This window comes from Mesocricetus auratus, unplaced genomic scaffold, assembly GCF_017639785.1.
Source record: "Mesocricetus auratus isolate SY011 unplaced genomic scaffold, BCM_Maur_2.0 Super-Scaffold_100033, whole genome shotgun sequence".
NCBI classification, from domain to species: domain Eukaryota; kingdom Metazoa; phylum Chordata; class Mammalia; order Rodentia; family Cricetidae; genus Mesocricetus; species Mesocricetus auratus.
In genome coordinates, this window is record NW_024429213.1 from 8,326,888 (window position 1) to 8,615,245 (window position 288,358).

The 288,358-nt window shown below is 41.8% G+C and overlaps 2 protein-coding genes, 3 long non-coding RNA genes and 1 other non-coding gene across 10 annotated transcripts in view; 3 read left to right on the forward strand and 3 right to left on the reverse strand.

Moving 5' to 3' along the window:
• LOC110342836 overlaps window positions 1-2,723 on the forward strand; it is an 18,834-nt gene extending 16,111 nt beyond the window's left edge. Inside the window, exons 3-5 of the long non-coding RNA XR_002384997.2 lie at window positions 519-601; window positions 2,083-2,272; window positions 2,479-2,723. This is a non-coding gene — a long non-coding RNA (uncharacterized LOC110342836). The remainder of the gene's footprint in view (window positions 1-518; window positions 602-2,082; window positions 2,273-2,478) is intronic.
• Window positions 2,724-45,679: 42,956 nt separating this feature from the next.
• On the reverse strand, window positions 45,680-52,423 carry LOC110342837. The gene is made up of 3 exons (XR_002384999.2): window positions 51,728-52,423; window positions 51,080-51,122; window positions 45,680-45,843 (listed from the first exon to the last, which is right to left on the reverse strand). It is a non-coding gene; the product is annotated as an uncharacterized LOC110342837 (long non-coding RNA).
• Window positions 52,424-64,715: 12,292 nt separating this feature from the next.
• Usp9x (ubiquitin specific peptidase 9 X-linked) lies at window positions 64,716-194,845 on the reverse strand. 5 transcript variants are annotated; one of them, XM_040733714.1, is made up of 46 exons: window positions 194,739-194,845; window positions 188,990-189,105; window positions 145,091-145,344; window positions 141,876-142,021; window positions 139,482-139,561; window positions 136,275-136,387; window positions 134,875-135,093; window positions 132,588-132,703; window positions 131,890-132,141; window positions 131,676-131,814; window positions 129,597-129,749; window positions 128,362-128,466; window positions 125,784-125,990; window positions 124,952-125,088; window positions 122,898-123,046; window positions 118,484-118,571; window positions 117,915-118,257; window positions 116,732-116,827; window positions 115,970-116,181; window positions 113,292-113,532; window positions 112,259-112,408; window positions 111,379-111,499; window positions 107,301-107,431; window positions 106,822-107,100; window positions 103,682-103,807; window positions 102,838-102,963; window positions 101,321-101,487; window positions 98,726-98,834; window positions 98,387-98,533; window positions 97,345-97,491; window positions 96,484-96,706; window positions 93,004-93,224; window positions 90,341-90,531; window positions 87,332-87,505; window positions 84,405-84,546; window positions 82,786-83,536; window positions 81,932-82,055; window positions 80,503-80,728; window positions 79,063-79,192; window positions 76,892-77,077; window positions 76,292-76,512; window positions 76,115-76,203; window positions 73,079-73,235; window positions 72,400-72,660; window positions 70,955-71,050; window positions 64,716-68,605 (listed from the first exon to the last, which is right to left on the reverse strand). In XM_040733714.1, the coding sequence occupies exons 3-46, from the start codon at window positions 145,184-145,186 to the stop codon at window positions 68,468-68,470; spliced, it is 7,725 nt and encodes a 2,574-aa protein (XP_040589648.1). In that variant the 5' UTR covers window positions 145,187-145,344; window positions 188,990-189,105; window positions 194,739-194,845; the 3' UTR covers window positions 64,716-68,467. The 5 variants fall into 5 exon arrangements, with proteins under 5 accessions (XP_040589648.1, XP_012976320.1, XP_021088912.1 ...); XM_013120866.3 differs by lacking the exons at window positions 188,990-189,105; window positions 194,739-194,845 and adding an exon at window positions 170,188-170,319 and having other exon boundaries at window positions 72,448-72,660; window positions 122,898-123,031; XM_021233253.2 differs by lacking the exons at window positions 188,990-189,105; window positions 194,739-194,845 and adding an exon at window positions 170,188-170,319 and having other exon boundaries at window positions 122,898-123,031.
• On the forward strand, window positions 187,935-188,316 carry LOC101829910 (60S ribosomal protein L36a). The gene has a single exon (XM_005080559.4). It carries the CDS (start codon window positions 187,958-187,960, stop codon window positions 188,276-188,278), a length of 321 nt encoding a protein of 106 aa, XP_005080616.1. The 5' UTR covers window positions 187,935-187,957; the 3' UTR covers window positions 188,279-188,316.
• Window positions 194,846-198,333: 3,488 nt separating the features above from the next.
• Window positions 198,334-201,192, reverse strand: LOC110342835. The gene is made up of 3 exons (XR_002384996.2): window positions 201,011-201,192; window positions 199,547-199,724; window positions 198,334-198,606 (listed from the first exon to the last, which is right to left on the reverse strand). It is a non-coding gene; the product is annotated as an uncharacterized LOC110342835 (long non-coding RNA).
• Window positions 201,193-262,823: 61,631 nt separating this feature from the next.
• On the forward strand, window positions 262,824-262,951 carry LOC121135276. The gene has a single exon (XR_005872469.1). It is a non-coding gene; the product is annotated as a small nucleolar RNA SNORA20 (small nucleolar RNA).
• Window positions 262,952-288,358: the final 25,407 nt, after the last annotated feature.

Here is a 288,358-nt window from a genome sequence, read left to right on the forward strand (position 1 = left end):
AGACCGGGATATGGAGTAAAAATGAGATCCAGGCTTTTAAAAAAAAAAAGCAGTCACCTTTAATCCCAGCACTCCAGAGGCAGAGGCAGGCAGATCGCTGTGAGTTCAAGGGCAGCTTGAGGATGCTCCTGGCAATATGAGCCCCAGAATCCACGTGGTAGGCGGGGAGAACCAACTCCCACAAGTTATCCTCTGTACTCTGCACTCACGTCATGGAATGTACTCCCCCCCCACATAAACACTTTTTAAAACGTAAAAATTCAACCTCTTTGTAGATTTATCTACTTATTTTATTTCATGTGCATGGTCATTTTCCTGAATGTCTGTATGGGTACCTTGTGGGTTCCTGGCACCTGTGGAGATCAGAAGAGGACATTGGATCCCTGGGACTGAAGTAATAGGTGCTTATGAAGTACCCCACGTGGGTTCTAGGAACTGAATCTACATCCTCTGCAAGAACAAGTGCTTCTTAACCACGGAACCATCTCTCTGGTCCTCATTGCTATTAATATATACAGATGGATCTCCAAGGGGTCATGCAGAGTGGGGAAACCAAGGACAACCAGTCTCCAAGGGATACCCGTCACACCATCCCACTTCTGTAAGTTCATCAATCAGCATAGCTCTGGAGATGGAGGCCAGTGTCATAAGGCCTAGGATTAGGAGTGGGGAGGGAGCAGTCTCAGACAGATGGCCTGAGGGAGCCTTGTGACAGAATTGCAGCTTTTGATGTGCTGCAAGCTACACTTGACAAAATGACCAGGTGAAAATCTTATCTCCCCCTTCCGCTGTGTAAGGTTTCCTCTGAATTGATGCACTCCCCAGTTGGGGGGGGGGGTGTCCTGAGATTCAGTAGATAAACGTCACTTGTCTGAGAAGACTAAACAACTGGATTCTTGGACTTTCCATTGGTAGGCAATCAATGGACCACAACCTTTAAGCCATTCTAATAAATGACCTTTACAGGTGTAGGTAGGTAGATAGATTCATTCGGTCAGTTCTGTTCCTCTAGAGAACCCTGACTAGTACACACTTCTGACATATGTTGGGTTGATGAGTTTTCTAAGGATCCTGGAACATTAGGGTGTCCAGAGTGTAAGCTCCTCAACACTCTAGGTACCAATTTCCCTTTTGTTGTGTTCCACAAAGGGTTTTGTGTTGGGAGATGTCATTCTGTAAAAATGTGTCTGATTGGTTTGAATAAAGCACTGTTGGCCAATAGGGAAGCAAGCTAGGTGGGACTAGGAGTCGAGGAGGATTCTGGGAAAGAGAGACACAGAGAGACACGATGTAGCCTCCAGAGGAGTAAGAGGTCTGGACCCTTTGTCCGGTAAGAGAAATACTTAGATTAACAATTATGGATTAAATATTTAAGTCAGAGCTAGCCAGTAAGAAACAAGCAAACGGCCAACAGCTTCATAATTAATACAGTGTCTTGTGTGTTATTTGGGGACTGCAACTGTGGCTAGCAAGGAAGACTACACTCTACAGTTTTGGACAATTATATTCTTTGTTAACCAGCATTTGATGGCAGGAAAGGCTCCTTGCTTGATAGTAAATTGTCTATCACAACCTCCTTGTTGAGGACACGTAGAAAACATTTCTCCAAGGTCAGTTTGAGATAATGGAAACAGGATAACTGTAAGCACCTTCATCCGCTCTAAGTTCCTCCCATGTGGAACCCTTAGGCAACACTGACAATAGAGTTGATATTATACAGGATTTTACAGAAGGCCTTGGGGGGGTTGTTGTTGTTGTTGAAACAGGGTCTCAACAGGCCGTTGGTGGCGCACGCCTTTAATCCCAGCACTGGAGAGGCAGAGGCAGGCAGATCTCTGTGAGTTCGAGGCCAGCCTGATCTACAATAGCTAGTTCCAGGACAGCTTCCAAAGCCACAGAGAAACCCTACCTCAAAAAACAAAAAAAGAACGAAAGAAACAGGTTCTCTCTTAACCCAAGCTGGTCTTGAACTCCTGCTCTCCCTGATTCTACCTTCTGGGTGGTAGCATAAGACATATGTGCCAATATACTCAGCCAGGAAGTTTATTTGATTGTGCATTTAATCTATTTGTTCTGTCACAGGGTCTCACAGTGTGGTCCTGCTGACCTGAGATTCCTGATCGTCTACCCTATCCTCCAGAGTTCTGTCTGGGATCACACCTGTGCCATCACACCTGCCTAACAAAAACAATTTGCTGTATCCTCTGAGACCGGCTGAACACAGATCAGGAATACCTGATGTTAACATCAAGGACATCTGTAAAGCCTGGAGGTGCATATTCTGTAGTGTGCATGTCCATCTGTCTGTCCGTTCCCCACCCCCCCCCCCCACCCCGGCCACCAAGATGAGCCTGATGGCATTCTTTTTTTTTTTTTTTTTTTTTTTTGCCTTTTTCCAGATAGGATGGGATACCCCACCTCGTTAGCTAGGGTGGAATTCATTACAGCATGAGTTCTTTCCAATCTCACTATTTATAGGAGCCCCATAGGCTACCTGACTCCAGGCCACTCGGTTTAAGGCTTCAGAGTCCTAGCTTCACTCACTCATCAGGTAAACTGTAAAGACCTTTGCTCAAGAGTCCAGGTGAGTGAGGAAAACATTCCGTTATCAGTCTCTTAGGAAACCTTCCCCCTGGACAAATTCTGTGTATCTTGTCAGCCCTTCTAAGAAATCACCTGCTCTGCTCTTCTAAGGAAACAGGAATAAATGGAACCCTCTGGAATGCCTCTGTTGGCTTTGTGTGTGTGTGTGTGTGTGTGTGTGTGTGTGTGTGTGTGTGTGTGTGTGTGTGTGTGTGTGTGTGCGTGTGTGTGACTGAGTGACCCTGGCTCATTTAACCTGTGTGATTGCTCAACCATGAGCCTTCCAACGTTGTCATAAGAAACAACACCAGTGCACTGAAAAGTCACCAAGAACGTGATGGCTCTGTTCCAGTCACCTTTGTAGCTCAAGGAATCTCAGGCAACAAGCCCAGAAGATCTCTTTGCACAATTCCATAAGTGAGTCTCTGAAAACACGTGTGACTGCTGTAGGCCTCTAGAAGCAACTGCTTCTTGGAAAGGGATTATAGAGAAACATCTAAGAGATTTTAACTAAGAGCAGGTTAACTGTGGACACACAAAACACTGGGAAATGTCAGCTGGAACATTCACTGGCTGGGAACTCCGACTGGGGTTCCATCAGAGCTGCCTTCTAGAATGCTACAAGGTGCTAATTGCTACCTTGGTTAACTTACAGGGCCACTCTTTTTCAAGGGTCATGCTCCTTATCACCTCTTTCTTTATCAATGCTTTAATTGTATTCTCTGGACTTGGAGCCTAAGACCTTGTGGTGGTTGAATGAGAATGGCCCCATGGGCTCATGTTTCAATGCTTGGTCTCCAGTTGGTAGAACCGTTTGGGGAGGGTTAGAAAGCATGGTCTTGGAAGAGATATGTCACGGGAAAGGGACTTTGACTGGCACCATTCCCAGAATCTCTCTGCCTTCTGCTTGCAGATGCAGATGCAGATGTGAGCTCTCGGCCGGCCTTCTCTGCCATCATGCACTCTCTTTGTAGACCAGGCTGTAGATCTACCTGCTTCTGCACTTTCTTTTATAATGGCATTGGTTATAGTATTTTTTTTTGGTTTTTCGAGACAGGGTTTCTCTGTGGCTTTGGAGGCTGTCTTGGAACTCGCTTGGTAGTCCAGGCTGGTCTCGAACTCACAGAGATCCGCCTGCCTCTGCCTCCCGAGTGCTGGGATTAAAGGCGTGCGCCACCAAAGCCCGGCTTTGTTTTGTTTTTCAAGACAAGCTTTGTCTGTAGCTTTGGAGGCTGTTCTGAACCTAGCTCTGTAGGTCAAGCTGGCCTTGAACTCACAGAGATCTGCCTGCCTCTGCCTCCCGAGTGCTGGGATTAACAGTGTGCCCTACCACTGCCCAGCTAGCACATGGCTTTTAAAACCCTCAAGCCAGCTCCCAGTTAGACACTTCCTCCAGCACTCCCAACGGAAAACAAAGTGATCAAATGCCCAAGACTGTGGGGGGGTATCTCATGCAAACCACCAGAGCCTCCAAAATGTAGTGGTTTAAAACAATGTATTTACCGTGGTCACAGTTTAGGGATGCTATCAGACCCGGCTGAGGTCCGAAATTTGCCTGCAGCCAGATGAAGGATAAGGCCGGGCTGTGGGAATCTTCTGTCACCTAAGCTGGACTGGCTGGAAGCCCCCTGTAGGACGCCTTGCGCTCTAAACGTTGAGTAGTCATGTTTGTCCCTAACTCCACCTCACCTCGCTCCTCAGTCTCAGTTTTGATTTTTTTCAGGCAAGATCTCACCAGGCTGCTCCGCATGCGTAGCAATCCTGCCTCGGTTTAGAGTGATTTCAGGGGTGAAGAGCCATGCCTGGCTTGAGGAATTCTTCCTAGCCAGCGTATAGTTCCTCACAAAATGTTCCTCTTTACTTAAATCTGTGGATAAGCCAAATCCCAGCCTACTGTCTCACCTTAAAGCACAGTGATGTCAGTGCTGTAGCTGTCATTAACAAGGTCACAGATTGGGAGGGAAACAAAAAGAACCACTGATTGCCAGCACTGAGCTTTGAGCGCTCCCTATAATGCCTAGAAAAACCTTCCCAAATCAGCTGTTTGACGACCTCTGCTGAGAGCACTTGGAAGGCTGGAGCAAGACTGCAGATCCCGGGCCAGGCTGAGCTACACAAGACATTATTCCTCGTCCCCAAGGGAGGGGGTCTTTGTCCTATATTCTGTCCTAAAGTTGTTTTATTTAGATTTATTTTTTGTGTATGAGCATTTTGCCTGTATGTCCATCTATGCATCACATGTGAGCCTGGTGTCCTCAGAGTTCAGGAGAGGCCATTGGACCACCCGGAACTGGAGTTATGGAAATGGATAGCTCTGAGCCACCATGTGGATGCTGGGAATTGAGCCCAGGTCCTCTGCCACAACAGGTGCTCTTAAATGATGAGCCGTCTCTCTAGTCTCTATTTTTTTAAAAAAATCATTATTGCAAATTAATAGCTCTCTTTTATTAAGAAATTAGTTAGGAGCCGGGTGGTGGTGGTGCATGCCTTTAATCCCAGCACTCAGGAGGCAGAGGCAGGCGGATCTCTGAGTTCAAAACTAGCCTGGTCTAAAGAGCAAGTTCCAGGACAGCCTCCAAAACAATACAGAGAAACCCTGTCTTGGAAAAAAAAAAGCAAAAACAAAATAAAAAGCAAATAAATATGAATTACAAAGATTTTGTTGTTGTTTTGTTTTTTGAGACAGGGTTTCTTTGCATCATTTTGGAGCCTGTCCTGGAACTTGCTCTGTAGACAGGGCTGGCCTTGAACTCACAGAGATCCGCCTGCCTCTGCCTCTGCCTCCTGAGTGCTGGGATTAAAGGCGTGCGCCACCAACGCCTGGCTGAATTACAAAGAATTTTAAGAGCTAGCTCAGAAATACAACATTGTTCTGGTTTTCTCCAAGGGAAAAAACAAAACAGTCCAAGCTCTAAAATGACACTACAGACATGCCCAGTATGCAGTTGACCCTTGCCTGTTCACTGGCTTCTTTTTCTGATTGTTTCTAATTTGTTATGTGCACGTGTGTTTTCCCTGGGTGTGTGTCTGTGCACCACATGCATGCCTAGTGCCTGCGGAAGTCAAAGGAGGGTGTTGGGTCCTCTAGAACTGGATTACAGACAACTGTTACCTGTCACATGGGTCCTGGGACTGGAACCCAGGTCTTCTGGAAGAGCAGCCCGTGCTCTTAACCAGTGAGACATCTCTTAAACCCTTCATCGGCATCTTTTTATTGAATTATATCAAGCTTGAATTGTGTTAGGTGACACTGAAATATTGATGTTGGTGTGAGGCTTTCCATAATGTTCTGTGTGGGCGCAGGGTTCGTGAGTCTCTCTGTAGGCCTGACTACATCAGTTACAACCTGTAGCTGGAGGGTCAGCCAGACGAGGTGGGAATTCCCCTGCAAGAAATTGTCTACTTAAAAACCTAAACCAGCGGGCGTTGGTGGCAACCGCCTTTAATCCCAGCACTCGGGAGACAGAGGCAGGCGGATCTCTGTGAGTTCGAGGCCAGCCTGGTCTACAAAGTGAGTTCCAGGACAGCCTCCAAAGCCACAGAGAAACCCTGTCTCGAAAAAAAAAAAAAAAAAAAAAAAAAAAAACCTAAACCACTGCCTGATCCCAGCCAGGGGTGGTGGTATACGACTTTAATCCCAGCACTGGACACAGAGGCAGACGGATCTCTGATCTAAATTCAGGCCTAGCCTGATTTACAGAGCAAGTTCCTGGATACCCAGAATTACACAGAGAAATCCTGTCCCAAAACAAACAAACAAAAAACAATAATAAAAAAGTTGGACAGAGGTCTTACACGCCTTTAACTCCAGCACTGGGGAGGCAGAGGCAGGCAGAACTCTGTAAGTTCGAGGCCAGACTAGTCTACAGAGTGAGTGCCAGGACAGACACTAAAGGTATAAGGAAACCTGTCTCGAAATACAGAAAAAAAATCCGCACTGGTCCACATCAATGGTCGTTTAGCAGCACTGCTGACTGAGTTGGTGACTTCTGGAGACATATATCTGCTTCCATTCTGTCCTGTCCCTTCAGAAGGTGGTACCCAAAGGTGACAAAACAGTGGGATACTTGTGATAGCAGCAGTAGGAAGGAAGGCCAATAGGACAAGCCTGTGCTACCCATTGCTCCACAGCACTAGCAGCAACCAGGGCCTCTGCCACACTCCTCAGTGAAGCCCAGAGGGACTGAGACTCCTCCCTTCCCCCACCCTGATGAAAAGCAAAAATCCCTCCCTTGGCTCCTAGAACCTTACACACCCTATGTGAGGTAACAATATTAGGGAAGCAAATTAATTAGTAAGTGATTCCAGCTGGAAAATGGGATCTGGTAACACGGGTTATTAGTAACTGTCCAGAAAGAACACTCTAGTCCTCATCTTTCTCTCCCTTCCCTTTTTTCCCTGATGCTGGAACAGAAGCTAGGGTCTCACATATGCTAGGCAAGCACTGAGCCACCAGCCTCCTGTTTCTTTTCTTTATTATAATTATTATTATTGGAGAGAGTGTATGCGCGCACCACCTCATGTGTATTGAGATCAGAAGACAAGTCTAGGGAGTCAGGTTTTGTCTTCCAAAGTCACATTAGACCTGCAGACCAAATGACTTTACCTGCTGAGTCATCTCACAGGCTCTCTCTTCTTTATGTGTGTTTGTTTGGTTTAAGACAGGGTTTTTCCTCATAGTCCTGGCTGTTCTGGAACTCGCTTTGTAGACCAGGCTGACTTCAAACTGCAGCGATCTGCCTGCCTCTGCTCCCTGGGTGCTGGGTCAAAGGTGTGTACCACCGCACCTGGCTGAGGCTCTCTCTTCTTTTCCCTTCTTTTCGTGATTGAGGTTGATGTGGGACTAGTCTTTAATCCCAGCACTCCTAGGCAGAGGCAGGTGGATCTCTGTGAGTACCAGGCCAGCCTGGTCTACATGGCAAGTTCCAGGGTTATGTAGTGAGATCCTGTTTAAAAATAAGTAAATAAAACTATAGTAGCAAAAACAAAAAGGAAAATAAGCATTTAAATGATTGAATACTATGAAGTCATTAAAATTGAAGAAAGCTGTTTATTGCCTCGGGAAAATGCCTGTGGTTTCTTAAGTAAAAAGAAACAGATCACAAGGGAGCATTGCCTGCAGGTTTGGAAGGATCATGTTCGAGTATTTGCCCAGAAAACATGCTGAAGGGATAGTGTCAACATGTTGACATGTGCAGAGATACTTAGTTAAGAAGTCCTCATCCCTTGTCTGGGTGGTTTCTGCCCTGTAAACTTCATCAGTTCCCCGCATATGCTCTGTGGCACTGAGGCCCCCCCAACCTTCTCTTCTGGAACTCGGGACCACTCTGAGAACAGACAAGGATTGTTCCCAGTGGACCAATAGACCCAAGTGGGTACTTTAAATGTGTTTCGGTTTCGATTCTCAGAACATCACCAACTGAGAGGTGTGGCAGAGGAAGATCACAATGTCCTGAAATGCTCTCTTCAAAGCCAAGCTAAGAGCCGAGCCCAGAGGGCACTTCCATGCCTTCCAGATGGCTCTGATCACTTGCTGCTCTACAGGGGACTGGGCAGATATGTTCAGATGGCTGCTCTTTGAATGTGGCTAGCATGACCCTTGAGACTGAAAATTAATAGGCAGTCATCACTGAGAAACTTGACTCATTGTAGGAATGAAGCAATGTGATAAGGGCAGAGACTAATGACTGGGCATGACAAAGCCTCACTCACCAGGTCAGCGTCAGAGACCAGAGACCAGAGTGCACCATCTCGTAGTGGAAATGAAGGATGTACAGCTTCAAACCATAGTTCCACTGGTCCTGGACATCTTTCATGTTCAGAGACTGAGCCTGGGAGAGGAAGTTGGGGCCCGTCTGTGAAGATCTATGGCTCTTGGTCATGCATTGAGAGCTACTGGATCATATGATGGAAGGGAGGACCAGCATCGTTACTAAATGGAAAAGTGATAAGATCTGGGCTGGGCATGTAGTTCAGTGGTAGAGTGCTTGCTTGACGTGCAGAAGACCTAGGTTCTAGATCCAGCATGGGGAAAACAAAAGTGCTGCTGTCTGAGTTGCTATGGGAGGCAGTGGCTAGAGGGTCCAGGGCTGTGGAGCAATGGGCTGAGAAAAAAGGTAGTGAGTAGCAGGACAGGAAATCTGGAGACAGGTGGGAGAGAGTGGGAAGGGTAGAGAAGCCTGAGTCTTCCAGAAGGTGGCCAGTCGGAGACTCTTTGGGTGACTCCATTCACCAAGACCACAATGCATGAGGCAGAGCTCTGTGGGAGGATATAACAGGCTAGCATAGGCTTATTAACCTGAAGAGCATAAACGCATGCCAGTGGAAAAGTCCAGCAGCTGTTGGGAAACAGAGATGAGAAGCAACTAATAGCCACTTAGTTGACAGGTGATGTGTACCCAAGATTCATTCATAGCTGCATAATATTTCACCAGAGTTATCTATTTATAACTCATTCGCCTCGCCAGCACGGACATATTTCGAGGCTGGTGCTAATAACTAAGCTCAATGGGCCCGGAAGGATTAGTGAAGATGTCAGGGGAACAAACAAACAGAAACACTGTATGTTAGCGCTCCCCAGAGAGATAGAACTCAGGGCTGAATGAACCGTGGGCTACAAGATACAAAACTGGAAGCCAGTGGGGATGAGGAGATTTCTCAGCCAGTAAAGTGTTTGCTGCGTAAGAATGACGGCCTGAGTTCAGATCCTCAGTTCCCATGTAAAGCCTCTGAGTGATACAGAAGGAAGGTAAAGAAGCTGAGACAGGAGGATTCCTGGAATTCACTTGCTATCCAACCTAGCTGAATCGACTGAGAGACCAGCAAATGGGGACAATGCCTGACATTGATATCTGACCTCCACATGCACACACATGTAAGACACACACACAGAGTATCTATAGATACAGCAAGCCACAGTGAACATGACATTTCAAAGTCAGGTGCCAAGTAGGTTCGCTACATCAGACTTGCAGAAGCGGTGTGTAAGGTCTCTGCAGATCAAAGCCCAAGTGTGAGCAGGGGAATAGAAGGGAAGAGACTTGGGGTGAGGGGGTTGCACCCCCATGTGGGGAAATAATAATAAGGGATCTAGGGTCAAGGCTGTTTCCTCACCCCGTAGTCCCACCCTAGTCCTCAAAGCAGAACCTGAGGAAAGGGCTTCCTTGAAGAAATCTGAAGGAGGGACAGGGAAGGAGGGTGAGCGGATCCCGGTGTATCCTCTTTGTAGGTAACTGGGGCTTGGTGTCACCTAGGACATTCTGAGGCACCATAGGAATGTGTTTTGGAATTGTTTGCCTAGGTTAGGAACGAAGCTGACAGCAGAACAAATGCTGAGCACACGGAGATCCAGCGAAGAAAACATAATTACCCTCTGTAGGGGGAAGAATGGTGTTTACCCAAGACTCTGACAGCAGATCCTTCAAAGATTGCCCTCAAGGTGTTTGCACAAGTGTCCAAGTGTTCCCCCACCCCAGGCCTCCGCCCACAGAGGCCCCAGGCTGGCCAGAGAGATGTTCACGCGGCTGAGGGGGAGCACCGTAGTCCCCAGCTCCTTCAGACTCACCACATTAGAGAAAGTAAAACCAGCTGTGTACTGAGGTCAGCTCCAAGATGGAGCTGCTTCTTTTGTTTTTTCCAAGACAGGGTTTCTGTGTGTAACACCCAAGACTATACTAGAACTTGCTTTGAAGATCAGGGTGGCCTCGAACTCACAGAGATCCTCCGGCCTCTGCCTCCCGAGTGCTGAGATTAAAGGTGTGCGCCACCACCGTCCAGCCCAAGAAGGAGCTTCTAAAGGGAAAAGGCAGATGGGTAATTACCACGATGGCCAAGAGAGACTGCTGCTATACTGGGACCAGGCTAACTCAGAACCCATAAGAGAAAAGATGTCTGGATGCCTCCTCAGCCTCCACAGGAGACAGCCCCCTGAGGGCCTTCTTAGAGGCTGCCCATGAGGACTTACAGTGGTGGATGAGGAAGAGAACCAAACATAAAGGCTGACGGGCACTCACTGCTCAGTTCTCAGAGATGAGAGAGGCCACATGCCTCTGTAGCTGAGACTTTGGGGGGAACCCCAGGGATGGGAATCTCTGAAGAACCCATGGAAACTCCCAGGTTCAGCTTCAGACACCTGCTGGACTCAAAGAGAACTGCAGTAAAAGAGGCCTGGCCGGACCGACCCAACCCCCACCCACCTCTCTCTCAAGAACTTGGGGAACAGGAAGTACAAGTTGGAGAAATAGATAGGAAGCTAGCCACACCCACTTCCTGCTGGAGGATACCAAACCCAAGTGGACCTGAGCCAGGGAGGGGTAAAGTTAGGAAGAATCTCTTGGACAGGCTGTTCTAATTGTGGACGAGGTCGTGTTTGCGACTTTCAGGGCCCTGTTACAGTGTTTCATGGGGCTACCGATGTAGCTATCAGCACTCGGCTTCCATCCCCAGAACCACAAAATACAGTATATCTTACCCCTTACCTAAGACCAAACTGAAAAGACACAGTATCTGTCGGAATAGTTCTTGAGGAATGGGGATTATTTATCCAATGTGGAAACCAAGGTTCCGCGGGGAAATGGAGGCAGTAGAATGCGTGTATGAATTGGCTCACAACTGTGCAGGCTCACAAGTCCCAAGATTTGTACTGTTCGTTGTGGGACAGTGAGTGACACAGTTCTAACCCAGGTCCAAAGGGCTGAGCTACAAGAAAGTCGGTGGCCTGGTTCCAGTCCCAGGTCCAAAGGGCTGAGACCTGAAGAGCAAATAGCACAGTGCCAGTCCAGGCTAGAGACCCGGGGAGCGCCGATGCTTCAGTGTGAGTCTGAAATCAGAAGCTAATTAAAACAAATATACTTCCAGCTCAGAGACAGGCAGGAGGACTTGCCTTTTGTGATATGGGGCATGTCAGCCTTTTGGCTATAGTCAAGCTTTCAACTTTCAATGAGGCCTACCCACATTGAGGAGGCCAATTTGCTCAATTTAGCCTATTAATTTAAATGTTAATCGTATCCAAAAATGCCTTCAGAGAAACACTTAGGATAATGTTGGGCCAGATATCTGAGTACTCCACGGCTCAGTCAAAACTACTGCATCCAACTTAAATCCACTGAATGGATTTTAATTATTTTTATAACAGATTGTGTGTGTGTGTGTGTGTGTGTGTGTATGAGAGAGAGAGAGAGAGAGAGAGAGAGAGAGAGAGAGAGAGAGAGAGAGAGAGAGAGAGAGAGAGATATCTGGGAATCCAAGGGAAGTGGTCAAGCTTGGCAGCAGCTTTACTTGCTGGGCCATCTTGCCAGCCCGACTGGATGAACCTTAATGGGAACAATGAAGTCGTGTCTTCATTCTATACAAGTCAAGCATAGACAGCATCCAGTTACCTTAAAAACTAGCAATTTTACCCTTGCCCATCTTACCCCTAACTTTCACTGTGAGCATGCCTCTGTCTTCTTTAGCGGTGCGTTTTTATAGGCCTGGCTAGCATAGGTCTCACAACTCTCCAGCCTCAGCCTCCCATTGCTACGATTAGAAATGTGCACCACCACACCCAGCTTCCTTGTCTGTTTTGACACTTGGTTAGTGCCTTCCTAGCTCTCTGTCTGGGGCTCTGCCCTCTAACTGCAGGCAGCCCTAGAGCAATGCCTCCATTGTCATAACTGTAGGACTCTGGATGGCCTTGGTGTCAGCTCCAGCAACACTAACTTTCTCCCTGTGACTCAGAGTGGCGACATCCTCTCCTTAAGCAGCCGGGTGATTACTTTAACATTCAAACAGCAATCAGAGAGGTCCCAGACTGCATTCTAGTGGCTTAGCTGGCGTGTGACAACCTACGGGAACTAGGTCATGTTTTTCGTTTTTCTCCACAGCTTAAACCAAGATTCCAAAAGGCTTTCTTTGTACCCTAGCTCGCGCAGTTGCAAATCCTCTCCAGGAGTTCCTTTCAGCCAGAATCGTTTTGGCTTCATCCGTTCCAGGTTGGGGAAAGGAAAGAAATATTTATGAGATTTGGTCTCCGCCTTGGGGAGAAATAAACCCATAATAACTACTCTGTGTTCTGAGACTTGATGATCGAGAGGAACAAAGGGCATGCGTGTGCGCATGTGCGCAGCGCCACCCCTGCCCCCAACATCTCCCCCAAGGGGGACACAAACGCCTTCCCCACAGCACAGCCCTGGACTGAGTTCTGCCTGAATGACTGAGGGAGGGCTCTCAGCAGGCTGTTGGAGGCGGGAGAAGCCAAGCAGGGATGCGGTTTCTGAGTCCAGACTCCGCCTGGTCCCGCCGGGAGCTCGGGACTGAACCATGCGCTCTATTTTTTTACCCGCTCCTGCACACAACTTCCTGATGTGCTTAGGATTTTTGTCTTTGTGCTCATAAGGAAGTTCAGCCAATTTCTTTCTTTCTGATCTTGTTATTATACTTGTTGTCTCGTTTGCATATGTGGGTTCTAATAGCACTATCAAAAGGAATTGGACAGGAGAGGTGCCCAAGGACATCGTTCTGCCGCGCCACGCCGCGCCGCGTTGCAGCGGAAGCTGCGCGAGCTAAGTAGTGGGTGGCAAAGTCGAGGAGACCTTGACTGAAGACAAAGCTGGACAGGATGATGGAAAGGCTAAAAGCTATCACTATATAGCCCAGGCTAGCCTCAAATTCGTGTTCCTCCTGCCTGCCTTTGTCTCTCGAGTGCTGGAATTACAGGCATGTACCGCCCCGCCATGCCTTTGCTACTCCATTTCTTTCTTTAAAAAAAAAAAAAAGCGCATATGTGGTGTGGGGGTGGGGTGGCGGAGGGCACATGGAGATCAAAGAACACAGCTTTGTGCAATCGGCTCTCTCCTTTATATGCGTTCCAAAGATGGGACTCAGGTCGTCATGCTTGCACAATGAGCGTTTTACGCGCTGAGCTATCTGGCCGGCCCTTGATACTCCTTTTCTTACTGCTGTTATTTTATACCCAGAAGATTGTCTCTTTAGTCTAGTTTTCCAAATTCGCCAGTAGATTGTTCACAACGATCACATGTACTTTTTACAATCTCTTACAGCGCTTTCTTTTCTGTGATGCTGACTCCCATCCATCTTATGGGACTAGGTCTTCAGGGATGACTTCATAGCCATGCTTAAGAACGCCAGTCTGAATGAGCCTGTTGTTCGTTTATTGTTTATTGATAAGACTGGGAAGGGTTTACCAGATACAGGGAGGAAGCCACAGTTCTCACGGCTTGTAAAAGACATTTCATTTAGTTCTTTCTCCGACAGGAAACATAAGTCTGCAAGAAATACTGCTTGGTTTTGTCATCGCCTGGCTTGTAATGTCCCCCTAGTACTGAATCCAAATTATTTGGCCAGACTCTCAGGATCCTAAGGAATCGGCCCTCCATAAATCACTATCCGGTGTGGAATTTAGAGCTAGCAAGAATTCTGAAGGGAACGGCGCCCTTCCCGGGAACGGAGCCTCTGGTGAGCTTCAAAGAGAGCGTTAGGGAAGAGGGGTGAATGGTATGCTAATCTGCAAAGCACAGCTGCAGATACAAACAGCAGGAAAGCCCTCGTAGCAATTTTCAACCTGTGGGGCGCGACCTTCCTGGGGTCCTTCTTCCATAGGGGTCACCTAAGACAACTGGAAAATGCAGATATTTACATTACAGTTCATAACAGCAGCAAAATTGCAGATGTGAAGTAGCAACGAAAATAATTTTATGGTGGGGGTTACCACAACACGAGGAACTGTTAAAGGGTCACAGTGAGAACCACTACAGAGAAAGAGCAGTTAGAGCAATTCCAGGGGCCAGGAAAGGATGGCAGAGGACAGAGAGTTTTAGGCGACAGAAACTGCTCCGTGAAATGCAAACATGGCTGCACAGAATGGGAGGGGACCATCCTAGAAGCCATTCTCTTACAGATGAGACTTGGAAGGAGAGGGGACATGTCTGCTGGTCCCTTCTGCCAAACAGGAGGTAAACACATCAGGAGTAAACCGCAGATGTATCAAGATTAACTGATGCTCTTTCACGGAAAAATACATTCTTGGGGGCTGAGGATATAGCCCAGGGGCATATTTTCTTTTGTTTTGTGGTGCTGCCAGTCAGTTGACCAACCCCCCGGGCCTCACACACACTAATCCTGCTCTCTATCACTGAGCTGTACCCCCAGCTCCCAGAATGTATTCTTACATGAACGCATTGCTGCTATTATTTTTACATGCTGACCGCAGCTTCCGCTCCCTCCTCTCTTCCCATCTCCCCTCAGCACGCCCCCCCCCGCAGCACTCACTCCTCCTTTTCTCCCCAGAACAGGGCAGGCCTCCCATGGATATCAGCAAAGCATGGCATATCTAGTTGCAGTAAGACTAGACAGCTGCCCTCATATTAAGACTGCACAAGGTGACCTTGTATGAGGCAGTGTCAGGGGTGGGCTCCCTGCATGACATGAGTCTCAAGTTGTACCGTCATTGCTCGGTCACTCCCACAATTTCTGCACCACCTTTACCCCAGCGTATCTTGTAGGCAGGACAAATTGTAGGTCTAAGGTTTTGTGACTGAGTTGGTGTACCAATCCCACCACTGAGGTCTTGCCTGGTTACAGGAGATGGCTACTGCAAGGCTTCCTATCCCCCATTGCTAGGAGTTCTAGGTAGGGTCACCCTCATGGTTCCTGGGAGTTTCCACTACACTAGGTTTCTAGCTGGTCCTTAGATCATAGCTGTCAGAAGGCAGAGACAGGTGGAGCTCTATGAGTTTTAGGCCAGCCTCACCTACATAGTGAATTTCAGGCCAACCAGGACTACAGAGTGAGAACTTGTCTCAAATAAATAAATAAATGAAATGAAAATAAAATAATAGCTAGGCAGTGGTGACACACACCTTTAGTCTCAACACTCGGGAGGCAGAGGCAAGGGGATCTCTATAAGTTTGAGGTCAGCCTGGTCTACAGAGCGAGTTCCAGGACAGCCAAGATTACACAGAGAAACCTCGTCTCAAAAAGACTAAGTAAATAAAAATAAAATAATAAAACTATTTAAAGGACTGGAAATGTTCAGTTGGTAGAGCATGTGGTTAGCAGGCACAAAGTTTTGGGTTCTCTATGCAGCACCTCATAATTGGATATAGTGCTGACACTTGGGAACTGGAGAACAGAACAAGATCAAAATCAGCCTCCAGCTACATAATGAGTTTGTGCTACAAAAGACCTCAAAAAAAAAAAAAAGATTAAGTCAGGTACACCTTTAATCCCAGCACTATGGAGGCAGAGGCAGGTGGATCTCTATGAGTTTGAGGCCAGCCTGGTTTACAGAGCGAATTCTAGGACAGGCTCCAAAATCTACAGAGAAACCCTGTCTGGAAAAAAAAAAGATAGGGGCTGGAGAGATGGCTTAGAGGTTAAGAGCACTGACTGCTCTTCCAAAGGTCCTGAGTTCAATTCCCAGCAACCACATGGTGGCTCACAACCATCTATAATGAAATCTGGTGCCCTCTTCTGGCATGCAGGCAAAATCCTATAAACATAATAAATAAATAAATCTTAAAAAAAAAGATAGATGTCTTAGAACCACAGCAACTCTTACAAAGAAAAGCATTTAGTTGAGGTATTGGCTTATGCTTTCAGAGGTTTAATTCATTATCATAATGGTGGTACATGGTAGCATGCAGGCAGACGTGCTGGAGAGGTTGCATTGCATACAACAGGAAGTAATCTGTCTCACTGGGAGTAGCTTGAGCATAAGAGACCTCAAAGCCCACCTGTACAGTGATGATACACTTCCTCCATTAAGAAAGTATCCAACAAAGCCACCCCTCCTATTAGTGCCACTCCCGTTGGTGGCCATTTTCCTTCAAACTACCACAATAGAGGCCCAAAATACTAGCTACCTAGGAGGCTGAGAAAGAATGGGAGAATTGCAAATTCAAGGAGTGTCTGAGTTACACAGAAAATTAAAAGCCACCTTATGTAATTTAGTAAGACCAAATTGAAGGGGGACAGAGTATGTGGCTCAGTTGTACACCACTTTCCCAGCATGAATAAAGAACTAGGTTCAATCCCCAGCACCATATATACAAATACTAAAATGGAAATTTTCACATAGTTTAAACATTTGATGAAAGTCTTTTTTTAATTATGTGTATTTTACCACAATCAGAGACAAAATTTAGGGCTGTGACTATAACCCAGTGGCAGAATGCTTGCCAAGCATGTGTGACGCCCTAAGTTTAATTCTGACACACATACACACACAAACATAGGGAAAAGAAAAACATTTAAGGACTACATTTCTTATTGAGAATATTTGTATATGCCCTGATGAATATAGACCAGAGTGAGCAATGGTCATTTCCAGGTGGTGGGAGCACAGAGAATGTTTTGGATTGTACATTTCCAAGTTCTTAGGACATCAGGTAATGAACATGTAATCTTGTAATCATAAAATCATTAGAGATAGGAAAAAAACAAGCAGGGGGATGCCAGGAAATGGATTAGATGAGAAGTCCTCGGGCTGGAGCATTTTCCTTCTTTAAAGGAGGAATCTGCTCTCCCTTCTGTGCCCCCCTCCCTCAGATAACTAAGCGTGAATGTGGACCCTCAGATAACTAAGGGTTAATGTGCAGCAGAGGGGAGAGCAGGATGCTGACCTCCAGGGGTCTCTAGCAAAGGGAATTTGGGACTAGCAGGCCCCAGAGACACTCTCCCTAACCCTCACCCCCACCCCTCCAGCCTGAATCAGGACACTGAGGAGGCCCAGGGCACAGCAGCTAAGACTCACACAAGCAGGGGCCCTGAGACACGGGCACCTGACAGAGGGCAGGGACAGTCAGCCAAGCCCCCCGGGGGTGGCATGGTAGCCTCCCAACCCAGCTGGTGAGGACACATCTAGACAGTGTGCCTGTTGGGAAAAGCCAGCATGATGCAGGGGCCTAGGAGGCAACTGGCATCCGAAATGTCTGTTCCTCTGCTTTGCTTCCACGTTGCTAGGGTAAAATCCATAAACACAGTGCGTGGCTTTGGTACTTCATTACTGATTAATGAGAGCCGGCTTTATGCTTGGCAATCCTTGGACGGGATCCAGGCGGTTTCCCTGTTCCTCCTAACAGACGGTTCAGAGCCCCGAGCTCTACCCCACCCCTCCTTCCCTCCGCAAAGTGGCTAATTGGGGCCTTTTCCTCTCCTGTGGCCTGGACAACTAGCCTGGACTTGTCACTCAGCTCTCTCAGGTCACATGTGACTCCACCCAAGTATAGGTCCTTCTGGAAGTGGATTGAGTGGCAGTGTGCGTGCTGGGGTCAGGGCTTTGAGTCTGTCCCACTGGTCTCCATTTCATAGGCCTTTCTGCTTTGCTTTGGCTTTTCTGCTTTTGTTGTTGGCTCTCATGTTTGGTTTTTTGTTTTGGTTTGGTTTTTCAAGACAGGGTTTTCTGTATTTTTTGGAGCTTCTGTCCCTGGGATTCCTTTGCTCTCTCCTTCTATCTCTGCCCTAGCCCTGGTCTTCAGCTAACCCACTCTTAAAGATTAGAAAGAGGTTGGGCGTGGGGTGCTTGTGTCCTTCCTTACCTCAGCCTCTGAAGTGCTAGGATTACTGAAACCAACAACCAGCCAAACCAAAAAAAAATCAAAATTAGAACCAGATCATACCACCCCCCAAGACCCCCAAATTCGTCCAGATATATATATATATATATATATATATTTAAAAATGGGCTCATTTGAAGCAGTGTTTTTAAACTTCACAATGTTTTTGGGGTGCTCTCCCACTCATCTTGAATGAGGGTGCTTTTAGTTCTTTGCCCGTGCAGAATCAGTCAGCCTTGCCTTTCCCTCTGTGGGCAGACAGCACAGTGTGGCAGCTGACACACAAGACTGCCCTCGTGCTTGGCTGAAGACGGGGATTTTATGGCACCCTGGGCAGTTTGCATCTGCAAGGAGGAGTTGGAGTTCTGCACCAGGCGCCACTAACGTTTCCTTTTCTAGTGTGGAGAGGGATGAAGGAGATAACTTAGCAACAGGCATGTCCTCATAGGTCTGGAAGGAAGTAATGCATTCCCTAATAAAATTAGCTTTTTAAACACAATCCACGCGGGGTACTGAAGAGATAGATCAGCCATTAAGAGCACTTACAGCTCTTGCAGAAGACCCAGGTTCTATTCCCAGCACCCAAATGGCAGCTCACAGCTGCCTGTAACTGCAGTTCCAGGGGACCTGGTGCCCTTTTCTGACCTCTGCCCGATCCTGCACATGCATGGTACACATGCATACACCCAGGCACACACACATATCCATAAAAAATAAAACAATAGATTGCTTGCCTCAAATGTGCAAAGCTCTGGGTTTAATCTCAAGTACCAAAAACAAAACAAGCCAAGTTGTGCCATGTGGCACATGCCTGTAATCCAGGCACTGGAGAATCTGAGGCAGGAGGATAGCCATGATTTAGAGGCCAGCCTCAGTTACTTGGTGAGCACTCAGCCAGTGTTTCATGGATAGACAAAATGGATTGCAGTCTTTGGAGAGGAATCTTTTGAAGGAGAAAGAGAAAACATGGGAGACTAGGGAAATCTAGAAAGGCCTAAGGGGGCTAAGACTGTATTAGGGTTAGTAGAGTACTTGAGTAGCATGCCAGAGGCCCAAATAGTGCACACCTTTAATCCTAGAACTCAAGGGGTAGAGGCAGGGCTGTTTTGCTATGAGACAAGCCCTGAGCTATATGAGACTGTCTCAAAAAATAAAACAACAGAAAGCCTACAAACAAACATGAAAACTGCCGGGCGTTGGTGGTGCACGCCTTTAATCCCAGCACTTGGAGGCAGAGGCAGGTGGATCTCTGTGAGTTCGAGGCCAGCCTGGTCTACAAGAGCTAGTTCCAGAACAGCCTCCAAAGCCACAAAGAAACCCTGTCTCGGAAAACCAAAAAAACAAAACAAAGCAAAAACCAAAGTATTAGACACTTGGTAGTGACCCATACCTTTAATCCCAGAACTCCAGAGGCAGAGGTCAGTGGATCTCTGAGTTCATGGTCAGTCTGGTCTACAGAGTTCCAGGCATCCAGAGCTACACGGAAAAATTGTCTTGAAAAAACAAAACAAAAAACCAAAAACCCAAAAGCATGACTTCTGTAAGTCCAACACCCTAGGCTTTCCCCTATTTCCCACCTAGAATGAGTGAAATACTGTCTCCTCAATATGCATACCTGTAATCCTAGCACTGGCAAAGTTGAGACAAGAGGACCATCTCAAGTTCAAGGACACCCTATGCTACATAGTGAGTACCAGGCCACCCAGGGAAGTCACACACACACACACACACACACACACACACACACACACACACACACACACACACCATGCACAGAGAGAACCTAGGCCTTTGTCCACTGGTCTCTAAACTTTTCTTCTATAGAGAAATAATTGTGTGCCAGGCAGTGGTGGCACATACCTTTAATCCCAGCACAAGAGGCAGAGGGAGGCAGAGGCAGGCTGATCTCTGTGAATTTGAGGCCAGACTGGTCTACAGAGTGAGTTCTAGGACAGCTAGGGCTGTTACACAGAGAAACGCTGTCTCGAAAAAAATAAACAAACAAACAAAAAACAACAACAAACTAACAGTCTACTCTTATCACCTGTGAGTCAAGAATCTGTAAACAGTCACCGGGTAATCCTGTCTGGAGGTCTTACCCAGGTTGCAGTCAGAGGCTGAAGGAGCCACTTCCAAGATGGCTTCATCTAGACATTACCAAACAAACCCTACAGTGTCATCATGGTGCACGTGAGAGGAGGCACTGGTCTAGACACCCCCTCCCCAGGCTATTACCTCCTGTGTCCTTCCAGCTCACTCATGAAGGAATTCTTGGTGATGAACTCTCATGTCCCTGACATCATTAGCATAGTGCGGTCGACTATGACCCCGGCTTCTCAACTGAAAGCAGACCATCAGCTCTTGGGCTGGATGGAGGGCAGAGCCAACACGGAAGCTGGAGGTGGATGGTACTGAGTTTCACAATTCAAAGTGGACATAGTTCTGCTTTGAAAGCCTTCCTGCACTGCCCGTGGGAATTAGCTCCCCACGCCATCAGGTCGTCTGGCAGCCAGGGCTGACACTTGTCTCAGAAATCAGTGAACCCAGGGAGGAGAGCTTGCCTCCAGCGTCTTCTGTCCGGCACACATTCACTGTGACACACACATACAGACTTATATATCAAATACACACCACACACACATACATGCTTACATAATAAACAGTTATACTACACACACACAAACTCATGACTACACATACACGCATACACAAACGTGAATCCATATACATGACATACACAAACTGCAATTTAAAATCAAAATAAGCCTGGTGGGGGGGGAGGCAGGGGGAGGAGGGGAGGGAGCTGGGATTGACATGTGAAGCAGGCTCGTTTCTAATTTAAATTTTAAAAAACTTTAAAAATATCAAAATAAGTGACAAATCCTCAGGCCCAACCTCAGCCTACTCAATCAGAAATTCTAGGGGTCAGATGCCAAAGTTGTCTGAAGAGAGCCCTCGTCCAGGGCATTCTGAGGCATACAGTGTGAGAATTGGCACTGTTCTCTAAACCCATTTGCCCGATGGCTTACTGTGCACTGCCACTCAACAGCTCAGCCAGTGATAGCAGAGCCGGGAAACCTCTGAGGCAGCAAAGTGGGGTTGCAGGCCTTCTTCGAGCTCAACCGGAGATAAGCCCCGGAACTCTCTTTGAGCCAGAGTGCCTGAGCAAGGAGTTACAGACCCCTTTGCAAAGTGGAGCAATAGACAAACAGCACAAATAAATTAATACTGCAGTGGGTCCCTCTGAATGGTGAGATCACAAGTAGAACTTTTTTGCTTGAGTCCAGGGATGAGCTCAATTTAACTACATTCCCGTGCTTATGACTGATGCTTTGGCAGCATTGGTGTGCTCAAAGTCCCGTCCTTATTTTGAGACAGGATGGCGTGGAGCCCCCCCCCGGTTGACCTTTAACAATGTTGAAGATAACACTGAATCTATTCTTTGCGTGCACCCTCCACCTCTCAAGGGCCGGGATTTCAAGCATACCCCACCATGCCCCAACTGTGCCGTGTCTCCACCATTACCCTCCACTACGACCCTTTCTCCCACAGGCAATTATCAGGAGGGAGGGCAGGGGGTCAGCCCCAGGCCCGGTGTAAGCTAGGCAAGCACTTAACCACTCAAGCTACACTCCCACCCCGCTTTGCTGGTGATCATTTTGAGATGCTGGGTGGGATTAAACTCACCGCTTCCCCATGATAGGTAAAGCCTTTACTGCTAACCTTAGGCCTCACAGGCAATCCGTGGGATATAGAGTGGTCCCTGAGTCCCGGGCAGGGGACTCGGTTTCAGAGGTACTAAGCCCACAGGTGCTGAAGCCTCTCATAGGAAACGGCATGAGAAACTGATTGGGATTGTACACACCGGTAATCACCACACTTAGCAGGATGCAGGAAGCTCAAGTTTTCAAGGACAGCCTGATACATGCTGCCCTGTCTCTAAAAGAAAATAGCGTGATATCTGCTAATAACCTGTGACTATGCTCCCCTACACACTGGCTTGCCTCCAGAAATACGAGTGCATGGGGAGTGCAGACGCGGACAAACGTTATATGATACTGTTCAGGAAGAAAGAATGTTCAGCAGAGATGAAATCTTTTTCCCCTCCAGAGTATTTTCAATCTACAACGGGCTGAACCTGTAACCAGAGACCATGGGCTCACATCGTGGTGAGGACAAAATCCAAACAAGCTCGGCCTGAAAGAAAGGAGAAAGATTTATTACCCACTGCAGACAAAAAGAGGTGGGGGAGGGGGCTACGGCAAAGCACAGCCCTGGCGAACAAAGAAAGCACAAAAGAAGCGTGGAGACTTTATTCAGGAAGTCTATGCATATTCATATAGGGGTTGGCCTAGTTACAATTCTGAGCGTGCGCAGTTATACCCCTGAGCATGCTCAATGAAGGAGGCCACTTTCTGAGCATGCGCAGTTAAGAAGTACACGCTCAGGCGCGCTCAGTGGGCGTGCTCAGTTTAAGGTTGTGGAAACGGATGGTTAAAAGATTTAAAGAGATAGACACGAATGCCTCTGAACATGCTCAGTTTGCACCATGAAGTTTTAGCTGAAAAGAAAGGAAAGGACACAATGAAAGCACATTAATACTGGAGTCGCCCGTGGAGATAACTGCTAACAAATCTGGATGCATAGCTCAGGGCTATGGAGGGTAGATTATATATGTAGTTCTTCATATGTGTGCCTGCAAAATGGATATTGTCGCTTTGCGTGAATTTTGTTCTTTTTGTTGTGCTGTGCTTGAAAGGGGAAGCTTTTTCTGTGGTGTGCTGGGGGTGGAACCTAGAAAATGCCCTATCCCTTTCTTTTTTTAACTTTAATGAAAATGTGATAGGCATGTAATATACATATGAAAAAGACACATATCATACATGTGTGGCTGAATAAAGCTTCACAAAGTGCATATGTCTGTGAATCCAGGACCCAGCTCAAGAAAGAGAACATTTCTAAGCAGAGCAGTGCACACCTGGAATGCCAACGTCGGGGAGGCTGAGGCTGGAGGATTATTGTGAGTTTAAACCAGCTTAATATTAAGCTGCAGACCAGTTTTCATTATGTACTGAGATCCTGTCTCAGACTAACAATAGAAACCATGAGTGACAAAGAGATTCCTGTACCCTCTGGAATACTGCCTCCCTGATGGCCACTTGTACCTGGACTCCTAACAGTGTGATAGATTACTTTTCTGATTTTTTTGTTTTGTTTTGTTTTGGTTTTTGGTTTTTCGAGACAGGGTTTCTCTGTGGCTTTGGAGGCTGTCCTGGAACTAGCTCTTGTAGACCAGGCTGGTCTCGAACTCACAGAGATCCGCCTGCCTCTGCCTCCCGAGTGCTGGGATTAAAAGCGTGCACCACCAACGCCCGGCTTACTTTTCTGATTTTTGAGATGTATACAAGTGGTATGTGTGTGTGTGTACTTTAAATTTATCTTCATGGTGTTGAGGTCTATATTTCATCCCTTTTCTAACCTCTTCTTCACCAAGGACTGTTGATCAGGTGTATCCCATTAATACCTGGGCATATAATCCACTCTTTCTCCTTGTTCCAGGACATTCCAGGATAGGCACTCACTATACTGAACCCCAAGGAAACCCAGATGTGTTACACACTAATGCCACTATAAACACTACTGCAGGAAGCATCTTCTGTATGTTCCATATGAACCATAGGATGCAGGCTATACAAAAATCCATATGCACAGCAGGTCTAGCTGTCAGCCTGGGTAGGCTCTGCCTATTAGGTTGATCCATGGTATGTAATAACGTGTCTCCACACACCTGAGTTGGAACATTCCCCCAGAGGTGAAGAAGGATGCTCTTAAGACTCAAGGTTTACAAGGCTCAGAAAACTCTTGAAATTTACAGGATCCACAAGACCCCATGGGTATACAGGGAGTAACAATTGCTGGGAGAGGGCATTGTCCAGCTAGCTAAGCTGCTAGCCAGTCATGAAGGGAGTTTCAGGGTGCAGTTTTCTTGAGTTATCATCTGTGTTGGGGTGGGTGTTTCGGTGATCCTTGGAGTCACCACCCCTGCTCCTGCAAGTAACTCCTGACCCATATTGCCCTAAGAAAACCAAACCAATTCACTGGTTCACTAAGCTAGACTTGGGTGAAGTTTTTTTTCTCAGTCTTTGTGGGAACAGCTTATTCCAAAAATCCCTCTTGCCCTCAGAAACTGCTCTTTTGCCAGGCATTGCAACCAAGTTAATAATGTACCTTGAGACTGTTTAAAACTATGTAGTCAGTCTGCTACTCTACTGTAAACTCAGCATGTTTCAGTTTAACTTGGCTTTAAGAAAACTGTATGGGGGGCGGGGAGTAGAGAGATGACTCAGCAGATAAGAGCACTGGCTGCTCTTCCAGTACCTGGGGTTCAGTTCCCAGTACCCACATGGCAGCTCACAACTGTCTGTAACTCCAAGATGTAACACCCTCACACAGACATACATGCTAGCAAAATACCAATGCAAATGGAATTTAAAAAATAATTTTAAAAAAGGAAACTGTATAAGGGTTGGGGATTTAGCTCAGCAGTACAGAGCCTGTCTAGCAAGCCCAACGTCCTTAGCTTGGGGGTGAGGGAAGATAAGATAATTTACCTTTAAGAAAACAGTGTAGGCTGGGCAGTGGTGGCACACACGGATCCAGTTTCAATTCCCAGCACCCACTTGGCAGCTAATAATCTATAATCCCACTTCCAAGGGATCTGACAACCTCTTCTGTACTCTGTTGGCACCAGGCATGCACTGGTGCAATATATACATGCAAGCAAAACACTCGTGAACAGACAGCAAAAATTTAAAAATATCATTAAAAAAATAGCCAAGCAGAGGCAGGTAGAACTCTGAGTTCTAGGCTAGTGTGTTCTTCAGAGAGAGTTCCAGAACATCCAGAGCTGCATAGAGAAACCCTGTGTTGAAAAACAAAACATACAAAAAATCTTTAAAAAGAAAGAAAGTGATGTAGCCAAGCATCCCATGCTCTCCCCTTCCCACTAATCAGCTTTCACTAATCGGCCTAAGTTAAATCCATAGCTTTAGCTGGGCGTTGGTGGCGCACGCCTTTAATCCCAGCACTCGGGAGGCAGAGGTAGGCGGATCTCTGTGAGTTCGAGACCAGCCTGGACTACCAAGTGAGTTCCAGGACAGCCTCCAAAGCCACAGAGAAACCCTGTCTCGAAAAACCAAAGAAAAAAAAAATCCATAGCTTTACCTTGCACTATACGCTTCCATGGCCTGACCCAGAAAATCGTGTGTGTGTGTGTGTGTGTGTGTGTGTTGTGCTAGTGATTTGCTGAAAGCAGCTAATGCATTGAAAACAACTTTTTTGTTTGTTTTTGTTTTTCCACACAGGGTTTCTCTGTGTAGCCCTGGCTGACCTGGAACTCTCTTTTGTAGACCAAGCTGGTCTCGAACTCACAGAGATCCACCTGCCTCTGCCTCCCGAGTGCTGGGCTTAAAGGCGTGCGCCACCAACGCCGGCATTTAACAAAGTAAGTATTCACCATAAAGATTAGAAGCAACATGTACACATAGGTTGGTAACATCTGTGGGTTCTGAGTGCTAGTCGGGGACAGGAACGTGAATGCTTCCCTTGTGATCTGTTAGAGATCTCTGTAAAAATAATTCCTCATTCCTTGCTTTCCCACAGCATGTTTTCTGTGCTTCTCAGTTCATACAGACCAATGCCTGTTGTTAGTAGGGACAGACGCAACAGATGTCAGGCCACAGGTCACAAACTACAGACTAAAGGCACAGGGGGTGAAGAGAATTCAAATTTGGACTCACTCTTGGTCTAAACTACTCCAAGAGAAAGACTTTTCATCCCTTGACAGTGACAAAGGTCTTCCCTGGTGCCCTCCCTGGGCTGAACAGATGTGTGCTTGTCACAAAGGGCCTTGACTTGTGTTTGTAAATTTGCATTTGGAGAGGATTCCTGCCATTTCTAGGACCAATTTTTAAAAAAAAAAAAGGCCAAACATCAGCTTTCTGCTGGGCAGAGTGAGGACTCTGGACACTGAGTAATGAGCTCTGGTAGACAGTGTCACACATGTGTTGTCACAATTTATTACTGGGAGAATAAAAGGCACCCTACTTTGAGACATTCAAATTTTTAAAATGCCTAATTTTCCAGTGCTTCCCTCTTTAGTGAGAGGCAGGTCTTGCTGCCTCCTGCACTCAGAGGTTACAAAGGAGGAACGGAGACGTGGCTCAGTGCTAGGGTACTTGCCTCTCACGCACAAGGCCAGGGTTCAGTTCCCTGTACTACAAAGAAACAACTGCGAACAGACTTCCCTGCAGTTTCCCGGATGCACAGCTCAGCTCTGATTACTGTGTGATCTCCCTGCCATGTCAGCGAGAAGCCCTTCTGCCATCTTTCTGCCAGCCAAACACAAATGACCCCCCCCATGAGCAAATCGACCTGTCAAATGCTTTGCTGAGACTTCTGCAGAAATTCTCAGTCAAGACCTGTAGAAGAAATCCTGTGGTTATGTCAATAAAGCACTGCTGGCCAATGGGAATCTAGATAGGTGGGACTAGGAGTCCAGGAGGACTCTGGGAAGGAGAAACACTGAGAGTCCAGATGTAACGCCATGGGGTAGGAAGCCCGGAAAGTTCTCCGGTAAGAGACATACTTAGATTAACAATTATGGGGTAATTACTTAAGTCAGAGCTAGCCAGTAAGAAACAAGCAAGGCCAACAGCTTCATAATGAATATAGCCTCCTGTGTGTTTATTTGGGACTGATGCGGCTCTAGAACCAGGCTGGTGGGAAGGCTTCTCTCAAAGAAAAAGCTTCTCTTTACAAAGACCAACTGCCACACAATACCTGTCAGCCCATACCTACTGCCCTCCGGCTTCCTTGCAGACAGTCTGCAAATCTGGGAGCTCTTTTCTGTCTGTTTGGCGCTTGGTGTTCGTTGGTTTGTTTGCTTGCTTATTTCTGAGACGGGGACTCCTCGCTCTGTAGACTAGGCTGGCCTCCAGCTCGCGAGGGATCTGCCTCACAGGTGCTGAGAGTAAAGGTGTGTGCAACCATGTCTGGCTTATTTGCTTTTTTTAAAACAAAAACCTGTCTGGTTGGACTCAAATTCTCAATTCTCCTGCCCTACCTACTAAGTACTGGAATTATAGGTGTGTTATTTCCAATCTGGTCCAAGCTTCAAAGGAGGAGTGTGGATTGGGGGGGGACTAGACAAGAGACTGGGTAAGAGTCAGGAGGGTGAACATGGGTGTCAGTGAGGAGGCCTCGGCAATCTATGGGACATCGGAGAGTAGATCAGTATTTATCCCCGGCGTACAAATGGACTTTGGGAGCCCATCCCACATGGAGGGATGCTCTCTCAGCCTGGACACATGGGGGAGGACCTATGCCCTGCCCTGGAAGAAATGACAGACTTTGAAGATCCCCATGGAAGGCCTCATCCTCCCTGGGGAGTGCAGTGGGGATTGGGTCGGGGGTTGGGAGGGCTGGGGGGCAGAGGTGGAGGGGAGGGAGAGGGAGCTGGGATTGACATATGAAGCAAGCTTGTTTCTAATTTAAATTTTAAAAAAAGTCGGGAGGGAATTTCACTGAATACTGAATCTGCCCCAAGTTTATTTTCCAAAGCAAAAGACTTCTTTCCTGCCATGATACAAAGAATAATTACTTCCTTAATACTGAAAACTTCTAACAGGTATGCCCTAAGTCAAACATCCTGTTAGTAGGTCTTCAGGAGAAAAACATCTAGTTGCTACACTGTAGGCCAAATATCCTGTTGTTTGACTTTGAAGGAGCAAAAACAAATTTGGACTCTCTAAGTCAAGATGGAATCAAGTCACAAGATGGAGTCATGGGGCTGGAGAGACGGCTCAGTGGTTAAGAGTACTGACTGCTCTTCCAGAGGTCCTGGTTTGAAAGACCCTGCAGTCTTTCTCTAAGAACCCTCGCCCCAAAGACCACCAGGAGCCAAAGTTTGCTGCAAAGAGGATTTTTTTTTGCAAAGAGGATTTTTTTATTAAGCCGGCGCACCAGGGTTCAGCAGCCTTAGGAAGGAGTGAACCCCAAACCCTGAGCAGAAATTACAGCAAGTTTTTTAAGCCTAAAACCGCAAATGGGAGTTGGGCATTGGTGGCGCACGCCTTTAATCCCAGCACTCAGGAAGCAGAGGCAGGTGGATCTCTGTGAGTTCTAGGCCAGTTTGGTTAAGAGCTAGTTCCAAGACAGCCTCTAAAGCCACAGAGAAACCCTGTCTCGGAAAAAAAAAAAACACAAATGGGGTGGTGGGGCTATAAGGAGAGTTTGGAAGTTGGTGCCAGACCTTCATGAATCACGCACGCTTGTGGCTGTCTGGCTGACAGGCTCGTTATCTGTCTTAGGCAACATCTATGCCCTGGCTGAACTTTGTGACCAGCCTGGAACCTTGAGGACTGAGGTCTGGGGAACATTTTCAAGTCGTTGAGGACCACCAGAGGAAGATGTTTAAGTGTAGCTGCTCACATCCAAGGACAGGACAGCTTAGTAATTTTCCAACTATTTGGGGGCTAACTGTTGGGGCTCTTCAGGTTCAATTCCCAGCAACTACATGGCAGTTTAAAACTGTAACTCTGGTTCCAGGGCATCTGACACATTCATACCAATGCACACAAAAGAAAAATAATAAGCAATTTTTTCTTTTTTCTTCTTTTTTTTGGCATTTTCGAGACAGGGTTTCTCTGTATTGCTTTGGAGGCTGTCCTGGAACTCGCTCTGTAGACCAGGCTGGTCTCGAACTCACAGAGATCCGTCGGCCTCTGCCTCCCAAGTGCTGGGATAAAAGGCGTGCGCCACCAATGTCCAGCAAAAATAATAAGTTATTTTTAAAAAGTAGACTTTAAAAAAAGGCCAAACAAGCTGGGCAGTGGTGGCACACGCCTTTAATCCCAGCACTCAGGAGGCAGAGGCAGGCCAAAGCCACAGAGAAACCCTTCCTCGAACCCCTCCCCCAAAATGGCTAAACAAAAACAAATACACAAAGATGGAATCACTATGGGCTCCCAAGTAGGTGTCTGTTACCATGTCCAACCTGAAGTTCCATTGTCAGCACTGACGAAGGAGAGAGAGAGAGAGAGAGAGAGAGAGAGAGAGAGAGAATGATGTTTGGTGTCTGGCTACATTTTGGAGAAGCCACAGACACCTAGTCTAGTGAGCTGTCTGATCCTGCTGCTCAGGAAGCCAGGGCTCTGAGCAAATGACAGCTTTGCAACAATCACAGCTTCAGGCCAAGATGCTCTGCGCTTGGGACAAAGTCTCTGGCAAATATGGATACTGCAGGGCGCTGGCCAGCCCAGATTAGGGAGTCATGAAGACCTCCATGGTTCAGGCAAGCTGTGGCTTCTGCACCCAGCTGTTCTCCTGCTCCCACTGAGCTTGGGGACTCTTGCTCTTGGGAACCTTTCCTACATTCTGTGGCCTCAGGTTTCATACTTTTGTTTTCGAGACAAGGTTTCTCTGTGTAACAGTCCTGGCTGTCCTGGAACTCACTCTGTACTCACAGAGAGCCACCTGGTTTTGCATCTCAAGTGCTGGGATTAAAGGCGTGCGCCACCACCACCTGGTATTCAAGTTTCGTTCTTTATTTTTATTATTATTGTAATTTTTTGTGTGTATGTAAAAAAAGGTCTTACTACGTAATCCTGGCTGGCCTAAAACTCACAGAGATCCTCCTGTCTCTGTCTTCTTTGCTGGGACTGAAAGTGCATGCTACCACCTGCTGCCCTCAAGTTTGCTGCACTGACTTTGTATCTTTTCTTTTAATTTATTTTTATTTTATGTGCTTGCATTGGCATTTTGCCTGCATGAGGGTGTCAGATCTTGGAATTACAGACAGTTGTGAGCTGCCATGTAGGTGCTGGGAATTGAACCCAGGTCCTCTGGAAGAGCAGTCAATGTTCTTATCCACTGAGTCATGTCTGTAGCCCCCTGACTTTGCATTTTGTTAAATAAGACTCATAGTCATTTGCCTCCTGAGTAAACCACTTGAGCTGACTCTGTCTCCCAAATGGATCATGTGATATGAAGCACGTTAACCAGTATCTCAAGAAAAGAATAGCAGGGCCGGGCGTTGGGGGCGCATGCCTTTAATCCCAGCACTCGTGAGGCAGAGGCAGGCGGATCTCTGTGAGTTCGAGGCCAGCCTGGTCTACAAAGCAAGTTCCAGGACAGCCTCCAAAACAATACAGAGAAACCCTGTCTCGAAAAACCAAAAAAAAAAAAAAAAAAAAAAATAGCAGGGCTGTTGAGATGTATGAAGACAATTTTAGGACAGGCGTGTGTGAGAGTGTGTATATTGCTGAGATCCAATAATCCTGGGATTCATGCATGCTAGACAAGTAGTTAACCACTGTACTGCCAGACCAAACAATGCTAATTAAAATGGCACACTTAGAGCGGGACATTGGTATCACAGGCCTTTAATCCCAACAGTCAGGAGGCAGAGGCAGGTGGATCTCTGTGTTTGAGGCCAGCCTGGTCTACACAGTGAGTTCTAGGACAGCCAGGGCTACACAGAGAAACCCTGTCTCAAGAAAAAATTGATGAAGCTAGGCTGTAGAGATGGCCCAGAAGTTAAGAGCACTGGGCGCTCTGCTCTTCTAGAGGTCCTGAGTTCCATACCCAGCAACCACATGATGGCTCACAACCATCTGTAATGAGATCTGGTGCCCTCTTCTGGTGTACAGGGATACACGCAGGCAAATCAATACAAATAACCTTGTGGGTTTTTTGTTTGTTTTGTTTTTGGTTTTGTTTGGGGTTTTTTGTTTTGTTTTGTTTGTTTGTTTTGCTTTTGGTTTTCCAGGCAGGGTTTCTCTGTGAAACAGTCCTGGCTGTCCTAGAACTCACTCTGTAGACCAGGCTGGCCTCAAACACACAGAAATCCACCTGCCTCTGCCTCTGCCTCCCAAGTGACGAATAAACTTTAAAACAAAAGCATAAAAACTGGTGAAGCCAGGTGTAGTGACACGTCTAGTAATCACAGCACTTGGGAGGTAGAAACAGGAGGCTTCAAAGTTTGAAGGCATCCTCAGCTCAGCAACTATACACCATGTTGGAGGCTAGCCTGGGCTACAACATACATATCCATTAAAAATGGAGGGATGAGTGGGCGGCGGTGGTGGTGCATGCCTTTGATCCCAGCACTCGGGAGGCAGAGGCAGGCGGATCTCTGTGAGTTCAAGGGCAGCCTGGTCTGCAGAGTGAGTTCCAGGACAGCCTCCAAAACAATACAGAGAAACCCTGTCTCGAAAAGCCAAAAAAAAAAAAAAAAAAGGATGGCAAATAGATAGATAGATAGATAGATGAGAGTAGAGATGGCTCAAGCCATAAAAGCTCTTGCCAGATATGCCAGGTGACCTGAATTTGATCTGGAATCCAAGTAAATGTAAAAGGAGAGGACTAGGGCTCAAGAGATGACTCAGAGGTTAAGAGCATTGGCTGTTCTTCCAGAAGACCTAGATTCAATTCCCAGCACCACACGATGGCTCACAACCATGTATAATGCAATCTGGTGCCCTCTTCTGGTGTGCAGAATGCATGCAGGCAGAACACCGTATACATAATAAATAAATAAATAAATAAATAAATAAATAAATAAATAAATAGATAGATAAATAGCCGGGCATTGGTGGCGCATGCCTTTAGTCCCAGCACTCGGGAGACAGAGGCAGGCAGATCTCTGGGTTCAAGGCCAGCCTGGTCTACAGGATAGCCAGGACTGTTGCGCAGAGAAACCATGTCTCGAAGGGGAAAAAACAAACAAACAAAGAAACAAACAAAAAGAACACTTAGAAGATTGCCAGGATTGGTGGCCGGTGGCACATACCTCTAAGCCTAGTACTTGGGAGGTATAGAGGCAGGAAGATCAGGCATTCAAGGCCAGCCTGGGCTACATGAGATCATCTCTCCAGACCCTCCACAGTGTTTCCTTTGCATTGGGCCTTTGCAATGAAGTCTTCTAGAGATGACACACCTACAGTGTGCAGAAGCAGATCGTGGTGGTGCACACCTGTAATCCAAGCACCCCGAGTCAGAGGCAGGAAAATCCGGAGTTCAAGGCTAACCTTGACTACACAATAAATTCAAGGTCAAACCCTGTCTCACAGAGCACATGGGAAGAGATGTGTGTGTCCTCTGCAAATACTAAGGAGTAAGCATCTGAGGCTTCTGGTATCTACAGGCGTCCTTAAACTAAACCCCCATGATTCCAGAGTGACCACTCTCATTTAAAGTGCCACTCCTGTTGCTCTTGGGGCTGATGGCAGATGCTGTCGAGAGCGCCAGGCTTAAGTGCCTACCAGCGGTGCAATGTTGATGACCTCTTCAGAAACAAGAAGGCCATGAATGTTGGCAGGAGCCCTGGAAAGAGGACTCAGGGATGGTTTTGCCCCTGCCCCACAGTACCACTGGGTACCTGACTGAAGATGGACCACGCTGCCTATTGGAGGCAGGGCAGGAGTGGGAGCGCTTGGGGAAACTCACAGCCATTCCTTGGCACCCTGCATGGGACTTCAGAATCCTTGCAGGAGAAAACGCAGGTACTGAATCATTCACAGACTGGACCCCAAATGTCAGCAACACCAGGGATCTGCCCCACTGCTGTCAGTAAATACTGCTTTCTTTTTGTCCTCAAGGGTATTTGATTCTGTTTACTCACAAGACTGAAGCCAGCTTTTCCCTTAATTGAAAGCTGTTATTCATTGTGTATATTAAATGAGAGAAAGAATATAAACAGGAAATGTTTTCCATAAAAGCGAAACGAGCTGCAAAGTGAACACAGCCAAGTCAGAAAAGCTACATAACAAGCCAGAGCAGAGTCCAGGACATTCTGGAAATGGCAAGACTATAGCGACAAAAGGGATAAATGGTTGAGCAAGGCTGCATGCCTACAATCCCAGTATTGGGAAGCAGAGACTGGAAGCTTCGGAACTCAAGGTCATCACACACACAGACACACACACACACAAATACACAGCCGAGCACAGTGGTGCACATCGTTAACCCCAGCAGTCGGGGCTACACACACACACACACACACACACACACACACACACACACACACACACACACACCGTTTGAATAAAGCAGAGCACAGGGCCAACATAGAGGAGCAGGGCTCCTGCTCTGCATCATGAGGAAAACATGACACAAATTTGACTGCATACACACAAAGTACACCACCAATAGGGACCCCATTGTAAGCGCTGGATTTGAGTGACTGAAATGACAACATGGGTCAAACTGAAGTAGCAAAAATCCCTCTGGGGTGGGGGCTGCTGCCCTGCAGGGAGCTGACTGAAGTCTCTACCTCAGGCTTACTTTCCTTGCAAACACAGGAAAACGAGGAAGCCAGCTTGGCTTGGAAGACACATGGCAGGCAGGAAGTGGAAGGAAGGAAGGAGGTCCCTGTTCTGGGTTGAGGTATCTATGAATTGCTGAGGACAGTGGGAGGAGCCTACGGTGGGCCGGCCCCCTTTCTTTCCTCCCGCCCCTCCCCTGTATCAGCCCCAATCTTCCCCCTGTCACTTCACCTCTGGCTCTTCCGGAACAACACCTTTTCTTCCCCTCTCCCAGATCCAAATCCTGAGCAAGGCGACATCAGTGGCCCTAAGCGTTAAGATATTGACCTGTCTCTGCTTCCACTGAGGGGAGAGATCCGAGCTGAGGCCAGGGACCCCGGGAAGTGAACATCTCTGGCCTGTGCGGTTCTGGGGACTTGCAGGAGTGCCACGGGGTAGCTGCAGGCCGGACTCTGCCTGCGTTCTGCCCTGTCTTCTCTCCTAGGAGCTGGGAGCCGGGATGGAGCAGCGAAAGCTAGCGGCCAGCCGGCCTCCCTGCTCACTCTTACATAAGAAGCAGCAAGCTCTCCTCTCCCCTCTCCTTACCGCCTTGCGGTAGTTTATTTCATTACTGGCCTGCCTGCATTTCTGCTCGGCCTTCCTGCACGCGGACTGCAGAACCAGAACACATGTCCCTGTGGAGAGGAATCTTTTGTGACAGGGCAGACCAGGATGTTCCTTCCTAGACTACCAGGCATGCTCTGCTCTGTTCCTCCCCTTCCTCTTCCAGCGTGCCCCCGCCCCTCTCTCCTCCACTCCAGGCTTCTGGAAGGAATGGATTTCCTGATTGAGAGTGGCTCGGAGGCCTGAAAACTCGAATCCAGCCTTTGCACACACTCCAAAGAGAAGGGATCCATTCGCCATCGCCACTCAGGTTCTACATGCGGTTCTTGTGGAGGGGGTAGGGGTGCCCTAGGCTGCGGCCTCTCTGAAAAGTGTCCCTCGGTTCATAGGTGCACACGGGGCATCCCCCTTGCCACTGGGTGCCATTTCCAGTCAGTTGTGATGGAAACCCAGAGGCCACTGGGAGGGGCAGAGTTCGCCCTTCCTAGACTCCACATTGCCTGGGTCACTGCTGGAAGAATACAGAGATGTCACAGGGCGATCTGATCTGGCCTCCAGGAGTTTTTTTTCCCCACCCCTGAGGAGTGAGGTAGAGTTTATGATCCAGGTACACACTTGGTCTGTGGTCCCCATGAGAAAAGTCTAGTCATTCAAGCAGAAAACCATAGTCAACCTTCAGGCAGGCCTGGGATTTGCACAGTGAGCAACTAGAGCAGGCCCATAGTAAGACCAGACAGCGTAGACAAGGTGTCCATTAAAGATTCAGGCAACACTCTGGCTAGCCCTGTTACCTGGCAGGATGCACTCAGGCAGCACTCTGGCCAGCCCAGAGCTCTATGAGAACCACGCAGGTGCAAAGGACCCCTTTAAAGGACTGACCCCTGCCTGCTTACGCTTTCTTTTTTTTCTTTTCTTTTCTTTTTTCTTTCTTTCTTTTTTTTTTTTTTTTTTTTTTTTTTTTTGGTTTTTCGAGACAGGGTTTCTCTGTGGTTTTGGAGCCTTTCCTGGAACTCACTCTGTAGACCAGGCTGGTCTCGAACTCAGAGATCCGCCTGCCTCTGCCTCCCGAATGCTGGGATTAAAGGCATGCGCCACCACCGCCCGGCTGCTTACGCTCTCTTACACTCATTCTTTTACTCTCCCTCCCTCCCTCTCTCTCTCTCTCTCTCTCACATCTCTCTCTCCTCTCTCTCTCTCATCTCTCTCTCTGCTCTGCACGGGTTGTTACCTCTCACCCCCTTTTCCCTCCCCGTCCACCAATAAACTCCATGTGGGATCGTAGAGTCACAGTTTGTGTCTCCTTACTGGGTAAACCTAGACATTTTAACAACAGTCGCTAGCATTTAAGGTGACACTTTTTTAAAAATGATTTTTAAAATTTTATTCTTATTTTTTATGTACATTGGTGTTTTGCCACGGAAGTGGGGTTACAGACAGCTGTAAGCTGCCATGTGGGTGCTGGGAATCGAACCTGGGTCCTACGGAAGAGCAGCCAGTGTTTTGTTATAATTGCTGTTGTTGTTTCATTTGTTTTTTGTTTGTTTGTTTGGTTTGGTTTTTCGAGAGAGGACAGGGTTTGTCTGTGTGTCAGCTCTGGCTGACCTGGAACTCGCTCTGTAGACCAGACGGGCATCACTGACATCCACCTGCCTCTGCCCCCTGAGTGCTGGGATTAAAGGTGTGCACCACACCCTCTGCCCCCACCACTTCCTACCTCCCAACCCCCTCAGCTCCCCACCCCCACCCCACACTTTCTGTCAGTGTTCTTAACTGCTGAACCATTCTCCAGACCCCAAGGCAAAGTTTTTGTTTTTTGTTTTTGTTTTGCAAGACAAGACATTTTAACACATACATACCACAACCCAGTCACGGACACCTGGAACTGGAGACCGGAAGTCCCTACCATGTTGGGAAACTGCCTAACCCGGGTGTGGAACTACATTAAGTCATGTTTTCAGATATATAAGGTGGACAGAGCTCTCCAGGGTTAGCCTCAGGTCACTCTGCTGGTTAATTTTTTGACAAGCCGACACAAGCTGGAGGCATCTGAGAAGACAGACTGTCGTTGTAGAAATGTCTCCATCAGTCGGGCCTGGACGCAAGTCTGTGGGGGCCTCTTCCTGATTAATGGCTGATGTGCAAGGGCCCAGCCCACCGTGTGTGGCCACCCGTGCACAGGTGGTTCTGGGTGTTATAAACAAGCAAAATTAGCACGCCATGAGATCACAGGCAGCACCCTCCGTGTTCTCGGCTTCAGTTCCCGCCTCCAGGTGCCTGCCTGGCCTCCCTCAGTTATGAACTGTAAACCATACAATTTTGAAATAAAACTGTTCTTCCCAAAGTTGCTTTCAGTCAAGATGGCTATCACAGCAATAGAAAACATGTCAAAATAGTCACTCTGAAAACTATTTGTATGAACGCCAGGGAGACCTGAAAAGTATTGTGGACATAAAAATGTGGGCCTCATGGGGGAGAATGTATTTCATTTTTTGTGAAGACAATTGAACACTTAGGAAATGTGTTAAATATCAAACTCCTTTTTATTTTTTCTTTTGTTTCTTTGAAACAAATTTGGCCCTGTAACCCAGGCTAGCCTTCATCTTTTGAGACTTGAAATCCTTTTGCCTTAGTGTCCCTGGTGCCTAAAGTGTGTATCTAAAGTTTCCTCATAGACTCTTTCAATTACCTCCCTTTTTTAAAAAAGAGGTTTAAGGCAGGTGTTGGTGGCGCTCGCTTTTAATCCCAGCACTTGGGAGGCAGAGGCAGGTGGATCTCTGTGAGTTCAAGACCAGTCTGGTCTACAAAGTGAGTTCCAGGACAGCCTTCAAAACCACAGAGAAACCCTGTCTTGAAAAAACAAAAAACAAAACAAACAAAAAAAAGAGGTTAATGGACTAATGGACTGGAGAGATGGCTCAGTGGTTAAGAGCACTGTCTGCTCTTCCAGAAGACACAGATTCAATTCCCAGCACCCACATGGCAGGTCATAACTGTCTACAACTGTAGTTACAGAGGATTCGACACCCTCACACAGACATACATGCAAATGAACATAAAATAAAAATATTTTTTTTGTTTTTTTTTTTTTGAGACAGGGTTTCTCTGTGTAGCTTTGTGGACCAGGCTGGTCTCAAACTCACAGAGATCCGCCTGCCCCTGCCTCCTGAGTGCCTACATGCGTGTGCCAGCAGTGCCCAACTGAACCCAGATCTCTTGCAAAAGCAGCCAGTGCTCCTAACTGCTGTGCCAGCTCTCCGTCCTCTGCCTCATTTCAGACAGTGTCTCTCGATGAACCTAGAACTCAATAATTAGTTCCTATGTTCGTCTCCTAGCTTTTCCTGTGGGTGATTAAACTTAAGTTCTCATGCTATGAGACAAACAGTATACTAACTTGAGCTATGGCTCTAGCGCCTCATCTTGAATTTCTGATCCCTCTGCCTTCCCAAATTGGGATTACAAGTGTGGGCCACCACATATGGTTTATGGGGTGCTGGGGGTTAAACCCAAGGCAGGACTTTGCTCAAGCTAGGCCTGTCACTCGACCAACTGAGTTACAGCCCCGTTTTGACTGGGATCCCTGTGGAGCTATGCAGGATAGCCTCACTGGGAGGAGCCAGGGGTACTCTCCGCTGACAGCCACACCCTGGGCTTTCTTATATAGTAACCAAACTTTTCTAAGAGAATCCACACCAAAGAATCAAGCTTCCAGCTGGGCGTTGGTGGCGCACGCCTTTAATTCCAGCACTTGGGAGGCAGAGGCAGGCGGATCTCTGTGAGTTCGAGACCAGCCTGGACTACAGAGCGAGTTCCAGGACAGCCTCCAAAGCCACAGAGAAACCCTGTCTCGAAAAAACCACAAAAAAAAAAAAAATCAAGCTTCCTGTTGATGGGGCTCCCTTCTGCTGGCCACAGGAAGTCAGTCCAGCCTGGGGAGGACAGCAGAAGAGACCTCAGGTCTACACGGGAGGAACTGGGAGGGAGACACATTGTAGGAGGTGTACTGAGGCTTGTTTCCATCAACATTACTTCTTTTGGGGGAAGGGGTGGATTTCAAGACAGGGTTTCAATGTATTGCTTTGGAGGCTGTCCTGGAACTTGCTCTGTAGACCAGGCTGGCCTCGAACTCACAGATCTCTGCCTCTGCCTCCCTAGTGCTGGGATTAGAGGCATGTGCCACCACCTCCCGGCCTAGACTTTTTTTTAAGATTATTTATTATGTTCTGCCTGCATGTATGCCTGTGGGCCAGAAGAGGGCACCAGATCTCATTACTGATGGTTGTGAGCCACCATAGAGTTGCAGGGAATTGAACTCAGGACCTTTGGAAAACAGGCAGTGCTCTTAACCTCTGAGCCATCTCTCCAGCCCCATCTAGACTTTTTTTTTTCTTTTTTTGGTTTTTTTTCGAGACAGGGTTTCTCTGTAGCTTTGGAGGCTGTCCTGGAACTCACTTTGTAGACCAGGCTGGCCTCGAACTCACAGAGATCCACCTGCCTCTGTCTCCCGAGTGCTGGGATCAAAGGCGTGTGCCACCAACGCCTGGCCCCGATCTAGACTTTTTAATGAGGAACACTCTGAATGCTTGATACTCACCATCAAGAAAATGTTTTTCTTTTCCTTTGTTTGACTTTTTTGAGAGAGATCTCTCTACATAGCCCTGACTGTCATGGAACTCACTTTGTAGACCAGACTGGCCTCGAACTCGCAGAGATCCTCCTGTTTCTTGGTCCTGAGATTAAAGATAGGTATCCACCACACCAGGCTAAGAAAATCCTTTTTTGTTTTGTTTTTTGAGATGGGATTTCTCTGTGTAGTTTTGGAACCTGTCCTAGAAGTAGTTCTTTATACCATACTTGCCTAGAACTCACAGAGATCTACCTACCTCTGCCTCCCGAGTGCTGGGACAAAAGGCACGTGCCACTGCTGCCTGACCAGCTAGGAAAATCTTTTTTTTAAAAAAGATTTATTTATTTATTACATATACAGTGTTCTGCCTACATGCCAGAAGAGGGCACCAGGTTGAATTGTAGATGGTTGTGAGCCACCATGTGGTTGCTGGGAATTGAACTCAGGACCCCTGGAAGAGCAATCAGTGCTCTTAACCTCTGAGCCATCTCTCCAGCCCCCAGTCTAGGAAAATCTTAATGCCAGTAAATGTTCCATAATTTTTATCATCTACCTACAGTTGGCAATGATAGAAATTCTATTTAGGGAATTTGTCAATTCTTCCTTTTGTTTGTTTGTTTATTGTGTGTGTGCATGATAAAGGGGCCTGTGTGCCTTGGCATATGAATGGAGGTAAGAGGCCAATCTAGTAGAGTTGGTTTTCTTTCTTTCTTTCTTTCTTTCTTTCTTTCTTTCTTTCTTTCTTTCTTTCTCTCTCTCTCTCTCTCTCTCTCTCTCTCTCTCTTCCTTCCTTCCTTCCTTTCTTTCTTTTTGTTGTTGTTGTTGGTGGTGATGGTTTTGGTTTCTCTGCTGTGCCCTCTGAAGCTGGTGGACATGCCTACTCCAGGGATCTTGTGTACATTATTTTTAGCCTCCTCTTTAGAAACAAAATAAAATTTGCCAGGCACATGGGAGGCAGAGGCAGCTGGATCTCTGTGAGTTCGAGGCCAGCCTGGTCTATAGAGTGAGTTCCAGGACAGCCAGGGCTACATAGAGAAACCCTGTTTTGAAAAACAAAAACTAAACAAATATTATTTCTTTTGAATGTATGAGTGTTTTTCCTACACATATGTTTATGCCCACAGAGGCTAGAAGACGGTGTTGGACCCTCAGCAACTGGACTCACTGATGGGTGTGAGCTGCCGAGTGGTGCCGGAGATGGAACCCAGGTCCCCTGCAAGAGCAAGTGCTCTAGAACACTTAAGCCATCTCTGAGTCATGCTTTATTGAGGATGTGAGCACTGATAGTGGTCCATGCCCCAGTGGACAACCATACACCCATGCACATGTGGGCAGTGCTAACTGGTCTTAGTGTGTTAGCAAAAACCAAAAGGAACATATGAAGTTGGGAAGACAATGTGGGGGAAGAAATTTGGAGAGAGGGAATGGGGTTAGATATGATCATGTTTCATTGTACACATCTATGACATTCTCAAAAAATGGGAAAAAAGCCGGGTGTTGGTGGCACATGCCTTTAATCCCAGCTCCCGGGAGGCAGAGGCAGGCGGATCTCCGTGAGTTCAAGGCCAGCCTGGTCTCCATAGTGAGTTCCAGGACAGCCTCCAGAACCACGGGGAAACCCTGTCTTGTAAAACTAAAAAAAAAAAAAGAAGAAGAAGAAGAAGAAAAAAATGATAGAGCTGGTGAGAAGAAAATTGTCACCAAGCCTGACAACCTGAATTTGAACCCAGGACCCACAGAGTCCTTTTGTTGATTTCTTTCCTTCTGATTGTTTACCGTTTATTATTATTATTATTTGGGTGTACCTGATTTGGAGGGAGGACACATATACGAGCACCTGTGTGTGGAGGTCAGAGAACAGCTGGCAGTGTCACAGAAAAGGACATGGAAGAAGGAAGCTTTTGCTTTTTGCTGCTGCCCTCACATTTGTTGGCACGTTCATCTGTCATGATGCTAAGGCATTACTTCTCTGGCTTCAGAACCTCCTTCTTCCAGATTCTGGCATATATTAAAGACCAGCTGAGATGTTCAGTCAACTACTGGATTCTTGGTCTTTCAGTCCGGAGACAGCCACTGTTGGACCACCCAGACCACAGTCTCCACAGTCTATAAGTCCTTCTACAAACCATCTTTTTATTTATATGTATAGATTCATTCTATTGGTTCTGTTCCTCTAGTGAACTCTGACCAATACAGCAGGGGTGATTTTTTTTTTTTTGAGACAGACAGGGTCTCTTGTAGCCCAGGCTTGTCTCTAACTCACTGTATAGCCATGTCGGTCTAGAACTTTCCACCCTCCATCTGCCTCAGCCTGACACCATCCTCATTGCCAAAACAGGGTCTCTGCCACCTATATTTATAGATACAGGAGCAGGCTCCATTCTGCAAAGTGTAGTACCTGGGCCAACAGCCCCAGGCATGGTGTTGCTCACCCAGTGGCGATTGAGTTGACACCCAATATAACACAATGCCCTCCCCATAAGTGAATCTGATGGCTAGACTCTCTGGCATGGCCTGAGGCCTACGGGGATGAATTCCCCTTTACTGGGCCCCATCTCATAAGAGTTTAGAAACCACCTACTAGGAGCCAGCCACCGAAGACTCTCCTCCCTTTGAGCAAGTTTCCTTTTGTTTGTTGCTTTGGTTTATTTTTGTGACACGGGGTCTAGCTATCTCAAACTCCTGCCTCAGCGTCCCAAGTGCTGGACAGATATCCTTACTATGAATTCCCTGTGGGAACACCAGACCTTGAGCAGAGACCCACTTCCCCTTCTGCCTGGGAGTAGGCAGCTGTAAGACAATGTTTAGTAAAAACATGTTTACTAAAAACGATACAATAAGTTCCTGGAAAAGGCCTTCCCACAGAAACCGCCCTGACCTCGACCTTGTCCAAAGACTAACTGCACCTTCAAAACCCACACACATCCACCTCTGGGGTCAGAGCAGAACCAGCCAGGGGAGAGGAGAGAGCAGAAGCTTCTCTGGTGGGAGCCTTTCTTAGGAGGTTTTCTTGAACCTTTTTGGAGCCTGTTTAAAGTTTTCTTTATATCGTTGAACGAGTCTCTGTGTTGTCAATCCCCGACACCCTCCGCACGTTCTCGGACACAGGCCGCGCAGCAGACGTAACAATTCCCCACTGTCCTGCCTCTCCCTAGCCTTCTCCAAACCTCTATCATTATGGAGGCAGGGCTTCAATGTCAATAAAGGAGTGGGCGCCTTATAAATTCCTGGACAACATCTCCATAGTAAAGGCCAACCTCGCAGCTATTGGCTCATGTGGCCATCGGCCCACGAATCCCAGTAAGCAGCACAGGGGTTCGGAGGGTGCCATTAATGGAGGCCGCCAGTAGGCTCTTGAAGACCATCGTAGCCAGCCAGGGTGTGTCAAAGGAACTCATTGCTCCCAGGAGGACCAGGGAACTGAGCTGTAGGCACAGATGCTGACTAAACAGGGATGTGGAGGCAGAGGGATCACTACAGGTTTAAGGCTAGCCTGGTCTACATAGTGAGTTCTAGTTCAGCCAGGACTACATAGTAGGATCCTGTCTCAGGGTTGTAAAGGGGTGTCTTCTGAGCCAAACTGCCACCATCTTCATCAGATCATCTGGGCTTGTTGGCAACTGTTGCAGTTCCCTCACAGGAAGGGCAGGTAGGGCTAGAGGGCCCTCACCTTGCTATCCACTCTTCCTAACCAGTTGTATGCAATTCTACCCTAATTGCATGGTGTCTCAGGGAGGGGGTAGAGGATGCAGATGGGGAAGGACTAGAGAACCGACCTCCATCTACAACCCATGATGGAGTCATCATCATCTATATAGGATGCAGTCCTTCCATTGTGGTTGTCTGTAACCCCTCACCTACTGCTCAGTAAGTGTAATAAATTCATTGATTGCCAGGATGAACTTTGGTAGCATCCCACATCAGTTTGTACCTGAGAGCCTTGGAGAAGGGGTAGATGTTGTTTTTGTGTCCCTCAGAGAAGAAATGCTAACAACCATCAAGATGGAAAAAAAAAGTGCTGACAGCTTGATTGTCCTGAATTCAGTTCCTAGCATCTGCATGGTGGCTCACACCATAGGACCTGATGCCCTCTTCTGGCATGCAGGTATGCACGCAAAGCACCCATCTATAAAATATAAATAAGCAAAATTCAAAATAATAATTGTGGGGAGCCGCCCCCACATTCTCCGTTACAAGATGGCGCTGACATCTGTTGTCAGTTGGAGTAAACAACCTTGGTGCGCACGTGCCTGCTACTTTTCTATCCCTTACTCTCTGCCTCTCCCGTGGCGTCATATGGGCTGACGAGCAGGAGCCAGTCAGGAGATGACACGTCCGAGGCGGGGACTGCTGAGCTATATAAGGGTTGGGCTTTTTGCTCCCCGGGTCTGTAAGCTTATGCTCTCCCTCTCAAGACGCATTAAAGCTGTTCTGCAGAAGGATCCTAAGTGTGCCGCGTCGTTCTTGCTGGCGAGACGGTAGCGCGGGACATCTGGTGCCGAAACCCGGGAACTCAGACCTCATCATCGTCAGCACCATCGGAGACCCCTTGGATTCAAGGAGGATTCAGAACTGCAGGTAACTACGCTCGGAGAGGTATGCTATTCTGGGACTTTGGATTGGAGCCTCTGTTACAATTGTTACATCGTTACAATTGTTAGGAATAGCGGCAGTGCCTGACTGTGTGCTTTAGTCTCTTGTAGATAAAAGAGCTGCGCGCGGTCGTTACTTTTGTTTCATTTGAGCCGCAGGTGTTTATTTTTATCATGGCTCCTCTCAATCCGTCTAGCATATCGTCTAGCATATCAGAAACCAAGCGTAGTGAGAGGTTAGGTGCACGTAAAAAGAAACCGGTTGTAACTAAGAAAGATAACCCCCCCGGTAAATTTAAGGATAAGGGGGAGCCCTTACAGTCCCCAAGAGGGACATTAGAAGATAAACAAAAAAGGGGAGAAGGCTTATACCCTTTTCAGGAACTGGAAGCTTGCACAAATGCAAGTCACACATACTGTATACAGGCCTGCCCTACAATCCTCAGGGACAAGGCATCGTGGAGCGAGCACATCCCACACTTAAGTCTTACCTAATAAAACAAAAAAGGGGGAATATGAAGGAGTTGCCCCCAACACCAAGAGTGGCTATTGCCATGGCATTGTTTACTATGAATTTTTTAAAATCTGGATGATAAGGGTCAAAATGCAGCAACAAGGCATTGCTCGGATCTGCAAAGACCCAAAGAATTTGTAAAATGGAAAGATGTGCTAACTAATGAATGGAAAGGCCCGGATCCTATTCTAATAAGATCCAGGGGAGCTGTTTGTGTTTTTCCACAGAATGAAGAAAATCCCTTTTGGGTCCCAGAACGACTCACCAGAACCGTTATGGAACAAAAGGATGGCGAGACATATTTCCGTGACAAAGAGGAACAACTTGACATTGATGGCACTAATTGCAATGAATTGGACCTATGAATTTGAGTTGACCTGTCCTTCATGGAGGGATTGTCTTCGTGGATTTCTTCAGCTGTTTCATATTTCAAAGAATGGGTGAGGGTGGGATTGTTTGGAGCAGTCCTATGCTGCGGAATAGTGTTTATTCTCTGGCTGGTCTGCAAGCTCAGAACCCAAAACAAAAGAGATAAGATGGTCATAGCACAAGCACTGGCTGCGCTCGAGCAAGGGGCGTCAACCGATATCTGGTTGACTATGCTTAAGCAATAGGCTGCCGACTGAACAGCTCCTGCACACCCGGAACTTAGGTTCATTGCACAGGGTAGAGTGTTTAGTCTGGCCTCCCAAGAGGGGTGTTGAGCAAAGGCATCGCACAGAGAGATATTTTCCTCTGAGAGACATGTTGTCCTGCATAAGGGTTACCTGCTGTATTTTTTCCCTTTTCCCAGAAAAAGGCAGAGGACAGGTCGGAAGCATCCCGGATTTTGATGAATCTAGGGATAGGTTTCGTACACGTCTCACTAATTTTGTTCTTTGGGAAGTTCAATCACTGTCTCTACCCTCTAATGTCCTGGGAGAGCCTGTTTGCTATTAAAACAAAAAGGGGGAGATGTGGGGAGCCGCCCCCACATTCTCCGTTACAAGATGGCGCCGACATCTGTTGTCAGTTGGAGTAAACAACCTTGGTGCGCACGTGCCTGCTACTTTTCTATCCCTTACTCTCTGCCTCTCCCGTGGCGTCATATGGGCTGACGAGCAGGAGCCAGTCAGGAGATGACACGTCCGAGGCGGGGACTGCTGAGCTATATAAGGGTTGGGCTTTTTGCTCCCCGGGTCTGTAAGCTTATGCTCTCCCTCTCAAGACGCATTAAAGCTGTTCTGCAGAAGGATCCTAAGTGTGCCGCGTCGTTCTTGCTGGCGAGACGGTAGCGCGGGACAAATAATAATAATAGTGCTGGCACAGTGATGAAGACATGAGTTTGATTTCTAGGATTCACATGGCAGCTCATAATCATCTGGAACTCCAGTTCCCCCCCAGCTACAGGGAATCTGACTCCCTCTTCTGTCCTCCACAGGGAACCAAGAACACATGGTTCACAGGCAAAGCACATGTAAAATAAATCTTTACAGAGTTTCTCTGTGTAGCTTTGTCTGTCCTAGAACTCACTCTAAAGATTAGACTGGCCTAGAACTCAGAGATCTGTTTGCCTCTGCCTCCCGAGTGCTGGGATCATAAGTGTGTATCACCATGCCCAGCTGTAAAAATAAGCAAGTCTACCCAGGCGGTGGTGGCGCACGCCTTTAATCCCAGCACTCGTGAGGCAGAGGTAGGCAGATCTCTGAGTTCGAGACCAGCCTGGTCTACCGAGTGAGTTCCAGGACATGGTCCAAAAAACAATACAGAGAAACCCTGTCTCGAAAAACCAAAAAAAAAAAAAAAAACCAAGTCTGCCCTGGTCAGCAGGGCACTACGAGGGTTGAGCCCGGAACCTGGAATGAAAGGGACAAGAGACATGAGAGATGGACAGCAAGACAGACTTTCCAATCAAGCCGTGAGGTTTTATTTTCCTTAGGTGCGGTTAGGGAGGGAATGGGGGGGTCGTTGTCTGGTAACCGAACCAAGGAGTGTTGTTGGTCTTGTACCAAGGATTTTTCTTAGTCACAGACTGAGGGTTGTTGATAGTCACAGAGCACCACTGATGCTGAGCAGCAGGAATGGAGATGGAGATAAGCAAGGTGTCAGTAGGGTAAAGTCACAGGGTGAGGGGTTGCTAAATAACCTAATTGCAGGAAGAAGGGGTGTTAAGTAATCTAACTGCAGATTGCTCTCAGCTGTTCCTGTGAGCCCAGGTTCTTCTATTAGGAGTTCACTCAGTTACCACAGGATATTCTTTCTCTAAGCTGTCTTCCTGTGGGGGAAGGCTGAATGGGCTGTTTGCATGGGCTCTTGTCAGCTTTAAAGTTTATATAACAATTGCTCCTGGCAAGCCTTTAAAAAATAAGATAAAAAGTCAGGTGGTGGTGATGCATGCCTTTAATCCCAGCACTCAAGAGGCAGAGGCAGGCAGATCTCTGTGAGTTCGAGGCCAGCCTGGTGTGGCTTTCAGGCCAGCCAGGATTCCATATGAGACCTTGTGTAGGCAGATTTTTTTTGTCCCAACAGCCCACTCCCCAGTAACCACAAAGAGGCTTAATATTAATTACAAATGATTGGCCAATAGCTGAGGCTTGTTACTAGCTAACTCTCTTGAAATTAACCTGTACTTGGGCTTAGAGAGATGGCTCAGTGATTAAGAGCACTGCCTGCTCTCCCAAGTGGTCCTGAGTTTGATCCCCAGTAACCACATGGTGGCTCACAACCATCTGTAATGAGATCTGGTGCCCTCCTCTGGCCTGCAGACGTACACGCAGTCAGAACATAATACATCTTTTTAAAAAATTAACCCATATTTCTTATCTACATTCTGTCACATGGCTGTACCTTCTCTCAACAGGGCACATTCATCTTACTTATCTCTGGGTCTCCCAAAACTCCTGAGAATCTGTCCTTCCTCCCAACATCCTCTGTCTGGCTATCCTGCCTATACCTTCTGCTCAGCTATTGGCCAATCAGCTTTTTATTAACAATGAGAGCAACACATCTTCACAGTGTACAGGATTGTTTCATAGCAACTCTGCCGCAAAAAGAGGCTTGTTTTTAATTGTTTTTATTTATGTGCTGTATGTGTGTCCAAGGAGCATGCAGGTCCCTGGGAGAGGTCATCTGATCCTTTGGAAATGGAGCTGTAGGCAGGAGGTTGTGAGACACCTGATGTGGGTGCTGGGAACTGAACTCAGGTCCTGGAAGATCAGGAAGCCCTCTTAACCACTGGGCCACCTCTCCAGCTCTAACTCAGGGGGAAACTTTCAAACATGGATGTTGCCAGCAAAGATTCTGGAGAAGCCTAAGAAGTCTTGGAGGCGTCATTGTTGTAGTATTTTGATGTTAGAATTCAGTCCAATGGATGCACGTGAGTGAGAGGCTTATAGGCTGAGAACTTCTGATGGGTTTTGGAGAGGGGTGTGTTTAAAGAAAGGATAGATCGCCGGGTGGTGGTGGTGCATGCCTTTAATCCCAGCACTCGAGAGGCAGAGGCAGGCGGATCTCTGTGAGTTCGAGGCCAGCCTGGTCTACAGAGTCAGTGCCAGCACGGTCAGGGCTGTTACACTGAAAAACCCTGTCTGGAAACAAAACAAGCTGCCAAACCTGACAACCTCCTGAGTTTGCTCCCGGAATCCGCGTGGTGGAGGGAGAAGACTGACTCCTGCTGTGGCATGTTTGTGCATTTAAACGTTTGCATATGCACACAGAGATATGGGGGGGCAGAAGAGATACATGTCTTAAAAAATGGCTGAAAAGGCTGGTTATCTGACTCAGTTGGTGGAGTGCCTGGTTCCATCCCGCACCACATAAAACAGTGCATGGATGTGCATGCTTAGGACACCAGCACGGCGAAAGTAGAGGATCAGGACATCAGGGCCAGCTTAAACTGCAGGACATTCTGCTTCAAACAAAACAAAACAAGGTCCGAATTCAAGGACTGATCTTTTGCAGTACTGCACATGGACTCTGTCTCCTGCATAACAGTCTAGTGTTCCACCACTAAACTAGAGCCACACCCCAGGGACCAAATTATCAATATTCCTTTACCAGTTTGACTTGACCTTGCTGTAGAGGTGTCTCATGGGAGTTCCGCTATTTTGTCAATGTCAATATTTTAATCAAATCACTATGAAATGAAAATTTTTCCATTCTTCTATCGGCTAAACTATTAAACAACCCAAGAGGCCTATATATATTACCTCTATTTAAACTGGTGTTCTTTGCAGGGAGTGGTGGTGCATGCCTTTAGTTCTCAGAGGTAGGTGGATCTCTGGGAGTTCAGCGTGACTACATAGGAAGACCCCTCCCCCCCTCTCTCTCTCACACACACACACACACACACACACACACACACACACACACACACCTTGTTTTGGTGTGATCAAAAAAATCCAATTGTCACAATTCATTTTTTAAATGTAGTCTCTTTGGACAAGTTACAGAAATATTTGCAAACTCCTCAAGTGTGGGAGTGTGGAGCGGGCAGATCTCTGGCAGCAGGCTGGCCTGGGTTAAGCAGCAAGACCTTGTGTGAGGAGAAGAGAAAGTATGAGGCTGGCAAGATGGCTCAGCAGGTGGGGCAAGCTGCGCTCAGTGCCCAGGAGTCACATGGTAGAAGCCGAGAACCTACCTGCCAAGTTGCCCTCTGACCCCTACCAGCTGGCTCTATGGCATGGTGCACATTCGCCCAAAGGAAATAGATGTAAGTTTTCAAAAAGAAAGAAAAGAAAAAAGAGGAAAAACTGTCCCCAAAAATCAAAGGAAAGGAGAAAAGAACGAAAGAAAGTTAGGTATAAGCACACTAGGGAGGCAGAGCCAGTACTGCCACAAGTTCAAGTTTAGCCAGGACTACATAGCAAGACTCTGTCTCACTACCACAAAGAGAGAGAGAGACAGAGACAGAGACAGAGACACAGAGAGAGACAGAGACAGAGAGACAGACAGAGACAGAGACAGACGACAGAGAGAAAGAGAGAGAGAGACAGAGAGAGAGACAGAAACAGAGACAGACGACAGAGACAGAGAGAGAGACAGAAACACAGAGAGTGAGAATATGAGAATTTCATTGCATGGCCAGTTGCTATTATATCTATTGTATTGTTGACTTGTGTTGTGTGAGAGACTTCTCCTGGGGAAACCACACACACACACACACACACACACACACACACACACACACACACACACTCTCTAGACAGGGAACCCATGGAAGACCAAAGTAACTATTGCACCAGAGCCCAGCTTGATGAACTAAAGACTTTTACTGGGGGATAACAGGAGGGTAATGGGTTACTTACAGGAGCAGGGGTGACTCAAAAGTAGCTGTATTACAGAAAAGCACTCCCCAACACGAGTGACAACTCCTGAAAGGTGTAGCCCTGAAGGTCTCTGCACAATTGGACAATTGGATAGGTCTGAGAGATTGTCCTTTGGCAACCGGTCAGAGTTATCCAGCCCACAGCAGTTGACGGCTCCTAAAAGCTGAGGCAGGCCGGGCATTAGTGGGGCTCGCCTTTAATCCCAGCACTTGGGAGGCAGAGGCAAGGGGATCTCTGTGAGTTCGAGACCAGCCTGGTCTACAAGAGCTAGTTCCAGGACAGTCTCCAAAGCCACAGAGAAATCCTGTCTTGAAAAATCAATCAATCAATCAATCAATCAATCAATCAATCAATAAATGCTGAGGCAGGAAGGCCTTCTAGAACCTTGCAAGTTTTAGCTTTCTCAGCATGTGCAGTGTGTTCACCTTCCAAGTTTCCTACCCCTTCTGGAAGGAATGTTTCCTAACCCTTTGTGTTAGGGATTTGTTTGTTTAATTTTTGTTTTATGTGTATGTGTGTCCCTGCTACCAATGGATTCCCTGAAACTGGAGTCAAAGGTGCCATGTGGGTGCTGGGACTTAAACCTGGGTCCTTTGCAACCATTGATGAACTAGCCTGCCTCCATCTTAGGCCTGAAAACCATCTTATAACAAAAAGGAACTAGGTACATTCCTGTTTATGACTAAACCTCTGTTTCTCAAGGATTGAGCTGTGAATCATTTGGAACCTTAGCTACAAATGGTTCTGTACTGCCTGTGCCAGGAAATGGCAATTGTGCTTTTGCCCCCAAAAGTTGTTATGACCACGTTGAAACCCACCCTTTGTTTCAAAAGATTACTATGACCACCTGTTGCCATGACTACCTTGTTATGACCAGCTTGCAATCATGCCTGTTTCAGAAGGTCCTTATGACTAACTAGTTACACTTTTGTTCTGCTCCTGTACCACCACCTATTTGCCTGCTAAATCCCCCCATTTGGAAACTCCTTCCCCTGAGCCAGAAAAACCTTGTCTTCCTCAGATCCAAGGCTGACCTTATGAAACCTGCCTGAGGGGGAAGGCAGGCCTTGTACACAAATTTTTTAAAAAAAGCTTGTAGCTGGGCAGTGGTGGTGCTCACCTTTAATCCCAGCACTCGGGAGGCAGAGACAGGTGGATGGAGAAACCCTGCCTCGAAAAACAAAAACAACAAAACAAAACAAAAAAGAATATAACCAACGCAATCCCAGCCCTCAGAAGCCTCTGAGGTAAGACAATGGTGAAATCCAGGCTATCTTGGGTTACATAGTGAGACCTAAGGCTGTAGAGATAGTGTTAATCCCAAAGATTCCAGAAGAATGACCACCAATCCAAATCGTCATGGTCAAATAAGTTAAAGCAAGGTTTTTGTTTTGTTTTTTGAGACAGGGTTTTTCTGTATAGCCCTGGGTGTCCTGGAACTCTCTCTGTAGACCAGGCTGGCCTCGAACTCACAGTGATCCGCCTGCCTCTGCCTCCCGGGTGCTGGGATTAAAGGCGTGCGCCACCACCACCTGGCGAACTTTTTCTTTTTCTTATGTGGATGGGTGTTTTGCCTGTATGTGTATGTGTGCACTCTGTGCGTGCAGATCTTGAGGAGGTCAGAAGAGGCCACTGGATCCCCTGGAACTGGAGTTACAGGTAGTTGTCAGCCACCATGTGTGGCCCAGGAATTGAACCAAGTCCTGGGGAAGAGCAATTAGTACTCTAAACCCCCCAGCCATCTATCTGTCCCTGCTCACACAGTTTCATAGCTAACCGATGGGATAATTTCCCACCGACCATCTCTCGGCTTTGCACATTTGAAACCGATTTTTCTCCTCCACCACCCACTTCCCAGCTGCTAGAGTGTGCGCTACCAGGTGGGCAGGAAGACATTTCTTGGAAGTCACTCCTGTCCCAGGATGGCCAGTAATTCCTATATATGGAAACATAATGGCCCATTAAAGTCATACTCACAGTGTCTCCAACTTAACTTCTCCGGATTCAGTAGTCCCTTAGCCTGGGGGAGTGGGACAAAAGGAGAATCGTAAGAGACGGCAGGCGGTGTTTTGTTTTTAAACTAGCTATGTTGTCCAGGCTGGCCTCAAAACCAGGGTGAACCTCCTGCCCATGAAGTGTTGGGATTACAGATGTGCGCTAGCCACCATCATACCATTCCCTTTCCCCAGTTCACACGAATTATGACAATAGCGTTCATTTCTGGGTTCACTCCAAGGATTTCCAGCAAACAAGGAGCCTGCTGCTTGAGCATTCGCCCCGGATTCCTGCTCTGGGCATGCATGAGCGTGAAAGGTTTGGCTGTTTTTTTGACTTCTGACTAACAAAGAGCAGGGAAACGGGGAAGGGGGGGCAGTAGAATTTGAGAGACCAAGGTACAATGTGCTTGCATCTGCGCAGCCGCTTCAGCTCCCCTCCCCCACTCGGCGCGCCCTCGAGCCCACCCCTCCTCCATCGTGGTTCATGTTACCCTGGGGCCAGTAGAGGGTAGTAGAGCCTTTTGTCTAGCGAGGCAAGGCTCATTTTCTGGGTTGCCAAGGGGACTTCCGAACCTCGCTCACGTACGCTTCCGGTGACACCATCCATCTGTAACAACAAAAAGTGTACCTGCTTGGCCTAGCACAGAGCCGCGGAGTCCTGACGGATGCTTCTCTGTTAAAGATCAGCTTCACAGGAAAGTGTCGCGTACTTGCCACCCCAATGGGCAAAGGTCTACGTGACTGTGGGGCCAGGCTCCTGAAGCTCAGAGCTGGCGGACGTCACAGCCACTGTGTATCCATAACTAGTCGTCGCCATTGAGCACATACACAAAATACTGTGGGCTCGGAGGTCTCCGTTGGTCACCGAATTTCTAGTTGCCTATTCAGAGACTTTGCAAAGCTGGCGGCAGGGGGTGCCTCAGAAAGGCTGCCTTTTGTAAAAGAAATCTGCAAGTATCTGCATCCGCAAGGCGATGAGCCAAAGCCCTGGGGACTTCTCTGCTCTGCTCTGAAAAGGAGGTGGGGGGTCTGACATTTGGCGCCGACCCAAGGGAGCACAGGTGGCAGTTTCCTGAGAGACTGCATCTGCATCACAAGGCGGCCCGGCCGGCTCCAGGCAGCTTTCTCTTTCCTTCTTCAGGCCCCGGAAGCCCAATCCCTAAACCCTGCCTGCCCGCGCTTCACGGTATCTTTCTAAACTCTGAATAGTGTCCCCCCCAAAAAATATAGCTTCTTGTATTCCTTTTTGTTACTTCTTTTGTTGGAAACAGAGTCCCATGAGCCCAAATTGGCTTGGAACTACAGAGCCCATACCGGCCTTGGGTAATCCTTCAGGGTTAGGATTACAGGCCTGTCTATTAGGTTTCTCTCTCCCCCAACCAACCCCTCCCCTCTTCTCTCTCTGCACCCCCCTCTCTCTGTCCACTGCCTGGAGAGTGGGGGTCGAATTTAGGCCTTTGAGCATGCTGGAAAAGCTCTCTGCCAATGAGCTGTGTCTTCAGCCCAGAAAGAAATCTATTTCAATGCTGCGTTATCGCTTTAAGATTTGATTGATTTTTTAAAAAATATTTTGGTTTTGTTTTTTCAAGACAGGATTCTCTGTGGCTTTGGAGGCTGTCCTGGAACTAGCTCTTGTAGACCAGGCTGGTCTTGAACTCACAGAGATCCACCTGCCTCTGCCTCCCGAGTGCTGGGATTAAAGGCGTGTGCCACCAACGCCCGGCTGATTTTTTAAAATTTTTATCTATTTATTTGTGTGTGTGTGTTTGTTTGTGTGTGTGTGTGTGTTTGTTTGTGTGTGTGTGTGTGTGTGTGTGAGACAAGGTCTCACTCTGTAGCTAGCCCAGCCCCCAAACTCCAGGTGATCCCCTGACTTTATCTAAAAAAGTACACTTAGTCTTTTATTGATCATCGTTTTGACTGGACAAAATCCCCAAAGATTCTATTGAAGTGTAGGGAACAGACCAGTCCAGACCCGTTCCAAACCTGGAGTTCAAACACATAATCCTCATGCAAAGCCTTCCATTGTGAATACCTTTGATGGGGGAGGGGGTCTCACTTTCTCCTTTGTGAATAATTTTGGTTCAGGAGAGTCACCCCGGAATCAAAGTATTCACAGGGGTTGTCTGACTACTCAAATTTGTCAGCCCCTGTCCTGGCACAGCGACCATCTGGGAGCACCACTCCAATGAAGCCAGATCCACAAGAAAAACTTCAAGTATGAGCCGGAATGAAACAGCTAGTGAGTTTGTTTGTTAATTATTTAGGGCCCGAAAAAAGAAAAAAAAAGATGATTTGGGGGAAGACATACGGGAAAAGAACAATCGACCATCCCTGACTGCTCCCACCCAAGGATGTCATTTACAACAAAGTTTAAAGATTAAGAAAGCTTATACATAAGTAACATTGAAGTTATGGAAGGGCTGGAGAAATGACTCAGGTTAAAAATGGATGCTGCTCTTGCAAAAGACCCAAGTTCAGTCCCCAACATCCATGTCAGGTGGCTCACAACCACCTGTAGTCTTGTCTTCATGGGCACCTGAACTCATGTGTGTGCGCACGACAGTACAGTTCCACACTTAAAAATAAAAAAAATAAAGATTTCTTAAAATTATGTTAAAAATATGAGCTAGTTTACTCTTTTCTTACTGGTTTTTGGAGTCAGCGTTTCTCTGTGTATCCCTGGCTATAAACCTGGAACTCACGCTGTAGACCAGGCTGGCCTGTGCCTCCTGCCTCTGTGCTGGGATTAAAGGCGAGCGCCACCACCGCCCAGCTAGCCCTGGAAATTCTTTAACTATAAGTGGGACTAGAGAGATGACTCCACAGTTTAGAGAGCTTGCTGCTCTTTTGGAAGCCCTGGGCTGTTTGCCAGTACCCATGTCAGGCTGCTCCCAAGAGTCTGTAATTTCAGTTCCAGGGGCTCCAATGCCCCCTTCTGGCCTCTAAGGGCAACTGCACTCATGCACCTACCCCCCCACCAAGGCACACATACACATAATTAAAAATGAAATCTTTTTAAAAAAAAATAAGTAAACTCAGGAGGTAATAGCAGGAGGATTTCCATGAGGTTGAGACCAACCTGGTTTACAGAGTAAGTTCCAGGACAACCAGGGTTACATAGTGAGACCCTGTCTTGAAAAACAAAAAAAGTAATAAAGAAATATTTTAAAAAAGACTTTTCAAGGCTGGAGATGTAGCTCACGTAATGGAATGCTTGCCTACCATGTACAAAGTGCTGGATACCAGCACCCAGTAAAAGCAGATGTGGTAATGAAGGCCGAAGGTGGAGGCAGGAGGATCAGATGTTCAAGGTCATCCTCTGATACATAGCAAGTTGAAAGTGAAAAACCTCAACACACACCCCCTTTTTGAGACTCAGAAGGTCGCCTCAGTGGAAAATTCCCCAAGGTCCCTTCCCCTGGACAGGGAACCAGGTCTGATGAGAAAGAACATCTGGTCCAGAGTGCTAACGAAGGAGACCGGCAGGCTGTAGAGATAAGTGTACATCTGACCTTGTGGTTTCTCCAGGGAGGATGAGTTATGTCTGCGCTTCTGACAATCCCCTATTGCTTGCCCAGATCTGCACCTGTAGTAGCTCCACTCCTTACAATACCTCTATTACTTTGCTTGCCAAAAGTATGCATATAAAAAGAAAGCTGTCCTAGGGCTGGCGTGTTCAGTTAGCTAAGGCTGCTGAATCGCCCACAGACGCCTGTGTAAACAATAAACCTCTTGCGGTTTGCATCCAACTGTCTGGTTATTGAGCTCGGGACGTCACCAGGGTATTCAGCCTGAAGCCTGATAACTTCAGGTCTTTCAACACAATCAACTCTGACTTTATGTAAAGGGCAAAAAGCCTTGTGCACACGGAGAAGCACTGGAGGAGTCGGGAAGGTAAAACACAACTTGCCTCTAATGGAATCAGGTGCGTAGCTGCTCTTTCTGGAATGATGTAGTTCTAGCACCTGGTGATCCTTTGCTGTCTGATGAGACAGGCTCTGCTCGTATTTCCCAGAATTTGTTTCTACTTACCTAGGACCTTTCCCCTGAGTCGTGAGCACTGCTTTTACACCACGAAACCCACTCTCAGAGTGAGGCCACTTGTGCTTTACAACAGCATAAGCCACATCTATGTTACGTTAGGGCCGGGCCAACCCTGACACCACAGGCATTGTTTACCTCAGTCAAGCTCCCTAGACCCTAAATCTTGGGAACAGCAGTAGCCATTCTTGTGAAAGAAGTCTGATGTACTTAGTAAAGAATTTCAGTGTAGACCTGTCTTAAAGTGTGCACTTGGGGCTGAGTTAATTGTTATCTGAATATCTTTTTCCAAACTTGTGCTGTGCTTGCTTACATATGATTAAAGTAAAACGACCTGGGCAAGACTCTAGGAGTCTTGGTCCAGCGCCTGTTACAAGACAGGGTTTCTCTGTGTAGCCCTGGCTGTCCTGGAACTGACTTTGTAGACCAGGCTGGCCTCGAACTCAGACATCCACCTGCCTCTGAGTTCCATTTTTGTCTCTTCATCGATTATTCATCGCCCACAGACGCCTGTGTAAACAATAAACCTCTTGCGGTTTGCATCCAACTGTCTGGTTATTGAGCTCAGGACATCACCGGGGGTATTCAGCCTGAAGCCTGATAACTTCAGGTCTTTCAAAAGTCAGGCTGTAGCAGGGCGGTGGTGGCGCACGCCTTTAATCCCAGCACTTGGGAGGCAGAGGTAGGCAGATTTCTGTGAGTTCGAGGCCAGGCTGGACCGACAGCCTCCAAAACAATACAGAGAAACCCTGTCTCGTAAATACAAAAAAAAAAAAAAAAAAAAAGTCAGGCTGTATATGAGCCCCTGCTTAAGAAAAAAGTTCTCTTTGTAACGTGACTTTATTGTGGTTTGGTGCAGCTTAAGTTTAGGGATGGGAAAGGAGTACTGTTATAGTAAAACTCAAAGTTTTACCTAACTAAACACAGCTCCTTATTTTTTTCTTTTAAAATTTAACTTTATTTCATGTGCTTTGTTGTGAGGGTGTCAGATCCCCAGAACAGGAGTTTCCATGGTTCTTGTAAGGATTCAGGCATTATGCTGGCCTGCCCCTGCCACCTGGCAGAATGCACTCAGGCAGTACCCTGGTCAGCCCAGGGTTCCATGGCTGTGTAGTCTCTGTGCAGTTGCAAAGGACCCCTTTAAAAGAAAGACCGTGCCCACTTATGCTCTCTTGCTCTTTCTGCTCTTTCCGCCCCTCTTCTTCTTCTTCTTCTTCTTCTTCTTCTTCTTCTTCTTCTTCTTCTTCTTCTTCTTCTTCTTTTTTTTTTTTTTTTGAGACAGGGTTTCTCTGTATTGTTTTGGAATCTGTCCTGGAACTCACTTTGTAGACGAGGCTGGCCTCGAACTCACAGAGAGATTTGCCTGCCTCTGCCTCCTGAGTGCTGGGATTAAAGGTGTTCGCCACCAACGCCCAGCTTTTTGTTTTGTTTTGTTTTTCGAGACAGCTCTGTGGCTTTGGAGCCTGTCCTGGAGCCCGCTCTGTAGCCCAGGCTGGCCTCGAACTCACAGAGATCCACCTACCTCTGACTCCCGAGTGCTGGGATTTAAGGCGAGCACCACCAATGCCCAGTCTGCCTCTCCTCTTCTTTCTGCTTTCCTGCTCTTCTCTCTCTCTGCTCTCCTGTTTTTGCTCCTGTCTCCCTCTTCTCTTCTGTCCTCTCTGTCTCTTTACCTCTCTTTCCTTCCCCCTCCCTCCCCTTTCTAATAAAACTTCTCACTCAAGCTCTGCCATAGAATCTGCCATGGACCCCCACGCAGGACCCCCTTGTAGCTTTATCCTAGCATTGATGCAAAAGAAAAGCAGCTGTGAGCTGCATGTGGATGCTGGAATTGAACTCAGGACCCCTGGAAGAGCAGTTACTGCTCTCAACCACTGAGCCATCTCTCCAGCCCCTCATTTGTTATTTTTAGCCTCTTTGAGATGTCCTTAGGAAAACATTTCAGTGTTTCTATACTCAATTTTAGCTTCGTCAAGTGTGCTCAGGGTTTTGCTTTGTTTTATTTTTGTTTGGCTTGGTTTTTAATTTTCGCGTTTATTTTGTGTGTGTGTTCACACATATATATGTATTGGAGAGTACGTGGCATTGAATGTGTGTGGAGGTAAGAAGACATCTTGTGGGAGTCTGCATTCTGTCTTTCCATCATGTGAGTCCTGGGGCTTGAATGTGAGTCATTAAGTTTGGTGCCCAGCGCCTTTACCAGCTGAGCCAACTCACAAACCCTCGGTTGCGTTTTTTTTTGACTCAGCAGGAATGGCAAACTAGATCCCAAGGTGTCCCTTAGTTTTTCCTGTTACTATACCCTGCCTCAAGATCAGAGCCCGTTTCGCTGTCTACAGCAGGGGCAAGCTTTACTTCCCAGGTGAGAGCTAGTGCAAACTAGTTTAAGGGGGACCACTACTTAGGGGCTTCTCTTATTTTCATTCCATATGCAAATGCTGTGGAATTCCACAGGGGCAGGGAAATCAATTAGGGAATACATCCCCCGCCCCCGCCGTGCAGAAATTAGAAATGGGCTATGCGAGGGCCCTGGTTCTGCCTACAGGCCACAAGAGGGCATCAGATTGAATTGTAGATGGTTGTGAGCCACCATGTGGTTGCTGGGAACTGAATTCAGGACCCCTGGAAGAGCTATCAATGCTCTTAACCTCTAAGCCATCTCTCCAGCCCCGAGTTAATGATTTTAGGGGGGGGATGTTGAGACAGGGTTTCTCTGTGGCCTTGGAGGCTGTCCTGGAACTCACTCTGTAGACTAGGATTGCCACAGAACCACAGAGATCCACCTGCCTCTGCCTCCTGAGTGCTGGGATTAAAGGTGTGTGCCACCAACGTCCAGCCCCTAAATTAATGATTATGTAGACAGTGTTCTGCCTGCATGTATGTTTGCACACCAGAAGAGGGCACTAGATCTCATTATAGATGGTTGTGAGCCACCATGTGGTTGCTAGGAATCAAACTCCCGACCCATGGAAGAGCGAGCAGTCAGTGCTCTTAACCTCCAAGCCATCTCTCCAGCCCGAGCAGCCAGTATTCTTAACCTCTGAGCCATCTTTCCAGTTCCCCTGAGTTAAAGATTAAAGAATAACAGAGACTTACTAGCTGGCTGCATGTACAGCCACCCCCAAGTTCCTCCATAGTTGTTGAGGGTAGTGACTTTAAGGACACCTGCCTTCTGCAGATAGCATGGGAACTGTGGATTAGAAACTTTAGGAAGACTTGTCTACTGTTGGTCCAAGCAACATGGAGAAGGTCGATTCCATTGTCCTCTTGTCCATGATCTGGAGTCCTTTGCAGCTGTTGTGGTGAAAGGCAGGATTGCTCAGTGGCTAGTGTTACCACTTTTGTGGGTGGAGTTTCTTCAGTGCCCATCACTCTTGGAGGAAATGGTGTGGGGCCAGCAGCTGGCCTGTCTCTCTGTTCTAAAAAGTTTTAAATGAAACATTTTAAATGCCATATTCTCTAGATCTCTGAGCATTTGAGGGCTTGTCTGTCAGCCTCCCTCCCCATGTGGGTGCTGGGTTCTGCAAGGGTCACAAATGGCTCAACTGAGCCGTCTCTTCACCCTCTCCACCTTACTCTTTGGCAGTATCTATCTAGGACCCTGAGTTCTTCAAATGCCTAGACTGGCTGATTTAGGAACTCCTGGGATCTGTCTGTGTCTGCCTCCCTGTTGCTGGGGTTACAAGCATGTACCTCCCTCAGTAACCATTTGATGGATCTTCAGACAGAATCATCCATGCACTGGGCCGAGAAGAACGGCAGGAGGAAAGAAGCTCAAGGTCACCCTGAACTCCATGAAACAGTGTCTCAACAATACAACCACACCTCACGAGCAGGTGCCACAGTTACTCCTGAGCGAGCACTAGAGCAAGTTCCTCTGTTGCTCCTTACAGCAAAGAACTGTTCGTGTTTCATGACAGTCACTGCCAGAGGAGTTAATAATAAGCAAGCTTTGTATTTTGTCCTGGGGGACATATTCTGAGGTAAGCTGACCCAAGAACCAGGCATAATCGGCTGTCCTCTATCGAGGCACTGCTCTAGCTGTTCAGTCGGGATTGGTGGAGGACATAGGCAGCAGCATGAAAATAAAGAGACTGACATCTACAGAAACACATTGTCTTTTCGTTAGAACAATGGAGGGCAGAAGGCTGTCCAGGGGAATGGAGATTGTGCACCCTGGCTCAAGGGCCTGAAAGGGAACTCTTGGGGTAGAAGATACCATCTGTAGGTCTATTGCCCAGCAGTCTCAAAGTTGTACCTACAAATCCAGGGATTCTCTTGTTTCCCTCCAAGTGCTGGAACTCAGATACCACTTCTGTCTCTTTCTCTCTCTCCAGGCTCTCTCACTATGTAATAACCTTGACTGTCCTAAAACTCGATATGTATGTAGACCAGGCTGACCTCAAACTCAACTGCCTCTGCTTCTTGGGTGTTGAAATTAAACTTGTGTGTCACCATGCTTGGTTTAATTAGAATTTCTTTTCTTTTCTTTTCTTTTTTAAGATTATGCATAGTGTTCTGCCTGCATGTGCCCCTGAATGCCAGAAGATGGCACCAGATATCATTACAGATGGCTGTGAGCCATCATGGCTGTGATTGCTAGGAATTGAACTCAGGGCAGTCAGTGCTCTTAACCACTGAGCCATCTCTCCAGCCTCTTCTTTTCCTTTTTGTGATGGTGGGGATTGCACAAGCTAGACAGGAGCTCTGCTACTGACCTACACCTTATTTTTTTCCCCCCGAGACAGGGTTTCTCTGTATTGTTTTGGAGGTTGTCCTGGAACTCACTCTGTAGACCAGGCTGGCCTCAAACTCACAGAGATCCGCCTGCCTCTGCCTCCAGAGCACTGGGATTAAAGGTGTGTGCCACCAATGCCTGGCTTCTTTCTTTTTGAAACAAGGTCTATCTCTGTAGCCTTGGGTGTCCTGGAACTCTATGTAGACCAGGCTGTCCTCAACATCGTAGAGATTCACCTGCCTCTGACTCCTCAGTGCTGGGAGCACAGATATGGGACACTATGTCTCTCAGTCCGACTTCTGTGTACTTTTTTCTTTAAAATTTTTTTTATTGTTTATGTGCATCAGTGTTTTGTCTGCATGTATGTCTGTGTGAGGGTGTTAGATCATGAAGTTATAGACATTCGTGAGCTGCCATGTGGGTACTGGGATTTGAACCTGGGGTTCTCTGGAAGAGCAGTCAGTGCTCTTAAACAATTGGGCCATTTCTCCAGCCCCCAGTGTGCTTCTTTTCAAACGAGGCTCAAGTTCAAGAGTTGTAAAAAAGGAAGTGATTTGTTTTCAAAGTTGTCACATCAAATTTGTAGTTCAGTGAAAGTTCACAGTAAATGTAAGGAATTGTTGATATTGATTCATGTACACACACATGCACACAAAGTGGATCTTGTTATATAGCTCTAGCTACTCTGGAATTCACAACATAGAACAAACTTGCCTTGAATTTGCACATGCTGAGATTAAAGGCATGGGCTGCTGTGCCTGAACTTGAGGCAGAGTATAATTTAAGAGAATGGAGTATATTATTCTGAGAGGCCTCCACTGGGACTGCCCCTGTCAGGTAAGAGCCAGGCCAACTCTGTGTGTATGGTGAGGGGTGGGGCAAGCTCTCCCTTTGCATTGGCCTTCGAGAGGGGGGAGAGGTCAGCACTCCAGTGGGCATCAACACAGACTCCAGCTGCGGTAGGGACATGGATTCAGACATGACCCTCTGGCTAGGCTGAGTTTCCTTTTAATTTAGTCACAGAATGTCAATTTCAGACATCAGAAAACAAATTCAGAACACTGAAAACAAACCTAGCTATCTGGGTGGTGGCATCAGCACACACCTTTAATCCCAGAAAAAAAAATAACTCACATAATTTATTGTTCAAGACTAGCCTAGTCTATTGTAAAAAAATTAAATTTTTTTTGTGAGTGTGTGGAAGCATGCATGTGGAGGCCAGAGGATAACTTGTTGGGGAAAGTTGGTTTTCTCGTTTAACCCTTGTGGGTCCTGGGAACAGAACTCAGGTTTCCAGGTTTGGTAGCAAGCATTTTGACTTGTGGAGCCATCTTTCCGGCCTTTAATTTTTGGTTTTTAAAGTGTTTTTAGGTTTATTTATGTGTAAGTATGTATGTGTACAATGTATGTGCCTGGTGCTCATGGATTTATAGATGGTTGTATGAAGTGAGAAAACATTTGCTAAATCTTGACCCAGTCTTGGGCTAAAACTGAGGCCAGCCTGACCTTCGGGCATGTATGGCACTTGACAGGCTTTCTGCTTCCCTCCCTGATCAAACACAAATACCATGGTGACACAACTGTGCCCTATTCTTATTAAAAGTTCGTATCCTGTCATGCTTGCTAACAGCCATTGAAGCTATGTCAACAGGATGTACCAAACTTGTGGTTTTTACCTTTATAAACCCCTTGCTCAGCAGGGCTGTGGTAATGCAGGACTTTAATCCCAGCACTCCAGAGGTAGGCACATCTCTACGAGTTAGAGGCCAACTCTTGGTTTAGGTTCCAGTTCCAGAACAAACAGAAATGAGATCCTGCCTCAAAAAACCAACTAACCAACCACCACCAAAAAAGATGAAGTGATTCAAAGGGGAAAATAACATAACTCTTCCCCTCCAACCCCAACTTGGGGCCACCTCTAGACTTGCAGCTATAAGAGTGCATGGCCCCAGCTGGGTCTGTATGGCTCAATAAAACTTTCAGATTCATAGGGACTCATCCTGGTCTCCTTATCTTGGATGAGAATAGCCTGACTACTAGTGATTGACTATATACAAGTTGAGAACCAAACTCTGCAAGAACAGTAGGTATTCCCAACTTGAGCCAAATCTTCAGTTCCCACCTTTAGCTGTTGTTAAACCAACCTCATGTCAGACCTCAGTATTTGGTGATTTCATGAGACATTCTGTTTTTTGGATTCCAGCTTTGTGTGTACTTACAACTTTTTGTGACATTATCTTAGCACTTTGGCCCAGGCTGGCCTAGAACTCACCCTGATAATCTTCCTCCTGCCTTAGCTTCCTAAGAGGTGGAACTAGGGATGTGAGCCACCACATCCTGCTTTTTTTGTTTGTTTTTGTTTTCCAAGATAGGGTTTCTCTGTGTAACAGTTCTGGCTGTCCTGGAAGTCACCGTGTAGAACAGGCTGGCCTTGAATTCAGAGAAATTAACTTGCCCCTCTCCAGAGTGGTGGGACTCAAGGTGTCACCACTGCCTAGTCCACCCAGCTTTTAGTCCATTCTGTACTTTAAAAACACTTAGCTGGGGGCTAGAGAGATGGCTCAGAGGTTAAGAGCACTGACTGCTCTTCCAGAGGACCTGAGTTCAATTCCCAGTACCCACAAGGTGGCTCACAACCATCTGTAATGATATCTGGCGCCCTCTTCTGACATGCAAATATGAATGCAGACAAAATATTGCATACATAATAAATAAATCTTAAAAAAAAAAAAACTTAGGCCGGGCGTTGGTGGTGCACGCCTTTAATCCCAGCACTTGGGAGGCAGAGGCAGGCGGATCTCTGTGAGTTCGAGACCAGCCTGGACTACCAAGCGAGTTCCAGGACAGCCTCCAAAGCCACAGAGAAACCCGAAGAAGAAAAAAACTAACAACAACAACAAAAAAACCTTAGCTGGACTTTGGTGGTACACGCCTTTAATCCCAGCACTTGGGAGGCAGAGGCAGGCAGGCCTCTGCCAGTTCAAGACTTACAAGAGCTAGTTCCAGGACAGCCTCCAAAGCCATAGAGAAACCTGCCCCACCCAAAAAAACCCCAAAATCAAACAAAAAAAAACCCTTAAATGGTGGCTCAGGGGGTAGAGGTACTTGCGGCCAAGTTGACAAATGAGCTCAGTTCCTAGGATCCACATGGTATAAGGAGAGAACTGACTTCCCGACATCCTTGAAGTTGTTTTCTGATCTCCATGAGTTCACAGTAGCATACACATACCCCTCCCCCAAACATACAGTACACTTAAAAAAAAAAGTATCTTGAGACAGGGTCTATTACATAGCTCTGTCTTTCTAGGACCACTTTGTAGACTAGGTTGGCTTCAACATTAGAGATCCACCTACTTGAACCTCCTGATTAATGGAAGTAAAGGTGTATACCAACATGAAGGCTTCTACCATCCTTTGTTTTTTCGACACAGGGTCTCTCTGTAGTTTTGGAGACTTGTCTTAGAACTCTTTCTGAAGACCATGCTGGCCTTGAACTCAGAGATTCACCTACCTCTGACTCCTGAGTGCTGGGATCAAAGGCGTGTGCTATCACCAACCAGCGACATTCCTTTTAAATATAACTTTTGTAATGCTTCAGGACATGTCTCACCAATTCAGATACCAGTGAAGAGAGGGAAAACCACTTTCAGGGACCTTTGATGAGAAACCATCTTGTTGTTTGCCATTTTTACTGCTGTTCTCATCCATTCCTTTCCTGTCCTTTTTAGGACAGGTTCCGAAGTCACAGAGAACACTGTCTCACCCCCCCCCCAGGAATATCTTTTTAAAATGTTCAATTTTTAGAATGAAGATGGCTTAGTAGTACAGTGATAGCTGGTCTAGTGTCAGGCTCTATGCCCAGCATAGCAAACTAACACCACCCACACCAACCTACCTCAGAGTCAAATGCAAGAGGTTATTGCAAATATGGAATTATTCTCATACTGTGCATTTATGTGTTTACACTAGGATCTCATTCTCAAGATTCTATCCAATTCGAGTAACTCCCTAGCCCCTGATGTTGAGCACTTCTTGTCCCAAATACTTAGCTGAGATATTAAAATTCAAATAGAAACTGTCAGATCGGAGTTTCCAAAAGGGCAAGAATTCTATATTTGATTTGGTTTTATATAGTTCTGAGGTAGGGTCTTTTAGTCCAGGCTAGCCTCAAATTTGATAGTTAAAGATGACCTTGAACTCTAGATCCTGCCCATAAGTTGTAGATTCACAGGCACACACATACCAATATACTTTGCTCCAGTTCTTAAAACAAAAACAAAAAAATGGGATGGGAAGGATGGAACCAGAAAATCATATATACTTGGCTACCTGGCACTTACTTTGGAGGTCATAGTTTGAGGTCACCTTGGTTACAGAGGGAATTCCAGACCAGCCTGAGCTACAGACTGTGTTCTAATAAAAAAACAAATGTGAGGATTATTTGAAATTCCTTTTCTAGTAGTTATCCTTGAAGTATTCCAACTTTGGGAAAGCATCAATAGGCTCTGTAGAAGTCAAATGTACTTTTACAGACATTGTAAAGGAACAGATGAAATGCTGAAGTGAATTTTCACACTAACTTACCCCTCAAAACAGGGGACTTTCCAGATTTAAAATCAAGACCCACTGTTCAGGTCGTCAGACATGAAGACATGCTGGGTGGACCTATTATCAACATTCCTCTTAAAAACAATTCAGGGGCCAGGAATGTGGCTCAGTGATACAGCACTTGCCTATATATTTGAGGCCCTGCATTCCACCCCTAGCAATATAGGGGGCAAATGGGTTTTAGGTCTTAGAAACCCTATTTTAATAAATAAAAGAAAAACAGAAATTTTAATTTATAAAGTTTTATTTTGTATATGTGCTAGATCTTACGAACTGCGGACAATCTTTTATGTCAGTCTGTTGGCTTGTAAAAGGCTAAGAAGTATGTGAGATTTGGGTGGTGAAATTTCCTTTTGGGAACCCCAATTCCAAAAGAAAAAAAATTGCACTCATTAAGTGACTTTAAAATGTGGTTCACCTTCCCCCTTACACCTGGAAGTTTGGAGGACAAGTGCTACATACTTCTGCAAACACAAAATAAGTTAGAAATACAATCGGCAGCAAGTTCTTAATACATTCAGCACTTTTGTAGTGACTTATCACACCCGAAACCTTATTTTCAATATGCAACACTCAGGTAGGTGCAGGACCAGTTCTTGTTGGGCCCTATGATAAAACCAGTACTGAGAATGGTTTTGTTGGTAACACAAAAGCTGGGGCAAAGGGTGCTGTTTTCCTTTATCAGCAGTCTGTATGTCCTCGTACCTTCAAACTAGAAATCAAAACTGGGCACTTATCCCCCAAAAGGCAATTTTTCTAAAATTCTAAATAAGGCAGGATATAGCCACCAAATTAACCAGAAAAAATCAACAAAATAAAATAGTCCATGGGAGAACATAACCTGGAAAAAATACTAATAAAAACCCGAAGAACTATTCCAAAGTAGTCACCTGAATATTCAGACTGTTACTTTCCTTTATAAAAGTAATTCAAATAAAAAAGGCTCCTCATCATTTTAACCAATGAGGATTAAAGACTTATGTTGTTAATGTTCACTAATAAAAGATAAACATGAAAATAGAAAACATTTGAATAATTCTAGGTCTGTATAATTATAGCTGAGACAAAAAAGCTGGGAGATTATCACTGAGAAAAATCAATGAAAAGAAACAAAGCCCAAATATGATTATGTTTATATTTCTGCCTCTGTGACGCTGAACATGAGAATTTGTTTGGTGGAGGGCTTAGAAACAGCAGCAATATGGTGTTTACCAAGTTGTACATGGAAATACTTAGATCCGACTGGGCAAAGTCCCAGTTCATATAGTTTCACAACTAAAATCTCTTCAACCTTTATGTTAACAGATTCTACTGTCTTCAATAGAGTAATCATGCCATTTAGAAACGTGGGAGTTTTTCAAAGGAAGACTAGTGATTCTGCAACAAACATTTAAAGGAGGAAACATATGGCTCAAAAGAATTAGTTGAGAGAATCAAATAATTTTTAGGCACTTTAAGACTTGAAATTTAAAACGTGCCACTTGTTTTAGAGAAAGACCTCAAAATCACCACTATGTTGCTCTTACAATAACATGCATCTTAAAATTTCCTGTTATACATTAATGCTTGAAGAGTTAAATATAGAAAATAATTTGCACAAACAAACAAAAATAACTCTGTTCATTTTCCCTCACTCATGGTCACAACACAGACCTCAAATGGAGGGAAACATGACTCAGAAGCCCTCATTAGGAACTGGTGGGCTTATATACACTCAAAGCAACTAATGGGAAGGGAGGAATCCCCCCATGACAAAAAATTCACAGCCTTTGAAAAATGTCAAGTTTTCTCTTATCTAGGAAGTCACTAAGTTTTATGTATTTCATAATTTCATTGTTAAGGAGCAGAAAATATCAACTTGTCTGTCAGATGGTAAGATAATGTAACTAGTACCAGTTACTCATCCAAACAAAGCTAACCTATTTCACTACGTGAGGAACTTTGAAATCTTCCAGTTGGAAAGGCAAACACTGTACAACCTTTGCTCAAACTTCAATTCAGGCTGGAGGTGCAGTTCAGTGGTAGTGCACTTGCCTGGAGTGCTTGAGGCCCTGAATCCCCAGCAATACAAAAACCAAAACCAAAAACAAAAAAAAGCAAAATCTGATGTAAACAGAATCTGTCTAGTGTCAAAAGTTGCTAAAATTACAGGAAGCCTAGAAGCAGGACTGTGGAATACTGCAAATAATATACCCAAAGCTTTATCTTAAATACTGCCCCTTTTAAATCACAAAATAACATGAATGCTCAATTTTGCTTCTGCTTTGACCAGTGCCAACTACAGCCTGCCAACATTTTCCTATCAACTGAAATGTAAAAAATACAACCAAGCTTGTGCTCATTAAATACACACGTATATAAAAAAAATACAAAAAGTACAAGATTGATTGTTAGGGGAACTTTTACAGCATCAACAGCCTGTTCTCCAAGTCTTTAGTAAGGAGCCAATCTTTCTGTGCACAAAATATGCAGTCTTAAAAAAAGAGGGATAAAAAGAAGGTACCAAAACTCCAAACACACCACAGGACAAAAGTTCTTCTTAAATCAAATTCTATTTGCGAATTCAGCAAAATAATTTCTATAAAATAAAACAGCAAAATATTTAAATAGAGTGGGCTGTATCTGTTTGCAGGGGTATTTGGTTTTAGACAGTTTCCAAAAATTACACACATTCAAGTCACCAATTGTCTTTGAAATACAGTATTAACTGATGAATTCCTTTATCTTCATTCAAATTGTTTATTCTAAAATTGTGATACCTCAATTATATTAACTACCAGTAATTTTTTTATTTTTAAATTAAACCCTGCTTTGAATGTTTAAAATTTTTGGAATGGAAAAGGAGCTAGGATAATTCTTGCTTTCAAGTAAAATTATGACTGAGCAGAGAATCAGTCAGACATCTTGGTGCAGAGGTACTCCAAAGACTGTGGGGTTCTGACTTCTGCATCACCGGGGTCCAGCAGAAGGACGGTTTAAGAGTTACTTAGTAAGCTCTACCAAAGAACAAAACAAGCACACCAAATACAGTCTTCTACTAGGCTCCAGTCAGCATCCTGGCATAGCAAATTTTTGCATGTTTTAAAATCTTTCAAAATTCCTACCACTAAATCGTAAATTTAAGTGTTCTTTATTTTACCCAGAGATCTGCACTGTCAAACGAGAAGGAACATGTGTGCAATTGAGAACTGCCTGCTTGCCACAGTTATCCCCTCAGCCTGTATTTTATAGTCTAGGGTTTAAGAAGGAAAGCTCCGAGCAATGCAGCCTCCATGTCAGGACAACTGCAGTCATTATGGTAATATTTCCTCATTGGCTACACTAACTTGTGTGAAGCCATGCTAAATGTTACAGCATATCTATAGCTTCAAAGTGATTAACCTAACATCAGAATAAAAAGGCAATGAAAAAGATCTAGAAACATAGTACATCACCAATTTTCCACATCAACCAAATAATTAAAAGGTAACCAGCCTTACATTGCTCATAAAATTGACTCCAGTGGTAAAGAACGAACACGAAACTATTGGTGTGACATGAATGGGTTGTTTTGTTGCTGTTGGTTTACTTTTTGTTTTTGTAAAGGAGGTGATCCAACTGCCACAAGGTAGGCAACACTGGCTGCAGAGTGCAGTGGGTATAACAAGAAAATTAATGTAGTTTTTGTAGATCTGTGAGTCTCATCAAGGAAAAAAAAGTTTCTTGCTTAAGAATTAACAGTCAAACATTAATATACTATATACACCTTTGCCATTTACACATTAGCATCAGGCCATTTATTACAAAACACTATACACTTCCACTGCAGGCTGGTTATATATTGACAGCATATTTCTGCAGATAAGACAGTGAATAAACTCTCCTCTCCATGTTGATTAGGAATAGTTTTTCTAGTTTTAAATATTAGCCAGATACAGAAAAAATTGGACTGTAAGGCCTGGGTGCACAGTCTTGATGGAACCAGTTAATATGTGCATTTCACTGATCCTTAGTCTGAGGTGGGGACACTTCTTCACTGCCTTCATAATTTTCTTGTGCTCGTTGGCCAGTTCTCTGAGGGTTATTCATGTGATGTGCTGCTGGGCCTGTATATGGCTGTCCATGCACATGGTTATTCTGAAAGACAAGAGAATTCTGTGCATTATAATTTTTCCAGGGCTGGAGAAATGATTAGAGGTTAACACTGTGCACAGCACCCATGTCAGGTGGCTTATAACATAACTCCAGTCACAAGATCTGACACCCGAGTCTCTGCAATTGACACTCACTTGAATATATATACAATACCATAATTAAACACAAAATAGATATAGGAAAAAACAAACCTATCCAACAGCAAGCACACTTTAAAACCATGAGTTGAAATTGGTGGCAATGCAACATTTTGTTTTATTCTTAGGATTAACCTTTAAACACACTTGCCTAATGATGAAAACTGGTTGAAAAAGAAAAACCTTACGGGTAAATACAAACTTTGGGACCCTAAAGACTGGGTAGGTCTGTATAAATCTTTGTCCAAAGTGATTTTTAGTGTCAAATATGTAAATTTAGGGACTAGAGACAGCTCAGTGGTTAAGAGCACAGGCTGCTCTTATAAAGGAACTAGATTTGATTTCCCGCACTCACATAGTGGCTCACAACCATCTTTAACTCCAGTTCCAGGGCTTCCAGCTCATTTTATACATGCTGAGAAAAGACTATTAATAGACATTAAATAAGAAAAAAGTAAATGCCATTATTAGTACATGTATAGGTATATATATCATAGAATGTATGTGAAGGAGTTATCTTCTTCTACTGTAATGGTCCTAGAGACTGAACTCAGGTGGGGCTTGTATGGCAAGAGTCTTTACCCACTGACCCATTTTACCACCCTAGTGCCAAAAATTTAGGTGTAAGCCTGACAAATTAAAATTCCCCATTACTATTCTTGGTTTAGTTTTCATAAAGAATGATGTGAGGGCTAGCCTACATGATGAATGCTGTCTCTTTCACAGGATAAACCTGATTTAACCATGACCTGAAATCCACAGGTGCACTTGCTTATACAGACAGAATTATTAATGTTAACTATTAATGCTACTGAAGTCACAACAAGGCTGAAGAAAAAGTAACCAGGCTAGATTAATATATGAGCTGGCCTTGAAACCCACTGTGTTGCCTTGCCTGGTGATTCAAGCCTTTAATCCCAGCACTCAGGGGGCAGAGGTAGGCGGATGTCTGAATTAGAGGTCAGCCTGGGCTATACAGAGAAACCCTGTCTCTACAAACAAAAAAAACCCCACTTTGTCAGCCATGCTGTCTCTACCTCTCCCGGTAGTGGAATTACAGATATGTGCCGCAGCAAATTTTTTTTCATCTTTTTAAATGCCTGAACCTGACAGGGTAAGGTTCTTTATAATCCCAAAAGCCAGGCCAAGATTTTAGGCTTAATGTTCTATTATTCTAGATTATGAAAATAAGCACTAATCATTCTTTGTGGTTTCACTTATACCCTAAAATATAAGGCTGCTTTCAGCGCTGTTCTCATGGCATGCTTTGCAGACCAGCAACACTTGGGAATTTACAGACTGTCAACAGATCTCAAGTCCCTATTCCCCAAAAGACCACATTCTTAATATGTATCAAACTCAGATATTTGCCCATCTCTGTCTCCTGAGTGCTGGGACTAAAGGTAAGTCATATACTCTTGATGAATTCTAACGCTTTTGTACCGTGTTAGGAACCGATGTCCATTTGTGTACTACTCCCACCTCAAAACATTTGGTCACATCCACATTTTATGAATGTTCCCATTTAGGATATTATCTCTTTACCTACTTTTGTAATTTGACAATTAATCACCTGTAGAAATATGCCAAATTCCCCATTAATTTTTACTGTCAACCTAATTCCAGGTAATTAAGCAACATTATTTCATTGCCATATATCTTTGTGTTTTCAGAATCCACTTGCAGTCTTAGCCTAAGGAGTGTCACCATAATCCTTCACACTAAGAAAGGATTATCATTTTTTTTGCTCAGAAAAATCATGCAATTTTACTCACACTCTATATAAGACATACCTATCTGGTAAAGGAACCGCATCACTGAGGCAAGTTAAATTTGCACTATGACCCCACTCCAAGCATTCTTTTGATGATGTACCCAGAGTTAGTTCAGATATCTCTGAGTTCACAGTCATGGTAAAAAGTCATCCTTTACAATTAAGCAAGAAATTGGTTCTAGAGCAGTGGTTCTCAATCTGTGGTTGCAACCCCTGGGGGTGGTCCAATTGATTCACAGGGGTCACATATCAGATATTTATGAGTCGTAACAGTAGCAAAATTACAGTTATGAAGTGGCAACAAAAATAATTTTCTGATGGGGAGCAGCACAACTTGAGGAATTGTATTAAAGGGTTGAAGCATCAGGATGGTTGAGAACCACTGAAGAAGTTAACCCCACTATCTGACTCCCCGTTTACCTGCTGATATTGAGATCCAGGGGAATGGGGGTATAATGGGGCATCCTCTGGTGGAGGTGACTCATGCTCATCTGGGGCATCTTGGTCATCTGGTTCCTAATTTTAAAGAAAAAGAATTATGCAGGTAACATCGAATTCACTGCTGACTTTGCCTGTTGACTTAGGAACAACTTTTAAAAACCGTGTTATAGCCGGGTGGCGTGGCACACGCCTTTAATCCCAGCAGTCAGGAGGCAGAGGCAGGTGATCTCTGTGAGTTTGAGGCCAGCCTGGTCTACAAGATTGAGTTCCAGGACAGGCTCCAAAGCCACAGAGAAACCCTATCTTGAAAAACCAAACCAAAACAAAAACTGTGTTATAGTAATTCCTGCAATCTAAGGCTCAGGAAACCTCCCTAAATCACTGAGGGGGCAGAAGATTATAAGAGTCAGAGGAACATGATGTCTCTTGTGAGACTCTGTCTCCTCTCCTAGAAATGCCAGGGAAGCCACATCCATGAAGTTTCAACATCACGGCTGCCTAAACAGGGACACCAATATATTTACTAACATGGAAAGAGGAAAACTCATGAGAGTTCAAGCTTAGACAGAGAACTATAGGTAAAGAAAGAATGTTGAAAGCAGGAAAATTATATCCCCCAGACAGGGAAGAGTCACCCAATACCAAATGGTGAGTCCTAAAGTAATACACATATAAGTAACTATACACATTGAGCAGGTTATTTGTAGATTTAGGGAAATTTTACACACACACACACACACAGAAAAAATCTGAGTCAGAAGTAGGAGTACCTAAAAGGGGGGGGAAATAATGTGGTTATATTTTAATTTGAAAAAATTGACCTTCACATGTGCACACACATACAGAGTAAATGAATGTCAAAGGGGGTGGGGGGATAGGGCTGGAGAGATGACTCAAGAGGTAAAAGGCACTTGCTACTCTTCTAGAGGACCCAGCTCCAGGGGATCCAACATCCTTTCTTCTAACCTCCATGAGTACCAGGAAGGCACATGATACACAGACATACACGAAGACAAAACACTCATACGCATAAAGGCTTAAAGATTCCTAATTCGGATTCTATTAGAAATGCATTTCTGAGGTTATAGCACAGTTATTTCTCCTGAAAGAGACACCCTCATTAACATATCACTAAATATTAAGGCAAACACAACTCTAGTGAAGCCTTTAAGAAATAACACAAACCTGGCGTTGGTGGCGCACGCCTTTAATCCCAGCACTCGGGAGACAGAGGCAGGTGGATCTCTCTGAGTTCGAGGCCAGCCTGGACTATAGAGCGACAGCCTCATAACAATACAGAGAAACCCTGTCTTGAAAAACCAAAACCAAAACCAAAACAAACCAAAAACAAACAAAAAAACCATCAAAACAACAAAAAGAAATAACACTATTAATGCATAACCAGTGGCCTAATAGAGAATTACTTTGCTTTCTTCCATTTCTATCTCTTGTAGACTGGTGGCTTTTTTTACCTCCTCAGGACAGAGTTCACAAGCTTTTGCAAGTGTCATCCTAGCGCTATGTGATCTCTCCAAGAAATAGCCATTTGATGTTTCATTGCTTTGCACTGGGGGAGACCAATTGTTGTAAGTGTATTGAGGATTGCCAGTGTATGGTCTTCTTTCGAGCTCATCTCCAAGCCATTCCACCGCCCAGGTCCATTTCCTTTTAAGATCTCCATTGCCCTTCAAAAGTAAAACCATATACACACGTAAGAGGATTTGGAGTATCTCAAAGAAAACTTAAAATGGTAATCACCCTACAACCTCAGGATTCTGTTCTTTTTTCTTCTTGAAATAGAGTCTTGTAGCCCTGGCTGTCTAGTAACTGTTATACAGTTCAGGATGCTGTTGAACCTGTCATCTTCCCGCCTTAGCCTTGAATGTTAGGATTATAGATGTACACCCACCATACCTGGATTAAACAGGATCTTAATGTCATTTTTCCTTTCTTATTGTTTGTGGTGCTAGGGATTTAATGCCAAAGCTTTTTACATTCTGGGTAAGCAGTAATAATACACAGGAACTATAGCCTTAATCCTTTAAAACAGGATCTTAACTCTTGATTGAAATTTCGATGAAATTACAAGAAAACCACCCTCACCTGTAGGATCTGGTAAGCAACAGGACAGCTGCTAAAGAGAGCTACCATACATTTTATACACTGGTATGCTCTTTTTTGATAGTGATTCTTAGAACGCTGGATTGTGTCAAACAGCCCATCTCGGTCATCTGGAATTCCTTTAAGGGCATTATGAATTCTGAAAAACAATCAGAAGATAAAAACTTCTAAAATCTAATAGAAGCAAACTTTTATTATCTATTACATGCCACCCAGTAAATGTTTGTGAGTTCAGTTCTTTCGTGCTTGACAGTTAAGTGCTACTATTAAACCTTGGAGAAGATGACAAAATAAACTGCTTGCCTAGGGTTATACAGCTGCCAACCAGTCTGACTTAAATCTGTGCCCTTACTAACTTTTCAAAGTGCTTTTGTTATGAAGTTTACATACTTTACCAGAAGCAAAGTCAGGACACTCAAGAACACAAAATTAAACAAGTTCACAAATACCATAGTTGTAAATAATTTGCTTTATTTTCGTCTTTTGTTTTTGAGAAAGGGTCTCATTATGCAGCACAGAATGGCTTTGACCTCTCAATCTGACTGTCACAGCCTCCCAACTGCTGAGATTACATGCTTGTGGCACCATGCCCAGTGCCTGTTTATTTTGTTAGACATTACCTGCCAATAAACAAAATATGACATACCTGTAAGATAAGCTATCATTCAGTCATAAAAAGGAAATAAAATACCAATATGCTATAATATAAATGAACCTTGCAAACATTACACTGAAGGAAAGCATTAGACACAAAATGCTGAATGGTATAACTATTTTGGCAAAATGGTAATAGGTAAACTCACAGAAGAAAGACGATAATGGTTACTGGGGTGGGGAAGGACCAAGAGTGTCTAAACGGGTATAGGCTTCTTGCTGTTTGATCTAAGATATCACACATAAATTCTACTTTTCTTTTTGAAGGGGAGCAGTGCTGAGGGCGAGGGCCAGCCTAACCCATATTAGATAAGTGCTGTCACTAAGCCATCCCTCACCTTTACCTTCATTTTTGCCAACTGGCATGAAGTGCTAAAACATTACTTTTGTCATATCATGTTTTTTCCCACTAATATCAATAGCTTCCCAAATACCATCTTTAAGCAGTACTATCTTTGTGTTGCTTCCTCATGTCTAGTGATGCAGGACATATGGGAAGATGCTATAAATACTTATTGAGCTAAAAACACACAAACAAACAAACAAACAAACAAAAAACCCCTTATGAGATTTCTTTCCCTTCCTTGTTGCTGTTTTTTTTTTTCAAGACAGTGTTTCTCTGTGTAGGCTTGGCTGTCCTGGAACTCACTTTGTAGACCAGGCTGGCCTCTAACTCAGAGATTCATTTGTTCTCTATGAGATTATTTTCAAGCTTGAGTTAAAATGACTACATTATTTCTCACAGTTAATCCAACCTATGTTTTCATTATATTATATGTATAAAAATATACACTTTCCCCCTATTTTTTGAGAAAGGATTTTACTATGTAGCCTTTGCTGGCTTAGAACTCAAAGAGATCTACCTGCCTCTGCACAGTGCTGGGATCCATATATGCCATCACTTCCAAAAAGCTATACAATATTACAGTTTTGTTTTTTTTTTCAAGACAGGGTTTCTCTGTATTGTTTTGGAGGCTGCCCTGGAACTCGCTCTGTAGTCCAGGCTGGCCTCAAACTCAGAGATCCGCCTGCCTCTGCCTCCTGAGTGCTGGGAATAAAGATGTGCGCCACCAATGCCTAACCAATCTTACAGTTTTAAAAAGGAAAATACTAGAAAGGTACACTACAATATATGTATCACATATATACCTAGTGTCTTTAGCAGGTAGAAGGTGTCAGATCCCAGAAAACTGGAGTGACAGGGTTTTAAGACACTATGTGGGTGTTAGAAACTGAACCTTTCATCTCTAAAAGATGGCTGAGACATTTCTACAGCCCCAAGAATGGATAATTTAAAAATCAGTACATAAAGTGCTTTTGTTAGCTGCCTGTAATCATGCACAAAGGAGCAAATAAAAAGCTTCCCAGAAGTAGCAAAAGTGACCCCACCTTGTTTCACCTTCAAACTATGAACAAGTATCCTCTTTGCTGTTTTTTTTTTTTCCCGAAGCAGGGTTTCTCTGTATTGTTTTGGAGGTTGTCCTGGAACTCCCTCGGTAGACCAGGCTGGTCTCGAACTCACAGAGATCCGCCTGCCTCTGTCTCCAGAGCACTGGGATTAAAGGCGTGCACCACCAACACCCGACTTCCCCGTTGCTAGTTTTTTTTAAAAGATTTATTTATTTATTTGCTTATTTATTATGTATACAGTGTTCTGCCTACATGTATGCCTGCTGGACAGAAGGCACCAGGTCTCATTACAGATGGTTGTGAACCACCATGTGGTTGCTGGGAATTGAACTCAAGACCTTTGGAAGAGCAAGTCAGTACTTTTAACCTCTGAGCCATCTCTCCAGCCCCCCTCATTGCTGTTTTAAATGGCCTTGAAGGCCAGCACTGAAATACCCTAGTGCTGTCTAGTATTCCTCAACTGTGATGTATCTTACAGAAAATGTGTACTAGAAAAGTTCACATCAGGTGTGAGTTGTAAGTTGTTGGCTGTACATTCAATGTTAATGAGTTAGTACTACATTGTTTATTAAGATCACCAAACACATTCCTGTGTGTGTACCCTTACCGACTGAGTAGTCTTGCTGGCCGACCTTAAGGTTGGTCTCTTTTTACTTTTCTTTTTGAGACAGTCTCTCTGTAAGCCCTGTCTAGTCTGGAACGCAGAAATCCACCTGTCTTTGACTCCCAAGTGCTGGGATTAAAGGCATGCATCTCTATGTTTTGCTTACCTAAGGACTACCTTTAGGTAACTACATGTTTGTGCCATGAGGTTAGTTCTAAAACTAATATAATCTAAATGTAAAATAGTCCTTGGTAATCCTTGGGCTTAAATGAATTCCTATGTATACAAAGTTTATTGATGGTTTGTTTTAATTAAAAGCCCATTCAGTTAAATGTTAAAAGACTATTTACCTGTGAGTCTGCCAGGAGTCTTCAATCAGTAAGATTTGCAAAAGCAGATCCAAATAGGGGCGGAGTTCATAAGTATAGGAATATGCAACCTAGAAATAGGGAAGACACAGTGAGTAATGGATAAATGGGTAACAAATCATCAAGTCATAGAGATTTAGCAATGGTTATGTTCTTAACCTGCCAAAGAAGTTCACTGAGGACGGTAGATGAGAACTGAGGATTCTCCCAGCAGCAAAAGCGAAGCAATTTGACGGTCTCATCAGAGTTACTGCAGTCTTCGATAATTTTCTTCACATAACTTGTTCTCACAAATAAAATGTCTACCACATTTTGTTGAATTGGCATTATAGGTTGTGATAAATTAGGATCACCAAAAGGATTTGGAAGAGAAGGATTACCTACAATACAGATTTGTCACCAATGAACAACCAACAAGCTTCTCTACAGTAACAATGCAGATAACCTCATAAATTTGTTTTAGAAAAGTAAGCTGTAGAGGCCAAGTTTCCTAAGCATAATGAAGAAAAGCAGTACTATGCATTACAATGATGATGTATACTAATCATGAAAAATTTCACATATTTAACCCAGTAGAAAGCAGGAAAAGACTCATATTAATCATGTGAAAAAGGTACAGGACTTCAAATATTATAAAATATTGCAAACATGGACCTTCCTTAACACCCTTACTTTGTATTTAATTATATTCCAGTATTACATTTAATCTAGTTCTGATCTGACCCAGAGTATTCAAAACTATTGGCAAGAATACATTACCATTGATTGAAGACTGCATTCTTGAGGAGACATTGCAACAGCGGATTAGCTGTGACACTACTGAGTATAATTTGCCTAATTCAGCATACTGATATTTAATTGGAGGACCAGGACCTTCATCTAAGGACACAAGCATAAAGGTAGCAGGTACACTCAGTTTCAGCAGCTGTGTCTTCTCTGCCACTCCTATAGTCAAAAAGAGACAGGAAACAGGCAGAGAAGGAGAAAAATGGGGAAGGAAACATTAGCATGGAAAGAATTTTGTGAAAACCAGCAGTTATCATTTCCTCGATCTTATGTGTATTCATCATGAACATGTCTGTGAAGACCAAAGTTTTGTTGAGAATCTTCCTCAAAAGCTCTTCTACCTTATCCTCTGTGGCAAGTTCCCTCAGAACTAGAACTTGCAGAGAGAGTTCACCTTACTAGCCAGCTTGCTTTGCAGATCCCTTGTCTCAACCTTTTCAGGCTGGAATTACAGGCAAACTGTCATATCCCACATGAGTTCTGAGAATGAGTTAAATTATTTTTTTTTTTTTTGGTTTTTCAAGACAGGGTTTCTCTGTGGCTTTGGAGGCTGTCCTGGAAGTAGGTCTTGTAGACCAGGCCAGCCTCGAACTCACAGAGATACGCCTGTCTCTGCCTCCCGAGTGCTGGGATTAAAGGCATGAGCCACCAACGCCTGGCGAGTTAAATTCTTACATATTGTTTTTACTTGGACTCCGACTTATTTAACTAGGATAAGAAATTTGCCACTTTAGCAGTTTCAATATTGAATTCTATACAAAACATTGACCATTTGACTCTGAGTATGTAGACAGGACAGGGAAGACCCTATAGCCTGGAAAATTTAAAGTTTAGATGAGAACTAGCCTGTAGCTCCTATTCTAAGAGTGCCTAAAGTGAGAAATAGGGTTGTGATATGCAGTATAGGCTGGAGAACACAACCAACCACAGAGACAAATGAGAAGTAAAGAGGGCCATGAATCATAAGTATTACTTGGGCATAGAACTCAAATTTCAATGTAAAAGTTGTGTGTATGTGTTTTTTTTTCCCCCGAGACAGGGTTTCTCTGTATTGTTTTGGAGCCTGTCCTGGAACTCACTCGGTAGACCAGGCTGGTATCAAACTCACAGTGATCCGCCTGCCTCTGCCTCCCGAGTGCTGGATTAAAGGCATGCGCCACCAACACCCGGTTGTGTGTATGTGTTTTTTTTGGCAAACTTTTAAATACATTATTAAAATAATTCTCTAAGTTTCTGAATCAGTTCTGAATATGGTCAAATAGAACTATCACTATTACAGAATTTGTCAATAGTTACTTTAAGGTCAGTAGTGATAACAACAACTTACTGGATATGGATACATATACACACACATGTATACATAAATATACTCCTTCTCCAAGATAGGGTTTTTCTGTGTAGCTTTGGCTATCCTGGAACTCAGAAATCAACCTGCCTCTGCTGTGCTGTGATTAAAGGTGTGTGACACCATTACCCAGCTTGCAATTTTTATATTTCTATTATAATAGGACAAGTATCTCCTGTCCAAGATAATTAAAATAAATACCAAAACCCAAGAATTATGTTACTTGTTTTTGAGATACAATCACTTTGTCACTCTGGCTGGTCTGAAACTCACAGATCAGTCTGCCTCCCTAGTGCTAAAATTAAAAGTGTAACCCCACATTTTAGCTCTGGAAATGCACATGTTCGTGGTAGACAAGTGTTCTCCCCCAATTCAATCTTTTGCAACAAAATAAAAGAGTGGAAGACAATAGTACAGATCTAGTAGTAACTAAAAAAGAATGAGCAGGTGACATTAATATTAGAAAGAGCAAGCTACTTTGAGAACGGAAGCTGTCAAACAGATGTAGCACTGTTCCAAGGGATCCAACATCCTAATACAGACATATATGCAGTCAAAATACCAATGTATATAAAATAATAAAGCAGAAAGATGCAGTATCATTGCTTAAGGAGGCAAAATTTAACAGAATTTCATTTGTGTTTACCAGAGAAATACGAGGCACACAGGGGAAAAATTCTGTATCTGGAAGTTTGATACAAAGAAAAAAAAATCTTTGTATTTCATCATTTGACCTTCTGAATGTCCTTATCATTTAACATAACACTGTAACAGAGATCATGAAAATTTCAATTCTTACCTAAATTGGCATACATTACAAACAAGTTGAAATACTGCTGTAAATGGCGTCCATGCTCTGAAACTTCCCTCCTCAACAGATTTAGTACTGCTCTTAGTAAGTGGTCACTCAAGCTTAAGTTGTCATAAGCCTGTAAAGGAGAAAACACTAATTCTAAGCAAAGTACAAAGATAATTATATTCCTGTAAAAAGGGGACATGTATGTGTATGTTGAACACAAGAATACTGTTCTGGAATGACTTATCACATGAACTCTACCCACCCTGCCTACCACCAGTAAATTGATCTTGTGTATGCTAATGCTAGAGCGCTAGAGAAGAGCTTTGCCACTGAGCTATATCCCAATACTTCTTCTTACTAATAGAGAAGGCTCTCAACTAAGTTGGCCCAAGCTGGTTTTGAATTTGCAATTCTCCAGCCTTACCTTCTAAAGAGGTTGAGATTGTAGGCCTGTGTTACCAACTATTAAAAGAACTGATTCTTGGCAAAAGGAATGAAGATCTCAAGTAGGTTTCCTATTTTTTCTTTTTCCTTTTTGTTTTGAGACAGGGTCACTATATACAGAACCCAGGTTGGCTTTGAACTCTTAACCCCAATGCCTCAGCTTCCCAAGTAGCAGAGTTACAGGCATGGACCACCACACCCTGCTTTTGAGTTAAATACTTTTCACTTTGGTGCAATTAAAACCAAAAAAATGTTCACATAAAAACCCCACCAAAATAAGATATGAAAATCTCACATGGAAATACTATTATGTAAGCTAGTTAAAAAATAGGGCTGGTAGACAGGTGGTGGTGGAGCATGCCTTTAATCCCAGCACTCTGGAAGCAGAGAACTCACTCTATGAGTTTGAGACTAGCCTGGTCTACAGAGCAGTTCCAGGACAGGCTCCAGAACAGCTACACAGAGAAACCCTGTCTTGAAAACAAAGCAAAACAAAAACAACAACAAAAAAAGTGTTGGTGAGAGGGTAAAGGATCATACCACCACCCAGAGGACTGGGAGTTTGATCCCTAGGACCCACACGATGGAAAGGGAGAACTGACACCTAAAAGCTGACCTTTACAATTGTGCTGTGGAACAATACCATATACAAAATAAATGTCTAAAAAGTACCCATGCACGTGCACGCACGGACACAGACACTCCCTCTATTTCTTTAAGAAAACTCCCTTTTGTGCTAGGAATGAAACCAGAGCCTCGGTACATTTTAGGAATGCTCTACCACTGAATCATACTCCAGCCCACCCACACATTTTTAAAGGTCAAATAATAATTGTTGCTTTTTACATAGTAATTTTAATGGAATTCAGGCTTCAGGCCTTGTTACCATAGTAAACACTTAAAAAAATTTCAGGTTTCTCTCTTCAACTTCAGGAAAACAACATGCCACCTTTTCTTTGTAAATACACAAATAATTATAAACAAAGGTACAATTACCTGACTAGAAGGTCCAGGAGATGCAAAAGGTGAAGGACATGGTCCATCTTGCAAGGAAAAATGTGCAATGAAAACTATAAGTTTAGCAAATGCACCTCTCACTTCTGCACTAGGGCATTCCAAAAGGTATTCAGAGAATCGATTTGAAACATTAAAGAGGACATTGTGAGCAAACCAAAATCGCACATTCTTGCTATGACGAAGGAGAATACATAATGCATCATACCTAAAACAAAACAAAACAAATCATCTATTCAGTTCACTGGATCTCTAAGACACAACAAAACACAGCAAACATCTAAGGCAGCAGCAGTAATGACCATTTCTAGTATTAACACTAAAATGACTGATGAGGAACTGGACATGGTGGATCACGAGTGGATCTGAGCTCTAGGTTAGGGTGGTCTATAGAAAGTTCCAGGCTAGACATGTCTACACAGAGAAACCCCATGGGGGTTGGAAGATAGATGAATACTATATGACCTGGTCCAATCTTAAGAATTACAAAATAGATGAAAGCTTGTACTGGTTACTAAAAAACCATTATTAGCCAGGTGGTGTGGTGCCTGATCTACAGAGTTCCAGAAGAGCCAGGGCTACACAGACAAGCCCTATCTCAAAGAAATAAAACCCTAAAAAACAAAATATATTATTAAATGATGACAAAATAAATACCTTCTTTCCTTACTGGAGTATCTTCTAGATAAGCAAAAAGTTTTTTACTTTGTGTGTGTGTGTGTGAGAGGGAGAGAGAGGGAGAGAGAGAGAGAATAAATAGTAGATTGTCTCCTTCCACTATGTGGGTTCTGGGGATCAAACAGGCTCGGTGGTAAGAGTTTCACCCACTGAACATATTTTATTGGTCCTTAATAAGTAACAATTGTGAAAAAGACATAGCTGGGCATGGAGGCACACACCTTTAGTCTAGAACTTGGGTATAATGGCCTCTATACTTTTTTAGCAATTTTTTTGAGACAGGGTTTTTCTATGTAATAGCTCTATCTGTCCTGGATCTGCCTGTCTCTGCCTCCTGAGTGCTGGGACTAAAGGCGTGCACCCCCCCCCCACCTTTTTTTTTTTTAAGTAAATTTTTTTTTTGGTTTTTCGAGACAGGGTTTCTCTGTGGCTTTGGAGGCTGTCCTGGAACTCCCTCTGTAGACCAGGCTGGTCTCGAACTCCCAGAGATCCTCCTACCTCTACCTCCTGAGTGCTGGGAATCAGGCGTGTGCTACCACCACCCGCCTAAAAGCAATTTTTTACCCTTTAAATTTATACCAAATATTTCAGCATGAGTTCTCTCATTATGGTTACTATTTTGTGAAAAAATTTCTGCCTTTTAAATCTGAAACAATAATCTTATGGTGTTGACAAAGTAAAGTACTCTATTAAAGAACCCAACAAATAGGAATAAAAATCCAAAACAAGGTACCAATCACTGGCAGATCCACGGACTATTTTCTTTGTGTGAAATCCTGTAGTAAAGAGGAACCTGGCAGCAAGCTGAATACTAATCATAGTGATTTCTTCTGCTTCAGGAGACAGGTGATCTTGTCCTAAAAACAAGCAAATAAACACACATAGATTTAAAAAACAACTTAAATTTCTGTTCAAGCCCCATTTTCAAACAAGTTTGTACTTTGTATTTTTAATTTGTTAAAATAATAGAATTCTTCTTAGATTACTTATAAAAAATTATCATTCCTGAATTTAGCACTTAACACAAACAAAAAAGCCAGCCATGGTAGTTCACCACTTTAATCCCAGCACTCAGGAGGTAGAGGCAGGTGGATGGATCTATGTGAGTTCAAGACCAGCCTGGTCTACAAAGTGAGTTCCACAACAGCCAGGATTGTTACACAGAGAAACCCTGTCTCCAAAAACCAACTCTACTCAACCCAAAACCAACTAAAACAAAACAAAAAACCCCAAACAAACAAAAAAAACCAAGGATGGGAATGTAGCTCAGTGGCAGCGTTATCTACCATGCACAAGGCCCTGGGTTCAAACCCAGCACACATTAATAAACCGTACCGGGGAAAAAAACAAACAAACAAAACAACAAACCACCTCTTTTTAACCCCATCACTTGGGAGGCAGAGGTAGTAAGATGTGAGAGTTTAAAGCAAGCCTGTTGTACAGAGTGAATTCCAGGATATCAAGGAACAAAGGCAAAACATTCATACATTAAAAAATGGATAAACTCAAAAAGGAAAAGCAAGGCTTAGTATGCCTACTAATAACTAAGAATTACTCTATGCTGTAAGAAGCAAACTTGACACTTACCCGGAGGAGGGTTTAAGTAAACACCATTACATGTAAGTAGTTTTTTCATAAACTGAAAGTATTCCAAACTGTACTGCATTCGGTTGTGCATGAACTGTACATTCTGCTTCCGCACACTTCTCTCAATGGCCGACGGCATAACAATCTGATGAGGCCTTGTGGTGATGGCAATCTCTGATATGTATCTCATCAATTCATCATCGTGATTTATTGTGTCCATTCGCTCATAGAAAAGTATGTAAGCATTCCACCACCTTTTCTGGCGCCGGTATGACATGCGCTTCATCATGTGATCAAATACTTCTCCCATGTACTCGCCACCAAAACACTGGTTCTTCATTTCTTCATCGTCGTCCATTTTGCACTCTGTTACATCTCCATCGTCAAATTTATACCAGCGATTCTTTTCACCATCTCCTCCATTCCTCTGAATGATGTAAGAATAGTAATGTCCCCCACTTGCTTGGCCACTGTGCACAAGCACACCCACAAGTCTGTATTTTGTGCTTCCTGCTTTCTCTTCAGACTGCTCATTCTGTTGTATCAGTTGACTTTCTGGGTTTACGTTATCCCCCTCCAGCTTAGCAACACCTGCAACGGTGTAAGGTTCCATGTCTAACTCTCGAGGAAATTCAAAGTAATCATTGAACTTGATTGCACATTCTCTTTCCCAGTCATAATCGAATCGTTTTAGTTGGATAGCAAGAACAGGAGGTAATTTTTTAATGAGCAAACGCTTTACGGTATCAACCTAAAATCAGAGAAAATTAATAGATACAATCCACTATAAAAGCAAACCAAAATCTAAGCAACCACCGCCACCACTCTCAAATAAGAAAGTGAACCTAGGGTGTCACACATACTAAGCAAGCATTCATCCTTTAGCTAACCCTCCAATTCTTTTTTACCCAAGCTCATTTTGAACTTGCTTTGTATCCCAGACAGGTCTTAATGTGTCTCTTGCTTTAGCAGCCTAAGTTGGTTAAGGTCATAGGATTGTGCCATCAAGACCAAACCAAGCAAACTTTTTTCTCTTGGATTTTTTTTGGATAGGGCCTCATACTAAGTTCCTGTAGATAAGATCTAATTAGGTAGCAAAAAAACAAATTTTATTCTATTTCTAAAAATTAATAGTTTTCAGCAACAATCCTGGACATAAGAGGAAAAATGGTTTCCTCCATCAGCTCTGCATTTGTTTCCTGAAAGAGACAAATCTGTGTTAACTCACATAACCAAGGTGATATTTTTTGAACATACCAACCACAGAAAAAGATATTAAGCTATTGCAATTTTACACTTCCTAGCCTTTTCTGGCACTACTTTTTAACTTCTTTCCTGACACACACACACACACACAGCTTTTTTATTATCACAACAAAGGAAGATAGAAAAAAAAGTGTGAACTTCAAGATCCATGTCCAAACTCCATGTCTTTTTTCTTTTTATAAGCAACCTAGCAAATATAATTTGTGCTGTCCATATTCTTCTGGGTGTAAGGCCATTCACTGGACTGTAGTGCACTTACCAGGACTTAAAACTGTCCTCACCAGGAGCTATCTATCAACTATCCATAGCTCCTCAGTTAGAAGTATCAAAGTTATCTTAACAGACATTCATACCTTTTTATTGCATTTTTCACAATGATAAGCATTTGCCCCTTCTAATAAATCTCCTTTGACATACTGTTCCAAAGAATCAAGAAGATTTTGATGGTTTCTAATGTCTACATTCAGAGTCGTAAAAGATTCTTCACATTCGTACCTAAAGACATTATTTAAGAAATTGTCAGAAAAGGATGCACTTTTTAGTTCTCAAAATATTTCATTATATATTTAATGAAAACTAAATTTATAATACTTAAGACTATAAAAGTACTAATCCAAGGAATGTTAGCAATACTAATGGCATTTCCTGACTATTTAGATTGTCCTGGTCACTACATTAGTTTGATCATACACTCTGTATGCTAAGTTCTTTGCCTTCAAAACAAAATTGCTGGAGAACTATCACCACCCACACTTGAATGAAATGGGTTCTGAAAGGTTAAGTCAAAAGAACTAGGTGAAATGGAAATTAAAACAGGGTAGCCCGGTGGTAGTGGCGGCGTCTACCTTTAATTCCAGCACTCTGAATTTGAGGACACAGGATATAACAAAAACAAGACTATTTTAGTTAGTTAAGCATTATGGATCTTACTTAAAATCTTCTCTTGTAGCCGGGCGTTGGTGGCGCAAGCCTTTAATCCCAGCACTCGGGAGGCAGAGGCAGGTGGATCTCTTGAGTTTGAGGCCAGCCTGGTCTACAAGAGCAAGTTCCAGGACAGCCTCCAAAGCTACATAGGGAAACCCTGTCTCGACCCCCCCCCCAAAAAAAAACTTCTCTTGGAGGCTGGCATGCCTTTAGTCCCAGCACTCGGGAGGCAGCAGAAGGCAGATAGCAAGTTCCAGGACAGCCAAGGCTAGAGAAAATCCCAGTCCTGAAAATCATCATTTTAAGATATTGCAAATCACTATTAACTTGTTTTTTTTAAAGAATTTTTATAAAAAACAAATAAAAAAAAAAAGAATTATTTGCTGGGTGATGGTGGCGCACACCTTTAGTCCCAGAACTCAGGAGGCAGAGGCAGGTGGATCTCTGTCCTGGTCTATAAGAGCTAGTTCCAGGACAGACTCTAAAGCCACCGAGAAACCCTGTCTCGAAAAACAAAAAACAACAAAAACAAAGTATTATTTACAATGCGTGTGTAGTATGCACGTCAGGAAAACTTTGTGAAGTTGGTTCTCTCCTTCTATATTTTGCCAAATTTGAGTCTCCAAATGACTTTACCAGGTGAGCCATCTTGCTGCCCCCAATAAAATTTATGTGTAAGTTTTTAAGTCTGCCTGCCATGTGTTGTGTGCCCAGAGAGACCAGAAAAGGGTGTTGGATCCCCTGGAATTAGAATTATGGTTATGAACTAGGTGATATGGGTCCTGGGAACTAAACTTGGGATCTCTGGAAGAGCAGCAAGAACTTGTTAACTGCTGAGTTATCTCTCCAGCCCCCAGTCTATTATTAAAATTTTTTATGCATATGGGTTATTAAAATTTTTTTATGTGTGTGGGTGTTTTGTCTACATGTATAAATGTGTACATTGTATATGCCTGGAGCCTGAAGAAGCTAGAGGGAGGTGTCAGATCCTCTGTAAATGGAGTTACAGTTTTGTCACCATGTGGGTACTAGGAATTGAACCTGGGTCCTCTGCAAGAATAGTTACTTTTTTAACAATGTGCTGGCTCTCCAGCAACCCAGTTTTAAAATTAGCACACAGAACAACAGGTTAAAACTTCGGTGTGATTTGACAGTCAGAAATACATATTCATCTGTAACATGAATGTTTCTGGTCCAGCTAGGTCCCACCGCCCTTCTCTGCCGCAATTAAACACGAGGATGCTTTATTAGTGTAAAGTTATTATTGGCCTTTTGGCTAAGGTTTCTTTTTGCTAGCTCTGACTTAATTATTAACCCATAATTACTAATACATATTTTTATAAGGTCTAATCTTACTAAGAATGCCAGACTTGCATCCTTTCCTCCCGGGATCACATGGTGACCCTTTACTACATTTCCCAGAATCTTCCTCGACTCCTATTCCCACCTACTTTGCTTCCCTAATGGCCAATAGTGTTTTATTCATCAACCAATAAGACAAACTTATACACAAAAGGATTTCCCCATCATTCATCATTTCATATAGTGTATAAACTATTAGTTTTTTAAAGTTTTATTTACTTACTAAGAGTACTATAAATTTGCACCCTATGCATGCCTACTGCCTGAGGAGTAGGGCATCACAGCCTTCATAGATGGTTGTTATCCACTATGTAGGTGTGCTCTGAACTGAAACCAGTCTTCTACAAGAGCAGCTAGTGTTTTTAATCCACAAGCCACTTCTCAAAGCCCATTTAGCATCTTAAACTTTTACATATAATCCTCCTGGTCTTGGCCTCCCAAGCACTGGATTAACTAAAGGCAAGAGCTACTACAGCCAGCTCTTAATTCCCCTTTAAAGTTAAAAACCAGAGCAATGAAAAAAAAACCCATGTAATTTTCCACACAACTTTTATAATATTTTATATGTACACATACCATAAGAATGGTAATAGGTATGTATAAAAATGTTAATAGGGAGAACTATTTTGTTGTTTTGAAAAGAAAATAACACCTCTAGCACAGTCATCTTCTAAACTCAGTATATTTGTATTATTAAATAAAATTCTAAGATAAAAGGCACACTTCTAGTCATATGCAAATTGTCAGCTTAGTTCCTTAGGAATATATGAAAGAATTAAAAGCATTAAATAGTAAAATATTAAGCATGAGACAAAAACACAAGAAAAGGAATGAAGTTACTTAACAAAACCAAAAAACTACCCCACAGTACTCAGATATTCATAGTACTTATTCAGTTATAGGAGTTTAATAGTGGAATATTTTATTTTCATATTAGCACTAGTAAGAATTTTATTCTTTTTAGCATTTACCAGTATTATGTGTTAGCGCTTACCTATGTGGGCAGCCCTGGCAAATCTTCTGATCAGCAAAGGAACCTCCCAAGACTTTACTTAGCATAGCTGGATGCCCTAAGGCTTTTAGAGCTTCATCCAAACTATCCACCAGTGAATTAAAGAACTCTAAAGCATCATGTTGTTCACGAAGATTAACAGGCTCACCCCAAAGCCTGCAAAGTGAATGGAATATAACATACAACATCTGACGTTCACACAATACAAACATTTTATTTTCTAAGGTTGCTGGTAAGGCAATTATAATGAAAGCATATTGAAACATGAGGAAGAAGGAAACACCACAAAAGTCCAGCACTTAATGGTAAAAGTGGTCCTCCAGTGCCAACTGGCATGGTTGATAGACATCATGGCTTTAATAAGGGCAGTTGTTTCAGATAATGTGACTTACACATGCATTTTGAACCCAGCTACAGATGTTATTCAAATGAGGTGGTAGATCTAACAGGAATTTTTCACTAAGCATTTTGCTAAATTTTGGATTACGCACAAAAAGAATTGTGTCAACCTTCATTAAACTGATTTTTTCAAGTTATATAAAAAAAAGGTTTTATTAGTTCTACAGTTAAATCTCTTTTGAATGATCTGAGGACTTAAGTTACACAAACTAATCCTGAAAACCAACTATCACTTATATATATATGTATGTATGTATATATATATATGTATATATTCTAGAATGAGAACTGTCTTGCTTAAGCCCAGGCCGTGATAGAATTTATCAGATACCTGACATTGTATTCATAGAGTAATACACACAGAATACAAGAATATTATTTCCAAGCAAGAGAGATGACAAGTGTACTTCATATATACCAGAGCACTGTTTGATAAATATTTCTTGTATGTGGCAAATAGTATCATACTTTAGACAAAAGGCACTACACATGGCAACTTTAAAATCAGATCTGTCATTTGCTAAAATTAAACTGTTACATTATTTGAAACAACACTAATCTATCTTATTTACTTTCCACACTTCCAAATATGTTATGTCCATTAACAGATATTTGTTAAGATACCAAGGTACCAGTTATTATCACGAGTAATTAAATGAACAAATGTTCATATACGTGTAATGAGAAACCTAGAACATCATTAACATAGTCTTTTATTCTCCTTCAAGTTTAATCTGATCTAATCAGAAGGAAACAATCACTAGTATAAAGAGTAGAAAACAGCAAAGGCACAAGGGGGAAAATACCCAGCATTGTGGCACACACTTATAATCTCAGTATTCAGTGGCCAAGGCAAGAGAGTATGGATTTCTAGGCCAGGCTGGGCTATACATCAGTCTTAAATGAGAACAAAAATCAAAACACCAAAATGAAAGTCATAAAACAAGAGAAGGAAAATCAACTAACAAATTTCAGCATAAAAGGTGAGGAAGTGGGTAATTCTTAGAACAACAGGAACAGAAATTTTGGATTTATAAAAGCCTTATAGAGGCAGATGAATAAAGCAGACGAAAAACAGAATGAATAGCCTGGTAGATTGGTGTTATATATAAACTCTCAGAACTGACTGAGTAGGGGCTTAATTTGGGAAATGTTGGAAACTTTAATTGTTATTGTAATTGTTATTGCTGAGTGTGTCAAAAAAATAAAGGATTCCTTATTGGGAAGGAAAAAAAATATGAGGGGAACCACACTGTCAAAAGTAAGGTAGAATAGGCAACCTTCTAGTCCCTTCTGTCAGCTGCCTGGAGGTCCCTTGGAGGAGCTGTACTTTCCATTGCTGGGGATGGAAAGAAGTAGAAAGGAATATTATTTAAGATTGTTTGAGCTGGGCAGTGGTGGCACATGCTTTTAATCCCAGCACTCGGGAGGCAGAGGCAGGTGAAGAAACTATCTCGAAAAACCATAAAAAAAAATTGTCTGAGTTGACTACTGGTCAAGATGAGTGGTAAGTATATATGAGTCCCCATGATTCTACTGCCTATGCATTAGACATTTTCACAATCAAGTTTTATGTCTTAAGAGAGTAGTGGTTTGGATGAGAATGCCCCTTATATATTTGTATGCTTAGCTCCCAGTTGATAAACCATTTGGAAGAATTATGACAGCAGTTCTCACAGTGTGGATTGTGACTCCCCACAGGGGTCATATATCAGACAATTACATTACAACACACAACATTTTTTGTTTGTTTTTGTTTTTCGAGACAGGGTTTCTCTGTGGCTTTGGAAGCCGTCCTAGAACTAGCTCTTGTAGACCAGGCTGGCCTCTGTCTCCCAAGTGCTGGGATTAAAGGCGTGCACCACCACTGCCCGGCAACATACAACATTAACAGTAGCAAAATTACAGTTCCAAAGTAGCAACAGAATAATTTTATAGCTGGAGGTCACCAGAACATGAACTGTATTAAAGGCCCAAATCATTATGAAGGTTGAGAATCACTGGGTTAGGAGATGTGCCCTTGAAGGAGAAGTATCACTGGGGGTGGGCTTTGAGGTTACAAAAATCCAATCCAGGGAAAATGTGTCTGTCACTCTCTCTCTACCTGCTGCCTGTAGATGAGGATATAAAGCTCATAGCTACTACTTCAACACCAAGTTTATCTGCTCCCCACCATAAGGGACTGACCCTTTGAAACTGTAAGTCCAATTAAATGCTTTCTTTTATAAGAGTTGCCTTGGTCATGGAATCTCCTCACAGCAATAGAATAGTAGTAATTAAGACATCAAAAAAGGAAGAGACTAACGAAAGAATGTTGTCCCTATATGAATTAAAATATCACATACTATCCCATAAATCTATTTTTAATATGTCAAATATTAGCAGACCAACTATCCATCCCTCATTGTAACAGTCACGGAGGAAAACTATGGACTCTTATCGGCAAAACAAAGAAGAAAATCTAAGGGTAGTTGGAGTATTAACTATTGTTTAAAATCTGAACATAAAGGTATCAGAAGATATGTATTTTAGGAATATGAGCTATTCATCAAGTTTTAAGATATGTTTTATTACTATCCACCCATAGTTTACCTGAACTGTTTCCAAAATCCTCTGGGCACATAGTACTGTAGTCGAGAAGCAGCTAAATGCCCAAAGATAACCTGAAGGTGTCTTAGAACACCAATATTGTACTCTTTTCTATCTTCTGTTTTACTCAGGGCTGGTTTATCTTCAAACTGTTGAGGATATCCAAACACATCATCCCTGGGATCAACATTGCTCTAGAAACCAAAAACGTCACATTAATGATCTAATCAGAAGTGTAGTAAAACATGTTGACATAAATTCCAGTTAGTAAACATACACTTTTGTTTCCAAAAGCACTTAATTTTCAAAAGGTATACATTTAATTTATACTATTAGGCTTATTCCTGCCATTTCATTTCAAATTGAGTGAGGCATTAGTTGAAAAAAAAGAAGTCTTTCTTAATATTACATAGAAAAAAACCTAAACCAAAACCAACCGCTCAATCTGCACCGAAGTCCTAAAAGTTAGAGCTAAAATTCTTGAAAGAAAAGTCTTCAAGACTTTGTAGTTGATAATGATTTCTTACTATGACAACAAAGGTACAAGCAACATATGAAAATTGACAAGGTGAATATCAGGAAAATGAAGTATTTTGAGTAAATACACTGCCAAGAGAGTAAAAGGGCAACTAATTTAGTGTGGGAGGAAAATGGAAAATCACTTATCTGATGAAGAAGTAGAATCCAGAATATATAGAGGACTCCTTAAACTCACAATTCAAATTTTAAAATGCAAAAAGTTGGCAAGTCATTAATCCCAGCACTTAGGAGGCAGAAGTAGGCAGACTTAGGAGGCAGAAGAAGGCAGACTTCTTTGAGTATAAGGCCAATCTGATCTACACAGTAAGTAGTAGGCCAGGCAGGACTATATATAATGAGATCCTGCTTAAATTAAAAAGCAGAAAGATTTAAGGGGTTTTTCTCCAAAGATGTTCTACCTTAAACTAGAACACCATTATGCTAAGAACTAAAAGCAGGGTCTAAGTGATTTCTGTGAATCCATTCATGTTCATAGCAGCAGTAGCAAAAATGAGGAAGCAATCTAAGTGTCTGTGACAGATGAAAAGATAAAAGATGCTACATACAGCCAGTGAAATATTATCAAGCTGGCAGGAGGAAGCTCACAAGTTCTGGGTCTGTCTGCAGTACTCTCAAAAACAAAACAAAACAAAAACAAAAACAAAAAAACCCACACAAACCTCATCAGCCACAGAAGGGCAAATATTGTATGATTCCACTTATATGCACAATAATAAGTGCACTTATACTATTTAACTGTGCAATGAAACATAGTTAAGATCAGGTGTGTTTTAAAACCTTGGAAAATAGAGTTGAGCACTGCACAGCATATGCATGAAGTCCCAGCTACTTGGGTAGATCACTTGAGCCCAATCCAGGAATAATAATGGGCAATCTGGGCAACATAGCCAGATGCTAAAGTTAAATAAAACCAAACAAACAGTGGTAGAAGATATAATATGAAAATTAGCAATGTTCAAAATCACAAGAGCTACAGAGAAAAATTTATAGTTTAGTGGATATCTTGTGTTTGACCTATGATATAGGAATACACAATACATAGGTCCTAACCAGATTTGAATGTAAACATCCCCTACAAAGCTTTGGTAAAATGTAAAAATTCCCAGTCCTCACCCCTGGATCATTTAGGTCCAGTAGGTCTGGGGAAGAATTGTTTTAGAAGCTCCAGAAGTGGTAAACTGCTTCTTCAGAACAAATCCAATTATGGTTAGTGAAGGGAAGCAAGGAAAAAATATCTGAAAATATTTACAATGAGAATACTATACTTGGGCTTCTCACTTCAGTTCCTACTAACACTACAAACAGGGATAGATATCTGCTTTGGCTACTTTACAGGCAGCTCAAACTTTGTCACAACATCATGTAAAGAGTTTTTGAAATATAGAAGAATTTTATTTTTAAGTAGGTAGAAGTATGACTGGGGCGAGTGTGTGACATAAAAGCATAACCAAAGCAAGCAAGCACAGATAAAAAGTATTAAAACATAGCCTAGTGTGGTGGTACACACTACAATCTGCATCTGCAAAACTGAACCTGGAGACCCTTCAGAGGTTAGCAAACAGTATTAACAGGAGTATCTCAAAAAATCACAGAAACAAAAATGGGACAAAATAAAAGTGAATACAATTTAAGTTGTGTGGCCCAAGACAATTCTTTGTCCAATGTGGCTGAGAAAATCATTTGGCCATTGTTGATTTAAACTAGTCAAGGTTCAACTTCTATCAACACTAAATAAAAAAGTGAGTACTTTTTATATTGGAGACAAACTCCATTAAGAAGTAGTCCAAGTGGGAGAGACCATGATAATTTTCCAACATAGTTTTTTAATAGGAAGGAAAATACAACACAATTAGCTCTTCACAGCCACTATGGCATGGCATCTGTGGATTCATGAAAATAAATATTGGAAGAAAGAAAATTTAATTCTGCACCAAACATGTACAGACTTTTAGAAATTATTACTTTCTATGTAATACAACAACTATATAGCATTGACACTGTATAAAAAGCATTACATATAATCTACAAATGACCTAAAACATATCACCTTCCTCAGCAGCCATTATGAGAATGGTAGGTGTTATCAGAATTTCGAAAACAAAAAACACAATAGAAGTAAAATTTACCTCATTATCCTGCTTCTCATCCCCAGACATATCATCATCTACATCACTACCTGTGCCTTCAATTGCAAGAATACCATTCCTAATGGAGGGAATCATATAGAGCTGCTGAATCACAGAATTCATGTAACAAGTAGCACCGGCATTTTTCAGCCCTACAAATCCTTTCGGTGGGCGCGGTCCAACAGGTGGCAGGTATTCCCACTCAGTAAGTGCTTCACAAGCTGAAAAATAGTCATATAGCATGAACATAAACCATTTTGTCCTTTTCAAGATCTGCTAAGCTGAAAACAGTAACCTGAGCAGCCACTGGGGAGGAAGGGCCTTAACTTGGCATTTCTCCACTAATAAATGCATTTGAGACACAGTGACATGGATCACTGCATGCTCCTCATCTGCCAATCTAAAATCCTATTTGTTTTTGAGACAGGGTCTCATGTAGCCAGACTGGCCTGAACTATCAATGTAACTGAGGATATTTTGAATTTAAGATTCTCCTGCTTTTCCCACCAACCCAAAGTGATGGGATTATAAGTATGCACCACCATGCCCACTTTATGTAGTACCGGGGAAATCAAAGCTACTGCTTTCTACCAACTGAGCCACCTCTGACTCCAACAAACTCCATTATTTTTAATGTGGTGCTGCTTCCATGGCAGTCTCTAATATATTTACATAAGATAGTATACAACCATCCTTTCCTTGTTAAGCTTGGTTTTAATCTGTACCATTTAGTCATGATTACTTTTTGAAAAATATTTTTATTAATGTGTATGTTTGTGTGTGTGTATGTGTGTGTACATAAGCCAGAGGTATGTGTAAAACCCTTGGAGTTGGAGTTACAGGTATTTGTGAGCCACCTAATTTAATGTGAACTCTGGGAACCAACTTAAGGACCTTTCCATAACACCAAGCATTCCCTATCCACTGAGCCTTCTTTCCACCCCATTATTAACTTTTAGTTTATACATAATACATGGTAGTTTGCTCAGCTTTAACAAAATTTATTCATTCATGTTTGTGTTTCAATAATCTCTAAAAGTCAGGGTTAAGTCCTAGTCCCAATACTTGCAAATATAGTTAAAACTAGCTCTCCTTATATCCTCACAGTGCTATTTTGAGGAGCAAACCAGATGGTGGATGTAAAATGTTGTGATATTGGTAGATTTACTTACTTACTAAACATTTTCATATTTTTATACTTAGTATCATGCTGGAAACAATATAAACATCATTTTCTAGGGGGGACAGTAAAATGACAATATGCTGAAGTGAAAGGAGCACAGCCAATAAGTGAATAGATAAAACATGTTATGTGTTGGACAAGGAATAATGACACCTATATTAAGTGGGAAGAATAAATATCAAGGGGCTGGAGACATGGCTCAGCAGTTAAGTGCACTGGCTGCTCTTTCAGAGGACCCAAACATACAAAGATATAAATGATAATGATTATGGCTATCAAAAATGCAAGGGGAACACATGGGCAGAAACATACTTTTTCAGAGTATATTCTCTTTAGTACTCATTTGCTTTTTATTTTTAAGAGACAGAGCCTTGATAATGCAGTCCTGGGTGTTTTGGATTTGCTATGCAGATCAGTATGGTCCTTTTGAATGACATGGACCTCATAGTTTGAGCATTTGAACTTTGTCCCCAGTTTGTGGCACTATTTGGGTTAAGGTGTGGCATTATTAGAGGACTATGTTGGGACAGGCTCTGAGGTTTCAAAAGTTATGTACAATTCCCAGTTCATTCTGCTTTCAGGTCTTGGATGTGAGCTCTTCTACTGTTCCTGCCAGCTGCCATGCTTTCTTGCTGGGATCGTGACAGACGTTTATCTCTCTGAAAATGTTAGCTCAAATAAATCCTTCCTTGTTCACTGTGTTTTATCACAGTAATAGAAAAGTAACTACTATGAGCTGGAGAGATGGCTCAGTGGTTAAGAGCACTGGCTGCTCTTCCAAAGGTCCTGAGTTCAATTCCCAGCAACTATATGGTGGCTCACAACCATCTGTAATGAGATCTGGTGCTCTCTTCTGTAGTGATACATTATGATTTAGTAAAGCTTGAAGATTCAGAAAGCAAAGAAGCTATAGATGCTGGGCACACACCTTTAATCCTAATACTCAGAATTAAGAGGTAGATGGGTTTCTGTGAGTTCAAAGTCACCAAGATCTACACAAGAGTGTATTAGTCTAAAAGAGAATTATTATAACTCACACCTTTAATACCAGCATTAAGGAAGTATCTAAGCCAGAAGCAAGGTCTCAGTAGAGGCATTTCAGGAGAGGTTATATAGTCTGAGGCTTGGCGAGAACAGGATCAGCCCATTAAATCTGAGGAAGAGGTAAGAAGCTAGTGGCCAGCTACTTTGCTTCTCTGATATTAGCTTGAACCTGAATATGAGTCTCTGGGTATTTTATTAGTTTGTGTTATATATTGGCACCCAACTTTGGGCCCGAACTCATGACCCTGACACTAAGAGTCTCATGCACTACTGACTAGTTTTTATTCTCGTTATACTCTTCTGGCTTGCAGGAATACATGCAGGCAGAAAACTATATGTAATATAAATAAATCTTTAAAAAGAAAAGTAACTAATACAAACAGGTTGGCTTCAAACTCACAGCAACCCTTCTAGAAACTGGGATTACAGCTGTGTATTGCTATACCCAATTTGTACTTAAATTTAACATGCAAATGTATTACTGAAGAGGAAAACGCCTCTTCATTAGGCTAAAAAAACTTAACTTCATTATATTTAAATTTGCTATAACAGCTAAGTCTCATTTTAAAGTCTGTATAACAGTCAAATTTATATTCTAAAACAATATAGTAAAATCATTTTATAAACTTTTCAAAGTTTATATAGAGCTGAAGATCTTAAATATGTGTATATTTGTGTGAAGGAACATGCTTTTAACCCTAGCATGTAGGAGGCAGAAGCAGGCAGATCTCTTATGTGTTTGCAGCCAACCAGGGCTACATAGTGAGGGCCTACCTTTAAAAAAAACATAAATTTTGATGGGTGTGGTGGTGCACACCTTTTATTCCAGTACTCAGGAGGCAGAGGCAGGTGAATCTCTATGAATTCAAGGCTAGTCTGGTCTACAAAGCAAGTTCCAGGACAGACAAGGCTACAAAGAGAAACCCTGTCTCGAAAAACAAAAGAACAAAAACCAAAACCCGTGAAGTCACTTTTCTATGAGGGCCTGAAAGGTTTTCTGAGTCATGAGATTTAGGTTCTGGGTGCATTTACTGTGGCTACTTGACTACAATGGAGAAGGTTATATTTCAGATTTGAAAGATGACATTTAACAAATACTTGTACTTGTACCACCACTTATGCTACTGTATCTAACTGCTAAAAAAATCTCAAGACTAGTTACTAACAAAAATGAGATTTGAGGATGTTTATAAAAAGAGAGCAAACAGAATTTAAAACAGAATCATCACAAGCTTATGTCTTAAAGTACTTACTAGTTATTGCTGTACCAATGTAATACATTTCAGTCAAAGAATCTACTATCTGTTTGAGGTTCCTCACACAGCCAACAGCTAATGCTACAAGTAACTCAAAACCAGCATTTATTGTAGCTGGTGAACCACAAACAGGAATAGCCTGTTCAGCTGGGAGCTCTCCATTTCTCATATACTGCAGGTAAACATTGGATGCAGGAAAGATGAAATCATCGATTAATTCCTAAACAATTGAGAAAAAGGATACATATTAGCAGTGACATATTCTGCAAAGGGGAAAATTATTATTTGCTTTTTTCAAGACAGGGTTTCTCTGTGTAGCCCTGGCTATACTGGAATTCACTCTGTAGACCAGGCTGGCTTCAAATTCAGAGCTCTGTCTGCCTGTGCCTCCCAAATGCTGGGATTAAACTCATGCACCACCACTGACTAGTCAAAGTTTATCTTTTAAGAAAGTAATTGATTACTTCAGACTTCCTTACACCACAGAAAACTTATAGTGGGGTTTCTAGTAAAAATAGCCCACTTTTAAAAACTATTTACTTACATATCACATTTTTTCTTATTTATTTTTAGATATTAAGACAGAACTGATTGCTATAGTACCTAACAATTTGTATTTTACACTTACTCAGAATCTATGTAGCACTGGTTGAACTTGAACTCAGAGATCCTAGTGCCTGGTTCTATTTTACATTTATTTTAATTTGCTCTTAATCGCTGAGCCATCTTTCCAGTCCCAAAAGGTAGGTTTTATAAAAGGTCACGCTAACACACCAAAGACTTAATACTATCAATCATTCAATGACAACACTTATAAGGATAGGATATGTACTTTAAAATAGAGAACACAGAACTTACTTTAATGAGATTAGCACCTCCCTTTTCACAACCAATATGAAACTTTTTCTCAGGAGTCTGAAAAGCCAGTAGCTCTTTTGTAACTCCAAGGTGTCCTTCCAAGATTGTCTCTTCAATACCCGTTTCACCTGTTCTTTTAACATCATCCTGCCAAAGGAAAAAGAATTAAATGACTAACTTATGAAATGGAGGAATCTAGACAATAAAGCAAGAAGAATCTGAGATCATTTTTATCTTGAAAATTTTTTACGGATTTATAGAAGAAATGCTAATTCAAAGGCTAAAATTTGTTGCAGTTTGGGTGTGAAATGTCCCCCATAGGATTCTAAATTTGAACACTTGGTCCTCAGCTGGTAGTGCTGTTTGGGACACCTGAGAAACCTTCAGGATGTGAAATCCTACTGGAAGAAATATATTACTAGAAGGGTTTGTTGGCTTTGAGTTTTGGCCTCTTTCTGGTTCTTCAGTTTCATTAATTTGTCAGCGGCTTTAGCTGCCGTATCTTTCCTGATGTGAAAGACTCTTAAACTCCTCCCTTCCCTTGTTGGGATATCATATTATAATAACAGAAAAGTATTGATCTCCTGAGAAATAAATCTTTACACAAATCTTAAAAGACTTATGATCAAGATAGCTTATCTGACTACTGGGGGGGGGGCGCACAACATACCAGCATTTTCTTTTTCATCTTATTTCTGTTGTTTGAAACAGAGTTTCTCTATGTATTCTCTGGACCCTGTCTTGGAAATTGCTCTGTAGACAAGGCTAGCCTCGAACTCACAGAGATCTGCCTGCCTCTGCCTCTACCTGGAATTAAAGGCGTGTGCCACCAAGTCCCAGCTGTATTCTAAATCTCAAGTTCACACTTTCTGCTAGTAATAAATTCATTCTGCAAAGTACAACCAAACAATACAATGTATGTTCTTTGGTTCCCTTTAAGTTTGGAGTTTATTCACTTCACCAAAATGTTCTAAACTATGAACCATTTATTAATGAAGCATTATTTAACAATGATATAAACATAGTATTAACCGTGACTTACCCTAATTCTTTTAAGCCAATCAATTTCATTATTGAGAAGAACTTCAGCATTGGGTACATTAATGTTACTGTTGTAAGCATAATTAAGAAGGTGCCTTAAAAGAGTAAAGTAGTCGCCTGAATGTTTAGCCCTCTCTCTGGCTGTGCTCTGAAAAATGATAAAATACAGTATGATGAATCAATATGTACATGTTTGGATTTTTTTTCAAAAACTGAGTTAACTTATATTTTACCGATTAAGCATAATTACCCTAATTGATACAAGTTAAATTCATAAATTTCTGAATATCCTTATTGATGGAATTAGTTACACTGCTAAACACATTTTTAAATGCCTTACCCCCAAAACAGTAAAGAGCAAAGTAATGAAGAAAAGTAGAGGTCTGTGTCCCATGCAACATCTGGTGCACATTAAGAAGAATTGCTCCTGTGCTACTTGACGAACAGTTCTGAAATGGAAATTGAAGTTAAATTAAGAACATAAAGTAACATCTATTTAAGCAGTCATAAAAAATAAGTAAATGAGTTTACCACTGCATGTCAAAGGTTAAGGCCAAACAATGTTATTAAAGAGTTGGAGGGATGCCTTCTAACCTTTCTCTAAAACATCTACCACCCACCCCCCTTTACAAAGAATTTTTGTCTAATTGCATTTTAGAAGTCAGTGGGAATTATGTTACCACAGAAAGGATAATGTTGCAGGTAGTATTGTAGTACTGATACCAAGAGCATGGCCTACATATGAGCAACATCAGTAACACCTGGAAACTTGTTAAAATGTCAATTTCTGATGAGAAATAGTAGTAGGCCTGGCCAAGAATGTGCTAAGAAATCTTTCAGGTGATTTTGTTATTCTCTAAGGACAAAGAATCACTATATTTATACAGTTTGTCCTTCAAGGCAACTAAAGACATTATAGGAATTTTATTTAACCATTATGGCTCAATCTGTCACCAAGGTTTACATACTACATAAACTTCACTATAATAAATGTTTCTAGGTCACAGAGACATCTCTGAACCTCAATGAGTTTTGAGACAGAGTATGTGTCCAATAACCAGTTACAGCTAGGTAGTGGTGCACAAGTCTTTAATCCCAGCACTTGGGAGGCACAGGCAGGCGGATCTATGTGAGGCCAGCCTGGTCTACAGAGCTAGTTCCAGGACAGCCAAGGCTACACAGGAAAACTCTGTCTTGAAAAGCCAAAAGACAAAAAAACCAGTCACAATTAAATCAATCACAACCAAACTTTCAGACTGGGGCCTAAATTTAAGATGTTTGAATTAGGGAATGCTCAAATAGCAAAGTCTAGGGAAAGTCTCAAAAACTTCAAAATGTGAAATGATCCCCTACAGTGAAATGTATTAGGTACCTAAGGGAAATTTACCCTATAAAGAGTGGGAAAATTAGATGACTTATAAATGAATGAATGAATGAATGAATAAATAAGCAAGTTGAACATCTGTATTTCACAAGTATTCTTAATCTTGGTGCAAATAAGTTAAGAAAAATAATGAGATGAAGTGCTTCCTAAAGTACTTTGCCCCATTATCTCTAAGTTTCAGAGAGGGGTTAAATGGGGGCCATGGATACAGCTCAGTGGTAGACAATGTTTCCCTATCACCCCCAAAACTCTGGGTTTCAATCATAGAACCACAGAAACCCAGCTACCCACCTATACACAAATGAAAGTGAGAGGGGCAAAATATTTTTAACTAATAACAGTGGGAACGCTTTATCAAGAGAAAAGCAGGAAACCTATTACACTAAATTCATTTTAGCCTAAACATAGCAATTTGCTAATTGAAGGATTTTGGAAAGAAAATCAAGGGTGCAAAAATCTGCTACCTCCAGGTTTGACCTCCTTGAAAGTACTGACTTATCATCTTTCCTCACTTCACTACCAGCACCCAAATACATTATAAATGGAACTAGAATGAATCATCCTACTCTCCTTTCAATGCACAGAGTGGTTCAACTATGGTAAACTTTTCTCAAAGAGACAGCAAGTTTTCCCTGTTCTGTATCTGTCTGGATCCCATGAAAGAGTTTCTTTTTTAAGAGAGTGTCTCCGTATAGTCCTGAAACTTACTCTGTAAATAAGGCTGGCCTCAAACTTATAGAGAACTGCTTGCCTCTTTCTTAGTACTGATTAAAGGCATGCACCACCACTGCCAGGCTGAAAAAGTTTCTTAATTGGCCAGACTAGCTGTGTTGAAGGAAATTACTCAAGGTTCATTTCAGATCAGTACATTCTCCCTTGATACTCAACTATATTATTGTGTATTGAGTAGGTAAGTTGAATGTGACCCATTAACATATAACAGACACCAATTAGTTTTTTTGAGACATGGCCTCACTATGTAGGCCTGGTTGTCCTGGAACTTGATATATATATAGAGCAACTCACAAAGGTATCCATGCCTCTGCCACCAGAGTGCTGGGATTAAAGATGTGTGCCACCATTTGTGGCCTAATTAGTTTTTATAATTACCTTACATATGAAGATCAGGCTAAGACTGATATAAATTGATGGAAACCAATTTGAATGCTTTAAAGTTGAAATGACTTGTATAAAAAGCAACTTGAAACATTACTGATACTGATTAAATGCTCTTGAGATGAAAGAAAAAAACCCGAAGGATTTATTAGAAGTGATTGATCTTTATTCTAGTATAAAATGTGTTAAGTCCCTCTTTTAAATTTCACATTAACAGTTGGCACCTAGGAATACAAGACACAGCATCAATAGCCTATCTAATTTGCATACTAAAACTAAACAAACTTCGCTTAGGCCAAACATTGTTAAATGAAAATTTCTTTAACATTAATATACTTTGGAGAGTTATTTGGTTTCTGTGATACCTTGTGCTAACACAAATTTGACTCTACTTACAAAAATAGAATAAAAGCTTAAAATTAAAAAGAAACTTACTTGCTGTGACAGTGCAATAGTAAGTCAATAATGAATGTCTGCCAAGCCTTTTCTTTACTTAGTGCATCTAAGGCTGTTGGAATCAAGGCAAAACACAATGTCATCACTTCCAATGCTTCACAGCAAACCTGTTCATCTTCCAGGTCGGGCTCATTGCCTGCATTGGTCTGTAAAATTATAATTGAGAACAAATCATTTAAAGGATTTTTTTTTTTTTGGTTTTTCGAGACAGGGTTTCTCTGTGGCTTTGGAGGCTGTCCTGGAACTTGCTTGGTAGTCCAGGCTGGTCTCGAACTCACAGAGATCCGCCTGCCTCTGCCTCCCGAGTGCTGGGATTAAAGGCGTGCGCCATCAACGCCCGGCTTAAAGAATCTTTTAAAGAAAAACAATATGTAACATGAAAGTGTAAAAGGGATCAAAAACAAATTTTGTTTAAAATGTGCAATCTAATTATTTTGTAAATTAATTTAGAAAGTGCTTAAAATTCATCTACTCAGTTAAACTGCATGGCCATTCTCTTTACCCTTAACTCTTGAGGCCTTTGGTAATAGTTTGGAACCAACTATAATGGAAAATGAAGTCTAATAGCAGTATTTTGCTATGACCGGAAAGGCATATAGTGAGTATATCATTAACCACTTTGTAGTAAGAAGCTCCTAGAGAACTTCTGAATTATGTACTTTTGAACCAACAACCAACCATTCCTTCTCCATCAACCACAGTAAGTAGGTATGTCAAAATAGAGCCAATATCTAGTTTTTCTATTGTGCTTCTTTATTTAAAAAAAGAAAAAAAAATCAATTCATTTTCCTAATCTCAACTATGCTATGATTTTATTGAATTGGGCTTTCAATTATTTTGTTGAATGAATACTGAGGACTATATGAACAGATAATATGGGAACACAGAAATAGGACAATGAGCCTTTGATATAAGGGGAAGTTCTACTGAGCTAGGGAGTCCTTACTACTAGAATTTCTCTTAAAAAACCTTTTTCTCCAGTAGTGTGGGCTGGAGCAGTTAAGAGCACTGTTGCTCTTCTAGAGGAATCAGGTTCAATTTACAGCATTTACATGATGGCTTTCAACTGTCAGTAACTCCAATGCCAAGGGATCCAACACCCTCTTCTGATATCTGAGGGGACCAGGCATTCACGGTACACATACATGCATGTAGGCAAAATACTCATACACATAAAAGAGTAAAAAATAAAACTAAAAACAAAAACCCTAAGAATATAGCAGTATCCAAGGGGATAGGTATACATGACAGAACCCTAATTTATATAGGACTTAAAGATAATAGAAAAGGAATGAGAGAAAAAGCAAATTTTTTGAGATACCCTGACTTTAGTGAAAACAGAAAAATCTACCTTTTAAAGCAGCCTCACAGCAGGATTAAATTCTTTATTTTCAAAGTAAATCTTTATTCAACTATAGCTGCAAGTGATTGATTGGATATTTAAAAATGAACATAGTACAAGTATATAAGGAATATATTTCTCTTACAGTTCTTACCTTCTCATAAATTTTTGTGATTTCTTCATTTGGGCTGAATACCAGCTGTAATCCTCCACATCCTGATGTCCAAATTATTTTTTGTATTGCTCTAATTACACAAATATCAGGCATATATCTTGAAGCCTATAAAATAATGTTAAGGCTATTAGTGTTGATAACCATAAAAATTACAACCATTGCACTCCCAGGTGTTTACCATAGGAGAAAACAGCAGTTTTATTCATATCTAAAGGGGGGAGACCCAAGCATATTTTTGATGAATATATAAACAAAGTATGGCATATTCATAGTAAGTAAAAATGTATTGAATGTACACTTTGAAAGAATGCCGTGAAAAATAATGTACTAATAATATTAAGTTAACATTAGGAAGACATTATCTAGAATAAATAAGTAAAATGAGTGAATTTTAAAAAAAGGTGTTTTAGGGTTAGAGAGATGGCTCAGTGGTTAGAAGCACTGGCTGCTTTTCCAGAGCATATAATGTTTAATTCCCAGTATCCAAATGGTAGCTCAGAACCATCTGTACTACTAGTTCTATAGAATCCAAATACCCTCTTTCTTGTCTTCAAGGGCATCAACAAGGCATCCAAGTTGTATACAGGCAAACATTCAGGCAAAACATACATAATAAAATTTAAAAAATTTTGGAGTAATGCTTATGACATGTAAAGCAATATATATGCCATCAAGTGTTACCACTCAAAATTATATACACTATAAAAATATATACAATACATATTTATATCAATGTAATTTTGCATAATAACATATATACATGTATATGCATGCATACATATACACATACACACACAAACACACTATTCTTAACAATACTAACCTCATCAGAAATCTGCTGAGCAAGACGAACAGACACATTTCTAAGCATGCATTCAGACGACGGGTTAGGAATGCTCTGAAGGGCACTTTGTAGCACCACTGCTTGATCATGAGTTACTTGGTTGACCTGAAAACAACCAAACCAACAACAACAAAAAAACATTTTATTTGAGTATTCTGTATATAACTTGACCCAAACATTTGTACTTTACTCATCAACATTCCCTTAAGATGTTTTCTTTCCGCATTCATTCACAAAGCACTCTACCTTGCCACATGACATCCAAGTAGCAGCAATTTCTCTACAATCCCTTATTATAGATTAACCTAATCCATGTCTCTAAAGAACAGATCAAGTCTAATCTCATCTAAAGATGCAGTAAATCAAGACATGATTTTTACAAGTGCACCCTTTGGGCAGACCCTGCTCATAATCTCCAGTTACCAAATTCTACTTTGAAAATGAGAATTAGGACTATAAAAAAAACTAACATACAAAAGGTAGCAGCTTTTTTACTTAATAGTATACTATGATTTTTAATCATGGAGAAACAGATGAAGGAGCTGAGTAAGTCTGTCTTTTTTAAAAATTTATTTATTATGTACACAGTGGTCTGTCTGCATGTGTGCCTTCAGGCCACAAGAGGGCACCAGATCTCATTACAGATGGTTATACAGCCACCATGTTGTTGCTGGGAATTGAATTCAGGACCTCTGGAAGAGCAGAGCAGTCAGTGCTCTTAACTGCTGAGTTATCTCTCCAGCCCTCCAACTTCTTCTTGTGTAAGTGCTTAAAGATATCCCTACATTTTTTAAATGCCACATTATCTACAATTGGCAAATGGTATATTCTCTAAGTATTATAGAAAAGGAAGCATGTTATTGGCTTTTGTGAGTTGTATACTTCATTAAGCAATCACATCATAGATTAAAGCAAGAATCTATTTTCACCCTAATGAGAGACCTCCTTCATTGGGTGAGATACAGGGTCTCAAAATTTTTGGCTTTTCTCCTTCCAAATCCTGGGATTACAGGTAAGAACCCTCACACCCTGCAAGAACCTGTCTTTCCTTTTAACCCATTAAGAATTACTTTGAAATATATAAATATATATATGTGCATGTACATATACATACCTAATTTTAGTCATTTTTATCTTTTTTAAATGTCTTTAAAAAAAGGGTTTACTTATTGCATATACAGCATACTGTCTGCATGTTACACCTGCAGGACAGAAGAGGGCACCAGATCTCATTTGTGGATCGTTGTGACCCATCATGTTATTGCTGGGAATTAAACTCAGGACCTCTATAGGAGCAGCCTTATTGGCTGATCCACCTCTCCTCTTTTTTTTTTTAAATCTTTTATGGATACTATGTAGCCTAGTAAGGCCTTAAATTGGTCATTCTTTTGATTTAGCTTTCTAAATGCTGAGATTACAATCTTCCACCACACCTGGTTGCCTTGTAGAAAATTTTTGACATACGAAAGTGGTCAGATTGATACAATTATTTCCAAGGTCCTCATTATTCTGCTTAAACCAGTGTCAATTACTTAATTACTCCTGTTGGGGATCTCCCCTTTAGCTGCCCTCTCCAGACCCTGCCCAAAGAAAGTCCACTAAGCAGCTGTTAAACCCCCAGAAGGTATTTAAGATCTGGCTCACAGACTTCCCCTCGGACCACCCAGGAATGCTTTGCTCAGATTAAAACCTGGATTTAATAATTCAGCTGGAATGGCTTATTATAACAGCAGAGTTACCCACTATTGGGAGATATCAGCTTATCAACTCCCTCTCACTTTCTAATTCCATTGCTCCTTACTTCTAGGATTACTGTTAGGTAAATCTTGGATATTATAAAACTTTATGTACAGCTGGGTGGTAGTAGCATACACCAGCAGGTAAAATGTCGGTGACTTCAAGGGTAGCCTAGTACTACAGAGCACATTATAGGATAGTCAGGGCCACACAGAGAAGTCATGTCTCAAAAACAAAACAAAACAAAAACAAAAAACCCCACTTCATTTATAAATTACTTTGGAAATGAATAGGTTGCAGAAATAAAAAGGTTTGCCGGGCAGTGGTGGCGCACGCCTTTAATCCCAGCACTCAGGAGGCAGAGCAGAGGCAGGCGGATCTCTGTGAGTTCGAGGTCAGCCTGGTCTACAAGAACTGGTTCTAGGACAGCCTCCAAAAAAAAAAAAAAAAAAAAAGAAATAAAAAGGTTCTTCCTTTAAATAATCACAGTATTATCAAATATAAAAAAACATATAATAATCACCAACATCCCGTTCCTCCCTAATTATAACTTAAGTAATTTCTTTAAAAAAACAAAAAACTCAAGTCTTTTGTAAAGAGAGGATCTCATTTGATAGCCCAGACTGGCCTTGAATATGTAACAATCCTCTTGACTCTACTCCTCAAAGACTTTTGTCTCCTAGCAATAATTTAGTAACTATTATTAAAAATTACACCCTGTTTGACCTATAACTAGGCATGAAGCTCTAACATATCTTGAGAGCTTCACCAAAATGGATCAAAGATGCCATCCAAGCAAAGACAGAATAGAATAACAACGACTTCATAATTGGAGTTTAAGCCAATGAAGGTGCAAAAGAACACTAGTAAAAGGTTAAATCAATTACAACTCAGTGCCACTGGTATCTTCTCTGCTGGGCTTAAGTTAGAAATCCATTCATGTGGCATTTTTTTTATTTGTTTAATGTTTATGGTGAGAGTCAAGCAAAACTCAAAGTAGTCAGAAAGGAACTGAAGCAGCTGCCCTCCAAAATTAGTAGTAGTGAAGCCAGTGAAGAGCTTGTATACCCCCCCCCCCAAAAGACAGGGTTTCCTCTGTACTGTTTGAGTCTGTCCTGGAACTCACTCTGTAGACCAGGCTGGCCTCAAACTCACAGAGAGCCTGCCTCTGCCTCCCTGAGTGCTGGGGTTAAAGCTTGTATACTTTAATACAAATACAGTCTTAAAAGTGAAAATTCCTACTAACAAGATAACCACTGGAAAGAAAATAATGCTGAGTCAATTCAACTTTAGAATCACTGAGAAATTTAACCTTAAAAATTACTATCTACTATTAGAGATTAAAACAAAAACAACAACAACAAAACCAGTCTGTATATTACCGATGTCATGGTATTCACGCCTTCTACACCTGGCTGACAAGCTTCTGCCACAGCCCGAACATGGCCATAGCCAATGGCAGTTAGTAAAAGTTTGGCTATTTTAAGAGCATTGAGGTAGGCACCCCTTCGAGTTTCCATATCTGCATTTGGTAGGAAGTTATTTCTGGTTAGCATACTCAAGACAAGGGGTAGACCACCACTTTTCAAGAAGTGAAACTGAAAATCAGAGGAATCATCAGCCAGAGGTGCACCAGCAGGCATTAACAACGCATAGACTACCTGGAAATAAAAGAGGGAGGGGGAGAAAAGAAGGATTGTATTAAAAGGTATTTAAAACATAACCTCCTTTCAAAGACTGCTAAGACATTCTTGACCATTTCTAAACCATCTAATAATCTTATCCACATTCTTCATAAAACACATCAAAGATCAAATTTAAAGAACAAGAATCAAATTCACAATGGGAAAAAAAAACCAACCTCTGTTAGGTATAGCACTTGTGAGGCAGAAGGACCAAAGAAAAGTGAGTCAAGAGATGGACTAAGGCTGCTTTCTCCAAGTTTGGCATGGTCCAAACAAATAGCTCTTAATTTTTCTATCGTTGTACTATCTGTAAAGGAGAGAGAGAAAGCATAGTCTGAAATAAAACACAATTCACATCTATATCACTTCTAGCATCTTCAAGAGCATGGAACAGCAAACAATTCAGTTGAGCTTCTGTAATAAAGAACAATATTTGACTTGATTTAAAAGCAAACAAATGAGAGACAAACAAAACACCAATCAGGGAGTTTTAATCACTCAAGGGAGCCTCCAGTCAACACACTCTATATTCAGCTGCAGGAGACCATTAAAAAACAAACAAACAAAAAACTTCCAAAGGAAGCATAAATAACAGCAACAGTTCTTACCTCCAAATTTATTGCTTGCCTTATGACATTATATATTACCTAGTTTGTTTCACTGAGTGACATGACTGTACCCAAGAAACAGACTGAAGAAGAAGACGAGGAGGAGGAGGAGGAGCGTGGCACCATGGTACATACCTTTAATCTCAGTACAGAGGCAGGCAGATCTCTGAGTTTGAGGACAGCTAGAGCCACACAGTGATACTGTCTCAAACAAAACAATTAAATAATCAAAAACCTTGAGTGTAGGATGGAAAACAAAAAAGTAGGAGGGAAGAAATGAGCTTAATCTAGCTGATTCTGTAAGTAAACGTCCTTGCCACCAAACTGATGGATAACCTGAGTTCAATTCCTAAAACCCACATGGTGGAAAAGAGGAAACTAATTTGAGGTTATCCTCTGACCTCCACATAAGCATTGTGGTAGCTACACAAAAAATGAATACATAAATGCACAACTGTTTAAAAAAAAAGTTTAAGGTCAAGTGCAGTGGTGCATGCCTTAAGTCCCAATACTTAGGAGGCAGAGGCAGTTCAAGGCTAGCCTAGTCTACACAGCAAGTAAAAGAAAGGCCAGCCAAACATATACATTCACCCGGTCACAAAAAGCTCAAAAAGAAGCAATGAATGCTAAACAAATCATTTAATGCTATTGGCTCATAGTTTATCTATCTGAGGAGTCTGAAGCAGAGGATTGCTTTGTGGCCATTCCAGCTCTTACATGTGTGTGTACCTAAGTAATTTTAGGTCACTGATCACATACAAACTTGTTATTACAAAATATGGACAGAAGAAATTTAATTCACCCATAACCTTGTCATCAATAGATGGCTATGGTCTAGGGTCTTTTACTCATTTTTTAGAAGATGAAATACAATTTTCTTAGAGCTTTAAAATAATAATCTCAGGGATGGCACCCTGTATTACCTCAGTAGTTACCTGGAGGAGGCAAATGAAGAAAAGGGTCAGGCAATTTAAGCTGGCATGGAATCCAGACATGTGGTAAACAAGAAGCCACACGGCAGGAAGGAAGCTTTAGACAAAGATTAAGAAAGCCTAAATGTTAGGGGTAGTATGCTTAGAAAAGAAATAAAGGAAAACTTATGCTTTTCTGAGCAATTCAGAAAAGTGAGCAAGCTCCCAACTATTCCTGTCAGCAGCCTGTAAGCTTCTACCTTAGGTTAATTTCCTCGCAGGCCCCCAAGTCTCTTTAATGAATACCAGGATACAACTAATTATATAATTATAACAATGCATTAAAAAAAGTAAATTGAGCCAAGCATGGTGTTGTTTTTAACCCAAGCACTTAGGAAGCAGAAGCAAGTGGATCTCTGTGAATTATAGGTCATCAAAACCTACATAGTTAAGACCCTGTCTCAAAAAACAGAGAGAGAGAGAGAAGGGGGAACAGAGAGGGAAAGAATATGAAAAGCTTACAATAGACTCTGGCATATTTAAAAATGTTCTTTACATTAAATTCCATGAAGGAGGTAGGTCTCATTCTGCTTGGTAAAGCAATACATACTTTAACCAAATGGTGGTTGTTTCAAATTTAGACACTATAGTTTGATTTTAAAATGTCAATCAATTGTGTGTGTAAGTCTGAGTGCAAATTTTTGGAGTCAGTTTACTTGCTTCCATTTTTATGTGTGTTCTGGGGCTTGTGCATCTTACTGGTTCAAATTTAGGTACTAGATTTTGATTGTACAAGGAGGAAAATCAACCTTTAAGCTTCCTGGTAAGAGCTCAATGTCTCCATCTGGTGGTAGGAAGTTCAAATCACAAGCTCAAGGCTTTACTGTGGGTTTGTTTTTAAATTTTAAATTATGTTGTGAAGGTTGAATCTGCACATATAAAGTAAAAACTGTCATTGACAGGTCAGAACTAAATTGAATTAAGGATTCTAAGAAAGCAAGATGACAAGGTGCTTACTTTAGAACCCTATGTGAAAAAACAAAACCAGCCAAAAATTCACTATATTCTGATCATTTTTCCAATTTCTCCCACATCCCTAACCACCCGTTCTCTCTCTCTAAAAAAAAAAAAACCAAAACAAGAAACCAGTAAAACGTAAGGTGCCAAAACAATCCAAACCAAGGAAAAGCCTACCAAAACACATAAGAGTTAATTTTGTGTTGGCCAACATGGGGCTCGCCATAGTTGATATCAGCAACAATCCAATGAAGAAAAGTGATTTTTCTGAGTTAAACTTTATTTCAGTATAAAAAGGTTTTAATTTTCTTTTTTTTAAAGATTTATTATCAATACAACATCCTGCCTCCATGTATGTCTGCACACCAGAACTCATTACAGATGATTTGTTAGCCACCATGTGAATGTTGGGAATTGAACTCAGGACCTCTGGAAGAGCAGTCAATGTTCTTAACCTCTGAGCCATCTCTCCAGCACCCTTAATTTTCTTTTTAAAGGAATGCAATTTTATCTCTGCTTTTTAGTTAAGATCAAGAGTAGTAAAAGAATTCGTAGTAATGAACACTGGAAACTGAAGAAAAACACTACTGAAATAATCTTTTGTTAATATGTACTTCTATAATCACAACTAGCTCATATTTAACTAGCAAATACAACTCAGATTAGCACAGAAAGTAAATCTGTTTTTATGTAATTTCGTTCAGGAATTGTAGCTAAAATACCAAGGGAAGAAAAACATACATATTTTATTTTTTATTTGTTTGAGACAGGGTTTCTCTACTTGACCATTCTGGTTGTCCTGGAACTTACTCTGCAGACCATGCTGGTCTCAAACTCACAGAGATCTATGGCCACCACTCCCCGGCAAGACCGGTTATTTTCAGTAACAAAAAACGGGCAAGCAAAACCCCTTTAGCCTCAGGAGAAACCTGCTCAGCTCTTTAAGGAAAACTTAAGTGTGGGTATCTGCAACTCAGTTTCATCATAGAAAGTGGAGTATGACAAGACTGATTAATGGTAGATTTACTTATTTTTGTGCCTATCCTAAATAAATGGAAGCCTATGGGTCCTATTCTACCTGTGCCATCTTCGTTACTGTCAAGCCAGCCCTTCCTCTCCACTCACTGGTTACATATATATGCCTTTTGACTTTTTCTTCAAGCAGTTTCAGCCACACTCAGGTACTTTATTGGGATGTCCAGATTCTTTGAAGATATTATTACTTTTATTAGTAATCTATTTAAACTCCACATGGAGTGTTAGACAAACTATGTTAAAGTGAAAAATCATTTTGAGAAGTTCTTTAAATGTATGTGTGAACAATTAATGACAGGTACATAGAAAAAAATGAATAATTCATCAGTAAATTAAAGAACCATTTTTGCACAATCCTGAAAATGTCAATGTTGAGCATGAATTTAAGCAAAATATTGGGAAGATAATTATAAGTTTTTACCTACATGGTTAAAAAAATCAATATAGGGTAGAAGGAGAGGACAAATTACTTCAAGTTATTCTCTGACCTCTACTTGTGTGCCCATGGCACATGTGCATATACAAGTGCACACCAAACACAAACTTAACTGAGTATTTTTCAAAGAAATAGAATTTATTGCTGGGTGGTGGTGGTGTATACCTTTAATTCCAGCACTTGGGGAGGGAGTTAATATACATGTTTATTGGTTAGCTGCATTATATCATCATTGAAAACATCTTACCTGGGGGCATAAGTTTCATAAGCACTCTTGCTCCATCTCTAAGAGGTGGCATATTTAGGTTGCTCCCTAAGTCTGCAACTTGCCAAAGGAAAGAGATGTATCTGGGATGAAGTGACATAATCTACAATATAAAATACACAAAATATTTACTTGTAAATTATTCCTTGGCTTCAAAAAGCTCTCCCTAAAATTTGAAATCTCCATAGTTTGCTCCTGTTGTTCTTCCTTATCTTACCTTTACAAATCTTCATGATGCAGACCTAATACATCATCTCAGCCACATTTGTGATAGCTTTCTATTGTTTTATTAAACTGTTTCTTTTCACCTGCATGTAACGTAAGATGACTCTGGATATAACAAAACTGCCACATGCCACTACTAAATTCCTAACTAGTTTGTTCTTACACTCAAATGGCTGGTGTTATTGAAGACATTCAAGTTCTTAGGAGGGGTGAAAGAAGAGGTCAAGAATGAGAGACGTCACTTTCTTTGGATACAATCTGAGAAAGATTACAGCTACACACAAAATTTTGAAAGGATCCATTTTATAGGACAAATGTATAAGACAGTAATAGCTTTCTAAATCTGTATTCTGAAATGTTATAATCAAGCCCGAAATTAGTTATATATACAAAAATAACAAAATAGATCCTCATCACAGTTTTGCTTAAAATTTCAACTGACTTAAAATTAATTACCTTTCAGGGGGCTTGACTGAAATTTACATGGACAATTTTGTAGACACTTTGCCTCACTAGACAAAGAGTTCCTCAAAAGAAAAAACTAAACAAAAACAACAAAAACCCTCAAAAACCCTTTTTATGTACTTGCCTATTCAACAATTCTAGCACAATGGCTTGCACAACTGAATCTACTTACCACTCCAGGCAAACAGCTTTCCACTTCTGGATTGGGGCCATCACTGTAATGATTACCATGGTTTCCAGGAGATCCAGTTGAGGAATCAGAAGAGCTATCAGGACTTGAAGGCATATTGGAGCTTATTTGTGTAAGTTTGGCTGTAATTAGCTGAAAATGATACATATTAGGATCAAAGACAAGAAAAAAAAACACATAAAAAAGAAAACTTGCAACCTAGTGATGTAACAATAAGTGAATCCAAAAACTATAGATGTTGGACCTGGACAACTGCCTGAGTGATGAACAACACTGTCTACTTTTGCAGGGACCTGGGTTTAATTCCCAGTACCCACATAGGAGTTCATAACTGTAACTACAGCTCGAGGGGATCCAATGTCATCTCTTCTGATCTTCAAGGGCAACACACACAAATGGTACAGACACATATGCGTGTAAAACAAAAACTAGATGCTAATATTTTCAAAAAGTGTATTTAAAAAGTACTCATTATAATCATTTGTTTTGATATATTTTTAAGTATTCCAAGGCTTGTTTTGTTTTGTTGGAGACAGGGTTTCTCTGTATAGCTTTGAAGCCTGCGCTGAAACTCACTCTATAGACCAGGCTGGTCTGGAACTCAGAGATCCACCTGTCTCTGCCTCCCGAGTGCTGGGATTAAAGGTGTATGCCACCATTGCCCGGCATAGTATCCCAGTGCTTATTTGCATTAATGTTAGTTATAACCCTAACATCTAACATATCAAATACTTGACAATGGAATATAGGCTTAAGTTCTATTAAAAATTTTTCTTTTGGAAAGCTGGGCGGTGGTGGTGCACTCCTTTAATCTCAGCACCTGGGAGGTAGAGACAGACAGATCTCTGTTAGTTTCAGACCAGCCTGGTCTACAAGAGCTAGTTCCAGGACAGCTTCCAAAGCCACAGAGAAACCCTGTCTCCAAACACACACCCCCCCAAAAAAACTTTTGTAACTCTCTTTCTCTCTCTCTCTCTCTATATATATATGTGTGTGTGTGTGTGTATATACTTACTGATTTATCTTTTAGGTTTAATTGTCCAATCAACTTTCTGTCATCTCCAGGATCAATCAGCTCACCACCCACAAAGAGTTCAATTTTCGTATGAGCTACATTAGCTTTAATGCGATTGAGAATACATCGTCGAACTGAACCAATTGTATCATTTGTATGAGACCAGACCTCCAAGTCATCTACTTGTCTGCCCTGGTTTGGAAATCGAACTATAAAGGAGAGGTGTTTACCACGGAAAGCTCTGGTGGGGAAAAGAAATGGAAAATATCATATGTAGCAGATTTCCAAATTTAGCTGCCAAGAAAATAAAGATGGAAATTTAACATGGAATATTTTCTTATTAAAGGAAGTAAAGATTTTTAGTGACCCTAAAATAAAAATTATTTTATAAACACTGCAATATCCAAAATACAATTCCATTGTTATTACTTTTATACCCATAGCTGCATAAAATGATGTACTGACCTATAAGAAATTTATATAAATGGTACCTCATTCTAGTAACCTAGCTAACTGAGTGTAAATAGAAGGATTATAGAGTTTAGGGCCAGAATGAGCACTCAAAGTAACTCTGTCCAACCAGCCACCAAAATTAAGAAACAGAGAAATATTTCAATTCATTTTATGCTTATAAAGTCTAACTCACTAATTGCTATTTACAAATATGCAGGGTAAGATTTATCTTAAAAGAGCACCAACAAAAAAGTTGTTATGCATTTTGCCTGAATTTTATTTATTTATGAGACAGGGTCTCACTGTGTAGCTCTGGCTGACCAAGGTACTGTCTTCTGCCTGAGTACTGGGATTAAATGCATGCACCACTGCCCAGAATTTTCCTCCAAAATGCTTAACATCAACTTACTCCAAAACTATAATATGTTGGCATATCATTTTGAAGGTATGATAACAAAAAGGTAAATTATATTCATCAAGCAACAACTTTAAATATCAATGGAATTACTAAATGGTAAAACCTAAAAAGAAATAGGCTGGGAGGTGGTGGCCTACACCTTTAATCCCAGCACTCGGGAGGCAGAGGCAGGCGGATCTCTGTGAGTTTGAGGCCAGCCTGGTCTACCAGAGCTAGTTCCAGGACAGCCTCCAAAATACAGAGAAACCCTGTCTCAAAAAAACCAAACAAACAAACAAAAAGGGAGCACAAGGACCAGGTTAGGTTTGTAGTACCTGCATGATAGCTCATCTCACACAGGGTTCAAGTGTATGCAACACTAGTCCCAGGGGATCTAATGCTTGTTTCTTACTTCCAAGTTATGCACATGAACAAATACATATATACGGGCCAACACTCATACACAGAAAAATAAAAGAAAGAAAAAGAAGTAAGTAACTATGTACTATGTTCTCTCATTCTTCTTTTTCTTTTTTTGGTAATTGAATCTCACTATAGAGCCTTGGTTGGTCTACAGCTCTTTATATTGACCAGGTGAGTCAGTCTCAAACTCCCCTGCCTACACCTTCCTGAGCATTGAGCTAACAGCCATGCTATAATGTTTAACAGTATAAACAAGTATAAAAACTTAGGCTGGGAGCCGGAGAGATGGCTCAGTGGTAAAGAGCACAAGCTGCTCTACCAGAGGAGGCATGTTCAATTCCCAGCACCCACATGGCAGCTCACAACTGTCTGTAAATTCCAGCTCCAGGGCACCTGACACCCTCACACATACATACATATAGATAATACACCAATGTACATAAAATGTAAGATTATTAAAAACAAAGAAACTGAGGCTAAAGGGATATCTCAGTTCCTAAGAGTGCTTGGTGTATATACAAGCACCAAACATGAGGATCCAAGCTCAAATCCCCAGCACCTACATAAAAAAAATTAGAAGTGGGCTGGAGAGATGGCTCAGAGGTTAAGAGCACTGACTGCTCTTCTAGAGGTCCTGAGTTCAATTCCCAGGAACACATGATGGCTCACAACCATCTGTAATGAGACCTGGTACCCTCTTCTGACATGCAGGCAGATCAAAGTATACATAATAAATAAAGAAGCACTTGTAACTCTAAAAATGTGAATGGCAAAGACAGGATGATTAGGGGCTTGTCTAGCTCCAGGTTCAGTGAGAGACATTGTCTGAAGGGAATATAATAAGGCAGAAATGACAAACAGGACATCAAAAGTCCACCTCTGCCTTTCATGAGTGAGCATGGTGGGTACATCTGCACACATGTGTATATGAAACTTAGGGCCTATGAGGTGTCTCAGCATGTAAAGGGGTTGCTACCAAACTCCAAGTTTGGTTCCTGGAACCCAAGGACCCAAATGGTTAAAAGGCTTCAAAGAACTGAATTCCTTAAATGGTCCTCTGATCTCCACACTCAAACCACGGCATGTTTATGGCAACATATACAAAATAATTTGCTACACAGTGAGAACATGTTTAAATGAAACAATCCCACAAACTTTTTTTAAAAAACCACATAAGCTCTGACCCACTTTCTCTCTTGGGGGTGTTTACTTCCCTAAAAAACTGTTCTATCACAAAAATAAGCAAACATTTCCATAAGATACTTGTTTTTTTTAAACAGCAAGACACATTTTCAAGAAGATTAATCTCTTCTCTTTTCCTTGTACACATTTAAGAAGAAAAAGGGAATGGTTGGAAAAATACCAAACAACTAAAAATTAATCCATTGATCAGTTATCCATATACCTTGACATAGGCAAAATTGTTCTTTCTTCATGATAATCACTGTCACATTCATTTATATATTCTCTTAGAACAGTTAATACTCGAACCATTCGAACAGCTTCTTGTCTTGCACAATTAATACTGTCTTTGTCACCATCCAAAACACACAATGTGTCGTAAGAGGCTTTCAAACGATCAAAACAAGACTGAATGAAGTCTTCGTGGATCACCACCTACAAATATAATGGGACAAATAAAAGGGTAAGATGAGAATACCTAACAACATGGCTCTAAACAATAATCACATTTAAGCAGATAGTCAGTTTTGAAAGGAAGCTAGTGTCAAATAAGTTAAGGACAAATGAAATATAAAGAAATTTAGAGGATTATGATACTGGTTATGAAAATAAACTCAACACAGTCTTTACTATTTCAATATAAAAATCAACATTCAAAATCCAACCATTTCAAGATCATTCTCAATGCAAGATTCATTTAGTATTCTATACAGGAGATATAAAAACTTGGTATTTTACAAATGTATGTATTTTGAGGTAAAGTGTCACTATAGTCCAAGCTGGCTTTAAAAACCTATAATTCTCCTGCCTCCAGCTCTTAGATGCTAAGATTACAGGCATATAGGACCACAGTCAGTTTTTATGTTTTTAAGAGCTGAAACAAAACAATTTCCAATTAATTCTGAATTAAAAGAAAGAATCATATAAGCATTACAACTGGAATTCTAGTTTGTGGAAGTTTTAATGCAAAATGATCCATCCTCACCTGATTGACCTGCAGCCTTGGACCAAGGTTTGTGTATATTTCTTTAAGAAGATCTATAGCACGGCTGGCAATATCATCATTACTCTGAATTACAACCTATATTATAGAATCAAGAAATGTTTCAGTTAAACATTTAAATTCAAATCATATCCTTAGCTATTTTAAATAGGCTAACAATGTAAAGGTTGACTAAGTGAACTTGAGACATACAGATCAAAACATACAACTTTTTGAATAAAGAAATTTAATAAATGACGTTTTACTACAAATGAAATATGCTTTGACCAAACTCTTGAGACTTTCAAGGAGAGATTCAAACTAGTTAGACAAAAACAAGATGCTACATAAATATAGCTTAGTATAAAAATTCTCCCTTGTCGCTCAGTTCCATAATATTTACAATTTATACTTCATTACACTGGTGGTTTAGATGAAGTGTGTCAGGGCTTGGCCCTGTTAAGAGACTTGGAGAGTGTAAGGTGAAGAAGCCTGGAGACAATGAACAAATATACACAGACTTCTTCTATTCAACTATGTTTACAATTTTAGACTATTATGTCATGTTTGATTACTGTTATTATTATCTTTGGAAATCAGGATCTCAATCTGCATCGGTAGCCTAAGGCTGCCTTAGAACTCAAAATATTTCACCTTCCAAGTATATGCCACCACTCTCTCTGTATCTAAAATGCCAATTTGAATTAACAGAAGGGTTTGTAATATTAAAATATGTGCTGGAGACTGAACCCTGGGTTAAATCCATGCATCAAGCCCTTCCATTGCTTATAAACAAAAACAAAACAAAACAAAAAACCCTAAGCTTTACTTATTTGAAAAGTTAAGCACTAAAATATCACACAAAACATCCTTGTCTATGCGATTTGCAGACATTTAAACATTAAGTGAAAAACAGAAACTATATATAACCAACCTAATTTTTAAAGATAGAAATATAAAACATCATAATAATTTAGCCTTAAATAGATTAACACTATACTTTTCTATGTTTTAAAAAATGTTAAATATTAATAAGGAACACACCAATGCAGGAAGATAACTATGAATCTCAGACTCTTGGAACAAGCATCAGATAACACACATGTAATTTATATGCCACATTTAAAGTTACTTATTCTAAGAACATCAGCTACAAATGCTGACAGAGCTCCTACTTTTGACTTACCCTCCAAAGATAGTCTAATCCTATCAACTCCAAATCATCCATCATATAGGCTCTTCTTTTTGCTACTAGTTTTCCTTCTCGACAATTCACAGCTTTGAAGAATCTCTCAAAACATTTCATCCCATTCTCAGTTAACAAGGAAGGATCAAGCTGAAGCACATTACTTTCGAAGAAGTCCTTATTGATATCAGGATCTAAGTCTGGTTCATCCCCCATTAATTTGGAATACCACTTGAAACAGGCTTCACGATCACAGAGGTAAACTGCATTTTCAGCTAAGCACTTCCATATTTGTTTTGCCTGAGGAGCACACAGCCACAGTTGTCCATCCTTCAATAAAAATCTTAGAAAAAAAACCAAAAGATTAATTTATTTGATATAACACAACCTACTTGCTTATATATGATATAATACCTCTATCATAATTATATTTTTAATTACAAATGTCAGTTCTTTTGAAGAACTTAACAGTTTTTAGTTGAGAGTTCCAAGACAGCCAGGGCTACAGAGAAACTGTCTCAAAAACAAAAAGATCCATTAAAGACAGTATATTCAAATATCAAACAAACCTAAGAAAGTTAAGCCGTTCTTGGACTTCTTGAACATGACTATATCTACTTCCCAGTCTCACAGTTTGTGGGTCATAGTCTTCATGATCTGCAAATTAGGAAAAATATAACACATTCATATGGATAATCATACCACCATAGGTCAAGCAATGGCCTATCAGTTATTTAAAAAAATCACTAATCTGGCTAGGGTGGTTGGTGGTAGCACATACCTTTATCCCAGCATTCAGGAGGCAGAGGCAGGTAGATTTCTATGAGTTTGAAGCCAATCTAGTTTACAGAGTGAGTTCCAAACAGCCAAGGCTACAGAGAAACCCTGTCTTGAACCCCCTCAAGAAACAAAAAACCCACAAAAACAAAACAAACCATTAATCTTCTATCTTCAATCATCTAATAGGGCAACTGAAGATCTACTAGTAATTGTTACATTGACAGTTGGTGCTTTCCAACTCATCTAATATCCTAACAAAATACACTAAATTCTGGCTAAGAATATTAGAAACGTTATGCTACATCCTCCTGGTATTACAATCAGAAGGCAGATCATGTCACTTTGTGTTAATCGTCACTTTGATTACATAGTCGAAATGGTTTCTACCAGGCTTCTCCACTACCAAGATGCTATTTTCCCCAGTAGTATTAGCACCAGCCCTGCTCTATTCTGTGTTTAATTCCTAACACCTTAGACATAGAGCTTTGGAAAAATTCAATGAAAGCCAAATAATCAAGAAAAGTCAAGAAATTTGACAGTAGCTTAGTGCTACATGGAAGAGAGGTCTTCTACAGAAAAACATTGAGACTATTAAGAAATAGTTGAGTTTGGCATGATGGTGCACAACTTTAGTCTCAGCAATGGGGAGGCAGAGGCAGGCAGATCTTTACGAGTTTGAGTTCAGTTGGTCCACATAGTTAAGTTCCAGGCCAGGCAGGGATATAGAGAGCGATCCTGTTTCAAAAACAAAACACTAAACAAAAGTTGATACTTGGACTGTAAATATCCAGTCCTAACAATTCCTTGATTTGTAAGCAAATAAAGACAACGCACTGCTGATTTGTGTTGTCTATGTGGCAGGTATCCCATGGAGGAAATTTATATGATCAATTTAGGTATCTTTGAAAATGGGTGGGAAGTGATAATAAATCACAGCTGGGAACCAACATAATCAGTTCTTGTTATTTTAAGTATCAACTTGTAAGAGCCATTTCAGAATGCTTTATAAAAAATTAAGTTGTGGTTAGAGAATTGGCTGAGTGGATGAGATCATTTGCTGCTCTTATATGAGTTGGGTTCAATTCCCGGCACAGCAAGGTGGCTCAAACTGTATGTAACTCCAGTTTTGGAGAGACCTGATGTACTTTTCTGACCTCTTCAGGCATACATACATACATGTAGGCAAAACATTCATTTATATAAAATAAAATACATCTAAAACAATTAAGTTTTCCTGTTAAAAAGACTTGAGAGAAATATATTTCAATTATCAACCTACCAACTTAAAATTTTTAGGTTTTTAGGAGAGTTGTGTAATCAGAAGTCTTGTAGTATACTACATTTTTACCTCAAATACTATACAAATCATCTCCTCCTTACAAATCATCTCCTTTTCCTCCCCATACCCAACCCTAAGAAATGTTGGCAGATATCACAGAAGTAACTTAATGTGAGTTCAATAGGATTTCAGTAGCTTTAAAAATTACCTGATACCCATATTGAAACATCTACAGACTAGTGTTCACAAGAACAATACTATGGATTAGAAGAAGAAATCGGATTAGACTGATTAGGACAAAGAGCCCTCAGTGAAACTGGAATCACAGGACTCATTTTGCCTTCAGCATGATGTACCATTTTACTTGGTGACAGCAGTACAAGGGAAATACAACTATCCTAAGTTATTCTTCACCCATCTCCACTTTTGTAGACAATTCATTTGGCATTGAATGTTCTAGTTTCTTCAGGTATAACCAACTGTAGATAGAACACTGTCCCTATGGCTACTGTCTTCCCTTTGGGCAGAATGTCTGACACTAAGTAAGAGTCAGAGGCAGGACAACAGCCACTTTTCCAAGAATGATATCCCTGCCTTAACAATAGATGTTGGAATGAAAGAAAAGAGGCCCACTAATTTCCCTTGGTATAGAGCACTGGAGTTAGCTGTGATGGGGGTAACTAAGGTCCTAATTTGGGCCTATAATGCTTAGAGGTACATTTCACCTTATATAGTCACTAAGTGGGCAGAGTAATGAGTCCTTTCATCCACATCTGCCTGTAAGAGGGCTTCTGTAACAAAGGAATAAGGATAAAAAGGTCAGCAATTTGCTATTGAGAGGCCAAGTGCAGTCTTAGGAGCCATGGGGAGGAGGGTAGTACTACTTAGTCAGACCAGCCCAGAACAGTTTCTACAGGGTGAAGCTGACTGGAGATAAACGAACAAGTTGCGGCTCAAATGACTTAGGTCTTATTTGTTAAAACTCCTTATAACAATTTCTAGGCACTATTTTTTGTATTTTTATCCAGGTAAATGATTGTTTTGGCCAATAAAAGCCAAATTCTTCATCCTTTGGACATAAACATGATTCTCTGGTCACTTTCATACTTTTCCCAGTAAGATATCCTTGCTCCAGGTATAATGAGATTCACACAATATATAAGCAAATTCTGTGATTTACTGCACAATTACAAATTCAGAAATATTGGCAAATAATATCACAGAAGTAATTTAATGTGAGTTCAATAGAATTTTAGTAGCTTTAAAAATGACCTCTTGCCCATATTGGAATATCTACAGAATAGTGTTCACTAGAACAGTGCTGTGAATTAGAAGAAGAAATGATCCCAAGACTGATTAGGACAAAGAGAAGGTGTGTAATGTCAATGAATTTAGAGGGGGGAAAATCCAGTGCTTACTATGTGCCAGATATTGTTTCAGCATGAAAAACTTGTTCAAGGTCATAAGATACTATTTTTTTTGCTCATTATTTCAGATTCTGGATAATATATATGCAGACTGACATGTATTCACATACAGAAATAGACAATATGAGAAAAAAAAGTTAAATGGAAGCATTCTTGTGACCATAAAACTAAAACGAGTAGTACTTCAAATGGAGCAGACACTAAACTACACATGTACCACCTCCCAAGTACCCAAAAGCAGAGTCCCCAGCCTCTGGCAATGAAAGGCAAGTACATAAAAGATCAGAAGTAAAGCACACATAACCTGTATGGTTCCTTCCTTGAGGCAAAGACTGCAGGAAAAATTACCAATGGCTCTGTATAACCAAGAGATCATAGAAAAATAGTCCGACGAATTAAATCTCAAAGTTTAAATGTCTGTGTATAGTGCTTATGACCTTCTTATTAATTACTGATTTTGGTTTTCTTTGGTATAGATTTATACCATATGGTTTTATGCCTATATGGCTTTCAATGTGGTGATAAGAAACAAGACTAAAAGGATGAAAGATCATTACTTGGTGCTTCTCAGCTGACTGAGGCTTTAACTGTTTTATGGGCCATCATCTAGGACTTACCTAGCCCAAATTTTAAGAGCAGAGTCAACAAAATCAGTAGGGTTCTCTTGGAGTTGCTTTTTTATTATGTTTACTTGAAGTTTTAGTGTTAAAACAAAAGTTTGGTGATTCCTAAGTGCCATGAATTTGATGCAAAGCTAAGTTCATTCTACTGAAATAGTGTTGCAGATAGACTCATTTTTAATATACACTACTGCAGACCCTATAAAATACCAATGAATTGTATATATAGAAACCAAATCAGAACCTATGAGATGACTTTTCTTTTGGGAGTGCTGAACTATAAATCTGACATAAAACAGAGAAGAATGTGTACTAAGAAGCACACTACTGAAGAGATTCTGACATGGCTAAACTTAGAAGGCAAAATATTAACATAAGGCTCCACATATGAAAGAAACTTTAAAAGGCTTACAGAAAACATGTTTTCTTTCTTTCCTTTTTTTCTTTCTTTTTTGGTTTTTTGAGACAGGGTTTCTCTGTTTAATATAGCCCTAGCTGTTCTAGAACTTGCTCTGTAGATCAGGTTGGTCTCGAACTCAAGAGATCCACCTGCCTCTGCCTCTCAAGTGCTGGGACTAAAGGCATGGTGTAATAACAAAACAATTCAGACATATTTCTAAAGGTTTTAAGAAATTCTTAGTAGTGACTGACAGAGCTCCAAGTAGGGAAGAAAGAGAAACTACATTTAACAAGGGAAGGTAAATACTGAGTAAAAAGCTTTGAATGCTAGACTGATGTTTAAGTTATATAAGATCTGGTTGTCACAAAATAAGAATTCATAAAACTGTCTTTTTTTAAAAATGTCATTTTTAAGGTAATTAATAGAAAACAGCAATCACTGTTACTTTCCATCATTCAGTTATCCTACAATACATACCTCTGGCATACAATCTCATGCTTTCCATGTAAGTTGCAAGGTTTTCTGCTACCAAAGTAACTAGGGCATGATTGTGCTGAAGTTGATTGATTAAGTCATGACGATAAAATACATGGGGGCTTCGCTGAGTTTGACTGAAACGAGAAGAGCTTAATAATATAATTAGGCAATTAAACTCTGTTGCAATCAAGAGTTTATTACAACTAAATTCTTAGCTACTAATTAAATTAAAAAGCCAGTTTTGCTCATTTACTTTCTCTAATGACATTAAGCAATTTAAAAGAAATTAATGTGTCAAAAATAAAAGATTGTATTACTTGAATTTCAAGCATCAGTTTCTATTTACTTCACAAGGAGTCTACTTTAATGACTATGCCTACTCCCATAATATGGTAGAAGCAAAGAAAGCATTTGTGTTAGAACAAAGGGCTACCAGAAAATTACAAAAATCTAAACTTCTTTGTATAACCAGAATTGTAATTGCCAGCTAATAATGGCAATTTTATAATTTTTTATTAGAGGATAGAGATATGACTTAGCAGGAAAAGGCACTCGGCACCAGCTTGAAAATCTGAATCTGATTATCATTATTCTCACTGTGGAAGGCAAGAACTGACTGACCCCCACAGGTTGCCCTCCAACTGCCACACAATGTAGCATGAGTCCCCATCCCACTCAAATAAAAAGTGTAAACAAAAAAAATTTTTAGTTAGCTATTTAAATTTCACACTGGGAACATTTAGTTTGTAGCAGTTGTTCTTGTCACCAGAAAGACAATTCCTTTCCAATTTGTTCTGTTATATTCTCTGAAACTAGCCAACTTTCATAGCCACTACTATTATTCTAGTATAGAGAAGGTCATTAATTTCTAGGAGAGTAGCTTAATACTATGTCTTCATGGAATCAATAAATTTGAGAAAGGTCAAGTGGTGTTATGTACACTGAACCAAACACACTCAAATAGAGTACTTTGACAAACATTACCCCCCTCCCCATTTGTATCTATTACACAGAGAAATCGTGATTTAGAGAATGGAGATTAAATGACTGTATTGTTTACATTTTATTTAGAAACATCAGTTCCACTACATTCAGCTCTTTATTTCTATACCAACCACTCTAGCTCCATTCTCAGATTCATTTCAGTAACCAGATTTTGGAAGCTAAGATAGTACATTTATTTCACTCACTAAATTACTTTGTTTCTTCTTTTTAAAATATTTATTTTCATTACATGTGTATGAGTGTTTGCCTATATTTGTTTGTGCACCAATGTATGTGCAATGCCAAACTGAGGCAAGAAGTGGGCATGGAATCCCTTGATACTGGAGTTACAGATGGTTGTGTGCTGAAGTAATCTTAACCACTGCACCATCTCTCCAGTTCCTAGTTTTGTTTATTTATTTGAATACAGTTTCACTATTTCATCCTAGCTGGCCTGGAACTCACTGTGTAAACCAGCCTGGCCTGAATCCACAGAAATCCATCTGTCTGTTTCCTGAATGGTTGGGCACCTGATATTAAAAAGTTCAGTGCTCCATCATGTCATCTATTATGATTTAAATTTTCATGTAATTCAATCTCCTAAAGTAACTTTAAAAATTGACAACTAAGAATAATTTTTTTAAAAAAACTATCACAGGACAGCCTGAAACAGCAGTTATCATCTTGATTCTGATGCTGATAACTTTCCTCATTAATGAAACAAAGGAGGTAGAAATGACAAAGATTCTTTTGTTCCAAAGGAGCCCTTCTCTCAGTTTTCTGTCACTCCATTAATTTTTTAAAAAGATTTATTTATTTTATGTGTATGGGCGCTCTATTTGCATGTACACCTTTCTGCCAGAAGAGGGCATCAGATCCCAATAGAAGGAGTCATGAGCCACCATGTGGTTGCTGGGAATTGAACTCAGAACCTTTGGAAGAGCACTCAGTGCTCTTAATTGCTGAGCCATCTCTCCAACTCCCATTAACATTTTTTAAAATTTGCTTTAACCAAGTGAAATTTGTCAACAAAACAAATTAAAAAAATTGTTTAGTTTTAAAAGTCTTACCTCAAATTTTGGGGCGCTTCGCCAAACAAACTACAAATTTCTCTAATTTGTTTCAGTGCAGGAATGACCCATTTGTCATTTGTGCGAAGTTCTTCTATAAAGCGATCTATCCACTGGATCTTTTGTGTGTCCCGGTCCTTAAACAATTTCAAGGTTTTATATAGATCAATGATAAATGTATATCATAGTGAAATTAAGCTAAATTCCAATTGTCCATGGAATCAGAAAAATCAGTTTTTCTTATATTAACTGATATTTTACTTTCTGTAATTGTACATAGTTTAATTTTTTTAAAGGAGTTGTCTTAACTTCCCATTTACTACCAAACTCTAAAAAGTAAAAGAGAAAATTAACTACATACATTCAGTATAATTTGAATTAAAACTTGCCAGGCTTGAATTTTAATGTTTTAAATTAAGAGATTTTTACCACACTACAAAATCATGTAACACCTTGATGAAATGATCTACTATTTAGGAAATTCTACTAGTTGTTCTTAATCTTTTATGAGCAAATAAAACATTTTATTTCCAAAGTCCCTAACTCAGCTTTAATACTGTATGATCTATTTGAAACTAGTTATGTCTTTACCATATATTAGACAACACTATCACTAAATGAATGACCTATTGTTTGTACTTTCTCCCAGAGACTCAGATGGTTCATTAGTTATTGTAGAGACGTTAAGAAAGGCAGACTTACATGAGACATCAGTTCTTGATACCATTTAAAAGATAATGCCAGAATAACCTAAAATTCTCCTATATTTAAGCCATCCTAACACCGAAGGTGCAGGAAAGTCATAAAACCAAGCCAAACAGCACCCCCTTACCTGGGAGCAACTATAATCTAGTATTTTGATATGAGCACTGAGAGCCAGGTCCATAATATCTACAGGTACATCATCACTGTGGGCTAGATTCCACAGAAGGTTCAACACTTTATGCGCCATTACACCATCTTTATCATCCTCTGCAAGACGACGAATCAACTCAAGAAGCTTTTCACGTTGTTTTTTACTTGCATTTGTCCAACTGGCCTAGAAAGACATTTAAGTGATAAGAAAATTCATATTTGGTTTTTGCTCTTTATAGAGCTTGTGTGGGTAAAGTTGAAGATTTCTCTGATTTTGGGGTCAGCATGGTCTACAAAATGAGTTCCAAGCCAGCCAGGGATACAGTGAGACACATTCTCCCCAACTCAATACAAAAGTACTTACTATTTAGTAACTTCTTGATAAACATTTATTAATCCAAAGGGGAATCAACCAATCATTAAAGAATTAATCATTAAGAAATTATCTAAAGATTATCCTGGGTGGGAGAGGTCCCAGGAGATACAACAACTGTTCTATTTCTTTCCTTCATACAAGTATGTTGGTGGTTATGTATCACCACCATCTGAAGAGTTATCCCAAGATTAAAGATGAATGACTATTAACTTTAGGGCATTTATAATAACTGATTACATTATTTCCTCAGCTGTCTTTAACATACTTCAAAAAGAAGGGGAGAATGTATACAGCAAGTTTATCTTTCTGTATGTGAAATGTGTAAGATGATACTTAAAAATACAAAAACATTCATTTGCTTACTAAAAATATGGACTTCTAGAGCCAGGTGGTGCATGCCTTTAATCTCAGCAGGGGCAAGTGGATCTCTGCATTCAAGGCTACCCTGATCCATAGAGCAAGTTCCAGGACAGGACAGCCAGGGGGGCTATACCGAGAAACCCTATCTCAAAAAAACAAAACAAAAAAATGCCTCCTAGGCTTTGTACCTCGTGACTGTGACTAACTTAATATGCCTGGGGAAGAGGGTAATTTGTTCCCCTACTGTGAAATATATTCACGAAGATGTAAACCTAGACCACCAGAGAATAAATGAATATTTTCAAACACGAAGAAATATCACCAGTATTTTCTAAATATAAAGATCCCTGTTATCTAGGGGGAAAAAATCCTATAGGCCTGTAGGCAGGCTTTCTAAGAAGTCATAATGTGAAATTATGGAGTACATTGTTCACCCTGGTAATAATTGTTCTAGATCAAAGCCTGTCCTCTCTCTGAGAAATCATATTGATTAAGCATACATTAACAATAAAGTCTGAATTGGTCTTTATCTGGGAAATAAAAAGATGTAAACATGTTTCATCAAGCATCACAGACATCAATATAACCATTAAAAACCACATGTGGTAAACAGAACCCAAGAAGCCATCTGGAACTATTTCTGAAGTTTATGTTAATTTAATCAAGGCAGAGATTATTACATGGTTTGAAGTCATTTTTCAGTGTTCTGCCAATGATACTCATTCATGTTAAATCATTCCAGTTTGTTTATTCCCACTGCCATGAAGTACTCCATTATATGGACATCCCTTTCTACATTTCCTTTCTACATAGTCATTTGTAGCTATTATATATAAAATACTTCAGTTAAAGTGGTTTTCAACATGCACTCTGGTGTACATATCTTGTGATGTTTGGGGCTGAATGAGAGCCTTGCAATGCTAGCCTTACAATTCTGCTGAGCTATACTAATATTCCCAAGAGTACTGTACTTCATCAGAAATACCACTTAACCTTCCAAAGTATTGCAGCAACTTAGATTCCCAGTCAGAAACCATTATTTGGTAGTAGTAATATTTGGTGATCTAATGCCAACTGTTAACAGGATCTCCCTTAGTGAACACTGTCATAATGTCTTATATTCTTAACCCACAAGTTCACTAACCAATTAAGCATTCGCTGAGAGTTTCAGCAACTGATGAGACTGTTAAAACTAACATGAAGTTGAAGGTACATGACAGGACCAATGGAAATGTAACTGTAATGATCTTGATGCTATTAAGTTATGCTTTACATAAGCATATATCCACAGAATATCATGATACTCGTTTTTTCTTCTATTATCTCTTAAATTTCTCATAATCATCCTTTCCTACTTTTCTAAAGTTTACTTCAACCTATTTCCAAAATACAGAATGGGAAAAGAAATCCAAAATAACATGAATTTTGAAAATGAATGACACTCATCAGGGCTATTAAGCACTATTATGAAAATCAAGTTGTTTTGTTTGACAAGAGTTTCTCTGTAACATTGGAAGTTGTCCTGGAACTCGCTCAGTAGACCAAGCTGGCCTGGAACTCAAGAGATCTTCCTGTCTCTGCCCTCCCAAGTCCTGGGATTAAAGGTGCGCTGTGCCGTTGGCACTGCCTCCTGGCTCAAATCAAGTTCTTATAAGCAAGGAAAACACTAACAAAATCCTTCACACCAGATAAAGTCCTTCACATCATAGACTATCTTATGAGATTTTAATTAATGGTTGGCTAAGAACAATTTGTAGTTCTCATGAATCAATTCTATCTAAAATTAAAATAGTAATAACCTCTCCATGTTAATAATTACCTTAAAGCAATCAAAAAGATGATCAAGTTGTTCAGGAGAAAAATCCCAAGCCAATTTGGCCAGTAGATCATGTACATTCTTCACAATGGCTTCATGTTTCCCTGCCTATTGAAAAATAAAAACAAAGATTATCACACACTAGGCTGCAAATAACAGAAACATTATACACACTGATTGCTGATGATCCTCAGGAGGAAGTTACTACCATCTCCATTTAATTATTAAATAATTCTTAACATTATTATTTTTAAAAAAATTATTATGTATATACTTGTCAGAATAGGATACCAGGATCTCATTATAGACTGTTGTGAGTCACCATATGGAGCTGGGAATTGAACACAGGATCTCTGGAAAAGCAGCCAGAGCTCTTAATCTCTGAGCCACCTCTTCACCCTCACATAAATTCATTTAGACCTGACAATTACATGTCTGCAAATACATACTTAATATGTACTTTAGAAATTCCTGTCAACTTGTTTGTTTTTCCAGACAGGGTTTCTCTGTGTACCCAGCCCTGGCTGTCCTGGAACTTGCTTTGTAGACCAGGCTGGCCTCCAATACAAGAGATCCACCTTCAAATGCTAGGTTTAAAGGCGTGTGCCACCACTGCCCAGCTTAACTTTGTAATATAGCTTATTGACTGAACTAAGATATAAATGCCATAAATAAAATACATTATTATTTTTCCCAAACTGGAACTTTAAATACTTAAAATCTTAAAATAGCAAGGCGATTTTTCTATTTCTATAAGCTAAAAAAGATTAAAGCTTTGTAAATAAGAACTCAACGACATTTATGTAGATTCCAGCTCTTAAAAACTTCTCAAAAAGGTTGCCAATCTTTCTGAGAAGTTTTAAGTCATTTAATAATAAATAATTGAGTGATTTAACTATACTGAAGGGTTTGCTAAGTCTATTAAAATGTCAATGGTATGTATTTTTCCAACAGATATATATTACTTTATTTTGTGATCCCTAGCCCTTGTTTTCTTGGCCAAAATCTTGCTTTGTAGCCTCTGCTAGTTTCTAACTCATGATTCTCCCCCTTTTCTACTTTCCATGTGCTGAGATTGCAGATATACACAAACACAATCAACTTTCCTATTATTTTATTTTTCACCTCTTTAACTTTTACCAAATATGAACTGTTGTGTACTTAAGCACTACTGACAATTTCAGGAAGTTTCTAGAAGAATTTCTACAAGAAGTAATTAAAGGTTTCAAAATCCTTACCTGTGCTGCCCAGATATTATCAAGATCTTGCAAGGTCAGAGCTTTTTCTTTGATGACAAAACGAAGAATTTTTTCTAGTTTCTCTACATACTGTGGTTGATGAAGACTATCTCGCAAAACTATGGATAAAATATTATTCTGCTGTATCCATTCCTAAAAAAAGAGATTTCGAAACAAAATCACTAAGACTTTTTAAAAGTACCAATATGAAGGAATCCTAAAGCATATTTACAAAATAATGTGCAAGTTTGCATGGTCAGAATACAAAATTACTTCTAAAAATCTAATTTTTACCCCTGAAATGAAATCTTGATATGTAGCACAGATTAGTCTTAAATTTGATATCCTCCTGCCTCCACCTCCATCCTAAGTGCTGGGATTAAACTGTTATTAAAGGTGTGCGCTACTATATCTGACACAGTAATTTATCAGAGTATCTCCACAAATTATATTCAAATCATTAAAGATTTTAAATGATAGTATTTAACTCACAAAAATATCATTTAAATGAAATATCACTAAACAAAACACTAAGGTTTAGGTAAAATGAGCATAATAAGGTCATCTTTGATATGTTTAGGTTCCTTGCATGAATTCTGGGGGCTGGAGAGATGGCTCAGTGGTTAAGAGCACTGGCTGTACTTCCAGGGTACCTGAGTTCAATTCCCACCAATCACATGATGGCTTACAACCATGGGAAATGTGATCTGGCACCCTCTTCTAAAATCTTTTTTTAAAAAAAAGGAAAAAAGAATTCTAATTCTGCTCTAAAATGGTTTTAATCTTAGACCAAAGATAGTTTTTAAAAGACTTTTATTTATTAATTAATTGCCATGTATCAGACTCTACTGTGATTCGCCACCTCTTGCATCTTTCAAACAATCCAAGTCAGAGATACACTGTCAAGATACTGGCACTAATACCTAAATCAAGTCTGCATACTTTCATTGTCTGTTTCCATAACACCGTGCTAGGCTAGGCTATAGCTTGACTGTCATTCTGACTCTATAGTATTCAACTTTCTGAGAATAAAGGTAGACGGGACCAAAATGTGTCCTATATATGAGTTTTTAGCTAGTAAAGGAGAAGTTTTAAAAATTTCCAACTTGTTAAAGGGATTTTTTCCCTAAGATATAACAAGTATATATCAATTGTCAAACTACTACAAAAAGTTTTAGATATTTAATGTCATTTTCTGTATGTTCTAGGATGAGTCACACAGCTCAAGGACCAACAACATTCCCAATGCAGACAGGCACATGACAGACACAAAATTTAGACATCACCTGCCCTCCTGACCCAGGGACAAGGTCTAAATATCCTAAATGTCCATATTTTTCTTTTTGTTGACTATTGAACCTAAGGCCTCACTGAATATATCTCTAACCTTTCCATAAGTATTTTTTAATCACATTTTAATGGTTTCCCCTATTAACAGAAGAGATCCTTGAAGGTAAAGATATGCATTTAAGTAACATGGGTTTTATAACTTAAATGGTAACTTATTCATTAGAGCTGTAATACATAAAATAGATACAGGAAAAAGTTTTGTAGGTATTTAATGCCAAGATGATAAAAACTTAAGCACTTAGAAAACAAATTCTCAAAAACCAAGATAATACAGTAGTTTATTCAGCTCTTATTCTAATATATATGACTGAGTCTCAATATGTAGCCCTCGCTAGCCTTAAGCTAATAGCAAATCTTCCTGCCTCTGCCTCCCCAGTGCTGAGATTCCCACCTGTGTTATTTCATGTTTTCAAGCTATTAACTAGAATTGGTCATATGAACAGGCCCCTTCTTCAATTATGTTCAACTATTATCTCCTTTTAATCAATTTCCCAGTTTATAGCAAAACTTGCAGTAAGTTAATGATTACATTCATCAATAGATAAAACAAGGCTCAGCTACCAAATAATTATGCTACTTTAGAAAGTTTGAGATTAACAATTTTGTAAGTTAATCAAGACAACAATCAATTTTCACCTTTAATTTAGAATGCTAACATTATGAATTTAAGCGACAGCCATTCTAGGTTTATTTATTTACTTGAAGAAAAAAAAAAGTGAAAGGACTCACAGCCATCCTCTCTGCCGTGAGCCACTCTTCTTCCTCAGGATTGCCATGCCGATGGGTATAGTATGACACACTAGAAATTACCTTATTAACTTCATTCAGTGCATTCATTTTTCCATTGAAAGAAGAAATTTGTAATAATCTGTAATAGAAATTCAGTTTTAAATTGATTCTAAAAATTTATGTGCATGATTATTTCCAAAGTCAGGGAACTTACCTAAGTATCATTTTTAGCCTAAATATTTCTAAGTTCTTTACAGTTTCTTCTTGTCCAGGAACCCGGGAAGCTAAATTCTTCAATGATTTAATAATCATTGAAAGAGCATCATTTTTGGCTTCATTCTTTGCTTCTTTCTTCAGTTCTTCATCAGTTAAGTTTTCTAAAAACTGTGGAACCATTTCTATTATTGGAAGAAAGTACTTTTTCACTGTGTGAAGAGTGAGAAACTCATAGCACTGTCCAAATGGTCTGAAATAAGACAGGAAACTTCTGTAAATACTCAATTTCTTAAAATCAATTCAGTAAATTCTCACAGTACATGCATTATTTTTAAAAACATCTAGTTAAGATAAAAAAAATCTCCACTTGAACTACTATTTGTCTTTAGATTTTTATTATTTTCTTTGGTTTTTGTGTGTGTGTGTGCTTGCGTTTGTGTTTGGATTGGTTATGTGCATGTGAATGCAGGTACTCTCAGAGAACAGAGATACCAGATCCCCTGGAGCTGGTGTTAAACACAGTTGTGGGCCACTAGCTGTAGGTGCTGGGAACAGAACAACTCATGTCATTTGAAAAAGCAGCCACTTAACCACTAAGACATCTCTCCAGTACCAATTACTCCATTTCTTAATTGAATCAAAATAAAATCAGAACCCCATAGAGTACTGAACATTTCATTTTAAAATATAACTTACTTAATAAGAGCTGCAATTATCTGAACGTTTAATGCTGATCCATTAATAAAACGATCATGCAATATCTGGAATCCATTTAAAGTGCCAAATTTGTTGAGTAGATCCACTAGCCAGCCCTGCAATACAATTAACAAGAAAGTTTATGTTTTTTTACTTTTAAGAAAAAGTACTATTTTGACTGATATATTAAAACCAATTAATGTCAAATCGTTCATGAAAAGACTTCAAAACATTCACAGTACTCCACCTGTGATGAAGCCTAAGTAGCAAGCACAAATTAAGTTATAGGAACACACAGCTTGTATCAGGATTGCTAATGAAGAATTAAAACCATGTTTCTGTCTCAGCAATCACTCTGTAAAATGTGGCTTTCCTAAGCACCTAAACACATGTATTAAAATAATTTATGGGGTTAAAAGGCTCAAGTAATAGATCAAGGAAAAGCATTAATCTAGCATTAAAATTTCTGAGTAAATCCTCCCATACCCAAAACAGAGTTTCTTTGTATAGCCCTGGCTGTCCAGGAACATACTCTGTAGACTAGGTTGGCCTTGAACTCACAGAGATCTGCCTGCCTTTGACTCCCCAAAAGAGTGCTAAGGATTAAAGGCATGTGCCACCAATCACCACACACGGGGCTTCTCCGTGTAATTCACTTTTTAGATCAGACTAGCCTCAAACCTTGAGACCCATCTATCTCTGTCTCTGGAATCAAAGTGTGCACACGCCATATTGTCTGACTAGATGTAACTTGTTTGAAGATTATCTTTACTTTGATGGTAACTAGATCTTACTCAAGCAAAAATAAGCCATCTAAAGGCAACGATATAAACTCAAAAAAATTAACAGTTCCAAGTTCAACACATTGCTGGTGATTTCAAGCTCTAACAAAATACACCAAACACTATATATATGACTTTCAATTTTTTCTGGCTGGTTAGGAAAAGGGAAAACAATCCCCAAATCTTAACAGTATCTCCCTAGGGACTAGATAGGTGACTCTGCTATTAGGCACTGAATACTCTTATAGACAATTAAGTTCAATTTCAAGCACCGGCATGGTATCTCTGTAACTCCAGTTCCAAGGGATCCAGTGCCCTCTTCTGGCCTCTGAAGTGCACAAGGTCTGCATATGGCATACAAACATACGTGCAAATTACTCATGCACATGCAATATAAACAAATCTTTAAAAAATTTCCCTAAAGTCTAAACTTGGAAACTATGTATTGCTAGTACTTACTAAGGGAAATAAAAACTATAAAAATATAAATTTAAAGCCGGGCGGTGGTGGCGCACGCCTTTAATCCCAGCACTCATGAGGCAGAGGCAGGCGGATCTCTGTGAGTTCGAGGCCGGGCTGGACGGACAGCCTCCAAAACAATACAGAGAAACAATGTCTCGTTAAAAAAAATATATATATAGATATATATATAAAAATTTTAAAGTATATAGTAAGCTATGTGGTGGTGGCGCACACCTTTAATACCAGCATTCAGGAGGCAGAGACAGGAGGATCTCAGAGTTTGAGGCCAGCCTGGTTTACAGAGTGAGTTCCAGGACAGTCAGGACTGTTTCACAGAGACAGCTGTCTCGACCACCTCGCCCTCCCCCAAAGGTATAAAGTAAGAAACTAAAGTATAGTCTGTTTATACTATTATAGAAAACTTATATTTGTTTTCAAGTATAGATTTTAGCAACATTTCTAAGTTTTGCCATCCTGCTTCTATTTTATAATTTCTATTATTTTTCTTTTGTGATGTATTACTAAGCATACATAACATATACCTATTTTTGGAGTTAAAAAAATCTTCATGGCCTTATTGATCCATACTTGAGGTTTTTAAGCAGTCATAGCTCTATTATTAATATTATAAAGAAAATAAATGTTTTATATTAACCAAATTATGACTTTCCACATTGAATAAAAGATAATAGGAATTAACTATACATGGAGTGGGGGGAAACCCATAAGCTCTGAACTACAATACTATGACTATGCAAAAAGGCTCCTAGTGCTATACATAGTTTCATTCAAGTCTTAAAGCACATTTGGTTGTCAGATCTCAACCATTATTACACAGAAAAACTAACAGTAGTAGAATACAATAGAACATACATAACTTTAGAATAAACTAATGAATTCAAACCATAATGCAAAATCCCTTTCAGAGAATAATTAAATTGGTGTTTTTCCATGTTTTAGCATGAGATTGAAATTACTTAAAAGTTTTGTGGTAGAAAAAAACAATCTTAATATTTAATTTTGAAGATAATAAACCAAGTTACTTTTGGTGATCGAGGGTCTGGAGAACGAGCGAAGAGTTCATCTTCAGGCACCTGAACACTTGCGGACACAGATTCACATGGACGTGTACCATTGTAGATATGGAACTTGCAATGAGGATTTAAGGCCATGGCAAGAAGTTCTAGAAGTGGAAACCAGTCTTGGGCCAACTTAGCCACACACAGCTCCACCAAGCGATGAGTATTGTTAATAATACATCTCTGTTATATATGGGAGAAAGATTGATTTAGAATGTGAAACATTGCAATTTCAAACAGAAGTTGTAATCCTAATTACCATTATCTTAATATTAACTGAACTCTCCATTTTTATACTGATTACTTGAATTATATTTAATCCACTAGTACCAAATTAATTTGCTTTATAATTTAAATGGCATGTACTTTCAAAAAGCTTCTTGCTTAAAAATGAAACAAGTACTATGAGTTGCTTCTACTTTGTCTTCAGACAAGATAGAAATTTCCATTTTTCCCTTCTTTTTGGAATTCTTACACTAGAAGCAACAGTTCTAAAATTGAAATAATATCAGTTACCCCAGATGGAAGACTATATACTAAAAAGCTCTGTATTTCTAAATCTGAGAAATTGTTATAATGGGACTTTTACCTCATCACTGTAATTGAAAAAATGTTCAGACCACACACAAAAAAACATATGCTTTATCACTATTTCCATAGTGAAACAAATTAACAGGTATGTAGCATTTACAACATCTTACCAGTCCAGATACAACTTCTTTCACTCTTTAAGCAAAATCTGATTGCTTTCTATAAATAACAAGCACTAAAGTATTTGCATTTGCTTTTGTTCATTGTTTGGAGATACCAGGGCCCTGAGACCACTTTAAGTAGTCTTTAAAGGGATGAAAATTTCAAATTGAATTCCAACTATAGAACTGTTTAAACAGTAACTCACGGCTTAACTACTTAGAAGTTTTATGTGTGAAAACTGAATATACATGTTTCTTTGCTGTGCTTTTCTGCAATGAACTCATTTCTCATTACTTTTACAACACTGACCTTTCTAGTGCCCCAGACATGTGTTACATTTTCCCCATCTTGGGCATTTTGTCTTAACAATATATAAAATAGCAGTACATCTTACAAATGTCTGTATCAGAATTTCAATAAAATGGGGTGATCTGCCTAAGGTCAAAAGGCCCTAGAGTACCAGGGAGAAAGATTATGCCAAGTATTTTTAACTATAAATCTCATGCTAGTTTTAAATTCCCATGTTGCCTCTAACAAATAATTTACTGTAAAATTACTTTAAAAGTTACACTTTTATACTCCAATAGGTCAATCAGATCTCTCTCTCCCCCACCTCAACCCAAAGGATCTTTATATAACCTGCTTTTTAAAAGTCAAAACAGAAAACTCACATGAATCTCAAACTTCCAACCACTCACTGCTTCATCTGTAAGGATTTTTGTGAATGAGATTGTTAACCCATCTCGGAAAAATCGCTGGCATGCTTCACTTTTAACATCAAGGCCTAAAAAAAGGGAGAAAAACCATAAACAATATTTCATAATGCCCAACTATGTGATGGAAGACATAATTGGAAACCTAGATGACAGGCTAACAGTTGAAGAGTACTTCAAGAAAAAAAATTTCACAGCATTATCATAACACTATTGCTATTTCAAAGTTTCTACATGTCAGAAAGGAAAATTAATTCAGAAATAAAATTTTAAAAGTATCATTTATAGAAATAGAAACACACACACACACACACACACACACACACACACACACACACACACACACACACACACACACACACACACACACACACACGAATTCTGTGAGGGCCTGGAGAGCATACCATATTTTACGCAGGTACTATTAAGAGGTCAGAAGCTGACATTACAAGTGGTTATAGGCCACCAGTAATGGGTGCTAGGAACTAAATTCTGGGTCCCCATCCCAAGAACACCAAACATTCAAAACTAACTGCTCAGCTATCTCTTCAGGCTTTCCAAATCAAATTCTAAAAATGATTATACAAAAGTTCATTCAATGTGATAGTATTAAATACCTCAGGGCTGGAGCGGCAGCTCAGTGCAAGAGTACCTAGTCTAACATGTACAAGGATCTTATGTTAATCATCAATGAAGTAAAAAAAAAAAAGGGAAACAAAATGCCATTTTTTTCTGAAAATAAGCCTTAAGTTTTACATTTAACAATTATTTTCAAAATGTTGGTTTGCAAACTATTTACTTAGCATCCACTCATACCTTCACTATTCTCCAAGTAACCAAGTAAGATAAATTATTTTGTCTTTGTTTCATTATCTAAACATCTCCCTTCTTCCAGGCCAAGAAGGTATTTTTCTCTTTTGCCTTCTTTTTTTAAAAATGCACTATTTGTGTGTGTGCGTGCACACATGCATAATGGGGGGGGGATATGCTATGGAGTGCATGTGGAGGTCAGAGAACAACTTCTGTGGAGCCACCTTTTTGTTTGTTTTTGGATTTTTTGAGACAGGGTTTCTCTGTGTAGCTTTGTAGACCAGGTTGGCCTCAAACTCAAGAGATTCGACTGTCTCTGTGCTAGGATTAAAGGCGTAGGCCACCACCGCCCGGTTTGATCCAACTACCTTTAAGTGGGCTCTAGGTATTGAATCCAGATCACCAGGCTATCTTGCCATCCCTACACTTCATCTGATCTGATTTAAGAAAGACAACAAAGCCATGTATTACCAAATACAAAGAATGCCTTTAATATCTTAATGTGTACAAAAATATTTGATTTTGATTGTACAATATGAGTGCCATTTAAACTTTAAAAAATTAAGCCTCATCTAAAATAAACTATGGTGCTCACAATACATATGGGAGAGGGATACAAATCCACTGAAACGTCAACAATATTAAATGAAATATCATGTTTTTATTACATAGTTAATGTTTAGATTATAACTAGCAAAGCTCATTCAAACTGAAAAACAATCATTATCTGATAACTTGTTTCATAGCTTTTCAAGATTGGCAAGTCATAGCAAGCATTTTTTAAACAGAGGAGTAACTAATGCGAGATAAAATTTCCCCTTGCTGGGGAAAAATGTTAACATTGACAATAACTAATACAAACTGATTATCGTTAGTTATGACATACCCAGGGTGGTTATGTTTTAGGTACATGTCCTCCAAAGGTTTGGTCACCACTCTGGTGATATGGGGACTTGGCAAACCCTTGTAAAAGGTAGAATCTAGTGAGAAATCTGAAAATAGCAGGGGTTTGCCCTCAAAGGAGATTGTGAGATTCCTTATCTTTCTCTTTATTTCCTGGACACCAAAAGGTGAGCAGCTTTGCTCTACCCACACGTTCTCTTGGCCCTAACACTATAAAATATCCAAAACTGTGAGCCAAAATAAATCTTTTCTGTTTATAAGTTGTTTGTTATTTGTCACAGTAATAAAAATATAATACAAAAGACTATTTTAGAAAACAAATGTTGCTTCTTTTAATTACCAGTGCCTTAGCCAGGCTGTGGCAGCACATATCTTTAATTCCAATACCCAGCACTTGGGAGGCAGAGGCAGGTGGCCTGGTCTACAGAGTGAGTTCCAGGACAGAGTCAGGGCTACTCAAGAAAAACCCTGTCGAGACCACCCCTCCCCAAACCCAGTGCCTTAAAATACAAGAGTACCACAACCATAGTCCTCTACTAAGACAATTCAGCCATATCAGAAATACACCAGAGTGGCTGGGCGGTGGTGGCGCACGCCTTTAATCCCAGCACTCAGGAGGCAGAGGCAAGCGGATCTCTGTGAGTTCGAGGCTGGGCTGGACTGACAGCGAAACCCTGTCTCGTAAAAAACAAAACAACAACAACAACAAAAAAAAAAACAACAAAAAAACCCCCAGTAATTTAACATTGTTCAGTTCCAACATTAACCTTTTTACTTCTGGCCAATTGAGCACCAGATTGCTTTTATTGGATTTTTAACTATTTCTTTTTACACAGAACCTCCTCTTAAAAAACACTTTGCTGGGCTCGGCCTGTAAAAAGAAACCAAGGCTGAAAACCATTCAGTCTCTGGGAACCACAGGGTGAAAGGAAAAGAATCAACTCTTGCACTTTCTTCATTGCCATGTATATCACAACTCCATACACAATGAACAAATAAAAAGAAATCACCAAAATTCTTTATTCAAAGAATCACAGATTAACAGTTATTCATCCTTTGCTTCAGGGAAGTTTAGTAATTTGCGCAAATTACTAATCTCAAGACAAAAAGTGCCTTAGGCTACTCACCATCCCCTTCTCCCACTTCCATAGCTAGCTAAACCCAAAAGATAGTTATTTGTACTAAGCATGTTTTGTGTGCATTATGGAATATTACAACAGGAATAAATCTTTGAGTGATTGCAAATCTATATAATTAACTTGCTTCCTTAGAACTACGAATAAATACATTTTCTGTCTAGGATTCTTGAGGGCTGTCCTTTTTAAACGAATGTGAGCTCTATCTGTAACCTTACTATGCACTTGTGTTTTAACAGAAAAATAAAGTTTTCAGTAAAAAAGTGAAAATGTATCTAGTAGCACGCATTTAGAAAAGCATGACACTGAGACATACCTTTCTTACTAAGATCAATAGCAGCTTCTAAAAGCACTTCTAATTCCCCTTTCGGCAAAACTGGAACGACCCATCGAGGCCTAGGAATTTATAAAATAAAGGTTATGCACTAAATAAAAGAGGTACTATAGTCAGTTACTAATTACAATAATTTATTTTGCAATAAAAATATTAGGGATTAACTAAAATAACATCAAATATTAAAACAGTGGGGCTGGGTGAATGGTTTGTTATAATTAAGCATCATTTGTTGTCTCTACAAACAGACTTTAATGTATCAATTATGCATCACAGAGGCCTATTATTAAATCTTCCCAGGAAAGGGCTTTCAGAATTATGGTTAGAAGAGCCATGCCTTGAACTTCTTCATAAAGAACAAAACCTTCAGGAGGCCAAGACTGACTTATGCCTCTTAATCTATCAACTTTTTCTAAAGAATCCACAGGTGACCCTCCCTTAAACAAGGACGCAGCCTTCTCTCTAACTTCAGTGTTGACCCAACCATCTGGCCACCCATCCTTTTCAAAGGCCTTGTCAATCATCACCATTTAACTCACTCACTGTTCCCTAGAATTAGTTAACTTTCTTCTAGCCAACCACTGAAATCTCTAAGAGCTAGTAAAATTCCCAACTGTTCTTGCCCCTTTGTTTAATAAAAGCAGTGTATTAATTACCTATAAAAATAAATAACTACCCATCATTTATATGTAAATATCCTTTGCATTTTCTTCCATAAGGAATTGTTTTTAGGCAACCTAGTATCTAGCCTGCATAATTTACCAACCACCGGACAAAACTAAAAAGTAACAATGCAACTTTCTGTTATGTCATCTCTGCTATTAACAATACTCAAGGGGAAAAAAAGAACAATCAAGGATCATTTTAAATATCCTTAACATTGACTTGACAATAATTCATCGCATGTGATTATTACAGGCTACTAGTAGAAACACATATATTCTGTTAAACACATTCCCTTTAAATGAGTCAATTCAAAGAATGTTTCAAACAAGTAAAACAAGTTAAAATTTTTAAGAATTTATATTTATAGAAAAATCAATAATAGTAAACACGAAAAAATGTACTGATTTATGTTAAGAGAAATTGTTAGTTGGGATATGTGGGGGGAGTAAAGCTGGGGACGCGTTAGGTAAATTTTATCTACTCACTATGTATTACATAACATACTTCTATGCTTAACAATCCATACTTATTACTAAAGAAATTGAGATTTTGGTTTGTGTGGTTCTTTTTTCCAGATAGGGTCTCACTATGTGGCTGTCCTGGAACTTACTATGTAGACCAGGCTGGCCTGAATGAAGAGATCTGCCTGCCTCTGCCTCCCAAGTGTTGAGATTAATGTTGTGTACTACCATGCCCAATTCACTTTCTCTTTAAATGCAAAGGACTTTTATTTCTCCACATGTGTTTGATAGTTTAGACTTTTACTATGCAAAATACAACAAAAAGTAAGGCAAAATGCCTATAAGAGAGTACGTTTTCATTATTCTTTTTAAAATGTTCCTTTTTTGCTGGGCGTTGGTGGCGCACGCCTTTAATCCCAGCACTCGGGAGGCAGAGGCAGGCAGATCTCTGTGAGTACGAGGCCAGGCTGGACCGACAGCCTCCAAAACAGAGAAACCCTGTCTTGTAAAACCAAAAAAAAAATTTCATTTTTAACTCATTTGTGTATGAGTATTATATCTGCATGTATGCTTGGTGCTGTTGGAGGCCAGAAGAGGTCACTGGACTCCCTGGGTATGGAATAACAGGTGACAGCTATGAGCTATCATGTGGATGCCAGGAACAGAACTGAGTCCTCTGGAAAAGCAGCAAGTACACTTAACGGCTCAGCCATTGCTCCAGTGCCCACTACTCTTTTTTTGGGGGGGTGGGCTTATAGAGCTCACACTACCCAGTTATGTCTATACTCAGACAGGGTTTTCTGACATGCTCTTCTGTTTCTTTACATTCTTTCCTTACTCTGAAGAACATCTTTAATGTGTCATTCTCTTGAGTCAGTATGAAGGGCATGCTCTAAGAAACTCCTTATGACCTGGTTTGCTTCAGGGCTACCCTAAAGTTAGTTAAGAATCAATATACTAATTGAAAAGAAGCTCATCAACTCTTAAAAAAGGCAAACTACATAAACAGTTCTACTTTGAAAATGAACAGCTAGGGTCATGTTGTTAACCTAAAAACTTCACTAATGTTTTTGCTCTTTTTCATTATATCCACCAAGAACCATGGGTTATAAAGTACTTGGCAGTGACTATGATGGGAAGATTAAGGCAGCAGATTCCTCTTCACTGTCTTTGTGTTACCCACAACAAATAGTGCTGAAAAACCTGGTTTTCTTATGCATTATACACACTAGAAACAAAACCAACTGACCTGTTAATCATATCATCTAACTTTGCCAAGTCAGTATGTGGAAATGCAGGTTCCTCATCTTCAATCTGTGGAGGGGCATCACCTTGACCTTGCTCATCAGGAGGAGTTGCTGGGGAATTCTCATTGGAAGAATCAGGCGATGAAGTCTTGATTAAAAATTAAACATTCCACATAAGTTTCTATAACACACACATACACACAGTCCAAACACTAAGAGATTAGCAGTATTTTTTAAATGTTAGTAGAGCATAAAACTTTTACAAAGATATCATTGAAAGCTTATAATTTAATATGTTCTGAATTACAAGTTTGTGCTGAATTACAAGATGAAGGAGCAACCTAATGAAGGACTTTTACACTTAAGATGGAGAACACTTCAGTTACCACATATAGCTAAGTCACCAAGGCAGAGAATTCAACTGCTGGAAGCCCCATACAAATAGCTAATTTGAAGTCTGTAAATTTAGAAACCTGTTTTATTTTTTAACATCTTTAATAACAAACCAACAAATAAAACACCAGGAATGACATTTTAATTGCCTTCTTGTGATCTTTTTATGAGCTAAAGAAAAAATAGACACATTATGTATAAATTTTGAATAAAATTGGGACTATATCTGTCCCTTTTCATTTGATATGAACTCAAAATTTTCAGGATTACATAAATTAAAACTAATGTAATATAATGAGTCTTTTGTCATGTATCAATCTTGTAGAAAACAAATTTTTCTTTAGGACAAGACACTAGAAATATTAACTACAACAGTATAGACAATTTCTTTTTAAAACTATTCACATACACTGTCTAGAACCTTCTCAGATACCACATCTGAGGAATGTAAATCCTACTTGTCAGTTTTTATGACATACTAGAAGTCGTAAAATTTATTCTATATGCACAGATTTTAAAGTTAAAAATTTGATTAAGAAATTCCCTTTATGGGCCAGCAAGAGAGGACCAAACCTCATTACAGATGATTTGTGAGCCACCATGTGGTTGCTGGGAATTGAATTCAGGACCTCTGAAGAGCAGCCAGTGCTCTTAACCTTTAAGCCACCTCATCGCTCTAGCCCCATAACACATGTTTTAAATTCTAGCACTTGGGAGGCAAAGACAAAGGCTTTCTGGGTTTAAGGCAAGCCTGGTTTATATAGGGAGTTCCAGGACAGCCAGAGCTACATAGTGAGACTCCCTGTCTCAAAAGTGTAATGTTAATGAACAGGAATTCTTTTCACTGAAAGCCCTGCAAAACCATGAAAATTGCAAAAAAGAGGTTAGAATACACACACACACACACACACACACACACACACACACACACACACACACACACACACTCACTCTACAGGTAATAAAGCAGAAAAGAGAAAGAAACTACTAGTCCCTAGTTTAAAAATAGCACTTTGACTATATTTAAAGAAACTTAAATACTGGCCTTCAAATTTATGGGACAGTAAGACTTTCTGTGTCAAGTTTTGTGACCACAATGTTACCATTTTATGTCTCAAAATTGGGAACCAGAAAAGGAAATGAATTAACAAAATTGGCGCACTTGGGTGGGAGGACCTGGCTTGCCCCAAATCACAAATATAAGTACTCTACAATAACAACACTTTTGTTTTAAAAACATCCATATAAACCTCTGAAAATGGCTGGGCGGTGGTGGCTCACACCTTTAATCCCAGCACTTGGGAGGTAGAGGCATGCGAAACAATACAGAGAAACCCTGCCTCGTAAAACCAAAAAAAAAAAAAAAAAAAAACAACAACAACAACAACAAAAAACCCTGAAAATGTGTTTCTCTATAAACAGCATGTCTGTTACTCATGTTTATACAACCTCAACTAGTTTATTCATAACAGTACTACAAGAGCTGCATTATCACAAATCTTACTCTTTATATTATTCAACTTAATTCTTCAAAGTATGAAACTGTATAGATTAGAAAGGGCTGAATTAAATCTCAGGAGATGAAAACAAGAAAATTTTAAAAAGTAGAGAAGAACAATCAGATAAGAGTAAAAGCACATGGTGTGTTTTAGGTGAGTTATCAAAAGTCCTAACTTGGGGGGGGGCATTAATGAAATTGGTAAGCCCCTAGGAAAGATTGATCAGGAGAGAGAATACAAGTTAGCAGTAAGTATCAAAGATGAACAAAGACACACTATCACAAGCCCCCAATATACTAAAAAAAATTGTGAAAAGGGTATTACAGGATCTGGGTGAGAAGCAGTTTCAAGTTATATAGTACACACTGAGCATATGCAAGAACCTGAGTTCTATCCCAGCACACAAGGGCACAGACAGCATTATAAACAACTGCATCTAAATAAAGTTTGCATTCTAGATTCTAGATCAATCAGATAGTTCTTGGTTTTTTTTTTTTAAAGAAAATTCTTCTTTAAAAAGATGGATCTAGACTGGGCATAGTGGTGCACACTTTGACCCCAGAACTTGGGAAGCAGAAATAGGTGGATCTCCAAGCTTGAGACCAACCTGGTTTACATTTTAAGTTCCAGGACAGCAAGGGCTTGCATAGAAAACACCCTGTCTCAAAAAAAAAAAATCCAAACAAAAAAACCTGCTTACTGCTCAGACAATGCCATGAAATTCCACTGTTGTCCTTATCGTACAAATGAAGAAACCGGGGCTTAGCAATTATCTAATTTACTCAGTCAGAAAGCTGTTATGGTGTAAACGTGATATTAAACACCATACTCTTTAGCAGGGGAGTGGTGGCACACCCTTTAAATCCTAGCACTTGGGAGGTAGAGGCAGGCAGATCTCTGGAGTTCGACGCTAGCATGGTCAACAAGAGCTAGTTCCAACACAGGCTCCAAAGCTACATCCTATCTTGAAAAACAACAACAAAAAACACTCTTTAAAATATTATGTATATGGCATTTTAGATGGAGCTATGATTTACTTGGTCCCATAGGCTAAACAATACAATGGTGTCTCTCAGAATCAGCACAGGGTTTAAATCATTCATTTTATTGAAGACTGACAATGCAAGACATTTGAAAAAGACAGGAAAAAGTCAATGCTGTTTCCAGTGCTTGAGTTTTTTTGTTAGTGCTGAAGACCTGTATTTACTTTTCTTAAACAAAACATTCATTTTATGGTTGCTTCACAATCATTTCTATCTTGTTTTCACACTCAAGAGTACAGGAGATACACCAATGTGTCTTTACTAGAATCATTAATGTCTTACCTGATTCTGTTGGAGGGGGGGCTGAGACTGTCCATCAGGAGCTTGGCCCTGGTTGTCATTCCCTCCAACTGGAGAGCCACGAGTCGTGGCTGTCATACTCGACACAGGGCAGATCTTTGCAATTTTGTCTGCTTATGTAGCTGTCTTAAGAAAAGAAATTATAGTCCACTTATAGAAGATGAAGTACCAGCATTTGTCAGTCTTAAGAAGCTCCAATTCAAGAATAAAACATCTTGCAGAGACCATTGCATAACCTATAAGTAGAAGGGAAAAGAGAACATTTTATTTTAGATATAACTAACATGAACTAAAAAAAAACTATTCAAGTTTAGTATCATCAGTGAATCAGGTCAAGAGAACATAACATAAGTGAAAAATCTAAAGTTTCATTACTATATTCAACTTAAACTAGCAATGGTTCCGTAGCTATTATACCATAAAACCATACAAGTCTAGCTTTATCAAGTAATATTTCAATTTTTCCCCTGGAACTAACTCCAAAGGCAGTATCAAGAGTTAGCTGCCATTCAGTTAAATCATGGAATGGTAAACTGCTCTTACCTGGCTAATACTGCAAAATCACTCGGGACATGTAGCACAAACTGACTTGTAAGTTCTAAGAAAGTCCGGTCATCTAACAAAGATAGCAACAAGTTCTCCAAGACACACGCACGCACCCAAACCTATAAATCCAAACCTCGGATTTCAAATTCTGTATTGTCAGAAATCCAAGCTCTAATGTTTATGTCCCATTCTCATTCCCAAATCAAAAGACCTCAAATCTCACACTTTTTTTGGGGGGAGGATTTTCTTTGTAAAGAATAAACTGTAACGTACTACCTAATACTGAATTCATCAAGTAACCTTAGTTTTCCACTTTTGATAACGTTTTCATAACAAGCACTCCTGGAGTTCTATCAAGACAACAGGTCCCAACCACTTAAAAAAAGCATTCTTTGCAAACCAACAAAAAGTACACATGCTACCAAAACTTTAATTCCATATTCATTAGACCACAGAGTTTCTTTTGGTCTGCAAAGCAAAAGCATCTGATATTTTTCAAGAGGTGCTTTAATGGCAGTGATGTCCAGGTTCCTCATCAGGTGGAATAAGGCCTATACTGCATTTTAAAAACAAAAAAATCTCTCTTGTGATTGAGTCTAATGTGCCACCAGATTGAGAAACTGAGTCTTAATCTGTATTTAGGTCTAATTTTCACCTTGCCCATAATAGCCCACGTATCCTAAAACTGAAGTATCACCTAACTCAGTTAACTCATTGGCTCTTTGCTTCAGCATCATAGCTATAAAGTACAAGAGGTTTTCAAGCACTTTATACACTCATTTGTTTCTCCCTTCTGTGTACTATAGAAGGTTAAGTATTGTTCTCCCCTTTCAGAGTCAAAAATAAGAGCTGTAGTTTATTCAAATCTATTCAGAGCCAAATCTAATTTGTATCTATCTCTACATTATAACTTCTTTAAGTAAAAAAAGAAAGACAAAGTGTACCTTTATCAGTGGATTAATGAAGAAAATGAAATGATGACTGGTTATAGGTCTCTGATAGAAAACTTTCAATACTTCATATGTAAGGCTGTTTTGCCTGTGCAAGCAGTGACCTCAGAGGCCAGAAGAGGGAGACAGATTACATAAACTGGAGCCACCATGAGTTCTGGGAAACACAACCAGGAAGCTCTGGTCTCCTGTAACTGTTTGTGATCGGTCATGTGGGTCCTGGGAATTGAACCATGACCTCTGAAAGATCAGTAAACCACACCAAAGCATCTTTCTTGCCAATCATACACATAGACACACTGACAAGACATACCTCCTTCCTTATGTATGTATTCCAAAGTCCTAACCTATAGTCAAACCAAAACTATTTGGCAAAAGTGATGAGAAAAATCATCCCAGATAAAAGTACCATGCATTGATTACTAAGGGGCAAAACTACAGAAACCTATCAATTTTGAATTGAACTTTTCAATGAATTAAAAACTTAACTAGTTATATTAATAAAAAATGACATTTTTTAAAAATTGAGTTTTTCAAAAATAAACTGGGGATAGCTCAGTGCATAAATACCTGCTCCACAAGCAGAAGGGCCTGAGTTTAATCCTTAGCACCCCATAAATAGCCAGGAAAAGCAGCACGTGCTCTTGATCTCAGTACTGGGAGATAGAGGTAGGAAGATACCTGGAGTTTGCTGAATCTTTGTGTTCCAGTTCAGTTAGTGAGAGTGCTTGCCACCAAGCCTGACAACTTGAGTTTGATCCCTGGGATCCACATGGTGGAAAGAAAGATCCAATTTTTTGCAGGCTGTCCTCTTACCTCCACACACATGCTGTGGCACACGTGCACCCACACATGCAATAAGAGATTTAAAGGGGATGGAGAGATAAAAGCAGTTAAGAGCACTGGCTGATCTTGTAGAGGACTCAGGTTAAGATTCCCAGCATCCAGCCAGGCGGTGGTGGCGCACGCCTTTAATCCCAGCACTCAGTAGGCTGAGGCAGGTGGATCTCTGTGAGTTTGAGGCCCGGCTGGACCGACAGCCTCCAAAACAATACAGAGAAACCCTGTCTCGTAAAACCAAAGAAAAAAAAAAAAAAAGATTCCCAGCATCCACAAGACAGTCCATAATCCTCTGTAACTTCCAGGGGATCAGATAACCACCTCTGGCTTTCTCAAAAACCAGGCATGCATGTGGTATATAGACATATATGTAGGTAAAACACCCAACACATAATTTTTTTAATTAAAAGTAAATTTTAAAAAATTAATAAGGTGGAACGTAATTAAGGAAGGTAAGCCAACATTGACCTCTGGTACCCACAAAGACACACAAAAATTCATAAAAATTATTATTCAATGGGTACATGAAACGTCGTGCTATGGAATCTGACAGTATATTTACAATTTAACAATTTAGCTCATAGCCATTAACATAAACATCTCTAAGCAATCTTGTTTTTAAAAAATTTTTCCAAGACAGGGTTTCTCCATGTAGCTTTGGAGGCTGTCCTATAACTCGCTCTGTAGACCAGGCTGGTCTCGAGCTCACAGAGATCCACCCACCTCTACTACTACTACCACCACCACCACTATCACCACCACCATTGGTGCACGCCTTTAATCCCAGCACTTCAGAGGCAGAGGCAGGTGGATCTCTGAGTCTGGTCTGTACAGCAAGTTCCAGGACAGCCAGTGACACACAGAGAAACCCTGCCTCAAGAGAAAACAAAAAAAAAACCAAAAAACAAAACAGCTGCAACAAACAAAAAACAAAAAGGCGGGGAGAAAATCTGAAGTTATATTTTAATTTTCTTTGGTTGGCATGTGGGATATCAGGGTGCATAAACAAGCCTCAGGGGACAATTTGCTAAGACTCAGGTCTCATCTTCCTCCATATATGTAAGTCCTAGAGTCATGAGGTTTGGAGGCAGGGACCTTTTTCTGCTGAGTCTTTTCAACCAGCTTTTCTCTAAGCAGTTTTTAAACTTATCCTTTCCTCAAGAATAAGTGGTGGTAGCACACGCCTTTAATCCCAGCACTCAGGAGGCAGAGGCAGGCGGATCTCTGTGAGTTTGAGGCCGGGCTGGACCGATAGCCTCAAAAACAATAAAGAGAAACCCTGTCTCGTAAAAACCAAAAAAAAAAAAAAAAAAAAAAGAATAAAAGATTTCATTGTCCTAGCTCCCAATACTCCTGTAGTTATCAGTATATGATGTCATCATTCTGAATTCTTATGATTCAAAACATTAAGAACAGTTTCCAAGTGTGATGCCAGTTCTAGACAACTTCACAACCAATCAATTCAGAAAATGCAAATGAAGAGGTTCAATTACTTTTTGGTAGATGTCAACTAAATGTTTACATTCTGTTTTCAACACTATTTAAAGCCCTCCACATATATTTGTAACTAAGTCACTGCCATCTATCTATGACTCTTTCCTAAGGATAACTTCTTAGAAGTCCTAACAGACCTGCACCCTGCACTTGAAATTCCTTATGACAATAGAAATGTACTGAACTTAGAAATGCTTGATAATTAGCCGAATTCTCTTATTCAGGCTTTCTCCATAGTGAGGTCTGTCAAGTTCTACATATACAATTATGGCACTGAAAGGTTTAGCAGATGTTAGCATCCTTTCTAGGCATTTTCAAAACCAACTTTACAGTGGTTATTGTTAATTTGACAAATTTGAAACTAAAAGTGACCTCAAGAATGCTGACATCAGAAGTTCTGTCTGGCAGTTTCCTCAGTAAACATACCAACAGCAGATGGAAAAAAAATAAGTCTCTGGGAATTGTGGTAAGGACATAAAATAAACTACAAAACTTTTGATCAAGAAAAATCTACTGTATCAAGGTAAGAACAAAGCCTGGCATTTAAACCACTACCATTTCATTGCAGAGGAGCACACCAAAGAATAGGGGTCTCTCCCATTCTAGTTAATGGTATCTCCTGAAAAGAAAGCAGCTAGATTTAGAGCTCTGGGGCTCTTTTGTTCTACCCAGGGCCCACTTGTGGGACACAAGTTCTACTGCAAAGACAGCAAGCCAAGAGCACAACAGTCCTAGGCTTTGACCCCAATTCATCCAAAGGGTTAAGGTTCCAAGGTAGGAGACAGGCTGAGAGTGACAGAGTGGATGCTGCCTCCATGAAACACTCTGCTCAGAAGAAGTAGGGGCTTTAAGTATGACAGAAGCCAGCTACAGTCTGCTGCTTCAGTACTGAAGTGGTGTAAAGGTTCCACCAGGGGGAAAGAAAGAAATCTCTTAAGTTTTCTTATAATAAATTGGCCTTATTTCAATTAAGATGTTGGTAGTTCCATAAAAGCCAGTAAATTAAACTATCCAGCTAGCATAGCAGTTTACCAAAGAGAACAAGAGAAATGGAGCTACAAACCACCCTGGATCAGAATAGAACTTTAAAAACCAGCACAAAGGATTATCCCTGAAAAAATGAGAACTTAATTGAATCATGGATCAGATTGAGGGAAATTTTATAACCCAACATAACATGTAAAACAACAGATCAGTAGGTAATTAGTAAAAGCTAATAGTTGAGTGGAAGAGTGGGCAGGCAAAGACAAGACACACACAGTGCTTGTTAGAACACTAAACAGAGACAGAGACTCAAAGTGTTGCTGTATGTCACCCCCAAGTGATTGTGTACATGACTTCGGTTATATAGGGTACTATAGGCTATAATTAGGAAATGGCATTTATTAAAGTTGTTCAGCTAGTTATCACATAAATAAGAAAAAAAGTCCTGGTGGTGGTGAGGTAAACATTATTACACAACTTACTATGTTGCATGAAGGGTACAGTTTTACATCAAAAATTACAATCCACGAAAAAAGGAATGTGTGGGTTGCCTACAGGAAAAAAAAAACTGGCTTTCAGAGAGTCCAAATGTACAACTTCGAAGGCTTTCAAAACAGCTATTATTTGTATCCTCACAAAGAATTCAAGGAAAGCATGCTACTAGTAAAGGAAAAAATGTTATATCCTAAAAAAATGATCAATAAGGATACAAAAAGACATTAAAAACCAAAATCCAAGAGCAAAGTAAAAAAGTACAAGTGAAATTAAAAATCCACTAATGTGGTTCAACAGCAGAACTGTCACAAGAAACAATCAGCAAATTTGCAGCTTGTTAGATCTGAAAGAACAAGAAACACATGAACAGATCATCAGAGTGATGTGACACACATCAACATAGGATAATGAAAAAGAAAAGAGCTGTAATGAAATTATGGTCAAAATCTAACCCCCAAATTAGTGAATGAAAAAACATCTAAGGCTTTCAACAAATTACAAGTGGAATACATGTAAAGATCAATACCAAGAAACCAAACTGACAAAAATACATTATTTTGATTCTTCTTAACTGATGTAAAGGCAAAATCTCAATGGTCTAGGATTTGGCAATGGATTCTTCTAACAGCAAAACCAACAAAAGAAACAGACTTAACTAAAATGACAAACGTTGAAGGCTTGGGGTGTAGCACAGTGGGAGAATGCAAACACTGTATATGAATGCCCACTAAGCTCAATCTCCAGCACCTAAATAAATAAATGAGTGAGTGAGTGAGTAAGTAAGTACGGGCCAGCAAGATGCCCAAGTGGGTCAAAAGCCACACCACACTTGACAACCTAAATTCAATCCCTGCCTGGAACTCACAGGGCAGACAGGACAGACTCCAAGTTATCCTCTGACCTCCACACAGACAGACACCCCTTAAATAAATGTAATAATCAGAGTTCAAATGACACCCTAAACACAAAGGGGACAACCAACTAAATGGAGGAAGAAAATGATAAATGATCTATCTAATTAGGCCTTGCATTTAGAACAGGACAAATATTTGTCCAATTCAATAGGCAAACTAGCTGAGAAAAGAGCAAAAGATCTAGAGATATTTCTCTAAGAGATATATAAATGATCAATAAGCACATAAAAAATTACCAAACATTATTAGTCTCAAGGGAAATACATATCAAAACCACAAATGCCTATCACTTATCCCTCAGGATGGCTGTAATAAAGGTAGGGGGGAAGGTGGTGGTAAAGATGGGGAGAAATTGGAACCTTTATGTGTTGCTTTTAAAGGACATCTTACCAGGTGTGGTGGCACACACCTTTAATCTCAGCACTCTGGAGGCAGAGGCAGTCAGTTTGAGGCTAACATACAAAGATCCAGACACTGTCTCAAAAAAAAAAAAAGGAAAGAAAAAGAAAAGGTAAATTTTGATAAGCTGTAACATACATGAAGATTTGACTGGATCATTTTATGAAAGAAGCCAATCAGAAAAGGAAAAAAAACCCATATGGATTCATTTGAGGCACATATACTCATCAAATTCATAAAAATAGAATTGTGGTGGTTGCCAGCCTTCCTCAATCATACTATTTTGTAGTCACAAGCTTATTGTCCCACTTTTTTGGTATGTCTAGTCACATATGCTGTTTTTGCAGTTCTACTTGATCTTTATATGCACTTTAACCTTGTATCCTTCTATAAACCCATTCCTTTCCATTACTGATACCTTAGAAAGGTCTTATATTTACTATAGGTTCAGGAATTTAGGACCTTTTCAAATGCGCAGCTTATTGTAATGGAATTTTTAACTGCTACTAATTACAAAGTAACAGCTTTCAGGTAATCAAATTGCTCTTAAGTGCACTGTTTTCCACAAATCACATTATTTTTTTCAAGGATGATTTTGCAGAACATAGGTTTTTTTTTTCAGCAATGTATACAGTGTTAATACAACAGGCACACACAAAAAAAGTTCTATCTCCAAGTATCATCTTGTTCTCTCAAGGTGGCAACTCCAGAGATTATTAGAAAGCTTTAATGAGAGAACGTGCAAGTGCCAGGAACACACAGAAGGGACCCGGTCAGTGGTAGATGATTTAGCAAGTGCTGGTTATTTCTCAAAATGCTGATTAAGATTATTACTCACCCTTGACAATACTTATTGTTTTATTTGATAGATTATTTTATTGACAATTCTTATTTTCAAACCTTCAAAGGCTCATTAAGTATATGATCTCAGGAGGTGGGAGGGGTGCGAGGAGGGTAAACTGTGGTTGGTATGTAAAATGAATAAAATATTAAAACAAAAAAAAAAAGAATATGATCTCTAGACTGACAAGGGAAAAGTCTCCAAACTATATACATCACCAAGATTTTCTGCTTTTGATATACATTGTCACAATTGCTATGGATGATTTGTGAAATACACAACTTCAATAAGCTTTACATAATATAGCTGTTAATATTATACTACATTAATACAAAACTCTACTATATTGATGGTTACACTGTCCTTTGTGAAAACTGAATTTAAAGTTTAAAAAGGCAAGCTTACCCTCTGCAATATATTTCATAGTGTCATAATATTCCTATCAGAGTTCTAACTCTAATAGAAAAATGACTTAGTAATAAAAGTATGCAATTGTGGTCCCAGGTCATGTGACTACACCTACTAGGTTTCTGTCAATACTAAACTGGCTCAAATTTGCTAAATTTTCTAGTTCTACATGAAGAGACTCTTTTAATTTCTTCCTATTACAAGTGTTACTTATGAGAGCCAGGCATGATGGCACATCCTTTTAATCTCAGCACTCATGAGACAGAAGTAGAGTTTGAGGAGTTCAAGGCCAACCCGGTCTACAAAGCAAGTTTCAGGACAGCCAGGGCTACACATAGAAGCCTTGTCCTGAAAAACCCAAAATGAATAAATAAATAAAACTTAAATATACATAGAAACCAAATTAGGATTAAACTTATTTTGGCTATGCAAATAAAAATATGTAGTTATAAAACCAAAATATAGCTGGGCGTTGGTAGCATACCTTTAATCCCAGCACTCGGGAGGCAAAGGCAAGTGGATTTCTGTGAGTTCGAGGCCACCCTGGTCTACAGAAAGAGTTCCAGGGCAGCCTCCAAAACAATACCGAGAAACCCTGTATCAAAAAACCAAAAAGAAAAAAAAATATGCATTAACTAAATACAAACAACCGCATTAACTGAATACAAACAACCCTATTAATTAATGTTAACACAACAAATGTCAGAATAGTCGTGAGTTTTTGAATAGTTTGAGTTTTGCATGAGTATACCACAACCATCATATGCCATGTGAGGGACAGTGTTCCCACTTCTACTTCAATTACCACACCACTCTGTACACATGGTATGCTATGGTATCACTTGCCCTTGGCACCAACACAACATTCATGTATTAAGTCTGCTGGCTATTCTTATCCCAGAAATCAATGGATGAAAAAAAGATTAACAACTTTTGTTTAATGAAAAAGATGCCAAGAAATACACAGAAAGTCAGAACCTTGTAAGCAATCAGGGAGGAGTGGTTCAAAGTACACTTAAGATTTGAAAATAACCAGCTAAAAATGAGAGATTCACCTACTAAACCCTTCTCTAACATGCATCACTCTACTCTTCAAATGGCAGCTTAAGATGAACTCAAAGTTATCAATTAACAGAATTAATCTTTATCAAAACACTTTAAAAGTAACTAAACCAACAGAATGAAACAAGGATTTAATTTAATAAAAAATTTAATCAAGGCAGACAGATCATTAACTTTATATACATGTTTTTGCCTGGATCTTCTACAATTAGACTGGTTAGGTCACAAAAGTAGACAAGTAAAGGAAAGTCGAATTACTTCTCTTTTTTAAATTGTTTTTCAAGACAAGGTTTCTCTGTGTTAACAGTCCTGGCTGTCCTGGAACTCACTTTGTAGACCAGACTGGCCTCAAACTCACTGAGACCTGCCTGCCTCTGCCTCTGCCTCTCTCCCAAATGCTGGGATTAAAGGCCGGCAACACCACCACCCAGCTCATATTACTTCTTATTAAGAAGATTATTTCCAATGTATTCAAAAGCCATAATACAAGTCATTTATCTGAACTATACAATTGAGTACTTAGAATTGCATAATTACCACAAATCCATATTTTCTTCACCCACAAAAGAAACCCCATCCCAGGTATATCTCAGTAGTAAACTGCATACAAGAGACCCTGGATTCCATTTCAGCACCAGAAAGACACCATACTCCCATCATTAAGCAGTCACTGCCCATTCCTTATACACTCCCTTATCTACTGTGTCTTCTGCAACTGGTTTCACTTCAGAATGCTCTTAACGTTCATGAAAGTTGTAGCATGTATTAGTACTTCTGTTTATTACTAATATTCCATTATATGGCGTATATTTTATGAATATAGTCATCATTTGATGGCATTTGGTTGTTTCTTTTTTTTGTTTTTCAAGACAGGGTCTCTCAGTATAGCCTTGGCTGTCCTGAAACTGGCTCTGTAGAGACCAGGCTGGCCACTGGAGAGATGGCTCAGCAGTTAAGAGAGCCTCTGCCTCCCAGATGCCTGGCTTTGGTTGCTTGACAGCTTTATATACATAAATTCCAGTAAGAACTAAGTATTTTCTAAAGTCCATCTTTGAGCAATTAATACAAAATTTAGGTTCAAGCACACAAAAGACCAAAAAGTTGGATTTTTTTGTTTTGTTTTTTCTTGGGGGGGTTGTTTGTTTATTTGAGACAGGGTTTCTCTGTGATTCCTGGCAACTCATTCTGTGGACCAGGCTGGTCTCGAACTTAGAGATCCAACCTGCCTCTGCCTCCCAAGTGCTGGGAATAAAGGAGTGAGCCACCACCACCTGGCAAGATTAATAGTTCTTAAATGGAAAATCCAAAATGAAAGTTACCAAAAATGAATACCATGTTCAAGCAAAAAATAGGAACTCACAACTTAAAATGTCTAATCTGAAACACATCCCTACTCCCACCCCCTACCCCCAGTTAAGTCTCAAGTCACAGCCTACTGCCACACACCTAACACTATTATTAAGAAAAAGAAAAGGTTGGGCGTTGGTGGCGCACACCTTTAATTCCAGCACTCGGGAGAAAGAGGCAGGCGGGTCTCTGTGAGTTTTGAGACCAGTCTGGTCTACAGAGCGAGTCCCAGGACAACATCCAAAGCAATACAAAGAAACCCAGTCTTAAAAAAAAAAGAACTAGGTAGAACCACCACAACAAAAATTTCATATAGTTTTATTTCAGGAAATGGAGATCATGATGATATGCATACTTAACTAAATTTACGTTTAACTACCAAAGACATGCACAAAAATGTTTGTATACTCTTTTTATTTAAGGACAGTCTCACTATGTAGGCCTGGCTGACCTTGAACTCGGGTCTGTCTGCCTCTGCCTCCTGAGTACTGGGATTAAAGGTGTGTCTCACCATGCCAGGCTCTGTGCCAACAGAATGGATAAATGAAACAAGATACATTTCATGAAATGCACATTTCACAGTAATGAAAGAAATAAGTGAACCATGCATTAAGCAAATATATCACAACTCTAATTGAAAAATAGAAGTCAAAATATGTTTTTGAATAATAAAAGAACCTTCTAGACTACTATTAAAACCATTCTGTATCATAACCTGATTGGTATACAGGTAAATTATCTGTTAAAAAGTAAAATGTTTACATTATGAACATCTAAACTTTCTTGGAAACAGCAGCAGTAAGTGACTGGTTCTCTAAGCATGGTCTGGAAGGTTCCCTGGCTTCTCTAAGTTCCCCTCCACCCAAGAGGTCACCAGTTTTTCCTCAGTAAGATATTATCTGCTGGCTGGGCAGTGGGCAGTGCAAACCTTTGATCCCAGCACTTGGGAGGCAGAAACAAGTGAGTTCGAAACCAGCCTGATCTAGAGTGAATTCCAAGACAGCCAGCGCTATACAGAGAAACCCTATCTGGAAAAACAAACCAAAAAAAAATAAAAAAAAATAGGAAAAGAAAAGAAAAAGAATGCCGAGTGGTAGTGACTCTTGAGCCTGTGATTCCAGGACTTGGGAGGCAGAGGCAGGAGGCCTGGTCTATAGAGCTAGTTCCAGGACACAGTTGTTACACAGAGAAACCCTGTCTTGGGAAGAAAAAAAAAAACTCAAGAAGTTACAAACAAAAACAATCTCTGTACAGTACTTTGGTTTTACAGAATAAGTCAAAAGACCCAAAAAGGTTTATGAAATGATCTGTAATAGATCAAGACAGCTGAATATGTGAAACAGTCCTGAGTGGTTCCAACTAACTTCCACTGACTAAACCCTATTCTCATTTAAATTGAAAAGTGAGGTCTGGGAAACAAACCCTACAAAATAGTAAGCAATAAAATTGCAGCTACCTTAAACAGATTTACCTTTTTACTGATTCAATTATTTTTAAAGTAGCAAACTAACACCTACACAAAACAAAGAGAGCCTACAGTTACTGCTCTCTGGTACCAGATCCTGGCCCCCTTACATGTAGAGGATGAGGGCAATAAACATATTTAGATAATCTACCCTTTAATGTAAAGGCACCCATTCCAAAAGTAGCCATAATCTGTTCTGTGACCTTTCAACACATCTTAGCAGATAGCAGCTCCCAGTGAGAGAGGGAATTGGAGCTAAGTGAAGTTAAAACAAGTGTTTTGCTCTAGTCTCTATACAGAGACAGAGTCTTGTGGACCCCATTATTTTACTTCATTCTGGAAATCTTTATTACTTAATAGTGGTATTTTAATAACTCAATTTCCCTGCTACCTTTGTTTCAATATATCCACCACGCCATGCTCAGAATCTTGTTTTGTGCATACAAGTGAATGCATATGTAGGCCAGAGGACAATCTTGTTGGGTGTAGTTCATTAAGTGTTTGTTACCCACCTAGTGAGCCCTAGGGATCCATCTATCTCCATTTCCTAAATGCTGAAATTAACAGATACATGCTGTGCCTGACTTTTTTTACGTTGTTTCTGGGGATTTAACTCAGGTCTTCATGCTTTAATGATTGGCCTATCTCCCCAGCTCTCTCAGAATTATCTTTAAAAAGAAAATCCCCAAACTACTGTCTTTCACATAAAGGCCATTTGCTTATTATTCTTTTGTAGTTGTTTCAAGACAAGGTTTGCATAAGCCTTGGCTGTCCCAGAGCTACCCCTGTAGACCAGGCCAGCCTCAAAATCACAGAAATCCCCCTGCCTCTGCCTTCTCAGTGCTGGGATTAAAAGCATGTGCCACTACTGTCTGGCTCACTTATTCTAAAACCCAAACTTAAGTGCCCTGACATGTACCTTGCAACCTTAGCCTTAAACTACTTTTAAATCTCATTTCCCAAATCTCTGCCATGACTCACTCTCCCCACTGTTCCTTCTACACTCTAGTAATTTTTCCTCTAAAAATCACTCTTCATTCTGCCATTGTACCATTTCAAGTAATGGTTCTTAATTTTGCATTTGGTGCACATTTTGCAATTCCTAAAGTCATCATCAGTTGTCACAATAGGGAGAAGAGTACTACTGCAATTTTATTGGAGGTCAGAGATGATTAAGAGTAAAGCATGCCTTAAAGGATTGTCTGGCCAAATAGTATTTGGTCAATAACATGAAGATTGAGAAACAATGCTTGACAGTCCCTGCACTAATTCACAGGGCCATCAAAACAGCATCTCTAAAGACCTTCAAGCCTCATTCAAATCCAAACTGAGCAACCTCTCCTACCTCTACACTTTTTGTGGTTTTTTTTGGGGGGGAGGGTGCAGGAGGATTGATCGTAGAGCCTCATGCAAAGCATACTATCACTTAGCTACACCCCCAAGTTCCTTGCACCAAATACAGATCTCATGTAACTGTCTGGCCCAACATCCTGGAGTCTTAAAAGTAGACATTAATAACCATCCTTATATCCCCCTATACCTATAGTGGTGTCAAATGAATGAATTTAAATCAATCATCACAACAAATCGGTAATCAGGGTTTAAGTTTGATTTATTTTAAACAATTTCACCAAGATCAAATACTTGCTCACCACTTAGCAATTACAACTGTAATCTAAGTCTTTGGAATTGTGTGTGTGTGTGTGTGTGTGTGTGTGTGTGTGTGTGTGTGTGTGTGTGTGTGTTTGTGTGTGTGTGGTTGGGTGAGAAAGACATTCTTATTATCTGGTACAACACCTGATACACAGAGGAAGGGATGAAGAGGCAGGGAGGGTTTTGAAAGGCTGAGTACCATGCCAGCTACTGACCATTTGATTAGCTAGGAAAATAAGAATGAACCTTGCAAAAGCAGACTGTCAAGCATTTTGAGCAGTATCTGGGGGAGAACAAGAATAAGGACATTGAAATAACACCTAGCTTACATTAAAATGACTAACTTCAACGTGTAGTAGGAAGGGGAAGCTCTCGGTGAAAGGAAAATCATGGGAAGATTCATTGGTCTTCATTCAGCTGCACAACCACAATTACTTTCCCCAGTCAGGTTTGGTGGCTCATGGTAATCAAGCAGAAGATCATAGGAAGCTGGAGGCCTGCAGAGGTATGTCAGATACTTGCTCCAAAGAAAAATGAAAGCAGGTAGGCATGGTGGTACAGGCCTGTATTCCCCACCAGCACTTGGGAAGCTGAGGCAGGAGTAACAAGAGTTTGAGGTCAGAGAGCCTGTCTCAAAAAGTCAACAACAAAAATAAAACTAATAAAAAAATATAGCTTCCTCAAGTAGACTTTCTTATCCTCTTTCAAAGAATTCCCTACTCTCATAATGCAGGAAATTATAAAATTCCCGCCTTACTTTCTCCTGTTAAACAGAAGCATGGGATGGAGATATAGCTCAGTTAGTGGCGTACCTGCCTGATATTAGAAAAGCCCTGAGTTTGATACCCAGCATTGCATAAATTCTGCATGGCAACACACATCTGTAATGCTAGCACACAATAGGAGGTGGTTTAAGGTCATATTCAAGTACACAATGAGTTACAGCCTACGCGTGGACTACATAAAACTATGTCTCAAAAAGCAAACTACTACTACTACTAAAACAAAGTGGGAACCCTCTTTAAAAAAAGGTACTGGAAAACAGAGCATGTGGAAAATAAGTGTTTAAAAATAAATAGGACATTTAAAGGTGGAACTTTATGAGTCCAAGGCCAGTCTGGTCTACAGAACCAGTTCCAGGACAGCCAGGGCTACACCGAGAGACCCTATCTCAAACAAACAAAAAATGGGAAAGAGTCAGGCGTTGGAGGCACACACCTTTAATCTCAGCACTTGAGGCAGAGGCCAGTCCAAACCTACAGAGAAACCCTGTCTTGAAAAACCAAAAAGTGGGAAGTAAAGTTGCAAAGTCATATTAAAATCAACTTTATTATGAGTTTTGAACAAAAGAAGTATCTGAAAAAGTAGAGAGATAAAACTAATGATTGGCAAGAATGATGGCAGATGCCTGTTTCCAGCCCTCCAAAATAAGTTATTTCATAGTCAGATAAAATTATAAAGTATAATGCCCCTGAAAGCTTTTCATCAAATATGAAATTACAGTTTAACTGTTTTTAAAGAGAGCTTTAATGTTCTAAAAATTTATACCAAATGAAGTATCACTGTATTTGACAATACACTTACTTTTCCAATTTAGCTTATACCATTGGCCTGCTTTCGGAATGGTGCTTTGTCTCAAATATAAGTGTATGCAGAGACTAATTTTAAATTCATTTTAATATAGGATGGGACAATTCTGTTTTTTTTTAACCTTGTATTCCCATTATCTAGTACAATACCTAATACACAGCACAACCCAGTACATAACAGGCATTTACTATATAATTGAATTTTAAATTAAGCACAAAGCAAAATATTCAAGACAGAATTAGACCGTAATAGACTGATGAAGTAGGGTATGCTAGAATTAATCAAGTAATTCTCTAGAGTTAATTCCCTACCTGGGAACTTTTTAGAAGCACATACTCTAGAGACCTCCACTGCAGACTAGCTGAACTAAACTCTGGAAGTGAGTAGAGGAATCTTTTGACAAGCCTTCCAGGTTTGGGAACCACTTCTCTTTAAACCAGGACAGAGCAGGGCGTTGGTGGCGCACACCTTTAGTCCCAGCACTCGGGAGGCAGAGGCAGGCCGATCTCTGTGAGTTTAAGACCAGTATGGGCTACGAGAGCTAGTTCCAGGACAGCCTCCAAAGCCACAGACAAACTCTCTCGAAAAACCAAAACAAAAAAAACAAAACCAAAAAAAAAAAGAAAGAAAGAAAGAAAAATAAATAAATAAATCAGGACAGGCAAACTAGGATCAAACTAAATCCAACCTCTGGGTGTGTGTGTGTGTGTGTGTGTGTGTGTGTGTGTGTGTGTGTGTGTGTGTGTGTGATTGTTTTGTTTTTTGTTTGGCCTACAAGCTAAGAATGGACTTAACACAAATACTTACAATCAATTTGAGAACACTGACTTTAAATTTCAATTAAGCAAAATACTGTATTATACCCCCAAACCAAATTCCATTTTTCATTAGGCTGGAATTATACTTAACTGTATCTAGTTACATTTCTATTTCAACGTACATTTCAATGTCATCAATTGTGCCTCTTGGCCCAAAGTCTAAACTATTTAATAATTTGCCTTTTTTAATTTTACCTTTTTTTTTTGGTATTTTTGAGACAGGGTTTCTCTGTGGCTTTAGAGGCTATCCTGGCTCTTGTAGCCCAGGCTGGTCTCGAACTCACCGCCCACCTAATAACTTGCCTTTTACAGAGGTTTGGCTAATCTTTCCTTTGACCCGAGTTATCAAGGAGAGCAACAAGATTCTTTTACACTATTGTGCTAAGAAACAAACAATTCTGTTAAGTTTAGAATATGGGTCTAAACATGAACTGTCATGTTCTCTGATGTCAAAGTTAGCAATAATTTTGAATTAACAAGATCATAAGCCGGACGTTGGTGATGCACGCCTTTAATCCCAGCACTCGGGAGGCAGAGGCAGGTGGATCTCTGTGAGTTTGAGACCAGCCTGGTCTACAGAGCCAGTTCCAGGACAGGTTCCAAAAACAATACAGAGAAACCCTGTCTCAAAAAACCAAGAAAAAAAAAAGAAGCTCATATAAACCGGGTGGTGGTGCACGCCTTTAATCCTGGCACTCAGGAGGCAGAGGCAAGCGGATTTCTGTTGAGTTCGAGGCAGCCTGGTCTTCAAAAAGAGTTCCAAGATCATCTCCAAGCCTACAGAGAAACCAAACCCTGTCTCGAAAAGAAAAAACCAAACAAAAAAGCAGCTCATTTAATTAGATGAGAGGAAAATCAAGAAAGAGACCTGTGACCAACTACTAAAACTTAGGACTCTCAATAGTCACCAGTCAGCTGACTAAGACAGGAAGGAGTACGAGTGTTCCCCTTCTCTTCCTTTTTCCTCACTATTTTTCCCTTCCATAGTCAGAATGTACAGACTGGGATCTAATATTCCAACTAGTAGCTCAAAATCATCCCAAGGAAAACAATTCCTTTCATAACATTTTATTAACCTGGGTCCCACATGTTCAAAGTTCACATAAGTGATAAGGGACAGAAAAAAATAAAGTATAGGGTGTCATAAAATAATGATGCATCTGTATAAAGTTTAGTCAAATTCATTTCAGCAGAGATGCTGGGGAAGAGGTTCAACTTGGCCACAAGTGGGATTTGAACTAGAGGAACAGGGCTTCAAGCAGGCATAGCTTGAAGGCTTATACTTTGTGCCTAGGCTTATACTTTGTGCCTACTCTTTCCTAAACATTGTACTGACCCAGTGATCCTGGCTATCAGTCACTTCATTGCCTCAGTTTCTTAGGCTGTAAAAGTAATGACAATAGCCCTTACGCCACAATCTTGAGTGATGCTTCGATATGAATAAGAAATTAAAGTACTTTCAATAGGAAAACCAACAAAAACATGACATTTAGGGAAAAGAATGAGAAGGGACAGAGGGAAGCAAGAAGGGATAATATAAAGAGGTGAATAGTGATCAAACTACACAAGAAACATTTAGAAATCATAATGCAACTCATTTTGTACAATAAAATACAGTTTTTCTTTTTTCTTTCTTTTCTGTTTTTCAAGACGGGGTTTCTCTGTATAGCCCTGGCTGTCCTAAACTCAAGAGATCCACCTCCCTCTGCCTCCAGAGTATTGGGACTAAAGGTATGTGCCACCACTGCCCAGCAAAAAAATACAGTAATTTTTAAAAACTTAAAATTCAAATGACCTTTCAGTGTTGTGCTGTCCCCCAGCCCAGTCATCCCAGCTACTCTAGAAATTAAGGCAGGAGGTTCAAGGCCTGCTTGGGCTACACAGCTTTTTTTTTTTTTTTTTTTTTGCTTTTTTGAGACAGGGTTTCTCTGTGGTTTTGGAGGTTGTCCTGGAACTCGATCTGTAGACCAGGCTGGCCTCAAACTCACAGAGATCCGCCTGCCTCTGCCTCCCGAGTGCTGGGATGAATGGCGTGCGCCACCAACTCCCGGCTGCTACACAGCTACTTTAAGGACAGCTTGGGCAACTCTTGGGCTGGAGAGATGGCTCAGTGGTTAAGAGTACTTGACTCTTGCAGAGAACCTGGGTTTGGTTGGTTTTTCTGTAAGCCACTTCCTGTAACTCTAGTTCCAAGGGATCCAATGCCTTCTTTTGGCCCCGAGGGAACTGAATCCATGTGTGCACTTAACACTCATATATATAAAATAAAACTTAAAGAAATAAAAAAGGAGGCCAAGTGTTGTGACCATGCCTTTTAATCCCAGCTCTCCAGGAGGTCAATCTCAGTGAGTTCAAGGCCAGTCTGGTAGCATACATAGCAAGTTCCAGGCCAATCAAAGTTACATAGTGTTACCCACCCCCCAACCTCCCTCCATCTCCCTCTCTCACGCAATAAAAATAAAAGATTAGGTCAAGTGATTCCTCTAAGTAGTAAAGAGAAAAGTCAAAACAGCAAAAATAGACATTTTTAAAAGATTAATGTGTATGTATGTGCGTGCGTGCGTGTGTGTATGTTCATACTCCTGGTGCTCACAGAACAGATGGTTGTAAGTCACCATGTGGATACAAAGAACTGAACCCAGGTCCGCTGGGAAAACAGCTAAATACCCTTTTGTTTTTCCAAGAAAGGGTTTCTGTAGCCCTGGCTGTCCTGGAACCAGCTCTATAAGACAGGCTTATCTCAAACTCAGAGATTTACCTACATCTGACTCTGGGATTAAAGATGTGCACCGCACCGCCCCAATTTTTTTTTTAAATCATGTTAAGGGCCTGGCAGTAATGGAGCATATCTTTCTTTAATCCCACCCAGCACTAGGGAGACAGGCAGGCAGATGTCCGTGAGTTCAAGATGAGCCTATTCTACAGAGCTAGTTCCAGGACAGCGAGGGCTGTTATACAGAGAAACCCTGAGGGGGGACGGCACGACGGACATGACGACACATGTTGAAGGTCGGTAAGATGGTTCAATGGATAAAGAAAAGTATTTACCATTTGCCACCAAGCCTGACAATCTTGAGTTTCATCCAAGGAACCCAAATGGTAGGAGAGAAGAAGATTCCCTCACACTGTTCTGACCTCCACAAGCACTCTCAACCATAAATAAATGTAATAGAATACAGAGAACTATGTTCACCAAATGGTTACTAAGTATGCATTGCCAGACACTTTCTGTGAGCTAAGGGTCTATCAATGAGTGACTTAGGAAAAAGATATAATCTACCAACCTAAAAAACCTGTAAGGACTGAACAAAACAATTTTTTGAGACAGGCCCTACATTGATCCACCTCCTCCGCTCCTGCCTCAGAGGTTCCCAAGGGCTGTGACTAAGGTATGGGCAGGGCTGAGGAAAGACAAGAATAATCAGAGCAACTAAACAAAATTAATGAAACAAAAGCATGCAGTGTAGGAGAGTAGAGAATCAATTCCTAAAGCCTATATGCCAAGAATAGTCAAAGAATCCATTTCCAGCTGGGTGTAGTATCCTAGCACTGGGAGGCAGAGGGAAGTGGATCTCTGAGTTTGAGGCCAACCTGGTCTACATAGCCAGTTCCAGGCCAGCTACACACATAGTGACACCCTGTCTCAAAAACAAAAACTCATTTACACTATCCTTGTTATATCTTTCACTAGAGAAAACAAGTTAAGACCTAGGAGGGACTTCAGAGATGACTAATGCTATGCCTCTCCTTTCACACAATAATAGTTGCTAGAACAATGACTAGCACAAAGCAGATATCAAATAAGTATATGTGATAGATTAAAATTGATGCCTTAAAAGATTTAAAACATTAATTCTGGAGCCAGAAACCTTAACTCTTGAGAAGGTGCTCAGAACTGATGAATGTGTAAAGTAAGTATGCATGCATGCACGCATGCGTGTGTGTGTGTGTGTGTGTATGTATGTATGTATGTATGTATGTGAGTCATGCATGCCTGTGAATCACTGTCTCATACACCTATCAATTTAATCCCTGAACTTCTCCCTATCTTTGGGTTTGACTGACAAAATTAGGTTCAAGAGTATTGCTATCTAACAAAACACAAAATACACAGGGCTACAAATGGTTCCTTTTCCTAAAATGAACTGAAAAAAAAAAACCCTCCCTGCCTGGGTTACTGAGAGAGAACTCTGGTCATCAGGCTTGTACTCCAAGTACTTTTTACTCTGTCCTACTTTTTTTCCTTTAAATGCTCAGTTACTGCTCTTATTAGAAAATAAGACTAAAGTAAACATACTTTTAAAAAAGTTCCGCAAATGATTCTGACACACAAAGAAATAAATGTTAGGCAATCATCCAGAATAAAATTGGAAACTTCTCGGTGGGACATGGCAGATCTGTAGTCTCAAGTGTTTAGAAGGCTGAGGCAATCTGTGCTTTGCAGGGACCCAGTATGAAATGCCAAACTATACAACAACCGAAAGTCATATGTTGAATATACATATAAGGCACATACATATAATGAAGACACAGAACTGAGCATAGGTGTGTTTGAAAAAAATCTTAACCACTTCTCAGTCTTTTGGCAACTATCAAGTGTAATTTTAGGTAAATATGGCATCATAACAATATAATACTTTCCCATTCCTTTTCCCTAAAAATATACGACGGTAGTCATCATTTTCGCATCACTAACATATCAGAAAACTTCATAGTCTTTTTTTGTCTATATAACACAATTCAGAACCAGATGCTGAGGCAGTAAGTGCCTGTAATCCCAGCACTTGGAGGCAGAAGGATAGGGAGTTTAAAACCATCTTTGGCTAGATAGCCAGCTTGAGTCTAGCCTAGGTTTGTGAGCTCCTGTCTCAAAACACAGAAACATAAATAATACAAAAGAACTTTAAAGATCATTAAATCTCATTTTCTGAAATTTCACTAAAGGTATTTGAGGATTCTTGTGTCATATTAGGAATGATTACAGGTCAGATGGTGGTAGTGAACACTTTCAATTTCAGCACTAGGAAGGCAGAGGCAGTCAGACCTCTGTGATTTCAAGGTCAGCCTGGTCTACAGAGCAAGTTCCAGGACAGCCAGAGCTACACAGAGAAACCCTGTCTCAGCATGCACGAGGCCATAAGGAAGCAGGGCACATACATCGCATGTCTGTTGTGGCCATTTTCATTCCATAATTATCAACCAAGGCTACAAAAAACGCTAGATGAAACCCTTAATCTTTCAATTTTTAATGAAAATAAAATTTTCAATTAAATAAAATTCAGAATTCTCAAATTGAGGTAACAATTCCACTGTATGTTCATTGATAATATGAATATCCAGGAAACAAATTTCTGATTTCATTTCAGGAATGTAAAAATTGCCCCATATTATTCTACTCAAATTCACTAACTAACTTATCACTCTGAACACATTTGTTAGACATATGGAAGATACCTAGTCTATTTTCCAGGCTAATCAATTTATTTTCCAAATGTCAGACTATTTTGATAGTATTACAAACAAAACTAATCTAAAGCTACTCTGGTACAGCCAACAAACTAAAGGCTCTAAATTAAAAATAAAAAATAGTAGCCAAGCAGTGGTAGCACACTCCTTTAATCCTAACACTCCAGAAGCAGAGGCAGGCAGATCTCTTGTGAGTTCGGAGGCCAACCTCATCTACAGACCAAGTTCAAGGACATCCAGGACTACACAGACAAATCCTGTCTCAAAAACAAAACAAAAAACACAAACAAAACCAAAAAGACAACCAAAAACAAACAAACAAAAAAACCCCTAACATTTCACTACTATGGCACATAAGTTAAAGTACCACTGGCTGAGGATGACAGATGGCAGGCCCTCCACTGGTATAAGGAAAATAATACCTGTATAATGTAATAAATGAGAAAGTTTAAATGCTTAGCAACATTGACTTGTAATAAATGCTTAATAAGTGCTATTTATGCTGAAAATGGAAAGCAGTTAGAAAAAAACAAATCCATCTTCTCATTCATCTACAAAAGTTCTATAATAACATCCAACAGCCCCAAGATTTTATCTCTGATGTTGTACAGGAATCATACACAATACTCTTTAAAATATACCTTTTATCAAGGCCCATAACAGATATAACAAAAACCCTCCCAAGTGATTCTAACATCTGGAGTTGAGGATCAATGCAATAACTCTTTCTCAAACATTACTATAATGTGCAAAAAATATAAGACACTTAGCAACAAATGATGGGTTTTCAACGATTCAGATCCTAAAACAATGAAATGGAAACCTAGACTCCTATCTCAATTTTTGAAAAACATTTAAAGACTGAGAAAACATACCAGCAAGAAAGAAAACAATATGCAAGATAATAAAAGAATTATAAATTTTAAAACAAAAAGGAGCTCAATAACCACAGGAATATCTCACTTCCCCAGCTTAGGGTCTCAAAGTCAAGGACTATATTTATTATTTATATTATTTAAGTGTGTGTGTGTAGGTCAGAGGGTGTGGGATTCCCCTGGAACTGGATTCAGACAGTTGTGGATCGCCCAATGTGATACACACACACATTTATTATATAATTGTGTGTGTGTGTGTGTGTGTGTGTGTATTCAACTTGGGTTCTCTGCAAGAACTACATGTACTCTTAACCACTGAGCCATTTCTCCATCCCTATGTATTTCAAAAAATTTTCTCTCACCTACTTTAAACCAAGACTTGTCCAATAATAAAATTCAAGAAATATGAAAACTTTAAAAAATTGATCCAGCCAGGCTTTGGTGGCGCAAGCCTTTAATCCCAGCACTCGGGAGGCAGAGGCAGGTGGATCTCTGTGAGTTCGAGGCCAGGCTGGTCTACAAGAGCTAGTTCCAGGACAGCCTCTAAAACAATACAGAGAAACCCTGTCTCGAAAAACCAAAAAAGAAAAAATTGAAAATTGATCCATTAAATAGGAAAAATAAGTGGTTAGATGTTTTCGTGTGTCCAACTAATAACTAAATGACTGGGAGATTCTGACAAACATCCCTATGTAGTATTATGCCAAAAAATTTCTAAAGAGACACCACTAAATCACTCTAGAGATTAACAGAAAATGTATTGCAAGATACTAGAAAATGAACTAAAGTAAATCCTATTTGAGCATTCCACTGATAGGAGGAAAATGAAGGACCTCATGAAATGCTTTATAATTTAAGGATAAAATCTACTTTTAAAGTCCCTTTCAGAAGAAAACCTGAGGTTCTTGGCCATACTGTTCTTGTCCTTTTTCTTTTATTTTTCTTCTTCCGGTTTTTCGAGACAGGGTTTCTCTGTATTGTTTTGGAAGCTGTCCTGGAACTCACTCCGTAAACCAGCCTGGTCTCGAACTCCGAGAGATCCGCCTGCCTCTGCCTCCAGAGTGCTGGGATTAAAAGGCTTTTGCCAACAACGCCCATCTGTTCTTGTCCTTAATCCCTAACAAATATTCTCTTAGAATCTACCAAGGTCAGCAAATAAAAGAAATAGAATGAGAACATTAAGGTAACAGCATATTTTCGGGGGGGTAGGTGTCTGTAAAAAAAAAAAAACCACGAAGATATTCATATAGTTCAAAACACTGAATTTAAGTGAGAGAAAGCAAAACATACTTTTTAAATCTCACCCTTGGAACATCAATTCTAAATACTTCCGGCTTTCACTTTACCCAAACACTGGAACAATAAAGTTTAGAGGGTTAAAATTACAGTATGACAAAGCAGGTAAGTTTAAACATTGCAAAAACAAATGTTGGTATCTCTGTGTATTTATTAATACTTAAATCTTCCAAGGAGTTGGAAGGCATTTTACTGAAGCCAAAATGGCAGGCTGGCGATTCAGTAGACTACAAAGATCTAAATTAGAGTTCATAGTCTCTATTTTTAAGTTCAAATGTACGGGTTAAAACGGCAACCTAGTCAGAGTTAACCAGTCCTTCTAATAAAGGGAGCTAAGGAACTCTACTAGTCTGCACATCAGCACACCCAAAATTGTTTTTCGTATGTGAAATTATACAAAGCATAGGATGTGGAAGGCTGGTGGGTTTAACGGTGAAAAAATTAGAAATCCCTCTCCTACCAACAGAAGCATGAAAATTTGACCCTAAGCTCACTATTCCCTCACTTACTTTCGAGGACACTCTGCGGCAATTACACACACCTGTAAACTGCGGCCGTGAAAATTCAATTAACGGTGTAGCTACAGAACTTCCAAAATAACGTGCTTTATTTAAGCAGGTTGTATTGAAAAAAAATCTTAACTCCCGTCGCTGAAGAAACCCAAACAATAACAAAACCCCGGCTTTCCCACCTGTTTCAGCTCAATATTTCCCAATGAATGAAAAACAAGTCATTTCTCAAGCCTGACGCCTCACATCACAAGCATCTCAAGGTTTTGCTAGTCACAGACTCGCACATGCTAATATTTTCTTCTTTTTTCCCCCCTTCTTTTTCTTCGCCGCCGTCTTCAGGACTAGTTAAAAATAGGAAGGTGGCAGGCAGGTCCAGTCTCCCTGGGAGGCGGTCAGGGCATGCAAACACGGGGAGCGCGGAAGGGGGGCGGGGGGTGCGGGAGAGCGCTAAGCGGCCGGCGTCCCCCGGGCCAGGCGGCCGAGCACCGCGGGTTATCGCGGGCGGAGCGGAGGTGGACAGGTCGGCCGGCCCGATAGCCGGGCGTCGCCGAGGCCTCGCTCCCCCGCTCCAAATCACTCCACCTCAGTAATGGCGTTCGGTGTGGAGAGGAGCGGGCGGAGGGCGTCCGCGGCCGGGCTAAGGGGCGCGCCGAGCAGCCCGCACCCCCCGCACCCGCCGCACCCGCCGCGCTCCGAGGCGACAGAACGCGCGGGTGGAGGGGCGGCACGCCGCGCCCGGAGCCTTCCTCCTCCTCCTCTCCACTCCAGTCAGGACGGGAAGGGGGAGGAAGGGGAGGGCCGGAGCCGTCAGCCATTTTCCCTGCCAGGCCAAAACACAGTCTCCGCCACCCAGCGACACGCTCTCCCACACGGCGACACGCTCTCCCAGACACACAGGCTCACGGGACACCGGCTGGGGGCACGACGGAGGGTCGCGCGCGTCCGCGTCGGCGTCGGCCCGGGACGTTGAGGACCCCCCCCAGCCAGTCAGCGCCCCCGAGGGAGGGACCGCTCGCACACGCACACCCCCCTGGCGCCGTCCTCCCCACCCCTCCGGCCAGCTGTCGGCCCCAGAAAAGCGAGTGGCCCCGGCCCCGGCCCCGGCAAGCTCCCGGACTACTCACCGAGCACAACGCGGGCGTCTTCTCAGAAGCGGGACACGCGGAGGCGGGAGGCGCTATGCAAAAGCTCGAGCCCGCGACCAGGCCTAAGCTGGGAGCATCCCAAGCCAGGGGCTGACGAGGGACAAAAATGGGAGCAGACGCGGCGGGTGCCGGGCTCGCGGCGCCGTCCGCGTGCACACCGGAGGGTCCGCTCGTCACACTTGCCGCCCTAGGGCAGCGGCGGCGGCGGCGGCGGCCGCCTCCTCCTCCCTCTGTGCCGGCGACGGCCCTCTTCCCCCTTCTCCCCTCAGGCTGGGGCGCTCACTGAGCTCCGTCAAGCTCCGGGCGGTGCGTTTCTCCTGCGTCACCTCGTCCTGCTCCTCCTCCTGCAGCGGCAGTTTCACCTTCCCCTAGTCGCCGCCTCTGTCCCCCCACTCCAGGCCTGCTCGCTGGCGGCCGCTCCACTCCTCACTCTCGTCACCGACCCCAAGTCCCGGGGCGCTAAAGGCAGCCGCCTCCCGTGAAGGAGAGGCGGCGGCGACGGCGACGGCCTCGGCCGGCTCCCGCGAGGCCTGGGAGCCGGTACAAGGCAGGGAGGGGGTTCGGTAGGACAGCCGAAGGCCCCAACGGGCCGGCTACCCAGAGGTCGCGGTTCCGCCACCGGCGGAGATTACGCTCCGCAGCCTGGGTTACCACGGCCTCGTCAATATGGCGGACCCAATAAATCAAAAACGAAAAAAAGAAAAGAAAAACAAAAAAACCCGCACGGCCAGTGGCGGCGGCGGCAGCACTGGAGGCAGCGGCAGCGGCAACAGCGGCGGCAACAGCCAGCGCAGACTCCCACTAGTCCCAGCGCCGCCCAAGGCTCCGCTTCTCCGCCCCCGGCAGGCCCCGCCCCCGGCAGGCCCCGCCCCCGGCAGGCCCCGCCCCTCCGCGCTCGGACCGCCCCTCCCTCTGCCCAGCCCCCCTCGCCTCTCTGCACCTCGGGTTGGTGGGGGAGCGGGAACGACGACGCGCGCCGCTAGGGGGCCGGACCAGGCGGTGGACGCCTGGAACTAGGAGAACCGAGTGGGGGAGGGGAAGACAATGCTGAGGAAAGACGGTTCGGCCGTACCGTGGCTTCCGGACGGCCCCTGCGGGGGGTCATGCAAGGACCAGAGACTCTTCCAAACCCTGCAGCTAGGGGACCCGACTGAGAGCTGACTGTCACCCCAGGGTGGGGGAAGGGGAAGAGGCCGCAGGTTCTAGCGTGCGGCATGGGCGAAAGAACTGGACTATCGGGAATGGCGGGGATGTGGACAGGAGAGGGTTAAGCCCGCGAGCCGCGGCCGTCGCCGAGTTTGACTGAGGCTGCTTGTTTTTGTTCCATTGTGAACCGTGGCCCCGCCGCCCAGTGCCCGGATGATGACGTCACCGGCCTCCCCCTTTTCCGGAATGGTGCGGGGGAGGGGGAGACAAAAATCGAGATTCCTGGGTCCCAGTGCTAGACGGTTGCAGCCGCTTAGCTTGAGGGTCCTGACTGCGCAGCTGATTCGCGTCACGTGACACGAGGACGGGACAGGCCACCGAGCGGTGGTGCCAGGTCCCGAGGGTTTGGCCACCTGCTCGGGGCCGATAGGGGGAAGGTGTGGCTAGAACTCCTTCAGAGTTGGGGCCTCCTTCCCACTCTTCGAGGCAGGCTCTTTAAGCAGCTCATTCACACGGTCCCGCAGCATCAGTACCTGAAAGCAGTTCGTCAGCCTTAAAGGCACACTGACTGGGAACGAGGACATTTTGGACACAGGAATTTTTAAAACAGTAAAGACAGAAATTGCACACAGCATAGCTACTCGGTAGTACTAAATGTAGCAAAATGAACTTACATTGCCATATCAGCAGCGTTCAGGGTGAGAACCTGGAAGGGACTTATGAACCCATCCGCTACGTCAGGGACTATTTTCTGCATATTGAGACTCCAAAGTGCAGACTACAGAGGAAAAATTTATCAGGGCAATCTCAAACTGGGGCGGGGGGGGGGAGCCGGGAGGAATGGGAGTTTGAAAGTATTCTATGGTTTACCTAAAATGTGCAAATAAAGAAGAAATAAATAAAATTACTGATCTGTCACATTTCATTTTGACTTAATGCCTGTCGGCAGCAACTCAAATGTAAAATCATAACGAAATCTTATAAATCTATTATATTTCGTGTATAAGATTGTTGAACTTATGCTATAAATACTTTTGTTTCTAATAAAGGAGTATTTTAAAAGGAATCCCAAAGAATTTAGGTGACAAGAACACATTACTGATGTAATTTTTAAAAACCATTTTTCTCTATGCAACACAAGACTGTTTACAAAGTTTTCACCACAAAAACTAAATGTGCCCCAAACACATTATTTATAGTCCTCATAACTCTTAACACATGCAATATTGTTTGTAAAAAACTAATATATGTAATAAAACTAATACGTGACTTTAGTAAGACCGAGGCCAGAGATCTGTCTGCCTCTCCCAATTCTCTAAAAAAAGCTATCACATTATACCCCATAAATATATATTATTATATGTATCTATTTAAAAATAATAATCAACAGAGTAAAAAGACAACCTACAGAATGTTTTAAAAGATCTCTGTAAATCATTTATCTAATGAATTAAAATTCACTATATATAAAAAACTTCAGCTCAACAGCAAAACAAACAAAACCCTTCAATATAAAATAAAAATAAGCAAAAGGGGATGTCCAGATGTTGAGATATCTCCATGGGTAAAAGTGCTTGCTGTCAAGTCTGACAACCTGAGTTTGATCCTTGGAACCCACATGGTAGGAGGAGTAAATGGTCTCCTACTTGTGCTCTGATCTCTTTCGTGCATACACACACACACACACACACACACACACACACACTTTTAAAAATGTAAAAATAAGCAAAGGAAACTGGATGTAAGGCAGCAGTTACCTGTAATCCCAGCAGAGGCAGTCAGGAGAATCTTCAGTTTGAGTCCAGCCTGGGCTACATAGTCAGACTCTATCTCAAATAATAATAATAATAATAATAATAATTAAAAACAGGCAAACTATCTGAACACTTGTTCATGAAATATATGAATGTCCAATAAATACACGAAAAAAATACTTAACTTCACCATTCATTAAGGAAACGAAATCAAAGCCACATGAGATAACACTTCATAGTTGTTAGAAAGACTATTACAGAAAAAGCAAGGAGATAACAAGTATAAGCTCAGATGCAGAGAAACTGAAATTCTACCTTGCTGGTGGAAAAGTAAAATTATGCAGCTGCTACTGAAAGCAATAGGGCTGGTCCTTAAAGAGATCAGCATTACCACATGACCCAGCCAGTCCTACTCCTAGGTAAAGCCTAAAAAATTGAAAGCAGGGACCCAATGTTCAAAGCAGCATTAGTCACAATAGCCAAAATGCTGAAATGACCCAAGTAAATGGATAAAGAAAATGTGGTAGACATACAAAATAGAATGTTACTCTTCTTAAAAAGGAATGAGACTCTTGATAGACACTAAAACATGTATGAACCCAGGAACCTTCTAAGTAAAATAAACCAGACACAAAAGCTCCCATCTGATCTCACTTTTGCGTGGTACCTAGAGTAGACAAGTTTATAGAGACAAAGTAGGGTAGAGCTGGAAGGGTGAGGAAGATGGGAGGGATGGTTTAAGGGACACAGAATTTCTATGGATATGACAAAAAAAGTTTGCGCAGTGGGAAATAGTGATGGTTCTACAATACTGTAATGTACTTAATGCCACAGAACACTACACTTAAGGTAATTACAATGACAAATGTTACATATATTTTACTATGTATTTTTTAAGGATAAAAGCTCAGTAATGTGTAGCACAAGTGAGGCTCCAGAGTCAGTCCTCAGTGCTCTCCCACCCCCATTCAAAGAGGAAACAATTCCAATCAAATACTGGTAATTTCCTGCGGGAATCTATATATTACACCCTTACCAGCAGTTCTACTTGTAACATTTCTCCAGCATCTCCCGAGGTAAGCGTACACTTGGCTCCCAGGGTGGGTGTGGCTACAGGCCTGCCCACTCAGACATCTTCCATTCAGTTCATAAGACAGGAAATGAAGAGTGCTGGGTTAAGAGAGTAAGTTCAACACCACAGTACAACTGAGATAAATTCGCTGTAGTCCAGCCCTCTCTTCTCACTTCCTTTGTTTTGGTTTCTCTTTTCTAACAGTTGTCCTTTCAGGCTGAGAACCGTAGGTTGTTTTTTTTTTTACTTCCTGGTTCTTTGCTATCAGAACAGAACCTTATTATATTTCATTTCCTCATAAAGTTTCCCATTGCACTCTGTCCCTCTCCATTCTTCCCAAAAAATATTTGCTAAGTATATTCACTGCTTACTAGCATACATCTTAAAATATAGGATTTCTTGAGGACAAATTTCAAAGAAGTTCTGTAGGCCAGGGGCTAAATGCTTCTCCCTATAAAAACAGAAAGCCAGCAGTAGTGGCACTTGTCTTGAATCCTAGCACTCAGGAGGCAGAGACAGGAGGATCTCTGAGTTCAAGACCACTCGGAGTAAGTTCCAGGACAGCTAAGACTAAACAGAGAAATCTTGTCTCAAAAAAAAATCCAAACAAAAAAACCAAAACCAAAAAGTTAGAAAATAGTCTGTCCATTTTTCTCTGTTGGCGCTTCTCTGAAAGTAACCTATTTCCAGTCAAGAACTTAGATACAAAGTCCAGCAAGGACACCAAGAGTAACCCTGAATCATCTTTTTGTCTCAGGGGTATGCACAGGATTCCAAAGGAGAATTGTCCGATACATGCCTACTTGAAGACTTAAAGTAAATGTTTTAATTTTGGCATCTGCATCAGCAGTCACCAATGAATATCATAGCCATTACAAGGAGAACATCAAGGACAAAATAGCTTATGAGTATTATCGAATCAAAGAACATTTAAGATTGGCTATTAAATAAGTCTTGAGAGTTTACAGTTCATGTATGACACTGAATAGTTGTCTCAAATTTCATAATAACCTTAATGTATTTGATACTATTAAGTTGTGAGACTGAAAAAGAGGTTTCTAAACTAGTCATAAGAAATAAAGACCTTTTTTGGTTTTTCGAGACAGGGTTTCTGTGTGGCTTTTGAGCCTGTCCGGAAACTAGCTCTTGTAGACCAGGCTGGTCTCAAATTCAGAGTTCCCCCAGTCTCTGCCTCCAGAGTGCTGGGACCAAAGGCATGTGCCACCACTGCCCAGCAGAAATAAAGATATTTTAATCAACCTCATTTTTCCCCCTCCTGGTTTTGTGCTATTTTACAACTTGTAATTTGTAGTGATTCCTTTTCTCATTGTAAATATTACCTTTTGTATCTAATTTTGAATTTTAATTTGAAAAGTTTTTTTTCAGAAAGTTTCCCAGATTGTGTGTCAGACTTCACAAAGCCCAGAGCTGTCCCCATTAAAAGAGGTAAGAGAAACTGGGTGATGGTGGCACATGTCTTTAATCCCAGCACTTGAGAGGCAGAGTAAATTCCAGGACAGCTAAGACTACACAGAGTAACCATGTCTCAAAAAAACAAAACAAAAAAAGAGGAAAGAGAAAAATCACAACAAACTGATAACAATAGAAGACCAAAGTATGACAGTGTCTGTAATTGTCAACTCGATGGGAATTTAGAATCGCTTAGGAGACAAACCTCTATGTGTGTCTACAGGGGCATTTCCCAGAGAGGTTTGATGCAAAAAGGAAAACTCAACCTGGGTAGGGTGGTACCATTTCCTGGGCTGGGCCCCTGGACTACATAAAATGAGGAAGCAAACTAGGTGTGGTAGTGCACCCCTTTAATCAAACCACTCAGGAGGCAGAGGCAGGTGGATCTCTGAGTTCAAGGCCAGCCAGGTCTACAGAGCAAGTTCCAGGGCTATTACACAGAGAAGCCCTGTCTCGAAAAAACAAACAAAAACAAAATATAACTAACTCAGTGTCCATGGTAAAGAAAGCTTGTGCATGTTTTTCTATAGATTTTTTCTGGATAATAAACACAAAGCTGTCCCTAGCAACCTTTAAAAAAAAGCCAAGAAAAACACAAAGCAAACACGTGTAACAAGATGAAATACTTTCACCCTATTTTCTTTCTTTTCTATTTGTTTGCTTGTTTGTTTTGAGACAGGGTCTCTCTCCACAGCCCTGGCTGTCCTGGAATTCACTATGTACACCAGGCTAGTCTCAAACTTACAGAGATCCTCTGCCTCCCCAGTACTGGACTAAAGGCATGGGACACTACACTCAACTCATCTTGGTATTTCAAAAGAACTTTAAAAGCTGGTGAGTTGAAAGATCAGTGCTGTGAGCCGGTGCAGGGAGGTGCATGGCTCAGCAGGATGCCCAAAGAAGGGTCCAGATGAACAAACAAACCCGGAGGAGTCACAAGGCAGCAGGCCAGACCTCCAAAGGTAAGAAGCCACAGAAAAGCACAGGGGACAGACACCTATTTCACTCAGAAGTAGGTTTTCAAAATGTTGACACTATATAGCGGGTCCCTCGGTTAATTAATACCCTACCGTTGTTAATAAGAAGGGAACTCTTCCTTTAGGAATGAACACTTCCAGTTGTGATCTATATGTTAGATTTGTCTGCATTCGGCTAGCATGCAGTTATCACCAGAGACTGAGCAGCTTGTAGGCATTCAAGACTTGAAAATTGAGATCTGAAAGGGTTGGCTGAATCCCAGAGCTGACTCACTCGACTCCCAACCGGAAGCATCAGTTAATATTTCTCCAGTGAGTCTATTAGTCTTCATTAAAAGTGTTAGGGCACTCCTTTTACTTTAGATTATGGGGATCTGTGAATGCTTACTTAAAATTTGAAGGGTTCTATTTTATATACACTTTGTATAAAACACTACAGTGTAAAATAATTGGATCTTTTGTGGTTTTCTTGTAAGCATAACATAATTCTGTGTGGGTCTAAGAAGTACATATTTCTTTAGTCTGAAAGGGAGTATCACACTGTGGCACAGATTATCCCTCGCTCCTGACCCTAGCATGTTCTAATAACTCCTAGCTCCTCACAGAGTTATAACTCACATAATTATCTGGAATATTCTAAATTTTCCAGGTCTTCCCTATTGAAAATATAATTCTCCTAAGTTTATTATACACAGAATAACAACATGACTCTCTCAATCATTTTTACTCTCAAAATATGATTTCTACATGACCACTGTCTTGATCTTTATGCTTGCCTTGTCACTGGGGAAAAGAGAAAAAGATTTGAGCTTGAGAGATGGCTCAACAGTTTAGAGCACTGGCTGCTCTTGAAGAGGACCCAGGTTTCATTCCCAGCACCCACATAGCAGCTCACCACTCTCTGTAGCTCCAGTCCCAGGGGATCCAATGCTCTTTCCAACATGGGCAGCAGGCATGCACACGGTATCCATACATACATGCAGGCAAAATGCACACATAAGATAAAAATAAACCCCCTTTTTTTAAAAAAAGAAAACATTATTGAAATTCACAGCATTAACAAAATTTATAATCTGGTTTTTTTAATAAAATTGGTTTGAAATTTTTAGAAAAATATGACTACATACTTATTTAACTATTTTAAATCATTAAGATCCAAAATCATTCTTAGTAATTGAAACAACTTTTTAACAGCCTTTGGAAATAATATAGCAATGACCCAAATGCTCTGTTTTCCACAGAACTTTCTAGAATTAAGACTGGTGGTGTCAAGAATCCAATTAAAAGAGATATTTCCCAGATAATTCCATGGCAGGCTACTAAAGTGTGAGTTCTACTTATTTCAGAATTTCTAAGACAGAATTCATTAACTCGGCCCATATGTTTGAGAGTGTGTTTATATATTAATATTTTATTAAAGGCATGCTGCAATTCAGAACTTTTTGCTAATTCAAAGAGGCTCCGTTTCCCCTTTCAATTAACACTATTAGGATTTTGGTGTGTGTTTATTTAAAATTTTTTCCCTTTATAGATGTTTTGCCTGCATGTATGTCTGTGCACCACATGCATTCCTGGTGCCCAGGGAGGTCAGAAGACAGTGTTGGATCCCCTGGGATTGGAGGTACAGATGATTGTAAGCCACCATATGGGTGCTGGGAATTGAACTCAGGTCCCTTGGAAGAGCAGTCAGTACTCTTAACCACTGAGCCATCTCTCCAGCCCTGTTTTTTTGTTTTGTTTTGTTTTTGTTTGTTTGTTTCTTTTGTTTTTCCGAGGCAGGGTCTCACCATGTAGACCAGGTCGCCCTCAAATTCTGAGATCCACCTGCCTCTGCTTCCTGAGTACTGGGATTAAAGGTGTGCGCCGCCATTGCCTCAATGCATTGTATGTTTTATCTTAAAAATAGCCATTCTTTCATGGCTCTTAAGCATCTTTTCCCCTTTATTCTTTTAAATAAAGATTTCTTCTTGGCAAAACAGAAGTGGCGACCTGTCAGTTGTTTAACAGAAATTGTCTCCTTTCCATTCTTAGGTTCATTCAGGGGCCTCTTGCTTCTTTGGGGGGTTGAGGGGGTAGGACAGCGGACATGGCACCTCTGCCCTTGACTTTGCCAGCCCATGTGGTGTTTACAGGAGGTGCTGCTGGTGGAGGCTGCCTGTTCACTCTCAGTTTGCTTAAGCACTCAGCCAGCCTTTTTCCTTGGTCAAGTCCTTCAACAAACATGGAACTGCTTATTGAAAGAGTGACGTATGGCAGCTTTTAAATGTGTGCTGCAAATGGCAATGGAACAAGTGGTATGGCCAACAGAAGCAGCTTGGCCCAAGCAGTGTTCTGGAAAAGGGCTTTCCATTTACTTTAACATCTGGGCACCAGAGGCTCAAAGCAAACAAAAACTCTATGTGTCACACACAAACAGCATTTAATGGAATATGATGACATTACAAAATGTCTGGCTAATAGAGGAGAAATTGTCTTGTATTCGACCACCAAAATCAACAACTAATATCATTTTAACATATCTCCTTTCACGTTTATTTGAAAGTTTTTCTGAAAATTACCTCTTGAAATAATATAACAAAATTAAAAACATTTGGAAGGGTTTTTGTTTTGTTTTGTTTTTGAAATAAGGTCGCATATAATCCAGGCTGACCTCAAATTTGCTATGTAGCTGAGGCTGGACTTTGGACCATTAATCTTACTGCCTTCACCTCTAGAATGCTGAAATTACAGGCATGCCTTGGCACATCTAGGTTAAGTTTGGAAAATTCAGAAACAAAAATATTCCTTACAAAACACAAGTGCTATTATTTGGTATATATGTATTTTTTACTAGTCCTTGAATTGTCTTTATTTTGAGAAATAGTAGGTATATAGGAATACCTATTTTTAAAGGAACATTCATTTATTTTATTTTTTTAAGATTTATTTACTATGCATACACTGTTCTGGCATGGTTACACCAAATCTCATTACAGATGGTTGTGAGCCACCATGTGGTTGCTGGGAATTGAACTCAGGACCTCAGGAAGAGCAGCTAGTGCTCTTAACCTCTGAGCCATCTCTCCAGCCCCGGAACATTTATTTATTTTACAGAGTGCTAAGCAAATGTCAGCAAGCTCTTTATTTTTCTCCACTTTTTTTTTCCGAGACAGGGTTTCTCTGTATTGTTTTGGAGGCTGTCCTGGAACTCGCTCTGTAGACCAGGCTGGCCTCGAACTCACAGAGATCCGCCTGCCTCTGCCTCCCCAGTGCTAGAATTAAAGGTGAATGCCACCACTACCTGGCTTTTTCCGCTTTATTAAAAAATTTTAATGTGTTGCAAATCATTTCACATAATTTAGAACTGAGTATTTTTGACCAATAGTACCCCACTAGGTGAATGCTGTGCATCTTGGATAACCAGGCCTTTACTGATAAATATTTGGCATGTTATTTAATCTGTTTGCTATGATAAAAAAATGCTGACTTCCAATTTCTGATCCGGCACATGAGGACCTTAGAAGTCATCACTCCTGACCTTACAAAAGCAGAAAAGCAAAACAATCTTAAAGTCAACAACTTCTTTTAGAGCAATCAGAAAATTGAGGTCACAAGGTTAACTTCTGCGACCCTCCCACACACACACCCCCCCCTACAGACACACAGGCAAATTTAGAAAAATCACAGCTTACCAAAGCAGAAGCTTTGGACTAGAAGTCTGCCAGCTAGAGCCAGAATCATCGTAGGAAAGATTAAATTCTAATTAATGAATGACTGAAAGTGTGTACAGACAACTTTCAGAATAAAAAAAAAACACTAGCTGATGAGGGGTTCTATATAATTGTTTTGAATTTTACCTATAGGAACCTACCAGGTTCTGAGGGTGTGCCTTTGAAGATGTTTCAAGAGGGGTACCACTTGCTTCTCAGTCAAATAGGAGAAAAAACTATTCTGAAATATTCTTGGAGAATTTTGTTCTCCTTAACAAATTCCTGCAAGGAAAAGGATTTTTCCCAAGTCTAATCACCTTGGGTGTTATCACTCTAAGCAAACTGGAGGGCCCTCTAACCTTTGACACAGGGGAAAGGAATGTTAGACTCAGCCCTCTCCAGCCGGTCAACATAGATGGGGAGGGGATCAAGCAAATGGCAAATCCCTAACCCAGCCATCCAGCTACAGAAGCCACTAAAAGAATAATACTTAATGTACAAGAGTGTAGCACCTTCCCCTTCTCCCCAACACTGCAGTCCCATCAGTGAAGGCTCACTCCAGCCAATTCTACGCTTTACATCATGCCTATCTGTCAACAAGAACATTAAAAGCACACTGAAAAAAAAAGAGCACGTTTGAAGAGCTAAGCATTAGGAGCACATTTGGATACTGGAGAGATATTGGTTATATCAGCAGGAATTTAAAACCACTACAATATACTAAGGGAGCTAATGAAAAACTGAATCACATACAGGAACTCTAAAAAACACAGAAAATGCTAGATATCAAAACAGGGACTACAGATATGTAGGACAGTCAGACTGCAGACTTAGCATGAACAGAGCTCTAGGTTCAATACCCAGCATGCACATACACACAAACGTATACATATATTCACACAAACTCTCTCTCTCACTCTCTTCTATCTTCCCCCTCCCCCTCTCTTCTCTTTTCCCCCTCTCTCCCCCCCCCTCTAAACAGCTGTAGCAGAAATCAAGCACACCTTTCACAGGCTCAACTGAAACCTGGGTGTGCAGTCAAGGGAAATGTCAGAGAACATGAAGGTATACCAATGAAACATCTAAGATGTTAATGCAAAAAGAAAGAAATTGAGGGGCTGGAGAGATGGCTCAGTAGTTAAGAGCACTGGCTGCTATTCCAAGGACCCAGGTTCAATTCCCAGCACTCACATGGCAGCTCACAACTGTCTGTAACTCCAGTTCCAGGAGATCCTACACCCTTACACCAATGCACATAAAATAAAGTTAACTAAATTGTTTTTAAAAAGAAAATGTGCCAAGCGTTGGTGGTGTACGCCTTTAATGCCAGCACTCGGGAGGCAGAGGCAGGCGAATTTCTTTGACTTCAAGACCAGCCTGGTCTACCGAGCAAGTTCCAGGACAGGCTCCAAAACAATACAGAGAAGCCCTGTCTCAAAAAACCAAAGTAAATAAATAAAGAAATAAAAATAAGAAAAAGAAAAAGAAAATGCATGTGTATGGATGCTTTTTCTACATGTATGCCTCATGTATGCCTGGTGCCTTCAAAGGCCAGAGAGGGTATCAGAGAATTTCCTGGAGTTACAGGCAGTTGTGAGCTGCCATGTGGTTGCTGGGAATTGAACCTGGGACCTTTGGAAGAGCAGTCAGTGCTCTTAACCCCTGAGCCATCTCTGCAGCCCCAGTTTTTTATAAGTATGAATTCTCTCCATGCTGTGTCTAGGCATGATGCTTTTTCCTTATCTTCAGTGGCAAACCCAAGCCATCTTGGGTGGTGGGCTAAGCACAGCTCAACCTAAAAAGGCCCTGGAGTGCTGAGGCTTCATTCATCCTCAAGTGTCAGAATCTTCTTGTTGGACTATTATGGGAGCCCACCAGGGTTGACCACTCAGACTCAGTTTACAGTTAGCTGAAAGTTAATATACATACTATAGTTAAAACTCTAGTTAATCCCAGCTGGCTGGGACTACACTCAGATATTTGGAGACAGAGTATTTACATGCAGCAAAATGCCAATGCACATAAAATACAAATAAATCAGTTTTACTTTTTTTTCCGAGACTGGGGTTTCTCTGTGTCTTTGGAGGAACTAACTCTTGTAGACCAGGTTGGTCCCGAACTCACAGAGATCTACCTGCCTCTGTCTCCCGAGTGCTGGGACTAAAGGCATATGCCTCCACTACCCAGCTAAATTGTGTTTTAAAAAGAAACTAAAAGGAGAGAAAGAACAGAAAAAAGATTTACCATAATAAAGTATTTACAAATATTTTATTTTATGTATGTGTTTGCCTTCATTTATGTATGAATGTATATACACCCCATGTGTGCTTGGTACCAACAGAGGCCAGAAGAAAAAATCAGAACCCCTGGAATAGGAGTTATGGAAGCCAGACTTTGTAAGGAAAACAAGAATTGTAAGCTGCCTTGTGGTGACTGGGTCCTCTGGAAGAGCAGCCAGTGCTCCCAACTGTTGAGCCATCTCTCTATCCCTGATTCCCCAGTATTAATGACAGACACAGAATCACAGATCCAAGATGATCAGAAAGCACTAATCAAGATAAACACTAAAAAATAAAATAAACTCAGTATCTGGGTATCATATTCAATCATATAATTTCATTGTAGAAAAATTTTAAGTAAACCACAGAGGAACAAGAGGAAAGATAGTATTAAGCTTCTCTTTGGAACCCTTGCAAATGAGAGTGGAATGAAACATTTAAAGTGTTAGGATAGGTACACAAACTAGGATTCTGTATCCAGCCAAATTAGCCTTTTTATTTTTTATTTCATTTTTATGTATTAATTTTTTGGTATTTTTGAGATATGGTTTCTCTGTGGCTTTGGAGCCTCTCCTGGAACTAACTCTTGTAGACCAGGCTGGTCTTGAACCCATAGAGATCCACCTGCCTCTGCCTCTGCCTCCTGAGTGCTGGGACTAAAGATGTGCGCCACCACCGCCCAGCCCAAATTACTCTTTAAATGTGAAGGACAATTAAGGATTTTTCTCAAACAAAGATTTATGATTGGTAGAATTATCTAGAAAAAAAATGACAGATCAAAGTACGGATACCACCAAAGTCCAGTTTGGCGAAGCAAAGACTTTTATTGGGGTTACCTACAGGAGTATGGGTGAGAGGTTACTTACAGGAACAGAAATGACTCAAAGACAGTTACATCATCAAAGCCCACCCCAACATGAATAACAGCTCACAAAGGTGGGAGCCTGGAGCACACTACATAGCCTGCAGGCAGCTCAACAGATTGGAGAGTGTCCTTTCCAGGTGCCTAAACCTCTTCCAGGCAGCTGGTCTGGTTTCTGCTTCTTCTAAGCAGCTGGTCTGGTTTCGGGTTCTTCTAGGCAGCTGGTGTGCTCACAAACTCTTCTTTGGAGATCAGCTTCCTAGTCTGAGGGGGAACTCTCTGCTTTTATTGCTTACTGTGGTTCAGAGAGGGTGTCTAGTGAATCTGGTCAGTTTCAGGGACTTCCTGAAGTTGCTTACCTTCCTGTTTAAAGAGCTTCCCTACAGGATGGTTTCAATCTTGGGGAAAATTGTTACACAACACCTGGTTTGGGGGATGCTTTTTTAAATACATGGTTTTTTAAATTGTATTAATTAAATTTATTGTTTATTTAACATCCTGACCACAGTTTCCCCTCCCTCCACGACTCCCATCCCCTCCCCTCTGTTCCCCTAATATGTGGTATTTTTATTTATTCTTTGAGTCATTTATATAAACTACTTTGATCATAATCACCTCTGCTCCTCCCTCTAACTCCTCCAACTCCTCCCAGATACACAACTCCACCTTGACACCCCCTCCCAACTTTCTGACCTCTTTTTTTTTCTTTCTTAAAAATAAACCATCAAGTCCAGTTCGTGCTGATTCTATAACCCTGGGTGTGGGACCATCCACACCCTAGAGCATGACTGACCTACCAGGAATCACACCCTTTTTAAAAACCTTCTCTTTGTCCCCAAGAAGCCACCAACTGTCAATGGCTCTTCAGTTGAGGTAGAGCTCATGAGCTCCTCCCTAAAGTATCCAGGTGGTAATGGCACACACCTTTAATCCCAGTACTCAGTAGGCAGAGGCAGGTGGATCTCTGTGAGTTTGAGGCCAGCCTGGTCTACAGAGTGAGTTCCAGGACTGTTAAACAGAGAATCCCTGTCTCAAACCAAAAAAAGAAAGAAAGAAAAGAAAAAGAAATACAAGTTCCTGTTTAGAGTGAAGTGTCCTTATCCTACTCTTACATATCCAGTTTTGAGTGTGCCTTTGAATGGTAGACTTGCTTATTTAACTGCCTATTCGATGTACATATTTATAGCTATCTCAAAAATTCCATTCCAAAAAGTGAGTTTTCATTATCTACCATCTTGCTATATGGTAACTCTATTCTTCCCAATTATTCAGGCCAGACACCTTGGAGTCAACAGGTTCTGATGCTCCCACTTGCAGCATAATCTCATAGTCTGGGCATTTTTTCACCATCATTGCCAATACACCATCGTGCCTGTAGCAGAGACACTAGCGCTCACCTCACTTATACCTTCCTCTTCCTCCTGGGCACACATTTCCTGACCTCCCTTACAGGGAGATGTAACCACACGATGGAACTATGGTTTGGTTTTTGTGTGAGTGTGTGTGTGTGTGTGTGTGTGTGTGTGTGTGTGTGTGTGTGTGCGCATGTGCATGCATGTGCAGCGTCTGTGTTGAGACAAGGGTCTCATGTTAGCCCACGCTGTCTGGCTTGGAATTTGATACATACCTGATACCTGTGAATGTCTTATCCTCCTGCCTTCACCCTCAGAGCACTGAGACTACAGGTGGGCACCACCCATGCTCCAATATAAGCACTACAGGATGGAAGCCAGAGCTTTAAGTATGCTAGGCAAGCACTCAACCAACCAAGCCACATCCCCAGCGCATATAATGAGATGATCAATGGTAGAATACGAGAAGAAATCTCATGAGCCTGTTCCTATAAAACTCCAATACTCTTAGCAGCTTTTCTCCCCTTCCAGCGTGCTGCAAAAGCTAGGACTGCACCTTCCTCTCTCAGTGATGACTTTGGTTGCTATGTGTTAAAAGCGGCAGAGCCCCTGGCAGCCAGGGTTTCTGACTGTTTACAGGAGAGTTGCCCTTTGGCCTGTTCACCTCCCCAGTACAATAAGATGAGCAATTGCATTTTTGAAGCAAGGCTTCTGAGCAGTGGGCAGTGAGGCAACTGATATTGGAGGTCAGAAAGATGGAAAGCCACGTTAAAAAGCAGCAAAATTCTTGATTAAAATGTCACCTGTGATAAATTGGAAGCCATACAAAATGCCTCCTGTGCCAATAACTTCATGGAAAAGGGACAGGAGGCAATGTGAGGCGTGCATTGGTGGTTATTTGCTGTGCTTAGCAAAGGGAGGAGACAGGAAGACAGGTGGGGCAAGAACTGGCTGGTCAAAAGGAGAAGTCAGAAGTCAGAGTTGGGAAATTTGGGGACTGGGTTTAAAGAGTGACCCGCCCTTTCATCCAAAATCCCAAAAGAAGGCTGAGAAGAGCTTTGTGTAACCTAGTGTAGGGGACTGGCCCCAGTGTGACATGCTTGTGACTTTGCACATCTTCATCTAGGCCACATGAACAAGGCTTAACTGCAGTCTGAAGGGAGTGTTGGCAGAGTGCCCTGTGATTGCTCCTGGAACAGGCAGAGATAAAGAAAAGCTGCAGCAAGGGAGTTTCTTGTCCCTATCTTGTGGGAGACTATCACAAGGCCATTTCTCACCCATCTCCTGTTTGAGCTGCTACCCAGGTCAAGGGCAACTGCAGGCTTCTGTGGCATACTAGGACACCACTATTCTGCACTGAGTCCTGGCTTCTTCATGGCTGAATAACCTACCTACCTTTCGGGTGGTTTGTTCTTTGGCTTCTTAGGTTAGGTCTATTCTGTGGAACTTGAATGCACAGCATTGACCCCATGTTGATCTTTCACAGCTCTTTCCATACAATGTCCCACCTATCCATTTGCACTTATTATATAGTACCAGCCAAGCCTGTAAAAGGGTAGCAAGCCAATCTAAAAACTGTAGCAGGATCAGCCCCAGTACAACCATTGGGGCTCCTCTGGTAAACCAAGGATTCTGCCCTGAAGCAAAAGCCAGATTATACGACGTGATAACCTTCCCATCAAAGCCTGCTTTCTGAAACGGCATCAGGGTACCAGCATTAACTTGTAAGGGAGAAAGTCCTGGGAGCAAGAGAATACACACAGAAAGCTGACTTCCCGACCATGTCTAGACAAAAAGTTTGTGTATGGTTACAGCATATGGAACTATGTAGAAGCAAACAGATTGTGTATAGGAAAAAAACATTTGGTATGTAACTGCACATGGACTTCTCTAGAAAAAAGATGAGTATGCATAGGGAAGAACTTTGGGTATGATTACAGCTCACAGAAGAGTCCAGAAGAAAACAGATTTGACACTTTCTGCGGTTTCAGAGGAAATAAGCTACCAAAGAAACCAAGATCTGTGAGGTTTAAAACAATGCTTAAAGCTGGATCTGTTGACATGGGCCTATAATCCTAGTTACTGGGGAGATTGAGGCAGGAGGGTCAGAATTCAAGGACAGCCTGAGCAACCTATTAAGACCCCATCTCCAAATAAAAAGGAAAAGGAGGGCTAGGGATGTATCTCGCTGATACAGTGCCCGGGGCTCAGAGCCCTACTGATTGATGATGATGATGAACAGCTGTCTCCCCCACTAAAGAACTAACAGATGTGTCAGCTAAAGATGCCCAGAGTGGTGCTAGATGGGAAACGTAAGCTAAGGCAGCCATGGAAGTCCCGTGAGAAGAAGGGACTTGACAGTCTCCTGGTCTACTTGAAAACTGGCACTGTATTTTTTCATTTTGTGCGCACTGGTGTTTTTGCCTGCATGAATGTCTGTGTGAGTGTTCCAGATCCCTCAGAACTTGAGTTACACAGATGCTATCAAGCTGCCATGTGGTTGCTGGGAATTGAACCTGGGTCCTCTGGAAGAGCAGTCAGTGCTCTTAACTGCTGAGCCATCTCTCCAGCCCCTGAAACTGTATTTTAAGAGAACATATTTGGCTTTTTTTGTTTGTTTTGTGGTTTTTCAAGACAGGGTTTCTCTGTGTAGCCTGGTACTGGCTCTGTAAACCAGGCTGTCTTTGAACTCAGAGATCTGCCTGCCTCTGCCTCCCAAGTGTTGGGATTAAAGATGTTTGCCATCACCATCTAGCAAGAGAACATATTTGTTAACATTTAATGCAATTTTTAAAATATGCATTCTTTTTGACCCAGCATTTCTATTACTCTGAATCTACCCTAGAGAAACAACAAGGACACTAGTATAAATCATAGAGCTTTTGTAATGGTCAAAACAGAGCAGAAAGCAACATAAACCACGGTATAAACATGCTGAGGACTATTATGCAGTAGTTAAAAAGAAATTAACTATATGTAATGACTTCCAAGACAAATTATTTAGTGAATAAGGCAAATTGCAAGAAAGATAATTGTACCATGAACTGAAATTTAAAAACCTACAGAAATGCCTTATATGTCAATAGAATATTTATAGTTAAAAAGTACACATAAATGAGCTTTCTGTGCCGATATCGTTCCCACCAACATGGTGAACGTTCCTAAGACCCGCCGGACGTTCTGCAAGAAATGTGGCAAGCACCCGCCCCATAAAGTGACACAGTACAAGAAGGGCAAGGACTCTTTGTATGCCCAGGGAAAGCGGCGTTATGACAGGAAACAGAGTGGCTATGGTGGGCAGACTAAGCCTATTTTCCGGAAAAAGGCTAAAACTACAAAGAAGATTGTGCTGAGGCTTGAGTGTGTTGAGTCCAACTGCAGATCTAAGAGGATGCTGGCTATTAAGAGATGCAAGCATTTTGAACTGGGAGGCGATAAGAAGAGAAAGGGCCAAGTGATCCAGTTCTAAGCTGATCGTGTTATGAAGACAATAAAATCACAATAAAAGAAAAAAAGTACACATAAATGATAACTAATATGGCAGTTGCTTCACGAGAGGAATAGAGATTGGGAGGGTAGATGGAGAGGGCTGCAGTCTTATCTGTAATAACGAACTGTCTTTCAAAGACAATGAAGGCTTGTGCAATAAGAAATCAATTCTTGATGGCCGGGCATTGGTGGCGCATGTCTTTAATCCCAGCACTCGGGAGGCAGAGGCAGGTGGATGGATCTCTGTGAGTTCGAGGCCAGCCTGGTCTACCGAGCAAGTTCCTAGGACAGGCTCCAAAACAATACAGAGAAACCCTGTCTTGAAAAAACCAAAAAGAAAAAAAGAAATCAATTCTTTTATAAGAGCCATTTGGCTATGTTGTAGACATTGTCCCTCTCCCTTATCAATTTAACATGCACTGGCCCAACTTGCAATCGCTAGCAGGAATTCCACAGGGTTAATGCCGCTTACCAGTGACTAATGGGAGACTGTGTCTGTGAGTCAAAAGCTAGTCTAGGACAGGACGCCATAGTCATAGCTTTAAGCCAAGGGGTAAAAGGCACACTCTGTGGTATTTGGAGGCAGTGGCTACAAGAAGCAATGACCGTCTCAGGAAGGGGGTTCACAAAAAAACTGGGAGGAGGGGTCTATGGGGCCGGGCGCCAGGCCCCATGAAGGGATGCTGCTTACCTCATGCTGGCATTTCTCAGGCTGGTTAACTGCAAGCGGCTCAGCTGGAGACCCAGAAAAGGCACAGCTGGTACCTAGGCGAAGTGTCTCTGGGGGAAGCCGAGAGGCACAGGAAGCTGACAGGAAGGAAGAAGAGAAAGCATTTAAGTTCCTTCACCCTCCTCCAGACTGTCAGTCTCCTTCCATGCCCCTCGTAGCCTGAGCTAAATGGGAAGCCACCAGCATAGCAGATGTGCGGCTTAGGGTGTTTCTAGTCAAAACTGAGGCTATAGGCACTGCCACACACCATCGTGGCAATGTCCTATGTGTGCCTAGCCAGTGAGAGGTCCTGGGTTCCAGCTCTCTTCCCCTAAAAATGGGCATGGTGACACAGGTCTGTAATTTTTAGAAATGAGGCGAAATTACTAAGGTATACTTTAGCTAAAAATAGAAAGGAGACTATTTTCAGGGAAGAAGGGGACCAACAAGAGGGAAAAAGAGGGACAGGAGAGGGCCATGGGCTGGTGAGTTTCAGTACAATGTTATATATGTAAGAGTGCCCATTATTTTGTATGGTACCCACAAAAAACCAGGTTGCTTTATCTACAATAAAACACATAATAAATACTAAGAAAATGATTGGATGAATGTTTACGTATTGTATGGGCATGGACTGCCCGCACTGATGACAGAAGCATTTGTATATCTCCAATTATGCCTTTTGGCTATCTCCCAACCCTGATACTCTTTCTCAGTGTGAATCCTTCCAAAATAAAGCTATCATTCTGGATCCGTCTAGAGTTATAAAAGACAGGCAGCGCGCAGTCTTCTTCCCCTTCATCTGCCAATCCTATAATTACTAGCTTGGCATCCTAGCAACTTCCAGAGCATTCAGTCAGTTAGTTAGTTAGCATCATTTTGAAACCCGTGAGTTAAAAAAAAAGTTGTATAAATGTGTAGAGTGTCTCACAGTCACAAGCTTTGTTTCAGGGGGAAGGGTGCTAGAGTTTGAACCTCGGCCTTGCACACGCTAGGCAAGCAAGCTCTCTTCCACTGAGCCACACTACCAACAGTTAGACTTTGTTCTACCCTGGGCCAGTAAGAGCTCTGAAGAAAGTGTAGAGTCTCAATTTCATCCTTAATTTCTAGTCTGGGAAACTTCCAGGTTTGTCTTGAATCTATTCTGCCTCAGAACTGGAATTAGCCATTCTCTAAGGAGCTCTGAACATTTGTTTGTTTTAAATGATATTTAATCATCCCACTCTGCATACAGTCTTGACTGACATTTTGGTATAATTTCTTTCTTGTTTCTTCATTGAACAGGACTAAGAAAGCTGTGCCTTTTAGAAAAAGAAATTATGACTAAATACTGCTATTTCCAATCTAAGGAGTAAACGGGTTTCCAGTTAATTTTCTTGATTTACATCTTTCCTCTCATGTGTAATATCTTAGTTCTTAATGATCTATCTGATTTATCCCACTACACAGATATAGTTCCAAGATAATAATATCAATGTTATTAGTGACAATTAGGTCACTGAGTGTCATTTAAGATTTATCTAGTTGTTTTGTCCTTGGGACCCAGCCACTGGGAATACGTAAAAATAATCTGTCTATAAGTCACTTGAAATAATTACTATGTACTTTGGCCACCAGCTTTATAGTTGGGTTCCTTTTTTTCCAGTTCATCTTTAATTTTTAAAGACTATCTCTATTTTCTTTTTTGTTTATATTCAGTTTTTAAATTATTAAAAACCAATTTTATAGTTCTCGCATTAGTGAGAAACACTAGCGGCATAAAATAACAATCGTTTTCTCTCATAGTTTTCAGTGGTCAGAAACTCGGGGCAGCTTAGTTTCATAGTTCTGGTTTAGAGACACTTAAGGCAGACTCTGGAGTTGCAAGCACCTCAAGGGTTGTCCGGAGCTGCAGGTGTGGCTTCCAAGATGGCCCTCCTCACATGGCTCTCATTGGGCTCAGATTCTCCTCACATGGAACCTCACTTGGACAGGCAAACAATTTCCCAGAGAACAAATGATCCAGGAGAGAGACGGAGTAAAACGGAAGCCACGTGTGTCTAAAACCTAATTATAGAAGAGGTCACAAAGCCCTGTTGGTGGGACATCACAAGGGTATGAAAACTGAGAGATGGCTATCAGTGGAGGCTATATTTTATGTTTTGGTTGTGAGTCTAGCCTTTAATGGCTGAGACATTTCTCCAGCCGAAGAGGCTATATTTTATATCAAACTAAGACACAAAGAACAGAAAGTATGAAACAAAATACATTCAGAGAAATCTAGCTCCTGCCTTTGTACATTCCGTATTTCTTCTTCCACCTTTGGGAGGAGAAAAGCACTTTTATTAATTCTTGCTTTTTCTTCCCAGTATTTTGTTTTGAAAAATATCAGCAAATATGCACAGACCTACAGCCCCCAAAGATGACTTGCTATAGAACACTTCTGCGCCTTGCTTTTGCTCAGCAGCATGCGTTTAAAACAGCAGCATACAAACATTATCAGGCCACTGGGCAGCTTCATTCAACTCTGCTATGTAACTATACTGTCCTTTATCACTACAATGTAGTGTTTCAGTGCTTTCACCATTCCCCAATTCTTCATCTTGAGAGTGTCTGAATTGCTTATAATCTTGTCATTATAAACAACGCTACAGTAAATATCCTTGTGTAGGAAGATTTTCTGGATATAAGATTATCTTACACAACTTGACTTAAAGGTACAGATTTATTAAGTCCAAGGTCTGTTTTGTGCCTGTTTATGTATTGCCAAATCGATCCACATTAAACATTACTTACATTACACCCCCATGATATTTCTACATACAATAGAGAGAGTGTTCAATTTTGTCTACATTCTTTTTGTTTTTTTTTGGTTGGTTGGTTGGTTTTTGTTTGTTTGTTTTTTTTTTTTTTTGGTTTTTAAGACAGTTTCTCTGTGTAGCCCTGGATGTCCTGGACCTTGCTCTGTAGACCAGGGTGGCCCCAAACTCAAAGATCCACCTGCCTCTGCATTCTTTTTTGTTTATTTGATTTTTGTTTTTCAAGATAGGATCTCTGTGTAGCTCTGGCTGTCTTGGAGCCAGCTCTGTAGACCAGGCTGATCTTGTCTGCATTCTTATTTGCACTGGGTTAATCTTTACTATCTTGACAGAGATAGCTAAGTATATTCCTGTAGGAGTCATACATTTCCACACCATGTTTTAGTACCAAGTTTACCTTATCACTACACACTTCAATAATTCACTCTTTTTCAAATTCACACACAGCAAATACCATTTAATTTCTTTTTCTATGCATTTAATCTGAAGTGTATGTGGACTCCAAAAATATTTTTCTTTTTTTCTTCCTTTTTTTCTGTTTTCTTTCTTCTTCTTTTTTTTTTTTGTTTTGGTTTTTTGAGACAGGGTTTCTCTTTGTAGCCTTGGCTGTCCTTGAACTCACTCTGTATACCAGGTTGACCTGGAACTCACAGAGATCCAGCTGCCTTTGCCTGCTAAGTGCTGGAATTAAAGGTGTGTGCCACCACTACCCAACGAGAATATTTTTCTGAGCCAGTAAATATTTAGAATTTATATGCAAGACTATAATGTGTGCAAAAACTATGGAGTGCAACAACTATGCAAGCAATATAAAATCTAATACAAATTATTTCTATAATTGTAATATGATATAGTTATATGCTACTATATAGGAAAATGTCTGAAGTATCTTAGATTTATGGCATTATGGTTTTATTTTGATTATAATAATGGCTGTTAATACTAAGAAAATTCAAGCTAGGGACCAAAGACCTATTATTCATAAACTTTAAACCAATAAATTATTTTTGAAACAGCACTGTCATGTTCCCCATCGGGATAGCTATGGCTAGCTGTTTCTAAGTTCATGTATCCCCATTCTTCACTAAAGTAGCAGAATAACTTCTTCTTTTACTTTTCAGAGTGATGTTTCCCAAATATTTCCAGCATACATTAGCTAGCTATTCATAGTCTAACTTATAGGTCAGAAAAGAACTGTTCATGCTGCAACTTCTACACAGTTGAGCTGCTGCTACCATCAATCCTGAGAATATATATTTAGGTCTTAGTATTTAGGCACCTAGCTATTTTTCTGAACACCAGAGCTCTGTGGTAATAGGGGTTTGTAGTACGATCACAGACTAATCATCACTCTCATTATTATCTATAAACCAAGTATAGCAAACTGGGTCGAAATGCCCTGAAATTCCTTGGGCCAGTGGTTAAAAAGAAGCACTGTTAATTAGTATGTTTCATGTCTTGACCACTAAAACTAGGCAGGCCAGCTGGAATATAGACGGTGTCTCAAAGCTGTCCAGAGCTAACACATTTCAAAACACATTTTTAGACCATAATGCCAACAAAACAACAAACAAAAACAAGCACATATAGCCAATAACCAAAATGAGAGTAAAGGCAGGGTACTTTTCAAAAGAAAAAAAAAGAATATACAACTAATGAAAATGTTAAAATCCGGTGTCTGATAAACATACAGGAAAAAAGTGGCCTCTTCATCTACAGGGTTTCTCTGTGGTTTTGGAGGCTGTCCTGGAACTCACTCTGTAGACCAGGCTGGCCTCGAACTCACAGAGATCCGCCTGCCTCTGCCTCCCGAGTGCTGGGATTAAAAGCGTGCGCCACCAACGCCCGGCTCCAAAATTCTTTTAAAAGTGCACGTCCCAATGATAGCTAGCATTTCATCCTTGTTCTGGTTACTTCTTGTCCACCCGATACATACTGAACTACGTGGGAAGAGGACAGCTCAGTGAGGAAATGCCTCCATCAGATTGGCCTGGTAAGCAAGTGACTGACGTGGGATGGTCAATCCCACCATAGCAGCACCACCCATGAGCAAGTGGTCCTAGATGACCTAAGACAGCAGGCTGAGTAAGCCTCGGGGAGCAAGCCAGTACGCAGTGCTCCTCCATGGCCTCGCTTCAGTTCCTGCCTCCAGGTCCCTGTCTGCTTCTCTCAAAGACTACAGCCTGCAGGGAAAAATAAATCCTCCCTGATCGAGTTCCAGGACAGTCAGGGCTACACAAAGAAACTCTGTCTGAAAAAAAACAAAAATAAAATAAACAGTTCCTATCCAAGTTGATTTTGCTCACAGCGTTTGTCACAGCAATAGAAAGCAAACTAAGACAATTCGGAAGAAACAATGGAAAATATGGGCAGGGAAAACTTACTTGGCTGTTAATTTCAACACAGCAGACCACAACATAATGTTATAGACACCCAAATGCCAGTCAATATGAAAATTGTTTCATTAAAGCAGATGAAACTATGGAAAAGATTTGTATAGGAGTCCATTTTGTGGCAGATACCGTCAGAAATCCTTTAAGTTCTACGCTCAAGTATTGTCCTGAGCAGCAGTGTTGTCTGTCTGCCTGAGGTAAAAAATCAGAACAACCCTGACCCTACTTTCCCGGTTCCCCCTGCACTTAACATTTTAGTTAAGGTCAATGAAATGTGAGAACCTACTAGGCACCTCTCCAGAAGTTTTTGCTTTCCTCATGAAAGGGACAGATACTTTTCTGCCAACAATCACCTATTACAGACCTGATAAGTGAGTGGTGGGTGTTTTCTGCGGTTTGGAGCAAACAGTGTCCTTAACGGTGTTGCGCTGTGAGACGCTGTTCAGATTCCCTCCTTTAAGGCTCCTAGCTATCAGGAGGGTTACCAGCCTGCAACAGCCCTAAGCGCCGCCAATTGCTGGCTCCGGGAATGATACTCACAAGAAGGCAGTTGCCCTGCCCAGTGACACCCTCAGCTCTTCCCCAGGGGCAGCCCGCATCAAACAAATGTCCCAGCTTTCTTTCTTCGAATTGGGACAATGATGAAGGGAATTCTAAACCGCCAAGCTCTAGCCGTGGTGACGACTGCAGCACCGCCTAATGTCCTCTCCAGTCTAATCCTATCTCACTCCCTTCCCCCACGCCTCGCGTTCCTCTCGTAAGCACTCCGGGATAAGCTTCCTGCACACAAATCTCTTGTCTCCAGAGTCTGTTTCCCGGGAAACCCCACCCACAACACTTGCAATATATTTATTCAAATGAAAATATGTTCAAAATATATTGCTACATAACAACAGGTTATAAGGCAATATGCATGATGTCATCCTGTTTTTGTCTTATACGGTCTTTCCTCTATTTGCACAGAAAAGACATCTGGGAAACATTTTAGGAGCTAATCTAAGAATGTCTTTTTGACTGTGTGACCTGGGATTTCGTTTCTGGTTTGGGTTTTTGTTTTCTTGAGACAGAGTCTCATGCAACTCAAGCCAACCTCAAACTCCCCACGCAGCTGCAAGTGACCTTGAACCCCTGTGTCCACCTCAAAGTGCTAGGATTACAACCCTGCTTCACTATGCCTGGAAGTTAGGGGATAATTTCTTAAGTAAGACTTAAAAAGTGGAAGCCATCCAGAGAGGTTTATACATTTAAGTTTCAAAATGATGTTAGCCACAGGATACTTTAAAATCAAAACCTTCAGCTGGATGTGGTGGTATGATCTCAGGAAGCAAGAGGCAGGGGGATTCAAGCCAGCTAGAGCCACACAGGGAGCCACTGTATCAGCAAACAAAAACAAACAAACAAACAAACAAACAAAGCAAAACCAAAGCCACCCTCTGAAAGCAATCTTTTGTCTTTTCAGTTGTGAAACCAGCCTTTAAGGGCCATTGTTTTGTATCTTCAACAGAACTGACAAAAGATTGAGTCTACAGTATTTAAAGAATGAATTAGCAAAAAAGAAAAAAAATCAAGAAGAAAAGGTACAGAATTTTTACAATGAAGAAGCAATTTACAAAAGAAGAAAGCCATATTGCTAATAAAATATTTTAAGACTCTCAACCTCACCAGAAAAATCCAAAACATTTTTCAAACATCAGATGAATAAAAAAATATTGATAACATCCAGAGTTATGGAATGAGGAGAATCAGGTAACCTTTTAAAGTTTTTGTAAAATAGATAATTTGACCCAGCTTGTTTGGAGAGTAATTTAAAATTTTATTATTATTGTTATTATTATTATTATTATTTCGTTTTCCTAGATGGGGTTTCTCTGTGTAGCCCTGGTCTGGAACTCACTTTGTAGACCAGGCTGGCTTCAAAGTCATAAGAGATTGGCCTGCCTCTGCCTCTGCCTCCCTAGTGCTGGGATTAAAGGCATGTGCTACCACTGGCCAGCATAAATTTTTGTTTATTTGGGGTGTGTGTGTAAAACATGTGCAATGTGTAAGTATGCCATGAATGTGTATAGAAGTCAGAAGACAACTTGTGGAAGTCAGTTCTTTCCTTTCTACCGTGTGGGCTCCAGGATCCAGCTTTACCCATTGAGCCATCTCCCTGGCTGAGAATAATTGTTAATGGCAAAAACATTTAAACAACTGAATTTCTTAACCTCTGAGCCATCTCTCCAACCCCTAAACAACTGAATTTTTATTGGAGAATGAAGGAACTGTAGCATGTCCTATGCGACAATATATATCACATCATATGCTCTCACAAATGGATTGGCAAAATTGACAAAAATGTCAAGAGAATAAAATAAGTTATTCAGCATGTGCATCATATAATCCCATTTATCCTTCCTTTCTTTCAGAGGCTCTGGGCATTGAACCTAGGGCCTCATCTAAGCAGGGAAGCAGTCTACTTCTTCCATTTATACTTTCAAGAAATGGCTACATACTTCAATATATACATACAGGCAACTCCAAGAGATAGCAATGGTTTCTGGAAGGAATGTTAAGGGGATCTTGGGGTGAGAGATGGTCATCCAAGGGATCTTCTGAGTTTGTTCCATCTCTCAGTTCAATCTCCCTGTTGTATTGCTACTCCACAAATATTCGTCTATTCTTTTTCAAAAGATTTTTTACTCGTTCTAGGTCCTTTACATTTCCATATAAACTTTAGAACTAGATTTTTAATATTTATCAAAACAACTGTTGATACCTGGATATGCATTACCTTGACTCTATAGAGATCAGTTTAGGGGGAATTGTCATATTAACATTGTTGGGGCTTTCAATTTGTGGGTATGAAGTTATTTAACTTCATTTTCCTTTGGTGTTTCTCGAAAGTGTTTCCCAGGGCTAGAGAGATGGCTCAGTAGTTAAGAGCACCAACTGCTCTGCCATAAGACCCAGGTTCAATTCCCAGCACCCACTTAGCTGCTAACCATTCTGTAACTCCAGTTCCTTGGGCTCTGGCACTGTCTTCTTCAGCCTCTACCAGCACAGTACAGACATGCATGCAGGCAAAACACACACACACACACACACACACACACACACACACACACACACACACACACACAAAATAAAAATAATAGTCTTTAAAAAAGAAGAAAAAAATGAAAAGAGCATTGATGGTGGTGATGGTGGTGGTGGCCCACATATTTAGTCCCAGTACTTGAGAGGTAGAGGTAGACAGATCTCTGTGATTTTGAGACCAACCTGGTCTATATAGCAAGTTTCAGGAAAACCAGGTCTATACAAAGGAGCCCTATCTCAAAAAACAAAACAAACAAACAAAAATGAAGACTTGGGGATGGAGAGATGGCTCAGTGGTTAAGAGCACTGGCTGCTCTTGAAAAGATCTTGGGCTTGTTTCCCAGCTCCAGTTTCAGGGACTCCATTGGCCATGTTTGGTCTCCTTTGGCACCAGGCACTCATGTAGTATATATACATATATGTAGGCAAACACTCATATACATGAAACAAAAATAAATGAATCTTTTAAAAATTTCTGAGCAATGAGATGTTGTCAACTTCAAGTGGTTGAATTTCTGTAACTTAGGATTTTAATGATATTATACATGAAATGTTATTTAAATATTTTACTTTTTAATTGTTTTCTGGTAATGTATCAAAGTAAAACTGAATTTCCTTCATGAAGGGAAGGAGAACATAAAAAAATGGACAAAATCATGCCAAAGCATTTTAAATTTGATGTGAATTATAAATACATCACAGGAACTCAACATCTTTCAAACACAAGAAACATAAAGAAAATTAGAATTTTATATGCGGGAAAATATGTTTCATAATGTCAGGCAAGATGAACACATTCTTCCACATCTGAAATTGCTGGAAGAATTCATCACCAGAGTATTTACAGTTCAAGAAATGTTCATATTTCCTTCAGGTAGAAGGAAATTTATACCAGATGGAAGTCTGATTCTATAGAAATGAATGAAGCCAGAAACGCTTAACAAAAATGTTAAATATAAGATCATTTATTTATTTTTACAATGCTGAGGATGGAACCTATGGCTTTGTGTATGCTAGGCAAGTATTTTACCACTGAGCCACACCTGAGCCCCATAAGAATTTTCAAAATATCTTTTATTTGTGTAACTATCTTAAGAAGATAGTTGGTTATCTAAACAAAAGTCACTGTGATGTATTTCAGGGTCCAAAACACATATAATGGGCTGGAGAAATAGCTTAGCAGTTAAGAGTCCTTGCTGCTGTTGCAGAGGACCTGAGTACAGTTCTCAGAACCACATCAGGTGACTCACAACCACATGCGACTTCAGTTCCAGGGGAGCCAACACTTTCTTCTGGACTCAGTGGGCACTTGCAACTCAGGCACACATACCTAAAATAAAAATAAATTAATCTTTACTGAAAGATAACTTCCTTTCTGTCTTTCTCCCGTGTGTGTGTGTGTGTGTGTGTGTGTGTGTGTGTGTGTGTGTGTGTGTGTGTGTGTGTGTGTGTTCATGTGCATGAGCTGCTGGACATTAATCCCAGGTTTCAGACATGCTAAGCAAGTGCTCTATTAGTGAGCTTTGTTCCAAGTCTCATCTGAAACTTTACATCCATTAAACAACAAAGCCCATTCTTCCCTCCCTACACACCCTAGTAGCCAGTATTCTGCTTTCTGTCTCTATGAGTTTGACAACACTAGTTACCTCCTTTGAGTGTGATCATAACATTTGTCATTTTGTCACTAGGTTATTTCACTTGGCATAATGCCCTCAAGGTTCATCCATGCTATAGCATGTGTCAAAAGTTTCTTAAAAAAAACACACACACACAAACATACACACAGAAAGAAATAGTGTTGTATTGTTATAGCACATTTTCTTTAGATATTTCTGGATTTATAAGCACTTAGATTTCGTCTACATTTGGGCTACTGTAACGCTTGTTATCATTGCTATCATTAGAGAAATGTAAAAAGCACAAGATACCACTCTGACTTATTATAATGGTAAAAATGCCAAGGACATTGAGGGGGTTGGGGGGTGTGGCAAAGAAAGATATAGAAGCAATGGAAACTCTCCTACATCGTTGGTACAAGTGTCAAATTAAATAATCATGTTATAAAGTATTTACCAGTTGCTAAAGTGCTTGCTATGTAAGCATGAGGAGCCAAGTTTGTTCCCAGGACCCATGTAAAAAACCTGCCCATAAGTGGTACATGCTTTGAATGCCAGCACTCAGGAGGCAGAGGCCTGGTCTACATACTGAGTTCCAGGACACCCAGTGCTACAGACTGAGACCTCATCAAAAGCCAAAGCAAAATAACAAACCTGGGCATGGTGCTAAATGCGTAGAATCCCATCGCTGTGGAGGCAGAGATGGGAGGAGCTCTACGGCTTGCTGGTTACCCCGTCTAGTTGAATCCGTGAGCTCCAGGTTCAGTGACACGTCATGTCTCAAAATGTAAGGTGGAGACCGATTGAGAAACACTCCATGTTAACCTCTGACCTATACACACAGAAAAAAAGAAAAGAAAGCCGGTAAACGTGCCTATTTCGTGATTCAGCCATTTTATTCTAACGAATTTAGCCACAAGCAAAGAAAGCATAAACTACACAAAATTCATGAACTACACATAAAGTTCACATTTTATGTGAATGTTTAGAGTCGATTTATTTAAAACAGCACCAAATTGGGAACAACTGGAATATCCATCCGCAAATACAAGGATAGCCAAATTGTCATACAGCCACACAAGGGAGAAAAACTATCAATAGATGTAATGATACGGATGACTTGCCAGTCAATAATTACTAGTACAGTTATACAAAACTCTAAATAATACATAATTATTTTTGTGCAAGGAGGCAGACCAGTGAGATGGGTGTGTATGACAAACCGGTAATCCCAGCACCCAGGAGGCAGAAGCCTGACAACAGTGAGTTGGAGGCCAGCCTGGGCTACATAGCAGCGCCCTGGTTACTTGAGGTGAAGATTAGGTAGGGAAGACTGAAGAGGAATTTCCTAGAAGCACTAGGAAATTTTTGAGGATGATAAGAGTTGTTCAGTGTTGATTGTGGTGATCCTGTAGTGGCATGCGTGTGTTGTATGTAATCATACATTTTATTTTTTCAGTAATAATGTCTTTTAAATATGTATACATCCTTATCCTTAGTTAAAACACACAAACTCCCAGAGCCGTCTTTTTTGTCCTTTCTCTGAAGCCACGGTTCTTTTCCTCTTACATAATCTTGAAAGCAGTTAAACAGAAAATTGTTGGCAGGGATGTATGTTTTCAAGTTTTAAAACACAAAACAAAAATAAGTAACTGATTTTCTAAGATGCCTTCCTATTCACTTACTGCTTTCCGTACAGTAGAAAAGGCCTACCAAACCTGTACACATCCTTTCTGTTCTGTGTTATGATGACGTATGAAAAAAGCAGTGTTAGGGCCCCGTGCTTCTGGGAAAATGGAGTGAATGTACTTTCCCCAGTACCAAGAACACCTAAAATGCCTAGTTTTAGATATAAAATAAGGTGGAGAAGAGCAGAGCTATTGAGAGGGCTACTGGACCTGGCTGTGGGCTTCCAGACTGGCTAGCACCCCAGAAAAGGCAGGCAAAGCCAGAAAAATTAAAAACTGTACAAAGCCAAAGAAATAAAAACCGTAAAAAACAACAACAAAAACCCAAGTTTGCTCTGTCTATCTGGACAGAAAACTCTGCACGATGATTGCTCTATTTCAACCAAACCCTACAAGGAGAGAAAAAACCCCAAAGCCTGTGTGGACCCACCCCTAAGCAGGAAAGGCCGGAACACCCCTAGCCTCGGGGAGGTCGGGGAGGCAGGATTCACAAGGCTGAGGCCCGCGGGGACGCTAAGGCGCCTCCCATTCCCGGGTTCCACTGAAACAGCCCGGACTTTCCCCTCCGCCGAGAACTAGCGAGACGGCCCGCCCCCTTCGCTGACGTCACCCAGCCCAGAGCCTGAACTTTCACCCCGCTCGCAGCGCTGACGCGTTCCCGGCTCGCACCACATAACTGGAGGCGATGCCGAGGCGCCGCAGAGCACCACGACTGGCGGTTGGCGGCCAAGGCCTAGTGTGGAGCCAGCGTCCCGTCCCGCCCCGCCCCGCCCCGCCCCGCAGTCACACGCAGTCCAGGAGCGCAGGCGCAGGTGCAGGCGCGCGCGTGCGCACACGTCAGCAAACGCTGATTGCAGACTCTGGAACTTAACCCTCCCCTGCCCTTAGTCCGGTAGTTTGAGCCGCATCTGGGGAGATCTGCTAAAACATAATATTTGACTAATATAATTAATTACTCTAATAAAAAATTACTCTCCATACTAAGGGTCGCGGAGTTCTCGTCTTGAGTAGGAAACGACAAATCATTAAGATGACAGAATTGTTAGAATTCACTGACCAGAATTTAAAAACAGCTGTCATTTTAAAAAAATGCATTGGCAAACAATAAGCATGCTTGTTTGAAACAAATGGGGAGGAAAGTCTCAAGGAAGCTCAAATGCAATTTTTTGAACTGAAAATTATAATAGCAGTCAGGTAAAAATAACTAGACTCAATAGCCGAATGTAAAGTGCTGGGAGAGAATTGGAGGTTAGAATATAAGTTACTCTAAGCAAGGAGAGAAAATAGACTGGGAAAAAGAACAGACCTTCAGGGACATGGGATATAATGTTTTTAAAATCTAAGTTTTTCATCATGAGAGTTTCAGGAGAGAAAGAAGATGGAACCAAAATAGTAGTAAAAGAATTAATCCCTGAAATTTTCTGAAATTTGGCAAAAAGGCATAAACCTACAGATTCAAGAACCTGAGGGAGCTGAGCAGTGATGATGCATGTCTTTACTCCCTTGGGAGGCAGAGGCAAGTGGATCTCTGAGTTTGAGGCCAGCCTGGTCTACAAAGTAAGTTCCAGGACAGCCAGAGCTGTTGCACAGAGAAACCTTGTCTTGAAAAACAAACAAAAGAGAACCTCAGAGAATTTTTTTTTCTGAGGCAGGGTTTGTCTGTGTAGCCTTGACTGGAACTTGCTCTGTAGATCAGGCTGGACTCAAACTCACAGAGGTCGGATAGCCTCTGTGTGGACCACTACCTGGCACACCAGAGAAAAATTAAAAGGATAAACAACAAAAATCCGTGGTTTAACAGAGCCAAACTTCTAAAACTTAGGATAAAATAGTCTTAGCACCCAGAGGAAAACATGGTATCTATAGAGGAAAAATATCAGAACGCAAAGACTGTACAAGACTGCCATGTTCTTCAAGTGCTGAAAAGAAATTTAGTCAGACACGGTTGGTGTCGTATGCAATCCCACAGTTGACAGTCTAAGGCAGGAGGCTCTCAAAGTAAGAAACGAATGTGGGTTACATAGACCCTGCATAAAAACAAGAACAAAAACAGTGTTTTATGTAGAATTTTATAGTTTGCAAACATATTCTTCAGGAATGAAGGGGAAATCAAGATATATTCTCTTATGACAAAACCAAAATAATGAATAGAATTTGCTGCTGACATATAGATCCTAATGAATGTCTGGAGAAACCTTTTTTGACAAAAAAAGGTAGGGCTCAGTGGTAGAACTTGCCTCACATGCACAAGACCCTGGGTTTGATTCCCAACATAGAAAATACTAACCATGATAATCTTTCTGCTGTTGTTGTTTGATTGATTTTTGAGACAGAGTTTCTCTGTGTAACAGCTCTGGCTGTCTTGGAAGTCACTCTGTAGACCAGGGCTGATCTTGAACTCACAGAGATCTACCTGTCCCTGCCTCCCAAGTGCTGGGATCAAAGGTGTGTGCCACCACCACCCGGCTCATGATAATCTTAATATAAATGACAACAGAAGTCTTAGTCTATCAGGAAGGAAGAATGACAGAGTAAAAGGGAATAAATACAATAGACATTTTTTTCTCTTCTTGGCCTTTCAAAATAATGTTTGACAGTTAAAGTAATAATTATAGCACTGGTTTTTGTAGTTCTTACTTGTAGAGGAAATCTTTAACTTAATTGTAAGTGGAGGAAGGTTGAGTTCTAAAAAGAATTTAGATTTCTATACTTCAAACTGTTAAAATGGGCATTTCTGAAGATTAACTTGTATATATATATATATATATATATATATATAACGTAATACTTAGACATTAAAAGTACCATACAACTATACCTAGGGCACATTGACATGAACTTGTAGTCCCAGCCACTCATGAAACTGCATCAGGAGAATGACATGAACCTGGGAGTGTAGGAGACTCACCCATTTCTTGAGAGAAAGAGATAGAGCAAGAAGGAGAATAAGGTCAAGAGAAACATGCCAGGCATTATGGAATACATCTGTAATCTCACCACTCAGGAAGTAGAGCCAGGAGGATAAGACACTCAAGGTCACCCTGGGACACATCATGAATTCAAGGCCAACCTGAGATACACGAAACACTATCTGAAACAAAGGAACAAACAAAATACATGCAAAGAACACTATAGCTAAATCAACATGGAATTGCAGATTTTCTTCAAGGAACACATGAGTAAGGCAGGTGAATGGCCAATGAGAGGGTGATGGAGGCGAGGGAGGGGGTCAAGGGTAATCCTTTTGTCCGCTAGAGCACGGTCTGTCTTGTCTTTGGTATACATCAGAAATGTGGAAAGAAAGAAGAAGCTCTCAGCCTCTTCAACAGAGCCGTGTATTGGCCAATTGGTTTCCAGCAGGGCTATTTACACTAGTACTCAAGGAAGGGCTCTTCTCCAATCCTGCATCACACCAGCAGGGGCTGCTTGCCAAGGCGTGGGCTCATCTAACTTCAGCACCGTAAGGGATCCCTGCCGGGGCAGCATGGCACTCCTGTTTTCTGATTACAAAAGCCCAAAGTACCACTGTGTGTGTGTGTGACCTACAGTGCTGGTAAAATGGAATGAAAATGGCTTTGAAAAGAGCCTGATACAACTTTGGCAAGGGCTAGAGGCAAACTCAATACATTTGGAGCTCTGCCCTGTTCCAAATCAGGCAATCTTGGCAAACTCTCGATTCTAGATATAAAGACCCATTTTAGTAGGCATCTTCTCTCTTTGAGTCACTCAGAAGAAAATGTGAACTCAACCCTGAAGGAAATCAACTGCCTGTTCATACTATTGAGGATGGGGTATCTGATACTTCCTGATAAGAGATGAACCCCAAATCTAGTAGTAGATTATCTTCTGTGACCTATTGGTCCTATGTTTCTGGCTTCTCCAATCCTTGATCTCCCGGAAGAATAGCTCTAAAGGATTTTCATAAAGTTATTTATCATTTTATACTTTTGAAAAAGGGAAAAATAAGATGGCACCTGTGACTGAGCCTGAAAACCTGAGTTGGATCCCCAAAACCCACGTACTGGAAGGAAAGAACTGACTCTCGCGAGTTGTCCTCTAACTTTTATACACATTGATGCCAAAAGAAACAAATCTAAAACAGTCTTTAAAAAACAAGAAAAAGAAAAGGTGGCCACACAGACTATTAGTACACGACAAGCCACTCATTATTCCAAATGCGATTTTTATCAGGTGGACATAAAAGCACCTCAGTACCTCCAATAGTAGTGCTGTTATCTTCAAATAGTAAGATCTCTTCCAGTAAAAGAAAACAGAATCCAACTGGGTGTGGTGGCTCCCACATGTAAACCTAGCGCTCAGTAGGCAGAGGAAGGAGGATTACTATAAATTAGAGACCAGCCTGATCTATATAGCAAGTTTCAGACCAGCGATGATTATATAAAGAGGGAGAGACTGTCTCAAAACAAAAGTAAACCAATTCAAAAGAATAATATAGCTAATCTCTCTCTGTAGACACAATATAGAAATGACCAAATAGAGCAGATTCATGGAAAATTGATATTTTCGCAATATAAAGTTTTCCAGTCGTCCATCTTTCCTAACATTTGTTTTGGGGATATTAACATTTTATAACTCTTCCTGTAGAGGTTTTACACCCTTATAGTCGATTTCATTTTAAGGATTTAATGTTTTTTTTGTTTCTCTCGGAATTTCATTTCTCGATTATTTTTGATAAAGTATAAAACACGCTGGGCAGTGGTGGCACACACCTTTAACCCCAGCACTTGGGAGGCAGAGACAGACAGATCTTTGTGAGTTCAAGACCAGCCTGGTCTACCAAGCAAGTTCCAGGACAGCCTCCAAAGCCACAGAGAAACCCTGTCTTGAAAAACAAAAACAAACAAACAAACAAACAAAAAACCACAAGTGATTTTGAATATTGACATTATCCCCTGGCCCTTGCCAATCTTTTGCATCTGAGAGTTTCCACACAGGCCATCATTACTTCCTTGCTAGGCAGAGTATTGTAACTAATACGGTCTTGCCCTGTCTGCTGGCTCGGAACTACATTCCAATTCTCATGAGCTTGTCTGATTTTGTTTTCAAAGCTTCTGGTGTTTTTTTCCACAACGCATGATCCTTGCGGTGTCATCTGAAGGAAGCCCATCTCTCATCTGGAGCTTTCGAAGAATGTTTTTTCTAATTGTGAATGGATATATCCGATGCTTTTAATGAATCTTATAAAAGTCATCATTTAAGGCCTTTATTCTGTTAATGTGGTGAATAGCCTTTATTTTCAAATTGTTCAGCAGTCCCGAATTTCTGAAATAAACATATCCTTTCATATAAAAATAAAAGGCAGTCTTTGCCAGCTCTTTCCAGACTGTGTCGTGATGACTCATGGTGGCAGCCCTCTAGAGCTTTGCATACTTTTGATATTATGTGCTGGAATTTTGTGGAAAATGCCTTCTCTAAGAGCTAGTAACCTGAATCACAAAAATCTTTACCAGGTTATTTGCTGCATAGTGCAGGTATGTCTGTCTGTCTGTTTAAAATCAGGTCCACAATTATCCAGCCTTTTCTTTCTTTCCTTCTTTCTTTCTTTTTCTTTTCCTTCCTCCCTTCCTCCCTTCCTCCCTTCCTCCCTTCCTTCCTTCCTTCCTTCCTTCCTTCCTTCCTTCCTTCCTTCCTTCCTTCCTTCCTTCTTTCCTTCTTTGGTGTTTTGAGACAGGGTTTCTCTGTGTAACAGTCGTGAGTGTCCTGGAATTTGCTCTACAGTGTCCTGTAGACCAGGCTGGCCTCAAATTCACAGAGATCTGCGTGCCTCTGCCTCCCAAGTGCTGGGATTAAAGGTGTGCGCCACAACCATGCAGCTATCCAGCCTTTTCTTATGATTATAGTTATAATTTGTTTTTCTCATGCATTGGTACACACACATAACAAAGCACATACACAAACACAATATAGTCTCTATAAAATCTATATAACCTCCTTTATTCCTGATATTTATTGCTTTTATCTTCTTTGATTTTCTCCTTGATCAGTATACCTAGAGGTTTATTCTTTTTATCGACAGTTTCAAAGAACCAGCTTTAGGTTCTTTGTCCATTTTCTACTTTTTTATTATTGTGTGTATATGATGTATGGTGTGTGAGAGGAGGCTAGAGGATAACCTTGCAGAGTTAGTCCTCTCCTTCCACCTTCACATGGGTCTCAGGGATTGAACTCAGGCCATCAGACTTGGCCAAAAGCACCTTTCCCTACTGAGCCGTCTTGTCAGCCCCGTTTTCTATTTCATTGCTTTCAGCTGCCATCTTTACTTTTTCTTGACTTCCAAACTCCAGATTTAATATGTTCTTTTTGTTTGTTTTTGTTTTTCAATACTGGGTTTCTTCGTATTGCTTTGTTGCCTGTCCTGGAACTCGCTCTGTAGACCAGGCTGGCTTCAAACTCACAGAGATCCACTTACTCTGCCTCCGGGGTGCTGGGATTAAAGGTTTGAGCCACCAACGCCCAGCTGATTTAATATGTTCTTATTCTAGCTTTTTACTTTATTTATATATATTTGAGATAATAATATAATTACATCATTTTGCCTTCCCTTTTCTCCCTCCAATCACTCCCATGTACTCTCCCACCCCTGCTCTTTCATGTTGTTATGTGTGTGTGTGTGTGTGTGTGTGTGTATTCCTAAGTACGTAAATATAAGCTTCCCAGCCTATATGTTACTTGTATGTATGTTTTCAAGGCTGCCCATTTGGTACAGGGTAACCAATTGCTGTGCTCTTTCCTGGGGAAGACTGTTTCTCCCTCTCTCACCGTTTCCTAGTTGCCTGTAGTTCTTTGTATAGTGTTGAGGCCTCATGGACTTTCCCTGCTTGCTTTAGTTCCAGCCCCACAATTGGATATGTGTGTGTCTATGTGTGGTATGTATGAATACTGGTGTGCGTACCAGATGGGCATGTGTAGAGGCCAGAGGTTGATATGAGAATGCCCTCATCAATCACTTCTCCACCTTGTTCATTCAATTCAGTTGATTGATTGAAAGACAGTCTCTCCCTATGTAGCGTTGGCTGGCCTAGAACTCACTATGTAAATCAGGCTGACCCAAAAGTCTTCCTGCCTCACCTGAAACTAAAGGCCTATACATTCTTCTTTTTTGAGGCAGGGTCTCTCTGAACCAGGATCTCACTGTTTGGGCTAAACTGGATGGATGTCCAGTGAGCCCTCTGGCTTGGTCTGTCTCCACCACTCTCCCTCAGGTTGCAAACTGGTTAGATCCAGCTTTGACTGTTTTCACTTGGGTCCTGAGGATCTGAACTTAGGCCTTTATGTTTCCACAGCAAGTACCTTACCCTCAGAAGCCTTCTCCCCAGCCCAACACTCTTGTGCTCTTGAAGTCTATGTTTTCTGAGGAGAGAATTCTAAGACACATTTCGCTCTCTTTCAGCTCACTAAAGAGCTTCTTTTAATGCCTTTTACAGTTAGGGAAGTCTACAGTGACTTAGTTTGGTTACCTGTCCGTAAAGTACCTTTCTCCCCATGTGCCTTTTCAGATTTTCTTTATCAGAGGTTTTCAGCAACTGGGCCTGGATGTGTCTAGATGTAATTTTCTTTGTGTTTTATGTTGTTATTCATTGTGCAATTCAGATGGGTGACTTTATGGGATTTTTTCAATCAAATTTGGAAAGTTCGTGTAACGTACTTCATATCAGTAAATTGTCATGTGCTGATTGAGAAGCTGGCTCTAGAAGCAGCCCCCATGCCCCAGTTCAGATCCAAGCCTGTTTATCTCAGTGTCCTCCATAGCTGATTGTCTGAGCACAGGCTGTCCTCCCTAACTCTGTGACAGGGAGGTAAGAAAATAGCAAAACAGCCCCAAAGTAAAAAACAGCGTGCCCTTGAGAACAGCTAGAAGGTAAAACATTTCCTACACGAGTTCCTGTTCTTTATGGTATAAAATTGCCTGCAGTGGGCAAGAGAGGCCAGAAGCTCAGCGGTGGGAAGCCCAATTGGGAACTCCGACCCACTGTCTCAACTTCCCCAGTTGATTTATGCTGTATGTCGTGAGTGCCCGATTGGATGTTGCTTTTAGTTCTCACTTGGAAGCCTCACCCAAGGCAGACACTCTCCTCTGCCCAGGAATCTCTCCATCTGGAACTCTAGCTAACTAGGTTGACAATATTCTGTATCAATCAATGCATCTGTCTATCACTGGGTTTTTATTCTTTTTACTTTGGCTTACTATATACTTAATAAATTCATTCAAAAGTAGCACCAGGCAGTGGTGGTGTACACTTTTAATCCAAGTACTTGGGGGACAGAGGCAGGCAGATCTCTCTGAATTTGTGGTCAGCCTGGTCTATAGAACTAACTCCAGGACAGCTAGGGCTACACAGAGAAACTCTGTCTTGAAAAACAAATGAAAAAACTAGAAGTAGACGCCATAGACAATTTTCTGGACATTACAGAGCACTTTGGGTCCTTTCTTACTACCTCTCTGTCTGCCTGCCTGCCTTTCCTTCTTTGATTTTTCAAGACAGAGGTTCTCTGTTGAACAGCCCCAACTGTCCTGGAACTCGCTTTGTAAACCAGTAGATCAGGCTGGTCTCAAACTCACAGAGGTCCACTTGTCTCTGCCTCCCAAGTGCTGGGCTTAAGGGCACGTGCCACCACTGCCCAGCTTTCTTTAAATAATTTTGTGTGCCCACCTTTTCTCCTCTCTTGGGATTCTAATTGCACATACACAAAACTTGATACCATCACTGAGGATCGGCATATTGCTTTGTAGCCTTTTTCCTCATTGTGCTTTATTTTAGATACTTTCTGTTGAAGATTTCTGGTGTTGTGTGCTGGGGAGGTGGCTCCATCGATAGCATGCTTGCCATGCAAGTATGAGAACCAGAGATTGATCCCCAGCATCCATGAAAAAGCTAGACATGGTGGCTTGTGTCTATAACCCAGTACTGGGAAGGTAGAGACCATCTCTGGAGTTTGTTGGCTAGCCATTGTAGCCAAATTGATGAACTCCAGGTGTAATGAGAGCCCTTATCTCAAGAGCAGAAATGGTTGCTATTGCAAAAACAACCAAATGAGATTAATAGCAGATTAGAAACCAGGCATTTGCTCTTAATCTCATCCAGAGACACTGAAAATTCAGATATTAGAGTTTTCCTACTTAGAATTTCCATTTGGTTATTTTTGCATAGCAATTATTCTTTTTTGAATGTGTTCATATCCTTTTTCTATACTTCTTTTTTACTTCATTGAGTATATTTATTTATTTATGTTTTGGTTTTTTGAGACAGGGTTTCTCTGTAGCTTTGGAGGCTGTCCTGGAACTCACTTTGTAGACCAGGCTGGCCTCGAACTCACAGAGATCCGCCTGCCTCTGCCTCCCGAGTGCTGGGATTAAAGGCGTGCGCCACCAACGCCCGACTCATTGAGTATATTTATAATGGCTGTACTTTGCTTGATCAGTTGTGCCCTGTGGATGTGAAGACCAAGGGAAATTTCTGGAACTCCTAGAATCTTCCTTTTATCTTATTATATAAACCCACAGATTTTCTTTCATAGGTCATTGACCTGAATTACAGTGAGGGTGACATTCTGTCAATGTTCTATACTATCTATTTAATGACATATCCAGTAATAAAAATTTATTATTTCTTTTGGAATGCCATTTTGGTCTCATGTTCTAAGTACTAGTTGACAAAGTTCCATAGTACAATAAAAACAAAACACAAACACATAACGTATCAATTTGGTCACATTATGGGTAAAACTAGAATTATTCATAATATCCATTTCACCAAAGATCCCACTTGCTATACATGTAATAGCTGCCCAGGTTGTTGTCATAGAACAGAGCCGTGTGTGGAGAGAGCTTACTTACAACTCATTAGTGTGGTTTCCAGAGCCTTTTTAAACTTGCCTGTTAGTCTAAATGACTCCGAAGCCTTTGTTGATGGAGTAAAGATAAAGCATCGTGGCAGAGGCAAATTAATGATTGGCCAATCCTTGGCTGTAAGTATGAGGAAGTCATCCGGAATTGCACTTTATAAAACATATACTAATAGATAAAGGATTTAGTTAAAACATAAAAGATGACTATTTTACCATCTTGTGTGCCTGAATGACTCCTTTACCTGTTGGTAAAATTTAATGATACTTTAGAAACGTTTGCTTTACCTGTATGATAATTTCTCAAGGATGAAATTATATTTCCTATTCTTAATCATGTAATTGTTGGAGCAAGTTGCTGGCAAGATGCATAGCTGTATGAGGAAGACTGTTGCTCCCTTATCTGCATTTCTCACTTCCAGTTTTGCAAATGCATAAAGACTTCACTGTGAAAACTGCTGCAAGGTACCATGGAACATTTTAAGATTCATTGCCAATGAAATGAGGATTTTGCATTAAGCTATTAAAAATTCAGCTGTAAAGTTTAAAATTATTTGACATTTTTCTGTGTGGAATAGAAGCTTTTCCGTAGTGCGTTGTTCGAATTTTTGACAATTACCATCTTTGACTATCACTCAGATGATAAATAAATGTATTATACAGAGAGGTTGAAAATAATTGTAACTATTTAAGGAATCATTTAATGGATCATAACATTAGACCTTCCAGAAGACTCCCAGGCTCCTGGGAAAAAAATAGATGTTACTAAAAATATTTAATCATGTTCACTCACAATTATTCTAAAATAATCATAGATTTCAAGTTTATAATTTGATTGTCTGCTTTTATGAAAAATAGTATAATGGTGTCGTGATGGGTCTAGACTCAAAGTTCTGGGTTCAAAACTATGTTCCCAACACTCACTAACTATGTGACTTTGGGCAAGCTGCAGAATCACCTTAACCTCTGTGACTGGATGTATCACTGGGGCCTAGAAATTTTTCAAAAGTGCACATTCTTGGTTTCAACTACCAAAGTTAGAACTTCTGGGGTCAGGTCACACATGCTGGACTTTCAGAAGCCCTGTCTCCTGATCAACACTCAAGTTTGATTGTGTGTGGTGTGTGGGTGTATGAACATGTGTCTTCCTCTGTTGCTCCCCACCTTGTTTTGAAGCAAACTTGAGAACTACTGTTTCTCTCTCTCTCTCTCTCTCTCTCTCTCTCTCTCTCTCTCTCTCTCTCTCTCTCTCTCTCTCTCTCTCTCTCTCTCTCTCTCTCTCTCCCTCTCTCCCTCTCTCCCTCCCTCCCTCTCCCTCTCTCCCTCCCTCTCTCTCTCTCTCCTTTCTTTCTTTCTTTTTTTTTGAGACAGGGTTTCTCTGTGTAACCCTGGCTATCCTAGAACTCTGTAGACCAGGCTGGCCTCCAACTCAGAGATCCACCCACCTCTGCCTCCCTAGTGCTGGGATTAAAGGCGTGTGCCAACATGCCTGGAGAGGAACTTTTTCTTAATTAAATCACTTTGAGTGTGAAGACCCACTTTTGATCCAGACCTTTTGAGGTGGGAAGATCCACCTGTAATCTGGGCCATGCTTTCTGCTGGCAGCATAGCTATCTATATAAAGGACATGGAAGAGGGAAGCTTGCTGTCTTTGCCTGCTTGCCCTTACTCTCGCTGGCAAGTCCATTCCTTCACTGGCATTAGAGCCCGCTTTTTCAGGATTCTGGTATATACTTAAGACAGCTGAGACACCCAGTTTTGTGGACTGAACAACTACGGGATTCTTGGGTCTTCCATTGGTAGGCAGCTGCGGCACCCGCACCACAAGCAACTCCGAGGTATCAGGAAAAGAAAGACCAGATGCCCAGCTGTTTGTACTAAGAAGTGTCTTTATTTTGCAAGTGCTAAGAGGTCTCTCTCTTGTAGGAGGGAGCGCTCTTATATATAGTCTTACAATGCAGTAGAAAAAAACTCCAGGTGGAAGAGAGCGTGTTTTCCTTGTGCTAGATGTTGATATCAGTGGGGCAATGCGGGGGCAGAAAGCCAGGACTAGAAAACAGGATGCACCTGTGGCTATCAGCTGACAAACAACTCCGAGACCCGTGGGGGCCAGGCCCCAACAGGCAGCCATTGTCGGGTTAGCTGGATCACAGCAGCCTGGAAGGCATTCTAATCAATTGCATATATAGATATATGTTCTGTCCCTCTAAAGAACCCTGACTAACACAGTAGCTCTTAGATCAGTTGGGACTGGAACTGTAAGTAAGTCTAAAATGCCTACTTAGCATGTCCAAGGCACCAGGTTTGCTTCTGGACACAAAAACAAAACTGTAAAATATGTACATCCACTTCTTAGCCTGTGAATCAGTTGCTTAGATATTTTGTCCCAATTGAACATTCTTTCTTTTGTTTTTTGAGACACGGTTTCTCTGTATTGTTTTGGAGGCTGTCCTGGAACTCGATCTGTAGACCAGGCTGGCCTCGAACTCACAGAGATCCGCCTGCCTCTGCCTCCCGAGTGCTGGGATTAAAGGCGTGCGCCACAAACGCCCAGCTTGAAACAGTCATTCTTAATAGGAGATTCATTAAGACTCAGTAAGTCCACAGAATTTCTAGGCTTAGGAAACAAGAACTCTCAGGGTTCAGAAAGTTCCTGATACTTAGAAGATTTACAAGATCCCTTTCCTGAGCTTACACAAGCATTAAGAATTCCTGTGAAGGGCATGCTCCATGGTCCAAGCTGCCTGCAAGTCCTGGAGGAGCTCCAGGGATACTTCTTTTGTGAGCCTTTTGTGCAGGGACACAGCTGCCTTGAATCACCCATATTCCTGTAAGTAAGCCTAATACCGTCACAGGTTCACTGAGCTCCGTTTCATTTATTTCATCTGTTGTTCAGATTTCCCCAGGAAAAGTCATACAACCTCACACATACATGCATCCCTGTGTGTGTGTGTGTGTGAGAGAGAGACAGAGAGAGAGACAGAGAGAGGAGAGAGAGAGAGAGAGAGAGAGAGAGAGAGAGAGAGAGAGAGAGAGAGAGAGAGAGAGAGAGAGAGAGAGAGAGAGAGAGATGGATGTATCTGGGTACATGTGTGGAGACCAGAGGTCAATTTCCGGTGTCTTCCTCTGTTGCTCCCTACCTTACTGTTTTGAGGCAAGGCCTGTCACTGAAACTGGAGCTCACCAGCTGGTCAGGCAGGCTGGCCACTGAGTTTCTGACTTATCTGTTTCTGCCTCCCAAGCACCGAGATAGCAGATGCCTGTCACCATGCCCAATTTTTTGTTTCATTTAGATGCTGAGGATATAATTCAAATCCTTATGCTTGGTCTACAAGCACTTTACTGACTAGCCACCTTCTCAACTCTACACAACATCTTTAAAAGTTAAACTCTTGATGGGCGGTGGCGGTACACGTCTTTAATCCCAGTACTCGGGAGGCAGAGACAGGCAAATCTCTGTGAGTTTGAGACCAGCCTGGTCTACAAGAGCTAGTTCCAGGACAGCCTCCAAAGCCACAGAGAAACCCTGTCTTGAAAAACCAAAAAAAAAAAAACCAAACAAAGAAAGAAAGAAAAAGAAAGTTAAACTTTTTTAAAGTTAATTTTATTTTTTGATAATTTCATACATGAGTACTGCATCCACATCACTCCTATCCTTTCTACCCTTCCATTTCCTTCTGTATACCGCCTCTCAAATCCATGATCTCTTCTTTACTTACTATTATTATTATGATACGCATGTGCATAAGTATACATGTAACATATATCTGCCCACATGTATGTATAACCTACTAAATCCATTTAGCTTTACCCTTTGTTCATGGGTCCAGGGTGAAACACTGGAAATTGGACAGCCTATATGGGGGCTTATTCCTGGGAAAAAATGATTCTTCTAGGTAGCCAGTAACTATCTGAAGCTCTTCATCTAGGGGTGGGACTTGTGCAGTTTCTCCTCTTCCCATTGGCTTGTTAACCGGCATTGTCATTATTCTGGCCTTGTCTAAACAACCATATGGTTGATAGTTCATGGGTGCATTTTCCATTTTCCCTGCCATGTCTATGGGGAAAAAGTTGAAATCTATCTATCTATCTATCTATCTATCTATCTATCTATCTATCTATCCATCTATCTGAGACAGGATTTCTCTGTAGTCCTTGCTATCCTGGAACTCACTCTGTATACCAGTCTGGCTTCCAATTCACAAAGATCTGCCTGCCTTTGCCTCCCAAGTTTTGGGACTAAAGACACCCATCACTACTATGTGATGAAAAGTTGAAATCTTAAGCCACTCATGGTAGTGCATTTCTTAGACAAATTTGAGGAAGAGGATTCAAGAAATCCAGGACATCTTTGGCTCTATAATGGGATCCTAGCCTGAGCTCCATGAAACTGTTTCTAAAACATAAAAATGTTAAGTCTCTCTTAAATGTCTATGAAGTCCATGAGTAACAATTAACAGATTATAAATATTTGAACAAAAGTTCAAGCAGACTAAATTTCAGAGGAGGCTGGCTCTTCAATAAAAGATCCCCATAGGGCTAGAGAGAAGGCTCAGTGCTTGGGAGCACCTACTGTTTTTCCAGAGGACCCAGGTTTGATTCCCAGAATCTGACACCCTCACACAGACATGCATGCAGGCAAAACCACCGATTCACATAAAAGAAAAAAGAAGAGATACCCATTATTTTTGTTTTTCTTTTTTGTGCTGGGGATCAAGTCGTGGCTTTTGTGCATGGGAAACAAGCATTGTCCTGCCGACCTACACCCCTAGCCCTGAGATACAGGCTTTTAACGGTAGGCTTTCTCTGGCCTATGTCTGGTTTTAAACAATGGAATGGGATAGACTAAGGGCTGAGCTGCCCTTTGCACCTTGTACTCTTGCTCTAGACAGACTTCATTCCAGCAGGTATGACTCCATATGGAAGTCAGCATAGCAACAGTACTAAGGAGTCTGGTGGGGTAAAACAAATAAAATGGTCAACATGGAGGAGGTGAAACATGGGAACAGAACGTTGGGATTTCTCATTAAGAGGGCAGAAGATGACTCCCAAGACTCCAGGGTTAGCTGAAGCCTTGAGGTTTGAGCACAGCAAACACCTGCTTCAGTAAATAAAATGGAGAGTGACTATCAGACTCTGGCTTCCACATGAACACATGCACACACACATGCGTACCCACACACATGTGAACATGCATACATACATGCAAGCCCACACACCACACACACAGCTCAAAAAACTCATGGTTATCCTTGGCTACAAAGTGAATTCAAGACTAGCCTGGGCTACATGTAACCCTGTTTCAAAACAAACAAACCAACCAACAATTAAATAAATGTCAGCATACAATATTGCTTTTTCTTGTTAATAATTTATGTTGGATGTATTTCCATGCTGCTATATAGTTTCTCCCCCTACCTTGCAGTTATGATTACTTAATGACTAGACCATAACTTAGGTAATTTTCCCCCCACTAAAGGGCATTCAGATCATTTCCAGTCTTTAGTGCTCAATGTTCTCTTTTTAAAACTGATTTATTTATTTATTTGTTTATTTATGTGCATTAGTGTTTTTCCTGCACATATATCTGTGCAAAGGCATGAGATCCTCTTGAGGTAGGATTACAGGCAGTTATAGGCTGCCATGTGGGTGCTGGAAGTTGAACCCAGGTCCTCTGGAAGAACAGTCAATGCTCTTAACCACTGGACCATCTCTCCAGCCCCTCATGTTTAAGTAAAATTTTGTAGTACCTCTCTAAGGGAATTGGATAGAACTGGTCAGAAGGTTTGTGTGTTTATGAGTTTGGTGACTTGGGAGTTATGTGGTGTATGTGTGTGTGAACTCATATATGTACAGGTGTACACATGTGCAGAGGCCGGAGGAGGATATCAGAGGTCCCCCTTTTTCTTCCTGCCTTGTCTCCTTGAAACAGGGTCTCTCACTGAACCTGGAACTCCTCCTATCTCTAAGCCCTTCTTTCACTGACAGCTTTACTGTTTCCTTTGGCTATGCCTGGCTTTTGACACAGATGTTCTTGTTCATTAAGAGCTCATACACACTGAGCCACCAACCCAGCTCTGCATTCTTGATAACTTTTATAAAATTAACATCCGGAGCTTACCAATTTACACTCCCACCAGCAAATTTTGAGAATATCTAACAAATGAATATTGTCACTATATTTAGTCTGTGTCAGAAGGTTGGCACTGTGACAACAGGAAATCAGATCATGGAAATGTTTCCTGCCAGCATAGGTTGTCAGGTCACCTGAAGCCAGGCAGCTAGATGACATCTCTCCTCAAGTTGTGTGAAGCTGTTAACTTTATTTATGGAAGCTCATTAAATAATCTTTATAGTTTGGAATATTATATTTCCTAGAATATATTTCCAGTATCCTATAAAGCTGAAATGTGATCTCTAACCCCATGATGATGTCCAAAATAAATACTGTGTTTTATAGCCTGTGAAGTGTTTTCCCACACATTTTTATTGATGATTGATTGACCCATTTTCTCGGGGGATGGTGCCGGGGATTTAGTCCAGGACCTTGTGCTGTTAACACAAGCTTTACCACTGAACTCCTAAATCCATAGTCCCTGCATGAATTTTGTTTTATGTGTTAAAATAGCTTACTTTGGGGATGGAGAGATGGCTCAGCATTTGAGAGAACATACTGACCTGGCAATGGTGGCGCACGCCTTTGATCCCAGCAATTGGGAGGCAGAGGCAGGCAGGTCTCCATGAGTTTGAGGCCAACCTGGTCTACAGATCGAGTGCCAGGACAGGCTCCAAAGCTACACAGAGAAACCCTGTCTTGAAAAAACAAAAACAAAAACAAAAGAAAAAAACAAAGAAAAGAAAAAAGAAAGAAAGAAAAAAAAAAGGGAGTACATACCGATCTTGCAGAGGACCTGAGTTCAATTCCCAGTACATAGGTTGGGAAGCTCATCACACCCTGTAACTCTAGCTGCAGGGGGAGTTTGTTCCCTCTGGCTTCCAAGGGCATAGTTTACATGCGCATACACACATTCACACACACAGACACACACACAGGCATACACACACACACCCTTTAAAACAACAAAATACAATTTTTTTTGTTTTTTCGAGACACAAAATACAAATTTTAAATCTTATTTTTTTAGTAGTGTGTGTGTGTGTATGGGGTGGGGCACACGAGTGTCACACCGTATGTGTGGAGATCATAGGACAACTTCTGGAACTGGAGTCTCTTTTTCACCATGTGGGGCCCTGGGTATCAAACTCAGGTGGTTAGGTTTGGCAGCTAACACGTTACCCACTGAGCCATTTCAAGATATTTTAAATACACCTTTCTCCAAATCAGAAATCTAGGATTAAAATGGCATGAAGAATGTTGTCTTAGAAATGCTAGAAAAGTCCAAAATGAGCAGGAAGGAGTAAGAAATCATCTCTCAGAGTATGCCAGCTTGTCTCTCGTGTCTGCAGGCTCAGTTCTGTATTTTTCTAATAGTGTTTGGAACTCTAAGGACTCTTCAGGCCTAGCCCATGTATTCAAAATGAATGACAGTACCCTGTTATCAGAGTTGATTCCTGTTTTAATCATTCTTGTAGAACCTCTTCACATTCCAAGACAATGCGAAATGCAGATAGGAGCGGCTGAGTTCAGATTTAATCCTCCAGTGTGCTCCTTCGTAGTAAGCTCTATGGACCCCATCAGCAAAGGAGATTGGTAACAAACACACTCCGGCAGAAATGAACATTACTGACAAACAGCTACATGATTCTTGAAGAAAAGGCATGACAAGAATCTTTCTATGGAATATTTTACCCACCCATTTATTTAGCATAGGTCACGTGTCTGTCGTTGCAGCTTGTGGGAGAGAAACAGAATTTGCTTGTGCACTACAGCAAGCTTAAAAGAGGTTTCTTTTTTCCCTTTTTGCAGAGTCCATGGTCACGAGGCTGTTGAAAAGCTTCACAACAGCACATAGTACTATTTATTCATTTGGAAAATAACCAGAGCCCATTTTTCATGAGTGATTGCCCCCCCAGATGTTTCTGAAAATGAATGGTTTAATATATCAGTCATGCAATCTAAGAACTGCACAAGATATATTGTTAAAGCTCTTCTCAATAGAATGTTCCACATCTGTATTTAATAATACTAGTAATCTAGACAGTCTTTCTTTATATCTTATATGCAGATTAGCCATATTTCCTTTTTGTCAGTAGTTGGAGGTGGAGCCCAGGCTATTGAACTCTACCACTGACGTATATATATCCCAAACCCTTGTTTTTGTTTTTCTCAGACACAAGGATAACCTTGAATTCACAGATTCACCTGTCTCTGCCTCCCAAGAGCTGGGATTACAGGTGTGGCCCATACCACACCCAATTCTTGATCTCATTTCCTCCTTGTTTTTTTTCCAATACCAGTGGCCAATGACTCTTTAGTAATGAGTTACATCCCCAGAGCAGGCCTGAGTTTTGCAGTGAAAATTAAGCCCCTGTGTTTTCTCCTTAAAATGCAGACTCTACTGCAATGGGCCCAGGTGGAGCTTGCCAGTCCACATTTCTAATAGACTAGAGGTGATGGGTACCTTGCAGTTCACCCAAGGGCCACACGTGGATGGCAAGGGTGCCTGCCCTATAACCTGGGACAGGATAAAACTTTTACAGCCAAGACTCAAAGTGCAAAAGCAATAAGGAAAATGTTTGATAAACCTGATTGCACTCAAATAACCCACTGCATGCAGAAATGCCTGCAAAAGGATCAAAAGAAATGACAAAATGGGAAAAATAGTTCTGGTTTGTATCATGAAAGGTTACTATCCCCCAAATACGTGAGAAACATTTAAAAATTGAGAAGACTGATAATCCTAGGAAATGGTCTAGTAATAGGAGAAATTAGCTGAAGCAAAAGAAATGCAAATGGCTCTGAGCCATGTAGAAAGTCTTCAGTCTTATTCACAGGAAGAGAATTGCAAATTTAGGCTTCATTGAGACCTTCTCTCTTTTACCAGGTATGGCTTTTCTGTTGGTATTTCTTTCTCTTAGGAATATATTCCAAGGGTACATTATGAAAGCATAAAAACACAAATCTACATATTATAGCATCCAGCATAGAAGCAAAAGACTGGAAATAACATCCTTCCCTATTGTGGGCTTAGTTGAACACATTCTGAAATATCTATTCATTGGGGTATCATTTAAGTATAAAGGGGGATAAAGAATATATCTGTGCATCACTGTGAAATATTCTCTGGGCTAGAATGTTAAGCACATACCAAAAAAAGCAGAATAAAAGGATGGAATTTACTAGTTTAGTTAAGGAAGGGAGACATAGTAGCATATTTTTATCCCAGCATTAAGGAGGTGGAGGCAGAGGATCTGTGGATTCAAGGTTATCTTGGGCTACACAGTGAGATTTTGTTGCCCCCCCCAAAGTCCATCACCAACAACAAGAGATTGGGATATAGGTCAGTGGCAATACAGAGAACAGTAAGGCAAAAGTAATTTGAAGGGGAAATGGGAAAAATAGGTGGGGGGAGTTAATTTGGAGTGGTGAGTGTTGATTAAGGATTGTTTGAAGATCAACAGAGGAGAAGGAAGGGAGAAGGGTAAAAAATAACAGTAAGGATGTCTGAATAGGTCATAAGGAGTCATATTATTATATAAGTACCTAAAATTGCATATACATATAGTTTAAATGAAAATTTCCCACATGGTGTGGTAATGCTCCCTTTCCCCAAGAGTCATAGACTATCTAACAAAAACCTCAACACTAGGCATGAGAAGCCCTTATGAGTTGTTGATCAGGAGAGTCCAAGAAACTCCAATCATTATAAGGTATTGCTGTTACCCTTGTTTGCCTCCCAGACCTTGAAGGATCCAGAGGATCTGAGTTGGACGTGACCTGAATGCCTCCTCTGTGAGTATTAGCTTTCATGGTCACAAAAGGTGCCATGCAGGCTTCCAAGGAAGGGAAACAACAAACAGTCCTACTCAGTTGTGATACATGAACTAGAGTGGCCAACTCTAAAGGTGCAACAGTGTTTGTCACTCATATTTTGAGTACAACCAATAGCTCTCTAATTGCATTTAAGGTCCATTCAACAATGGAAATCATGCCTGGCACTGGATACCTAGACATTCAGGGCTAATGAGACCATGCATCTTGAAAGAGAACCCACAACTGCCACTTTACTAATTCAGCATCATTCCTAACTGCATTCTAAATATTTGTCCTTATATCTACAGAGAAGTGTGACTATCACCCCTCATCAAAGAAACTTCTGTTTGCAACAGACAGAGACCATTACAGAAAACCCACAACCAATCAAAATGCAGAACCAATAGATCTACAACTGGGATCCAGGAGGATTGGAATATGAAAGAGCATCTTCCAGTGGAGGTGACTCATGCTCATCTGGGGCATCTTGGTCATCTGGTTCCTAATTTTAAAGAAAAAAAATTATGCAGGCAACATTGAACTCACTGCTGACTTTGTCTGCCGACTTAGTAATGTAGCGAGCCACCGGTGCATTTGTTGCTACTGCGCTACCATACTTAACAACGATCCGAGGCTCAGGGCTAAGAATGTAAAATGAAGACAAAGACAGCGGCTCATTCTTATGTGATATACAAGTCTGTGTGTGTGTGTGTGTGTGTGTGTGTGTGTGTGTGTGTGTGTGTGTGTGTGCTTGCATGAAAGAAAATGAGGTTCGAGGCCATGAATTTGAGAGAGAGCAAGATGGGGTGGTACATGGGAGGAGTTGGGGTAGAAAAGGGGAAAATGATGTAAATATATTTCATTTCAGAAAATGTTTAATAAAAACCTGCTTAAGACTGGGCTCAACAACAGTCCATCATGAACTGGGGAGGTGCTCCTGAGGCCACATCCCTCCCAGGGAAGTTATTGACAGCTAATGGTTCCTAGGGGAGAGGGAAGCGTTTTTTTCAATGGAATGGCCACTGGTAAGTGGCTGGAGTGCTGATAAGTAACCTCCTACCCATGCTTGTGCAAATGATTCTGAGTAAACTCTGGGTCACACACAAAAACTGGAAGCCAGGGAAGCAGAAAGGGACTAGTTTCAAAGAAGAGTTTCAGCAGCCTGGAGTAAGGGCTGACCTTGGAGACTGCCAATTCTGGTTAGTCTAACAGTCAACTTGCTCTGGGCTGGTTTGTGTCTCTGCCTCCCTGGTGTTGGGATCGTGGACTGCCATTGCGCTTGTTCAACTACCACATGGGTACTGGGGACCTGAACTCCTGTCCTCACACTTGTGGGGCAAGTGCTTTACCCACTCAACCATCACCCCAGCCCTATGATGTATTTCTCCGAACCCTTGAGCACATGACTTTGAATAATGAAATAGGAAATAGGCTAGAGAACTCTGAGGTATGAAGACTCTGCAGAAGAAGCGATGGTGGGTCATCAAAGCTAAGAGCTAAACCAATCTTTCTTTTTAAAAATTAATTCATTTTTATGTAAATAGGTGTTTTACCTGCACATTTGTCTATGCCTGGTGCCCTTAGAGGCCAGAAGAGGACTTCGGATCTTCTGAAATTGGAATTACAGATGCCTGTGAGCTACCCTGTAGGTGCTGGGAATCCAACCACCTCTCCAGTCCCCAGCCTCTTTTCTTGTCAAGAATGATTTTTACTTGGAAGAACCACTGACAGGCAAACTCTAATTATTCAGATGTCAGTATTTGGCAGGCATTTTCTTGAAAATTAAGTGAGCCTGTCATTTCAAGGAAAATAATTTGACAGTAGTTGCTGCCAATGATAAAATTCAAGCTTTTAAGAGAAAAATGCAATTTTAGAAATCTTGTATCCACTCCGGTGACTTTAATATCCTCTCAGTATTTAAAGACTGTTTCTGATGAGATTAGTGATGGTATTCACAGCGTGGTTTTCCAAAATTGGTGTAGCTGTGCATGGCAGCACATGACTTTAATCTCAGCACTTGGGAGGCAGAGGCAGGTGGATCTCTGTGAGGTCCAGAACAAGCCAGTCTCATTTATATAGAGTTCCAGGACGCCAGGGCTACATGGGGAGACCTTGAACTACCGCTTTTGAAATGACTCATGCATGATATTACAAAATTGTAGATGAATAAAAGATCTGTTCAAAGTACAAGATAGGTTTTAATGGAGCAATATAAAATATCTTGGTAAGGTTTCAAGTTCCACTTTGCAATTAACCTTTCAAGTGCTCCAACTTCCTTCTGAAAAGAATGCCCACAATTGTCTGCAGGGGTTAGTCAAATGTTTCCCCTGAACCGGGGGAGGGGGAGGTAGCTGTGGGTGCAAAGCAGAGCTTGTGCATTTCCAAGACCATGGCTCCAAGCTAGAGAGATGGCTCAGTGCTGGAGAGCCCTTGCTCTTGCAGAGAACCTGGGTTCAGTTCTCAGCACTCGTGTGGTAGCTCCCAACCGTCTATAAATCCTGTTCTGGGAGATCCTCTTCTGGCCTGCATGGGTGCAGACATATATGCAGGCAAAACAGTCATACATATAAAATAAAATAAATCTAAAAAACAAGACCACGGCTCCCATCCCCAGCAGTGTAAGACTACATGAATAAATTTAAAGAATGTTCCTTTTTTTTCCAACTATGTATAAATCCGCATATCCCTTAGATATTAATATTAATGATTCAACTAAAGTAATGGATCCGGTAGACTGAATATAAAAGACATGAGAATCCACCCATCTTCTAAGCCACAGATTAAAGAGATTTATACAAATTTACAGTCCCAATTTTTCTCCATGATTTTTTGTTTTGTTTTTGGGAATATCATAAACTATATTACTCATGCTATACTTATTATTTTTTAATTTATGCTTTTGTTATTTGCGACAAGGTGTATGTAGCCTAAGATGTGATGGTCTTGAATTGCTGCTCCTCCCTGAAGACTGGGATTACAGGTGTGGACCACCACATCTGAAGTTTGTTTTGTTTTGTTTTTTCAAGATAGGGTTTCTCTGTGTAACAGACCTGGAGTCTAGGAATTCACTTTGTAGACCAGGCTGGCCTCGAACTCATAAAGACCCACCTGTATCTGTCTCCAGAGTGCTGGGATTAAAGGTGTGCACCACTACTGCCCAGCTACAAAGTCTGGGTTTTTGGTTTTGGTTTTTTTGGTTGTTTCTTGTGGCTTTTTTGTTTTTGTTTTTGTTTTGAGATAGGGCTTCTCTGGATTGTTTTGGAGAGTGTCCTGGAACTAGCTCTGTAGACCAGGCTGGCCTTGAACACACAGAAATCTGTCTGCCTCTGCCTCCCAAGTGCTGGGATTAAAGTTATGAGTCACCAATGCTCAGCCAAAGACTGCTTTATGTAGTGCTGGGAATCAAATCAAGATCTAGTGTGCATCCTAGGCAAGCACTCTGCCAATCAAGTACACACCTAGACCTTACTATTATTAATTTTTTTCAGATGGAGTTTTACTGTCTAGTTGTGGCTGTATTGGAACTCTCTATGTAGTCCAGGTTGGCCTAGAGCTCACAGAGATCTGCTTGCTTCTGTTTTTTACATTCTGTGATTAAAGGCACTTACCACCATACTCAGCAATATTAAAATAAACTAATAAGTTCTAAAATGTTGCAGTTTCAGCATTAAACATGGCATATAATAGATAAAAACCAATGTAAATAAAGTTCTTTGGGATCCTGAATAATAATAATAATACTTAAAGTATGATATATTTATGTATATGGAATACTCAGAGTGGTTCTTCCCTCCTCCAGTAAAACTGTCTGGAAATGCTCTCACAGGTATGCCTAGAGGTGTGTATTCTAGATGATTCTAAATGCAGTCAACAATTAAGAGCAACCATTCCACTTTCCAATAGAAGTTGGCAACCTTACCTGTGAAATAGTCTTGACAACCAAAATATACAAATAACTAAAATAAAAATTGAAAGCTTGTAGTTTACATGAGATGTGGAGGGGGTGGCACCCCAAGGAGCCCACACCCCCTGAAAAGGTGTATATGGTGCGGTCTGAGCATCTGAAGACACTGTGGGATGTGATAAGCAAACCTGGCCAAATAGAAAAAGGAAGAAAGACAGGAGATCCATGGATTTGTGCTCCCGTTGTTTGGAATGCTTGGCCTGGCTCTTTCACTGGGTGAATCCGTGGTCCTCTGAGGAGCCTTTGCTGCCTCCCCTCAGCAGAACCCGCTTCTTTCTCTTGCTGTCTAATGCTCTTTCCTCCTGCCCTTCAGAGGGCCCCTTTCCTTCTGGGAACCATGCTATCTGTGTTTATTCTCTCCCGCACGCTAGTGTGTGCCCCAAGGCTGAGCACTCAGCAGGTGTTTGCTATGAATGAATGAATGAACGAACGAACAAATGAATGCAGTCATATGCACACCCAGAGTCCATGTGAGTGCTCTTTGTTCTGTGTCTGAGGGAGTCCACTATCTTTGATCATCTCCCCCAGCGCCCCTCATCTGTGTTTTCACATTCTTCACCATGTGACTGGGATTAGGTCTAACTGCAGGACACAAGTTTAGCTATAAGCAAAACAGTTATCGTGTGCGCATTCGGTGGTACAGGAGGCCGGGGGTTCTTGCTGGTTAGGGTTTATTGTTTTGTTTTGCTTCTGTCGAATTGACTCAAGCTCAGGTCATCTGGGAAGGGGAACTGCAGTTGAGAAAATGTCTCCAAGACTGGCCTGTAGGAGCCAGGCGGTGGTGGTACACGCCTTTAGTCCCAGCACTTGGGAGGCAGAGGCAGGTGGATCTCTGTGAGTTTGAGACCAGCCTGGTCTATAAGAGTTAGTTCCAGGACAGCCTCCAAAGCCACAGAGAAACCCTGTCTCTACCCCCCTTAAAGACTGCCCTGTAGGTAAGTCTGTGGGGGCATATTCTTGATAAACGTGGGAGGCCCCAGCCCAATGTGGGTGGTGCTGACCCTGGGCAGGTGGTCCTGGGTTGTAAAAGAAGCAAGCTGAGCAAGCCGGAAGAAGCGCGCCAGTGAGCAGTGCTCGCTCTCTCATGGTCCCTTGGTGCTTGAGTTTCCGCCTCCAGGTTCCTGCCCTGATTTTCCTCCGCGATGCACTGTTTGGTGGAAGTGTAAGCCAAGCAAATACTCTTCTTTCCTAAATTGCTTTTGTTCTTGATGTTTTATCACAGCAATAAAAAGCAAAGAGACAGGGGGTTAAGTAGTCAGGGAGTCTTGATGCTCATCAAGCAAATGCTTAAGACTAATTCCAGCTATGGTAGTTGCCTTGAAGAAAAGAAGCAAGATCTTGTGGTAGGGAGTCAGGGTATATGTGGGAGTGAGAGCGTCCAGTACTTTAGCTCCGTGGTCAGGGAATAGGTGGCATGGAAGCTGCCTTTCAGAGGAGCCTGGTGAACATAGCTGTCTGTGGAAGAAAAGCTGGAAAGTTCGTCCAAATTCTTACTTTTGAGGTTGGGAAACAGTAAGTGCAAAGGACCTGGGGCAGGGAAGAGCTTGGTGTCGCTAGAAGGCTACGGTGACTGGACAGTAGTGCAGATGAGAACGGGGTGCAGATTGTGGTGGTATGGGAATGCACCAAGGCCATGGAGGCCAGCTCCTTAGATTTCTCTGGAAATCTGGGTTTCAATCAGGTAAATGCCATGGTCTGGGTCAGGTTGTCTGCATGCTGCCTGGGTCAAGGGTGGCTGGTCAGGTGGCCAAGTATAGAGCAAGTAAACCACCCAGGAGGCTCTTAACAGAAGTCTAATGGGAGATGCCAATGGCAGCAGGCATGATCTGCAAGGTGCCCAGACTTGCTGGGGGAACTGAATGTGAGTACGTCTCCATGTAGTGTCCAGAGTAATGTACTCTTGCAGCTCCACGGAGTGTCCAGGGTGCTTTACTCTTGCAGCTGTGGGTTGCTAACCTGGAATTCACATGTCCCAGGAGGTCCACGGATGCACCTCAAGGAGCCCTCTACCCCCTGAAAAGTTATGAACAGTGGTGTCTGACCGTTGTTCTGGCAGGGGTAGTGATATGGGGCCACAGTTTCCAGTGGATTCGCAAGGTGATGAAAACAGTGAGAAATGTTGAAGGCTACTAAGGCAGGATTTGGGGCCGGGTTTTCCTTTGGAAACTTTGAGAATAGTAAAGACAAAGCAGCCCTGTCTGGCAAAGCTAGCTAGCTACCTTGCTACATTTTGTAGCTCAGGGTCAGTGCTCCTCAAGGATCTCTGATTGGATCTTTGTGCAGCCCCCGGTGCTCTCCCACAGACTGTGAGGAACTCTGTTTTCATTTCTTCCCAGGATGGACCTTCCCTTCTTGAGCTTCATTTTGTGAAGTTAGAGACAGGACATGTATTAGCATCACTTTGTATGTATTTGGTTGGTTTTTGTTCTTGTTGTTTTGAGATGGTATCTATATATCTCTGGAACTTGATATGTAGACCCTATGGAACTTGATATGTAGACCACGAAGGCCTCCCAAGTGCTAGGATTTAAAGGCATGCTCCATCACATCAGGCCAATGTTTTGAGTTTTCTTAAGATTTATTTTTACTACTTTGAGTGATTGTGTGCATGCGTGCATGCATGCATTTTGTGTGTGTGTGTGTGTGTGTGTGTGTGTGTGTGTGTGTGTGTGTGTGGTGTTATCTCAATCTGTCATTCAGGATGGCTTCAAATGCCTGGTTTCAATGTCACCTTTCTGAGTAGCTGGGACCCTAGATACATTTCACTGTGTTCTGGCTCTAGAGTCTGCTGATTTATCTTTTTTATTTTTTGAGACAGGGACTTCTGTAATCCTGGCTGTCCTTGAACTCCTGATCTACCTCCTAATCTCTCAGATTCTTTGTCAGTTAAGAGCATGCCCTGGGTGCTCTCTCAGATTCTTTGCACCCACAAGGCACTATCTGGACTGCTTTGGTTCCCATACTTAAAAATGAGACAAATAAGTCAGGCGTTCGTGGCACACACCTTTAATCCCAGCACTCAGGAGGCAGAGGCAGGTGGATCTCTGTGAGTTCCAGGACAGCCTGGTCTACAGAGCGAGTTCCAGGACAGCCTCCAAAACAATACAGAAAAACCCTGTCTCGAAAAACAAAAAACAAACAAAAAATGAGACAAATAAAATCTAAAGAGAAAAAAGTAAATACCTTAAGCTTCTGTTTAAGAGGGAGATGGGGCTAAGACTGGGGTTTGAGGATGGACTGATTGCCTTGTGCACATGAGTGGCACGTTCTAGGCCCTGGGTTCCATCCCTACCACTGCAAAGAAAGCAACCACAACTGCCCTCTACTCACAGGCTGGCTTATTTATGGCTTTACACTCATACTATTTCCATCACTGATTATTATTGTGTCTGTGTATTGTGTATGTGTGGGGATGCCATGGATCGGGTGTGGATGAATTCTGGGGACTGAACTTGGGTTTGTCAGCATGCACAGAAAAAGCACCTTTTCCTGTTTTACTTGCTCTTTCTCCTTTGTTTCTGACACTATCTTGCTATGTAGCCAAGGCTAGTCTGGAACTCACTAAGTAGCCCAGGCTGGCCTTGAACCTCAGCCTTCCCCAAGTATTGAGATTACAGGCACAAGCCACCATGATGGCCCAAATAAGTTGATTGATATTTAAATAAACATTGTGTAAATCACATCTCCCAGGGTTGCACAAAGGCGAGCCCACTCCTTCCTTTCTTGACACTGTGGGAGAATAGTATAAAATTGCGTAGCTGAGCTCTTTCATCCATCAGGCAGAGGTCAAATTTGAATGTGAGGCTAGGAGAACACTGATCCTCTACAGAAAGTCTTTTGTTACATTGAGTACTTTTGTCCTCAAGTGGCTAGAACCATCCTCAAGGCCAAGTAGCTCCTCCCTCCCTCCCTCCTTTCTTTTCTTGTAGGGGCACATAAAAATGGCTTGGCTTCATCTTGACTTAAGGACAGAGAATTCAAACCCACTCTAGCTCTTTTAAGATTAAACGACAGGATATTTGGCCTAAGGAACTAATGGATGTCTTGCCTTGAAAACAAGATACCAGCCCGGTGGTGGCGCACACCTTTAGTCCCAGCACTCGGGAGGCAAAGGCAGGCTCTGTGAGTTCAAGACCAGCCTGGTCTACAAGAGCAAGTTCCAGGACAGCCTCCAAAGCCACAGAGAAACCCTGTCTTGAAAAACAAAACAACAACAATAAAAACTTGGGTTTAGAGTGTGGTTACTTGATGTTTTGGGTATTGAGAAGGTAATTACATTTGTTTGTTTTTTGTATCTTGGTAAGAAAGTCTTTTGCCGTCCCCTCTTTTGATTGGAGTATAAAAGAGCTTTGAATAATAAACTTGGGCCTGCTGATCTTGGTATTCACCAGGCAACCTCCCGACTCCATCTCTTGTCTGTTGCATATTCCTTTCCTCAATCCACACTCCCCCTCTCAGGTACAGACCAGACAAGTCAGCTGAACCCGACAGAAGCCCCCAGCAACTTGAGCTACTATCCTTCCGTCCTTCCTTCCTTCTTTTCCATTTGTTTTTGAGACAGGCTCTCACTATGTAGCCCTGGGTGGCCGGTAACTCTATGTGGACCAGGCTGCTTTGGAACTCACAGGGATATCTGGCCACCTCTGCCTCCCAAGTATTGGGATTAAATGCGTGTCCCAGCTCTTGGCAGGCAGCTCTTTCCTATTAGGATACCTCAATCATGTCCCCTGACTCTGTTAGTAACTTTGTAGTATTGTTGGCTCAAGTCAACCTTTGAGAAAAGGTTCCTGCACTTGCCTATAATCTCACCACTTGGGAGGCTGAGGCTGGAGGATTGCGAGCTCAAGGTAGAGGCCATCCTGAGCTACATGAAGTGTTGTCTAAAAGGAGAAGGGTGAAGAGGAGAAAAGATAGATGGGGAGGGGAGGGGTGGGGGAGGGGAGGTTCATGCTATCGGCTGGCTGTCTGGACAAAGGCAGAGAAGGAACTCGCTTGTGGTCTGGGTGGCAGCAATCCCAGGGCTCTCACCCCTTTTCTGGCTTTCCCACTTCTGCCTTTCTCCCTCTGGCTATTGCAAAAGCTGCTCTCAAAGCATTTTCATTCCTCTCCTCAGTGCCCCAGGTTAGCCCCTGGTTCTTCTTCCCTGTGTAGTTCAGCTTCCTTTTCTCTCCCGTCATTCCTTCTCTCCAAAGCCACTAGTCACATCCACCGTGGAAAACCTGTCTATGGTTGGTAAAGTGAACAGCAGGAGAAACACTATCTATCGTGTAAGGATATCCCGTTGAGGTCCTGATTTGGCTCTTGCTATCAAAGTAAGATCCAGCTACACCGGGGGAGGCTGTGCAGGGTAGTGGTGAAGAGAGCAAGCTCCTAAATCATCAATCTCTCTCTCTCTTTTTTTTTATTTTTCGAGACAGGGTTTCTCTGTATTGTTTTGGAGCCTGTCCTGGGACTTGCTCTGTAGACCATGTTGGCCTTGAACTCACAGACATCCGCCTGCCTCTGCCTCCGGAGTGCTGGGATTAAAAGCGTGTGCCACCAACGCCCGGCTAAATCATCATTCTCTTGGTTACCGCTTTTTCTATCTCTAAAGTGGGGGCAGTGCCTCTTATCTGCAAGGCTCGTGACAGTTCAACAGGTGACAAACTAGTACTGAAGGTTCCATTGGTGAAAATCCCCAGGTGCTTCAGAATACCTTCTGCTGCCCCTCCAGGGTCTCACGTAGGCTGGCCTGACTTTGAACTCCTGACCATCCCAAGTGCTGGGAATGCAGACATGAACCACCATGCTCTGCTTTATATGCTGTCTAGATTCATTAAAAAAAAAACAGTATGGGGTGGGCGAGAGCAGGAGAGATGATTCAGCAGTTAAGAGTGTTTACTTGGGTTGGAGAGATGGCTCAGTGGTTAAGAACACTGACGGTTCTTCCAGAGGTCCTGAGTTCAATTCCCGGCAACCACATGGTGTCTCACAACCATCTATAATGAGATCTGGTGCCCTCTGCTGATATGCAGGCAGAAGGCTGTATACAAAATAAATAAATAAAATATTAAAAAAAGAGTGTTTACTGCTCTTGCAGACGACTGGGTTTGGTTCCCAGAATCTACATGGCAGTTCATAACCATCTGTAACTCCAGTCCCAGGGTATCCAGCACCTTCTAACTCTCCCAGCTCCTACATTCACATGGTGAACTTGTACTCAGGCACGTACACCCTAAAATAGATAAATTTTTTTTTAAAGAAAGTATCCAGGCATGGTGGTGCATGTTTTTAAACCTAGTACTTGGGAGGCATAGGTAGGTAGATCTCTGTGAGTTGAAGGCCAGCCTGATCTAAAAGTGAGACCCTGAGACCTTGTTTCAAGCAATCAAACAAACCAAGAAAATAATGTGTGTGAGCAAAGTATTTCTTACTATGATTACTTGACTGTAAAGCCTAGTGGGTGAGAAATGATTTGAAATTCATACCGCTGGGGGTGTGGCTCAGTTGGGGGAGTGCTTGCATAGCCTGTAGGAAGCCCTGGGTTCTGTCCCCAGCACCTCATAAACCCAGTGTGGAACCACAAACCTGTCAGTAACACAAGTACTCAAGGGTGGAGGCAGGAGGATAAGGAATTTGAGGCCATCCTTGGTAACATGGGAGTTTGAGAGCAACCTGGGACACATGAGATCCTGTCTTAAGAACAAGGCAAAGCAGCCGGGTGTTGGTGGCGCACGCCTTTAATCCCAGCACTCGGGAGGCAGAGGCAGGCGGATCTCTGTGAGTTCGAAGCCAGCCTGGTCTACAAAGTGAGTTCCAGGACAGCCTCCAAAGCTACAGAGAAACCCTGTCTTGAAAAACCAAAAAAAAAAAAAAAAAAAAAAAAGAACAAGGCAAAGCAAACATAGAACAAAACAAGAACCCTGTAGGAAATCAATCTAACTATTTACCTCCAGCTTTTCCTCTTATTTAAATTAATGGATTACAATTTTAAAACACAATAAAATTATGGAGAATCTGAGAAAAGAATTTTTTAGGAGTGTGGATTTCAGGCAAAGGCCTAATGTGGCAGCCTCTTTTCTATCACAGGGCCTGAAGAATTAAAAAGCTATGTTTTCTTCTTTTTCCAGTTTTTGAGACAAGATTTTGTTGTGTAGCCCAGGATGGCCTTGAACTCATGATCCTCTGGCTTCAGCCTTCCATTTGTTGAGATAACAGGCCCACACACTTGCCTCAGGACTAATCTGATCAGCTGTGGCCCTACAGTCTCATTCAGGACTCCAGCTGCTATGTTTTGGTTACTGGCACAAAGGTTGTACCAAACGGTGAAGAAGTCTAGGTTATAAGATCCGTCTTGTTCAACAGTGAAGAAACTACCTTAAATGCCCCTCCCTGATAATGAGTTTGACACTACCTTGCATGCTATCCTAGAACCTCCATCCAGTGGCTGATGGAAGCAGAGTCATACTCCCACAGCTAAACACTGAACTAAACTCCTGGAAACCAGTTGCAGAGAGAGAGGAGTGATGAGCAAAGGGGTCAAGACTGGACTGGTGAAACCCAGAGAAACAGCTGACCTGAACTAGGGGGAGATCTTGGACCCCAGACTGATGGCTGAGAGGCCAGAATGGGACTCATCCAGACCCCCCTGAAAGTGGGTATCAATGAGGAGGCCTAGGCAACCTAGGGGGCTTTGGGTAGTAGATCAGTATTTATACCTGGCACACAAATGGACTTTGGCTGCCCATCCCACAATGAGAGAGACTCTCTCTCTCAGCCTGGACACATTGGGGAGGGCCTAGGCTCTGCCCTGAATAAAATGTCAAACTCTGGAGATCTCCCATGGAGGGCCTCACCCTCCCAGGGGAATGGGGTGGGGATTGGGGGGCCCTAGGGGAGGGCAGGGGAGGAGGTGAGGGAGAGGGAGCTGGGATTGACATGTGAAGCAAGCTTGTTTCTAATTTAAATAATAAAAAAAGTCTGTCTTGTTGGTCTGCGTATTTCACGAACTTTGAACAACTTAGATGTTATGTCAGTGTTTTTTCATTTCTGGTCTGTTTTTCCCTCAAGCAACCCGACTAACTCTTAGAGCTGGTGACTTGAGACAACCCACCCCCTTGAGCACTGGTTCCAGACTGCAATTAAGCTTTAGGTGACCTTGTACCTGGGATGGCAGCTTCAGGGAGCTGAACACTCAGACATGTCCACAAACTATCCATGTGTTTGTAATGTCTTCTTAACTAAATCTCACCCACCTCTTCTTGATTGCCTTGCAGCTTCCTTCCTGTTCGCATTAATAATGTTCCCACTAGTTATGACTTGTGTGTGTGTGTGTATGTGTGTACTTGTATGTGCCTGAATGTGAGAGCAGAGGTCACAGGTTGATGGTGAATATCTTCCTCTATCTTTCTCAACCTTGCTTTTTGAGACAGGGTCTCTCACTGACCCTGGAGCTTGACAGTTAGGCGAGGTTAGCTGCCTCCCCAGTGCTAGGATTTCAAGTACAGTCTGCCATGCCTGGCTTTTTCCATGGGTGCTGGAGAGCTGAACTCAGGTCCTCATGCTTGCATGGCAGTCCTGTTGTTTTTACCAGCTGAACCATCTCCTCAGCCCCTGCTTCTGGCTTTCCTAGGACACAGCTTGTGTAGTGCGGGGACCTGAGTGGGTTGCTGCTGGTGCACTTGTCTAGGGATTTTCGTAGGAGCTATGGCAGAAACTGGACAAAGATTAAGGTAATTTATAGGGAGATGGGTCAATTCTCCAAGCCAATGGAGGGCCCACACATTCTGGGTATGTCTCCTTGGTCCAACCAAGAAGATGATTACACGTCGTACATGTGCCACTTGCTCAGTTAGGCAGTGGCTGAAGCGCCCCCTCTGTCCATCTCAGACTTCTGCTTTGTTAGCTATTGACCTTGGCTTGGATGATGACCTTTAGTCCTGGCTGGCATTGAAACTCTCTGACCACACAGGTGTTGTTCCTGTTAGCGCTTGGCTGGGCTGGATCTGCTAGCTGTTAATTAGACTGGGCTGTCTTTGTTCTCATGGTTACATGGCCATCTTGTAGTTTGACCAGGATGGGGAACTAACTCATGACATATCTACCAAGAGACAGCTGCGGTCTTTCTTGATTAGCTCTTACCCAGCTCATTGCCTATGGGACCCCTAGTTTGGGATACACAGTTTTTTTTTTGTTTTTGTTTTGGTTGTTTGGTTTTTTGAGACAGGGTTTCTCTGTGGCTGTAGAGGCTGTCCTGGAACTCACTTTGTAGATCGGGCTGGCCTCAAACTCACAGAGATCTGCCTGCCTCTGCCTCCCAAGTGCTGGGATTAAAGGCGTGCGCCATCACTGACTGGCCTAGAAGGTGCTCTTACCCAGTTATGCCTGTTACAATTAGCTGCATGTGTTTCTCTGTTCTTACCCATAGTTATGCCTGTTACAATTAGCTGCATGTGTTTCTCTGTTCTTACCCATAGTTATGCCTGTTACAATTAGCTGCATGTGTTTCTCTGTTCTTACCCATAGTTATGCCTGTTACAATTAGCTGCATGTGTTTCTCTGTTCTTACCCATAGTTATGCCTGTTACAATTGGCTGCATGTGTTTCTCAGGCATCAGGGAGATAGGGAATTGGAGTCACCTGGAATCTGCCCACACTGATTGTCTTTCCCATAGCCTTTTCCTTCCTCTTATCCAACGTCAAGCCCTCCTGTTTATCCTCCGCAGTGTTCCTGACCTGGCCTTTTTTTTTTTTTTTTTTTTTTTTTTTACGAGACAGGGTTTCTCTGTATTGTTTTGGAGGCTATCGGTCCAGCCCGGCCTCAAACTCACCTGACCTGGCCATTTTAACCCTAGTATTTCTTCTAGCCCTACTGTCCATTCACACATCAGAACCTTCAAGAAGTAGGACCCAATGGGAGAGAGGTCACTGGGAGCATGACCTTGAAGGAAATATTGGGATGGTGATCTGTTTCTCTTTTGTGAGATAAACAAGCCTCCTCTATCACAGGCCCAAAGCAACATAAATTGATAAAACAGACTGGTCCAAAATAAACCCTTTCCTCTTCCTAAGTTAATTCTCTCTGATATTTTGCAACAGAAATGGGACACTGACTAACACATTCTTCTTTTCCCTTTTTTTTTGTTTTGGAGGCTGTCCTGGCACTCGTTCTGTAGACCAGGCTGGCCTCAAACTCACAGAGATCCGCCTGCCTCTGCCTCCCGAGTGCTGGGATTAAAGGTGTGCGCCACCAACGCTCGGCTCACAGTCTTTTTCTTCTCTAATATTTTCTTTCCCTCCCTCCCCCTCTCTCCCTCCTTTCCTTACCCTCTGTTCTTTTTTAAGCTAGGATTTTGCTATGTAGCCCAAGCTAGCCTCAAAGTCATGCTCTTCCTGTTTCAGCCTCCTGTGTGCTGGGATTTCAGCTAGCATTCTTGAGAGTGTATTTGTACTCTATTGCCCAATAAATCTTTTAGTCCATCTTTTACTAGGACTTTTCCTGGGGCAATGTGAACAGACGTCTATTCAATCTGGGTAGTATGGACAGACAACAGACCCAGGAAATTATTCCATCCCAGTCTAGCTTAGTGAATATGTTTTATTAGGGGAGCTTATAGGAGCATGGGTGACTTGGGGCCAGTTGTATCACCAAAAAGCCCACCACGTTATGGGCACAACTATAGGTAGCTCTGCCAGCAATTGCTGATTGCTTCTAGAACCTGGGGGTATAGACTCATGACTCCTAGAACTTTCTAAGGTTCCTTGTAAGTGTCTTTAGCTTCCTGGGTCATATGAGTATGTCTCCTCTGTCCATGAAAAAATGTTTCAATCAGAGGAAATAGGTACAAAAATGAATCACAAAGTCAAGTCTTTAACCTGAAGTGTGGGTAAATCAAGTTACCTCTTGTCTAAGGCTGCAGAATTTGGCCCAAATAAATTCTTAAGTACTATACATATATGGTACCTGTGAGTACCACTGATCCAGTTAGTTTATTTTTTTGTCAACTTGACAAAACTGGGGTCTTCTGGGCAGAAGAAATCTCAATTGAGAAAATCCCTCCATCAGTAGGCCAATCCATGGGGGGTATTTTCTTGGTTAGTGATTGATGGGGGAGGGCCCAGTCCATTGTGAGTAATTCCCTTCTTGGTCTGGTGGTTCTGGGATCCATAAAAAAGCAGACTGAGCAAGCCATGAAGAGCAAGCCAGTAAGCAGTACTCCTTCGTGGCCTCTGCATCAGCTCCTGCCTCCAGGTCCCTGCCTTGGCTTTCCTTGGTGAGGAACTGTAATAAACTCTTTCCTTCCCAAATTGCTTTTGGTTGTGGTGTTCATTACAGCAATAGAAAGCAAACCAAGACATCTACTGAAGGGTAGTATTTCTTCATTCATCTTTCTCCCACATGAGTACAATTTAACACTTTCTGGCTGCCTGCTAGGGACTGCTTGATTTAATCAAGTTGTACCAGACAGAACTCCAAGAGAAGCTCAGCTGTTTTCTTTAATTGGTACCCCAGGGTAGCCCCTCTCTCTCTAAACATAATTGCCATTCATTAAAGCCTGTTTCTGCGCCTCCTCCAGTTGTTATTCCATGGTCATTCTCCCCTAAGAATAAAATGTTTGTTTTTAGTAAGATCCCCATAAAACAAACAACAACAAAAAACATTCCACCAAATTGGACTCAAGGTAATGGTGAAAATGTCTTTGAGAAGAAATAAGGTAGCAAACTAGAATTGCCTACATAGTCTCTGTCAACTCTGTCTCCTGATAGATATGTTTGGCCAGAGGGTGCTAGAATGATCCAGAAACATAAGGACATAAATGAATAGTAGAATGCTGAAATCAACATTGAACTTTGGTGCCATCCTAAAATCACTCACGGATAGGATTAGGGACTCAGTTGGACCCCTAAGGATGTCAAATCATCTACCTTCATTTAGAGTCAGCAGTGAAGCTAGAACACACTGCCTCTGCCTTTCTGTGTCTGCACATGTGCACTGTGTGAAGGTGTATTGCTATGATTGGTGTGATAAAGAGCTGAACAGCCAATAGCTAGCAGGAAGTATAGGTGGGACTTCTGGGTAGAGAGAGGAAGTAGGAGGAGGAATCTAGGCATGTGAGAGAGACATGGGGAGACAAGATAGGTAGTACATAACAGAATGTAGATTAATAGAAATGGGTTAATTTAAGTTATAAGAGCTAGATAAAAAACAAGCCTAAGATAAGGCCAAGCTTTCATAATTAATAAGTCTCCGTGAGATGAGGGCCCAAAGAAAAATCTGACTACAGGCCCATGCCTTTAATCCCAGCACTGGGGAGGCAGAGGCAGTGTGTTCTAGCTTCAGGTGAATCTCTGTGAGTTTGAGCCCAGCTGGATCTATAGATCAAGTTCCAGGATAAAACTTTCACTCAAAAAAACCAAAGCCCAAACAAACAAACAAACAAAACAAAACAACTTTGTATTGAAGTGTAACGCAAGTACAGAAACAAGAATAAGTCTTAACTGCTAAGTTTACATAAACTAAGTATGTGCGCTCATGGCTATTACCTAGATTAAGAAGTGGAAAATTATCGGGAGGCAGAGGCAGGCAGATCTTTGTGAGTTCGAGACCAGCCTGGTCTACAGAGTGAGTTCCAGGACAGCCTCCAAAACAATACAGACAAACCCTGTCTCGAAAAACCAAAAAAAAGTGAAAATTTATTCAGGTATGGTGGCAAATATCTGAAATATCTGTAGCCCCAGCACTCCAGAGGCTAAAACAGGAAGATTGCCTAAGTCCAGTCTGGGCTATAGAGTGAGTACCAGGTAAACTTGGGCTCTATAACAAGACTGCGTCTTAAAGAAAAAAAGGAAGAAAGAAAGAAAGAAAGAAGGGAAAGAGTGGAAAATGTCCAGTGATCCCTACAAAGTTCTCTTTTAGTCCCTTCCAGTCACTTTCCAAGCCTTCTTCCATGATTTATATTTTCCTCTTTAGCACCTTTGTCTAGCATGTCATATATTTTAGACATTTGTCTTATTTATAATCTGTCTCCTCTACCAGTTTGTATTATGAACTGCTTTGATAAATGCTGTAATACCAACTCCTTGAACCCTGCCTAACTTGTGGTCATCTGCCATGTTCTTGTATAGCTTGGGTTCAGGTGATGAGAGAATGAAGAAAGGACGGACAGACAAACACACAGACACACATACAGAAAAGCTGGGATTGAGTAGCCTGAGCTCTCTGGTGGAGTAGCCACAGCATTCCTTTGTGATATACAGTTGAGCATAGAGGCAGGGTTATCACATGCAGCTGAGCAAGGAGGTGGGGCTATTTCACGCAGCTGAACAAGGAGGCAGGTTTAGCTAATCTCAGTAGGAGCAGTCTCCATAGGGATGCAGTTTCAGGCTGCATAATTCTAGAGGAAAAAGCTATGGTGCCCATTTTCTGTATACACTATCAGCATCCACACATGGACCAGAGAAGGGCTTTGTCATCCCTCTGAGCTTCACCCAGGGAAGATTTTGCCACTGCCATGTGTCTGAGGCTTTGGGATCCTTGACATGCTTATACCCATGTCAAACAATACCCATTCACTAAGGACATCATTCACTCCCTACATCCATAATCTAAGAAATACTTGTGAAACTAATAAATGAAGCAGTGCCATAAGGAATACTAAAAACTAAACTGATGAAAGGATAAAGAAAATATACCATACCCATACATTGGAATATTATTTAGGCCTAAAGGGAATGAACTATTGACAGGCTAGAACATAGCTGAAATAATAGAAAAACACTGAATCAGCTAAATGTTACTGCACTCTTTATCATGTGAAATGTCACTTCACTAGAACAACTTTTAGAGAATCAATCTGGGTTGGGCAATGGTCACGGGCCTTTAATCCCAGTGCTTAGGAGGCAGAGGCAGGTGGATCTCTGTGAGTTCGAGGGCAGACTGGTCTACAGAATGAGTTCCAGGATAGCCAGGGCTACACAGAGAAACCCTTTCTTGAAACCCCCTCCAAAAAAAGAATCAGCCTGGAGCTGTGGACACGGTTTGTTAGTAGAGTGATTGCCTAGCATGTATGAGGCCCTGGAATCCATCCCCAGCAGCCTCATTCCAGAAAACAAGAAGGATGGAAGGACAGATGTGGAGACTGCAGAACTGGGGGGGAACTTCAGGTGAAGCCTCTGAAAGGGATTTTCAAGTGCCACACAGAACATTAGGATATTGAGAATTATTCCTGAAAGCTGTAGGTGATGTCAATGCTCATAGTGCTGTGGGGACAAGTTTAAATGTTCTTATAAAACCAGGAGGCCGGGGGCTGGAGAGATGGCTCAGAGGTTAAGAGCACTGACTGCTCTTCCTAGAGGTCTTGAGTTCAATTCCCAGCAACCACATGGTGGCTGACAACCATCTACAGTTCAATCTGGTGTATATGTAATAAATAAATAAAATCTTTAAAAAAAAAACCAGGAGGCCATGCAATGCCTGCCCTGTGAAATCCCTAGAGCCCACTTATAAGGCCAGGGATGGTAGTGTGCATTTGTAATTCCAACACTGGAGAAGCAGAGACGAGAGAATCCCTGGGACCCACTGGCCAGTCAGCCTGGCCTCCTGGTCATTGGCCTAATCAGGAAGCCCCATCACCCAAGGGGTGATATTGTGTCAGAAAAACCAAGGCAGGCAATACCCGAAGAGGAACGATACTCAAGGTAGTCTTCTGACCTCTACACACACATTTGTGCATGGACACCCACACAAATACAAACATGCTTCTCTATGCACACTCATGTGCAAGCGAATGGACACACACACACACAAACACACACACATACACAGAGAGAAAGAGAGAGAGTCACACAAATGAAATAATAAAAATAAAAAAGAAAGTTCTTATATTAAAACAAGTTGAGGGGCTGGAAATGTGCTTCAGTGGTTAAGAGCACTGGCTGCTCTTCCAGAGGATCCAGGTTCAATTCCCAGCACCTACATGGCAACCCACAACTGTCTGTAACTCCAGTTCCAGGGGAGCCAACACTCTCATACAGACAACACCAATCTACATAAAATGAAATAAACTACTTAAAAAAAACCAAGTTGAGCCGGAAAAATGGCTCAGTAGGTAAAGCACTTGCTGTTCAAGTGTGAAGACCAGAGTTCAGATCTCCAGAGTCTCGGTAGAGTCACACGAGGTGACATGCACCTGGAATTCCAGCAGAGCTATTGTGAGATAGGAGAATACCCAGAAGCTCACAGGCCAGGTAGCTAAGTGCACACAGCAGTAGTGGCGCACACTTTTAATCTCAGCACTGGGAAGGCAGAGGCAGGTGGATCTCTGTGGGTTCGAGATCAGTCAAGGAGGCAGGAATTTGAAGTGGCTGGTCACGGTACATCTGCAGTTGAGCTCAACTCACTTTTTCTACTCTCACGCAGTTCAGGACCCAAGCCCAGGGAATGGTGCTGCCCATGGCCAGATTTTCCTACATCAATTAATGTAATCAAGACTATCCCCACAGACAAGATCTAAAACGACCTTCCTAATGCTGCAACCCTCTAATATGTTCCTAATGCTGTGGTGATCCCCAACCATAAAATTACTTTTGTTGCTACTTCCAACTGTCATTTTGCTACTGTTATGAATCATAATGTAAATAGTTTTGGAGATAGAGGTTTGCCAAAGGGATTGAGACCCACAGGCTGAGAATTTCTGATTTAAACAATCCATTATTAAGAGTCTCTTTCCAGGTCATTCTAGATTGGGTTAAACTGACAAAAGTAATTATCTACCTTATTTTCTTTTTGAGATAAGATATCCCATTGGCCTGGTGCTCACTGACTAGGTTAAGCTGGCTGGACAGTAAGCACCAGGAAGCCATCTGTCTCTTCCACCCCAGTGCTGGGATCACAAGTGCACGCCACTATGCATTTAGCTTTTTTGGGGGGGAGGGTTCTTCGAGACAGGGTTTCTCTGTGTAGCTTTGGAGCCTGTCCTGGAACTCGCTCTATAGACCAGGCTGGCCTTGAACTCACACGGATCTGCCTATCTCTGCCTCCAGAGTGCTGGGATTAAAGTCATGCGCCACCACTCCCTCCCCCTTCCTAATATGAGTTCTGGAAATCAAACCCAGGTCCTAATGTGTGCAAGGCAATCATTTTGCCAAATGAGCCATTTACATCCCTGTCCCTTCTTGTTTTTTTTTTTTTTTTACAAAAAAAGACTCTGTGTGTGTGTGTGTGTGTGTGTGTGTGTGTGTGTGTGTGTGTAGGAGCCCATGGAAGCCAGAAGAGAGTGTAGGATCTCCAGGAGTTGGAGTCCCAGGTGTTAATAAGCCACCTAAATGGGTGCTAGGATGTGAACTCAGGTCTTCTGTAAGAACAACAAGTGCTCTTAACCACAGAGCCATCTCTAACCCTCTATTCCTCCTTTTTTGGAAGGTGTCACTTTGCCTCTGGAGTGCTCACAGCTACCATGCCCAATGCAGGATCTCTTATCTGGGTCCTTGAGGCACCTTCATGTATGTGTTCATGGGACCCATAGCAGAGAAGGTATGTAGGGAAAAGGGACCAGTCAAAGAAACACACCCTGAGCAGAGCCAAAGAAACACACTTTGGCCCTGCAACCACAACCAAAGAAATGTACCCTGACCCTAAAACCAGTGCCAAAGGAACACACTTTGTCCCTGGAATCAGAGCCAGTGAAAGAAATGTACCCTGGCCCTAAAATTGGAGCCAAAAGGCTAAAAAGGACCAGAGAAAGAAACACACTTTGGCCCTGAAACCAGAGCCAAATCTGACCCTAATCCTGTGTTAAAAAGTAACCAATCCTGGAGCAGAGCTCTAGCCAATCTGAGCTCAGCACTGAAACCGGACCAATCCCTACTCTGGAAAAACTTCCCCAACCCCAAGAATCCCTATATAAACCCTGTGTATGTTCAGCTTGGCTGGTCCAGCTGCCTTCCAATAAACCCCTTTGGATAAGCTTTGGGTGAAGATCTTCTTTTGCTGCGGCGACAGAGCAGAGGCGACCCTGGGCAGAGCAGAGCAGAGCAGAGCAGAGCGAGCAGCGCTGTAACACTTGCCCGGGAAACCTTCCTTGGCAGAGCGGAGTTGTTACACTCTGCTCCCGGCTCCCCGCTCTCTACTCTCCAGGAGCAGAGCTGAACTGTAGGAACTTCGCCCAAGAAACCTCCTGCCTAGCAAAACTGCTACACTAGGCGAACATCCCCAGCTGGAAGACCCTGTCCTGCCGGAGCGGAGCTGATACACCGGAGAAGCCTTTCTCTGAGGCAAGGCTGTAAGCTGCCAAGCAACCTGTGGTGGTCCTTGGCTCCCGAGCTCCAGGATACCTTTCTACCTGAGCTGTGTAACACTCAGTATCCTTGGCTCCCGAGCTCCAGGATACCTTTCCACCTGAGCTGTGTAACACTCAGTATTCTGTGACTCCCGAGTGCCAGAATAACTGACCCACTCCTGTTCCATCCTGTCCCGACCCATCCCAAAACGCTTACAAGGTACCCTACGGAGGACTGACCCATGGGCATGTCCCAGTCTTTGCCCTTTTGTCAGCATTAGTTCTGTGGGCAGTAAGTGGGTGCTCTAGACACAAGAACCAAAAGATTTTCAAAATCAGCCAAGGAGAAAGTAATTTATATTCGCTTGATGGAAAGAAAATTTTACTCCTCTGTGAGCCAGGCTTATTAACGCAGAGTAGAGGAAGAAAATTGGCCAAGTCAGCCACCTTATTTGATAAAGTGACCAGCCACCTGAGGCAGGAATGCTTTAACTGGGTGTAAAAGCTCACTCTGTGTGGATGCAAGGTTGAGATGAACGAGTCTGATCCTGAAAGAACAGAGGCCATGGGACATTTACATATAAGTTCCTACAAAAGGGGTTCAAGGTTGTGGTGGGGAGAAGGCTCAGTGGGTAAAGTAATTGCTGTGCAAACATAGGGACCTGAGTTCAGATCCCCAGCATTCACATAAAAACCCAATGAAACCAGGCAGTGGTGGCGCATGCTTTTAATCCCAGCAATTCGAGAGGCAGAGGCAGGTGGATCTCTGAGGCCAGCTTGGTCTACAGAGAGAGTTCCAGGACAGCCAGAGAAACCTATCTTCCAAAACCCAACACCAACCAGGCAACCAAACAAACAAATCAGTGAGGCGAGAATGGGAGCATAACAGGGAGACAGACAAATGTCAGGATTCAACTGCCCAGCCATAAGAGAGGGAACTCCAGATTCAGTGAGAGACCCTGTTTCAAAATACAAGGTAAAGATAGAGGCCTCCACTCACAAGTGCACAGACACATACACATACACACACACACACACACACACACCACATACTACACACACACACATACCACACACCACAACACACACACACCATACCACATACATAGCACACACACACACCACATACCACAACACACACACACACAGCACACACACACCACACCACACCACATACATAGTACACACACACCACACACACACCACAACACACACAACCATATACTACACACACCACACCAATTCATATACCACACATACACCACACCACACACATACCACATACAACACACATACACCATACCACATACCACCCAGACACCACACATCACATACCACACACACACCACATACCATACACAGACACCACATACCACACACAAACACCATACCACAAACCACACACACCACACCACAAACCACACACCACACCACACATACCACACCACACATCATACACACAAACACTCACACCACATGTACACACACCACACCACACCACACACACACTCACACACCACATACCACAACACACACAAAAACTTACAACACACACACACACACACAGGTTCAGTGTCTTCTCTATTGGAAACTTTAGGAATAGTTCCTTTTCCCACTGCAAGCCAGGGCATTAGGATGAGAAAGGGAAGAATCGCCGATATATTTACCTAACAGCAAAGACCTAGCTACGCTGTAGCAGGATCCAGGTGTGTTTTTAATGTGTATGAACCTTCACTCCCATCCACGTGTAACTTCATGTTTAGTGTTTAAAGAATTGGATCTCCTCAGTGAGACCCACTGCCCTCTCTTTCAGCTCAGTGAATACTTACAGGACACAGACTTGACAGGTTATTTTCTTTGGCTCTGACCTAAGGAGCTCATGGTAAAACGCCATGAAAATGCCCAGTCTGCAAAATGGCTGCACTACCAATTCTTCCCTGTTTCTGTCTTTTTAGTTTGTGGTCAAAGAATGTGATTTTCCCCCAGTTTGTCCTTTTACATTCCTTTACCCACTTTGGTCTGTGTATAGAGCTCATTTAATAATTTCTTCGTTATTTCCTGTGTGTAAATCAAACACAGGGGAGACATACTCTAACAATGAGCACAGTTGTTTTCTTGTGCTGTTTTTCATTTAAAATAAGAGAAAATCTGTAAGTATAGTCAGAATTGAGAGCAGGAGTCAGAGCCAGCCACAGATGGGGGGGAGCGCTCCTGCAAGGACTGTCTGTCTGGAGAGCAGTCCCTAGCCACATGTGTGCAGCTGGACAAATCAGAGCTTGCAGGAAAATTCCCGAGGCTATGTGTATCCAGCCACCAGGAAGGTGGAGCTCACTGAGAGTGGAGAGCCAGCCAGGCCAGTGGTGGGGGTGGCTGACTGAGCTGCTGGAGAGGCGGCCAACAGCAGGAGCTGCTGGGCAGAGTCCATGAGAACTGGACGAGCTGGAAGCCACAGGGTACCTCTGCCTGTGTGAGGCACGCCAACCTCCCGAACCTTCTCTTTCTGCCAGGTCTGACCCAACGGGGGAGGGGCTTCAAGGTCCCAGCATTAATAGTTACCCTACCACAAGGCAGCACACTGTCTGTCACCATGAGAATTGAAATGACATCACAAACTGAGCAAAAATAACCCCCTCCCTAGCTTTAACTAGCCTTGAACTTGTGATCCGACCACTCAGCCTCCAGAGCATGAAGATTGCAGCCATGAGTGACCATGCTCAGCTCAGCACTTTATTTTGCTTTCTATTTAGTATCATTGGGGGAGGGCCGTAGTGAGCGAGCCAGTAAGAAGACAATTTGCAGGACTCGGTTTGTTTCAGTCCACAGTGGGAGCCAAGGACTGAACTCAGGTTAGTTGACAGACTGTGGGGCAAGTTCTTTTTACCATCTTTCCATTTCTAAAAGCAGTTTTAAAGGAATTTCAATCCTGCTGCCCCTAGTTCAGAATTCAGAATGAAGGACTGTGTGGTGATTGTGTGTGTGTGTGTGTGTGTGTGTGTGTGTGTGTGTGTGCACATATAAATGCAGGTGCCAAATGCATCCAATCTCTTAGAGCTTGTTTTACAGGTGCTAGTGAACCACCATGGATGCTGAGAACCAAGATATGGGTGCTGGGAATTGAACTCAGGTTCGCTTGGAGAACAGTACATGTTCATAACCACTGAGCCATCTCTCTAGCCCTGTGGTCACCAACCTTAGAATGGCTGAGTAAATCCCAGAATTCCCAGGCTTGTCTCTACCCGGGAGTTAATATGTACCTTTGGATAAGTCCCTCCCCTTTCTGCAAAATGGTACAGCACCATTCCTCTGTGTAGAAAAAGAAATCTTCAGGTAAGAAATGGAAGTGGATAAAATACTGCAATGGGTGTGAATGCCTTTATTTCAAGGATCATTCTTCAGTTTAGCATATGTTCATAGAATTATAACTGGGCATGGTAGCACACACCTTTGATCAAAGCACTTGAGAGGCAGAGGTAGACAGATCTCTGAGTTCAAGGCTAGCCTGGTCTACAGAGCAAGTCCTAGAACAGCCAAAGCTACACAGAGAGACCCTGTCTCAAAACCTTAAAACAAACAAATGAATCTAATGTCAACGGGTTCACTCTGACAACCCAGCACGTGCAGTCTACAACTCCCCGGTTAGGTTCTCTAACCATCTTCAGCAGTGAGGTCACTTGTTGCATTCATTGATTTAGAGTTCTGTACATGAGAGAAAGCATTCAACATTTGTCTTTCTGTGCCCAACTCATTTCCCTTTGCATAACTTCCAGTTCCATCCATTTTAGTCTCCTTTACCGATAAAAACTGGCTTTTATATTTAGAGTCGTGTATTCTCTAGGTGACAAAGAGCGAGCAGGTCACACTCACACTTTACTGGAGCTGGTTTGGGGACACTGGGTGGAAGGCCCACATCACTATCCAAGGACAGCATTTTCTGTGTCTTAACTTTGCATTGATCTGCTTTGGGGAACTACTACCTTCCCACTCCCTATGTCAGGTTAGAACAGACTAGTCTTGTCTCAAGTACAACTTAAGCAAATGCAAAGAGCTTCTAAGAGACCCCAAGTTCAAACCTCACCTGTAAATAACACAGACATGAGTAACCAAGATGATTGTGGCAGGCTTGGATATGCTTTGAGCTTAGCACAAAAGGGAAAAATGATTGCCAAGGCAGACCTCTTCTTGTCCTCAGGTTGTCACTTGTTATTTTATGCTTTGCTCCTCTAAGATCAAAGGACTGCAGGAGACTCTGGGCTCACTGAAGAGTATGAAGAGGACAAACAGATCCTCATTTTGATGGTAGAACACATGCTTCAGGGAGTAGGTGTGCCAGCTGCCCCTGGGCCCTGGAGCTCAGAAGATGACCAGTCTTGTCCCTTTGATGTTTCCTTGAGGAACCCGGCTATACAGCTGGTTCCCCTTAGGGGCACACTATCAATCTTGGTGTTTGTGCAAAACAGACCCGACAAGCTGGTACAACATGGTCCATTGCTCTGTGTGGATACAACAGAATCATTAATGATTAACATCAGAATCCTTCTGAAGGCCATATGCCCAGGTGCTGGACTAAGGTTGTGTGTGGTTCCAGAAGCCTCGAGAGGCTCAAGGATCAAGCCACTAGACGTGCTATGTCAGTCACTCTTTTCTTCTTTCTGCTCTCTCTCTTTCCTCCTCCTCCTCCTCCTCCTCCTCCTCCTCCTCCTCCTCCTCCTCCTCCTCCTCCTCCTCCTCTTCTTCTTCAAGACAGGGCCTCCCTATTTAGCCCTAGCTGTCTCTTTGTACATCAGACTGGCCTTGAACTCACAGAGATCTGCCTGCCTCTGCCTCCAGAGTGCTAAGATCAAGGGCGTTTTACTCTTGTATCCTGTAACTTTCCTCCTGTGCACCTGAGTGGGGTAGTAGCTTACTCTTTATGATTCCCAAGTACAGTACCCCCAGAGACTATTTCTGATTTGTCTGTCTTGTGTCAGATGCTCACTTGTAGGCCAATCAAGCAAGGACAGCACATGTGTATGCTTGTGCACATGCGCAGGCCATTGGATCTACATAGACTTTCTCAGAAGTACCTTTGGGGCCTAGTCATAAAGCTAGTTGTTACAATTTTGCTTTTTTAGGAAGCTCTCTGAGATGGAGTTTAATGCACAATATGTTTATTAATGGATGGGGGTGACTCAGTAAATAAGTTTGCTGTGCAAACGTGAGGACTCGTTTGGATCTCTAGCATCCATGTAAAGGCTGCCCACAGTGGCACATTGCCTGTAATGCCAGCACTTGGGAAGTAGAGACTGAAGGAACGCTGGAGCTTTCTGGCCAGTCAGTCTAGTCAAATTGTTGGGATCTAGGTCTAGTAAGAAACACTGTCACGAAAATACAAGACGGAAAACTCTTGAAGAACCCCACCCAGTGCCTCCCAACCCCCAGTTATATACACTTGGAAGGTGAAAGAATGTAGGGTGGGCTAGAGAGAGAAGTCAGGCTCAGTCACAGGTCTCATGAATGACTTTGCTGACCCTGCAGGAACTCTGGGGTTAGAAAGGTCATTCAGAGTTGTCCCAAGCTGGGTGGGGACTGTCAGACCTTTGTACCCATTCATTGATCTTTTTTTGAGTATAAGCTGTTCCAGTAACTCTCAGTATCTGAGGCAAACCTTGAGGAATTTGGTGGCTGAGGGTTGTCTGTGCTGACTGCACTCTTGAAGGAGGAAACAGACTACTATGAAAAGGACTCTGGATAGCACAGTAGCCATTTTAATGCCTACTTAGAGGCATACACCAGTAAATTAAAAATTACATAAATAAGTATTAAGACATTTGAAGCATAATGCCACATTATATTACAAAAAAAGCTTGTACAGGTCCATTCAATCACAACCTGGAATAAAGAACTTTTATAATTCAATTGAAAATGAGCACAGGATGCCAGGGGGTAGTGGCGCACGCCTTTAAACCCAACACTCCAGAGGCAGAGGCAGGTGGATCTCTGAGTTCAAGGCCAGCCTGGTCTACAGAGCGAGTTCCAGGACAGCCTCCAAAGTTACACAGAGAAACCCTGTCTCGAAAAACCAAAAGAAAAAAATGAGCAGAGGAGGGGCTGGCATAGTGGCTGAGTTGGTAAAGGTGAGAGCCTGACAATGGAATACCACCACAGAACCCACATGGCAGAGAGTGCCAACTCCAGCAGGCTGACCTCTGACTTCCATATGTGCACGGTGACACATGTGTGTGCATGCACATACACAAAATAAGTGTAATTTTAAAGGAAAGAGCAAAGGGACCACATATGGTGGCAGATGCTTGTAATCTCAGCACTGAGAAGGCAGCAGCGGGCAGATCAGGAATTCAAGGCCATCTTTGCCTATATGACCCTATCTCAAAACACCTTGACCAAAACAATGAAGTGAGGGGGAACAAAGCATTTGAATAGGCATTTCACCAAGATGGCATCCAAGTTGATAATGAACACAGGGAGAGATGTTCAATGTTTATTTAGGGAAATACCTGAACAAGCAAAATTATAGCAATGTTTTTCATTGCTTTGGGAAGGCTACACGGAGAAGGATAGGCAGCGGCTATGTGAGTGTGCAGAAATGACAACCCTCATGTATTGCGGGAGTAGAAAAGTAACACAACCAATTGGGAGACAGAAATCTCACCCCTGGCATCAATCTACGTGGGAGATACGAAGGCATATGTCCACATAAAGTCTTGTGCTGTTCAATAACAAGCAAAAGGTAGAAACAATCCATGTGACTATGTACCAGTGAAGCAGAAGGTGGGGTACCCACATCCTATCATCCCTTCATGCAATATATCTTCCTATCAAAAGCCATGGATTATTGATATATACTACAACATGGATGAACCTTTAAAATATTAGGATCAGTGAAGGAACCTAGTGTCAAAACAAACAGAAAGCCTAAACACTGTAGGATTCCATTTTCATGGGAGCCCAGGAAGGCCGAATCGATAGTGTTAGTGGCTGCCTGCAGCTAGCTGTCTGGGTGAGAAAGTTGTAAGGCTTGGTTGTGCTGTTGGTTGCCCCACTAAGTTAACTACAACTCATTGAATTGCTCATTTAAAAAAGATGAATTTGCTAGTAGTAAATTATACCCCCAATAAAGTAGTTTTAGCATTTCAAGCAGCTGAACTATCAGCTAATAGATTCTGGGAAAGAGGGATTCATCGTCTTCATTTGGAACCTGCTTACTGACCCCAGCAAACTCCGAAGGAGAGCTCCAAACCCATGGGCGTTCAGCTGGCTCTGGTTAAACAAAATGAAGTGACATGAATACAGTAGCTGGTAGGGAAGATGGGGAATACACAGGGAAATGGGAGGGGGCGGAAGTGAGAGTGGGCAGTCTGCATGAGGTACATATGCTAAGACATCAAAGAAGAAATTTCATCTTTAAAAGGAAATTAGCCTGTCCAGATGGGGCCTGAGTCTTTTTTACAATCCTCCATCCAACGCTAATTTGTCTCAAGGCTGAGGGTGCTCTGGATTCTCATACTTGGGTGGCTACATTAAAAGTGAAGGTCTTTTCTATTTGAAAAAAAAAAGGTTTTTTCAACCTGGATCTAAAAATATGTAATAAGTAAAACAAAAGGAAACTAAAACCAAAAGGGAATCAAAACTAATTTCAAAATGGACAAGGATATGTATGTCCCTGGGGAGAGAGCACTTGCTAGTATGCTATGCACTAGGCCCTGGGGCTGAGCCTTAGCCACAACCCCAGCAATTCGCTCTCTGTCTACTCTTTAGGGCTGGTGAGGTGGCAGGAAAAGGCATTTGCTACCAAGCCTGACAACTGGAGTTCCAACACCAGCACCCACATGGAAGAGGAGTGGACCAACGCCCACAGCCTACCCGTCCTTTTTAACGCATGTGAAGACATTTCATCTCTGAACCCAGCACTCGGGAGGCAGAGGCAGGTGGATCTCTGTGAGTTCAAGGCCAGCCTGGTCTACAGAACGAGTTCATTCCAGGACAGCCTCCAAAACAATACAGAGAAACCCTGTATCGAAAAAAACAAACAAACGAAAAAGATCTAAAAGGTACCAGAATTATTAGATAAAAATGGCAACCAAGTTTTCATAAGCAAGTACATCAAGTGACAGGCAGAAAGGAACTGTGCAAAGTTGCTTTTCTCATCTCTTCAATTGTCACATGAGGAGACTGAATTCCTGTCACCAACGCAAAAATGGATCAGATTCATCATTACTCCGGGAGAAGTTGGGAGCAAGGATGGCGGTTTAATCAACCCCCAGCTCTGAGCAGACCGTTGGTTTTGTTTTCATTTACAATTTTGGACTGGATTGTTTCATATTGACTGCTAACCTGCCCGGGAGAATAGCCTGTACAGGCTCCAGCTGAGCAACTCCCAGGCAGGCTTGGCTTTTTTATCTCCCCATCTCTCCAGTTCTTTCCATGGCTTTTCATCCTCCCAGGTGCCTGGTTTGAAGCCAGTCGTTCTGGGGATGCAGTCTCTCATTCCCCCAGGGTGGGTAGTTGCCAAATCTTGTCACTGCAACCGCCTGTGTTTCTCCCTGCAGGCTCACAGTCTCTACCCTGCTTCCTCTTATCTGACCAGTTATCTCTAAAGTCCTCTGTGCCTCTAGGCTCTCTCCTTCCAACCCCAGGCTCCCTCAGGAGTTTGCAAAGCCTTAAAAGGTAGCACTGAAAGTCTTTCCATAACCTGCTTTACCTTCCTGTGACAGCGAATGTCATGGGTCAACTCTCCTGGGCCAGGCAGTGTCCAGATATCCGGGTTTAAATTATTCTAGGTGTTTCTGTGAAAGTGGTTTGGGGTGACATTAATACAAATCGGTAGACTTAGGGTGAAGCAGATGCCCTTCTACAATAGTGGATATCGGTAATCCCTTGATGGCTTGACCACGGACTCTCTCGAGCAACATGGAATTCTTCAGCCTTTGGACTATCTGCGACACTGACTCTTCCTGGTTTGAGCAAACACACTCGAACCGGACTATTGGCTGTCCTGGGTCTCCAACCTGCCCAGGCCACTCTGTAGATTTTGGAGTTGCTATTCTTCATAATCACACAAAACAATTCCTTATGACCCCCCCCATCCCTGTGTGCCACCACCCACTTGATTCATTTGTCTTCAAAACAGAACTAACACTGTTCCTAACCTTGCTCCTTTGATCATCCAACCTTCCATTCAAATCAAAGTGCCTTGTTTACTGCAAGCATTTCATCCTAGCTCCTGCTTTCAGCTCCCAAGTAAAAAATGCAATCCTCACTAGGAGGTCCCCTCTGATCTCCTCTGAACTCTTAAGCACTTCATCCAAGATTTTCTGATACCTCATATTATGGGTTTTTAAGAAGAAAACTTTTTTTTATCATACCTAGAACATCATGAGGGCAAAATGTCTTTTTTAAATATACAACGACCTGCTTGATAATTCTTAGACCTGGCAGAGTCACCTCAAAAGTGCCCAAATTTGCACTCTCTCATCCCCAGAAAAGTTTAGCTCTTTCCTTGTTCTGTGTCTCAATGAAACACACTGATGTGCCACAGGCCTGGGAAGCAGGAGTGAGATTTACAGATAGGAAATTTATCGGGGTGTGATTGCAGGAGTTGTGACCATTACCCCTCTGGGGGACCAGTGAGTTCCTTGTGCTTACTTACAGGTAAGGCATTCCTGAATTACTGACTGGAGCATGGGTGACCCCCCCAAAGCAGCCACACTGTAGTGGTATACTGGGAGCCCCTCCCATTTAACCATCTCTAGCCTCTATACTCTAGCACCTCCCCCAAGCCCACAAGCAATTACGTACAAATTACTTAAGAAAGGCTGGGAGGAGTGGTTAGAAACTCAAGCTAGGGTCTAATGATCCACCCCACCCACTCTTTCTTCAAGACAAAGTTAGCAGGCCACAGGTCTGACCTTGACGGACTCTGGCGTGTGGGCAGAGCTGACCTCATGAAGACAGCAGCAATTTGGTTTGGAAGATGACACCTTACATGTTTACTTTGCGGAGTAATGGAAGCTGGACTAGGTAGGGGGTAAGCTGGGTTTTGACATTTATATTAACAAAGACTTGAGTGGGGGTTTTGTGGCCTTTGCAACCCCTGCATGGACCAATAATCTAATATGCAGCTCACATGCTAGCAGGGACAACAAATGGTGAGCGAGAAGCACAAGTACTGGATAAAATTGTCAAAAAGTGGCGGTGGATGGAAAGCAAAGGAGTTATGTAGTTATCTAGGATGGATGCAAAGTAAAGGAGTTATGTAGTCATCTAGGATGGATGCAAAGTAAAGGAGTTATGTAGTTATCTAGGAGAGAAGTAGAACGTTTTAAGTGTTTTACAATGAATATTCATGGCCTGAGGTTAAAAAGGCTTACTTTTCAAACCCAAGTCGGGTTTCCAGGTCCCACATTTGAGTGACCCACAGTCATCTATAATTTCAGCTCCAGAGGTTCCAATACCCTTTTCTGATCTCTGGAAGCACCTGAACTCACATGTACACACACACACACACACACACACACACACACACACACACACACACACACACACACACACACTAAATCTGGAAAAGTCCCCAAATATTCATTTTTTGTTTTTTTTTGAGATTTGCATTTTAATTACATTTTCCCTTTCCTTTTCTTTCCTCCAAACTCTCCCCGATACCTCCCTGATTGCCTTAAAATTCATAGCCTCTTTTTTATCAACTGTTATTGCATGCATATATGTATGTGCACATATATAATTCAATATAACCTGTTGAGTCCATATAATGTTACTTGTGCGCACGTTTTCAGGGCTGACTGTTTTGTACCAATTGGTGTGCTCTTCTCTAGGGAGGGCCACCTCTCTCACTCATAGCTTTATTTTTTTGAGATGGACTCTCATGTGGTCCTGGCTAACCTGGAACTCTCCATGTAGACCAGGCTGGCCTGGAACTCACGGAGATCCTTCTGCCTCTGCCTCCTGAGTGCTGGAATTAAAGGCCTCTGTGAGTTGAGGCCAGCCGGGTCTACAGAGCTAGTTCCGGGACAGCCTCCAAAACAATACAGAGAAACCCTGTTTTTTTTTTTTAAAACAAAACAAAACAAAACAAAAAAACCCTGAACAGTAAGAAAACAACCCCATCATAAATGAGTGAATGAAATGGACAGAGAGGGAGCAAGAGATGAAATCCACATAGCCAAAAAGCATATGAAAAATCTTCATCCTTATCGGCCATCCGAGAAGGGCCAACCCGAAGCTGTCAGCCATTAAGAAACCATAACCACAAATACTGGTGAGCGTGTCCACAAAGGCAACTATTTGATACATTACAGATGGGGCCAAAACAAAGAACGAGTCCAACCACTACAGATGTTTTTCAAAATACTTGAAAGTGAGGCTGGGAGGTGGCCGCCCACACCTTTAATCCCAGCACTCAGAAGGTAGAGGCAGGCAGCTCTCTGAATTTGAGACCAGCCTAGCAAATTCTAGGACGGCTAGGGCTACATAGAGAAAACCTGTCACAAAAAAAAAACATAAACAAAAACAAAAAAAACCAAACCAATACCCCCTCAAAACAAACAAAAAACCTAAAATTAGATCTGCCATGTGACCCCTAGATATTTAGCCAAAGGACTCCAAGCCAACATATCACAGAGACACTTGCTCATCATCCCTAACAGTAGCTAAGTTATGGAACCAGCTCAGGTGTCCTCAACAAAGGGGTGGATAAAGTAAATGAATTTTTTCAGTCACAAAGAAAAGCATATGTCACATTAAATAAACTGAGTCAGTCTCAGAAAGATGAGTATTACATGTTTCCTCTCATGTGCGGTTCCTAGATTTTATGTAGTCACATAAAATCATATGTATCTATATTAAGAAAGTAGAAAGCAAAACTAGGGAGTATTGAGTTTAATTTGATCAGCCTCTCTTTTGTATACAGTTTATGAAGGTTTATTTTTAAGTGTGTGTGTGTGTGTGTGTGTGTGTGTGTGTGTGTGTGTGTGTGCCCATGGGAGATCAGAGGCCTCAGATTCTGTGGTGCTGGAGTTATGAGCCATCCAACATGGGTGCTGGGAATAAAATTTAGGGTCTCTAGAAGAGCAGTGTGTGCTCTTAACCACTAAGCCATCTCTCTAGTCTCTATCCTTTATATTTTTAAAAAAATCAAAAACAGTGTTAATTTCTTCCATACTTACCTTTCTTGCATGTTAATTTTCAGAACTTGAAGTTATTAGACTTCAAGTCAGATCTGTAGACACAATACGTGAAAAGGTTTCTTCTTACTTGGATTCAGTATATGACTTGTGCCTGACCCGTGTGATCCGCAGGTATCTAAGATGGATAAATTATTCATGGCACAGATGGTGTTCTGATTCTCTCCTGCATTCTTAGTGTCTGTGCTTCTCCTGCTTGCATTTGGATACAAAGTGCACATTAGTCGTTAGGTACTGTTCTAATAGCCCCAGGCACTTATTTTATTATAAATGAATGCTTTTGGTTTCAACTGCCTTCCCACCCGTAGCTTTCATTGCTTAAAATGAAAAAAACAAAACGTTTCTCTGTGAGTGCTATCAAGTAAAGGAAGAGAAAGTTTTTTTGGTGGGGGGAGGTGTAGAGGGGGGAGGAAGGCTGGGAAGGTGGGCGGTGGTTCCTGTCTTTTATTTTGTTAGAGGGGATTATTTTTTTGCATAATTGAAAATTCCCAGGTTTCAAATGGGAGGTTATGGAGTCCTTACTATTCTCTTTTTGCCTGTTTCTGGCAGAGGTCAAAACGCAAATATTAACAAGTTAAAATGACTTCCCAGACCAGAAACTATGTTCCCTAGCCTCACTTAGAGTCAGGCTGTATGATGGTATTCCAACCAAAGGTACAAACAAATGGAACTTATGACACAATTTCAAGGTCATGTTAGGGTTTCTATTGCTGTGACAAAACACTATGACCATAAAGCAAGCTGTTCATCGCTGAGGAAGTCAGGACAAGAAGTCAAACAGGCCAGGATCCTGGAGGCAGGAGCTGATGCAGAGGCCATGGAGGGTGCTGCTTATTGGCTTACTTCCCCTGGCTGCTGCTGCTGCTTCTTCTTCTTTTGGTTTTTCGAGACAGGGTTTCTCTGTATTGTTTTGGAGGCTGTCCTGGAACTCCCTCTGTAGACCAGGCTGGCCTCGAACTCACAGAGATCCGCCTGCCTCTGCCTCCTGAGTGCTGGGATTAAAGGAGTGCGCCACCACCGCCCGGCTCATCCTGCTTTCTTATAGAACCCAGGACCACCAGCTCAGGCATGGCATCCCGTACTACGGGCTGGGCCCTCCCCCATCAACCACTAACTAAGAAATGCACTACAGGCTTGCCTACGTCTCAACCTTATGGAGGCTTTTTCTCAATGGAGACTCTGCTGTCAGATGACTCAAGTTGGCATAAAACTACCCAGCACAACTGATGCCTTGTCAGCTTGACACACAAACACATCACTGCTAAGCCACATCCTTTCCTTTCTTATTCATTCCTAAGATCTCACATTAAGAAATGTATAAATAACAAAATCCCAGTCTTTACAAACTCAAGCACATTAAAAGTTCCGTTTCTTTAAAATAGTCAGTCTCTTAAAATCCAAAGCCTTTTAAAAGTCAAAGTATCTCAACTGTGGGCTTCTATAAAATAAAATAAAAAAATTAAATACTTTCTTACTTCAAAAGGGAAGAATTAGGGCACAGTTACAATCAAAGCAAAGCAAAACCTAACTACTCCAAAAGTGCACATAACTCAATGTCTAATGTGTGGATTCACGCACGATCTTCTGGGCTCTTCCCAGGAGCTTGGGTCACTTCTCTGGTTCTGTCCTCTGCAGCACAGAGTTTGTCTTCTAGGCGCTGGCTGGTTCCACTCCACTGCTGCTGTTATTCTTGTGGTGGTGCCATGGTCCTGGTACCTTCAAAATGCTGGGGTCTTCAGCAGCACTTTCACCAACAGCCTCTCCTAGGCTCTCTTCAAGGTGCCAGACCTCAACTTCTCTGCATGACCCCTTCAGTCCTGGGCCTTCAACTGCCGCTGAGGCTGCGCCTTCACCAGTGGCCTCTCCTGGCCTCTCACAGTGCCAAGCCTCAGCTGCTCTCCATGACCCCTTCATGCCTTCAAAACCAGCACTACCTGGGTGACTCTTACACTACTAATTCCGGCTGCCAGCAAGAGGTACAACCTTGGCCACCTCCAGAACACAGCTTTTGTGTGCTGACTCTCAGAAAACACTTCCCAGAAGAGTTCACCTCAGTGATGCTGCTCGCTCAATCACTGCTAACTTCTCAGCTCCAGCTAACTAGCATTGAGTAGCGCAGCAAAGCCAAGCTTTCACTTTCGTAGTTCTGGTATCTTGTTAATCACAGCTGAATCTTCAGTGGCAGCTGACCAGAACCACAGGCTCTTAATTCAAAATAGCAAATGGCCTGGATAGAGTCTTTAAACTTCCCTCTGAAACTTCACATGCCAGACCTCCATCTTTTGTATTCCCTCAACATTCTTATCTTCTAAACTCCTACAAAACAGCTCACCAGCATTGAACACACAAAGACTTTTCTTTTCTTTTTTCTCTTTTCTTTTTTTGGTTTTTCGAGACAGGGTTTCTCTGTGGCTTTGGAGCCTGTCCTGGAACTAGCTCTTGTAGACCAGGCTGGTCTCGAACTCACAAAGATCCGCCTGCCTAGGCCTCCCCAGCGCTGGGATTAAAGGTGCACCACCAACGCCCGGCACGCAGACTTTTCTTGCACAAAGTTCCAAAGTCTTTCCACAATCTTCCCCAAAACAACACAGGTATTTGAGCTGAGACTTTTTTTAATTAAAAGACCAGGAAAATGAACAAGAAAAGTCTCTGCATTTTATTTGCAGATGAAGGTTGGCAATGGAGTTTGCCCAATACCTGGTTATAGACATGTGTTGCCATGTGCTGTGGGTAAGAGAGCTGGTAGAAATTGTCCATTTTGCTTCCCTCCCTAATCCTTGCTTATGTGAATTGACTTGCAGAGCTACATAGAGAAACCCTGTCTGAAAAAAAAGGAGATGGAGACCTTGACCCTCAACTTCCAGTCACCTCTCAGTTCTTTCAAGACAACACATTGTTTTTCTACAAGTCAATTCACATGAGCGAAAGAGAAGAGATGGTATGAGGCCCCTCCTACCACATGAATGGTGTGGTCAGAGATGCTTAGGGCAAGGCTAAGGAGGTGATATCCTCAAGAGAGACTGCCCAAAATGGAGATTCTCTGTCCATTGTCTCTCTGCAACCCCTGTTCCCCACAAAAGATGAAACCCAGTTCCAAGATAGAGATTTAAGGCAGGAAAGTCTTGACCATTTTCTTTAGGGTCAGCCTGAAACAAACCTAGTTCCTTCCATTAAATTCTGCCTTCTCTCAGTCGAGAATCTTTGATTCAGCTGACAGTCGGATATCAGACATGGCAAGAAGAAGCTTAATCAAAGCACAAGACCCTCGAGTAAGAAGGAAGGGTCTCAAGCACTTTGGGAAATGTGTCAATAAAAATTAAAAAGTCAGGCTAACATGTATCAAAAAGAGTCACACACATGCCCAGAAGAGCTTTAAGGAAGTCGATAAGCTGGCTGTGGTGGCACATGCCGATAGTTCAGCACTCAGGAGGCTGCAGCCGGAGGACTATGTGTTTGCAAACTGCCTGGGCTCCATTGAGAGTTCCAGGCCATCCTGGCTTACTTAAGGAAATGCTGTCAAGAGGGACACGTGAGTCTGTGAGGATGGGTATGTGTGTGACTGGTGGTAGGGGCCTAGCCATGTGCCGTCTTCCAGGCTGTGACATTCAAACTGATAAGATCTGATTGCTAGGAAGAAAGAAAGAAAGGTAAAGAAAAAGAAATAAAGTTTTTTGTGATGGATTTTTATTGATATATAATCCACAAGCTCTATAAGGAGCACCCTTGTAGTTTCTTGAATACACACCACCTAAATCAGAATTGTTTTTATCACCCTAATCCCTATTAGTCCTCGCTTTTCATTCCTCCCTACTCCAGACAGTAGCAATGGCTAGTCTTTTTATATTTATAGAATCATTTATTCTGATCGGTATTCTTTTTCGTTTTTTTAAAGATTTATTTATTTATTACATATATTCCAGATTGAATTGTAGATGGTTGTGAGCCACCATGTGGTTGCTGGGAATTGAACTCAAGACCTCTGGAAGAGCAGTCAGTGCTCTCAACTTCTGAGCCATCTCTCCAGCCCCTGATCGGTATTCTTAAATAGAATCATCTAACTCATGATCTTTTTGTCTGGATCCTGTCTCTTAGTAAAATGTTTTCAGAATCTGCTACGTTATGCTATATATTGATATTTTACTTTATTTTTATGACTAAGAATTATTTCATTATGTTTATATACCATGTTTTTAAATAGTTTATTTGTATTTTATGTTAATTGGGGATTTACTTGCATGTATGTCTGTATAAGGGTATCGAACCCCCTGGAACAGGAGTTATAGACAGTTGTGAGCTGCCATGTGGATACTGGGAATTGAATCTGAATTCTCTGGAAGAGCAGCCAGTGCTTCTAACTGCTGAACCATCTCTCCAACCCCTATATACCATGTTTTATTTGCCTATATGTTAGCTGATGGACATCTGAGTTGTTTCCATTTTTGGACCATCATGAATCATATTGCCTTGAGTGTTTCAGTACACATTTTTGCATGAACAAAGGGTTTCATTTCTGTAGGGTATATATTTAGGAGAGGAATTGCTAGGCCATGTGATAAGAAAGAATTATAATTACCTCAGGAAGGGTCACTGATCAAACAAGACAGATCTCAATCATACAGGAAGGAGTCAAATACATCAGGAAGTGTCCCAAACATGTCTTAAACACTCTCAAAAAGAGAGGAAGTGTCTTAATCACCTTATGATAACTCTTGAACAGAGCTCTAATGGCCTCAATGTATCAAAAATTCAAAATAGTAAGAGCCGCAATGAGTCAAAGAGAATAGCTTAAATATGTCACAAAAGAGTCTCAAACTTACAGGAAGAGTATCACATAATCAGGAAAGGTCACCAACCTGTTTAAGAAAGGTCTCAAAAGTATCAGAAGGGGCCTTTGATAATTACAAAAGGAAGCAATAAGTCACAAACAGTCTGGAGAATATCAGGAGGCATTTTCCAAACAGGAAGAGTCTCATGGTCTGGCCAAGTCCCTAATACAACAGGAGGAGACTGACCCATGGCCATGAAGGTCTGAACCTGGAAAGGAGAGGATCCTAACTGCATCAGGCAGGGTCTAAAAAAGATCTCTAAATGGAGTATGGGGGAACATGCTTGTAATGCAGCACTTGGGAGGGAGAGACAAGAAAGTCAGGGGGTGAAGGTCATTTTCAGATGCTTAGAGTGTTCAAGACCAACTTGGACTACGTGAGACACCAACAGTCTCCACCATGGCAACAGTGTTACAAACAGAAAACAATGTCTCAAGTCTATCACTAATCATCTCAAACAAACAACCTGGGAGACTTCTAAGTAGATCAGTGTCTCCAATGGAGAGGAGCATTTTCAGATGGCCTGGAAAGATCATGAGTATGTCAAGAAGTCTCAACTTTGTTACGAAAGGCATAGGTCTCAAAAATTCCAGAAAGAGATTCAAGGAAGTAGAGCCTCTTACAAGTCAGATACGCTATCAATTTCTCTCTAAAGAAGCCCCCAATGTCATCAGGGAGAGTCGGAACATACCGGCATTTTTCCCAAAGTGAAAGGGAGATCTGAATTCTCTACAGCCACAGGCAAGTTTCTTAAAATGACAAGGAAAAGCTATTGGTCAGTAAGGTATACAAATAAATGGGCAAATGTCTTAAGGATATCAGCAAAGGTCTCATATGTTGTTCGAGAAGTCACAAAACTCTTCGAGAAGTCACGAGACTCTTCAACTGTTCAACTGTGATCACAGTTGCCTATGATGGCTCTGAAGCAATTGTTCTCTATTTGTGACCATTTGGGTCATGTTTCTTTGACAGTTTTGAGGCCTGTTCTGTTAGGAGGAGTGTGAAGTACATGGGGACACTTTGTTAATACGTTAGAAGGCTCTCAGATATGTTAGGAAATGTCTCAAAGATGACAGGTGATGACTCAGGCTTGTCGGGGAATGTCCGGAGCAGCGTTTTCTCCCTTCCTTCCTGTAAGGACTCAGACATTAAACTGGTCTACCCTGTCACCTGGCAGAATGCACTCTGGTCAGCCCAGGGCTCCATGATTGTGTAGTCTGCACGCAGGTGCAAAGGACCCCTTTAAAAGAAAGACCCAGCTCACTTATGCTCTCTTTCCTGCTCCTCTCTTCCCTCTCTCTTTCTGCTGTTCCCCTGGGGCAGACAGTACTTTTCCTGTCTCCCTCTTCTCTTCTGTCCTCTCTGTCTCTGTGTCTCTTTACCTCTTTTCTCTTTCCTCCCCCTTCCCTTCCCTTTCTAATAAAACTACTCACTTAAGTTCTATCTGCCTGGGGTGTTTGCCTCCCCTTGATCACCCTCGCCTGCCATGGAATCTGCCAAGGTCCTCATGTAAGGTTCCCCTCAAGGTTTATCATAACCCTTCCTTCCTTCCTTCCTTCCTTCCTTCCTTCCTTCCTTCCTTCCCTCCCTCCCCTTCCTCTCTTCCTCCCTTCCTCCCTCCCTCCTTCCCTCCCTCTCCTTCCTCCTTCCCTCCCCTTCCTCCCTCCATCTCTTTTCTTTCTTCTTTTATCTTTTTTTGGTTTTTCAAGACAGGGCTTCTCCGTATTGTTTTGGAGACTGTCCTGGAACTCGCTCTGTAGGCCAGGCTAGCCTCGAACTCACAGAGATCCGCCTGCCTTTCCTTTGCCTCCTGAGTGCTGGGATTAAAGATGTGTGCCACCAACACACGGCGTTTCTTCTTCTTAAAAAGACTTATCTGAGCCGGGCGTTGGTGGCGCACGCCTTTAATCCCAGCACTCGGGAGGCAGAGGCAGGCGGATCTCTGTGAGTTCGAGGCCAGCCTGGTCTACAAAGTGAGTTCCAGGATAGCCTCCAAAGCTACAGAGAAACCCTGTCTCGAAAAAACCAAAAAAAAAAAAAAGACTTATCTGAAATAATCGATAGTGTGTGCATGTCAGGAACAGTCCCCCCACTAACAGGAAGAATCTCCACAAAGTGAGGAAGAGTAACAAAAATGTCAGGAAGTGTTGCACACACCGAGAAGCAGTCTCGTCTGCATCAAAAAACTCTTCTCCAATAACTCTGAAAGGTCTCGAAGTCATCAGAAAGAGCAAGAAGTATGTAAACAAAGGTCTCTGAGAAAAACAGACCTACTTGCCTATGGAAGGGTCCCAGCCTTTCAAGGAAAGGTTTAAAGGATCTCAGGCTACTCAGAGAAGTTTCTTATTACAATGAGAAAAGTCTTAAACATGACAGGAAGAATCTCAAACTTCTCAGGAACGTTTCAGAACAGACACGAAGAGTCTTAATTACCTAAAGATGCATCTCAAACAGGTCCTGAAGATGAGCCACATGTAAGTCAGTGAGGTTTTCCAAACCAAACCAAGAGCCTCAAATCCATGTGATGGAGTATCAAACACATCTGGAAGGTTCTCAATAAAGGCAGAAAGTCTCAAGCATGTTAGAAGAGAACTATTGCCAGACGCTGGGGGAGCACGCCTTTAGTCCCAGCACTCGGGAAATAGAGGCAGGCAGATCTCTGTAAGTTCGAGACCAGCCTGGTCTACAAGACCTAGTTCCAGGATAGCCTCCAAAGCCACAGAGAAACCCTGTCTAAAAAGAAAAAAAAAGAATTCCTATATGACAGGAAGAGTTCCAAAAGTCATATGAAGAGCTTCAAATATCCATGTCAGGAAAAATCTCAGGATTTTTCTCAAATCCATCAGGAATGATTGTAAGGAGACAAATGCCTCATAGATGTCATTATGGACTGAAACAATCAGGGACTGTCTCAAAAACATCAAGAAGACTCTTACAGACAGTAGGGATAATAGCAAACATGTCAGGAGGTGTCTTTAACATAGAAGAAGGCTTGAACAAATTCAGAATGGTCTCACATGCATCAGAAAGCATCTCCAATAAGTCAGGAGATCCCTTCAATAGATGGGCATCTGGAATACTTCAAAAATGATGACACACAAATTAATAAAGTTCTATGTTGTGTCAAGAAGAATCACAGTCCCCAGAAAAGGTTTCAGACATAACAGAGAAGGGTCTCAACATCACCAACAAGTTTCAAATACATCTCGAAGTGCCTCAAATGGGACAGGATGCTTCTGAAACAGAATAGGAAGTGTTCACTAGAGGGAAGGGGAAGGGTCTGAACTCTATGATCGGTCTTCTCAAATAAGATTGGAAGGATCTCAAAGTCATCATCAGGGAGGGTATGAAATTGATCATACATATCTACGAGGGGCTTGACCATTTCACTGAGAGGCTCACATGAGTCTTGGAAGTATCTCATGCCAGTCAGAAAATTTCTTTAGTATGTGACTAAGAGTCCTGATGACTCTCAAGTGTGTTCAAAAGAGTCTTAATTAGGCCAGGTGGTGGTAGCACATGCCTTTAATCCCAGCACTTGGGAGGCAGATACAGGCAGATCTCTGTGAGTTCAAGGCTAGCCTTGTCTACAAAAGTAAATTCCAGGACAGCTGGGTCAGTTACACAGAGAAACCTTGCCTTGAACACAACCCCCAAAGTCTTAGTAGTCAGGTTCTCAAATATGACTAGAAGAAGCCTCAAACATTCCAAAGAGGAGTTTTTAACTTGTTAAGAAGAGTCTGAGAAACCATCCATACATGGGAAGAGCAATCTGAATTATAACAGCAATCTTTTCAAACAAGCCCAGAAGGGTCCAAAGTAGTTAACAAGAATTTTAAATATGTCACCAATAGCCTCAAGCAGACAGAAATATACAAACAACACCTCTAGCTAGGTCTCAAGTCAGAAAAATTGTCTACTAAGTCAGTAAGAGTGTCAAGCAAGTCATGACATCATGAAGGGTGTCAAAGTATTTAGAAGAGCAACCAAGGGTCTCAAGTATATGAGCAACTATTTCATATAAGAAATGAAGTTCCACTGGGTGATGGTGGCGCCTGCCTTCAATCCCATCACTTGGGAGGCAGAGGCAGTTGGATCTCTGTGAGTTCGAGACCAGCCTGGTCTACAAGAGCTAGTTCCAGGACAGCCTCCAAAGCCACAGAGAAACCCTGTCTTGAACCCCCCCCAAAAAGATATGAAGGTCCTTTTACCATTTATTTGTTGTTCTAGTCTCTCAGTGATAGGAGCAGTTATATGCATGTGATAAAATAATATTGGGCCAATGTAAATTGAGATGAATTGTGTTTTGTCTTTTCTACATGGTCTAGACATTGTTCTTTGTTAAAAAAGAAAGTCCTGACATGTCAAGAAGAACATAAAATATGTCCCAGATATACCAGACAAGTCCTTGTTTACATATACCTAAATTAGTCCAAGTGAGTATTTGACAGGAGAGTCATGAAAGACAGTGTCTGAAACTTTTTAGGATCATTCTAGAACATACAGGAAAGTTTTCACTGACATCAGGAAATATCTCAAAGAAATTGGAAAGGTTTTCAAAATAGCTCAGAGTTATAATTTTGCTAGAAACATGACAACACTTACGAGCATTTGCTGCTCTCACAAGTTCAGTTCCCAGCACCTATAATCATCTCACAGTCATCTGTAACTCCAGTTCTAGGGGATCCAGCACCCACATCTGGCCTCTGTACCAGACACACACACATACATGCAGGCCAACACACATTTACAGAAAATAAAAATGGTTCTTAAAAAAAAAAGAGTTGTGCCACCGGGCAGTGGTGGCTCACGCCTTTAGTCCCAGAACTCGGGAGGCAGAGGCAGGCGGATCTCTGTGAGTTTGAGACCAGCCTGATCTATAAGAGCTAGTTCCAGGACAGCCTCCGAAGTCACAGAGAAACCTTGTCTCGAAAAACCAAAAAAAAAAAAAACTGAAAAAACAAACAAACAAACAAACAAAACAAGTTGTGCCAGGTGGTAGTGGTGTATACCTTTAATCCCAGCACTTGGGAGGGAGGCCACCTGGTCTACAGAACAATTTCCAGGACAGCTTCCAAAGCTACACAGAGAAACCCTGTCCCAAAAAAACAAAAGCAAAAAAGAGTAGTTAAGCCAGGAAGGGAAGTGTCTCAGATATAACAAAGAATGTCACCATATCAGGAATGTTCATAGTCAAAAAGGGTTTCAAATGTGCCAGGAGTAACCTCAAATACACCCAACAGAGTAACAAAGGGTTAGGAAGTGCTATATACTGGGGGAAGAGTCTCAAATTCAATAGGAATCTCAACCAATAAGTCTGGAAGTTTCTCAGAGTGGTTAAGATGAGCTCCTAACAGGTCAATGTGATCTCCAACTGGGAGAAAGAGGCCCAGATACCTTTCAAAGAGTCTTGGATATGCAGATGTTTTCATAGAAGTTGGGAAGGCTCTCAAGCAACTCAAAACAGGTGTCTAGCGTGCCATGAACAGTCTCACCCAAGTCAGGAGAACTTGGGAAAATGTCAGGAATGGGCCACACCCAAAGAGTCAAGAGAGTTCTCAGATCTGTCAGTAAACTTGAAGGGTCTCAAAAAGCAGCTAGCATGTTAAACATGCCCAAAATTGTCTTGAATAATGGCAATGGGCACTGATGTGTCAAAAAGGGGTTCATAAATGCCAGGGAATATGTCACAATCATTAGGCAGAGCAGAGATACTAAAATAGGAAGCATCTCAAACGTACAAGAGGAATTTGCTTTATACCAGAAAGACAGTAAACAACTTTGGAATGGTGTCACATAGTCACGAAGGGTGTCAGACAAGCCTTGGTGTCATCAGAGTAATCAGAAACAGGCCCTAAGCAGTCAGGAAAGGTTTCCAACATGTCAGCAAGCTGTCCAAGAGTCACAGATACTTTGGGTATGGTAACAAGTCAGAAAAAGTGTGAACAAATCTCAGCTGTGTAGGAAAGGGTTTATTACAAGAAGAGCCTTAGATCTATTTGAAAGGTTTCCCCACTCACAGGAAGGGATTTGTTACATCAGTCTGTATTTCTAACACCCCCAAGGAGTACCTCAACCATGTGAGGAAGACACTCAATCAGTCAGAAATAGTCTCCATTTGGCAAGGAATGGTTTCAAACACAAGAGGAAGGATTTGAAGGTAAGGAGAGGCTTTTGTTACCTCACGATGGCCTCAAGTTGTTAGAAGGGTCTCGACAAGACAAGGAAGGTCTCAAATCTTTTATGGAGAGGCCATAAGACACAATCAGTAGACAATAAAACTTTCTAATATATCAGAAAGAGTCTTAACTATACAAGGAAATGTGTCCAATAAATCAATCTGGTCTCAAACAACTTAGGAAGACCCTCATAGATGTTGAAATGTTTTTCACACAGTCAGGAAAGCAGTCATATGATCTAGTATAAAGGGTCTTAAATAGGTCAGGTCACAAATAAAATGTCAGGCAGGGACTCAGACATGTTATAAATCATCTCAAAACAAATTAGATGTTTGAAACAGAAGAGGCTGAACTATGTAAGAGTCTTGGACAGATGGGAACAGTCACAATACATCAGGCATGGTCTTAAATATGTCAGGGATGTTAGCCAAGACTCCTAAAAAAGTCTGTGATCACTAGACTTTCATCATTATGATTAAATATCTATCAGGAACAGCTTGAAGGCAGGAAGCTCATTTTGGCTCACCATTTTAGTGGTTTCTGTGCACAGTCCCTGGTTCCATTGAATCTGGGCCTGTGATTTAGGTAGAACATCACAGTGGTAGAAGCATGTGCAGACAGGAAGCAGAACAGAACAGTTACAGAAGACACAGGACAGGATTTAGACACTAAAAACACCCCCATGACCTACTTTCTTCAACTAGGTCCTACCTCTTAAAGTTGCCAAGACTCCCCCCCAAATAGAGCCACCAGCTGGGAACCAACTCTTCCATACAGAAGTCTTTTGGAGGAACTCTTGGTATGTAAAGCACAACAGGTATCAAATCAGAATGTCTCCAAGTTGTTGGGAGAGTCTTACATATGTCTGGAAGGATCTCAGATAGGGAGAGTCTCAGATACATTGAAAATCACTTCGACCACGTTCAGAAGATGTCAGTATCCTCAGATTGAGTCTGGAAGGGTCTTTAACATGTGTGGAAGGGTTGGTTTGACACAAGTCAGGAAGAATCACAAACAGGTTTGGAAGAATCTCAACTGAGTGGGAAGTCCAAACAAATCAGGAAATCTCTCTACTGAGTCAGGAACTGTCTCTAATGTACCAGGAAGGGGCTCTCCCGTGAAAGCCTTGAATCAAGTTAGGAATGGTCACTGATAAAGTAGGAAGTGTTGGTGCATCTCCACCAGGAAGCAGACATAATTCAACAACATAAAAAATAAACCTGGCCCAGCATTGGTGGGGCACACCTTTAATCCCAGCACTCGGGAGGCAGAGGCAGGTGGATGTCTGTGAGTTCGAGGCCAGCCTGGTCTACAGAGCGAGTTCCAGGACTGCCTCCGAAACAATACAGAGAAACCCTGTCTCGAAAAAACCAAAAACCAAACAAACCTGAGGTCTTCAAATACAGCAATATGCTTAGACAAAAACAGTTCGGTCTGTAACAGAACTCTGGAAACTAGGATGTTTACAGGGAATACCATGGTGGGAGTGAAAACAGCCCACCCCAAGAGCCATGGCCCCAAGCTCCAGGACAATTGCCCAGTTCCAAAACTTTGGCCCAGAACTACATCTGTATGTGCGTGTTTCCTGGATTTTATAGGATTTCTTTTCTTTTCTCCTTACATTTATTTATTTGTGTGTGTGGAGGTCAGAGAACAATTTCCAGGCGTTGGTCTTCTCCCTCTTTCATATGGACCTTAAGGATTGAACTCAGGTACTTGCCCTTGGCTGAATGTGCCTTTCTACATGCCACACCATCTTGTTGGCCCCAGGGGTAGCTGGGCTGTCTGATCTCCAACAGATACGGAGACTCTAGGATATGTTGTAGACCATGGATCACCTTCAGTGATGATCTTCCTACTTCTGCCTCCAGCATACTCACAGGTATCAGCCACCACAATTAGCTTAGGCTATTGTTTTATCTCTCTTATAGTTTGTAATACTGCAAGGCCAGAGGGATGGGGAATTTCTCTCTGCCCACTTTTGACCAAAACTGTAAATAAATTCAGACCTAGAGCTAAGCCTTATGTAGCCAGAGACGCCAGTAACAATTTCAAAGAAATCCTTCACGTGGGTCTTTCATCACCATGACGATCCCGGGCTTTTGCATGTACATTTGAATGTGCTCAGAATTTCAGAAAGAGCCAGAAATATGTGGCCAACCCATCCCCCATGCCCTCCGCTTTGTCCCTCCTCCCACTCAGGAATTCGTTTGGCTGCCTAATGAATAGAAAGCCAGACTTCTCTGACACAGCTTCCAGGTCATGGTCAAAGAGCCAGTGTGCTTTTCTTCTGCTGGCTTCCCCCTCAGCTGTCAGCTGGGCTCTTATCAACGCAAAATGAACCCAACCCTTGAATCACCTAAGATGGGAGGGGGTGTTTTTAAAGGTTGGTTTTTGATATATTTCCAAGGACTTAAGAATTCTACACAAAGAAAATCTGTGAGCAACACTGACTGTCGCATTTTTTTTCTTAAATAGAAAACCAGCAGGCCATCCTATTGTGTGACAGTGAAGCCAAGGCAGGCTTGTGGTTTGCAGATTACGGCCACGTTCGGTGGAAAAATAAACCAGTGTTCAGCAAGGTTGTCCCTCCCCTTCTACGTTTACTGGGTTGTCTTTATCAAGCATTTGTTTACTGTAAATGCTTTAATTAGACACTGCCCAAGTTTGCAGCTAAATTTGTGGGGGGTTTTGTTTTGTTTTTTAGCTTTTGGAAATGTTCCCTTCACAAAACAGAGATCTTTGTATTTTTAATAATGCACATTAAGAAAAAGAAAAAGAAAAAAGAAGTGTGTCTCGTCTTCAGTGTGACGAATTAAAAAAAAATACCTCAAAAGGGCACATGGCCAACTCTTTAGTTTTCAATAATTACTGCGTATGAGAGTGGCATTGAGTTACAATTTATCAAATTAATAACCATAATAATTAAAAATAGATTACCTAATTTGGTACCATAAATTATTTTTGATACTCACTGATTCATGCCAAGGATTTTCTACAGTGAAGACAGAGACCTGAGCTACTTGCTTTTTTTTTTTTTTTTTTTGGTTTTTCGAGACAGGGTTTCTCTGTGGCTTTGGAGGCTGTCCTGGACCTTGCTTGGTAGTCCAGGCTGGTCTCAAACTCACAGAGATCTGCCTGCCTCTGCCTCCCGCCTGCCTCTGCCTCCCGAGTGCTGGGATTAAAGGTGTGCGCCACCAACGCCCGGCTACTTGCTCTTTCTATCTGTCTCAGCAGTTGTGGCTATCAATAAATAGTTCCCTGCACACTGTCCCACCTCAGGCCTGGCCTTAACAACATAGCTGAGCACCCGGAAGCATGCCTGGGGCCCGCATTCTACAGACCTATATTAAGAACTTTTCTGGTGTGTTTCTTTGAAATCCACATTTTTTTTTCCAGACTAGGTTTCTCTGTATTGTTTTGGAGGCTGTCCTGGAACTCCCTCTGTAGACCAGGCTGGCCTCGAACTCACAGAGATCTGCCTGCCTCTGCTTCCCCAGTGCTGGGATTAAAAGCGTGCGGCACCAACGCCAGGCTGAAATCCACATTTTTATCTACGGAGATATTCTGGAAAAATACAGACACCTGCTGTAGTGCATTGAAGATAGTGCCCATGGTTTGGGACTGGTGAGACTGGTCCCAATTCTGACACCAAGGCTGATGGTTTGTGTTTGAGCCCCAGGACCCACAAGGTGAAAAGAGAAAAGTGGCTCCTACAAGTGTCCTCTAACCTCCACACATGGACTCTCATATATATATATACACACACATCACACTCACACACACACACACCCATATATACACTTATACAAATGCACACATGTACACGAACACATGGGATCTTGCTGTGAGACTGGGCAACAGGAAATTCTCATTCATCCTCACCGGGTTTGTTAGGCAGCTTCCGGGCTCTGTGCCAGACAGCTGACATAAACAACTCAAGAGGGGAAAGGTCTACCTTGGCTCACAGTTTTGGCCTTTTGGCCTGTGGCAAGGCAGCACATCATGGGGGGAGCACATGGCAGAGAAAGCTGCTTTCTTCCTGGTGTCCTGGGAGCAAGGAAAGAGACAGGAAGGGACTTCAATATCCCCTTCAAGGGTACATCTACAATGACCTACTTACTTCTACTTGGCCTAAGCTCTTAAAAGTTCCATTACCATGAAATAGAACCATAGGCGGGGAATAGCCATTTTTTGATGGGACATTCGAGATCTAAACTACAGCACCAGACAAAAACATGTATGGGTTTACATGTAAAAATATACAAAAATATACTCAGGGCTCAATTCAATGTTTGAAAGAATCTTAAACACACAAACACTGCTTTTTCCCCAGGCACAGTAGTACACACTTGCAATCCCAACACTTGGTAGGTAAAGGCAGTAAGATAGCACATTTGAAGCCAGTCTAGGCTACATGTTGAGCTTTAGGACAGCCTGGGCTACATAGCAAGATTCTGTATCAAATAAAACAAAACAAAAGACAGAAAAAGACTATTTAAGAGGTGGCAAGATTGCTCAGTGGATAGAGGTGATTGCCATGCAAGTCTGATAACCTGAGTTTGATCCCCTCAACCCTTGTCAAGGTAGAAGAAAAGAATCAACTCTGCAAAGTTGTCCTCTGACCTCCATAAGCACATGATGGCAGTGACCTACCTCCACATCATACAAGACACAGTAATAATATATATTTTTAATTTTGTTAAAAAATCATTTTCAGACGGGCGGTCGTGGCGCACACCTTTAATCCCAGCACTCAGGAGGCAGAGGCAGGCGAATCTCTGTGAGTTTGAGGCCAGCCTGGTCTACACAGCGAGTTCCAGGACAGCCTCCATAACAATACAGAGAAATCCTTTCTCTTAAAACCAAAAAACCAAAAAATCATTTTCATACAATTTATTTGGATCATATTCTTTCCCCCCTCCCAGCTCTTTCCAAATCCTACCCACCCAACTTCATGTTCTTTTTCTCTCTCCTAAAAACAAACAAAAGACCAGAAACCCCAACAACAAAAATCAAAACAAACAAAAAAACACCCAAACAAAACAAAAAATGTATTTAAAAAAAACTCCATGGAGTCCATTTTGTGTTGACCAAACTACTCCTGGCCATGGGGCCTGCTCTGGAGTGTGGCGGATATACCTAGTGACATTCCACTGGAATAATATAATAATAATAAGTTTTGATTTTGTTTTTCTGAGATAGGGTTTCTCTGTACAGCTCTATCTGTCCTGGAACTCACCAGACTGGCCTTGAACTCACAGAGGTTCACCTGCCTCTGACTCCTTAGTGCTGGGATTAAAGGTATGAAACAACAACAACAACAAAAAAATATGACCTACCACCACCAAGCTATAATAATAAACTTCTTAAGTTAAAAATTAATATGAGGAGGCAGAAGCAGGTGGATCTTTGTGAGTTCGAGACCAGCCTGGTCTACAGAGCGAGTTCCAGGACAGCCTCCAAAGCCACAGAGAAACCCTGTCTCGAAAAACCAAAAAAATAATTAATATGAGACATAACTAATAGGTTTTCTGCCCCTTGATAGTATGCTTCTCCAATGACACAGTAAGCCAGGTCAAGCCAAATTGAAAAAGTATAACAACATCATAGAAAGGGAACAGAAGTCCAAAACATCTTTAAGTCATATACTTATACCTTTACAACTTACATTTATACATCTTTTGTTTTGCTTTTTTTTTTTTTTTTTTTTTTTTGGTTTTTACGAGACAGGGTTTCTCTGTATTGTTTTGGAGGCTGTCTTGGAACTCACTCTGTAGACCAGGCTGGCCTCGAACTCACAGAGATCCGCCTGCCTCTGCCTCCGGAGTGCTGCGATTAAAGACGTGAGCCACCACTGCCTGGCACATTTATACATCTTAAATAATTTTCTGCATCCCATTAGTGGAAAGTTACATCTGAAACCTGTTCATCTTTTACTATGAAGTCTATGAACAAGGCAAACCTGTCTGTATTTTTAATGAGAAACTTAACTAATGAACTACCAAGGTGGTTGTAGCCTTGTGGGGGGGCTGTTAAACTATCAAGCTATAGCCTAGTCATCAAACACCATCAGATCTGAGAAGGATAAACTTCACCTGAGTAAGCAGAAATGCAAACCAAGCAGCTTCTGAATCTATAAAAAATGGCAGAGACTTACTGGTTACCTAGACAGCTACCTGAGGTTCCTCTGTGGTCGTTGGGGGCGGGGTCCCAGGGCAGCGTCCTTCTTCAGCTGCCCAGAAGATCTGACAGACGTTCCTGTGGAGGAGGAACCTGGGAGAACTGGCCTACTGTGTCTAGGCAACGCAGGACAATCAATTCCACAGTCTGGACAGGGCCTTGACAGCAGATGAGATGAAAAGCAGTTTTTTCCCACCCTGTGGCTAGCTTTGCACATTTAAAGCAAGCTCCAGGTGGAGGCATAGTTTTTTTTTTTTTTGGTTTTTTTTTTTTTTTTGGTTTTTCGAGACAGGGTTTCTCTGTGGCTTTGGAGGCTGTCCTGGAACTCGCTCTGTAGACCAGGCTGGCCTCGAATTCACAGAGATCCGCCTGCCTCTGCCTCCCGAGTGCTGGGATTAAAGGCGTGAGCCACCAACGCCCGGCTTTTTTTTTTTTAAGATTTATTTATTTATTACATATACAGTGTTCTGCCTACATGCCAGAAGAGGACACCAGATTGAATTATAGATGGTTGTGAGCCACTATGTGGTTGCTGGGAATCGAACTCATGACCTCTGGAAGAGCAGTCAGTGCTCTTAACCTCTGAGCCATCTCTCCAGCCCCGGAGGCATAGTTTTAATGCCCCATTAAACCAACGTTGTTTTAAATCCTGCCTTTCATAGACCTTGTTTTCAGGGCAGGACAGGAATTATCATGCAAAAATCTATTCTAATCCAAGATATATTGGAGACCTGTTGTCTCCTTGGTAGACCCTCTCCAGGTGATCTCCTTTAATCAAGATGGTGGTGAAGTCACATGACCTCCTTCTTCCCCAACCCTAGTCAAAATGGTGACTGTCTATATGGCTTCACTTAGTTTAGTTAAAATGGTGGGAAACCATGTCTTGTTTCCCAGAACAGCTCCAATTCAGAGTTACAAGTTTTTGGGGTTTTTTGGTTTTTCCAGACAGGGTTTCTCTGTATTGTTATGGAGGCTGGCCTGGAACTCACTCTGTAGACCAGGCTGGCCTCTAACTCACAGAGATCTGCCTGCCTCTGCCTCCCAAGTGCTGGGATTAAAGGCGTACGCCACCAACGCCTGGCTGAGAGTTACAAGTTTTAAGTTAACTTTTTGTTACAGATTTTTTTATTAGATTTTTGAGACAGGGTTTCTCTGTGATTTTTGTAGACCAGGCTGGTCTTGAACTCACTGAGATCCGCCTGCCTCTGCTTCCCAAGTGTTGGGATTAAAATCGTGCACTACCACTGCCCAGCTTGTTATATATTTTTAACCATAAAAATTGGGATTCCCTTAGCTGTTTTTTTAATGAAGTAGAACAGCATAGAACAAATTTAATATTATTGATACCCAAATGACATATGAATCTCTGTCATTCCATCAGATTCAGTGGCCAAAATGCCCAGAGGCAAATTCTGAGCACAGGCAGCTAGTTCAGCTAGTTGCAATAGCAACAGCTGAGCTATTACCAAGACACACGGAACATAGTAACTCACACATCCAATAGCAGTCAGAAACAAACATGCAGTGATAACATGCATTAATACATTAACTGAACCTGATACAGTTTTGTGCGGCTCCATGTCCGCAATAAGACTTACAATAACTATACATTTTGAAGCATGAAAAGGAATGTAGTGAGCAAGGCATGGTGCCGCACCTTTAATCCCAGCACTCGGGAGGCAGAGGCAAGCGGATTTCTGGGAGTTTGGGACCAGCCTACTCTACAAAAGCTAGTTCCAGGACAGCCTCCAAAGCTACAGAGAAACCCTGTCTCGGAAAAAAAAAAAAAGGAATGTAGCTCAGTGGTAGAGAGAGCTTGTGTTCTATACCTCAAACACTGTTGCAGTCTGATCTCTGACACTGCAAAATAATAATTTTTTTTCAGTGCTAGGTATGAATGTAATCTCAGCACCCAGGCGGAGGAAGAAGGAGGATCACAAATCCAAGGCCAGCCTGGGCTCCAGGGTCACATCTTGTTTCACTAAACAAATGAAGGAACAAAGGATCTCCTCATTCTGAGAAACATTTCTAAAACATATACGTCAGGAGCACTGATAAGGGACAGGGAGGTACCCAGGAGTGATGGGAGCAGGAGGAACGAACGTGGGAAAGCTAGGTTACCACCCTTCACACTGGGAGAGTAGTGAGGGGGGACAGAGTGGCAGCCCTAATTGAGGCACTCTCTGGTTTTAGTGGACTTCCCACTATTTGGTCCTAATTCTTCATTTGTGAACATCAACAAGAGTCCAACTCGGAAAAACAAAAACAAACAAACAAACAAAAACCAAGCTGAGTGGTGGTGGTACACACCTTTAATCCCAACACTCTGGAGGCAGAGGCAGGTGAATCTTTGTGAGTTCGAGGCCAGCCTGGTCTACAAAACTACACAGAGAAACCCTGTATTGAAAAAAAACAAAAAAATAAAATAAAATAAAAACAAGAGTCCAACTGAGCCTATATTAGCACCTAGGCACAGCCATTCAACTCTTCTAGGCAGCGGCTCAGAGCCCAGCTTTTCACAAGAAGACTCTGTCTTGGGAGCAAACCCATTGCTCAAAACACACCCTTCCAGGCCAGGTGGTGGCGGCGCATGCCTTTAATCCCAGCACTTGGGAGGCAGAGGCAGGCAGATCTCTGTGAGTTCGAGGCCAGCCTGGTCTACAGAGTGAGTTCCAGGACAGCCTCCAAAACAATACAGAGGAATCCTGTCTCAAAATCAAAACAAAAAACAAGAAGCACCGTTCCTGCCTCCTGCTACCTCTGCTCTTGTCATTGAACTGCTCTCATCAGGTACCTGTACAGACTCCTTCTAAGGGAAGTTCATTCTTGGTAAACACCCTGCCTCTGAGAGCTCAGAGCTGTAATGCCTGTTGACCCCAACACTTAGCAGAGAAGCTCTTCCCATTAACATCCTCCTGCCTCCTCCTAGGGTGCAGAGCATCTATTTTTCCTTTGGGTTGTCACTCCCAGGTGGCTAAACGCCCTCCTTATTTGTTCACCCTTTACTATCTGCCTATTTCATTCATGGAGGAGTGCCTAAAACAAGAACCAGCGTATAAGCCGTCAATGGCCTCAGTGGTTAAGAACACAAGATCAATTTTGTTTCATGTATATTCCTAGCTACATTCAAACCTCATCACCATCTCAAAACACATCCAAAACATTATATTTTCACAGCAAAAAGATTTCAAGTATACACCCAGAAAATATTTTTATAAGCTCTGTTTTTCAAACATTACCACTATCCCTACTAAAAATTATCGACACTAGTCTTCGAAGTGTCTAAAGTCTTCTCTACTGTCCCAGAAATTATTTTCACATTTTGGTTTGTTTAAACTGGGAATCAGATAAGGTCCCTTTCGGCATGCAGTTAGTGTCTTAAGCCTGTTTATAGATTACCTCCTTTTGGATTAACATTCTTGTCATTTATTTGTGGAGAAAACGAGAGCTTTTGACCTGGAAAATATCCAGAAGTCAGTTATTTGGTTGATTTTCTTCATCTCTGGTGTGTCATTTAACACAGTCCCCTGAAGTCTGTCTTTTCTGTGCATTTGTAATTAGATGTGGAAGCTTGATGGAATTCAGGCTTGATTTCATTAGCAAGACGCTTCGGATCACAGCACATCAGGAGGCCTGTATTGCCTGGCTCCTTCATTTTTTTCATAATAGTAACACTAAATATCAGATTTAGGTATGGGTGGCTCTGCCTTTCATATAATGAAAAGGGACGCCAAGATTCCATATTTCATTCGGGCTTGCAAATTTCAAGATTCTAATTCTGTTCTTTCTTCTGTCTTTATCTGATAAAATGGTTCTTTAACAGAGAGAAGTTTCTTTAATTAACTGTTTGGATACCATGCAGCATAGTTCCTAGGGTGGAGAAAGAATAAGTGCCTGGTTTCTGACCCTTACTTATTTTCAGGAAGATGAGCTGGTTCCCTAGTGCTATCTAAAGGTAAACAAGGGCCTTTGACAAAAAAATCATTTCAGCACATTTGATGTTTTTCAATCCATTACATTCATTATTCATTTTCATTTCCCATCTTTTAACAATTTCATGGCATACAGCTCACCCATTTAAAGCCCAAGACTCCATGGTTCTTAGTACAGTATCATAATCTAATTTTAGATCGTTTTATGCCAAAAAGAAACCATTAGCAATCACTTGCATTCCCTTTGATACCCCTATAAACCTAGGAAACCACTGATCTACTTTCTGACTATTGATTTATCTATTGTGGATACTTCTTATAAATGCAAATACATAATATATGGCCTCGGTTTGGCTTCTTCCCCTAAGTATAAAATTTTTAAGGTTTATCTATGCTGTAGTATGTGCCAGTATGTGCCGGTCCTTCATTCCTTTTCATTGGAAAATGATATCTCATTGCATAGCTAAACCACACATCCATCTGCTTTCTCAATTTCTCTTTCTTTTCTTTTCTTTTTTTTTTTTTTTGGTTTTTAAAGCTAGGGTTTGTCTGTGTAACAGTAGACCAGGCTGGCCTCGAACTCACAGAGATCCTCCCTCTTTTTCCTCCTGAATACTAGGATAAAAGGCATGTGTCATTACCACCTGGCCTCTGATCATGTTTTTATGCATTATTTCTACCCTTTTTTTTTGAGACAGGGTTTCTCTGTGTAACGGAGATCCTGGCTGTCCTGGAACTAGCTCTGTTGATCAGGCTAACCACTACAGCCTAGTCTTGGTTTCTTAATTTTTTAAACTCTGGAACCTGCAACTAAGACTTGATTTGGAAAAAGATCCTTTGCAGGTATAACTAACAAGGATGAGATCATCCTGGATCATCTGGCCAGGCCCTAAACCCAGAGAATAACAAATACCATAGTAAGAGGCATATAGAGGAGAAACCGAAGGCAGGGTAAGGGTGGATTCATGGGAAGATGGAGACAAAGATTGGAATGAGGCTACCACAAAGCTGTGAGCTGCTAGAGATCAGAAGGAGCATAGTACTGTTAACATCTGCATGCAGGTGAAGAAATATTGTTTTAAGTCACCAAGTCTGCTACAGCAGCCCTGGGGAGCTAATAAAGGGTTCAGACATTACTTTTCATAGCTGTCCCAAAATACCTGTGAGAGGAACTGAAAGGGAGCAATTCTTTATTTTGGCTCACAGCTTCTGGAGGTTCGGCCAGTGCTCACTTGGCTCTGTTGCTTTGGGTCTGAGGCAAGGCCAAATATCAAGGTGGTGGGAGCATGTCAGGGAGGAGACTGTTTACCTCATAGAAGACAGAAATCAGAGGGTGACAAGAAGGGGCCCCTTTGAAGACATGCCTTTAGTGAACCACTTCCTCCAGCTAGGATCACATTCCAAAGTCTCCTCTAGCTACAAAGATAGCACTAGCAGTTGTGAACCTGTAGGAGACATTTCAGATTGTTTCTACCATTTAGCTATTAGGAGCAATGCTGCGATGGGCATTTGTGTACTGGCTTTGGGGTGGATGTGTGTTTTCTTTTTTTTTTTAATTTTATTTTATATGTGTGTATGCACATGTACCAAGGGCCAATGTTGGGCATTTTTCTGTTTTTGCTTTTTTAAAAAGATTTATTTATTTATCACATATACATTGTTCTGCCTACATGCCAGAAGAGGGCACCAGATTGAATTGTAGATGGTCATGAGCCACTGTGTGGTTGCTGGGAATTGAACTCAGGACCTCTGGAAGAGCAGTCAGTGCTCTTAACCTCTGAGCCACTTCTCCAGCCGGGATGTGTGTTGTCATTCTCTTGGGTATATACATGAGTGTGGAACTGTTGAATCACATCGTAAGTCTCTGACATTTTGAGGAACTGCTAAAGTGCTGAATGGAGCTCTCGTGCCATTTTGCATTCCTGTCAGTAATATACAAGGGCTCTAAGTACTCCACACCTTCCCCAACTCTTCTCTCTTGTCTTCTTGGTTGTAGCCATCCTAGAGTATGGGGAGTGGTCTCTCCTAGTGCCTTTGATTTGTACTTCCCTAATGGCTAATGAATTTGGGCCTTTTTCAATATTGTCACTGGCGTGTGTTGTCACTGGTGCGAGTACATCTTCTTTGGCCACATGTCTAGATTCTCTTCCCATCCTTACATTAGGTTTTCTTCTTTTAAACACAATTTTAAAATTTTTATTTGCTTTTAGTACATTGGTGTTTTGACTGAATGTACATCTGTATGAGGGTGTCAGATCCCCTAGAACTGGAGTTACAGACAGCTGGGAGATGCCATGTGGGTGTTGGGAATTGAACCCAGGTACGGGGTTTCTCTGTATTGTTTAGGAGGCTATCGGTCCAGCCCGGCCTCGAACTCACAGAGATCTGCCTGCCTCTGCCTCCCGAGTGCTGGGATTAAAGGTGTGCGCCACACCACCGCCCGGCTATATTTTTGTTTTTTGAGATAGGGTTTCTCTGTATCTTTGGAGGCTGTCCTGGAACTAGCTCTTGTAGACCAGGCTGTCCTCAAACTCACAGAGATCTACCTGTCTCTGCCTCCCGAGTGCTGGGATTAAAGGTGTGTGCCACCAGTTCCCGGTTTAAACCCAGTTTTTCTTTTTTTTAATTTATTTCTTTATTTAAGTTAGAAACAAGCTTGTTTCACATATCAATCCCAGCTCCCTCCCCTCCTCCCCTACCCTCCCCACCAGGCTCCCCAGTCTCCCAATCAATCTCCACTCCTATCCCCAGGGAGGGTGAGGCCCTCCGTGGTGGATCTCCAGAATCTGTCACATCATCCAGGGCAGGGCCTAGTCCCTCCTTCAAGAGTCCAGGCTGAGAGAGCATCCCTCATTGTGAGATTAAACCCAGTTTTAAAAGAGCCTTTAACTATTTCAGATGTGGAGGTCAGAACACTACTCTTCTCCCTCGTGGGGTTTGAACTCAGGCCATCAGTCTTGGCAGCAAACATCTTTACACATTCACCTCTGGATTGTCTTTTTATACTGAGTTAGTTATTAGAGGTTTCTTTTTTGTTTTTACATATTCTGGATATACATCCTTTTCAATATCAGATTTTCAAATATTTTCTCTCTACTTTGAGACATTGTCTCACTTTCTTGTATTGCTTGTTTTCTTTTTTGTTTAGTCTTTCAGTTCTATGAATGGAACTCAGAGCTTTGGGCACACTAAGTAAGCACTAAACTGTGTTATCTCTTTTGTAACTTGTGTTTTAAATGCTATATTTAAGAAGCCACTGTTTTCTTCTAATTGTTTTATAGATATAAGTCTAACATGTATATTTTTATTTATATTGAAGTAATTTTTGTATGTTGTAAGATAAGGGTTTAGTTTCATTCTTTTGCAAGCTGAATTTAGTTCTGTGATGGATAATGCTAACTCTTTTTAAAATAATTTATTTTCATTTTATTTGCATTGATGTTTTGCCAGCATGTGTCTGTGTGAGGGTGTCAGATCTTGGAGTTAGAGACAGTTGTGGGCTGCCAAGTTGGTGCTGGTTATTGAACCTGGGTCCTCTGGAAGAGCAGTCATTGCTCTTAACTCTTAACTTGATAGAATCTAGACTCACCAGGGAGATGGGGCTCAGGGCATGCTTGTGAGGGGTTATTTTAAGTTAATAGATATGGAAAGACCTATCTTAATTGTAGGTAGGACTGTTCCCTGGGCTGGGGATTCTGGACTGTACAGAATGGAGAAAGTGAGAGAAACCCTGTCTCAAAAACAAACAAACAAACAAACAAACAAACAAAACAAAACAAAATGGAGAAAACGAATGGAGCAGCAAGCACGCGTTCATTCTCTGCTCTGTGCTTGTGGACTTGATGGGAGCAACTACTTTGAGCTCCTGTTGCCTGGATTTCCCCATCATGATGGACTTTGCCCTTGAACTGCAGCCAGAAGAAACCCTTTCTCTCTTAAGTCGGCTTTGTGTTTTATCACACTAGGCTGGCCTCAGCCTCAAAAGATCCACCTGCCTCTGCCTCGCAAGTGCTGGGATTAAAGGAGTCCGCCGCCAATGTCCGGCTTCCCGATATACTTTTGATCATGGTGTTTTATCACAGCAGTAGAAAGCAAAGAAGAACAATAGGGTTGGTGTTGTCTACCTGTATAGGGTTGGTGTTGTCTACCTGTTTTTTGAGGAAGCTTCTTTCACTGGCTTGGGGCTGATGATTAGGTTAGGTTTGTTGGCCAGCAACCCCCAATATTGACATTACCTCCTACTCTCCATGCTGGGATCTCCAGCATGAGTCACCATGTCCAGCTCTTTTATGTGGGTCCTACAAGCAAGCTCAGGTCCTCATGCTTGTATGGCAAACACTTCCTGAACTGTGACATCTCTCCAGCTCACCACTGTTTCTCTTAAGGTTAGTGCATACATAGGTTTAAGTTTTTCCACAAAAATACTTCTACTTCTTTTTTTTTTTTTTTTTTTTTTTTGGTTTTTCGAGACGGGGTTTCTCTGTATCAAAAATACTTCTTTTATGGTCTTTGGTCATAGATTCCACAGTATGGAACAGTAATCTAAGTCACAGTGAGTTACACCTACACCTGATAGGGGTTTACTATTGTCATTGTTGCTGGTATGACAGGGTCTAGTCATGTAGCCCAGACTGGTCTTGAACTCAGCACCCTCCTGCCTCAGCCCACCATGCCCACCTAAGCAAAAGATTTTTTTTTGGTTTTTCGAGACAGGGTTTCTCTGTATTGTTTTGGAGGCTGTCCTGGAACTCTCTCTGTAGACCAGGCTGGCCTCGAACCTGCCTCTGCCTCCCAAATGCTGGGATTAAAGGCATGCACCACCAACGCCTGGCGCAAAAGATTTTTTATTAAATTTTATTTATTTTTAATTTCTCTCTCGTGTGTGTGTGTGTGTGTGTGTGTGTGTGTGTGTGTGTGTGTGTGTGTGTAGACATATATGCACGTGAGCCCAGGTATCAGATCTCCCTGGTACCAGAGTTATACAGACTGTTGTGAGCCTCCCAAGATGGGTTCTGGAATTGAACCCAGGTCCTCTGCAAGAGCGGCAAGTGCTCTTAACTTCTAAGCCACTCTCCAGCTGACTAAGCAGTAGTATTTTGAGTACAGAGTTTGTGTCCTTCTGGGCTACCAGAGGCCCTGCTCTTATTTTGTCCAGTCCCTGTCCGAGAGGTGAAATCTGCTTCTAACATTTAGGGAGCTTAAAGTCCCTTAAGAAAATAGAAACAAAGATCTAGCCCTTTGGTGTGCTTGTAGCTACTGACCTAACACTGGTTCTCAGTCCGCTGAAGTGCTGAGAAGAATACAAGGAAATGCAAGTGTGTGTCACCAGTGCCTCGTTAGGTACCTGTAAATATTTCTATATGTATCCATTTTTACCAGTGTTGAACTAAACATGATAATGCCCCACAGATGTCTCAACCTCCTCCAGCACTATGCAGATCATTCCAGCTTTTCCCCATTGCTTATTTGTAATTTCCCACTCCAACACAGAGAAGCCACCATCCATTTGTTTAATAGTTGGGCGTCTGGTAAATAGGCATATCACAGGGTCAAGCCTGTTGATGTGACCTCATGGGAAACAACTCAGACAGCTAGAGGTTAGAGTCTAGTTTCTTTCATCTTTAGTCCTACGCTCATTTTCAAAGCTGCTTGGGACAATACTTTCCCTTCAATGACATTATTTTGCACATGTGTAGTGCTGTAAAATTCTTTGGTTATAACCTGCACTCCATCTTCCAATCCCCTAACCTATGATTTTTATTTTATTTTATTTTTGGTTTTTCAAGACAGGGTTTCCCTGTGTAGTCCTGGTTGTCCTGGAACTCACTCTGCAGACCACATTGGCCTTGAACTCATAGAGATCTGCCTGCCTTAGCCTCCTCAGTGCTGAGATTAAAGTCATGTACCACCACAGCCTGGTTGACCTATGACTTAAAAAAAACTGCCAGCATTAGGCTATACTCCAAGAACTCTGAAAAAAATGCATAGTGTCATATATCCACTTGCACAGTGTCAAACTGAAGAGCTTCAGTGCCCTAAAAGTTCCCTGTGCTTCCTTTACTCAAAGTTTCCTTTTCCCCCAGGATCCCTGACAGGCACTGGTCTGTTTATTAGCTTGAGTTCTGCCTTTTCCTGGATGCCACAGAAAATGCCTTTCTGCACTGACTGCTTTAGCTTAACACAGACGAGTTAAGCACTGTCTTTTCCTTTTCTCCTCTTTCCCTTTCCCTAGGCTGGGGATGAATCTCAGGACAGCTGCTCTACCACCCAATCATATCTCTAGTCCTTTTTAATCTTTATCCTGCTTCAGGGTCTCACTAAACTGCTTGGTTGTCCTCTAACTTGAAATCCTCCTGCCTCCTGAGTAGCTGGAATTAAAGGGGTATGCCTCCACATCTGACCGTCATCCATATTCTTGTATGATCTGATAGTACTTTTTTTTTTAGACAAGTCTTACGTAACTCACGCTGGTATTGAACTCCCTGTGTAGATGAAGATGACCTTGAATTTCAGGTCTTCCTGCATCTATCTCCTAAGTTTTGAATTTACAGGGCCATGCCATCATATCCAATTTATACGGTGATGAAAATTGAACCCAAGACCGGGCGTTGGTGGTGCACGCCTTTAATCCCAGCACTCGGGAGGCAGAGGCAGGTGGATCTCTGTGAGTTCGAGACCAGCCTGGACTACCAAGCGAGTTTCAGGACAACCTCCAAAGCCACAGAGAAACCCTGTCTCGAAAAACCAAAAAAAAAAAAAGAAAAGAAAATTGAACCCAAGACCTCTGAGCATGTTAGACAAGCACTATACCAACTGAGCTACATTCCTAGCCCACTACATCTTTTTCATTACTGAGTAGTATTCCACTGTACTGATGTACCTGTCTGTTCATATATCCATCTATTGAAAGACTTATTAGTTGTTTCCTGTTTAAGGCAACTATGAATAAATCTGTTTTGAACATTTATATGTAGGGTTTTTGTGTGTGAGCATAATGCAACTCTAGTTGATTAAATACTTAGAAGCATAATTGCTGTGCTGCATGATAAGACTATGCCTAATTATGAAAAAACTGACAGTCTTCTAGATTGTTAAATACACTCCACTAGCAGGAAGTGAACCTCATTTTTGCCAGCAATTGGTGTTTCCAGTTTTCTTCTTTATTTAAAACTCTAATACATGTATATTGGAAGCTCATTGTTGCTAAATGGAATCTTTGGTAGCCCACACTGTTTCCCCTGTTCTAAGATTTGCCTTCCCTTGGGAGCTTACATCCTATTCTACAGGATATGTTATTATTATTATTATTTGAGACATGGCTTCTCTGTAGCTTTGGAGCCTGTCCTGGAACTCACTCACAGCCCAGGCTGGCCTCGAACTCACAGAGATCCACCTACCTCGGCCCCCCAAGTGCTGGGATTAAAGGCGTGCACCACCATCCTATTCTTTCTGGATCATTTAGGTAACATGGTCCTCACCTTCTGTATATTTCTTGGTGGGAAGAGGTGGCTGCCTCCTAGAACACAGGTCCAGGTACACTGTGCCCTTGAGATGTGACAGGATTTCTCTGTGATGAAATCAGGTTTTTGGAGCTGGCACTTTCTCTCTACCCTTGAATAGCAATTTCTGTTGGTTATTGGCTGGTCAGAATTTGATGCTCTGGAAAATAAATTGTTCCAGGAATTGAAGTGTGATTCATTCAAAGAACTTTTTTTTTTGGTTTTTCCAGACAGGGTTTCTCTGTATTGTTTTGGAGCCTCTCCTGGAACTCTGCTCTATAGACCAGGCTGGCCTCGAACTCACAGAGATCCGCCTGCCTCTGCCTCCCGAGTGCTGGGATTGAAGGCGTGCACCACCACAGCCAGGCTCCATTCAAAGAACTTCTAATCCCTTCCATTACTGCCAGTAGCTTAACTGCCTTGTCCCAAACTCCTGGTACAGTTCATTTGTCACCTGTCCACACATGGCTAGGTGTGGTCTCAGCTCTTAGGTGGCTTCTTCAGGTTTCCCATAGCCCTTAGCCTCTTGTGAGGGCGACCAGCAAATTATTTCCTCTAGATTTGTTCAATAGCCATGAAAGTGAAGCCTCATGATAACTCCCTATTCTATTTATACATTTGTCTTGTATATTTCACTGTTTTGTTTTATAAGAATGTAGTTAAGTGCATAAACTATAGTTATCAGCCAAAGGGATCATCCTTCCTTCCTTCCTTCCCTCCCTCCCTCCCTCCCTCCCTCCCTCCCTCCCTCCCTCCCTCCCTCCCTCCCTCCTTCCTTCCTTCCTTCCTTCCTTTCCCTCATCTTCTTATTAAGACAGGGTCTCCCTGTGTGGCCATGGCTGGCCTGGAACTCTATGCAGACCAAGCTGCCCATGAACTTATGGAGTTCTTCCTGCCTCTACCTCCTAAGTGCTGGGGTTAAAGAAGTGTGTTTTCATGTCTGACCTTTGCATTTCTTTAAATCTAGATTCCTTGCACAGTCCTTTCTTTTCTTTATAATTTACTTGGATCTATGGAATGTCTGAGCCCTGGAATTTTGCTAATGACCACACTCACGGTGCATTTCCACATGGATTCTGCCCCCTGCTTTTTTGCCAGTAGTTATTGAGGCCCAAGCGGTTAACTAGATTCCACTTTCTTTTTCTTTTTTGTTTTTAAGACGTATCTAATTTTTATGTGTGAGAATGTTTTGCCTTCATGGATTTATGTGTACTGTTTACATGTTTGGTGTCTGAGGAGGTCAGAATAGAGGATGGATGGTTGTGGGCCACCATGTGGGTGCCAGGAACTGGATCCAGGTCCTCTGCAAGAGCTAAAAATGCTGCTTACTTCAGAGCCACTGCCCACCCCTTTTCTTTATATAGTGTATTTTGATCACATTCACCTCATTGCCCTCTCCTATCCCGTCAGATCCCTTTTAGACCCCTAGATTCAGCTATGATATTTTTATTTTTTTATTTTTATTTTTTTGGTTTTTCGAGACAGGGTTTCCCTGTGGCTTTAGAGGCTGTCCTGGAACTCGCTTGGTAGACCAGGCTGGTCTCGAACTCACAGTGATCCGCCTGCCTCTACCTCCCGAGTGCTGGGATTAAAGGTGTGCGCCACCAACGCCCGGCTGCTATGATATTTTTAAAAGATTTATTTTATTTTTGAGGGGGTTTTTCGAGACAGGGTTTCTCTGTGGCTTTGGAGGCTGTCCTGGAACTCGCTCTGTAGACCAGGCTGGCCTCGAACACACAGAGATCTGCCTGCCTCTGCCTCCCAAGTGCTGGGATTAAAGGTGTGCGCCACCACGGCCCGGCTGGTATTTTGCTTCATTAGAGCATTTTCAAGAGTTTGCTTTTGCTGATTCCCCAGCTTTTCTCTTCCCAGCTCTTCTCTCATGTCTCCGTGCTGCCTCCTGTGCCCTTCTACCCCAATGGCCTTTTAACTACCGTCATGCGACAAGGGATCTGTTATCCACCTTCCCTTCCTCAGCTCTCCTTCACCTTAACATGGTCCCCTTTGATATATACACATTACAAGCTAGGATGTGCGTATCAGAGCAAATCTGCAAAGGCTTTCTGAGTCTGGGACACCTTATTGATAAAGTAATTTCTAGAGCCACCCATTTTCCTGGATTTTCATAATTTTAGTTTTCTTTACAACCAAATTAAATGCCATTGTGTCTATGCACCACAATTTCATTATGCATTCATCAACTCATGGGCATCTATGTTGATTCCATTTCCATTGAGAACAGAGCTTCAGTGAACTCGGATTTGCTAACGTCTCTATGGTAGGATATGGAGTCCTTTGGGTATGTGCCCAGGAGTAGTAGAGATGGGTCCTATGGTAGTTCTAAGTTTAGCTTTTTGAGAAACCTCCATCCTGATTTCCATGGAGGGTGCATTAATTTACACTCCTCCTAGCAATGAAAAAAGGTTCCTTTTCCCCCACATTTGATGCCATTTGTTTTGTTGACAGCCATTCTCACCGGGGTGAGATGGAACCTCAAACTCGTTTTCATTTGCATTTCTTTGATGGGTAAAGGGTGTTGAACACTTTCAAAAGTACCTATTGGTCATTTGTGTTTCTTCTTTTGAGAACTGTCTGTTCATTTCATTAGCACATTGCTTGACTGGTGGTTGGGGAGAGAGGTTAGTGTTTAATTTTTACAGTTGTTTCTTAACATGACATGTTTTAAAAATTGTAGTAAAATTCACTATGTAGAACAAATTAGCCTTGAACTTGTGGCGGTCCTCCCGTCTCAGCCTCTCCAGTGCTGGGATTAAAAGGATAAATGCATCACCACGCCCAGTTTTCATTGCAGTGTAGTAAGCAGTAAAGCTCTGTACCATTCAAAAAGCTACTTTAAAAATAACTTTGATAAATCTTTAAGCAACCCCTCATCTGGAGCCTTTTGAATGGAATTAGAATTCCATTCTCACGCTTGCTTTCCAATCAGCACAAACAAACAAGAGCCAAAGTGAGAAGAGAAACACCCCGCCTCTGTCTGCAGTGTCAAAGCTATGACTCACCAGTAGCTCTGAGCTTGTCTTGAGAGTCAGCAGGAAGAAATGATCTGCACGAAGGCTTAGGCTTTTAATGAATGCAGTTGAAACATGGGCAACTTTACACCTGCATTGAAGAAGCATATCCTGTCTATATGCTTTATTAAAATTCATCTGTGGATCTCAAGTGCATGAAGATATTTGAGTCTCAAGTACCTTAACACTTTTTAAATTAGAAAATACGTTCAGGGAGATCTTTCCTTTTGAACTTTAGCTCAGACTCCAGCAGCTGAGCAGACAGCTGCAGAGAAGTTACACAACACACTTGCATGGATACCTTATCCTAATCTTTTTCCATTTATCTCCTTTTGAGCCTGTTTTAGGTTTTATTTTTGGGCTTATACTCCCAGTTGGACAAATAGTTAGGATCTAATTTACAAGAAGATATGGAGGAATCATAAGTTCCTTGTCTAGAGTCTATAGGGAAAAATGGTGATAAAGAAATCAGAGCCTAGATCTGGGGAAACTGCTGAGTCAGGAAAGTGTTTGCCACACAAGCGTGAGTTCAAATCCCCAGAATGTACACAAGAAGTACAAAAGATAGCTGGGAATCCCAGCACTCGGGAAGCAGAGGCAGGCGGATCTCTGTAAATCCGAAGCTGAACTGGTCTACAAAACAAGTTCCAGAACAGCCAGGGCAGTTACACAGAGAAAACGTGTCTCAAAACAAACAAACAAAAAACAAAAAGAAAAAGAGAGTATGAAAGATAGCCAGGCACACACTTGTAACCCCAGCACTGGAGAGGTAGAGCTAGGCAGATCCCTGGGGCTCACTGGCCAACCAGCCTAGCCTAACTGACAGTCTTCTAGTCAATGAAATACACTGTCTCAAAAAACAAGGTAGATGGATGGCTCATAAGGAATAACACCCAAGATTGATCTCTGGCTTCCACATGCGTGCACACACACACACACACACACACACACACACACACACACACACACACACACACACTCACTCCCCACACACATATCCATATCAACACAGAGAGAGAGAGAGAGATCACAGAAATCCAGGCCTGTATATGAACATTTCAGAAATGTACTTTTCGTACATTTCGTACCCTTAAGAGCTGCCTCATACTACCCCCCAGGCCAACCATCCCACGCCAATTTTTTTTTTTTTGGTTTTTCAACACAAGGTTTCTCTGTGGCTTTGGAGGCTGTCCTGGAACTTGCTCTGTAGACCAGGCTGGCCTCGAACTCACAGAGATCCGCTTGCCTCTGCCTCCCGAGTGCTGGGATTAAAGGCGTGCACCACCAACGCCCGGCTCCCACGCCAATTTTTAAGTGCACTGCAGGAACTGGAGAGATTGGCCTTTAAGAGTACTGGCTGCTCTTCCAGTAGCCCCAGGTTGGTTTCCCAGCACCCACAAGATGGCTAACTCTAGTTCCAGAGAATCTGACACCTTCTTCTGGCCTCCTCAGATACTGCACACACTTGAAACACAGACATGCATGCCGACAAAGCACCCGCGCAGGTAAAGATAAATAACATCTCTTTTAAAAAGTGCAGTAGAGCAAGATGTGGTGCCACACCTGTTAACCATAGCACACAGGAGACTGAGGCAGGAGGATCATGAGTTCAAGGCCATCCTGGCCTAAGTAATGAAACCTTATCTCAAAAAACAAAGCCCAAAAGAAACATACCAAAGTACTCAAATATTGTCACATTAACATGTTCTAGGGAAGTAGGAGAAAGTTTAGAGGACCAATGACAAAAGAGTGATGTCCATGTCATACAAAAAGGTATTTTTCAAGCCTATTGATAATGATTATTTTATTTACTTGGCAACAATTTCAGAAATACCATTTATACACCACACCCTGTGCCCAGCATTGGGAACACAGCTGTGAGAGATCCTCGTGGATCTGATGGTGTGTAGAACTGCTAAGGGACTGAAATTTTACCCTCCTTGCAAGCTAAGACATTTACTTGTCCCAGTTTCACAGTGGCTGGCAGAAGACAAGTTAACTTGGGTCAAAGGCAAAGAATTTTGTCACTCATGGCATAGCGAGTCATATGAATGTGGGTAAATTTGCATGAGTTTTCCTTGTCTCCAAATCTGATGAGGGTGCCATATATGGGCACAGGTGGGTGCCTGTATGCATGGTGGGCTGCATTTCAGGAGAAAGGCACAGACTTTAGGGAACTAGAAATAACAGTTGGTAAGCATGCTGTCTTTTCCTCTGGATTGGGACACAGTAAGCATCTTCCAAGCTTGGTGGCTTTATAATACCCTTAAAAAGACCATTCAGAACAAGTCAGTGCCAGTCTAGACCAACAGATAACCCATGTTGACTGGGGTTGATTAGCTGGCCTCTCATTGACCCCAGACATGGGAGCAATAAAAGCTATTGCTTATTGCTGTGGTTTTGTGATTGACAGATGGTATTATTGTAGCAACTAACGACTGATACCATCACAGATAATTTCTTGATTCCAAAATTAATTTTTCCTCTTATACCCAGTACTCTCTGAACTGTGGATCTTATCAGATCATTTACTGTCTAAAAAACCTCCTGCTATAGACTGTAGCCCAGACATGAAATACAGTCTTTGGTGGTCTGGTCCTCATTTTCTTTCCAAAATTGTATACATGTATGGGTTACCACAGGATGTTTTTTTCTTCCTTCTCATTCTACTTCCCTCCCGTTCTCTTTCTTGCATTTCACTCTCATAGACCACACAAAATGCCTGTTTTCTTAAAGAAAACTGAAATCCTTAGAATACATTGTTTTTGAGACAGGGTCTCATGTAGCCCTGGATGGCCTTGAACTCATTTATGTAGCTGAAGGTGGTCTGGGATTCCTGAAGATCTTGTCTCCAACTCTCAAATTCTGGGATTACAGGTGGCTGCCATATATGTGGTGTTTAAGGTGGATCCCAGGGAT

Bases quoted from the DNA above. Each gene is read 5' to 3' on its own strand.
- Usp9x (XM_040733714.1), bottom strand. From the start codon at position 145,186: ATGACAGCCACGACTCGTGGCTCTCCAGTTGGAGGGAATGACAACCAG. The intron at 116,182-116,731 runs GTGAGGATGGAT...TTATATTTGTAG, and splicing joins CAAGGCTGCAGGTCAATCAG to GTGGTGATCCACGAAGACTT. The intron at 73,236-76,114 runs GTAAATAGTCTT...ATTGTTTTTCAG, and splicing joins GACTCCTGGCAGACTCACAG to AATTCATAATGCCCTTAAAG.
- LOC101829910 (XM_005080559.4), top strand. From the start codon at position 187,958: ATGGTGAACGTTCCTAAGACCCGCCGGACGTTCTGCAAGAAATGTGGC.